The sequence below is a fragment of the Sciurus vulgaris genome (genome assembly GCF_902686455.1).
Source record: "Sciurus vulgaris genome assembly, chromosome: 2".
Lineage (NCBI taxonomy): Eukaryota > Metazoa > Chordata > Mammalia > Rodentia > Sciuridae > Sciurus > Sciurus vulgaris.
The window spans coordinates 101,723,680-101,967,472 of record NC_136462.1 but is presented as its reverse complement, the minus strand read 5'-3'; the positions used below and the strand labels follow the sequence as shown (position 1 = coordinate 101,967,472).

General features: G+C 35.1%; 2 protein-coding genes and 1 long non-coding RNA gene across 7 annotated transcripts in view; 2 read left to right on the top strand and 1 right to left on the bottom strand.

Moving 5' to 3' along the window:
* Nucleotides 1–1,712: 1,712 nt before the first annotated feature.
* WDR72 (WD repeat domain 72) lies at nucleotides 1,713–145,479 on the top strand. 4 transcript variants are annotated; one of them, XM_079129915.1, is made up of 18 exons: nucleotides 1,713–2,048; nucleotides 9,782–9,888; nucleotides 16,694–16,772; nucleotides 17,907–18,081; nucleotides 18,712–18,788; nucleotides 19,888–20,007; nucleotides 20,860–21,005; nucleotides 21,385–21,481; nucleotides 26,608–26,749; nucleotides 27,124–27,369; nucleotides 29,538–29,758; nucleotides 32,083–32,278; nucleotides 55,733–55,935; nucleotides 95,827–96,644; nucleotides 99,406–99,497; nucleotides 103,294–103,373; nucleotides 108,464–108,680; nucleotides 112,864–114,309. In XM_079129915.1, the coding sequence occupies exons 1-18, from the start codon at nucleotides 1,896–1,898 to the stop codon at nucleotides 112,953–112,955; spliced, it is 3,261 nt and encodes a 1,086-aa protein (XP_078986041.1). In that variant the 5' UTR covers nucleotides 1,713–1,895; the 3' UTR covers nucleotides 112,956–114,309. The 4 variants fall into 4 exon arrangements, with proteins under 4 accessions (XP_078986041.1, XP_078986043.1, XP_078986044.1 ...); XM_079129917.1 differs by having other exon boundaries at nucleotides 1,762–2,048; nucleotides 112,815–114,309; XM_079129918.1 differs by lacking the exon at nucleotides 112,864–114,309 and adding an exon at nucleotides 145,361–145,479 and having other exon boundaries at nucleotides 1,763–2,048.
* A 577-nt stretch (nucleotides 145,480–146,056) lies between these two features.
* Nucleotides 146,057–233,252, top strand: LOC306655496 (WD repeat-containing protein 72-like). Of its 2 annotated transcripts, none has more exons than XM_079130011.1 (6): nucleotides 146,057–146,174; nucleotides 148,925–149,016; nucleotides 152,805–152,884; nucleotides 157,968–158,163; nucleotides 225,368–225,472; nucleotides 231,067–233,252. In XM_079130011.1, exons 1-6 carry the CDS (start codon nucleotides 146,143–146,145, stop codon nucleotides 231,120–231,122), a joined length of 561 nt encoding a protein of 186 aa, XP_078986137.1. In that variant the 5' UTR covers nucleotides 146,057–146,142; the 3' UTR covers nucleotides 231,123–233,252. The 2 variants fall into 2 exon arrangements, with proteins under 2 accessions (XP_078986137.1, XP_078986136.1); XM_079130010.1 differs by having other exon boundaries at nucleotides 157,947–158,163.
* Nucleotides 233,253–242,208: 8,956 nt separating this feature from the next.
* Nucleotides 242,209–243,793, bottom strand: part of LOC306653534 — a 3,545-nt gene continuing 1,960 nt past the window's right edge. The window contains exon 3 of the long non-coding RNA XR_013761748.1: nucleotides 242,209–242,264. This is a non-coding gene — a long non-coding RNA (uncharacterized lncRNA). The remainder of the gene's footprint in view (nucleotides 242,265–243,793) is intronic.

Genomic DNA, 243,793 nt, shown 5'->3' with positions numbered 1-243,793 from the left:
TGTCTACCATTACACATTCCCACCATGGGTATATGAGTTTCATTTACTCTATGTTCTTCCTAGAATTTGACATGGCTTTTACTTTTGGATTTTAGACATTCTAGTATGTATATAGTATTTCTGACAAACTTTCCAGTAGTATCATTGACCTGGGAAAATTTTTAACCTTGATTTTTCATGTGGGGTTTCTGTCATTATATGTAATGATATATTTTTTTCCACACCCATTTGTGGTTCAGGGTTGGTACATTTTTGTCTGAAGATTCAAACACTAAGCCTTCTTATCTTCTAGAAGTAGTAGTGCAGTTTTTTGGGGTTCCCATTACATTGAGCAAGGTTACCTCTAAAAAGCTTTTTTCTTGACCTTGAGTAGGTTATCCTCAAATTCCTCATCAGAAAATCCACAGACTGACACAGCTCTTTATTTGTACTGATCTTCAGATTCCTGTTTATACTCCTTGAGATTTCCTAGATTTAAGTGCAGTCTTCATCAAGAAGCAATAATTTAAATATGTATACAATATATTACTTCTCTGTTTAAATCAGAAAAGATCCATATTCAGGTAATAGTGTTATTAAAACCAGAATCCTCTGGTTAGCTTAGTAATTTGATTAATGTGTGTGGTTCAGGTATTCAAAATTGCAGTATTCAGAGTATTTTCTACAGAAACCTTGGTTTCGTCCTGCTTGGTATGAAAGTAAGACTATTACAGGTATTTTATAGATAGATATACTTTTATACTACACCAAGATATGAACCATTGAGAATTCCAAACAATGGAAGTACATGTGAAAAATTTTAATGTAACCAATTTTTGGATTACTCACTGTTCCTGTGAAATTTGTATTTATGGTATCAGTGTATACCACAGGTTTATATATTTGTCTCTCTGTACGAATGAGTGTGTATAAATGTATATAAATGAATGTTATAAGTAATAGGAACCATAATTCTAAAAATATTCTTATTGTTATTTAATCTTTTTATGCTTTACTACATAAATCCTGCCAAACAGAATGTTTTTTTCTTGACTTTCTCAAAGCAAATTTGAAAAATATCCTCAGTATCTTCTGTCTTGTATTTTTGACATTTTAATAGGATTAAACAATACTACTAAATTACATCCCCAAATTATTTGTATTTTAGAAAAGAATGACTATTTGGGGAGAATATTTAACTAGTATCTCACAAATGTAATGACACATCACTGAGTAGTATTTTACCTATTACTCAGGTGAGCATTTTTGGATTATTATGTATTCATTGTAACCATTGCAACTATCTCATGATTAGTAGTGACTGCATGAATTTTATTGTTGAAGAAGATACCAAATACAAAAATGGGTCAAATAAAAACCACTATAAAAAACTTGTACAACTGGAATGTGAATGTGATAGAAATCATGACAGTCAGTGACACATGAATATTTCAATACTAGGAAACACTTTTTATGGAAAAGATTTTCTTTGTCACAGAAAATTCAGGTATTTGTTGCCTAGATAAGGCGACATTTCTTGAGAGAGGAAGCTACAAAGCCATCTTAATATTGTACTACATAGACAGTTTTGTTCTTGAGAGGCCTCGCTGGACTTTGTAGAAGCTTGGGATCAAAGAAAAGTAAGAACTGGGTGTATATTGGGAAGACTATCCCTGTCTTTCTGTTCATCAGTATCAATAATCAAGAATGGAAAGAGAAGACATTCTTCTTCCATGGAATAGTGGTAGCAGATAATTCCACTGTCAGATGGCTACTTTCTCCTCTAATTGATGGTGAAGCAAACATATCTGGAATTTGTGTCATCATAAATCCACTTTGAACTTGATCGATTCCCCCAAGTTTATGACAGATGACCATGTACACCTTTTCCCTTCTCTATATATCCAGGACCCAACATGAGGACTTCCCTGCAAGCGGTTGCACTCTGGGGAAAGAATGCTCCTCCCCACAGCATCACTGCCATCATGATCACAGATGACCAGCAGATGATTGTGACTGGAAGTCAGGAGGGGCAGCTCTGTCTCTGGAATCTCTCACAGGAACTAAAGGTTAGCGAAAGCTATTGGTATTGCAATAGACAGCATTTACTCAGTAAGCACAGCTTGCTTCTTCTACCTATGGCGACAGTGGGTTGTTTGCAAGATTGTTAAAAAGACGCTTATGAAAGTAATAAATTGGTTTTACTTATGAATTTAGAGAAAATAAAGTGCTATATGGTAGATTAAGATCATATATGAAAATTTTGAATATTGCTAATCTTAACTACCCACTAAATGTTATCACCCTTTAAGCTATGCTGAGTTTTATTATTTTATATCCTGAATTATATGTTTAAGTAACTGAACTGTAGACATGTAAGTGTAATTCTAAAAATTATGGCCCATTAATCTAAACAAAGAGCGTCCCTAAGAGCTGCTATTAACTAAATGAGTAATATCTTAATTATCTGGGTATTTCCACTGTGCTTGGCCTTATTGCCATTCTTTTGGTCTCTGCTTTCACGTGACTGTTACAGATCACATCAAAATGCTCTAAATTCAATTTACTATCATTGTCCTCCTGTTTCAGAACCTGATCTCACCTAGGATTTGGCCCATCGATTAGCAATTAATTGTCTCTGTCCCAAGTCATAAACATTTAACATATTGGAATAGATATTTGCTTAACTCTAGCAGTCTCTAGACCCAATTTGAACATTTAAACTAATGATGTACTTAAAGTATACTGCCCTCATTAAGAAGCCTTTTAAAGATCAAAGACTATTTTTAGCCTTTAAAGTCTGTCACTTTAAAACCTAAATTAACAATTAATTGTAATTCTATTTTATAGTGTAATTAATTAACATCTCCTATCACTGAACAGTTCTACTACAGGACTGCCAAGACCCACATAGCAGAGCAACTCAGCTCAATGTTTATGAACATCCCTGAAAGAAGGAATGAGTATTATTGCAATAGTTGTGCTTTGAAAATGATGGGCCATATATATTTTGAAATATATATTTTCTGTTCTGGGTTTAAATGCAGACTCCTAAATGGCTTTAAATATCTTGTTAATCATTTTAATGTTGCAGATTATTATTTTCTGGCTGAAGCAGTTAGTTGCCTAGTAATGTGTAGTTCACTCTAAGTTTAAGATACTTGGAAAGCTGACATCTTGATTTTTTTTTTTTTTTTTTAATATGTTCCTGCTATTTATCCAGAGTACATTCATTGAGTATGTAAGCTATAAAGTAGGCAATATGCTAGTTACTCATGAATTTAAACACAAATGAGACCTGTGCTAGTTGCCTAGGAGCTTTCAGTTGTAGTAGAGGAAGGATTTAGGCTAAAGTAGTGCAGATATGTTGCAGTACAAGATACTCCAAGCAGGGAGTTGTCTACACTGTATGTGCAGTTGGGAAGTTACACCATGTTTCTCTTTGTAGCAACTATGGCAACTATTTTGCTATCCAAAGGAAATTTGGTAATATCCACAGGCATTTTTAATTGCCAAAATTGAAAGAAGAAATTGCTGTAAACATCTTAAGAGTTTCCGTGACTGCCCCTACAACAAAGAGTTTTCCCATGTAAAATGCAAATGACACTCAGGGTTAGAGGTGTGATTTGGGAATGGGCATCAGATCAGCCAGGGACTGGGAGGAGCTAGATCATGCCCTGTTAAGAAAATAACCTGTACCTGCAGGAAAATGAAGAGCTTTCTGTTGCTATAGCCTAGATGTGAACAAAGATAAGAAAGATACCTCATGTGAATTGAATCATACAGTATCTTTTCATGACAGGCTTATTTTACTTTGTCAAGTTTCATCTGTGTTATCGCATGTGATAGTGTTGCCTTCCTTTGTAAGATTGAATAATATTCTATTGTGAATATACAACATGCCACATTTCATTTATCCATTCATGCATCAATACATATTTGGGTTGCACTTGCTATTGTGAATGATGCTGCTATATAGATAGGTGTATCTCCATGCCTGGTTTCATTTGTCCTAGGTGTATACCTAGAAGTGGAATTTTAATTTTTTGAGAAATCAGTATGGGGGCTATACCATTTTACATCCCCACCAGCAGTGCTGAAGTGTTTCAATTTTTCTGCAGCCTCACCAATAATTTTTTTTAAAATAGCTATCCTAATAGTTATAAAGTAGTATCTTTGGCTTTCTGAGAGTGAGGCCGAGTTTGAATTAAGTTTTAAAGGGTGCACAGGAGTTGAAGGAGGGAAGAGATTGTAAACAGTGGGAGTGGCAAGTGTGTGTAAAAGATATGATTTTGCCATCAGGGAACTGATAAAAGTGGTTGAGTAGACCTGGAGCATGGAGGATAAATAGAGGAGATAGATGGGACAGACACCACATGGCATCTGCAAGAACCAACCTTGTGTGCAGATTAAAAACAGTGGTGATGATTCGGGCTTGGAAGATGTTTACTGTGAGGCGGTAACAAACCCCTGTTTAATTGTGTTTGTATTGTAGAATATCACTGTCTGGTAATGCCGAGGGCATAGTCATGGGAAAGGGAGATGAGATTGAGGACAGGGGACTTTTTGTAGGAGGCTTCTCTAGTAATTTAGTCAGGAAATATTTTGAGCATGAACCAAATCATTGACCAGTGGGGATGAAGTGAAGATGGAAACTGGGAATATGTTAAGAAGAAAGAATTGAAATAACAAATTAATTAGTTGTGGGATAATTGAGAGGGTACAGTCAAGAATATTTTCCAGATTTGAGTTTTGTGAGATGGTGGATTGATAAAATGATATTATCGTTTATTTAAAAAGAGTTAAAGGGATTAGGAAGTTGTAACAGGGAGAGAAAGAAGGTGATGTGAGTTCAGTACATCTTGTAGTATCTAGGTATTCAGTAGGGGACTAAGTATGCTCCTCAGTTTTTCCTTGACCAGGGCTGGCAGGGTGGCAGGGGGCCAGGGAGCTGGAGAACAAGTGTCTTCAGGTCCTGGGCTTCTCATTGTTTGCTTGGTTATGCCTGCTGCATGTTCTGGGTCTGCTCCCAGAGCCCGCTAGTGTGTAGGGTGCACCAGTGAAGATATCCATGACTTGTGCTAGGAACTTCCTCACTTGGGTTTTCTGATATTGGCTGCTGATACTCATCACACCTTTATGCACAGAGCAAAGTGAGGTGAAAATCTCAGATTCCATTGGTATTCCTATGATCTAATTTTCCTCCTAATACTCAGAATGAAACAAACAAAATGAGGAGCAGCAATGTGTGTAAAGATAAAATGCAGATCTCAGTTGAGTTCTAGTCCTGATATTTACCAACTCTGTGATATTGGGCAAATGACTTATATTTTTTGAGGCTTGAATTTCTCATCTTTAAAATGTGGATTAAACACTGTCTGTGGTTGCATCAGTGCCCAGAACATAATAGGTATTCATCAAGTTGTGCTATCTTCCATTTGTGCTATTAGAAGCACCTAAGGGTGAGAGTGGGAGGGACCAAATGCTGCACAGAGGTACAGCCAATGAACAGAAGTAAAGGTGCCCTGGATGTCATCATAACAAGAGCTAGGCATAGGTGTAGCATTTTTTTTTTTTATTCTTCACAGCAGCAAAATTAAGCTACAGAAAATTGTCACAGCTTATTCAGATATTTGTGGGGATTTAATAGCAGAAGAAGTTTTCATGTAAAAGGCAATGATGGCTTCTAATATTTCTTTCTGAGGTTTTGTCCACAGTAGCATTTCTTCTAGGAAGTAAATGTCCTTGATATACCCCATACTTAACCTTTTAATACACTGGGAAGAGACTAAGTTCATGGAGGTATGCACCACTGAGTGTGACAGTTGAACAATATAGTATGCTATTTTCTGAAATGGAACCTTCTGGACTTACCAGGAAAAAAATTAGAGTTAGACTGTAGCTTGTAAGTGATTTAATTCTACCATAAGACCCTCTTTATAGTACAAAAAGCTTAGCCTAGCAATAGGCCTTGTAAAGAAATATTTCTGTTATGGTAGATATGAAAGAAAGAAAGAAAGAATTATGTCACAAAATAATTTATCCTTGCTGATATGCCTGGGTTATCATCTGCATATATATTTGCAAAGCTCAGATAAAACACAATGGTATTTTTATAGTAATTCATTTGGAGTATAGATTTTTTTTGTTACCCAAAATACATTTTCTAGTCACTCAAATTAAATTTTGGGTCCATTATTGTCATTTTCCATTTATAGAGACTTTACAAATTTTCTATTTTGTAGTTTAATTTTTATGATATTTTAAAAAATTTAGTTGTTGATGGACCTTTATTTTATTCATTTATTTATATGTGGTGCTAAGAATGAAACTCAGGGCCTCACACATACTAGGCAAGTGCTCTACCACTGAGCCAAAACCCCAGCCCATTTTTACAAAATAATGAAGAATATACTTTTTCACACATGATATAATGGTAGAATTAATCCTCAATTTTGTATTCTTAAAATTCTCATGCAGGATAAAAATATTCATATTTTAAATAATCATTTAATTAAAATGTTTTAGTGAAGAAAAGATAATTTTACTATTTCTGAAACAGGAAACCAAATGAAGTATTGATTTATTTTTTTAACACAGGTTCTTTTTTCGCTTTTTTTTTTTTTTTTTTTGCAGTGCTGGGGATCAAATCCAGGGCCTTGTGCTTGCAAGGCAAGCCCTCTACCAACTGAGCTATCTCCCCAGCCCCTAAAATAGGTTCTTAGCAAAATTTAAGTAGAAGGTATGGAGAGTTCTCTATATATTTCTGCCCTACACACTAGTCTCCCTCCATCAACCTGCCATACTTGAGTGGTATACTGGTTACAATTAACGAAACTCTACATAATTATTACCAAACTCCACAGTTTGCATTAGGATTGGTTCATACCTTGTGTTATATAGTCTGTGTTTTGACAAATGTATAATGATATATACATATACAATTACAGTATCATGAAGAATACATGGCCCTAAAAATCCTCTGCTCCATGTATTCATGCCCCATTCCCCTGAACCCCTGATAAACACTGATGTATTTTTAATCTCCATAATTTTGCCTTTTCTAGAATATCATATAGTTAGAATCATACAGTGTATAAAATTTTCAGATTGACTTGTTTCACTTAAGTAATATGTATTTAGGTTTTCTCCCTTTTTATGACTTGATAGCTCATTTCTTTTTAGCATTAAATAATATTTCATTGTATTGATGCACAGTACCATGGTTTATTTATCCATTCACCTACTGAAGGATATCATGGTAATTTCCACATTTTGGCAGTTATGAGTAAAGCTGCTATAAACAGTGTGCAGGTTTTTGTGTAGATACTACTTTTTAACTCATTGGGGGTAAATACTTGTGAATGTCATTTCTGAGTTTTATGAAGAGTATGTTTAGTTTCCTAAAAAACTGCTAAACCCACTTCCCAATGTGGCTGCATCATTTTCCATTCTTACCAGTAATGAATATGAATTCTTACTCTTCTACATCCATGCTAGTACTTATTGTTGTCATTGTTCTGGATTTTGGCCATTCTGTTAGGTTTGTCCTTGTGTTTCATTTTTGTTTTAATTTGTATTACTTTTATGACATGATATGGAGCACTTTTTTATATATTCATCTGCCATCTGATTATAATCTTTGTTGTCTGCTTCCAACTATTTTTAATCAGGTTTTTCACTTCACTATTATTGAATTTTAAGAATTCTTTGGAGTGGGGATGTGGCTCAATGATAGACAGTTTGTTTAGCATACATGAGGCCCTGCATTTAATCCCTGGCACCACAGAGAAAAAAAAAAATCTTTGTATATTTTGAATAAATAATTTCTAACAAGATATATCTTTTGTAAACGTTTCTCCCACTCTCTAGCTTATCGTGTTTTCTTGATCTTTACTTTTGTTTCTTGATCTTTACTTTTGATATAAATAAGAAACATGTTTACTTTAAAACTTTTAGGGAATTTAGATAACTTAGAAGTGAAATATGAAGCTTAGCATGTTCCAGCCTCATGTTTGGTCTATGACTATTGACATTTCAGCTCTTTTTCTCTTTGCTATTTGAATGTATAATTGTCAAATAAAGATTATTTATGTCTAAAGTATTTGATATGGTACAATATATGTACATATATATTATAAATTGTTTATCACAAGATATGTCACTGTCTACACATATATCACCTACTATAGTTACCATTTTTTTTTTGCTTGTGGTAAGAATGCTTAAAATATACTCTTTTGGTAAATTTCAAGTGTGCAATAATATTCAGCATTATTTTTATTATTACTTTGTGTGGTGCTTGGAATCTAACCCAGGGCCCAATGCATGTTAAGCAGGCACTCTACTACTGAGCTATATCTCTAGTCCAAAATATGGTATTATCAACTATACTTACCATGCCATACATAGACCTGTAAAACTTATTCATCTTATAACTCAACATTTCCATCCTTTGACCAGTATCTCCCCATTCCTTCCTTACCCCCAACATCTGGAAACCACTGTTCTGTTCTGTTTCTATGAGTTGGACTATTTTGAATTCATCATATAATTGAGATCACACAGTATTTGTCTTTGTTTGTCTGGCTTATTTCACTTAGCATAATGTTCTTCAGGTTTATCTGTGTGGTCCCAAGTGGCAAGATTTTCTATTTTATTACTGAATAATATTTCTTCTTTGTGTGTGTGTATGTACATGTATATATGCACATTTTCTTTATTCATTTATCTATTGATGAACACTTAAGTTATTTCCATATCTTAGTTATTATGAATAATGCCACAGTGAAAATGGGTGTGCAGGTATCTCTTCAAGGTACTGATTTACAATTCCTTTGGATACATACACAAAAATAAGATTGGTGGGCCATAGGATAGCTCTATTTTTAATGTTTTGAGAAATTTCCATTTTTTTCCCCAAATGCTGTACTAATTTATATTCCTATTGCCAATAAAGTAATATAATGGTTATAAAAAATGTAATATTTTCAGTTATTTCATAAATTTATTGAAGTTCTGAAATCTACACATTTATATGCTACTGTCATTCAGGAGACATTTTACATATCATAAGCATCAACACTGATTTATTTGTATTCAAAACCTAGATTTTGTAAAACAGGTCTAGCTATCATTTAGATTTCATGATGAATATCAAACCAAAACAAACAAAAAATTATGTACAGCACAATTGCTTTACCTACTTTTTATTCTATGAATTTTGAGACAGCATAAATCGGTTTTCCTGAAATGTATGTACAGAAAAAGTATGATATAAAAGGGTCTCCTAATTCAAATATGTAATATAATGTTATTTTAGTTAGCTTTTTTGCTGTGACATAAAGACCTGTAAAGAACAATTTTAGGGGAGGAAAAGTTTACCTGGGGCTAACTGTTTAGAGGTTTCAGTCCATAGTCCAACTCTGTTGCTCTGGGCCTGAAGGGAGAAAGAACATCAAGGCAGAAGGGCATGGTGGAGGAAAGCAGCTCAGGAGAGGACCACCAGGAAGCAGAGGGTTGCCCTCACCATAGACAAAATATATACCTAAAGGCATGCCTCCAATGACCTATATTCTTTAGTCACACCCTACCTACTTACAGTTACCACCCAGTTAATCCCTACCAGCAGATTAATGGATTAATTAGGTAAATGCACTAATAACCCAATCACTTCCCTTCCAATTTTCTTGCACTGCCTCACGTGAGCTTCTGGGGGACACCTAATTGAAAAATAAAGACATCTGTTGTATTTTAGAAAACAGTTTTTAGTTATGTGAAAACTTCTTCTTATCATTTTCAGATTTCAGCTAAAGAACTCCTGTTTGGCCATTCTGCCTCAGTAACATGTTTAGCAAGAGCAAGGGACTTCTCTAAACAGCCATATGTTGTCAGTGCTGCTGAAAATGGGTAAGATGTGTGGAACTTTGTTCCCTCCTTTATTCCACTCCATTTTTGAAGATTGCAATGGGGTATGACTTGAGGTCTAAAAGACATTTCCATAATCAACATGTTCCTTTTATATATAGGAAAAGATAGATCTTAAATGATTGAGTACATTTTGTTTTGGTGTCAAGGAATGTAATCAGTATTGTGACTCTCAATGCAATATTCTTTTGCTGGGTGGGGACCAAGGTAAACATTTTAAAATATATCAGACCTTCTGGCCCCTTACTATGTGAAGAATAATGACAAATGCCTGGAAGAATAGAATTGGAAATGGAAAAGTTCAGCTGCTTTTCTGTTTTCATGTAGTTACTTACTTTGAGGTTTTAAGTAAACTTATCTAAGCCTTTACAGTTTTACAAAACAATTCAGTAGTTACATTCTTTATATTATTCTCTTGTCTGATGCTATTATGATGCTAACAGAAGAGAGGACTCAATTGAGAATGGAATGGTGGGAAAGAAAAGGAAAAGGAACATAGACCATGATTTGCCTGAAGTTTCATGGACCCAAAGCTGCTCCAGTGAAATAGGACTTAGCTGGAAGAAGTCTTCCAATAGAAGAGCTAGACTGCTGATGAATGATTTGCCAAAGTATAGTAGGAATGTGGAATCCATTCTGTATTTGTGAATGAGGGGTTGAGTTGCTGGCTAAAACAAGAGAATGTTCTCTTTTGTTTTTTACCCAAAGGGATATTACATACCTTTGAACTCTGCAAACCAAAAAAATAATAAAGAATCAGGTGTCCTACTTGTTTAAACACAATAGTTTGACAAAATGGCTAACAGAACAGATATCAGAGTTTATAGTTTAGCAATAGGGGATCATAGTTAGACAAATGTATACTTAGATATACATAGTATAAATACTAAGAGAACTCATGACTAAGAGACCCTCCATGATAAGGGAATTTTGAAGGATATTCTTCTGTAGGAAAAATAATGATTTCAGAAGGAAGATCTGAGATGAAAAATTAATACTGATAAAAACCAGCAAATATTTAGAAAATTTAAATGAACACAGAGTATAAGACATACTGTTTATATACATTCTTTCCACCCCCATACATACACATAATCTTAGCTGACAACAGCACACTAGTATCAATTCCACATTTCATATATTCTGCTGTTCTCTGTGTGATTAAAGATGTTGATTAACTTTTCATCCCCAGCCCTTTTTTATATTTTATTTAGAGACAGGATCTGGCTGATTGCATAGGGCCTTGCTAAATTGCTGAGGCTAGTTTTGAATGTGTTATCTTCTGGCTTCAGCCTCTGGAGCTGCTGGGATTATAGGCATGGAACACGATGCCCAGTTGATGTTGATTAACTTTAGATTTTAAGCTACATGCACATATTGCATGTCCACACAAACAAAATAAATAAAAATAAAAGAAACGGGGTATACTTCCAGTGTAAAACAGAATAAAAAGTTGTTTAATCCAAAGAAGACATCAGAAATGAAAGAAAACAAGACCAATAGAAAGTGCAAAATAAGATGGTTGAAATAAATGAAGATAAAATAGTAATTCCAATTATATGATAACACTGAGACCCCCCCCCCCTTAAATTATAATGGTTGTTAGGCAATTACAAAAATGTATAAGAACATGAAAAAGTTAAAAGAAAATGTATGGGAAAAATTTTTATCACATGTGTACTAACCAAAATAAGGTTGATATAGCTGTATTAATATTTTATGTTAATAAATATATATTTAATAAAACTTTAAGGAAAAAGTCTTGGCACTGATATAGAGGGTTATTACTTATTAATAAAACTTCGAGTCACCAGAAGAGATGAGACCAGAAAGTGAGGCAAGTGCCAGGCCTAGGAGGCCTCTAAAAGTAGGATCCTTAAACCCATGTGTGTGTCAGAATAACTTACAGAGTCTGTTTGCTAATTTCTGGGCCTTATTCCTAGAGACATGGAAACAGTAGGTATGGGCCGGGGTCTAAACTTGTATTTTTAACACATCCTAGAATATTCTGATACTACTAGCTCAGAGACCATATTTGGAATAGCACATACCTCACATTTGGCCAGTGAGAGAAAGTGTGGAATCAAGAATAACATGGGAAATTTGCTAGTGATGATATCATTCATTGAGATAAAGAACTGAAGAAAGAAGCTGCTATGTTTCATTTTGAATATAAGATGTGTGAATTCCTGCAAGTCCTCCAGGAGGAAATATCTAGTAGCTAGTTACCTGTGGAAATCTAGATGTCTTGGCTTCCAATAGCATGGTGGTAGATGACTGACCCAAGTATGAGAATATAAGAGAATCTCAGACAAAAACCTAAGGATGGGGCTGGGGTTGTGTCTCAGTGGTAGAGCACTCGCCTAGAACACATGAAGCACTGGGTTCGATCCTGGGCACCACATAGAAAAAAATAAAATAAAGGTATTGTGTCCATCTACAACTGAAAAAAATAAAAAATAAAACAACAACAACAACAACAAAAACCTAAGGAGGACCACTACCCAAGAAGCAGAGTAAGAAGAGGAACCTGACCATACTAGAGAAAGCCTTTAAGTATAAAGGAAGGCAAGGGAAAAGGGTTTGAAGAATGTAACAGAGTTCTAATTTGAGATGGCAAACCAAGTAGTTTATCTCCTCTCCCTCTACTGAAATTTGAGCAAAGCAATAATAGCATTATAAGCACACAAATAGGAGAAAAATAAATGCAGCAAAAAAAAAAATAGTGTTTCTATAAAACATGGAAAATGTATAGAAGAATAGCAACTAATACATGTATCCTAAGTGAATTTTTATTGAGATACTGAGGCCAGGTTGTAGAGTTGAATAAGAAAAAAAAAATCACTTCTTATGGCCTTGTAGTGAGAATTTAATGGTTTTCTAATTTTGTATACTATAGATATTTCCTCTGTACTTCTTATTGAAATAAAAAAATAGTTGGTAAACTTGCTTTCTTATAATTATATGTGATTTTTTTCTATGTACAATCATCGGAAACTATTTGAAAATGAAAAAGAACATGCATTTTAATAATTAGATTTCATCTTTTAAAAAGCTGAAGTGTTGTTGTTACTTTTTATACACCAGAGATTTACTTTATTCTACCAGAATTGATATGCAAAGAGTCAGTTTTTGCTTGTAATATTTCAGTATTTCTTTGAAGTTTAAATAGAAGATAAGATGATAAGCAAACAAATGGGAAAAGCATCGTATTTAAAATATTAATATGCTGGGTACAGTGGTGCACACCTGTATTCCCAGTGACTCAGGAGGCAGAGTCAGGAGAATTGCAAGTTAAAAGCCAGCCTCATCTCAATACCAGAACTTCAACTATACTACAAAGCAATAGTAACAAAAACAGCATGGTATTGGCACCAAAATAGACAGGTAGATCAATGGTACAGGATAGAGGACACGGACACAAACCCAAATAAATACAATTTTCTCATACTAGACAAAGGGGCCAAAAATATGCAATGGAGAAAAGATAGCCTCTTCAACAAATGGTGCTGGGAAAACTGGAAATCCATATGCAACAAAATGAAATTAAACCCCTGTCTCTCAGCCTGCACAAAACTCAACTCACAATGGATCAAGGACCTTGGAATCAGACCAGAGACGCTACATCTTATATAAGAAAAAGTAGGTACAAATCTTCACCTTGTTGGCTTAGGATCAGACTTCCTTAACAGGACTCCCATAGCACAATAAATAAAAACTAGGAACAACAACTGGGATAGATTCAAACTAAGAAGCTTTCTCTCAGCAAAGGAAACTGTCAGCAATGGGAAGAGAGAGCCTACAGAGTGGTTGAATATCTTTGCCACTCATACTTCAAATAGAGCACTAATTTCCAGAATATATAAAGAACTCAAAAAACTCTACACAAAGAATACAAATAACCCCATCAACAAATGGGCTAAGGATATGAACAGATGCTTCACAGAAGAGATCTACAAGCAATCAACAAACATGAAAAAATGTTCACCATCTTTAGTAATAAGAGAAATGCAAATCAAAACTACACTGAGATTCCATCTCACCCCAATTAGAATGGTGATTATCAAGAATACAAGCAACAATAGGTGGTGGAGAGGATGTGGGGAAAAAGGTACACTCATATGTTGCTGGTGGGGCTGCAAATTAGTGCAGCCACTCTGGAAAGCAGTGTGGAGATTCCTTAGAAAACTTGGAATGGACCCACCATTTGACCCAGCTATCCCACTCCTTGGCCTATACCCAAAGGACTTAAAATCAGCACACTACAGAGATACAGCCACATCAATGTTCATAGCTGCTCAATTCACAATAGCCAGACTATGGAACCAACTTAGATGCCCTTCAATTGATGAATGGATAAAGAAACTGTGATATATACACACACACACACACACACACACACACACACACCATGGAATATTACTAAGCCATAAAGAATGATAAAATTATGGCATTTGCAGGCAAATGGATGAAATTGGAGAATGTCATGCTAAGTGAGATAATCCAATCTCAAAAATCCAAAAGATGAATGATCTCACTGATAAGCGGATGATGACACATAATGGGGGGTGGAAGGGGGGCAAGAATGTAGGAAGGAGGGACTGTATAGAGGGAAAAGAGAGGTGGGAGGGGTGGGGGGGAAGGAAAAAATAACGGAATGAATCAAACATCATTACTCTATGTAAATGTATGAATATGCAAATGGTATGCTGTTACTCCATGTACAAGCAGAAACAATATATATCCCATTTGTTTACAATAAAAAATAAATAAATTAATTAATTAATTAAAAAGCCAGCCTCAGCAACTTAGTGAGCTCCTGTCTCAAAAAATATAAAGGACTTGGGATGTGGGTAAGTGGTTAAGCACCCCTGGGTTCAATCCCCAAATAAAATAAAATAAAAGTTAATATTACTGGAGAAGCTTTTAATAAAGTCCAAGTTTCAACACTGAATAATGTGATTTAATTACCCTGACTTCATGTCTGAGTTGGTTTCTGCCATCAGCAGTTTTAAAGTTTTCTGATAATTCTATGGTATAGTCAGAGTTTAGAGATACCTGTTTAGACCTTGGTTTATCTAGAAACAGGTCAATTGACAAAGGGGTTTTTAAACCCCACATACAAGGACCCCAACACAGATCCATGGGATTAGAATCCTAGAGGTTAATTTTTTGAAAGATTCGTAGGTGATTGAAGATGTACAGTAAGAGTTGAAAAACCATGATGATAAACTCAAATCCCTGGTAGAACTAATGATTTCTTTTTATTGTTGGATGCTTAAGGTTCCGTTTCTTTACCTTTGAGATATATTTATTTAACTTTACGGTGGATTATTAGTTGCTTTGCCTTAGAGTTATATTATTTTAATGTCTACCTTTCTTGCAATCTTATTTTTTAGAACATGTTTCTCTCCTGTTTTAATAGTTAACATGCTTTTCAAGTTGCCTCAAATCCTTGGATAGAAACAGATTGGGGAAAGCCTTGAATATTTTGTTTCTATAGCTAGAATATGGTTTCTCAACCTCAATATTAATATTTTGGACTGAACAAACAAGTCTTTGTTGTGGGAGATGATCCTGTGCATTGTAGGATGTGTAGCAGCATCCCTCATCTCTCCCCACTAGGTGCCAGTAGTGTGTTCCTAGTTGTGACAACTGAAACTATCTCCAAACATTACTAAATGTCCTTGGGAGGTGAAGGAAGGGGCGAGGGAATCCAATTCACTCCATTTTAAAAGCCACTGATTTAGAAGACTGATTTTTAGTGTTTGGTGATGGAACCCCCCCCCCCTCCCCGCAAAAGCCTCCAATTACCACTTACATATAGTATTTAATGTTATTAGTCTCTATTTTCCTTATAAATAGCATTTGACTTAATGCCTGTAAAACTTTTTTTTTTGAAACAAGTTTAAAATACTGTTTAAAATTGAACAGTATTATCAAACAACTTTGAAATAGCTGTTCTTGTTTTTGTAGACAGAAGTCATAGATTTAAACTGCCCTACCTGGTTGTATTTTGTTACTGCATCTTAAAGACTGTATCTATATGTTTTTGTAACATTTATGTAAACAAGTAAAAGTTTTCAAAGCATTGAGAGTTTTCTAAATATTAAGTGACAAGGATGATTTCAGGATTTCAAATAAAAGACACTGTATTAGGGCTGGGGCTGTAGCTCAATGGCAGAGCACTTGCCTAGCATGTGTGAGACACTGGGTTTGATCCTCAGCACCACATAAAAATAAACAAACAAAATAAAGGAATTCTGTCTATCTACAACTACAAAAATTTTTTTAAAAGAAAAAAAGGGAACTGCATCAATGAGAGACCAAATGTAGCCTCTTGGTGGCGCTGTTTGATTTTACAAAAATGATACCGTGGCTCCAGAAGATGCAGCACTTGATGTAGTGTACTTTTCAGAATATGTAGTTTAAGTTCAGTGAAATAAACCATTTCTAAAGGATGCGGTTACCATAGAAAGGTTGTTGTATTGTCACTCATAGACTGTGATAGCTGTATCCCCACAATTTGTTGTAGGCCAGGTTGGTCCTAAAGTAAGGTTTGCAGGCAGTGGCACGGTGTAATTACCCAAATAAAAAGATACAGATACAGTATGTCAACCCCACTAATGACCACAACATTTTCTTGCCCAGTAATCTGTAACAAAAAGCCACATAAACGATCAGGTTGTGCTTAAGCACGATGCTGAAGAAAAACTTGGTGGCTCAAAAATTATTCTGGCCAATTGAGTGGAAATGACAGGGAATAATACAAAGTTATCTTTTCTAGGGAGATGTGTGTGTGGAATGTCACCAATGGACAGTGTGTGGAGAAAACCACACTTCCTTACAGGCACACTGCCATCTGTGTAAGTACATTCAGAACATTTCGGAATTGCAACTCATTTAGACCATTTGCTATGATACATATTTAAAGGCCTATCTTTGGGGAATATTCTTTAATTATTTGTCATGAGAGTAAAACATCAGTAATCATCTGCTATTTTGGCATTCTTCCTTCTCAAAAGTTGGCTGTTCAATAGAATTTTTTTCCCTGATTCTTTTATTTCTGTATCTTACTTTTGAAAGACAATTTTCATATTTTTCCTTAGTGACACTCACAAAATCCACATGGACACACGTGAAGAAGTCAGTTTAAATGATGCACTATTTTATAAAGCAGGGAAAGGTCTTCATTTTTCATTGTTCTTAATTTCTGAACCTTTATTTGTAGCCATGACCTTTATAACCACTTCCTAATTTATTTTATCTATCTATTTATTGCTTGTTTGTTTTTTGGATTGCTGGGGATAGAACTGAGCCTCACACATGCTAGGGAATTGTTCTACCACTGAGCTATATTCCTAGCTTCACTTTCCAATTTTTAAAACAGATTTTGGCTTTTAGTGGATGGATTCCAAGCGTAGGTAAGGTAGTCACATGATTCCATTTGTGTGGACAGGCTTCACATGTCACACGTTGCTTTTGGTGCTGATACCTGGCATTGCCATCGCCATGAACTCTTTTCTTTTGGGGCCAAAACTCTGCACAGTGAGAGAGTTCATTAAAGGTACATTGTACTACTTGATCTTTAATAATAATCATTTCCAAAACCCTTTTGGCACCAGAATTTCTCAAATGCTGTTCAAATACTTTTATTTCTTATCAATATGTAGCATTGCTAGGTTAAAGAACATAAGTTTTTATTGTTGCTGTTTAGCAAATACACTCCAGAAATAATATACTTGTGAGTTTTCCATTATTTAGAACACTATTTCTTCTTTCCAAAGGATCCCCCTTTCTCCAGAAAAATGGCAAAACACAACTGAAACTGAAGTGTGAAATCAACACCATAGGATTATAAAATAAATCAGCAAAAAAGAATTTTTTGTTGTTATTCAGTTTAATATTTTAATTGAATGACTATTAAAATTAAAATTTAGAGTAGTCTTCAATTAAATGTTATGATAATGAAATTTTTACTTTGAATTTCATTTGTACAGTATTACCACTGCTCATTCCGTATGACTGGAGAAGGCTGGCTTCTGTGCTGTGGAGAGTATCAAGATGTCCTTATAATTGATGCCAAAACTTTGGCTGTTGTTCACACTTTCACATCATCTGAGTCTCCTGATTGGGTCAACTGCATGTGTATTGTTCATTCCATGAGAATTCAAGGTAATGGTTGGGTATTGTACACTGCTAAGAGATTACATATAACTCATCTACTTTTGAATTATTTGTTAATTTATTGGGCAAGAGTCCAGAGTGCTTTTTACATTTGCCTGTTAGTGGAGATATTTCTGTAAGTCAGATTAAAAAAAAAAAAAAAAAAAAAATGAGAACACCCACTCCAGTGGGTCATTAAAAAATCAGGAAGATGTTAAGGTAAGTGTAGAGAGGAGAATCTAGTTTTCCGTCACCCTGTTTTGCATGATATGTTAAGAGTATTGAGCAGTATTTTGCCTTGCTGTATTTTCTGGATGTCATACTAAGGATGACAGAAGAAGGTAGAAACTGGCTCCTTAGCTTATTTTTATAATAAGAATTTTGAACATTCTCAACTTATAATTGATAATATGGTTCTTCCATTAGTGATTCGCTCCTTATACACAGGAATCACTTTGAAATTTTAAAGCAAATTTGGAACATGGTATGAAATGTCTACTTTTTACTTAAGAAAAATCCCAAGTTGAATATTTTCTACCTACACAGTCCTGCATAATCCTTAAATGACTATGAAATGGTTTTTACAGTAATCAGGTATGGCACTGGCCAGCTTATATGTGATCTTTGTTCATTTTACAGAAGATTCTCTCTTGGTGGTATCAGTAACTGGTGAGCTCAAAGTATGGGATCTCTCCTCATCTATCAATAACATTCAGGTTGGCTTGAAATACACTGTCTTCTCTCCAATTTTAAGTATATCTAATGACACTTTTAAATTATAAGGGTTTTGCATGTTCACAGTTAAAAGTTCAAATGATGTAGACATATATACATTTTATCCCCATCTACTTCCCCCATTCATCTTCCCAGGAACGGGCATGCGTACAGTTGAATTGTACCCTTCCGACTTTTCTCCTTGCAAATGTTTTTATGTGCACATAACACATGTACACACACAGAGATGTTTTTAATTTTAAAAAAATTGTAGGAGAATATCTCTTTGTCCCTTATAAGCAGAAAATCCCCTTTTTCTGGGTATATAAGTAGTGCCATGAACAACTGTGGATCCTGTCCCCAAGGAGTGTAGCATATCACCTCTTCCTAGCATAAGGCTACAAATTGAAGTAACGAACAAAGGAAGGGACATTGTGTTTATTTTGTGACAATATTGTTTAGGCCCTCCCAAGGGGTGCTAGGATCTCTTTAGGAATTTTGAGGTTGAGGAAGCCTAGGAATTGTGTTGGCTCGCTGAACTCAAGAAATATATACCTCACCCAGGAACCCACCATTATCAGAGCCTTGTTGAGAGTCTTGTCTCCCATCCAAATACTAAACCTGCTCAACCTTGCTTAACTTCCAATGAGATCAGGTGCATTCAGGGTGATATGACTATGGACAGTTGAGGGCCTTGTAGTCTGTGTTCACTGTTGGTCACTTTTGTGTTGTTTTCAAAGCACTTTGTTTATTTTTAAAATTTTGGTAATTAAGATACTACAGGTTTTTAGAAACTGTTTACAATTTTTGTTCGATCTCTCTGCCATGTCTGAACATCAGTAACTTTATTTTTTCCACATCCATAATGGTTCCCCAGAGTGTTTGTTGAGTGATTATATAAAATAAGTCTTTGAATTCAAATGGATTTCCTGCTCACAGATTCTTTTGAAAGGAAACTTTTTAGTTCAAAACACTCAAAAGGAAACTAGGGTACTTTTGCTTTTATAATGGTCTCCTTCAGGCATATGGGATTAGGTCTTCTCATGGTCAAATATAAATTTCTAACAATTAAAACTAAAATGTTTTTCTTTCATTTTGAAGGAAAAGCAAGTTGTCTATGAAAAAGAATCCAAGTTTCTTGACTCCTTGAACTGCCAGACAATACGATTTTGTACATATACTGAGAGACTTCTGTTGGTGGTGTTTTCTAAATGTTGGAAGGTAGTAAAAATAACATAATAAATACCAGTGATGTACAAATGGAGTTTTTGTTCATGACAATAATTATAAGAATATGATTTATATATAATACAAATATTTATAATGGTATTGCAAAAGTGTAGAATGACTTGTCTTTCATGACTGATCAGTTTTCAATTCCTTTTTTAGACACTTTGCTTCCCAAGATATTATATGTCATAGTATATTCTAATTTTATTAATAGCAAACCATAATAATAATGACTATTTATTTCTAAATTATTTTTAAAAGTTGGTGCTCTCCAGAAGTAAAAAAAAAAAAAAAAAAAAAACTAAAATATTTTACCTGCAGAGATTAATCTTAGTTTTAGATTTTTTTTTCTTTCTCTGTTAACGACATTGACTTCTAGGAAACATACGTTCTTTTCTTGTGACTGTATTAACTGAAGTCTGCAAGAAGAAAGCTAAGATTTTCTTTGCATCATTTTCTAGCATTCTTCTTTTCTTTAATGTTACACATAACTGGCTCAATGAACAAAGCTATATTGTCTTACTTGTATGTGATAATACATTCTTGAACAAAGATTTAAAGTAAATTGTACAACAAAGGATTTCTGCTATATAAATTTGCAAATGTTAAACTTAGACTAGTCATGAAAAGAATCAGATTATTTATAAATTTAGGATTTGGGGTTTGTGTGTTTAATGAGCACATTCTGGAATGAGACAACCAAATAAACTTTATTCTTCAAAACCTACCTTCAGATAAATGTGGGGAAAAAAAAGTACTAGTAAAATGTAATCTTGAACCATGCGTATCATGTGGTCTGTTACTAATATTTAATATGTTGTTGCATTATGATTGTCATTCTAGGTTTATGATTATTGTGATTTTTCCCTTTTGTGGACTGAAGTTAGTAGAAATGGGCAGTTCTTTGCTGGTGGAGAGGTGCTTGCTGCTCATAGAATCCTCATCTGGACAGAAGATGGTCACAGTTATATCTATCAGCTGCTGAACAGGTGGGCTCAGATGGGGGCAGCATACAAAACATTCAGGTAGAAAATGAACTTTGGGAGGTTTATTATGGAAAAATCCCTGCATGCTGCCCATGATCAAAAACCAGAACAAAACAACTTTGGCACTAGAAGATTTACTCTGGGCTTGGTAGGCTTCAGCCTTTGTACAAAACAGCAGGGGATGAAGGAATGAGATTAACCATGTATAACTTGTACAGCTGGTGCTGGGTTTTCAAAAAGTCACTTGTAATTATTAACCCAACATTTTCTAACTAGAGTTTAGAAACTTGAATGGTACCATCCGGCTTTTGAGAATGGGGGTTGGGGGGGGGAATAAAGAACTGCAAATTTCTAAAGTTTGCTTCTCATTTTTGTGATGTAGTGGGCTTTCAAAAAGCATATACCCTGCTGATGGAAGAGTGCTTAAAGAGACCATTTATCCTCATTTACTGTGCTCTACTTCTGTGGAGGAAAACAAGGTAATGTAAGAAAAGAGTGGCTACCTCCAAGCTGTTTCCCTCCGTTTCTTAGATGAGTGAGTGTTGCTTTGTTTGTAACAGATTCATTCTTGAAAAAATTAACTTGAATCATCACATGAAGTTGTTAATGAGAAAATCAAGTTTAATTGTTAATGACTACTGAAGAGAAAACTTGGTGCTTAAAAATCTAGATGTCTAAAAATTATAAAAATAAAAAATTATTTTTGTGTCTCATAAAGCAATACCTAGTTATCGTAGGCAAATTACAAATGTTGAAAAACATAAAGGAGAGATTAAAATTCTAATTTTACTATCATAAATATGTACTGTGAATTTTTAAATTTTGTTTTATGTATTTCCTTCTCATATATGGAAATGTTTCAGATATTTAGAAAAGTTGTGAGAATAGTACAATGATCACATATATCCTTTATCTATATTCAGCAATTAGTAACATCTTGTTACATTTATTCTCCCCACACACACATACATGCACATTTTTTCCTTTGGCCATCTTGAAAGATGATTTGACAGAACATTGTTAACATTTTGATGTATCTACTTTAATTTTGAAACATTATGAGGTGGTTTTATCCTGATTTTTAAAAAACTTAACGATGTATCAAGATCATTTTCACGTGTACTTAACTACTCTTATGAGTAAATTTTCTTGTTAAAACAAATATAATTATGATTTTTGGTCGAGAGTTGAGAATATAATTGTGAGCTTGATTCTTTGCTGAATTATAACTTGACACTCTAGGAAATCTGAAAATCTAAGCACTTGTTTTATTTCAGTGGTGGGTGTTCCTTCAAGTAATTTTTAAACCTCTAGACTTGGTCATCAGTTAATTATCCCAAAAGGTATTTCATGGAGGGAGGAAGAGTTTTGAATTATTGATGTGTCAACCAAGAAAGCATGCCTTTTTTACAGAATGATGGTTTTCTTAATTAGGCATCAGAGCTGTTGGAAATCCTATAGTTCAATGATTGTCCCTTTAATATATCTGTGAAAAGTTTTGTTTCCAGAACTCGATTAAGAAGCTGTGCAGCCAAAATTTAGAACTCCAAGTGCCACTGGAGCATAAACAAACTTTAGAATTATGGCATATATTAAGGGCTGATTTTAAAATTATTTTTTGACACCAACAGAACCATTTCCTTTTTGTTTTGTTCTTGTTGTTTTGCTGTTTATCACAGAAGCAGCACTGTGGATTACTCAGGAAGGCATTTTCATTTATTTTAAAGGGCATGCTCTTTCCTCCAGTTTAGTTTTATAAAGTACAGTTTTCTCTAGAAGCCAATTGTAAGTCATACCCTTCAGAAACTTCTAGACTACTGCAAATATCAATGCTAAACATAACACTTTAAAAAACAACTTAAGAAAATTAACAGGAAACTACATTGCCATGTTTTTCAAAATGTAAAGATATAAATGTATGAGTCTTCTACCAATAATTCTTATTTAGAGAATCATAATTGCATCTGTGTCTTTAAAGTTGGACGTGCTTAGAAGTCAGTGAAATATAAGTAATGTAACCTAAAACAAAGGACATTGATCACCCATCCTTAGACCCTTGCTTGTCCTTTATCCAGTGAAAACATTAAAGCGAAACTTATTCTCTTTGTTCAGACACTACCAGTGTTCTCTAAATATAACACACCTTAGTCTCCCCTGCGGTTAGGAGGCAATGAAGGCATTGTGGTAGAATTAGAAGGATGAGTTTGAGAGATACAGTGAGCCTAGAAAAAAGGTTGCTCTGTAAACATATAGTTTTGATTATAATTGTTTTTTGGAGTGATACCGTAGAATTAAATCTGGAGGTTTGGCAGTCACGTGTTTTGAGAGTTGCCATTTGTAATACCTGTGAACAACTGCTTCTCGGCCTTTTGGCTAAGAGCAAGTGTAATACCTGTGAAAATATCTGCTGATGAAATTGTAGAGCAAGATTGGGGATACATCCTTATGTTCTGTAGCTTTCTGAGGATACTCCGGACTCTCACTTCACAGTTGGTGATTGCTCAAACCCTTGGGCAAGGTTCCTGACCATTAAGGAACTCTTACTCTCATGTCTCAGTTCAAGAGCAAGGTTGCAGGGCCAAGGTGGGGGTAGCTGGGATAGAAACACCCTGAGGATTGCAGATAAGGAATTTGGGTACATGAACTAAGAGTGATGATGACAGATAAGCATTTTTAAAAATTTGTTCTTTTTAGTTATACATGGCAGTAGAATGTATTTTGGCATATAATATATATATGCATGGAGTATAAATTATTCTAATTAGGATTCTATTATTGAGGTTATACTTGATGTGGAGTTACCCTGGTTGTGTATTCAAATACAAGGCTAGGAAAGTTATATCTGATTAATTCTACTGTTCTTCCTATTTCCCTCCCCACTCCCTTCCCTTCGTTTCCCTTTGTCTAATCCAATGGACTTCTAGATAGACAAACTTTTATTACATCTTTATTATTATCAAGCATACACAATGCCTCATTTATTTCAACTGCCACCAAGATCCCATTTTGAAACTATAGGTCAGAGAAGTTAATTCCTAGGTTTTGAACCCAAGTGGTTTAGCTTTAGGGTCTGATAATATGTCTTTGGAATAGGTTTGTCACTTTTACTGAGAAAAGGATAACAAGAATGGTTAATATCTATTGAGTATGTACTGAGTGCCAGACATCAATCTAAGCACCTTATCTTTTTTCATTCATTATTCCTCACATAATCCCATACAGTAAATGCTTTTATTAGCCCTCTTACACAGTTGGGAAGACTGAGACAAGAGGTTGGGTAAATTGCTTAAATTAAGTTTTACTCTTTTAATGGAACTACTGTGGTAAAACCAATATTAGAATCCATGCAACTGGCCCCAGAAAATATATTCTTAGTGAATATATTTTATTGCCTCTTGGAGGATGGCTACTGGGTACTGAAATGAAAAATCAGAACTCATGGTAAGGGGCTACAAAGGGGATTTATGTGAATAGCAGAACTAGAGAGGGAACTATTGGGAAGAAGGAAGACCAAGGGGTCAAGGAGTGGATGTGCTCAGCTGAGGAATGGCAGTATGGAATGTGAGGGTGGAGGGAATGGCAACCCCCAGAGAACTTTGCCTGCAGGAGCAGAGAGAACACAGTGTGAGGTGGATGTGCTGCCACCATGAGTAAGGCCCCCCACTCCACTCTCTGGAGCTTCATTTACATATCAAAACATCAAAGAAGGTGGAGTAATCAATTCTAAATTTCCTATAAGGCTCCCAGAGAGTTTGAGTCGTCAGTTTAGCCCAATTTTATCAACATCATTTCTAACATTTACAAAAATCATGACTGTGGGATTAATAAGACTTCAAAATGCCCTCTGAATCCTGCCTGTCTGTCTGACTTAATTGGAACTGTTTTCTAAAGTGCTGTCATTTCTAGACTACAGAGAATTACTATCTTGGTTGTATGGCCTTGAATTTGTGTCTTATTTTTTGTGTCTTAGTTCCGTCACAGTGATATCAACAATAGTTCATAGCTTTTTTGTAAGGTCTAAATATAATAGTATTTTGGTTTTTAATATTCTCCGAAGATACATTAATTATAGAATTTTCTACTTTTATACTGACATCTCAACCTAAAAGCCTATATTTTCTGTCCAGGAACCATCACTTTCAGAGACTTTTAAAATTCTGATGTCAGCAATTGCCTTTCTTTTCAGGACACTTTTTATTTGTACATTAAAAGAGGATCTCGTTTTTTGTTTTTCTAATCACTTAATCATTGTGATCTCTGTGTGTAATCTCCATATACAAGCCTGTCCTAAGAAGAGCTGTACTGTGCCAAAGCACTAAGGAGATTCTAGACATGTTCACTAGGGAAAGCACATCTTTAAGAGCCTTTTGCTGGATATTTATGTACTCTGCTTCAGCAAAACTTTGATTACATATATATAATTTATAACAATATAGAACAAATATAATGTGTATAATGCATATTATGCCTATACATAATGCATAATACATAATATATATTGTATATTATGGAATCATTTTTGGGACAACTTTGGGAGATTTGAAATTATGTATGTTAAATCTGAAAAATGGTCATCAGAAAAGGAAATGCATATTAATAACACCAAAGTGCCATATAAATATTAATTGATGCTGTTTTAACTGACATTCAAAACCAAAGGGACCCTAAAGAGATCAGGCCTCCTTAGTGGACAGTATGGGCTCTTGAGTTAGAATTACTAGACTCCTTCACCATAGGTGAATCACCCTTTCACTCCCTCATCTGTAAAGTGAGGACAATAATAGTACCAAATTTATGGGATTATGGTGGGGTTATATAATTAAAATGTGTAAATCCCTTATCAGTTATGTGTGCATCTAACAGTATGTGTAATACGCTGTTATGGTTTGGATGCGAGGTGTCCCTCAAAAGCTCATGTGTGAAACCATGCAAGAAGGTTCAGAAAGGAAATAATTGCATTACAAGAGCGTTAACCCAATCCGTTAATTAATCACCTGATGGGTTAATTGAGTGGTAACTGGAGGCAGGTGTGGCTGGGGCATGTGGGGCATGGCTGGAGGAAATAGAGAATTGGGGCACATATTTGTATCTGCTAAGTGGAGATCTCTGTGTCTCTCTGCTTTCTGATCATCATGTGAGTTGCTGCCCTCTGTCACATTCATCCGCCATGTTGTTCTGTCTCACTTAGAGACCTGAGGAATAAAGCTGGCTGTCTATGGGTTGATACCTATGAAATCATGAGCCTTCAAGTAAACCTTTCCTCCTCTACAGGTGTTCTGGTTGGGTCCTTTTAGTCACAGCAGTGAAAAAGCTGACTAAAACATAAGCATAGCGAATATAGTCAAAAAGGTTACTCTTACCAACTCTCTGAAGTCTAGCTGATGACTTCGCTTTCTATTTTATGAAGTTCTTTTTTATCCTGAATCACAGAATATTTCATTTAATCCACTTGAAATTTTTTAAACAGTAGGAAATAAGCTGAAAAAAATTTAGTTCAACTGGGGAGACTTGTTCCTCCACTTATTAACACTGGTTATCTCTCTACTGTTAGAATGTTTCCAAATAGTTTATTTTATTTATTTATTTATTTTTTGTTTTGGCACAGAGCCTTCCCTTTGTGATGGGCTACATGAATGAAAGGAAAGAGCCTTTTTATAAGGTTCTTTTCTCTGGAGAAGTCTCAGGAAGGATTACTTTGTGGCACATCCCTGATGTTCCCATATCCAAGTTTGATGGTTCACCTAGGGGTAAGACAGTTTCCTTTTCTAATCACATGTCTTTTGAGAACTAATTCGTAATTAACTCAGTGGTTAGTTGTTTTTTTTTTTTTTCTTTTTCTTTGAGCTGAATAATATGAAGCTACCTATTAAAAAATTCTCATGAACCACTATGTATTAAATGCCAACATAAAAGCAAGTATAAACATAAAGCTTATAGATTTTTACTATTCAACTCACATAATTCAAATTAACACCAATTGAACATAACAAAGTATGAATGTTGGCAATATGAATATGTATTAAGCTGTTATTCATAGTTTTTGAAAAAATAATGTCAATAATATTTTTCCTATTATGAATTGATAAACCAGGTTTTCTGCTTTTGTTTATTTTCCTTTTAGAAATACCAATAACCACCACCTGGACCATTCAAGATAATTTTGATAAGCATCAAACTGTGTCACAAAGTATTATTGACCATTTCTCTGGGCTTGAAGATGAGGCAGGAACTGCCGTAGTCACTTCATCAGAGTACGTTCCAAGTCTTGATAAACTGATATGTGGTTGTGAAGATGGGACAATTTTCATTACACAAGCTTTGAATGCTGCCAAAGCAGGACTTCTAGAAGGGGGTTCTTTATTAAAAGGTGACTGAATTTTATTTAACCCTATTAATTTTCTTTAAGTTTCACTTTCAACAAACTACACTAAAAAAGATTCAGAGGCCTTTGCTGATACATTTGTACATCTTTTAATATTAAAATAAAACATACACGCAGGTTTTTAAAAATAAACTCAAGCAGAAAGTTATACAGTGAGAAACAAGTTTCTCTTCTTTCACCAACTATAAGTAATAGTTTCTTTTTGCCTTTATTGAATTTTTATGTATTTATAAGCATATACCTGCATAGCAGTATACATTTTTTTAAATTACATTACACAAATAGAAGCTTATTCTAAATTTATTTAAAGATATCCTTAAATAAATCTGAATAAAATATTTTGGTGTTTATTCTTTATAAACTCATTTTAAATGATTAATAATAAATTTTAATTGGACATTGATGTTTAGATTTTCTAATCTTTAGCTACTATGGATAATACAAAGTTGATTATCCTTGTACATATGTGTGGATATTTCTGCAGTGTTAGTCCCCAGCAGTAAAATTACTGAATCAACAATAGTTTGCATGTTTAATTTTAAAAATATACCTAAAAGTTTTTGTAAATAACATATCAGTATACGTGCATATCCAGTAATCGTCTGTGAAAATGCCTTTCCCCTAAGCTTCTGTCAACTTTGCTATTAAACTTTTTAATCTTTGCCAATCAGGGAAAAAAAAAGGTATCTTTTTGTTTTAATTTGTATCTCTTACTAATGAAATTTATGCATTCTTAAACATCCTTGTGCATTACCACAACAAATGCCTGCTTAATAAATACCATTATGCAGTAAGTTGTCAGATCAGGAAAGGAAATACAAGAGGTGATTTTAGGATGTGGGGTAAAAATTATATACCATTTTCAATGATATAAATCCTATTAGAATGTAAGGTCTTCAAGGGTAGAGACTGAATCTCAATATTTTTTTCAAGTCCTCACATTGCCCACTATTGTTCTTAGTTTACTGTGGTTACTTACTAAATGTTACTGACTTGTGATTCAGTACTTGACTGAAGTAGGGGAATAAATGGCAATGAACCGAGGCGAGGTAATATACTGGTTTATAGCTAAATGGCTGCTGTTAAAAGTTAGTGAAAAATCCAAGACCTTAGCATTTTTTATCTAGGCTGATTTATCCTAATATACAGAAAACAAACAGAAACCTACCTTTGACTTCTAGAAGCTGCATTAATATTTTTTATGATTTGCTAGGGGTATGAAGTTGGGGTGTGCCAGATGGACTACAAGTAACTACACTGAAATAATGAATCTTTGGGATTCAGCTTTAGTTTGAATAAAGAGGTTGTGTCTTATGGTCCTCTCCAGTTTGGGGAGAGTATGGTTAATGAAGAAAGAAGAAGGAGTATGGTTAGTCAGGAAAGAAAAGATGTGTCAATCATCCTGTGTTCCAGTACAGACATGGTTTGAAATAACCCTGTGCCTACCAGGTGCCAAGCAGAGTGCTAGGAAGTTATGGACATTATCTTATTTATTCTACCCAACAGTCTTCCTGAAGCAAGGATGATTATTATTCTAATCTTTCAGGAGCACCATCTATGGGTTAGAGGAAAAGGCAACTTGTCCATGGTGACACATCTAGTAGTTGATCACCCCAGAGATAAAACAGCTTTCTTTATGTTTAAGAATGTAGCAAATCTACATTCTTAAACATTATGCTTTGTTTTTGATGCTTGAAATTAATTCAGTTAATCTATCTGAATCTCAGGGACTTTATCTGTAAAACAAAGAGGTAGGACTAGGTAATCTCTAAGATGTTTCAAAGCAAAATGTTCTGTGAAACTTTTTCTCTTATGTTAGATTTGATCATACTAATTTTAAAGAAAATTAGTTTACTTTGTGGAACAGAATATATGAATCACTCATTCTTTCAGAAAAGTGTTTGCTGTAGAAGAATTGATAACTTGCTAGCATACTAAGGTATGAATAGAGTTGAGCAACCAATGTTAGTGTTTCATCAAAAGCATGATCTGGCTTCTGATAAAGCTGTTGCCTTTTGAGATGTTCTAAGTGTTGTTCACTAATTTTCTTGGATAAATGTGTATTTATATTAAAAATTGATAAAAAGAATTCTCTGAATTATTTCCTGGATAAAAATAAAGTTTTTACTGTTTGGTATTTGATCGTTTTCCAGACTCCTCCTTTCATAAAGTTCTTAAAGGCCACCACCAAAGTGTTACTTCCATACTTTACCCACATGGTCTCTCTTCAAAATTAGACCAAAGTTGGATGGTGTCTGGAGACCAAGGTTCATGTGTGATCTTGTGGAATATCTTTACTGAAGACATTTTGCATAAGTTCTTTTTGGAAGCTGGTCCAGTAACAAGTCTTTTGATGTCACCAGAGAACTTCAGAGTAAGTTAAGATTAAAAAGTAAAACAAAACACATAATTTGAAAGTCAATTGATATTACAGAACATATAAAAAACCAAAGAAAAATAAGCCATATTCCCTCAGGAGAAAAATAAGTTCTGTGCACCTATAATGTAACTGAACAATTTTCCATATTTCTTTCAGATCTTTTTATACAAATTTTATTATATAAATAATTCGGTTCTAAAGCAATGCTTAAGCAATTCTAACTTTATGAAAGCTACTTAATTTTTTCTAAATACTTATTTTTTTCTGTCTTAATTTTGAATATGGAATCATTGTTAATAAAAGTAGCAGATTAATGCAAAAACAGGTCAAACAATGTAGGAATCTATAAATTAGAGCTTAACTTTTGCCTTCAACATTTTCATTTTATAATAATATTGATAGTTGCATTATTTTTATTATGTGGATTTTTATTTACTTATCTATTTCTTTAGTAAATAATGAAATTTAAAAAACTTATGAGCACCTATCTTGTCTTGGGAAAAATGAAATAATTTTGTCATGAAATGTCAACCTAACTTCAGATTTCATAAAGCTAATGTCTTTGTTAAAAAATGAACAACCAAGTTTTGAGTTTCATCTAAAATAGAGACACAGGATCATGCAGGTAACGTGATTTTGTAAATTAGGTTGTATAATATTACCAAAATCAGCTACGATTTAACTTGCAGAAAACATACTATTTTTTTGTAGTAAGACATAGGAAAACAATATTTCAGCAACACAAATGGTTTAATAAAGCAGTGAGACAAGGTTAAGTAAGGTTTTAAGATAATTTTCCACATGATCACTTGGAATTCCTCAATATATCTTTTATTTCTGAGTTTCTTCTTTATTTTTCCTTTTTCATCATTCTTTCCTTTTCACTCCATAGAGCAGTCCAAGTCAGTTTCATTCTGAATCTCTTCTTCTCCTGCCTCAGTCATAGATGATTCAATTCTAAGAATCAAGATCCATTCAAACTAAGCAAAAAAAAAGGGGCCAGGGGGGCATTTATTCAGAGGGTATAGCCAAAATTGTTGAGACATCTGGGACAAAACATTACAGCAAGGGTTAAGGGGAATTTAAACTCTAAATTCCCAAACCAAGTTTTCCTATGCAAAAGTGTATGCTTGTATACTTGTATACTTTCCTGTGGATTGCATCCCTCTCTTGCTTCTTTCTGCGAATTATTTTGTCTTTCAAATGCCTATAAAACAGATTCTGATTGACCTTGTGTAGATCACTAGTATATATCCACTCCTAGCCTTAAGATTTGTATTCATGTTGTGTGTGTGTGTGTGTGTGTGTGTGTGCGTGTGTGTGTGTGTGTGTGTGTGTGTTAGGATCCTAAAACACGTTGGTGTGCCCATTCTAGAAGCTATGGGATGGCCAGGTTCTCCAAGCAGTGCTATGGTTGGGGAGAAATGATGTTTAATCCATTCGACAAGTCTAGGCTCCATTTGTATAGCAACTGCCATTTTGTAATTTTTTTCCCTCAGGATTTCTGTAATCTCCTTAACAAAAGATAATTAGCAAAGAAAACAAGTTCTCTAGTACCCCACAGAGAGGTTGATGATGGGTCCTGGGAGGTCTCAAGAGATCTTCACTGGTGCCCTTGTAAACACAACAGCTGCAATTCTGGGTAGATCAACAGTACCCAGCATGGATGGTCATTGTCCTGCACTGTGGCCAAGGTAACAACATGCTGACTTTTTAAAAAGTGTCTTAAGGATTGTTGTCCTCAGGAGCCTATTTTTGGTCCTTGTGTCTTTGAAACCGTGCATTCAGTTGGAACTATCTAATGCTTACCTCTTTTAGATTGTGTCTACACTGAGTTTCCTGTTTGGATTAGAATCTGTATAGTTCTGGGAACAGCACCAAATCACATTTTGAGGCTTTAAGTGGAAACTCTCAGCTCATGATACCCTTGGGCCTAAGTTTGTGTCTACAAATAGCTTCTTTTTGTGGCAACAAATTAGTTCTGGGGTTTATTTTATTCTGCATTATTTCCGATGTCTGTCTCACTGCCTGAATTTGCTGAGTGATGATCAAGTTCTTCATTTATCTTATAAGTAGATCTGGCCTAGAATTCTCCTTTTTACTTGTTTCTCTTGACCTTCCTGATAGGTTGTAGAGTTTAAACTGCACTCTGCTTTTAAAGTGCCTTACCAAGAGCTGTGTGAAGAGATACTACAGAATGTAGCAATGTCCTTTTTATAAATGAGGGTTTAAGAAAAATGTCCTATATTAGGAGAAAATATCTGATTTAATCAAAAAGAATACATTTGTTTACTTATATGTTTGTTGTTTTACCACAGCTGAGGGATGATCAGATAATTTGCTGTGTGTGCAGTGACCATTCTGTGGCTCTCCTTCACCTGGAAGGCAGGAGGTGCCTCCTGAGTGCTCGGAAGCATCTTTTCCCTGTGAGGATGATAAAATGGCACCCAGTTGAGAACTTTTTAATTGTTGAATGTGCTGACGATTCTGTTTATATCTGGGAAATTGAAACAGGTAAACTGATATTTTACTCTTTCTCATCCTTTATGTATTTTTGATATACAAACATGTGGAAAGTTCCAGAGAGGACATAGTAATGATGTCATTTGCTTTAAGCTTTGGTTGGGCTGCAATTATGACTTCAGCTGAAGGCATATGTGGAGAATAAAACGCAACAGCCTAACTCAGATCCTTACCAGCTGATGATTAGCTGACAGGGCAGTGCACAGGAATGAACCAGATATTTCTGGAAGCTATAAATAAAAACACAAGTTATCTACTTTAATTATTAACAAGAGAGAAATTTAGTGTCCTACTGGTCTCAAAGTATCATTAAATTCTGCCTTCTTCAGCATACTTACCATCTCAGCAACATTTTGAGCTAATTGATGATCAGTAATAATGGAATATAATTAATTATAAAACTCCAAAAAGTTGAGTCAGGGAAACTGAAAACTCAGTGGCTCAGTTGAACTTTTGATATCGTACCATACAGAATGTATAGTTTGAATTTAAAGGTTTTTTTTTTTAAGTTTTCCTGCATAACTGAAGATTGAGAATAATATATTTCAGAAAATGCTGGAACCTATCAAATTAGGTGAGGTAATTAATGAATGTGAGTCAGGGGAGTTCACTTGAGAGTACATTTCACTGAAACTATTGCATGATTTTTATTGATTAATCAGTGGTGGTTTTATGTTGGGTGTTATTAACAGACTGGCTAGTTTATAATATAGTTTAGTGCCATACTTCACCCAAGTAATTGCTGTTTTCTTTACCTTTGACTGTGATGTGTTAATGTGGGTGACTAACTTACTGAAGTTTTGAGGGTGTGGCATAAGCCTTACATTTGAATCTTGTTATGTGTCTTTGAAAGTTTACATGCTTGCTTGCTCATATGAGTTAGATTCTCATTACTAGAGGTATTAGCCACCATTTTATTGATGAGGAGTTGTCAGTGTGCTATGTAAATGTGCAAGATTGCACAGTTAATAAATGGTGAGTCAGTTTGAGGGCCCTGGTGGTTCTTTGCAGAATATGCTCACCATTAGGAGAGTTTCAGAATTCTTAGTAATGGATCAATCTGAGTGGCAGGTGAGTGTAATGGATAAAATAGGCTCTGAAGCCAAGGTTCGCCTCTAGAAGAGTTCTGAGACCTTCGATGGATTCCTTGGCTTCCTTGCAGGACACTTTCTTCATCTGTGGAATGAGTAATAGCACTGCTGTCTTGCTAAAATTAAATAAGCTAGTGCCTACAACTCTTGTACTCAGTATCTGTAGGTGGTAAGCCCTTAGTCATAGTTAACTAATATTAAAGAGTGTGGCAAAATCTTGATCTCGACTTGTGAAATCCAAGTCTGTAAAACACATGTACTTATAAATTGTTCAATTGTGTTTATAATTGTGAACACTTGCTTACAGAACAGATTTTTTAATAGATAATAGAATCCAACAAGAATAGCAAAATATCTTATTGCTGACACATGTTCATGGTCTCATTGCCCCATCAGGATACCTTTGGGCTATGCAACTTTTTGTGTGTGTTAGTTTTGATGAAGTGGGAAAAAAAGTACTCTTGAGGTTAGGCTTATTCCCTTTTTGTATTTAATTTTATTATTTCTTTTTAAATCCTCAAAATAGATAATCGAATGTAGTTGAACAATTGATAGGTAAACATAAAGAAAAATACACAATTCTGTTCTACCATCTAAACACAAGTGCTATTATTTGATTTACTTTGTCAGACTTATATCCATGTCAATAAATAGATATCCATATTGTATTTCAATCATGGTCCTGGTAGGAAAGTGAATTCAACTCAGGTTGGTTAAATGAAGAGACGGTAACAAAAGGAATATTTATAGGTAGGGGTAGGGATTAGGGAACAGACCACAAACAGATGGTGTGGTTCCCCAGCACCCAGACACTGGCAGCATGAAGAAGCTTTTACCACCTGTAGGGCTGAAGCCACAGAGGGGAAGAGTGTGTCACTAAAATCCAGTGAGAGCTGAATCTCAGGGGCTTGCTCACACCTGAAGTCATTCTAGGAAGGCAACTCCAGCCAGATCCTCAAGGCTGACACAGAGAATTGTGGGAAATTTTCTTCTTTCCCCTGCAGTCCCCTCCCTTAGTTTAAGCCCTCTGGAAGTCAGAGGTGAAGGGTGTCCAGTTCTAGGCATCATATTAGCTTCACTGTGGACAGAGCAGGACACAGGGGGGATCAAGTGGGCTGTCAAATGGACAGTGATTAGTATAGTGGCCATAGTAGACACATCATAGTTTAATCCCTGGTACCAAAAAAAATTTTTTTTTTTACTTCAGGAATTTCCTTTAGCTGGCTATTAATATCATTTCCTATTAAAATGTTTGTTTGAGTCTACCATATCAAATAATATGTACACATTTATCATCAAACTAACCTATAGAATATTCGATCCAAATGAGGCCATTTATTTATCTCATGCTAACTACACTGGTAGTTTTAAACGACCTCAACTGGACCTACGATGGAGCTTTTGATTGCTGGGAACTGTATCAGTGTCTTCACATTCATTATGTGTCCTTCACTTTTTCAAAGCATTGTCCCATTGACCATCCCATCTGAGTCCCTCAATGACCTGTGTAGGTGGCTGATGGCCCAATTTCCTTATCATACTCATTCCTTTTGAATAAGTTCATGCTTTTTTTTTTTTTAATCTTGTGTCTGGTATTGGCTTTGTTGTGGGTTGTTTTTAATCTGTATTTCAGTTTTGCCTAAAATTTAACGAACTACTTTTTCTTTCCCAAGCTGACTTCTTCTAGCTAAATTGGTTCTATCATGTTTCCTGTACTTGATCTTTAATTTATCCTTTTCCTGTAAAGGATAAGTGAAAAAATCTTGGATGAAGAACCTTTTCTATTTATATTGTCATGAAGTTAGGAGAGAAAATATCAGCTAAGACCATAACAGGCTTGAAAGAGCCTAGTTGGAAGGTGCCTATTCACACAAACGAATGATGATTAAGTGAACTAACCCAAATGTTCTTGGGCCTCAAATGAGTTCAACTTCACCTTGACCTGTTTTGGTAGTTTTAGGTCATGGTTGCCCAACCATAAGCAGGTCCTTAGCTTTCTTCTCCAAGTCGCCTCTGGGGTTTCTGGAGCTCACAGGTAGTCTCACCTCCTCTGTGTACTTCTGTGTGTTTTCTGTTTCAATCAGTTTTTCCTGGGCCTTTGTCCTGTAGCTTTGCTCAGAGCTGTCCTCTCTGTAGAGTTCAAACTTAATTCCATTTGTGAACAGAGCTTTTTTAGTTGTTGTTGTTCTATTTCTCCAGCACTCTGCCTCCTCTAAATACATGAAGGAGGAATAGATTCACATGAAGCTAGTTCCTCAGCTCTTTCAGCACTAGAACAAATCTAGAACTGGCAGAGAAAAAAACAGGTGTCAGTGAGATAAGAAATTTGGGGAAAAGGGCCTAGACAGAAGGCTTGGGAAGGAGATTGAAGCCAAAAGTTAATTTGCATTTGTGTCCAAAGTCTGCCTTGGTGGAAGTTTGGGGTGTGTGTGGTGTGCAGGGTCAAGACCTATGCCATCCCCTTGGGTGTGGAGGCTAGCAAGTGAGCCCTCTTCAGTTTTTCACAAATACTTTTAATAGCCTATTCTCACTTCATTCAAGAATCTTAGTGGAAGAATGCACATATATATTCTAGAGCCAAACAATCCCAGGTCTATTTTTCTTGAAATAGTAAAAGGTCTTTCTTTCTGTGACAATTGATATGGTCAGATATGTAGAAGGGCAGAGTTTGGGATGACAGGTAGGCATGCTCATTCCATGGAAGAGGCAAACAGCTGAAGTAGGGAAGTATTTGTGTAACATTGAGAACCCTCATCCTAGCTAGAGATGCAGGGCTGCCAGGCTGGGAGTGAAGAGCATCCCGTTTTGCTTATTGATTTCCTGGCTATCCCGTGATGGTTAGAGCTGATTAGGAAAGGGAGAAATTGGAGATGTCATTTTGATTAATATTTGAGCTCCCACAGTGTGTTTGGCACTGATGACTATGGGCAGCTTTTTGCCCTCAGTGCGGTGACACAATGGGGACGATGTAATGCTGATTTGTTTTCCCCCTAAAATATATAGCAGAAGTAATTTTTGGCTCTGAGCTAATTATTCTTTGAATAATTAAGTTTAAAATATCTTGAGGACTTTTATGTTCACAATACAGGATTGACATATCAGGAAATGTGTATAACAAGATTTCTTGTTTGTTATACATATACCTATTAGTAACAAAGGTCTTTTTCTGTTAAGCACACATTCTATGAAATATTCCATGTGTATATTTAGTGGAAAAATGAAACCTTGTTTGTTTGAACTTTTTTTTAAAGTGTTGATATGATGTTTCAGAAAAACATAATCTGTGTATGACTGGGTAGTAAGTATCTTCAGCTTTGTGGGATATATGATACCTGTTGCAACTATTGAACTTTGCAGTTCAAGAGAAGCCACAGACATACTCAAGGTATAGGTAAGGCTGCATTCCAATAAAACTTTATTCATAAAAATAGGCAGCCAGTAGCCATGGTTTATAGACTGCCGAGAAAGATGGTTGTTTCCATAACAGTTCATTCTTTTAAAGTAGGTCATAATTTTTGATCCATTGTACCTCATGGCTCCATGTGGTAGGCAGGACAGTAAGATTATACATATCTTACCAGTGAGGAAATGGAGCAGAGGTGTTGTGAGTCTGAAGGTCCTTGGGCTGGGTGTTGGCTCTTGCCCTGGGGCAGATGTCTTCTCCTTCCACTCTGGTGTGTTCTCCACTGCACCTCATAATAGTAACACCTCCTTCGAATGGAGACCAACTTTTTGAGACTGTCAAGCAGGAAATTAGATAAGAAAAGCTCTGAGAAGAAAGGAAATGACTGCCAGGAAACCTGCTCTAAGCTGTTTTGAAGAAGAGGGTCTTCAGTTATCTCTCAGAGCTTGGCTCTTAATTTACACATAGTTCTAAAAGCTCTGGTCATCTGATTTCTCAGATGACAGATTAGAAACAGCAAATTACATGTGGGGAGGCTGTTAGAGGCAGGCACTCCGATAGCAGAAGTGACAGCTGATGAGAATCAAGGAGAGAGGAAAGCTGTGTATCAGGGCAGATTTTTCTGAGCTTGTAGGAAGAGTCACCAGACACAAACCAAAAAAAGTTCTGAAATTGTTTCCCCTATTCCGAAAACTCTACAGGCCAAGGGCAGTTGCTAGTCCATGTCCTATGACTCATGTTGGAGGGTTGGGCTTTCTTCTTCCCAGGGCTCCTGAAGGAATACTGAAAGGCATTATGTCCATGGGGGATTCCAGACCCAAGGACATCTCAGAATCTGCTTGGTGCCTGAAATTCAAAGAACAAAAGTCTGACCAATGAGTAGGTAGAATGCAGAGCCTCTGTGAGTCATTTTTACTAATTTCTTCCTTTTCCTGCTCAGGAAATGTGGGCTATGTGACCTTGAGCAGAAGACTTTCCCACTATATCATGACTTGAGGATGCAGTCCCTAGTCATGATATGGCTTTTGTGAAGAAAGCACACGCTGGGTTTTAACACAACCACTTTATAAGCACATCATTGGAACAAAGCCTATGCATAGGAAATTAATAAATAAGAAAAAATAACATGTTTCAGAGTTGTTTTTAGCACACATATTAAATTTCATATCTCAATTTCTTTTTCTTATTTGAATCAGTGATAGCTGAAAAATTATTCAACTTACCATGATGCCATATAAATGAAACATTTGTTTTCTATGATTTCAAAGTGTGTAGTCTTAAGAAGAAAATTTTTCAAAAAATTAAGAAGGATGAATTTCGTCAACTAATAGTTTATAGACTGTATTTTAAAACATATTTGGTATTTGAGTCTACTTTAATTGCTTAGGGCGAGGGATAGGTAGAAAACATGTGGGACAGTTTTCTAGAAATGTAATCATATTTTCCCCAATAGAATAGAATTGTGTGGTTGAATTCTTACTTTGCCATAACAAAATGTCACACAACTTCACTATGTGAAGAATCATTTTTCAGTCCACAAATTTTACTTGCTATCCTTCTTTTATAGTATATAGTGGCTAGTATTGCTATACATACAAAATAAAAATTTTAAAATTACCCTAATGACCAGTTATACCATTCTGAGGGATGATGTTTCTTGATTTTCTCATGAAGGTCACTACTTTCTAGATACAGGGGCAAAGTTATGTTGTGTCAACTGCCTCGTCAGCACTAATATAAAGCCTCCATTACACGGGTGTTAAAAGTAGGTTTGGGGTATGCAGCATCCTGCGGTACCAGTTTCTGCAGTATATCATTTTCTTAAAGCCATGTTATTTTGTTGTGGCAGATTACAGATGGAACCCTCTTGGGATGATTGTTTTTAGAAAAGAAAAATAGGATACATTAAAGTACAGGATGAAATTTTTCCTATATCACCTTTTCCAGGCCCTTTTCTTTTATTATAATAATTACCGATGTTATTGCTCAACATATATTTTTAGTTTACTGCCTATTTTTTTAATCTTCATTTCTTTTCATGTGACCCTGGTTATCACAGCCACACTATAATTTGCAGTTTGGGCTCATACAGTATTGAGTGTGCTTGCACACTCATGCATGCATATGTATACAGTTGCAGATATGGACTTTGAAGTTCAATAAATAACTGCACAATTGTCAACATTTAATTTCTTATGTAGAAGGTGGTGTCCAGAGGAGTGATGAACATGAGCACTGGGAGTCAGATTGCCCAGATTTCAATTTAGTTCTACCTTGTCCTATTTATACCATACCAGTCAAGTGTTAACTGCTCAAAGAGGAGTTAAGTCCCTATAGCTGCTGGCACTGATCAACTATTAACTAGCATTTATTATAAATCCTTTAGAAATTGTCATCCTGCCTTGTGCTTAAGGTTTCTTTATCCCTGACTCCTTAACTCCTTAACTCTCTCCTCCTCCACACCTCCCCCCACCCCTCCCTTTCTCCTAGTTGAGCACAGTAGGTCTTTGTTATTCCAGAGAAGTGTCTACCACCATGAAGGACACTGCAGTGATCATATGGAACCTTTCTCATTAAAGAACTTTCAATATCTCAGGGAGCATTTGTACCTTTAAAACAGTTCAAGAAGTGTAGGAGAGTATGTAAGTGGAGGATGCTAAAGTGTCCAAATGTACTGATGGGAATTGTTGTGAAGGAAATTTTTATTACTTTTATTTTTATTACCATAGCGAAATGCACTCTCGCTTTCGTACTTACAATTTGAGGGTTACTCTCTGTCCTCACTAGACTAAAGCACCAAGACAGCAAGAATTTTTCCTGTCTTGGTCATTACTCTATTCCCAAAAACTAATGTAGCACCTAATGTATAGGAAGAACTTAACAAATAGTTGTTAAATTCAACTGAAAGTAAAAATGAAAACAATATTTAGCTTCCATGAGGACAAATAATGCCGCATGACTCATTATTCATTTCTAGTGTATCATTTCTAGTGATGTTATTGCCTAATATTTAAGAACAAAAGATTCTGCCACTATTTGTGCACTCAGACAAGTCACTGACTTGATCAAAGCCTTAGTTTCCTTGTGGTAATGATGATGATGATAACATACAATATTTGCAGAATATATACATTTATGCATACACACACATATATATATACATATATCACATGTTTACTATAATGAAAACTAGTGCAATGAAAGAAAAAATAATAAATTGGATTTCATAAAATTAAAATTTTTGTGCTTCAAAGGGCACAGTTACCAAAACTGTGAAAAGAGAGTTTATCAGAATGGGAAAAATTATTTGCAAATCATACATCTGTTAACAGTTTAATATCTAGAATATATAAAGTACTCTCACAGAACAACAAAAAAACAAACCCCCCAAATTTGAAAAGGACATAGGACTTGAATAGATATTTCTCCAAAGAAAATATGCAAATGGACAACAAGCACAGGAAAAAATTATTATCATCATTAGCCTTCAGGGAAATTCAAATCAAAATCACAGCGAGCTACTAATTCACATTAACTAGGATGTTTAGAATCAAAATGGTAGAAAATAATAAGTGTTGGCAAGGAGGTGGAAAATACAAATACTGGTGTGTTGCCAATGGGACTATAAAATAGTGCCACTGAATGAAACAGTTTGGCCTTTCCTCAGAGTTAAACAGGGAGACCATGTGACCCAGCAATTCCATTTTTATATGCCCAATAGAAATGAAAGCATATTCCTGCATAGAAATTGAACATGAATGTTTACCATAGCACTATTCATAATGCCCAAAAGGTGGAAACTACATAATTGTACATTGACGGAAGACTAGATAAACAAATTTTGGTATATACATGCAGTATAATATTATTCTGCCCTTTAAAAGAATGAAGTACTGATACAAGGTATAACTTGGATGAAATCTTGAAGACATTATGCTGAGTAAAAGAAGTTAGACACACACAAAAAAATCACCTTTCACGTGATTCTTTTTATATGAAGTATCTAGAATGGTGAAATAACCACAGAGACAATCGTTTGGTGGTTTTAGGAGATGAGGGAGGAGTGAACGGGGAGTGATTATTTAATGGGTACAGGGTATTCTTATGAGATGATGCAAAGTTTTGAAACTAGAGAGAGGTGGGGGCCGCACAACACTGTAGATGTACTAAATGCCACTGAATTGTGTAATAAATACACATTATATCGATTTCGTCTCAAATTTAAAAACCACAGAAATTCAGAAAGTATTAAGATATTGCTAAAAAGTAACAGAATCCAAGAATTTGTAGAAAACCATTATCAAAGTTCATGTATTAGACTTTTAATTTTTTTTACATATTAACATATGCAGAACTATGCCTATACTTATTTTTATATTGTAATTTTATGTTTTGATGTTTGCATTTCAATATAATTGATATCCTTTATAAGCCTATATATTTTATTGACATTTTTGCAAAAAAGGGTTCATGGTCTTTCCCAGACCAATGAAGGAATTTGTGACCTAAAAAAGGTTAAGAGCTCCTGTTAGTCTTAAAGATTTTCAAAGTGGGATGCATCAGAATTACTCAATGGTAGCGGTACAGTGGGAGAGTACAAGTCAATACCTGCTTTTTCACTTGGCAGGCTATTTTCATTTGCCTCCATATCCTTTTTTAAAATACCAGAAAAAAAATACAATAATAATAAAGAGTGTGGCCTCATTTTCAGTGAAATTAAATCAAATAATACTATAGCAATGAAGAAAGGTGTTTATCTTATCAAATATATATATTTTGTCCAAAGGTGTTTATCTTATCAAATATATATTTTTACTTCCATATGAAATCTCGATGGACATTTTTATATGCTTACGTGCACAAACGTGTGTGCACATACATACCCACCCCATACCACTATCACACTAGTTGTCTGTTAATTCTATCAGGTGAACATGGACCTTGATAAAAACATATAAACATTCATTTGATCTTATAATTTTACAAACATTTGCTCTTTTCCTAGGGAGGATTTTAAGGATGATCTAATAGGGTAGTCTGTTGTGTTCTCACAATTTTCTTTCCTCAAATTTAGACCTGTGCATCTATTAATGTTTATTAGTTATAAACACTTGAATAGCTGCCTACACAGTATTGCAGGTTTATACATTATGTGAACAGGGTTCTATATTGCTTTTAGATACCTGGAACTTACTTTTAAAATTCTACATTATAACCAGGATTGGTGGTGCATGTCTGTAACCCAGTTACTCAGAAGACTGAGACAGTTTGAGGAAGCCTCAGAAGTTAGTGAGACCCTGTCTCAAAAAAATTTTAAAAGAGCAGGGGCATATTTCAGTGGTAGAGCACCCCTGGGTTCAATCTCCAGGACTACAAAATTGTGTGTGTGTGTGTCCTATGATAGATGATAGATGATTATCTATAAATAATCATCAACTCCATCCTTTCTTGTTCTCCTGGAATCTTAATATACATTAGGCATGTTATTGTGGTATTTGCAGGATGTCTTTGGAACATTTTGTATGCTCAGATACAAATATGAGAATCAATACAATCTCACACTAATGATAAAAATAAATACTGTCTGCTCCTAAGATTACTTTTACCAATTAAGTTGCACCTTTTGCTACCTTTATTATTTCCTTTGGCAGTTTCTATCTTCTTGGACTTTCCTTTTCTAACAAAAAATAGTGGACATAGTCATTTTTAGCAATTTATGTGGTTTGATCACACTTTTGGATCAGTGCTGGTTGAGTGTGCTTGCCACATATTTGAATTTAATGTTTATGGGGGCTTTTCTACAGCATTCAAGAGGAACACTTAAGGGTGGCTGTGCTGTGACTTCTCCTTAGCCAGACCCCTTCTGCAGGCAGTTTACATAGACACTTGGAACGTTAGTGGGTTTCACAGCTGCAGCGTTTAGTGGAAATAAACCCAAAGGAGCCATCTGCCCTCCCCACGCTGCCTTCTTTCAATTCCCTAGCAACTTCCCAGTAGCCAGCTGCCACAGAAACGATTGGAAAAGCAAGACTCAGTGGACTGTAATGATTGTTATTCTCGGGGAAAGTAGGTTCTCTGATTTGGCTGAGAGATAAAGGATATTGGATGCACTTGATTCATCTGAGTGTATCAATAATATCAAACTTCTATCATTAACTAACTTGTTAGGATTTGATGAGGAAAGTATTTTGTTTCTAGGAATGAACCAGGTAAAAACCAAGCCAGAGTTCAAGTCCTTGCTTGAGAGTACTAAGCAAAGAATTGGACTGTGGGAATGTTATCAGAGTTTATCTTGTGTGCTACAAATAATGTTGGTTATTAATCTCAGCATTGTCAATAAATACTAGGCATAGATCGACTCACTCCTTTCTTCAGTCCTTTTCACATTTCCATGAAGCAGATACCTTTCCACTGAGGCCCATGTTCTGATAAGACATAAGACCCACTTCTGTCACTGTGAAGCATCAAAGTAGCAAAAACTCCACTAATGGACACAAGATGCTCTCTTACAGTTCACCATATCAGCATAAAGTAACTTTTTTTTTGAAAATTAAGTAAATGAATTGTACTTTATAGGGATAGTTCAAAATTGATGATTTGTGGGTTGAGGTTCTAAGAGAATTGGCATACAAAGACTTATTTGATAAGACAATTCAATTTTAACCCATACTTTACACTGCAGATTAACCTTGTTTTGGTCACCACATTTTTCTTCCATAAACATCATTTCTTGGCTTGAAAAGTTATATTACATTGCTACATATTCCTCTTTGTATGACTATTGTTCTAAAATATTCTTATTTCTACATCTTACAACCATTATGGTTTCCCCAAGATTAGTCTGTTATAAAAGCTAACCCTCATCAGTGATTTTGTTAAGGAAGTTGAACTTCCTTTAAGCACTGGATTTAAAAGAATATTTGATATGTTATAATATAATTGTAGATGGCATAAAAAACCCAGTCCTGCTGGAAGTTAGAATCAGATGGCAGAGCATGCCTGTATAAACATAAGGAGAATTTGAAGGCGTGATCTAATGTCTTGTGTTGTAGAAAACAGGGTCACACTAACTCATCTCATAGAATCTCTCTGTTTAGCTCTGGTCTCCTAGCTAAAAATTGCTTGGAATCCAGACTTACATTCTTGTCATCATAGCTTTAAAAGTCTAAAAATCTCTGAAAATTAAAGTTTTTATTAGTGTGGTAAAGCAACAAAATCAACCCTTAGCTCACATGAGGTTGTTTATCCCACTAAGTTGTCCCTCTTTCTCATTTTCCTCTTTCTCCTCCTCTTCCCCCAACTACTCTCTGCAGATATATACATTTGGTTTTGTCTGCTCTCCTAGGCTCTACTGTAAGCGTGTTATATAATACGTATATATGCATTGTTTTATCTCTTCAAAATATGAAAAACTCTGAATTCCAGAGCTTCCTGGTCCCACATGTTTTGGACAAGGGATTGTGAACTGCCCTTACTTTTTTCCTTCATTCTACTTAAAAGTGATTGATAGTTTTCTCCAAAATCTCAGCTGTACTCTGTCTTTGTTTTCTTACCTTCCATTCATTTAATGCAATTTGATCTGGCTTCTGCCTACACAATTCCAATAGAACTGATCTTCCTGAGATTTTCTCACTGCCAAGTTCAGTTGTCATTCTCTGGATCATGGGTGAGTGACTTGTCTGAAATCACTTTGTCATCAAAGTCCTTCTTTTCTGTGACACTGACTTCTTCTGATGGTCAGTGGCCCCTCTTTTTCGATTGTCCTACTTCTGCATACTCTCTCATTATTTCCTGAGTTTATTGTTAGCGTGTCTCTTTTTCTCTGTATTTTCCTTGGGCTATCATATCAACACAGATGTTTTTTTAAAAGATTATCACAATCATGGGAAAATACAAGAAAAGATGTTTGTGAAGTATGAACAAAGATGTTGAATTTTTGCAAAGCATAGAATTTACCATTTTAAAGTATATACTTCAGTGGCATTAAGTGTATTCACATTATTGTTCTACTCTCACCATCATCCATTTCTAGAATTTTTTCACCTTTTCAAAATGAAATTCTGTACCCATGAAACTAACTGTCCACTCCTCCTTTCTTCCAACCTTTAAAACTGCTATTCTGCTTTTCATTTCTATTATTTGGACTATTCTAGGCATCTCATATAAGTGGAATCACAGTATTTGTCTGGCTTATTTCACTAAGCATAGTGTCTTCAAGTTTCATCCATATTATAGCATGTGTCAGAATTTTCTTCGTGTCTTAAGTTTGAATAATATTCCATTTTAGGTATATATCACATTTTGTTTATTCATTCATCCTTTGATGGATGCTTGGCTTGGTTCAGCCTTTTCTCTACTATGAATGATGCTGATATGAACATTGGTGTAAAAAATATCTATTTGGGTCCCTGCTTTCAATTATTTTGAGTATATACCCAAAAGGTCACTGAGTCCTTTTGAATACCACCTATGCATCCTAAGAGATGGAGTGTGGCATATTGTAGCATAGGATGAGCAGTCACCCACACTCGGATTTTTACCAGACAAGGGGCCTCAGTAGGGAGGGAGAGCAGGTTGTTCTCTAATGCAAAATTAGTTAGGACAGTGACTGCTGCCAGAAATCCTATGTATGTTCTGAAAAACCCATTCCATGGTATCAGATGTACACAACTACACACAAACTGCAGACAGGTGATAGCAGCAGAAGTGATAAACTACAGAAACAGAGACAGTGGTAAGAAGGGGAAGGGTAGAATACTGTGGACAAATAACAAGAAAATGAAATTTTTTTTTAGAATTAAGAGCTCAACAATGATTCCTAGCTTTATATAAAACTCTATAGCTATTCCATGAAATTCCTACTCAGTAATTCTGAGGATATTACTGTTTCCTGTCTCAATACTATCAGCAATGTCTAGTGTTAAACTTTCATTTGACAAATCAGCTGTACACTACATTTTTTTTGTATGCTTCCAATAAAACATGGAATTATATATTTTTAGAGGTACCAAAAACATTTACAAATAAATTGTTCTAGGGCCATCTTTATCACTTTTTACTTGAACTATTGACAAGTTCCATAAATGATTACCTTGTCAGTCAAGTTCTTTCTTCAACTCTCCTCCTCATGTTGCCAATGGACTTTACCTACTTTAAATCCAGGACTGGTCATGCCAGTTCCAATGGGCTGTGGAAGAATTGTAACTCTACAAATTGGCATCTGGCCTTTCCCAGCTGTTTAAAGGTCAAAATACCTGCCCTTGCCACCCTCCCAGCCATAGGACATACGAACACCCTGTCACAGTTGCTCTTCTGAACCTTAGTTTCTTTGTACTTTGATGGATTGATTTAAGAATTAAATAACACAAAGTATCCAGTTAGTGGTAGATAATGGCAGTTTTGACAATGAGAATAACTGAACAAAAGACAAATAAGGAAACTGTTTTATTGCTTATATATGATTTCTTAGGATATAGAATGTTTTAAAAGGAATTTTTGGTGTGTATATGATTATTCCATCCTTGTTCAGTAAATGCCCAAATGATTTGTGATACTCAGAATGTAAGTTTAAGAGCAGTTAGAGTCTTAAATATCTAACCAGCCTTCATATTTGTTTGTTTTTATATCTTCATGCCTTTATTCATTCGGTTACTTATTTTGTTTGAGGCAAGATTTTCGCCTATGAAATAATGAAAAAGGAATTAAAGATTTGAGGTCTAAATCTATGGTCCAGAGTAAAAGTACTGCCACAAGTCCTGGTTGTGTTGGTTTCCTATTGCTGGGTAACAAACTACCACAAACTTAGTAGCTTGAAACAGCATCATTTAATATCTCACAGTTCTGTAAACTGCAGGTCAAGGTGAGCTCAACTAGGTTCTTTGCTTAGGATCAAGTAAAGACACAATAAAAGTTTTACCAACTGAGCTCTAAGCTAGAGTCTCTGGGGACAAATTAATTTTCAAAGTCATTCTGGCAGAGAATTTAGTTCCATACTGTTGTAGTTCTGAGGTTCTCCCTGGCTGTGACCAGGTTTTGCTCTCAGTTCTTAGAGGTTACCTGTGATCCTTCATTTTAAAAGCCAGCTGCGATACATGCACTCTTCCCTGGTTCAGATCTCCCTGACTTCCCCTTCTTCCAGCATCTAGAGAGAGCTCTACCTTTTTTTTTTAATTAATTTAATTTTTTAAAAATTTGTTCTTATTAGTTATAGATGGCAGTAGAATGCATTTACACACATCATACACAAATGGAGCACAACTTCTCATTCCTCTGGCTGAACATGGTGCAGAGTCACACTGATAGTATAATCATACATGTGTATAGGGTAGTAATGTCCATCTCATTACTTTACTTTCAGAGGGCTCACTAAGGCCTGGTGTGCTTAAATGGTCTCCTTTTTAGGCCAACTGATTGGATACCTTAATTATATCTATAGAGTCCTTTTTCCCATGTAATATGACAGTCACCAGAGTGCTTTCCCCTCATAGTCACAGGAGAGCAAAATCACATAAGGATGAAGGTCATTAGAGGTTATTCTTAGAATTCTGCCTTTTCCCTTGGTGTGTGGGTGGAACTGTCTCTAGAAGACCCCATGGATGAGTGAGTCTGTGAAATGGAAAGGTGAAGAGATGGGAGAAGACTTTTGGATCACTGGGTATTGACATGATATTGAATTTTATAGGGGGCTATAGTGAGGGTGGTGGTGCTTTCAACATAAACCCTGACTTGTCTGCTAGAGCTTGTGGTCACCCATGATTTCCCTACAGTATTCTGTTGGTTTGACCCAAGGGAGCCCAAGTGCTTCTGTCCTCCCATCTCCAGTCACAGAAATGAACAACAATAAAAAAAAAAAAAAAAAAAAAAAAAAGACTCTCCATATGACTTCACTCCTCATTTAGCACCTTATTCTGGGGACCATACCTTAATTTCTCCTTTCCCAATATTCTTCCTCTTTCCAGGAGAAAGTCTAACTCAACTCTGCAATATCTTGACCTAATTAAATGAATTGATGCCAGAAATGAATAAATGATGGGCACAAATCTCTTCATGGATAGTGTGTCCTTGAAGAGGATAAATAATCTGAACTTCAGTGAAGAACAGGAGGGACAGAATGTGCTTTTGAAATATTTTATAGTTAAAAATATGCATATCTTCTATAAAAATGCAAATAATACAGAGTGAAAAACATTTTAGAGTGAAAAAAATTAGAAGCAAGATAATTTTCATGTTCCATATGCGATAGATAGCTAGCTACAAAAGTATTTTCTTTATATCATAACACATCATACTTTTCTGCAAACATCAACTTAAATTGGTTGTAAATTATATTTAGTTGCAGAGTGGGGTTAAAAATTAAAATTTAGTCCTCAGGGATGCTATGTTGTTATCACAAATTAAAAAGAAAAAATATTTTATAAGCAAATACCTCATCAAGAAGACTAGTTTAAAATTTATTTAAAATTAATGCATTATTTCTAATCCTCAACAACCTTAAAACTCTGTATGTTTCAATCCTTTTTCTTTTTCCTGTCATATTCCTCCCCATCCCTTGTCCTGTTTTCCTGGAGGTCAGTGGTCAGAATTAGATGTGAAGGTTGAATGTGGCCTCGCTGATAAGTGCTCATGTTGCTCTGAATGTGCTGGAGGGAGTGTCAGAGCTGGAGTTAAGGTTACAGTGGTCAGGGACTTTTAAAGAAATGTATTCATACCCCAGCCACCTCCCTCCTCTCATTTCCTTGTATGTAATCTAAATGAGACAGACATCATTACCCTATGTACATGTATGATTACACGAATGGTATGAATCTGCATCATGCACAACCGTAGAAACAAAAAGTTGTAACCCATTTGTGTACAATGAAACAAAATGCAGTCTGTAAAAATAAAAAATAAATAAATAAAAAGAAAAAATAAAAAAATAAATGTATTCTATGCTGTTATGATACAGAAGGTTGATGTGAAACCACTCATGACTTTGTTATCTTATTAGGGCCTTTATACAGTATAAAATGAGCCAAATCTTTGACAGTCTGTTTTACATATTTATATGTAAACATATTGAGGAATGATGATAATGGCCTTTATGCCTAGATTAATACTTTCAGAGCCATTTCCTTTCCCCACATTTTGATTTCTTGTCCAGGTTAGCTAAGTTTCATGTCTCTAGGACCCTATGCTTGGTCAAATCCCCATCAGGTACATATTTTCTGGTGTAAAATGCAGTAACTGTGACATGCTTTTGTTAGGAAGGGGGCACTGTGTCCATCTCCATAAACTCTGTGAGGAAGGCAACAAACTTCATGTGTAACTGAAGATAAATGATAAATTTTAACAACAGACTCAGTGGTCAAATTCCTTGATAGTGGAATTCAATTATAACTGTCAGTCAGCTGTTTGGTTGAAATCTGATTTTATGAATTTGATCACCAAATTTGGTAATAAGGCCATGTTTTGAACCTCATCTTGTTTTAGAGAAAGTTACTTTGAAATATAACTGTTATTAATCTCAGCCCAATCTCATGGTACATTCAGTTAGAAAGTGCCTGCCTGATTGGAAAAGATCTGCCTGCAATATATCCTTTCACACATCCTTTTTGTTAATCTTTGTTCATGTAAGTACAATATATATCCATTACCAATCTCATAATTGGAATTATTTTAGAAAATTCTGATATATTCACGGTACCATAATAAGTAGAATAGTTAGTGGAAATTTGTTGGTTTATATTATTTATGTTTTCGGTGGCCTGGGAGAATCTCATGTTCCTGTAGAGGTGCTCTTTCTACAGTGTTCTGAGGGGGGAAAGTCATTTACTATCTCAAATTTATTTATGTATAATTTTTAAGTAATTGAAATTTCTTTTAATGTGACAAAATTTCAATCCATATAGGTGATGATTTTTAGTCTTAATTTATTCTTAATCATTTGGAGATAAATTCATCAGATGACTATGATTTCTTTTTAATCCTTTCCTTTTTGGGATAGTGACTAATCCTTTTTTTGATAACTTAGTGGACCTAGTTGTTTACTGGTAGAAGGAAGTTTGAGGGTGCTAAATAGTAAATCCATCCATTAATTGATAGTAAGCTATGATAATTCTGTTGGTTGTAGAAAGCAAGTATCAGTGGGGGTTGACAAAATATTTATAAGGAAGGTAGCAAATGCTTAAAATATTGGGCAAATTACCATGGAAATGAAATCAAGGGAGGACCTTCTGACTGGAAGGAAATTAAAGTGTGAGTATTGCTGCTCCTTCCCTTTCCTTTACATCTCTAAGGCATATTTTTGTAAGTCTTCTCTTTTCTTCTGCCTGCTCTTCTATCACAATTGAAGGCAGCATCCTTTGTGATACATACTTCTTGCCTAAGATAGCCCAATACTTCAAAATCAGATTTCATAAGCCTGTACTTTACAACATGATTATTGGCCCTATTTAAAAACAAACAGAAAATCTGCAGGTGTCCTATAAATACTGCTATCCTAATGCCTTAGGATATAACTGTATTGTAGCAATATCCTGATTTACAGTAGTTTTGGAATCATCCTCCCTTTTCTTTCTTCTTCTTCTTTTTTTTTTTTCTTTTCTTTCTTCTTGATGTGCGGAAACAGCTAAAGAGTTTGTACTGGTCTCTTGAAACATTTCACTCCCAATTCTCTTCAATATGGCCTTCTTTACTGGAATTTAATCCTTGCCCATCTGCTGATAATGTTTAAGCCTCTGTTTCTGCTCTGATCTCACCTGGAGTTCTATGTGCTGCATATTTAAAAGGCTGTCCCCAAACTTGGTCTGTATCCTCTCTGTATTAGGGTCTATTAGATAAGTAGAAAGTAGAAGGAGCCAAGAAGAGGTGGTTTTATCAGCAAGAGGCATTTATTGTAAGGATTCACGAGTATGTTGCACAGAGCTCAGTGGCACTAGTCCTTAGGAAGAAACTGAAAACAAAATAAAAAGTTGCAAGGTCTGCACCTACCACCCCTACTCTGATTCCCTCTCTCTCTTCATCTTTGCCTCTCTTTTTGCATTTTCTTCTTTTTTCTCCTTTGACTAGTATATTCTACTTCATAATCCACAGGGAAGGAAATGGCTATTGCACAGGTCAATTTCAAATGACATTTTCAGAGACTAACTTGCAGTCTCCAATTCCTAGTTCTTGGGTTTCAGGAGTGACCTGGCAGCATAGCTGAGAGCTGGGCTGGGCTTCTGGCTTAGGTTTCTGAATCCACCTATTCTAGTATTGACCTCTCCTGGACCCTACAGTCCAAGTCATAATGAGCACGGTTGGTGTTAACTCCTGCCACCCTAAGACCTTGGTATGCTCTGATACTTTATAGCTGCCCCCCTTCCACTGCCTATAGGGAGGGGGTAAATTTTAATCTGTTCATTCAGTGAACATTTATTGAGTCCTGCTTTGTTCCAAGCTTATAGAACGCATACTTGTCCAACAGTTTAGCATCTGGTGAGGAAGCCATCTGGAATCTAAGCAAGCATCTGAAATACACCAGTTACAAATGTGGTACACGCTGTGGAGAAACTGAGATAGAAAACCATGCAAGTAGGAGAGGAAGCTACTTGAGAAAGGCCTCTCTGAGGAGGTGGGACTTTAAGCTAATACCTCACTGACTGATGAGATAGAGGTAGGAGGAAATGATTTGTTTGTTTTTTAGGGGAGCAACAAAAAAAAAATCTAATTTATGAGCAAGGGGGTGATAACATAGAAGAAAGTAGGGGTGAAAATATAACTTGTAGGTTAGGAGTTTGAATTCAAACAAATGTAATCCTAGAAGAAAAAAATACCATTAGAGTGCTGATTTCATATAATCCATTAAAGAGTGTCAGGCTTTAATTTATGCCAAACCCCATTCTAATATTACTTAGGAGAATGAAAATGTAAGTCAAATATATAATCCTACCCTGTTTTTGATTATGACCTAGTGTGATAGGAAAGGCTGATTTTACGTGTTAGAGTTTCAGAAAGAGGGGTGGGGCTCAAGCTCCATATCCCTGTGACCTCAGGCCTGGGTATCAGGCAAATTTCAGAGCCAGAGAGCCAAGGTGGTTTGTTAAACAACCCACAGGGATGCTTGGGAACCTTTGCCATGTGACACAGGGTACTGTCATATAGCACAGCACTCAATCTCTGTGTGCCAGACCTCTAAGCTACATTCAAATCTTTATTTAATTTAATCCTCTGAGTAATCCGTGAAGTAGGAATTATTTTTATCCCCATTAAACAGATGAGGAAACCAAGGCATAGAAATGCAAAATAACATGCCAAAGGCCTTACATACTGTAAGAGTGAAACCAGTATTTGAGTACAGAGCAATGGGGAGCCAGAGTCTACTCTGAACCACCCTGCAGAAAGGACACTTTGCTGTCTACCTTGACAAACAGGGAAAACTTTTGTTGGACACAGGGCTGCACACATGGTCCCTAGAAAGCTGTAACTTTAAACATTTTTATTAGGGATGCTATTAGATGCGTTGAAATGACAGTGAAAGCAAGATATACAAGTGAAAATATTATTCATGTGGGTTTAAGATCTTGACAGTCCTTATGTTTTTGTGCACTGACTTGGGGGGCAGGGGGCAGGGATAAGCAATTTGGGATCAGTGAAAATTGATCCCAAATTGCTTATCAGGATGTCAATTGTTCTAAGCTCTCTTTCCTTATGATTGTCTTCTTTTCTTATGTATCACAGGTTAAATATCCCTTATGCAAAATGCTTGGGGTCAGAATGTTTCAGATTTTATACATTTTTTAAATTTGGGAATATTTTTATAGACTTTACCAGTTGAGCATCCCTAATCTAAACTTCCTAAATCCAAAGGGTTTCAAGATCTGAGACTTCTTCTTTTTCATTGGTGCATTATAGCTGTACATAATAGTGGGATTTATTGTTACATACTATAGTACATGAACACAATATGACTATAATTTTTTGAGTGCCACAACCTTCAGGGAATAGTTTAGGACTAAAATAAATTGTGTCAAAACTCATATTTATAAAATAAACAATAGAAAATATAAACTATTGACTAGAAAACATTTTCTACAATGCTCAGATAGATTTTATGGTGTTTTTGCACCTCTACTTGGAGGGAAAGGATAATATTATAACTTTCAATAATATTTCACTCACACATGTCTCTACATCTTTCCTTATCATGTTCAGACCATTCCAATGGCTATGTATAAGTTAAATCCTATTCTAATTATCATCAAGTTAACTTTGGGAAGCAAATGTTTTCTTGAAATTGGAATTAGCAATTTTGTAAAACTTCAGTTTCTGATATTTCTTGAACATCAGGAAGCCATAACTCTGTCTCTTATCCAATGCAAAAGAGATACATTCCTCCTTGTGGTGCTCTGTTGCAAGAGAGAACACCAAACCAAGAAGGAAACACCCTTTCCTCTTCTAGTTCTTCCCATCAACCTCTATTCACAAAGGTTCACATTGCACTATCCACTAAAAGAACAATATCAATGGAGTTCATATCCACTCTCCCAGGGCAGGTAATGAAGGGTGAGTTTGGAACTAATTTGGGGACAATAAAATGATAACTAGCACACATGGGAATCTCTCGCCATTGTCAGAATTTGACTAAGGGCTTTCAAAAGCTATCGTGCTGGGCTTATTGCAAAATCAAATTACTGTTTTGAATATGTAGTTTTTTTTTTAATTTGTCTCTATAACTTTTAAAGAAATTGGCTCTAACACATTATGTCACATTTGTGCTTCAACTAGTTTGGTGAAACAAAATAATATCCATAATATTTCAAATATTTTGTGAACTGTTGTTCAAAATTCTATTCAATATTTTGTTAGAATGGGAGATTTTTTACTTAGGAGTGGAAATAGCATATATATTTTTAATGTTGTAGTAAATTAGTCTTTATATGTTTCTTGTCCCTGCACTACCATTAGATTTTAAAGGAGCTCTGGGTACTCCTGGTCTGAGTCATTCTTATTTACAAAGCATTGTCAACATCTGTCAGTGTGAATAGCATATAGTAGATGCCTGAGCAGATTAGTTATCTGTGTGTGAATGCAAGTTTGTAGGTAAGCTATTGTCATCACTACAAAAAATACAAGAAATAGTTATACCTGTGTAAGACAGTATAGAATAAACCATATGAATACATAAAATGTATAGTAAAAGGCACATGACCCATGTGTTAAAGTGCAATAAATTATTTATTATTTCTCAACAATCTTCAAAAGTTGGGTATGGTGGAGGCCAAGACAGGAGAATTGCTTGAGCTTTAAGAGTTTGAGGCCAGCAGCAGTATAGCAAGACCCTTCAAAACAATACTCAAAATATTTTTAATGTATCATATTTTGTGGAACTGCAGAAAACCTATGAGAAGAAAATATCTGACCCCATGTTCCAAGAGAGACTTCTCAGAAAGATGGCGAATTTTACAAGTGAAACAGTTAAAAGTTTTGGAATGAGATAATTTTTAAGTAAGCTGTAGTAACTACTATTTTTGGTTTGAGGAAGTTTTCTCATTCTTGAAAGAAAGGATTTTCTTGATATTGCCAGCTTCCTTTGTTGAAAATATTAATCTTGATATGAAAGGAAAGCCTAAAAGAATATGTTTTATATTTTAAAGATGTTTATTTATGAACATAGAAAAATTATAATAGGAAATATTGTTATAAGATAATCAAGACTAAAATTCTGTCTTCAGGATTAAGCAGAGTAGCTAATACTTGTTCAGAATCCAACATACCAACTAATAGTAACTTAGTTTCTGCTAAGGAAGAATTTGAAAGAGAGAAGGAAAAATAAAACAGAACTAGAGATTTCTAATCTTCAAATCTATCTACCTATCTGAAGCCATTATGGTCTATAGTAGTTATAACTATTTGCTTATTGTAATTGCTTTAGTTAATATTCTCTTAATACCATCAATGAGAATAATCTTTCTCCTTAAATTACATAGCTTTCTTTCTCAGTAGTAGAAAAGGAGTATATGACATCCATATTTAGGTATTATTTATCAAGTTGATTTTCCTTATCATTTGTATTCAATTGGATGAGAATGTATTATAGTACTAATAAGGAAAATGAACTCAACAGATAAAGGTCATGATTAATTCATTGGTTGAGTTTTTGCTGAGTGCATGGCATCATATTTTGTAAGAACACTAAACTACTCGTGAGTTATTTTCTAACACTTTTGCTCCATTTTATGCTTGTCCTTTTAAATACTGTAGCAAATTAGTTTTCAGATGTTTCCTGTCCCTGCACTACTATTACCATTTAAATGGAGCTGGGACTTGCCAGCACATTTTTAACTCTCAGTTGGACTTGCCAGTACCCATCTGGAGCTGGAAGAATGGCAAGAAGGTGAAGGATTTGTTTTTCCTTCTAAAAACATAAGAAATAAAAGCCAACTGATATAATGCCAACAGTACCAACAATAAAAACTTCAGTAACCAAATTGGTGAGGCATTTGAGCAAGGGTGTGAGTGCACAAAACATCTGTATTCTTACTTATCCTTATCATTCAAATTTTATATTACCAACAGAAAAACTGTCAGCCTGACTTCCAAGCTGACCACTATGGACTCTCTGTTGTTTGTGATTTGGAACACTAGGGGACAGCACCAAAATATTCCTTCGCTCTTTGTTATTGATCACTTGCATACTGTATAATAAGAAGAGATTTTAACGTTAAAGACTATTGAATGTCTTGTTGATTTCAGTGGATGAAAAAGCACATGAAGGAAGGCAAGTTTTTCAAGTCCTTAATTTCAGCTTTGGGAGAGGGTGATTTGAATAATTTAGAAAATTCTCCCAGACTGGTTTGGTTTTGGTTGCAAGAAGATAATAAGGCATGATAACTTAAAGAATTGTGATTCTTCTGTTAAGAGTGTTTTGTGTTCTTTTTATTCTATTAGGGTAAATATCTTGCTTAAATTTTTATTCCTACTCTTTTCCAGGCACTTTGGAAAGACATGAGACAGGAGAAAGAGCAAGAATTATTCTTAATTGCTGTGATGATTTGCAGCATGTAAAGCCTGAGCCTGCACTTTCAGTTGCCTCAGAGACACATAAGCACAAAAGTATAGAACAGAGATCCTCCAGCTCCCACCAGCTTGGGCCAATAACTTGCCCTGGTCTGCAGGTGGAGTCTTCATGTAAGGTAAGTTCAAATCAAATTGCTGCACACCAAGGACATTATCAACCTGAGTAAGAAGTAACATGCATTCATAAATACGTGGTGGCACTTAAGCCACAAAAACAGGAACTAAGAGATGATTGCATCTGCCTAGTGATCTTGGGTGAATTAGAATAGTTTTTGAGTGAATATTATGCTTATTATAGCATTGTTTTTTACAAGATTGATTCTGGCTTATCAAAATTTGAGTAAATATTATCTTAACTCAAATTCTAGATGGTGTTCAAAGAGGAGGAAAAGTTACATTCTGTAGTGTGTGTGCAATTTATTTTTCAGTTGAGCTTATTTGGCCTCTTTTTTTTTTTTTTTTTTTTTAATTTGATCACTTTTAAAAATGTAATTGCAAATAACAAAAAGTTATCAAAAGCTAGATCATTGCATGGACAGTGCTTTTGATATATTCAGCATCTATGGAACCCCCCCTCTTTAGGATTCCAAGCCTCAGTTAATAAACACAATAGAATTTGCATTTACTCTCATAAACCAGAAATTTGTACTACCTTGATTGTTTTTCACTTCTAAACATGGTATCATTTTATTTAAAAGATTCTTTTCCATCTTTTCTTCTTTACTTTATAAAGTTATCCCCTCAGCATGTTGTAACTATGCTATTTATATGCACACATATCTAATGTATTTTCTCATGTAAACATTTTCATAATGTTATCTAATATATGTAAATTTTATCTGTTAATGGCTGCATCATGCTTCATGCAGTGTTCTATTACTGATATAAATTATTTTCTTATGACTTGATGTATGGTTTTTTTTTATGTTTCACTTTTATGAATAGCTCATCTATCAACCTTAGATTTTTTTGATTAAAAATTTTTAAAGGACATATTGAAAGCAGGATTTCTAAGTCAAGATTTAGCTAATTAATTATACCTTAGTATTTTCCATCATTTTAATGGTATTTGAATACCATTAATAACAACTTTAAATAAGACCATTTTTTTTTCTCATGTGTACATATACAATTAGAGGTAAAAGGAAATGTTATCAAGAAAGGCCAAGTGGCTGTCCAAGCCATGTCTCAGAGCATCAGAGGTGCTAACACATAATCTTTACACTTTTAGATTCAGAGACCTGATTTAGTTTATCAATGAGTCAAGAATTCATCAACTGAGTCAGAATTTGAGAACTGAGTCACATAACCAAACACCTAAAAAATGAATATATAAACAAGAAAGACATTCATTTTACAATTGGAAATATAATTAGAATTCTGTCCTTCATTTAACACAGGTTGGCACAGTACTAATTACAATAGAGAGTCGTTTGATGAACATGAAGTCAGAGCCAGACGGTTCACTGAGCTCAGAGTCAAATACAGTCAACTCCTCCAGCCCATCAGGCTACCATATTCCTTAGTCAAGAATGATATACATTGAAAACTCCCCAAAGATTGTATTTCTCTTTTACTATTCCATTTTAGACTGACCTACTTTGTTTATACTTTCTTCCTTCAGGTGCTAAGTTCAGTACTTACAGTTTTTTTTTGTTTTTTTTTTTCTTTTCCTTTTCTTATTTAGTCATTTATTCTAGGTTGCCAGAATCTGTTTTTTTTTTAATTTTTCTAACTTGAAAAGCATTATTTTTAAAAGAAAAATCGTGTAGATATAATGAAACATTCACTTTCACAACTGAATGTAAAGTGGGAAATTGAATCACACACATAAGGTTGGGGTAAATAAAGGACAGTCAGTGAGTGCAGCTGACATCGATCCTATCCTAAAGCTGCAGCACTGCCCTCTACTCAGTAGGCTGTCTCAGTGTAAAGGTTGCTGGCATGGTAGAGGAGAGCTGAAAGTCTCTTGACCTATGCATTTCAGGTGCCCAATGATCTCATTCATCAAGGGCCAGTTTTACTAGTTTAATTCCTGGAAGGTAAACTGATTGCTGTTTCTTTCAGTTTTTGAAGAACCTCAGAGCTACCCTTTACGTAGTGATTATAGTATATATAGATTTCATTTTCTTTATGTAATTTCTTTCTTGACTTCACAAAGCAATAAAATGCCAGAGTCTTGTTCTCCTACTCATAGGCTGATTTCACCTTTATTTTCTAGCTGGTGCCCTTTACCTTAATGACTACAATTTCCAAACTTTATTTTTTATAATTGGAGAGAAACTGAATTTGACAGGACTATCACCTCCTTTGTTCTACATGGTATACTTCTGTTGTTACTGAATTTAATGTTAAGTACATATATTTTTGTTTTCTAAGTTATATCTTCTCCAGTTATTTGTTAGATATCTTCATTACCTATCATTAATTTGTTCTTTTAACATTTCCTCTTAAGACTGTTGAGATTGTTTTTATCTTAATCTTCTTTAATTTACAACTTTGATAAGCAAGAAATTTCAAAGGAGCTTTTAAGTTCTCTCTTCTTGTTATTCATTTAGCAAAATGCTTGCATCACTTTCAGAAGAAAAAACTCAACTTCTAAAAAGAGGTTTTAAATCACACTCATTTTATAGGTAGAAATACAGTAAGCCCATGAAATTCAGAGTGTCTAAGGTTACTTTGTATTTCAGGATATTTTTGTATGTGTGTGTACTAGTGAGATAAGTGAAATACTCTTCAACAATAGAGTGAATTGACTAAACAAAAGAATAGCAGGTTAGACATGTGAGCAAGCTCTTTGTGTTTGGCAACACTTGGACATTTCTAGAATGTCATATTCAGTCCCCCCCCCCCCAACCCCCATATTTAAAAAGTGCACATAGATTTGGGGAGAAATTTAAAAGAAAACAGTAAATACAATACAAAAAAAGCATTTTGAAAATGGGTCCAATTTGAAATGCTAGAAAAGTTGAATTTGTGTAGTTAGACAAAGAAAAATCTTTGGAGTAGGAGCAGTTGGTCAGAATCATAAAGGATTTAATGGAATACGATATCATATTAGTGATGGGGAGCTCATTTCTTAGATTGTGCTAAGGATAAAACAAAATAAAAACCTGTTTAAATTGCAGTGGGAGGAATTTAACTTCAAAGTAGGGAATAAACATTCTTGTTAATGTCCTTTCTACATGGCAGAAATTTTTGTAGCTTCCGTGTATTTCAAGGAGAAAAAGCCTTTTTGTCTGTTGATTGGTTGGTTTTAAATTCCTAAATTCTGCATTTTTTGCCTGAAAAGTGAGTAAAAGGAAAAGCAGGATTATGTTAACTGCTACAGTTTAGGCCCATTGTAGTGTCCTGGGAATGCCTTCTGCTGAGCTGACTTTCTGTAGAGTGGGTCTCAGCAGCTCCCCGGTTGCTTATTTAGAGCTTTGCCTAATGTGGTGGCCATTAAGCACATGTGGCTGCTGAGCACTTGAACTATGGCCAGCACCACATGTTAAAATGGTTATATTTATCGTATGTAGGGTTAAATAAAACAGAGTCTTAAAATCAATTTCACCCGTTTTCCTTTTTTAATGTGTCAAATTACAAACATGATTCGTGATTTGCTTTTTATTTGTATTGAACAATGGTGAACAAGACCAGGTTGAAGTAGTTTTTGTAGAGAACCAGATAGTAAATGTTTTAGGGATTACAGGCCAGATCTTTATTGTGGTACCTACTCAGCTCTGCTATTGGAGTACAATAGCAACAACAGACAATTCTTCAAGTGTGGTTGTATTCCAATAAAACTCCACTTAAAAAGCAGGGAGTAGACCAGAGTTCATGCCCTGGCTCTAGGTCACCAGCTCATCATGGTCTACCTAGTCCTGTCTGTACTGGAGATAATAGGCAAGAGGCAATGCTTCCTGTTTCTTCTAGGTCTACAGTTCTAATAAAGCAATTCATGCTAATCTGATGTATTGGGTGGAATATAATCCAAAACACCCTGTATGGGGTCTATTCTCTGACAGAAACCAGGAACCTATATCTGTTTGGAAAAACCATCTTTTGTGAAAACCAAATGTGCATATTATGGCTCCCAATCCAAATATTTTTTAAAAATGGAATCTAATGGACTATAAAATGTACTTATATATTCACCTTTATCTAAACATAAAAAATGATTATAAATAAAGAATACTTTTGCATTTGTTTATATTCTGGTTGAGCTTCCTAGAAATGTGGTTGTATTTTTTTAAGGTTTATCTGACCTTAGGTTGATATGTTTGGTGCCATTTCCAGAAAAATCTTATTAGAACTTTATACTACTACTTTGTATATGACACAGATGATGCCCTGTTAGAACACCAATCAAAAACTGGATCCGATCCCACTACTATCTACACTTGATCAGAATGAAAAGTTAGTTCTTTCATATTTTGACACACAAAATAACCAAAATGAACTGATAAAGTTCCCAAGTAGTTATATTTGAACATTTCACCTGCAAGTTTACATGTAAATATTAAATGGTAATTCATGATGGCAATGTTACAATTTGCAGCTTAATGTAGTTTTTATTTAATTATATTATCAAATTGTATCATTTCAAAACATAACAGTATCTACTTAAAAGCAATTAATTGCATTATGTAAGCATAAGTCTTCCATGTTGAATGACAGTTTTCACTTTCTTGACCAGTAATTAACTTGGTTTCTGTTCTTTTTGATGTTTAATAAACAGCATATAACCATTTTTCTAATATGGAAACTATCTTGCATTGATTTTATACAATTTGGAAGAAAATAGACTTCTTATTTAAGATGAGAACACTCAATGAAAATACAGTGATTTCTTTCTATAAGCATCAGATTAAAATTAAGTATTCTGATTTAATCCCAGCTTAAAACTTTAGTGCTTAAATAACCCCCTTTGTAGTCAGACAGGGTAGGCAAATACATAATAGGGGAGAAATATATAAGGCAGTTTCCTTTTTGAACATGTATGAAACGATGCAAATTTTTAACAATATGTAGCCATTTCTCTAAGTATTTTATAAATGATTTTAACTGCTATAAGTTAAATAAAAACATATAATATAGAACAAGTTTTAAAATATAACTTCTTTATAAAGAATGTCCCTTCTCTCTGTGGCCCAAGTTGGAAAAAAATTTTTTTTTTAAGTGACCTCAATCATGAGGAAAACTACGAGAAGCTGATCCCAGCTTTGTTTCAAAGCATCTGAGGAGGTCTTAGTTACTGGGACCAGTAGGAAACACACCATGAAGTGACTCCAGCTGTCTGCCTCAAAAACAGAAGCCACTCCGAATTTCCTCACAGGACTTCAAAGTCGGGCTTGTATCTAAACATTCGTTGGCCACGTAAATCAGAGGCACAAAAGGAGAATGCTCCTATTTCATGGTGCACTGCTGGTGTGAGTTCCGCATTGTGCTGCACGTGCCGGCGGGGAGTGCCAGCAACAGAAGGACACTGTTCTGACTCGTGTGACAAATGTAGTTAACACCAGATCCATATTAATGTTGTCAAGTTCCCTTGATGTATTTAAACAGATTTTAATTATTTTCAGCGTCCAAAGGCCTGAAATATATAGCCTAATAGTTCTTCAAAGAAAGCTTACTTAATGTGTGAATGTAAAACCTCTCATAAAAATGAAACTTTTATATTGGCCTTAGTCATTGACATAGGTTATTCATCAAGTCAGCAATTTGTGTGGCAAAGTGCCATTTGAATAGTGTATTGTTAGGATACTTATGGTCCACTTGACAAGGGCTCTTGCTGTAAATAGTGCAATTTGACTCCAGCTGTTAAAGAGTGGCTTTGACAGCAGCCACATAGAATGGAGATGCCTTACTGCACCGCTGAAAAATCAATATTGGGTTCTTGTTCATAGTAACCTGTTCTTTTCCCTTCTGTAGATTTATAAACGACTATCAACGGTTTATAAGTGGAAGTTTAAATATTGTTTTAAATACAATTTACTTGGAGTTTCAAATTAAGACCTGTGATAAATGGTGTGAATGTAGAGTTTTAGGATATGATTTTCAAAACCTGGTTGGTGTTTAGTCACAATTACAGCTAAGTTGAATTTGGATTCTCTACACTCAGTAGAAGAGAATTAGTATAAAACAGAGACTCAGAATCATGTGCCTATTGTACCTTGCAAGCCCAATTATTTCTTCTTTTTGATTTTTCTTATCAGTTTGTCTCCCAGCTTCTCTGTGTGTGTACCTTTCTGTATAGATGGCAGAGTCCTTTGTGACTGTGCCCATGGCAACACCCACAGATGCTGACAGCCAGTAAAGTCTCCAGTGTTGTTTTCCTAAAGCAGTCTTACTGGTTTTGAAGAGTTTTCTAGCAGTTTTCAGCACTACAAGGTTGCTATGATACCTGACTGGTGGTAATAGATATTGAATCTGTTAATTACAATAACTATACACAAGAGCTCTTTTTTTGATTAGGTTTTTCTACTGTTGCTAGATGTTATGTTTAAAGTACAAAAGAGGAAATGAAATTATATTCTCAAGATGAGAAAAAAGATTGTTTCAAGGTAAAGTCTTGAAACCCATGAAAAAATTTGAGTTATAAAAACCTTTTAGCTCACTATTGATTTCCTAGGATTATAGACATAATTTATTTAAATTAGTTCTAGTTTTGACTGAATTTGATTTTGAATTTTTACCGTTGTTTACCTGAGCTGTTGAAAGTCTTCATCAAATGTCTGCTGAGCAGAATTTGAAACAGCTGTCATTTTTAACATGGAAAATGCCTTTTTCATTGAGGCAGTTAAAATAACTGTCTTCCCATTACTGACCAACTCTGCATTTATTGAATTTGTGGCTGAGATAGCAACTGAAAATTCATAAAGCTGATAATATAATTGTGAACAAAGACCTTTAAGGCTGATTCAAGGTCGATGTTATTGTTTTTATAATTGCTGATAGGCAATCCTGATTTCTACCAGAGAAAGGTTTGTTCAGCTCTGGCTTTAGCTGATTTCAAAAATGTTATCTTTTCTGTTAATTCTAAAATAAGATTTTTCAATTGAATGTATGTTTATATCATTTCTTTAGTGCTAAATTTAGCCTAAACCCACCTCAGTTCCCCTCCCCCCAAATATTTCATCATCCCTGTTAGAGGCATGGAGATCTAAGATTACAAATCTCCTTTTGAATTAAATTCTGTTTGTGGTCTTCCGTTTACTTGGCTGTGCAAATCTAGCTTCGAAACATGGAGAAAAGTTCAGCATATCAGACATTTTAATTTTGCGTTTAGCTTAATCTAGGGACAGTGTACAACACGAACACAATTTATTAAAGCATGTCTTTAAATTTACCTTCATATTTTTATTTTTATAAATATGCATTCTGTAATCATGTTGATACCACATTGCCAACTCATAATCATGTAGGGGCTCTTTCTTTCCCCTTCTTTCTTTCTTCTTTCCATTTTTCTTTTTTTTTCAGTTGTAAATTATTTTTCTTTTTAAAAAACATGGAACTTTCAAAATTTGTTATATCTCATAGTACCCAACAGATGGATTATTTAACCTGCTTAAAGGGGCCAAACTTCACTGCAGTGGGTCTGGACGTTCTAGTATGGAATAATGCTGGTTCTGACTACGAGGTGTTGCTACATGTTTCCCCTTTTAAGAAACAGAATGTTCTTGAAAATCAGATCATTATCTTACCTTAGGAATAGCTTGTGTTTTTATCTATTTAAGGAATAACACATTGGATGATATTTTCAGGAATAAGAAGTGAAGTTTGTAGAAATTCAATGTTGAGTTAACTCAGAGTTAGTTGCTTATAACAGGAAAGAAAAGGAGGAGAATAAAATCTTTCTTCTTGAAAGCTGGTAATATCACTTATTGACTGAGCGTACCATCTGGACTCATTTAAAGAAATCCCAACAGGAGCACTACCTCTGTACCAATGACTTATGTTGGAACTGGCCTTGAGAGAGCAGCAAATGCAAAAAAGTTACAGGAAGCCATTCTCTGAAAAGAAAGCATTTATTCTCATGGAATATTTCTCCTGTACTATTAAAAACAAAATGTATTAAGACCCTATCTTTATTTATTAGAACTAAGAGCATGGATATATTTTATTAGAAAATATATCCAGCCAATATTTCTGTGCATTTTTCTGAATTGGATTTTAAATAGTGATATCCCCAAAGTGCTACTAGCTGTCTGCATCCCCAAATGACAATCGCTTATTTATAATTTTCTTTATACTCATTAACTACTCTGAAAACAGATGTTTTCATCTTAAATTAAAATAATCCTGTGTAAACCTTTTGGTCCAATTATGATTATTCCTGCTAGACATAAAAATTATACTAGTAGGCTGCTGTGAGCAGCAGGGTCTTTCTTATGCATGTATTTAATTCCTTTCACAGATAGGACTAAAAAACTATGGCTGTGTTTTGTCTTCACACATTTTTGGCATAGACCAAATGGTTTTTAGAAAGCCATTATGGAAATTTTACAATATACGAAGTCCTGCTCACTATTTTCTTCCTAGCTCCCACTAGAGGTCTCTTGTCATTATATAAAATTTGAGTTTCTTCATCTACTCTCTGGTAGCAAATGTGTTTTCCTTTTTCTTGACTCTCCAGCCAATCTTTGTTTTACAACCACCATGGCGTGACATCGATGGTATGATTATATGGTACAATACAGACAGAATAGCATGGGTCCATCTTTCTAGATGAATATCATGAGGCTTAAATAAGAATATCATTTGATAGTTGATATGACTCCCCAAATCTAGGAGGTTACTTGCATCTAAAATTGAAGCCATGTGATTGTCAGTCTAACATTTTTAATCACCAACACCTACCTTTTATTCAACCCTATCAATTACAGTTTAAATCAAGTTTATAAATAACCAGTTGTCTGTCTTTAAAGTTTTATACACATTTTTTTCTTTATGCCTTTGATGTTCACTTATGCTAATTATCAGCTTAAATAATCTTTTTTAAAAAAAAACTTTTTTAGATGTCAGTAGACCTTTATTTTATTCATTGATTTATATGTGGTGCTCAGAATTGAACCCAGTGCCTCACACATGCTAGGCAAGCGGTCTACCACGGAGCCATGACCCCAGCCCCTAAATAATCTTTAGAACATGATTTTACCTTGATTTTTGGTGTTATCAAGGATGGAATTAATGTAATAGTAGCAGAAAACTGTAAGTTTGGGGTGCATCTTTTGATGATTACATTAATCATAACAACATATGCCCTAAAATATACACCTGATTTAAATGATCCACCCTTCTGTCTTGGTCAAGGTAACAGCTGGGATCAGATACAGAAAATTCAATGAGTCGTACCATGAGCAAGAGCCTGGATGGTGCACTGCACTTCACACAATGGCTTGCTTCACTGTTCTTGTGAACCTATGCAAAAGGCCCCACAGCTTGGTGTTTTTATGTCTTACCTGATATTCTGTGTCTTCTAATTCTAGGACCAAGTTTTTGTATTCTATCATAAGATACTTTATAACAAGAGTAATCATAAAAATCTTTTTGCCCTTCGCTAATGAATGAAATCTAAGAACTTGGGCCCTTACTATATCTATCTGTAAAAAGGGCATAATAAATGGGTACTTAAATCATAGACAAATCATGAAGTATAATAGGGCCAAGCAATTTAATCTACTAGAGTCTCATTATATATGAATGATACATCATGTCTCTTAAAGCTTTTGCAGCCCTCCTGTGGTTACCTGTCTTCTTGATAAATCATTTAATATGATTGCTTTTAATTCCCATTTTCAGAATATGCTGAATTTCATTCAGAGTAAACATGCAACACCACATTATAATTAAAAGTTCTAATTGATTTTAACCATCCACTGGTAACTTTTTGTTTACAAACTCAGGCCATGTTGATGCATGTCAAAACCTAGAATGTTCCCCCCGTGAATATTTCAGAATGGTCTTTAAATTACAAATGCTAATCAATAATATTATGTGACTTTTTTATTATATCTACTAAAGTAGGAATTATATGTGTACTTTTCTAATCCAGGATAACTTCTGAATTTTAAATTTGATTTGGACAGTTATCACCAGGGCAGAGGAAGTATCTTGCAAGGATCACAGATATCCTTCAGCCTTGAGAGTTGAACTTGCATTATAGTTTGTGAAATAGCCTTTTCAACTTCTACCAGCATGACCTGGATGGGAAGAAAAGTCTGGAAAATGGAATTTTAATTATTGTTACTCTGAACTGTATTCATCCTTGGCATAAAAATCAAAATATAAAGCACATATGAAAGATATATTGTAAAATGTTCACTGTAGGTTTAGAACCATAACCCAGATATTTAATGTCCAGATACTTGGCTCCATTTAAGAAACTCATATTTCCACTATAGCTAGTCTTCTGCCAGGTTGTTTTTTCTTGGGTTCTTCACCTTCAAGTCTAAGCTTCAATGTCATTTTGTTATGTAAATAGCAGCCCACTCTCCTTCTCAGCATCTTTTTAATACCGCTTTTTATCTTTCTGACCCTCCACTACATTATAAATTTGGGGAGGGTGGTGACCTATTCCACTAGTGTATCATGACATCTGTCTCACCTAGTACATGTCCGACACATGGCAGACATTCAGAAATATTTGTTGAATAAGTTCATGAACCAACAGCTACTAAAGTCTAGACATGAAAAATAGATGACAAAGTGGAGGATACTTCCTTTTTTGAATTATAAAGGAAAAAAATAAAAAAGCCAGAAAATATCATGTCTATGTTTTCAATTAATTGTTTTAAGTCCAATTGGGTTTTGTGTGACTTGACTTTCCAGAGAGTAGTGACCTAGAAAAAAATAGTCAATAATAGCAAAAAGGTTATTAAAACACAGTAGCTAAACCCATCAGTATTTAGATAACATTCTCAATTAACTCAAAAGTTTGTGGGAAAAATTTTATTAAATAATGGTAATGAAATTTAGGACATTCAGCACTTTGGGGAAGAATGAATCACCATAAGTAAGGTGGGTATGATGGTGAGCTGAAAAAGACTTAGAAAGATTAAAAAGCAATGTAGTTAAGATGACTTCTTTCACCACCAAAGTTTACAGTATTACCCCGTTTACTTGCCCTTAAATCTTCGACTCCATTTTTCCAGTAGCAAAATTATCTAAAATAAGCACTCAAAAATAGCCTGAGGATTGTATTGTATATCATGAGCCCTCCACTTCCCTAGAATAATTACTTTACTCAGCCCTCCCCTCAATATAAAACCCCTGAAGCCAGCAACAATGTAATCAACAGGTTTGTAATAACTTTTAGAAATGTACGTATAATAAATATGAAGAGGCCTTATTTATGTTTTATTTCCCAAATGCAAAGACTCTAGTACAATTCTGCATCCCTCAAGTAGCAAACACAGCTTCCTGCTTTTGTAGGTCATTTGAACATTGCTTAACTCTCCTCCTCATTAGAGGATGGAGAAGAGAGGGCTAATTACACTCCAATATATTCAACATTAAATACTTTTAGATAATCCATTGTAGTGACAGAGGGTGGTACAGGATTAGTAGTCCTAGGAGACTCCTAGCCTTATAAGATTTCCTTTTCTTCATTGTTTCTTAATAACCCATTTAGATCCCAGCGATGAGTCTCTTCCGTAATTTCCAGTAGGTCGGTGCACTTCTGTGTTGCTGGCTCTGCTGACTTCAGTCTCTAGGTCTCTTCCTGCCTAATGTTATGTATAACAGATGTCCTTCTCTCTACCTTGTCAAATCCCACCCGTATGCCCATGCTAGTTAACTTGTAAGTTGCCTAAGGATTACCTAATTATAAGTGTTCACATTATCTTCTCAAATAGGCCATAAGCTCCTTGGAAATAAAGAATACTATGTATGTTATATAACTTTTGTAAGATGCAATGCAAAACAGAATATTCACTCAGCAAATATTCATTGAATGCCTACTATGTGCCAGACACTTTTCGTGATACTAGGAATTTCAGCAAGATCCCAGTGCTCATGGTCCTTAGAATTCTAGTGATAAGGTCTAGATCATAACTTATACACACACACACACACACACCAGAAAGTGATAAAGGCTCTGCAGGGAAACAACCTGATAGAGTGCCTATAAATTTACTGTAGGCTGAGTGATCAGAGAATATCAGAGAAGGGGTAGCATTTATATTGTTCACATGGCAAAAGAAGTCAGCCAATATTCAGTGGGGGAATAGTGTATGCAAAGCAAGCAGCTAAAGAACCGAAGTAGGAATAAGCTTGACATGGGCATGAAGTCAAAAGGGCCAGTGTAATTAAAGAGAAGTGTATAAGGGAGAGAATTAGGAGTTGCTGACTGAAGAGGAAGGTAGGGCTGACTGTGCTGGGTATGACAGTCCAAAGTAAAGAGCTTGAGTTCCAGGTACTGAGAAGAGTCTTTCATGGTTTTACCCAAAATGAGTGATATGCTCTGATTTGTTTTGAAAAGAACACTTAGGTTGCTATGTAGAAAACTTAAATAGAGGAGAGATGGTACAAGGAGGAGGAGGCTATTGCATAGTTGAAGCAAGAGACGAAAATTGTTAGTTGATGTTGAGTTTTTTAATGTCATTGGTAAAAGTCATGCTATGATAAATATGACTAGTAGACCTACATCCCAAAGGAGTCTCCATAGATGGTGATGCTAACTCTGTTCACAAAATGCAGGAAATTGTGTTGGATCATCTCTTGATGGGGAACAGTAGGTCTAAAAGCCCAGAATATAAAGGTGGATGGTGAGTAGAAGGTTGAAGAGGTATCGATATGACTGGAGATAGAATGCATAGTGAGGAGTAATGGAAAATAATGTAGTGAATTCTATAGAAAAATAAATATTTGAATCTGGACTTGTACTTATTCTAATTATTGACTCTAGGTGCAATGTCATACAGCAGATTACTGCAGCCAATTCAGTTTGGTGCACTGAAATTGTGACCCCCTATTAATTAATAACTCACTATTTCCCCCCCACCCAGCCCCTGGTAACCACTCTGTGAAATTAATTATTTTTAGATAGCTTATGTAAGTATTTGTCTTTCTGTGACTGTCATTTCACTTGGCTTAATGTCCTCAGGTTCCTCCATTTTGCACATTTTGCTGAATTTCCTTCTTTTATAAGCCTGAGTGTTATTCCATCACATACATATAACATTTCTATTGATTCATCTGACAATGGACGTTTAGATTATTTCCACATCTTAGTTATTGAGAATAGTGCTACATGAAACACAGGAGAGCTCTGTAATACCACTTTGAAATCCTGATTTCAATCTTTTTGGTAAACATCATATCCCCCAGCACTTGTTGCTTTTTGTTTGTCTTGGTTTGGGTTTTATGAAAGCATCTTGACAGGTGTGAGGTGATATTTCATTGTAGTTTTGATTTAAATTTCCATGATAAATTCTGATCATTTTTTCACAACCCATTGTTCAGTTTTATATTTTCTTTGGAGAAATATCAATTCCTTAGCTCATTTTTAGTTGAATTATTAGTTTTGTTTGTTTTTTGCTATTGAATTGTAGTAGTTCCTGGGCTTGGACTTCCAAGAACAATGTATAATATATTTACAGTGGAAAATCCTCTCAGTGACATAAACCAATACAGTCTTAACATAGAGTCTTGCCAAAATATAACTTACTTAAATCAAAGGGATTTTATATTTTAATTTGCATTCTTTATATTATGGTTTTACTTAGTAAAACGTTTTTCATATGCATTTAAAGTTAATTTGGATAAACTGGGATTGGCAAACTTTTTCTCTAAAGGGCCAAATAGTGGTATTTTTGGCTCCATGGGCCATCTCTGTCATAGTGACTCAACTCTGCCCTTTCATGCAAAACCATCCATAAAGGATACATAAATAAAAGAGAATTTCTGTGTCCCAGTGATATTTTATTTACAACAAGAAGATGTAGATATGATTTGGCTGGCAGGCCATGGTTCCTGATCCTTGCAATAAGCAGTACTATAATTAGATTGTGTTTTAATTGTGTATATTAGGCCTCAAGAGCAGCAGTGTAACGTTTTCACTGGAAGAACTGTGATTGGTTGCTGTTATTAACGACCTTCTTGTTACTGTTCTCTCTTTGCTAAAACTTAACTTTATTTTCACTGAAATTAAGAGCTCTGGTTTGTATATAATACAAGGATATAATTTGCCTTTATAGAGGTTTCTGTCTTATTTCCTTTGCTTCTTAACTTCTTTGAGGTAGTCCACAAACTTGATCTTATCAATCAATTCCTTGGGAGGGAGAGGTTACTAAGGTATGATTTTTTGAAAGAATTCATGTCCTTAGTTAGGCATTTTATAAACTTTAGCTTAAATTATATACTTTTAAAAAAACTGTGCACTCTCTAGATATTGATTTCAATTTAACAAGAATGTGTTGCATTGACTGAAATATCTGGTGACCACACAGAGACATACATCCAAAATAAGCCTTGTGGCTGGAGATTCTTTATGTTAATATACCTAAGAATAATTCAAAAGACAAGCTCTTTGTAAAATTTTGTCTCTTGGTCTATTTAGTGGTAAACCAATTCTGACTTGGTTGTGTTTTCCTCAGACCTATACCTTTCCTGACCTTTTTGGCCAATTATAAGCTGATTAGTATGATGTTTAGAAAGCATTGACATGATGCCACCGACTTAAGTGTCATAGTTGTGAGGCAAAGGTGTTTGGAGTAAGTCCAATCCGTGTATCTACAGCCCATTTCTTTTAATTAGTTTTCATCTCTAGAGGCTAAGTTCAGAGTAATTTAGTAACACATACTTGTTATCTTAATTGACAGTTTTATACTGGAAAAGAGGTTAAAAGAAATTTAAGGAAACAGTAGCTATTTATAGAATGCATATGGGACAAGTATCTTTTCTGCCATGTAAAATTTGGATTTTTAATGAAATTGCTTTTGAATTTGCTATTAAAGTGTTTTTTTTTTCTATTAGCGTCTTTGAATTTTTAATAAGATGTGAATTAGACCATTGTGCAATTATAAATTGTCTATCAAGTGGTTGTGACCACCTGCCAGAAGTGTGAGGAAAGAGTGGTTTCTCAGTCATCTAGTAGTTTTTAGGGGAAACACAAAGCACATGAGCATGAGAGATCACATTTCAGGTAATGGAAAGAGCACTGGACTGTGAGTAGTTGGTTTATGTACTGATTTCATCTTTGGCACTTCAGTAGTTAGGTTGATGAAATGAATAGCTGTGTTACTTTGAATTGGTCACCAAGCCTCTATCGGTTGTCTTCAGTCTGTCAGTCCATCCCTCTATTGATATCATATTGAATAATGCCATATATCCCATTATTTAAAGACAACACAAGTTTATTTCTTCTTCACTGCATGTGCCAATCTAGAGTGAAAAGGGATCTCTGCTCTTTGCTCACCACATAGGCTGATGAAGCAGAAGTCATTGCTGGGAAAAGTAGAGAACTAGAAGGGTTTGTAGACATACTAGTGAGCACATGGATAATGATTTCTAAGATTCTATTTTATCTATAAAATTCTGTGAGGTTTTGTAAGAAAGTATAGTTTCTCTCCAGATTTCTACTTCAAAAAGTTAAGCATTTCCCTAGGTGTCATGATTATGAATGATTTAGTTTTCTTTTGTCTGTGTTATTTTTTAGTATTGTGTAAACATTATTAGTACTATTCATTAAAGGCAAAACCAATATAGCAAAAACTATCTTTTTAGTTTAGGAACTTTTTCAAATGTCCCTCACTTTCTAAATTATAAAATTTGTCAATGTATATAAATTTCTTTACTCTCTACTATAATTCAGAATTTGGTGTCTATTAACATTTCTTATTATGTACTATTATGATTTTCTAATAATTGAACATATATTTTCAATTTTATGGATAAAGGCATTTTTAGGTTGTTTGTATGCAGAAATAATTATGAATCTTCACGTTTTGTTCCTAACATGTGGCCAGATTTATCTATCAGTCTAATGGATTCCTTATCATAGCTTTGCTTCAAGATAGAATATCCTTTCTGTATTATCTCTAATACTGATGATAACCTACAATTTAGATAAATGTTTTGGATTCAGCAGAATGTTAGATAAGTTTACCAGCAAATACGTTTAGTTATTCATGCATATATGTGAATATATATGTATATATGTATATATATTTCAATTATGTGAATTATTTGTCACGATTTCTATTTGATCCATGCCTCAACCTTATTGACACTCCCCCAAGGCCTGAACTCTTTCAAAGTGTTTCCTTGAAGTGAGTTTTAATCACTATCTAGAAAGAGTCATTGTGCTTACTTTTTGGAATTACTTCTAATATCCTGCAATTTTAAATCTGTATGAGGTTCCAGTCCCTCTGCAGAGGCCACATGTGTGGTTGTGGTATTTATTTGAGGGAAGATGGATTTGTTGCCAGATTTTTCTCTAGTCTGTTAGCCAATCCCACTCTCAGATGCCCTGGAACATTGCTTCTGACTCTGGTAACATTTATCTTATTCCTTTCCTTCCTCTTACCCTAACTCCCTTATCCTGATCATTAAAAGTTCTTCAAAAGTATCAAGAACTTTTCATTACCTTTAATTAAATTTTATATATCATTTTTTTTTATTTACCACAATTTATGTTTGTGTTACAGAAATTTAGTTGATTACTGAGGTGTTGTTTTGAAAATACTACAATAGGATACTAGTTGCATGGATTTTATAAGCACAAAATATAGAAATTTTAAAAATTGAATTATTTGGTAATATTATTAGGAATTCGGTTATTATTTCATTTACAACAAATCACACATTTGTTTGTTTCTAAGAATTGGAACTAAAATTGACCCTGAGGTTTTAGGGAAAAAAGTTAGTTCTTTTTTTGTTTTGTCTGCACTGCTGGGGATCTGAACCCAGGGCCTCATGCATGCTCTCTATCATTAAGTTACAACTCCAGCTTGTTGTTTTTTTTTTTTTTTACCATTAAAAAAATAAATTTATAGAATTATAATTGTGATTTATATAACAGTGATCGCATTTTAAGAGTGATGCAGAAACATTTATGTTTTAATAAGCAAACTCATTGCCTTATTCTTGAAGATAGGTTGACCCTTCATCTAGGTTCATAGATGGCTCATATATGTTGTTCCAGTGTAATTATTAATAGCACACTATTTCACTTTAAAAAATAGCCTTATTTGAACAATAAATTTTATGATTATTGTTTTTAAAGGAGATTCAGCATTTATTTTAAGTAAAATGTATATATATATATATATATGTGTGTGTGTGTGTGTTTATATATATACACACACATTCCTCAACAATTTCAAAATACTCAAATAACACATTGTGATATACAAACACAAATAGATAAAAACAAATAAATGCTTAATAATTTTTTCCTTTTATATCCAGATATATAAATATACTAGAATCTCTAACAGGTAAATGACATAATGTAAGAGAAAAATCATATCTACTACAAATTAAAACCTTCATTTTTATTTCAGTCAACATTACAGTCTTAGTATGTGTATGAGAGTTTTCTTAGTGCATCATTATTAAAAAAAAAAAAATGCACAGCACATGGTACCCTGCATTTTAGTTAAAAATGTAACCAAGTGACTCTTAGATCCTCTTTACAAAATGCTATTATTCCTCAGACTTCACATCCAAAACCTGCATTAAAAAAGGTATAGTGTCCATCTACAATTAAAAATATTAAAAAAAAAAAAAAAAGAAAGAAAAGAAACAAGCAGTTTTGCACATTATCCAGAATGAGATTGTGGACTTTAAAACTAGGGATTTTGTAGGGCATACTAATAATATGTTATACTCATAAACCAGTTTGAAGTCTGAAACACAATTTCATTTATCTTTATATTCTAAGTTTATAGTGTTGTAGAAGTGTCCATCTGTTCAGCTGAGATTGCTTCAAATTGTGAGTGGTCAGAAAGACTTAGATGATAAAGGTCAAAGGAGCCTCTTGACCCTGTGATACTAGCCAAAGCAATTGGAGCAACAGGGCTGATATATAGTTAGATACAGTTTGCTAAAGCAGCCTCTACTTTAATTGGTAATGATAGCAAGAATACACAGTAAAGTCATTGCTGAAAGAAAACAAAAAGTATCCAATATAGTAATTTATTACCAGTCAGTGGGTTTCATGCACTAGGTTGTTTTACCCCTGCAGTGGTGAGAGAAAGCAAAAAGGTACTCTAACACTTAGCTGAAAATGGATGCCCTGCTGATACCCAGGATGCGTGGTGGCCCCATGATTGCCCATGCCATTAGCTTGGTAATGTTGTCTCTATTGTAAACTCAGCTCCCTGTGTTCTTCCTGTGCATCAGCTGCAGATTGAAGGCTTTCTCCTTTGTCTTCTATTTGCACTGCCAATCATGCTGCTCTCCACCTGACCAGATGGAGTAAGACAGTTTTACTGCCAACAACTATCTCCAGCAACCTAGGGCTTGCAGAATCTAAAAATGAATGGCTGGCACTTTAAATTGCACCTTATTGTTTGATTTATACATTGATGGGATATTTGCTCATTCCTCTTGGTCCACAGTAGTTTCCAGATTTTTCATATTTTTGTAAGATACATAACTTTCATAACTTGCATATCTTTACCTGCTATGACTTCCTATGAAATTAAGTCATTTATTATGAATGTTAAAGTGTATTGGATGCAGTTTAAGCAAGGCCCTTGTAGATCTTTTTCATTTAATCAATAAAAAAAATCCTTTTAAAAATATTTACTGATTTCTTTCAATGAAGATGAAATTCCCATGGAGAAATATAAATGAATTCTTTTGAACATCCTGATTTTTTTCTATAAAAATATCTTAAGAGAAACTATATGGCAACAAGAAGAGACTTTCCTAATTGCAAGTACAGACATGGCAAAATAAATATCATTTCATGTTCACAGTGGTATAGGAAAGTTGCAGTTTGTGTCTGGGGTTTATGTTTGTGTGTGCTTTAAAATACCCCCACTCTTACAAAACAAGTAAAAATCAATAGCATGTAAATACTCTTAATTTCTTCAAATATTTGAGTTTGCTTCAAAGATACCTTTATTTCCTTTCTGGTGGATACCTGCTTCCCTTAAATCAAGAGAGAAATTTATTCCTAAAATAATCACATAGAAAGCACTTAAGTTAGCATTTATGTTAAATGCAAAACTTAAATTTGATTTTGAGTTTACAACTGAAGGTTCCAATAACATATAAAAAACTTGTTACTGTATTCATTTTTAATGGGTAAAATCGTGTCTCATATATTTAGTTTCCCTAATTAAATTATATTGTTAATCTCCATGGAAATATCTTTTCAATTAAATTTAGACATTTCAGGGTAGATTATGAAAATCAGTGAACCGTTGAAAAGGGTGTTTTTTTTTTTTTCTTTTACACACAAACATGTTTCAGCTTTTAACTTAAACAAACAATATCCAGTATTGTTCTAAGACTAGACCTAGATAAGTAAGGAGCTAGAAAAAACCCAGACCCAATTCAGCCTTCCCTCCAGCAGCTGCTTTAAGATGGCCAGGTTCTCAATTTAATAGAAATGAGGCCTCAGACAATTAATTGCCAGCTATCCTAGAAACTGGAATGTGTTGGACTTTAAAACATCTATAAGCTGGACATGGTGATAGTGGTACACACCTGTAATCCCAGCTTCTCAGGAGGCTGAGGCAGGAGGATGGGAATTTTCAGGCCAACCTGGGTAACATAGTGAACCACTGTCTAAAAATAAAAAGGGCTGGGGGTGTGTTCAGTGGTACTGTGCCTCTGGGTTCAATCTCCAGTACCAAAGAAAACACAAACAAAAACAAATAGAGACTTGATCTTTTCAGGCTAGAATGCAGCTTCATTTTCTCTTTGAGGACAGATGGCAGGAAGTATTTCAGAAAGAAAAAAGCAAAAAAAAAAAAAAACCCTCATAACCTGCTTGTGCCGTGTGAGGGGTTGTTTGACTTGCTGAGTAAAAGTTTTCTATTCAGCATTTAGTTATCATTGTTATATTAATTGACTTATTAATTAATTTGCTACTGGGATGGAGACCAACTACTCATTATGCCACATATCATCAAACTTAATAAACCAAGAAATTGTAAAATCAGCTTTTGTATCAGTTCTATTTTTTATACCAAATAATTTGAAAGTAAAAATTATGGGAAAGTGTTTTAGCATTGGATAAATGTTGCCTTATCAAATGTAATAAGAACTATTTCACTTTTCTTTCTGACTTGTGTTTTCTACTTTAGATTCTGGGAAAGCACAAGGAGGCAAGTAAAGGAGGTACTTGTTCATCAGGAGCAAGTACCTTGTTAGGAATATGACTAGTCTTAGGAAAGGGTGAAGAAGTGGTAAACCGATATGGGGCTCTCCATCAACTAATGGAGGTAGCAGAGTTCCCAGAATAAGTTGAATCCCAATAGTAAACAGCCTTCAGAGACAAGAAGGTTAGGTAGATAAAATAGCATTTAAGTTGTACTTTCCATGAAATTTTTATGTGGTTATGTGTATTAAATCAGTTAATGCCTTGATGTATTTGAGGGGGGAAAATATAAAAGCATTTTCTTTTCCTGGATATCATGTCAGTGATACATACAGTAACTTGACTTTTCAGGTATGGTTTATGTCATAATTCAAGACTTTCCAAAATACAGTGTTGCAGTATTGGTTTTCATATATCACTAATGGATCAAGACTGAATTTTAGGAAGTGAGTGCTTGACAGTACAGAGAAGACCCTGACATTTATGGATAGTAAAGAACCTCTCTCACTCTTCAAACCGCAGTCCTGTGCTAACCTATGTTATTATAATGCTGTCAATGTGCTGCTTTCTAGACCATAAAGTCTAGGTAGGTCTTTGTGTGCATGTATATGAATTTCTTTCTTACATAGAAATGAGATCATGTTACAGAAACTGATCAATAAATTGTTTTAAGTCAAATATTTGGTTGACGTCCTTCTGTATCAAAACCTGCTACATACAGATATATCCTAGGTAGATTTTTAACCAGGCAGCCAATAAATATTCTTTCCCTTTTCCCTTTTGTCAAATTTTTGATGGGAGGAGGTACTGGGGACTGTATGATAATATGCAATCTTTACCACTTTTTACTATTAAAATTGCACTCAGTATTTTTTTTTTTCCTTTTCCTGATACTACTACATAAATCACCATCAAATGATAGGGATTAAAGGGGGTGATTACTCATGTAAATGGACCTAGAAAAACTATTCTAACTTATCCAACAAATATTAAGAAAATGAGTAGATCAAATGATTTTTAAAAAGAAGTAATACTCATATCAATTAATATTATAATAATACATCATCCCTACTATTATTGTTAAACTTCTTTTTTCCAGAAGTTTTAGCAAATGCCAAAACATAAGAAAGGGAAATAAAAAGAATAAAAAATGAAAAGTATGATGTCAATTACCTTTACTCAAATATAGTAATAGTGGACACTCTGCCTAAGAAATTAATAGATCAGAAAACAATACAATCAAAAAGGTTTTAGCAAGGTAGTGGGTTAAAGTGAAAATTGATACAAATAATACCAATTAGAAAATTTGTATGTAATTAAATTTCCATTCTTAATAATGATACCAGAAAACAGGAATAGTTTTAATAAGAATTAACAAGACCCATATAAAATCATATTTCAAATACTATTAAAATGTTTTTTTAATTAATAAAATGATGTAGTTGCAGAAGAACAATATTTTGAAGATTTTCATACTCACAAATCTATGTACTTAAAAACAATGACTTTAAAAATCTGATTGCTGGGTTTCTGGGATCTTGATGAGTTGATTGAAAAATCATCTAGAAAGATAAATTACAAATTGAGCTAAGAAAAATTAGAAAATAGAGGAATGATGGGGAGGAGGCTTTCTTCTCAGATGTTAAAAATTATCCATCTATTTATCTGTCTATCCACCTACATGCATACATATAATAAGGCAGTAGAGTTGGGTACTAGTTCAAGAATAGTTAACTAGCCAGGCATGGTAATACATACCTATATTCTCAGTGGGTCAGGAAGCTGAGACAGGAGGGTCCCGAGTTCAAAACCAGCCTCAGCAACTCAGCCAGGTGCTAACAACTCAGTGAGACCCTGTCTATAAATAAAATACAAAATAGAGCTGGGGGATGTGGTTCTGTGGTTCAGTGCCCCTGAGTTCAATCCCCAGTTCCCTCTACCACCAAAAAAAAAAAAAAAAAAAAGTGTTAACTAAACACATTAGAAAGGCAGTCCAGGAATGAGCATGTACATAAATCGTAACTAGTTTTTTTGGTGGAAAAGATGGCATTTAAAATCATAAATAAAAGTAAATAAGTGGCTTTTGTATTATATATAATTATTATCAGTTGTAATTTGTACAAAATATAAAATTATGTCCTTACCTTTCACAAAAATAAACTTCAGATGGATAAAATTTTCAACTGTGAAAAGATAAATTACTAGAAAAAAGTATTTGATAATATTTTAGTAAATGGATTGTGAAAGACCTAAGTATGGCAAAATTTCAAAAAGACACATTGAAAAAGATTATTTTTACTACTTAAATTTTAAAAAAATGTATTATAAAACCTATAATGCAATTTAAAAGCTTAATGACAGGCCTGAAATATCTTTGTAATAGGTTCAATAGAAGATTAATATCTTTATTTATAAAGGGGCTTTTAAAAACTGATGAGGAAAAGAAATAGTAAAATAGAAAATTGGGTGGAGAGCCACATTTAAATCACAGGAAAAATAGGACTATTTATTAAATATTTCTCACTAAAAACTGCAAATTTTCTATTATTGGATTAATAAATATTGAAAGAAGTGCTGAGTTCTTCAATGGTATGACAAAGCAGTGACCTATGTACACGTGCATTTGCTGAAGTGTTTTGAAATAGCCTTGCTGGAGCATAGTCTGTTTATCTAACACTTTAATGTTACATATCTTTTTACCCTGAAACTCCACTTCAAAGAATTTTTAAAGGAACCTGAGAAGTATTCATTTGTATCAGGCACACACATATTCAGAGAAGGGATAGAAAGCAGTTGTTTTTAATTATAATCGTTGGAGAATTGTCTGAAAGAAAATTTTATCCTTTTTCAAATTAGGCTAAATTCTGTGTCAGTAAGTCATATTTTGAGGAGACATATTCCAGAGTCAGGGCCTTGTCATCCAAGTACCCCAGGACCCAAGAGCGGGGCTTCCTAACTGATGCTCTGAATGGACAAGAACCTTCAGATGATGTGGTAATGTGTTACAGAACAGATTGACTTCCGACTGAAGTGTAATTAGGTGCTTAAATGGAGTAGTGTTAGGACACATTTATTTTTCACTTAGGTGACAGTTTCTTAAGTGAATTCCTCTGGCCACACAGAGGTTAGAGATGGGCTAATTAAAATGTGTAGGACTAATGCCTGATGGCCGAATTTCAAGTTGTTATAAACAAAATCATACTTAATAATAGCAGTAAAATATGTTAGTTTTGTAATTTTTTTTAAAAAAGACCTGGAATGACCTCTTCAACCATTATCTTGAAGGGGAAGACAGTCATGAAATGAGTATGTTTTCCTTCAGTGGTTGCATGATCCAAGTTTACCTGGCAGTGGTGAGCTTCTGTGAAGGACCTCGTGTTTTATGAACTTGTATGGAACGTGACCCATTCCTAACTTCTTAGAGATTGGAGTGGGTGCAGAACAATGATACTTTTGCACATATTGATGACAAAAGATAAAGATTGGAAAAGAAATAAAACTATTGGCCCTGGGAAGGCAAGATTACCACTGGAAGGTGGGATTTATGGAGGGAGGTCTCTAAGGGGAAATGAGTTGTCTTAAGAGTGGAATGTCTACAGATGGATGTTAGGGCATTCTCAGGATGAGAAGAGGCACAGAGGCAGAGAAGTCAGAAAGGCCATGACTAGTAGCCAAGTCAAACTACTAATAGCAGAAGAATCTGGCAACAGTGCAATGCACTTCACAACCATCAGGAAAGGAGGCTGGGCAAGGATTTAAGTGAGGTGAATTGGTCTGTAAGCTGCCTGCTTTAGAGACTATGTCTGTCTGACTGACCACTGAATCTTCCACATATGGAACAGTACCCAGCACATAGGAGACATTTGACTGCCCAAATGATGAATAAAATGTAAAGAAGAGGACATTGTGTAAGAGGCATTGAAGAAAGAGAGGACTAAGAGAAGAGAAGGACAACATGATATGTAGGTAGAAGTGTGGTGGACTGGGGGACTGTTACTGCCATTACAAGAAGCAGGAATGTCAAGGATGGGATGGACTGTCTTAGTGAGAAGTTTGGTGTCAGAGTAACCATGATTTAATAAGCATTTCCTATAGCATATGTAATACCGTTTTGATATTTTAAAGGTAGAAGTTTATTTTCTGACTTCCTAATATATTTCTTTCTAATCTGGGGAAAGGCCAGCATGTGCCAAAACAGAATGTGATGAAGAGCAAGTATAAAATCTTGATTATAAATCTAGTAGGACATTCTATTTGTTAAAGTACCAGTCACTAAATATCATTTTGCCTAACTTTCAGGACCAAGTTTAAAGAGGACTTTAGTACCTTTGTTGTTTGAAGCAACCAAGGATGCTTGGTTTCCAGTTGAGCTCACTAAAGTCCCTTAACCCATGCTGTAAATGGCATGTGTTATTTTAACAGCAGCACTTCAGACTCCATTAAATCATATCTTATAGTGATTTTGTAAAACAATGTATTCCAGGTTCCCACCTAGGGAGAACAAAAATTGAAACCTTCCTCTCTGGCTAGGTCCAGTAGGGATATAGAGGAATAGGAAAAAATGCTTTAGGGCAGCATGAGTTTATCATTTTCATAAGTTAAGGAATTTATCTAGATTTTCTCCATAAGCTAAGTTGTTGAAAAGAATTGAAAAGAATAGATGTACATACACAGTTTGCGTTGCACAACTGTTAGTTCCCTATTTTTTGTCTTTTTTCAGTTAAAATGGCATCACAGCATCACACATCACAGGTAGCTTGGTAGGGAGATAAATTTTAACCTCTGCAAATGAGGTCTATTTAGTGTTCTACTCTACCAAATATCCAGGTCACACTCCTTCTGGCTCAGGGAGGCTGTGGAGGGATGGAAGTGAAACAGAGCATTCTATCTCAAAGGCTGCCACCCTCAGCCATTTCTCAGGTCACTTCAGTGGCCTGGTTGGGGGAGGGGAAAACCAAACTTCTCTGCCTGCAGAAATAGAGCACAGACTCCCACCTGTGGCTTATGCTGCTGTGCAGGAGCAGAAAATCAATCTCCTACACCACTGTGGCAGGGATAGCTGACTGCAAGTACCACCCACCACCTTGCCCCACTGCCTTCAGGAGGGTGGAAACTCAGCTGTTCTTTCAGCCCTCCTGATCCAGCTCAGGTGGAAAAGCAGAGGGTTAGCTGACCTTGCCTCCCTGTCTTTTAATAACACAAGATCTGAGGTCTTGTCTGACACCAAGGTAGAGGGAAGGTCAGTTTTTTTGATGATATTAGTTGGAGTACAGTGGATATTATTAAAAGGATTTTCTGTTCTGCTAGGTTCCCCCTTTTCCCTGTCCTCTGGCTTGGGGGAGGAAGCTCTTCTTGGGGCTTTTTAGGTCTGTGCCTACTGGCAGTGCAAGCTCTGCATTTCTGGTGAAGCTCTGAGAGATATGGGAGTGAAAGAAAATAACCCAAGAACTCATCATAGTGTCATTCTTTCTGTCTGGTCCTCGCCAGGTTGCCTTGCCTCTGCTTTTTAGTCTTCCCATGTCCGTTGTTCATGCCCTGGGTATTTTCATTGTGAGAAGACCACTGAGAGGATTGGGCTACTCTATCTTGACCAGAACCTGAAGTCTCAGCATTCAATTTTAAATATTTGACCATTGTTGTTGACTTTAGAGCATGAATTACTCAGGAGGACAGGTTATCACTTCTAAACTTTAATGTTTTGTTATTGATTTTCAAATTAATTGCAGTGTGGGTATAGAATGAGATTTTAGCAAATAACTGGTTCTTTTAAATCTATTGCGAATTCTTCAGTTCCATTTTACAAAATGTTCAATGTATGCAAAATAGAATTCTTTTTTTGTATCTCGGTACAAATGTTCATATTATGTTTTTGTGTATGCATGTATACATTTGTGAATCAATTTGAAAATGTGTATGTTTTATATTTCACGAGTGTATATGTGCATATACAAAATATAGATATGTTTTAATATTTTCACACATTCTTGTTTTATCAAAGTTGTTAATTCTATTTTGTTTCATAGGTTTAATATTAAATATTTCGTCTCCTTGAGTTAACTGTTTTTGATAGAAATATGTTAAGAATTACAATGATTGTTGTTTTGTCAAAATTTCTGCTTATAATTAGAGATACCTTATTTATTTTGATACTTTTTGTTCGATACATAAATTTTCATGATTTTCTCATGGTAGATTTTCTTCCTTGTGGTGCTATCATGAAGGAAATGCTTTTCTTAATTTCATTTTTCAATTGTTCTTGCTAGCATATAGAAATGTAATACATTTTATGCTTTTGTGCACCACATTTTTCTAAACTTGTTTATTATTTCTAATAGTTGTTTTTGAATATTTTACAGTTATCTATATAAAAGATCATATAATATGTAAATTGACATAGTTAATTCCTTCTTTACAATTTGGTTGTCTCTCATTTGTTTTTCTTTCTTAATTGCCAAGGCTAGAACCTCCAGTACAGCATTAAATAGCAGTGACAAGAAAACACATATTTCTATTTCATCTCATGTCAGTTTTGGTATTTTATGTCTCACAAGTAATTTGTCCATTTCATCTTGGTTTTCTAATTTGTTGGCATACAACTATTTATAGTATTCTTCTATAATGTCTTTTCTAAATGTTTCTGTAAGATTAGTAGTGATGCTTCCTCTTTCATTACTTTGCAATTCCTTCTTTAAAGTATTAATTATTTAGGAGTGTGTAAATTTTCACATATTTGTTTATTTTCCAAAAAATGACAAGCTCAGTGAATGAGACTTTTTTAAGAAGCTGAGAAGCAGGTCAAATATCGACAAACAGCTGGAGATGAGCCTCAAAAACACTCTTCAAACAAGATATGCCTTCTCTTGTAGTATACATGCTAGTTTTCACAGCTACTGCAGCTGCTAAACTACTGTTTTTCAAGATTACTTTGAGGTTAGAGTGGGGCAATGGAAATAAGGCAAAATAAAATGCCATTAATCTTATTGCTCTTATAGAGATCTAGTCATTTCTCTAGGAAAAAGAAATCCTTGCACTATAACAAATAATTTTTTTTTTTTCCTGGAGTTCTAAAAAAATTATTTTGACAGTTTTGGCTATTTTGAAGGAGCATATTTTCATAGATCCTTTTTCTGTGAATCCAGAAGTTCCTCCCCTAATTATTTTTTATATATTTTATATTTGCTTGTTTTTATAATAATTTTATTTTTGCATTTTATTGTTTCTTCTCTTTTTTATGAACCTCATTGCTTCAATTTCTCTTTTATTATTTAAAAATATACATTTTTTTCAGTTCAATTCCATAGCACTGATTTTATCTAGAGTAAATCCATATTTTGAGTTTTATTTTTTGACTATCTCACTAAATATTAGATTCTGTATGTTTTGAAATTTTGGTTTGTAAGCACATTTTCAGAGGAAATATTTTTCTGCTTTCTTCTTTAGTTTTAGTATATTTTGTTTTTATTTCTCTTTCCCTGTGCTCAGCTAATATTCTCTATGAATTTCATTGTTGCTCTCCTGCAATTTCCAGGCTCTTGGTACAGAAAGAGACATGAACTGCATTAATAGTGGGTGTATATTTCTCTAATCAGTGAACTAGCCTGTGGGTTGATTCAGTTATAAGTTATATTAGGATTTTTCAGATTTTCCATCCCTCTAGGCCCTGATACTTAATCTCAGGAAATGAACCCTAAAGCCTAACTACTTTCTTACAGACCTGTAGCTAAGCAGCCCTGTGGCTTTAACTTCATTTGCCACTTAGGTGCTTCTCTTCCATTTTTTGTCCCCATAGATGTTATTTTATTTTTGACCCAAATAAACCCTTTTAATTTTTTTCAATTTAAATTTAATCTGTTATTATTATGAATTTGAAAGAAATAATTTTCTTCATAGTATAAATTTTGCCATCTAGAAATCAATTGTGTTAGTCAGTTTCCTGTCACTGTGACAAGATACCTGAGAGAAACAACATCCAGGAGATAAGGTTTATTTTGGCTTACAGTTTCAGAGGTTTTAGTCTGTGCTTGCTAAGCTCTGTTATTCTTAGTCCTGGGGGAAGATAGAATATCATAACAGAAGTATGTGGTGGAGGGAAGCTGCTCACCACACGGCAGCTGGGAAGCATAAAGAGAAATAGAAAGAGACCCCAATATGCCCCAGTGACCTAACTTCATTCCATTAGGCTCCACTTCATAAAGGTTCCACTACCTTCCAATTGTGTCACACACTAGCAATCAAACCGTTAGCCCACACCTTTGGGAGAATTTCATATCCCAACTCTAATACTCTGCCCATAGCCCCCAAAGGTTCATGTCCATCACATGTTGTAAAATCCATTCAGTCCATTTCCAAGAGTCCCTCAAATCTCAACAGTTCCAACATTACTCCAAAGCCCAAGTCCAAAGGCTCCTCTGAGAATCAAGGGAAACTCTTAGCTGTGAATGCTTGTAAAACAAAAAGGAAAGTTACATACTTCCAAGGTACAATGGCACATAGTAAACCAACCTATTCCAAAATAGAGGAATAGAAAGATAGAAGGGAAGGGGTGGGCCAAAGCCAACTGAAACCCAACAGAGCTAACACTGGATCCTATAGCTCCACATTTAGCATTCAGGGTACGTGTTGGAGTAATGTGAGCTCCAAAGGGCTTATGCAGCCACCCCTGTAGTCTTCTAGCAGCAGCCCACATGGTTCCACTCTGGGGCTGGCTCTACTAATTGCATCTCTTATATTCTGGGGTATCCCTTGCAGTTTTGGCTTTACTCTCATAATTTCACACATTGCCCCCTCAGGAGTTGCTTCTAGGGTCTGATCCTACCACATACTGCCCAGGCTTTCTCTGAAATCTCAGCGGAAGGCAGTATGACCCCAGAACTCTTACATTGTACATGCCTGCAAAAGTAGACCTTGGATGACACCAAGGGCTGCTACAAGTGGAAGCAGTAGCCAGAACCTCTTGGACCATAGTTTCATTGACCTCCGAGTACCTGGACAGTTGAATCCAGGGAACCAAATCCCTGGAAAATATTCTTTATATGATTCCTTGCTGTCAGGATAGGTATTCAGGAGCTCTTCTCAAAGCCAAGTTTTTGAAAGGAGTTTATTCTTTCATACGCTTGAACCTGCAGTGAATGGGGTCTTGCTGATTCCTGAGATGCCCTCAAGACACACTATCTTTTCTCTTGTCCCAGAGCAAAGCACTAGATTTCTTTTTAATGGCCCTAATCTCAGCATCCTCACTTTCATTGACCTCAACTTTGTGCTTTTTTTTTGACCAAACTGCTGGTTTTTTGAGGCTTTCTGGTCTGATTTTTTTACTCCTGATTCTCTCTATAAATTTAGATAAAAGCATCCAGCAATAACCAAGGCACAGCCAGAATGCCTTGAAATTTTCTCCACCAGATTAATTAGTCCATATTTTTTAAACTCAGCCTTGAACAAAGTCTTAGGGCATGGACAAAATGTAGGTAAGGTTTTCTGTTGTTTTGATTTGTTTTTGCTAGAATGTAACATGAATGGCCTCTAGTCCACTTCCCAACAGAGTCCTTCCTTACATTTGAAACATGAGCTGGGCCTTTATATCACATTCCTATCAGCATTCTAGTCTTCTAATACCCCACCAGAATTGCCCCTCAAGCTCTGTTTACAGCATTCTAAGCTTTCTCTAGCCTGCTTCTCCAAACATTTCTGAACTGTCCCACAAACCAATTCCAAAGGTTTCTGAAAAATATTTTCAGGTCACAGCAAGGACCCCACTTCTCAGTACCAATTTTCCCTATTAGTCAGCTTTTGGTTACTGTGACAAAATATCTGAGACAATTGAGTTATAAGGAGGAAAGATTTATTTTGGCTCATGGTTGCAGAGGTTTTAGTTCACAGTAGTTGGGCACTAGCATTGTGGGCCTGTGCCAAGGCAGAACAACACTGCAGAGGAGACACTCAATTCATGGCAGCCAGGAAGCAAAGAGAGAGCTCATTTTTATAACAAAGCCCTTCCCTGGTAAACTACTGAGCTATGAATCCTTGAATGAATTAATCCATTCATAAGGTTAGACCCTTATGATCCAGTCACTTCCCAAAGGTCCTACTTTTGCACACTTCTGCATTGGGGACCAAAGCTTCAACACATAAACTTTCATCACCTCATATCTTAAAAACTTCTAAAATTTCTTAATTTGTCATAATACAGAAGTAGTTATTTGAAATTTTTTATAAAAATGATGTAGACAGTTACTGTAATTTCTTTGTTTACCTAGGTATCATATTCCCTAGTGTTCCTTGGTAGAAGTATTGAAGACAGTTTTTTTATTATATAACAGTTAGGTTATATGTTCATCTACAATATATACTTGCTTCTCAAAAAATGATCTTGAATTAGAAATTTTGTTATCTTGTCTCTGAAACATATGGTTTGGGCTTAATCATCAAATAATTTCTCAGTAATAGTGTCTAATACATGAATGTAAAGTTTTTTTTTTTTTTATCATTTCTGCCATTCCTCAGTATAAAAACTTGCATTGATATAAATCTTTTGATGGCAATACTGTCCCTTGAATATAGATAAATACTTTAGAATTTTCTTTTTTTGTTTTGCATAAATTATACTTATAATGTATCAATGGTGACTTGAGGTTTTCATTTATTTAAAATATAGAAAGATTTTCAAAATTTGTGGAATAACTAGAGTGTGGAATTCTTGTAATATTTCTATGATTGTTTTCTAATCTATTACTGCTGCATCATTCATACCTAATTAGCCAGTAGTTTTTTAGAATGACTCATTCTCAGGGGACATTCCAGACCACCAGACTTTGTATTCTGAGTGACTCAATTTTATAGAATTCTCTAATTTTGCAGTTTCTTAATCTTGAAACTCAATTCTACATAGTTCCCTAATTCTTTACATAGCTTTATTAAAATAAATAACCAAAGTGATAAGCATCCAAACAAGAAGATTGAGAACAAAAAGGATTGAGATTACCAGGAAGTAATATGTCAGATGCCATGAGTAGGATGCAGAAGGTAGAAAGGAGTCTTTCTCAGAGGAATGGAGAGCACAGGTAAATCTGTGAGTCTGTAGAGTGGAGATCTGTCAATAGGATTAAAAGATAATTTTATTTTTAACTTAAAAATGAAATCAGAATTATTAAAATAATATATTTTGTATGTAATAGGCTAGATGGTGATTACAGCTATGCACTTTTTAATTGACTGCAGAGCATATTAACTTTTTTATTTTGTATTTTTTCTAATTAAGCCTTAAAAATGAATAATAAAGAGTTATTTAGAGAAGAATTTGAAGAATAGTCAAGTTTTCCAGAGATCTCGCACTCTTTATCTAACCAGAGTCCTAGACCAGAGGCCAGATGGGCCACTCAATCCAGGAACCAAATAGAAAAGGTAATGTGAAAGACAGGAGAATAATTTATTCAATATAGTGATATCAAGCATCCCCAGCCCTGTCTTGGGGCTACTGCTGTGAGCTTCAGGTTTAAATATGGGAACAAAACCAGGGTGCAGGAAGTATGTGCAGTCCCCAGTCTTGTGGTCTGGTTGATAATTAAATTATCTCAGGATTAGTCAGGTGGAGCCTTATGTTAGATAAGAAAGTAGCTGTGCCCTGGGGGTAGTTTCGGCTCTTATCACCAGATGTTTATCCATTGGACCTGTTGTTCCTGGAATCCAAGGTGACTACAGGAGAGAATGATTCAGAGCAGAGGAGAGACTCAGAGAAAAATGTAGACAGAGATTCCAACTTTTATCCTGCTTTTAGGTGCTCATCAGGTATCTACTGGTATTTATTTGCAGATCCAAGTAAAGATCAGTGCTTTTAGCAAAAGCAAACTTTTAAGTACTTTTCACATTTATATTAAAGTGCTTTTAAACATTGGACACCTCTGGGTTAATATTCTCAAGTTACCTGGACTCCTCTGCTGCATCTTTGTCAGTTGCATTGGGTGTATATGTCTTCAATAATATTTTCATTGCTGCTGTGGGTTTAGTGATACCCTGCATGTGTAGCAGGATTTGCTGCCTACTTTGTTAACTGAATTACATCATCTGATAAGCATTCAGATCCCAACTAATGGAGAGGGATGAGCCTTTATGGTTTAAAAGGAGAGTGTGTGTACTCACTATATAAGCAATTGGTTCACTGGTGAATATATTCATCTAATGATGACTTTTTCTTCTTTACATAGCTGAGTGAATATGGAATCTCATAAAATGAATGCTTAGATCTTAGGACACTTGTATGTCTCAGAAATTACAAAGGAATATATTATTATATTCTTGAAAGAGTTAACAGTGACCGGTGTCCTCTGTAGGATAGTTGGGGAAAAAAAAAAAAAACAAAAAAAACAAACTTGGGAATCCTGACTTTGCTATTTTCCAAATGGGTCACTTTGAACAAATCATTTCACTTCTGCCTCTCACGTCCCCTTAATTTAAGGAGAAGTCATATGAGACAATTTCTAAATTCTTTATTCTCTAACGTAACTAAAAATCAAAAATGTGTTAGCAGCTAATACCTATATGTTTCCGCACTTAGTATTTAAATATTTGTATTAAATATCATTGCAAAAAGTCACAAGAGTGACTTTTTGAGCATCAGTTTTACCCAGCGTATTTTATGATTGTGGTAGGTTGGGCAGGTCATATCTTTTTATAACAAGCTCAGTGGGGGATCCCATATGTTTGAGAGAGAAGTTTTATCACAACATGTTGTTAAGAAGTGCATTTCTACCTTCAAAGGCAGGGAGTAAAACCAGTCTTGTTTAACCACTTTGTCCTCTCTTTCTGAGTTAAGTAGGAAGAGAAGAGGCACAAACAGAACATAGAGGGATGAAGGAAAAAGATAATCAATCAATAAAGTTACATATATTATAATTTGTGTGTGTGTGCGCGCGTGTGTGTTAGATTTGTATCTTCACACCTATTATATTTTTCCTCCAAATTTTTAGGTCTTTTCATTTTTCCTTTTTATGTATGTTTTGGGTTGTTCTGAGTTTGAATTTGTTGTCTTCAGTTTTACTTGTCATTTATTCCCATATTTGTAGGTAGTAGAGGAATGAATTCTGCCCGCTGACCATCTGGAATTCTACTTGCAGACTTTCTGACTCAGTAGCTTTTCCCAAAGTCTGTACTTTAGACAAAGAACACAGCCCTGTGTGCCTCTTCCTACTTCCCCTGCTGTTCATGCATTCACATGTAGATGTATCAGCATTATTTCACACAGAGCCTCTCCAAAGTTCAGAGGTTGGAATGAATTGCCCTTTAGCAAGCTCCCCTCTTGCTGTCCTGATTGTGGACAATATCTCCTCCTTTGCTGAACCTGCAACTTCAAAGAATGGCACTAAAAGTGATGTTATGTTGGGGAAGTGCAGCATCTTCTCTGTGCAAAGCCTGGAATGGTGGGGAATGATCTGTCAGACAATCACGGAGCATGATACAAGTAACATGTGAACAAGTAGCTTAAAATTTATATTTAGTCCTCACATTTCTGCACTGTTCTACAGAATTATTGAATGAAATAAATTTTACATTTCATTACTTGTTTTAAAGTTTTTTATTAGCCAGATTGGTGAATGTTTCTAAAACACTTGTTGGAATGATGTTTTGGATATGCTTTATCATTCTGAAATTGATATGTTTATATTTTATCACATCACTCAGAAATGTTTTAGCATGCTACATTATTTTTACTTATTATTATTATTATTATTTTGCACTACTATTGAACCCAGAGGCACTCTACCACTGATCTACATCCCTAGTCCTTTTTATTTTTTATTTTGAGACAAGGTCTTGCTAATTGCTTAACACTTCACTAAGTTGCTGAGGCTCGCCTCAAACTTGGGCTCCTGCCCCAGAGTAGCTAAGTAGCTGGTATTATAGGCATGTGCCACCAGAACCAGCTTAGCATGTTACTTTTAAAAGAATTTTGGTTTGAGAAATATAATGTATATAGGTAAAAATAGGATTTTTACATACTTGGCTAAGCATTATTGAATATTGTGTCTGCCCAACCCATAACATGTAAAAACAGGGATTACTATTATAGTCATTTATTGTCACTTTTCTATATGACTTATGGCCAAAATATTGGTATTTATGGTTTCAAGGCCTTTTGGTAACAAGATATTGAATAAACACTTTTCAAATTTTCAAAAAGTGATGATAGGCTAGAATTATATTAAAACAACAGTGGTTTACATTTACAATCTAAAGTACTTATTTCCAAATGATTACCAACTTTGTTGTGTGTTGGATAAATTCAGAAATTATTTTAAAAATAGTGTATCCTAAAGAGTAATTATAAACATGAATAACATCATACAAATTGATGGATCTTCCATATTGACAAGCCAAAAATAACTTAAATGTCCAACAATATAGAGCTGACTAAATGTATTATGGTGTATGTATACAACAAAATATGATGTGGTTATTAAAAATAAGATCTTGTAAATATACAATGACATAGGAAGAAATTTACATATGCTGTTGATGGAAAATATCTAGATTTTTAAAAGTATAATCCCATTTTTTATAAAATTACAGATTTCTTAATGTCTGCTTTTGATGATAATCACTTTAAAAATTACTGTAAAACCTATTATTTTACTGTACTGGAAAGAAAACCCTTTTTTAAAACAGTAATCAAAATTGCTAAAGAAAATGTCAATAACAGATAAGGTTATCTAAATAGTTTTTTTCCTATGTGCTGTGGTTCAGACCTTAAGTGACCCACAAAGGCTGTGAGCTAAAGGCTTGGTTGCCAGCCTGCAGTGCTACTGGGAGGAGGTGGAACCTTCAGAAGGTGGGCCTGGTAGAAGGAAGTTAGGTCCTTGGAGTGTGCTCTTGAAGGGATGTTGTGACCAAGGACCCTTCTGTCCACTTTTTCTCTTTGCTTCTATGTGGTAAGAAGCTTTGCTCCATCATGTGCTCCCTGCCACCATGTTTTGCCTTGCCACAAGGCCAAAAATTACAGAGCCAAGCCACCACAGGCTGAAACCTCTGAAACCAGGAGCCAAAATAAATATTTCCTCCTTATAAGTTGTTTTTTTCTCAGGTATTTTGTTAGAACAGAGGAAAGCTGATTATCATAACATGTATCTTTTTTAATAAAGAGAAGCATATCAACAAAAATAATACATACCTGAGTTAAGGAAAATTCTTAAAGATAAAAACAAAATGAGAGCACAGTTGTAAAGAGGTCAGGCAAAGGCTGAAAAGGCATTTGTCAATCCATGGGAATTTCTAGTTTTAATTTTAACCACTACTTAGGTGACTAGAGAGAATACTAGGTCCAAGGCTACGATGGGATGTTGGAGACTGCTGCATAAATCCATGATCCCCTCAGAGCTGCATATTCAGTGAAAAAGTAAATCAAAGCAAGGGCTACGTTCCACAGACAGGCAGAATGGAATATCTGCCTTCGCTGGTCTCAGTCCTGGAATGAAAAACTTTGAAGAGGAAGATTGTGCTTACAAAAGGTCTTATGGGTAGTATCCCTGGATACCTGGCAGGCACAAACCAAAATCTTCTCTTAAAGAATGCGTCTTCACCTCCTTTCTCACAGGATCCTCACTGGTGACATTTCACACAAGCACACACAATCCCAAGGCATGCAAGAAAGCAGGAAAGCATCAGCAGAATGAAAAGCAGGGTAATAAAAAGATTTAGAAGTCAGAATTGCAGATGCAGAAAGTAAAACAAGCATTTTTTTAAATATAGAATTTTAAAATATGAAAAATAATCAACTATACAAATGACTAATTTCTTTTTTAAAAGAACCAAACCAACTTCCGGAATTGAAAAATATAAACACCAAAATTAGAAACTCAGTGAGCAAGGTGAGTAGCTTATTAGAGACTGATGAAAAGAAAACCAGCAAACTAAAAAACAAAAGCTATAGAAAGTGTCCAGCATGAGACCAGAGATGTAAAGAATCACAGGAAATATAGAACCTCTGACAAACATCTAATCAGTGTTCCAGAAGGGGCTGATAAGATGAGGAAACAAAGTATTTTGAAAGATAAGTTTGACCATCTTTCAATACATAAAAGATGAGAATTGTACTCAGATACAGTGTAGGATTTGGGGGAAAATTCACTCCTAAAAGTAATAATTTGTTGCAGAATATTAAAAACAAAAGGATCTTAGGGAAAAAAAATAGCAGAGAGAAAAAAGACAGTGACAGAAGAGCAGCTGACTGACTTGTCAGCTTCATCAAAGGAAGCCAAGAGACTACAAGATAACACCTTCAAAAATACTGAAAAGAGGAGAAATCAAGCTAAAATTGTGTACTCAGCAAAACTATCTTTCAAGAAAAACAGTGGTCCATTGAGAGGCTAACCAAAGTCAAAAGCTGATCTTTCGAGAACAGTATCAAAACTGACAAATTTCTAGTAAGAAAAAAAGAGGCAATGAAAATAAAGAAATAAAGGACTCATAGATAGCAAAGAGTCAAAGAGTTGATAATCTAATAACAAACATTCTTTAGCACAATCATAAAAATTATCAAAAGAAATCAAATATGGTCTAAATAAGTGGGAGATAGATATAACTTGATAAATAGTTACAACTTTATGAATGTTCTCAAATTTATATGCAAGAACAAAAAACCCACAGACCAAGGTAGGAGAACCTGCCCAACTAAATGTTAAATCTTTTTATAACACTGCTATACAATTTCATATTCTGTAGTAACAGATGCTCCAGATAATAGAGATCAGTGAGAAAGGGGCAAATTCACAATGACATTGGAACAGTTGGATATCAAAATAGAAAAACACAAAAACTGTCACCTATGGCAAACCAAACACAAAAATGAAAAATAAAAGTATTAAAGATTTAAAAAGTTGTATGAAACTATAAATTTTGAAAAAATATAGGTAAATAATTTTATTTCCTCTGGTTAGGAAATATTGATTTAAAGGAAAACACAGAAACTATTTTCTTTAAGGGAAGTGCTTCCTAATTTGATAGTATTAAAAGAAGAACTCAATGTTCATCAGAAAACACTTAAAAATAGTAACAAGGCAAGCTACAAATAAGGAAAAATTATTTGGAACACAGAGCTAACAAAAGAATACTTCCTAGATAGATATAAAACTACCTAGAATCAAAATGAAAATAAAAGTTATAAAAGCCAAATAGGTATTTTATCAAATATAAAGACCAAGACCCATATTGCTACCTATTCCACTATTGATGGATATTTAGGTTGCTTCTAATTTGGGATAATTATGAGTAATCATGCTATATAGTTTTGTTCATGTTTCTTGGTATACAACATTTCCATTGTACGTTGATAATTCTGAAAAGACTAAATAGTTGGTTATATGTTACTTTGTACTGATGTACATTACATACTAAAATAATGTAAGAAACTCTCCTAAATTAACAGATAGTGAATGGTATTATCTTAATTTTACTTTCTTTTATTATTACTGGTGGTAAACACTTTTTCATATTTTAATTTGAATTTTTTGCACATTGCATTTGATTATCTTTACCCATTTTTCAATTTGTATGGTACTTATTGATTTATGAAAGTTATTTATTAAAGATTATTTTAATCTTTGTATTATTGGTAGAAAAAGATGATCTTTACAGTTTGTTTACTTTTTTATTGTTTGCAATTTTTAATGGTCTTTAAAATTTTTTATTATAAATTTAAAATATCACTTAAAATTTCAGAAAATCAAAATTTGAATTTCGAAGTTCAACGATAGATAAAGATCATTTTAATTCCCTCTTTCAAAGTGTTGTTAGCATTTTGGTGCATATTCTTTGTGTCTGTGTTGTATATACTTGTGTGTGTATATATATATGTAGATTAGTATGTATGTTTATATACATATATATTTAAAATATCTTTATATATTCAAGCACACATGTTTATAAGGTTTTTTTTTGCATAATAGGTACCTTTTTTAACCAATTAATATACCTTACACTATCATTTAAAAATATTTAAATGGTATCTTATTGTATAAATATGCCAATTTTTAATTCAACAGATATTTACCAAGTGTATAACAGCATCATTTTTTTAGGCACTGGGCACAAACAATGTAGGAAATATATGTTATATAAGCACCGGGAAGAACCAGTGCAAGGGAGAGGACAGAGAGTGACGGGTTGGTGCGGGGGCACAGGATGCTCAAGGAGGACATCAGAAGTGAACAGCCATATGTTGAGTATGGGAAGTCACTGCGATTTGGGGGGCAAAATCAAGTGCAAGTCCGCAGGGTGAGATTTTTTGTTTTGTCTTTGAAATCAGTCTGATGTTGGTTAACATTAAGGTCATTTCTAATTATTCAAAATTTTAAGCAAAATTGGAGAAGCTGTCATGTTAAATAAACTATTTGCTTAATGTCTGCAGGTGTTCTGTTGTGTCTTAGTTTTCAAACTCATTTTTTTCTTGTATGTTTCTGTAACTGCAATAGGAAGATGTGAGTATATATCAAAGGATGTTCATCTAGTGCCTTCTTGTTCCAGAAGCCTAATTAAAATTTACTTGGAGAAAAAAAATAAATTTCACAAAAATAGAATTTCAAAGACTATCAGAATATAAAATGTTCTATTTTTAATTAGTTTTTTATTTTTACAGACTTCATTTTGATTCCTTGTTTACAAATAGGATACATCTTTTCTTTTCTATGGTTGTGCACAATGTAGATTCATACCGTTTGTATAATCATACATGTACATAGGGTAATGATGTCTGTCTCATTCCACCATTTTTCATACTGCCCCCAATTTCCCTCTACATAATCTAAAGTTCCTCCATTCTTCTCTCACCCCCCACCCTCCCACCCCCATTATATATCATAATCCACCTTCAGGGAAAACATTCAGACTTTGATTTTTTGGGATTGGCTTATTTCACTTACCATGATATTCTCCAGTTCCATCCATTTATCTGCAAATGCCATAATATTATTTTTCTTTACGGCTGAATAATATTCCATTGTGTATATATACCACAGTTTCTTTATCCATTCATCTGTTGAAGGGCATCTAGATTGGTTCCACAATCTAGTTATTGTGAATTGAGCTGCTATAAACATTCATGTGGCTTCGTTACTGTAGTATGCTAATTTTAAGTCCTGTGGGTATAAACTGAGGAGTGGTATAACTGGGTCAAACAGTGGGTCCATTCCAAGTTTTCTGAGGAATCTCCACACTGCTTTCCAGAGTGGCTGCACCAATCTGCAACTCCACCAGCAATGTAAAAGTGTGCTTTTTCCCCACATCCACCCCAACATCTATTATTTGTGTTCTTGATAAAAGCCATTCTAACTGGAGTAAGATGAAATCTTAGAGTTGTTTTAATTTGCATTTCTCTAATTACTAGAGATGTTGAACACTTTTTCAAATATTTATTAATCGCCTGTGTATCTTTTTCTGTAAAGTGTCTGTCCAGTACTTTGGCCCATTTATTGATTGGATTCTTTGTATTTTTGGTGTAAATTTTGGACGTTCTTTATAAATTTTGGAGATTAGTGCTCTATCTGAGGTGAGTGTGGAAAAGATTTTCTCCCAACTCTGTAGGCTCTCTAAAATGTTCTATTTAGAAAGGAATTTTTATAGCTAAGACAAAACTATCGACAAGACATTTTTAACTTTTCTTAATGGTGCTTACCTTTTTATGACACCTTGACATCATGTAGCATTTAATACAATAACTTAAAAACCAGAACTTTGATGCACAAATATTTTTCCCCCTTAGGTTGCTGATGCTAATTCTTCCCCAACACCTTTTAATGTCTTGCCTGTGAAAACAAAATGGAGTAATGTTGGCTTTCATATTCTTCTATTTGATCTGGAAAACCTTGTTAAACTTTTGCTGCCGACTCCACTCAATGCTGTTGACCCTTCCAATTCATTCTATGGTAGTGAAATCCTGAGGAGAGCCAAGAGCACAGTAGAAAAGAAGACACTGACAATAAAAAGAAATAAAACTGCTAGTGGTTCTCTCTCAGCAGAGGCACAAGCCAAGCCTTTCAGTGATGGCTTGACCCAAGGAGACAATGCTGTCAAATTCATAGAAGAAAATGATGATATTAAAAGCCAGAAGAAAACGAAGAGCTCCAAGAAGAAGCATACCAAACAATCAAGACACGTTGATGCCAACCTCACAATAGACACAGCTAAATTGTTTCTGTCTTGCCTTTTGCCATGGGGAGTGGATAAAGAATTAGATAATCTCTGCATTAGGCATCTCAATATTTTAAAGCTTCAGGGTCCTGTTTCCTTAGGGCTTGCTTCAAATGAAGACCACTTTTCATTGATGCTGCCAGGTTGGGATTTATGCAATACCGAAATGAAGAAAGAGTACTCAAGAGTAAATTTATTTTCCAGAAAAGTTTTGGACTTGTCGAATAAATACACAGCCACTCTTCCAAACCATGTTGGAACACCAAGAGGACTGGAAAATAATTGTGACACTTTGGAAGAATCAAAAACCATAGGTTATTTATTGAACAGACTCTTTTTAGTTAATAAACTAGTCAATATGCCTTCAGAATTGACCTGTGATTTTGGCAGGTAAGACATGCCTAGAGATTTTGACTATTCTAATCTGGGATGTTTGAAAAATTATTAGTTGCAATATTCAGCTCTCTAGTGTTCCTTTCTTCCTTCTGATCGGGGTAGATATGCAAAAACTTATTTGGTTCAAAACATAATTAAGGTGGGATTCTATATCATGTATAGCCAGAAAAATGAGAAATTATTCTCTATTTTATATGATGTATCAAAGTGCATTCTACTGTCATGTATAACTAATTAAAACAAATTTAAAAATAAAACAATAAAAATAAATACATTTTGAAAAACACAATTAAGGAAATCTTTTCAATCCTTTGGAATTAGAGAATAATTTGGCCATACATGTACAAGTTTTAAAATTAATTTATTCAACAAATATTTAGTGTACTCTAAATATGTGTGAGGAATTTCATAGTACTAAATGTTTAAGGAGTAAGTAGGTATGTATATATATTTATATATATGTGTGTTATAGACATCTTCAAATTAATTGTACATGATATGAATTAAGTATGAGCAAATCATATGTAAATAAATGCTTATGAAGATATATATTATAAGGAATGGAAAAGTTTGAAAATTCCATCTATCAAATCATATTAAATATATGTTTTGGCATGGTAAAATAGAAGAGGTTCTCCAGTAATTTATTATAGAAAGTACAGTTTCCTAATAATGATAGCTATTGTTTCTTAGGTGTTGAACATTTGCTAGTCACTATGTAATCCCCTTACATACATTGTTTCATTTACTGTGCACAGCAAAGTTGGGCATTAGTATTTTTTGTTTTGCTTATTGTAGTGGTGGGGGTATTGAAGCTCATAGAAAGTGTAAAGCCCAAGGTTAATTCAGCTTCTGAGAAGCAGGACAGGCTAAGCGTAGAACAGTCCCAGAGCTTCTTCAGTACTAAGTATAGCTCTGTGTTTTACCAAGTGCTTACTTATTAAATTATGTCCTTTGCACTGGCCTACAGAAGAAATTTAAAATGAACTTATGATTTGGGTAGGGACTCATTCAAATGATAAACATGCTCTACATGAAAAAAAAGAAAACACTTAAATAGAGGAAAGGCTTAAGGAAGAACATTGGTCATGTGAATAAGTAGGTCAGGTGGTCAGGGTAGAGAGTGACAGAGTGGGATGAGTCCATCAGAAGGCTTTTCTAGAAGAGATGCTGTTTGCATTGCCTGTGACATGGTAGATGGTCCTTGACATTTCTGTTCTTTGACTGGAGCTCAGTTCAATGCATATCTGCAAGGCACAGTGTAACAGAGGCCCTGCCCTCAAGTGAACCTATAGTCTGGTGGAAGTGTAAATGAATTCTATCAGATTCACCATTATGCCTTTTTCCATTATAGTGTTTCCATGTTACAAGACCTTTAATTTTCAGTTTGTTGGTCCTAAAATGAGCAAACAAGAAATGGGTAAATTTCTGATTCATATGTGCAGTTTTCCTCTATTTTTTTTTTTTATTTTAAACGCCTAAATCTTTTTTTTTTTTTTTTTTTTTTTTTTATTTCAAATAGTCTTTTTTTTCTTAACTTTTCTGTTACTAAGATCACACAACACCAAACAATGGAGGGAAAAAAAAAGGGGGCAATGGGCCTGGAGTCTGAAAACCTAGGATTGAACTCCGGTTTTCTTGCCTTACTAGCTGTGTAAATTTGGGCTAGTCACTTGCCTTTTGGGGCCTTACTTTCCTCATTTGCAAAGTGAATTGGGTAGGAGCATGATTTCTAAGATTTCTTCAAACTCTTAAAAACTTGGGTTAACAAATTTTGTCTGCTTATTATAATTTCACAGAGCAGATGAGAGAGTTGGTTACAGTCTTCACTGAGTTTGTTCATGATCCATATAGGATGGAGAGGATGTATTTCATGCCCTGTAGGAGAATTTTTGGGCTTTTCAGCATGCCTTTCATTAAATGGCCTTTAAGTTGTTGCCAGTGTTAGTTTATTCTTTAAAATCTTTTCCTAGACCTCAGGGTATAGCTCCCTGGTTAGAGCACTTGCCTAGAATGCTTGAGGCCCTGTGTTCCATCACACCCCCACACATAAAATAATTCTCCACAAGAAAAACATATTATTGAATGGAAGTATCAGAATTCATTATGCACACTTTCTCTAAGTCATTCACCCCAAATTTGATCTGCTGTTGGAACCTGGATATCTTTTTTTTTTTTTTTAATTTAAGAAATTACAAAAATATATATTGAATTTGTTACACCAAATCTTTCCAAAAAATTTTGCCACTTCTCTAGCATTTTATTGTAGTTGTAAGTTGAGAAATTATTACATACTTAACAAGGGATATGTGATTTAAATGAAATTTAAGGAAATACATGACTATGAGAAAATCCCTCACAGTATATGAAGTTTTCCATAATTTAAACTCAGACCTAGGTTAAAGTCTGCTGGCAACTGCAGATAATTTTTTGGCAGATGTCAACATACAGGATTCAAATACTTATTGCAATAGCCAGAAGTCATATCCTTAAGTAGCAAGGTCCCTCTTATAAAAGTGGGTCACAAATAATCCTGGTTAACTAAGATTTGCCACTCAATTGGGATTAATGTTTTAGTCAGAAATAAGAATTACAAAAGCAATTAATATAGAATATATTCCTAAAAATAATCTGTGTTCAGTTCCCAGATTTGCTAAGGTGGTCATTCACCCACATCTTCAATTTATTTTCTCAAATTGTTTTTCATAGTTTTTCAGTAATATTCTGTAAATCTCTCTTTTTTTTTTTCCTACAGATCCTTCAAATCAGAATCTATACATAATAAGGTGAAAAGTCCTGGGAATGATATTTTGCATATTTCAAGTGTCTATGGTTACTTTAAAAATGGTAAGGAAGTTATAGACATGGATATTATCAGATTTATTTTTTCCAATGAAATAATATTTTATAACTGGATGGCATTGTTAAAATAAATAACATTGCATAAAACATAGATTTTTACCAAATGATATTCAAAATGCCTGAAAGTCTGAAACTTTCAGCAAAGGAAATATTTGGATATTAAATTAAGGTCATATGTGATTTATTAGGTTTATTGCATCCATATCTTTACTACTGAATGATTATTATATTAGAGAATTTTATTGTTATTTCAGAAATAGCACGTTCTTCTAACAATCTTAAATTCTTCTCAGTAATAATCTCAGTATTTAGATTTTCTTTTGGTGCCAAATGGCGCTCCTTCATCTCCATAAATGGTAGCTCTGTCACTCCAGTTGTTCAGGCCAAGAACTTTGATATCATTTTTACTTTCCCTTTCTCTCATATTTTACATCCAAAATTTGGTCATCATGTTGGTTCCACCTTCCAAATACATCCCAGAATCCTGCTGCTTCTTACCAACTCCAGGACTACTCAGTCCCCTGGTCTGAACCTTCATCCTTTGTGAGCATCTTGCCTGGATGACTACAGCAGGTTCCTGACCACCTCTCTGATCCTATTCTTGGCTCAGACCCTCCATTCCCAATTAAGCAGCCATTTTGATCTAACTCAGAACCTCCTTTTTCTTTATACAAACTTACAACGACTTCTTTTTCACTCAGAATCAGTCACAGTCCTTCTCAGAGGTCACCAGGTCACGAGGCACTATTTGCTCTGGCCACTGTACCTGTACCATCACATACTCACTCCCTCATTCCACCTACTCTCACCTTTTTTATTCTTAACCAACCATGACAGGCAGGCCCTTTGTGTTGGCTGTACCTTAGCACAAAATGTTCTTTATCCCCATACCCGTGTAGCTCACCCTGCCCTCCACACACCTCGTCCTTTAAGTCTTCTCAGATGCCACTTAATCAACAAAGGTGCCAACTGAGTGCTTCCTTAGCCCTCCCTACCCATTTTCTTCTTGTGCTATTCTTCTTAACCATTTCACTGTCACTTTTTCTATTTGTCATCTGCTGCCTGCTACTAAAATGTAAGTTTGATGAGGGTTACACTTTTAGGATAGTTTTATTCGCTGTTATATCCCCAGTTCCTCAAACAATGACTAGAAGGAATTAAACAAGTACTTTTTGAATTAGTGAATGAATAAAACTGGTGACTGAATAAAATTAAGGGATAAGTAGTGAATAGAACAATGGTTTGAGAAATAAATGAAATAGATGACTGAGGTTCAAGATCCAACTCTGTTGCTTACTACTTACTCTTTTAAAAACCTTATTTACTACATTTTAAAAGTGAGGATAAGGTCTCAGACTTGATGTGAATGTTGTTTCCAAAGTTTTGTAGTTCCTGACGTCTTTAATGGGATGACTTGCACAATGTGCATAGAGGCACAAGACTATCAGAAACACTGCTCAAGCTTTCAAGTAAGAGCTTAGTAATAGCTTTCAATTATGGGGTTCTTAGTGTAGTCCAAGAATTATACTGATGGATTTAGACATATTATCTCATTTAATATATGAAGAACCCTACACAGTAGAAGGAACTCTTTCTTTTATCCTCAGAAGAATTGGGGTTCATAGAAGTTAGATGACTCATTCATAATCAAAATTCCAATCCAAATCAAATTCCTAACCTTGCTTTTTCTTTCCATTCTGTCAGGTCACTTTTGACATTTATGATTACAAATATTGTTCCCTCTATGTGACCCTGGTCTGGGTTGCTGGCCTTCTCCGTAGATAGTTGCTCTTGTTAGAGTTAGTTATTTGATGTTCCCATTTTTTATAACACAGGGAAAGGTATTAGAGTTTAAGTTTTAACATGTGTTCCTGCAAAGACAGGTAATTCCTAATTAGAGCCAAGGCTTTCCCTCTTCTCCTCTGAATGCCCCACCCAAAGCAACTTAGGCAACCAATATTATTACTGAATAATATCTCTGATATTTGAGGAGGCATTTGTACCATTTAAAATTCAGTTAAGACTGAAAACACAGGATTGTTTTCTTTTTAATAATAGAGAGATGAGAGGTTAAAGCAAAGTATTTACTTCATGGTGTAAATTTTATAAAGCCATCCTGAAGAATAAATTAATACTCTGAGGCACCCATTCTAAAGGGTTGACAAGAACCAATACTTACTTCTGTCAGCAGAAACAGTGACTGAGTTATATTAGTAAGCCTGGGATGTTTTCTTTTCATCTTTCCCTCTGAAGTTGCAATTAATTCTTTAACTCACTGACATTGCCAAGAAAAGTTGGCTCTCATTTCTATCTCATATTAAAATTTTAACATCACATTAAAGTGTGCTGTGAAGTACCCCATGTTGCCGGTAAGTAGTTACAGTTGAGACCAATACTTAGCTTTGATGGTTGAGTCACAAGGTCAACAAAATGAGAGAGGGAGAAAGGAACGAGATCAAAAGATTTTCTGTTCCCTTCTGTGCTCTGGAATAAATGGAAAGTACAACTTCAGAATCATAAATCTTTATCATATATGTTTTATGTACTGTTTTCTGGTCATTTCAAATTCATATTATATGCTCCTAAAGAAAAAAATAATTATATTGATAGTCAAAATTTCTGATGTATTTTTTTATATTCTAATTTTTATGTTCTAAGTATTATATCAAATACTTTCTATCACATTATCTTTGACTATTAATATGATAAAATATATATTAAAATATACAAAGTATCAATCATGGTACTATATAGGATGATGATTTAATCAAAAGTATATTGGAACAATGCTAATTTGAATAGTTGATATCAGAAAGTCAAACATGTATAAGTACATTAATTTAAATTAACAATTCAAAAGTAGCAATTTTCCAACTGGGGAAAGCCTTCATCTTTCTTCCCCATCTTATTCCTAGGATCTGTCACCTGCATAATATTCCTTAGCCATCAGAAAGTCTTAATTCATTGATTTTTCATTTGGGTGATTATATGTACATTTTCAATTAATGAAAAGATACTTATTAAGTGCTTTTTTGTGTAGGGAACTTCTGGGCACTCTGTGGATCAATTTAAATAGACCAAGCCCTACTTCACCCTTAAAATTTCACATGGAACATTAAGACAGATAGAAAGGACGTTTAAAAGGGCAAACTTAAAAGAAACAATACATAACAAAATGAGTCAAATTGAAGCATTAGTGCTTTACCTATTGATCAGAGTGGAATTGCTGGCTAAGGACAAATCAAAGGAAGTCTTTTATTTGATTTTACATATGATAGATACTGATTCATACCCGGATTGAATTTCAGGAATTATTTGTATGAGGAAAGAATTGTGAAATTTGATGATCTATCTTAGGTTGGCAAAGAGGTACAAAGATGGATTTAAGTTGTAAAATGAATGTGATTATTGTATTTGTGTATTAATACGTCTAAAAGTACATGTGTACATGTATGTGTATATACTCATTTATATGTATTTTAAATTTATATAAGTGTGTGTGTATATATATATATATATATATATGGATATGGATATATATTTATTTCTTGACTCTGGCTATACGTGAAAATCATCTGAGCTATTTTTACAAAGTATTACTGCCTTCCCCACCCTGACCCCTAGACCTACTAAATCAGAAACTCTACAGGATTGAACCTAGGCATTGGTGTTTGCACAAACAATTTTCCCAGGTGGTTACAATGTGCAACCAGGGATAAGATCATTGTGTTACATCATTTCTAATACTCTGTGGGCATTAATGTGTTCTGTGTATTTCTAGGTAAGAATGAATCTCATACACCTGAGGCTGACCTTCCACTTTTGAAGCTAATCTCATGTTGGCGAGACCAATCTGTGCAGGTATGATATAGTCCCTGTTCTTGAAATTATTGAAAGTTTATTTCTGCTGAGAGTCATTGATACCTCCTTTACCTGACAGTACAAGTAAGTAGTTACTCATGTCTTCTCTGAACTTCTGGACTTGCATTTTAACATGCCTAATGTAGAGCAGAGATGAGGCCAAAAAAAGAAGGAAAAATCAAATATGCAAAGGTGCACCAAGGAAGGGACATGAATAAACTGGGGTGAAGTGTGGGGCTTGTTGGTGTTATAGGTAACTACTTGCCTTATGGAGTTTTCGTTTGAGGCAGAGTAGTCTGTTACTTGATTTCAAAATATGCCATGACATTATGGTGCTTTTCTTGAGAATTTGGTCATGTGAATTTAGAAACCTTTTTTTCCATGTTTAGAGTACCCAATCTCTGAGCTGACAGAGCAATTTTTTTTCAATGTCCAATTTAAGCCCTTCTCCCTCCTTTAATGCTTCTTTGCGTCCTAAAAGCAAGCTTACTGTTAGCTTTGCATATTGTATAATACATAACTGTGCACTGATCAGATGAATTTTTTTTTTTTTTCACATAAGGGAGTTTATTAAGCAAACAGAGTGTCTCCCTGTAGGGTAAGAGAGAAAATGAGAGGAAAATGAGAGAAAGGAAAAGAAAGGGTGCGTGCTAGAGAGAGTGGAAAGCCAGGAGGATAGAGAAAAGTGAGTAGGACAGACAGAAGAATGGGAAAAGATCAGGTGAATTTTTATTGGAACTTCATTCCTCTTCATGAGCTTGACAAACATCAGATTTGCAAGATGAGAGTAGCAGTAACTCCAATTACAAATGGTCATTCTTGGTTATGGAGAAACAAAGAAAGTTAAGTCAAAACAAACTTTGGGGGTTTAATACCACTGTAACACCAATATGCACAGCTTTAATGACAATGAAAAATCACATTTCTACATGGTCTGCCTCCTTCCTAACCTCATCCCCCATGATTTATCTGCCCCCATTCTTATCCTAATATAGTCACATTGATTTTCATTTTTAGAAAACACAAAACTTATTTCCTCAGTATCTTAATGTACTATTGGGCTGGAATTCTTATTTCTCCATTTTCAACCCCAGATCTTTGCTCAAAATCTGCCTCATTCAACAAGTTGTCCCTGACAACTCCAGGTGATGTTGCCACCCGGCCTTGCCTCATCCCACACCTCCAGTAGCCATCATGTTACCCAGCCTTACGTTCTTTATTGTGATTGCTTTTAATGGAAATGATATCATTTGATTTTTTGCTTGCTCATTTTCTGTCTTCTCACTGTTGTATCAACTTTCTAAGAGCAGGGACCTTGTTTATCTTATTCACCCTGTTTCACCAATGGCCAGAGAAGCAGTAGTGACAGTAGCCAGTCAATAAATATTTCATGGATACATGACTAGTTGTGCAAATATTTTGTGTAATGATCAAAATAAACACTAGTACATACTCACTTTATCAGCATATTAGCAGTCACTCCAAAGAGTCTATTTGTTAAAAGTGAGATTTTTTCCCCCATAGCCAAAGAATCTTTCAATTGGGGGAACATTTATCCTGAATCTAAAGATCTTTTATAGTTGTTCATTTAAATTTCACTACACTTTGATATAGTTTGGTGTGTTTGGACTAATGGGCCTTTAAATTTCTGTGTTCTGTGACCTTATGTGAAATTGCGGCTACGAGCAGATATTTGCAAAGCATTTATCAATCACTTACTGCCCAGGAACTCCAAGCCTCACTGTCCTGTCATCTCTGTCAGTAACCTAATGCATGACTTGGGAAGATAGATTTAGCTTGTAGATTTTTTAATTTTTTATCTTTTTCATTTGTAAAGTGGGAAGGGAAATTCTTGGTCCACCAGGAACAACACAGACTCTTGCAAATATTTGTTTAAATGCTTCATCAACCAATGCTATTCTTGATAACACTCTTTATTTCAGCAGTTAGTTGAATCACTTAAGCCTGAATTTATTGTTTATGCACTTTTGGGAGCACTAGGTAGTAATGAAATAACTTTTGTAAAACAGCAAAATATGACCTCAGAAATTAAGTGTTTACCTTTAAGGGAGAAGATAAGAATGAGTTGATTTTTCAGATGAATGAGTCAGTCCAGAGGTTCTCTCTTTTCTCATTCATCAGAGAGTCAACATAAAAATAAATCCTGAAAGAGAAACAGGAAAGTTATGGGGTTGTTATTTGTGTTTTTGGCACTTTAGTAAAGGGCTTTGGATTTTTTTATTCTAACACCAGTGGGTGCAAATACTGGCATGGGCCCTCAGGAAGAAGTGTTGCTTCTCTACTGCAAAGATTTGAAAGGCCAACGAGAGGTGCAGTGTTGTGGAAAAGCTTTTATCATAGACAATCTAGACATCAAGACAGCAAGCAGCATACAGGGATTCTTATGAATATAATGATACTCAATGCCATTTTTTAGTACTTTAGTATTCCAAGGTGTTAGTGGGATATCATCAAAAATTTTTTATCTTTGCTGTGGAATAGTAACATTCATAATAATAAGTATATGGCCCAAATCATGGCTGACTAGCCAATGGATTTGTAAACCTTACTTCAATTCTCTTTACATTTCCTTATAAAGTATAATACTTTGCATCTAACTTTTCAGAGAAATTTATTTCTATGAATTTGGAAGATAACTTTATAATCATAGCACTCAATTTTAGGTCGACATTACAATCACAAAGTTATATAAAATCTGTCTGAAAATGTATATTTTGTTGGAGAAAATCCTGCCCCTATTGATGCTCAACAAAATTTACCTACTATTTTTATGAACTAAAGGGATGCAAGCACTGATAGCTGAAAACGATCAATAAATTATACTTCTCAGACTTTGTATGTTTATCATTACTGAGACTGTAACTTAATCCTATAAGTTATTATAAGATATTATATCTCATAGACTACATTGAAATAGATTATATTTTATATCACAATTGTGAACACTTCTCAGAAAGGTGATAATTTTCCCACTGTTGGCATATGGCCAAACTGCCCAGTCTAAGGGCTGTATCATGTTCTGGACACATTGTGGTCTATGGGTTCCACATACTGTTCTGTTTTGAGACGCTCTCATACTAACCCCCTCTCAGTAAGTAAGGACATGAATTTTCAGAGGAGTTCGACTTGTCAAAGGTTGCATATGTAGTAACTGTCACAGCTGGATCAGAAGCTGAAGGTTTCTTTTTCTGATCCAGTGTTCTTTCTACCATATCATCCACATCTTGGAATTAGTACTATCAAATAACGTGTGAAAAGTTAAAATATTTCATGCATGAAATATTCAGTGATATAAAATTACTCTCATTAATAATTAAGAAAATATGCCCACCCTGTGATATACATAAATCAGCAAAGTTGTATGTATATGTTGTAGTATATGTTATCCTATATGATAAGTAACACATTATTACATGTTTCATCAAATGGTGAATTTTAATATGCATGATTCACCAGAATTGTGATATTATAATTATACACTAGAATCACAAAATATAATAAAGATTACAGTGCTGAATATTGCATCACATGATATTCATGAGTAAGCATTACTTACTTGTATCTTGATAGGCTATGCTACATGTTAGTATACACAGCATACAATAGCAAAATTATTACCACTCATTAGCCTGTTTTCTTTCCCTAATCAAGTATTTGAGTGTGAGCTGGACAAGAACAGAGGATGAATCAGTAATCAGTAACTCCTCTAATACTCTTGGAAAGCTTCCTTATTTATAAGTCAGGTACCCAGTTCCTTCTGCCCCAGTAGTTCAGTGAGCATCTGTAATTAGCACGAGCTCATTGGGAGGCTCTGGACCCTAAGAGTCTCATATGCTACCATAATTCACAACAGAGACTAAATGAATGTCCAGATCATGCATATTCTGTTTTGGCTATTGCATCTCCAGATCACTCCTCTCAGGTGGTGGTGTCCAAATCCCTAACTCCACACATCTCACAGGTAGACTGGGAATAATGGCAGGGGTTGGGGCACCAGTAGCAATTGTGGAACTTGGGCCAGCTTGGCAAAGGGCAGGCTTCTGAGGGAAGACAGAACAGGCACTGAGAAGTGGCTATATGAAAGACTGAACTACAACTGGAGAAGGTTAAGGGGAAGGGGTCCAAAGTCCACCTAGATCAGTGGTGTCCTTCTTTTTGTCTCCTTGATTCAGCTCCTGATTTTCCTAGGGCACTTCCTAGCTCTCTGTTCCCTGCCATATCACTTGCCAAGAAGAAGTCTGGGCAAGCAATCACTACTGTTGCATTGATGGATGAGGATACAGAACCTTGTGTGGCATACTATAAAGAACATAGAATCAAGTATCAGAAAGCCTGTTTTCCAGGTCTCTGTAATCTTGGACTGTCATTCTGAGTTCTTCATTTTAGAATGAAGTATTTAAGCATAAAGCCCTAGGTTTAATCCCTAGTGGGTGGAAGGAAGGAAGGAAGGAAGGAAGGAAGGATGGAAGGAAGGAAGGAAAGAAGGGAGGGAGGGAGGAAGAAGGAGAAGGAAGAAGGAAGGTATTCCACTAGATGTTCTGTGATAAGCATCTCCCTGCCCCCAACTTACCACAGCTCCTTGAGTAGGTAAGCACAACACTGGAAGGAATTCCTTGCAGTATTTTAATCTCTGTAAAACTACATATGCATACATTCAGTTTAGTGAGATATTTTATTAAAGTTCTTTCTTTAAACTTCTCTATTAAACATAGTTTAAATCCAGTGTTTCAGCTAACTGGTGCTTTGGAGCTAGACATAATTTGAAGAACTAACCTTGTCTTTAAATATAATATGATACTTCTCATTAATTTTCTTTACCTTCTAATGAAACTTTTAGATCAAAGAATTTAAAACTTCTTTCAAGTATCCATGTAGAATCTTGCATTTGCAGAACAGTTTTTATTTCCCATATTTTCACTCTTTTAGAATGTTCCATTCTAACAGAATGGAATAGTATTATTTATAGAAATCCAATTCAATCAAAATTCTGGGCTTTTTTTTTTTTTTTTAACAAGACTATCAATTCTTGTAATAATACTATTAAAAATAATTCACTAAAACAAAAACAGTTACAACAAAGACCTTTCCAGGTAACTGAAGCAATACAAGCTGTTCTCTTGGCTGAAGTGCAACAGCACATGAAGAGTTTGAGAAAGACACCAGTTGACAGTCAACCAGTGTTCACAGCAGAGAATGGTAACTGTGAGATGATGCAAATCCCTATGAAGAAGGAGTGGACTGAGGAGCTAGAGTTACAGTGTATTAGAAACACTTCAGCTCTGCAAAGTAAGTAAAAATTTTACTGGATTGCTCTTTCGATGGAATTTTGTACTACATGAGAATATAAGTTTATAATATAAACTGTTGAAATATAAGTTCACTGTATCTCATTTCTACAAGATTCAAACCAAGTGCCCTGTTTCTATTTTATCTGCTATCAATTTCCCTTGATAAGTGTCAGGTTTTTAAAGAACTTCTAGATTCTACACTAATAATACATATTTTCCTATAAGTAAAATGTACATTATTTATAACAGTGTTTTGAAGTTAAGTGATTGAAAATGAAGACAGGATTAACCATAATAGCCTAAAGTGATATTATATTACAAATATATGCAAATAATAATGGGTTCTAAATATTTTTGTTTTGTCCCTTGATAATAGTCATGTGCTAGTTTTTCTTTTCTAGGAAGAAGAAATTTGTATAGAAAATAAAACTAGTTTTACAGTTGGACCATTTGATTTTATAATGAACCTTGTCATTATAGCTTTATAACAAAAGTAATAATATTTATGGCTTATGGCTAGCAGGTAAATCTGAATTTATACAGTAAAGTATTAACTGTTTTTTTATACTACTTGCCTTGACTTTTTAAAAAAGTAAATAAAACACATAAAAAATTAACTATAAACGTTATTAGTAAGCTTTTGATGAATAATTTATAATGTGAATAATTGAGTGTTTGGGACAAGAAAACACATTATAAACACATATTCAAGATGGTTAAAATTGTCAGATATTTCTTCTAGTTCTCAAGAGATTTTATATTTATTTATTTGAGACTCAGGAATGTTGTCATATTTGAAAGGTTAAATCTTAGAACCAACCAGTATCATTCTTGGAAATACAATGATTTATACTTGTTATTTTATGAAATTACTGATGTAAGAGTGTTATGTGGTGAGAGATAAAAAGGGATATTCAGAATAGGCCAAAGAATAAAAAACACACTAATATTTCTAAGTGTCAGGAAGGCCCTGATGATAGCAAATTCAGTAAATAATTTGACAAAGCTAGATGGCTATTTCAACTCGTTGGTTTATTATTTGTTTTCCAGAAATAAACTTTAGTTATTTGGTAATATATCTGTGAAGAGTTCATTTTTCGTATCACATGACTGCATTTATATTACACCTTTCAAGCAAGAAGTAGAAAAATTCCTTTTTACTTAATTTTCATTGACTACATTTGAGCTCTTGATTCATATGGAAAGCCACCCTTGGTGCCATTGATAGGTTTCTTCCAAGTTCCCAAAGCCAGTGTCATTGATCGTGTGTTAACTCTGAGGTGGCTTTTATGAGCCTTATCTTTAATCTTGAAGGTTTACCTTATTCATGGCCCATAGCTAATTTTTTTTTCTGGGCAAGAAATTCTTGGTAGATTATCAAAATGAAACTTGAGATATATTTTGCTGTCACATAACTTACCCACATTTGTATTTTCACCAGATTGGACCCAGTTTTATCCCCAGTTCATTCTCTAGCATAAGAACTGTTCTTGACACTGTGGAATCTCATCTTACTATGACCAAAGACATTTGAGTTTCACGTTTGGTATTAACTGTCCTGATCAATAATGAAAAAATATTTTCTTAGCCTATGATTAAAAAAAATTGGGGTTAACTTCTGATAAGAATTGGAACACAAAGTATTAAAGTTAATTTAAATGTTGGTGGTTGAGTTTTAGAATATTTTATTAAACAAATAGCACAGTCACAAAATGTGGAACATGTATTTTCTCAAGAAATACTACTTGCAGGAAAATATTAACTATAGTTGCAATTAAATGTGAAACACATCACAGGCATTAAAAAGGGAACTATCCAAACACTATTCTATTAAATTATTATTGCCCTTTTCCCCTTTGGGAAAAGATGCATTTTTAAAACGATTCAAAAGAACTTAGTAAAATGATAGGAAAAGGCCTTAGAATTTCATTATAGTGATATGAACTGGATTACATGATATTTGGAAGACAAATCAAAAAAGCTGCTTTATTTCAAATGTTCAGAGACAAAGTTAAGAAGATTGTGGAGGGGCTGTTCACTGGTGTGATGATCCTCAAATCTCATGAGCAAATTTTCTTAGCCCAAGTCTCATTGTAACATATATTATTGTACAAGAATTCTTACGATAAATGGTATATTTTAATTTTATCAGGATCTTGCTCTTTTGTCTTCTCTGAGTTCTATCCACCTGCTACATTTTTCCTGATTTATTTTTCTTGTTTTTTTTTGGCAATACAACTCTTTTGTGAATCGGTTGGAAAGTAAAAGATGATGGTTTTGTTTTCCATGGATAATCATAAACATTTGTGATGCTAGAATGGAGAATATTTGGTTTATTAGCTTTATGGTAATACAGTGATAATAAATCATAGGAAAAATAATAAAAACAATTATTGAGATTGAGTTTTGTTTTGTTTTTTGTTTTTTTTTTTTTTTTTTTTTTTTTTTTTTTTTGGTACTAGGGATTGAGCCCAGTGGTACTTAACCACTGAACCCAAATTCCCAGCCCTTTCTATATTTATTTTGAGACAAGGTCTCACTAAGTAGCTCAGGGCCTCGCTAAGTTGTTGAGGCTGACTTTGAACTCACAATCCTCCTGCCTCAGCCTCCCCAGCCATTGAGATAACAGGTGTGTGTCACCGCACCTGGCAGTTATTGAGTTCTTAATGCATACACACACACACACACACACACACACACACACACACACACAACCCACACATTTGCCTACATATATTTCTCATATATATTAGATACATTTTTTAAATTAACCCATAACCATACCAGCTACTTTGAATGCCACCAATCAGATATGCCTTGTACTATAAAGTATACTTCCTATTTTTTATTATCCCACTTTTAAAATGAATAAACTGGTACTTAAGAGAGACTATATGTGTTTCCTACAATCACAAAATTAATAAAAACAGAGATGCAGTCCCAGATATTCTCTTAAACATTGTACTCTGATCTAGTAAGCTATATTCTCTCTACTGGCAGCATGACAGAAATTTGCTCTAAATCAACTTGATCTAAAAATTGAATAATTTATTGAATGGTTTTCTTAGATTTTTATTCCTCTCTCATAAATCATACTTTCTATTACCAAAGAAAATTCAGAGTGTTCAATCATTGCCATCTCAGCCCTCACAATAGAGAAAATCACCAGGTTTCTGGAACTATTTGTACAAGATGCATCTAGGAACATTGGAAATCAAATGAAGTGAGAGTTGAAGGATAATGTGTGTTTGAATTCTGTAATTTTGTGTCTTGTTTCTTTTTTTCAGTGTTTTGTTACATTTCACAGCATGTATTTTATTTGAAGTCTTAATATTTGAGTATCAATGTTTTATGTGAGAGTGGTGGATTTTATCTGTTTACATTTTTACAGTGATTACATTGCTATCTTCCTTGAATCTCTTTTTTAAAAATCACATAATTAATACTCACATTTAAACTAAAATTCATTGCTTTTAAAACAGCAATGGTTTTCATTTTTAAGTTGCATCTGAAAGTAATCCCCCCTTTTTTTGTTTGAATGTTATTTGGATCAGCTTAAATAAGTAGCCTAAATTGTTCCATTAAATAAATTGATTCAAATAGGAAAGGAGTCTTTGTAGATAAAACTGTCACCTTGGAATTATTGGCTGAATTTAAATTTCATGTTAAACTGTGGTTGTGAAGAGGATGCGTTATATATAGATATGGCAAATAATCTTCACTACATGCATCATGTTGAAAGAGTTATCTAGAAAATTAAACAACAGAAGTGTGCTTTTTGTTTAAATAAAACCACGTGTTTGTTGTAAATCGAGGAAATAAATATCTATACAAAAGAAAAGTTTCTATGGTTCTGCTGGGGCAAGCTTCCTCTGCCAGGCAACCTTCTCAGAAGAAAATCTGTCTGATTATAGAAACTCATTGAAATGTACTTGTCTCCCTCACACTTTAGTCCACCCACTGTGAGGTCTCCAGGCCTAAGAAAAACAGTCTTATGGCCACAGAAGTCATTCGGGAAAGGTCTGAGTGATATTAAGTGAGCAAGGAAGAGAAGAAAATGGGGGATTCAGCATAGAAGGCCTTTGTGTCACTATGAAGCCTTGGTCTCTCTCTCTCTCTCTCTCTCTCTCAGAAGAAATGATTTGAACAGACAAGTGGCACTATGTTACCTTGTGGTACAGGAACCAAGTACAGGGATAGGTGGATGGACTCTGGTATCCTTGACTTGGTTCCTGTGTGGGGTGGTGCAGCATCACTTGCAGGTACGATGTAACCCACCAGGTATGCTAAAGGAAGAGCAGAAGATGCACTTCATAAAACCTGTCCCTGATGTGTTCATTTTCAGGTATACCTGTCTAGATGATCTACAGGCTTTATATTGTATTTTTACCTAAACTAATCCCCAGAAAATTGACAAGAGGCTAAAATTCCCTTGCCAAGAAACTATGGATTGAAGATAATACTAACAATGCAAGCTAAAGCAAACGATATAAATGGCATTGCCAAGTTATCTTAAGCTCTAACAGGAGGAATATATATGTGTGAATGTCAACTTCGTCCTTTTGAAATTTCTATTTTTGTGAATATTTTAGAATGGACATAAAATCAGTACATTAGCAACATGTATATCAATTATAAACAAATATACATACTAATGCATGTTTCACTGTTCCTCTTTGTTGTTTTATTTTAAAAGGTATCTGAAGCCTTTGGGTAGACTGAGCCAGGAAGCTGAGATTAAGCTGAGATGATTGACCTTCGGTTATGCAGGGTGATGACTTGAGATTTTATATCCTACCCTTTTTCCAATATATTAAGCCAATCTTTATGCATTTCTCCTCTGTGTCACTTCACTGTTTCCACTGATTCAAGAGATGGAGATACCACAGGGAACAAACCGGAGCTCGGCAGTGGGGTATAGGCCAGCACCGAATTCATCACAGGTGTGTGAGGCATGAAGAATAACCAAGCCAGATCAGGATTAGTGGGTATTATGGTCATAGTTGTCATGCTTGTCGTTCTGGAAGGCTGAGGGTTAGGAAAGGAAGTTGTGTCTGATGCCCTAGTGGAGTCTGTGAAAGCACATTAAAGAAACACCTAATCCAGTCTTTGGAAAGATCAGATACCTAAACAGAGACCTAAGTGGACAATGGGTGAACAGGATATAGCCACGCAAAGAGCCGAGACAGAGGGAGGTAGCTGTTTACAAAGCCACCCATGCCCATTTCTTTTTATTCCCAAGAATCGTATGGATGAAAATGCATGAATGAGAATCCCAAACACTAGAGAGGACCTCTATGTCTTTAATTTCTTCCCTTTAAAACATCTGTGTTCTCTTTGACTCCCACCTTCCGATCCTAACTCTCAGCCTTCAGACTAATAATGAAAGTAAGATAAGGAAACAAAGAAGTGAAGTAACGTGTGTAGGCTCTTACTGCTAGCAAGTGACAGCCAGGACTCAAACCTGGGCTTCCTCATCACTATTTGACACTCCTCCCAATTACACATGATTCTCCTTCACTATTAATTGTTCAGTAAATATTTGCCTACTGCCTCCAAGTGACAGAGAGGTACAGATTACCCAAGTTGGGGATTATAAGGCAGCAAAACTGAAGATGTGTAGAAAGACAGCAGAAAAAAATTTTTCAAAAAACCTATCAACAAATATTGAAGACTTTAATATCTATAAAACTCTAAGTGCAGTATTTTAAGTCATGTCACTAAAGATGTACTTAATATTTAAGACTTATTTGGAATATAAATTTAAATTTATAAAAGTTTTAGTGGTTAAAAATAGAGTTTTTATTTACTCCTGAAAACTAGAAAAGCTGGTAAATCCTAAAAATTTAAAATATTTGCATATACATATTATTTGAAAGGGGTAAGCATTGGGGGTGTTGGAGGAAGAGAGGAAGAGAAGAAATTGAAAACCATTCTTACAGTTTGATTTGAATTATCCAATAGGTAATCTTATTCAAATATCAAAGTATTCATGTGTTAGGTGAAGATTAATTTATATATATGATAAGCAAGTTAATTATTTAGCATGGAACATACATTTCCTGCTTCTCAAAACACACAATAGTCATTTGGGTCTAATGTATGTCTGGTTTTATTTTCAGCTCCTTACAAAACTGATGGAGAGATTTCATAATTTCTCTTTTGTCCATAAAAATTCTTCTGAGCTTCTTCACTGTTTCTGCCCTCTCTGTGTCATCTTAAAGATTGCATCGCCTTAGAAAGACAGATAGAGTTTACTATTCTCTTTCCAAAAGTAGGTTCATTTTTCACAGAGATTGAGATTGATGGTTTTCATCTTGGCATATGAAGAACTAGAGTATTTCATTGTCTTATTTTCCTCATAAGCAGTCAGAATGCCAACCTGGCTCAACTGCACAGAGGTGGTAGCATCAAAGAATTGAGTTAAATATTTCCTTGGTAACAGTTGTGGAAGCACCACTTTATTGATTATTGTCTGCATACCATTTAAACATATTGACAAAGAAAAAGTGATCTAGATTCTGTCGCTGAAATCGATGTGTTTTCACTATTGTTCTCCCAAGCTGAGACTGGCCTCCCTACACTGACCCTTCAAGGACAGGGACAGGTCTATTTATCTTTTTTCCTCCCATCACCTGAGATGGTCTTCCACCTAGTAGCTGGTAATAAGTGTTTATTGAGTGGGTGGATGAATGGATGGACAGTGGGACAGTTTCTACTGAAGATTCAGCCAACTCCTAATTAGTAAGAGGAGGAGAGAAGGAAAAGCAGATGATTGCTATCCTGTATCATCCAGACCTGATCTTGAATACAAACTGAAATTTGTATTTTCCAGTGTTTTACATCATCCTGGATCAGGCCATGTGCACACAGCAGGCTCAAAAATAATTAAAAATAGAAACACGATGAATCTAGTCTGCAAGCTCTAGAAGCTTCTTTTCCCTAATGGTTAAGTAACTGGCTCTTCACCACTCATTTTCTCCCTGATCTACCTTCAGTTTCATGTTAGAGAGCCCCAAACCTTGCCTGAGACTCTCCTCATTCCTCATTCAGCTACTGTTTCTCCAGGAACCTCTGCCTCAAACATGGTTTCCTCAGCATTTGGACTCATCCTGGAACCTGGCTCCCCAGAAACTTCTGACTCATTCATGACCTCTTACAACCAGTAACCCTTATGTAGGTGACACAGAGCCTTATTCACAAGCTGGTGACCTGGGTCACCTCCTCCCTTAGAACCCAGCCCTGCTTCTGAGCCTGGGACTTGGCATGACATTAGTTCCTCCATCAAATGCAATTCCATCAGCCAATATGAATATGTATTCCTAGTCCTGAAAGCAATTTTAGTATAACTGAGGACTACATTTTTTAAGAAAAAATGCAGGACCTCATGAGCTTTGTATTCTCAACTGATGGCACAGTGTCTAGCACATGGCAATGGCTAGAGAAATGGTGACTGAAGGGAACACTCTCCAGTTGTCCCTGTGCCCTTGCAACATCCTGTTCAGTCATAATGTTGATTGTCTTGCTGGCTGGAGCCTTATCTTTCCATTTGAACTCTTCAATATGTCTGGGCAATTTTCAACTTTGGAACAATTTGAATAACTTTAAAACATCTCTTAAGCATTTACTGCTTTTAAATTTCAATGTTAGGAATTGAGATTTTCAATTATATCACTTTCTAAGTCTTTGTACACTCTTCTAAAATAGTGTGTATTACCTGGCACTCTTGTTTGTTTATTTGCCTTGCTTTTCTACTACTCTGAACTCCTTGAGGGCAAAAGCTGGAACTTAATTAATCTTATGCTCCTAGCAGCAAATACACCACGTGGTTCATGATGAATGTTCATTAAATTTTTGTTCCCTGAATGAGCAAAAGACTAATAATTGACAGCATAAAACAAGCATCATGTTCAAGGCAGAATGGAAGAAGTGCTAAATAACATGTTAATAGTCTGTAGCTAGGAAGAGAATGTACATGGTCATTATAGGGTTGGTTGTTTTCTTCTAAAGTGTTAATTCAGGAGCATTTCTTCAAATTTATCTATTTACTTCAAAAACCAATTTATCTATCTAGAGACCCACCAGGAAAAATTAATGCTGACTGCTTTTGAAGGCAAAAAACAAGGCAGGGAATTCATTTTCAACCCCCTGAGAATAAGCTGCAAGAAATGAAGACAACTAGTTCAAAGAAAAATTGTTACTTTTTCTTTTTCCTGCCTCTGCTGAGCATAAGCCCTTTATTTATATCTGTGCAGGAACACCTGTCCTCCAGACAGGGAGCCTGCCAATCTGGGGGCAATGTTAAACTGCTCTTTGGTTGCTGAATATACATAGAACATGGTCTATGTGAACACTTCCAGTCTCTGAGATTTCTTCCCATCACAATGAGGTGATTTTGAAATTTCAGAAAAATTATAATAGTTCTCAATCCTAACCAGCATTTTTTGGACTTCCCCCGTTATTATCCTAAAATGAAATTTGTAAGTAATATAACCAATCCGTATATATCACTCATATGCCATTTAAAGGAAAAATAATCAGTAATTTATAATAAAATAATATGTTTAAAGGACTGGGCATGACTATATTAAAATATAACAAAATGCTAACACACAGACCCCTCCCATTGCTGAGACAACAGCTGTGGATACAGACTCCTATAGTGTGTGGTGGATTTTCCTGGCAAGTTCTAGATAACAGAGACAGAATATGGTCATTTCTTGATATACAGAGTAGTAACCTTCCTAGAAATTTAGTTTATTAAAAGACTTGAAATATTCCTATGTGTTTACAGATAAGACAAAGTTAGGCTCTGGGTTTGGAAAATTATAAAAATGTTTGCCCTTCCATGAATTTCCAGTGTAATTTTTGGAAATGATGTGATATAGCAGGATAATAGTTGTGAAGGTCTTTTCTGAGCATTGCAGGACATCAAGCAACTCTAGGACCTGTCCACAAAGTGCCAATTAGTGTCTTCGCAATCATTGGGAAACCCAGATGTCCCTCACCTCAATTGTTCCCAAAGGCTCCAGTAGGGGGCAGTACCAACCCTGCCAACAGCCACTGCTTAGGTTAAAGGATGTAGACATTCTGTGGCCTTTGTTTCTGCCCTTCTCTCCCCCCACCCCTCTCTCCTCTCGTAATTTAAATCTTTTTACTACAATCTTATTCTGCTTCCATCATACCCTTAATCTTTCATTTTAAATTTATTTTTTATTTTATTAATTCTTTTTAGTTATATATGACATGAAGAACTAGAATCCATTTTGATATAATTATCAAAAAAAAAAAAAAAGCTTAGAATGTATCTTATTCTAATTAGGACCCCAGTCTTGTGTATGTACAAGATGGTGGGATACACTGGTGTATTCATATATCTACATAGGAAAATTATGTAGAGTCATTACATTGTCCTTCTCTTTAAAACCAAAAGGAAATGAAACAAAAATAGTAATTCCCAACTAATTCTAGAATTTCCTTTTTCAGCTTCCCAATGTTTCCTCCTTCCTTGTGCCCTCCCCTTCAGTCACAGTACTTCCCATATTGTATAGTAAGTGACCTGAATTAATTCTGTCTCCTCTATTAGAAAAAGAGCTTCTTGTCCTGTTCATTCACTTTCATTTTTATGTTCTCAAATTCTAGTTTTGAGGTTAGCATAGAGAAAAGTTGTTGGCTGATTAAATAAGGCTGGATGTTACTGAGCTACTAAGCCCTATCCAAAAAGGTAATCAAATAAAACCCCCAAATTTACATCTTAATTAAATTATTTTATAGACTAGACAGTATACTTTTGAAGTTGAAATTAGGCAAAGTATTTTCCAATCTGCAAATTCAAAGAGAAAATTGGAAGAGAATAATGGGTAGAAAGAAATCATAGATTCATGGAATTTATTTATCTTTGGGATTGGATTTTCGATTGGGAATATAATTCCAAAATGTTGATTTAGAGCATCCTAATTTTTGATACATAGTATCCTTAAAATTCATAATCCTTAGGTATTTAAAGTATATTAAATATGCTATTGTTTTTGAGAACTTCATTAATATTCCTTGATATATACAAGGTATATCTCTTGATATCTCTGTACCATGGTAAGGGATAACCTTCTTGGTGATCCGGGTGGTAAGTCTGTCCATCCAAACATCCATATGAGACATATGAAGACACAATGATGTGAGACACTAAAGTTCATATGAATAAGGAGGCATAGAGTTACTGATTGCCATGGGTTGATTTTTAGAGACTTCACGCAAGAATAGACATTTACATAGACTCTAGAGAAGAGTGGTGTGACAGACTTAGAGAGACGCATTGCTTAGATTTCTTCTTATGGAAAGGATGACTTGATTTGCTGTGAGGAGGATGGCTCCACCTGTGAGCACCTTGAGATCTGTCCCAGCATTGCAGCAGAGGTCATACTCCTTGGGATAATGGCTGAGCAGGGTAAAATATAAGAGCCTAGTCGTTTTCAGCCCATGCAGACTTCTTCTGATGGGAAATCTTTTCTCTAGAGTTTCCATTAAGTTGGTAGAAACGTTGTCAGATCTGGATGGTGAATAGAGTTTTTCCTGCCCAATCTTGCTTTAGCACTTTTCATTCATAGATGTTGCTTCCCAGTAAGCCTTTGCATTTATAACTCCATCTAATATCTACTTCTGGAAGGACCCAGTTGATGTTAGTTGGAAAGAGCGTGGTGAGAGGCTATTGCAGGCAAAGGGAATAACATAAAACAGGCACAGAGGCATACAAGTGCAGCCTGCTTAGGAAATGGGGATGAGTTTGGTGTGGATGGTGTAGAGGAGATGAGGACGTTCCAAGCAAGATGCAGAATGTGAGACTGGTATGGAGCTTTTTTCTGAAAGATGAAGAAAATCATGAAAAAAAAAAATTTTAAGAGAAGTAGGACATTTCCAATGCAAAGAAACGAGATAACAGAGAAACCCTGTGTTCAAGTTTTGTTAAGTATCCTTCTGTATGACAATTTATTTGTAAAGCAGTACTTCTTTTTTATTTCCTTTTCTTTCCCTTTTTTAGTTAGATGTCATATTAGTGCTTCATGTCCCACACAAAGAAGGAAATTTTGTTTATGTTACATACAGGAAGGAAATTTTGCTTCCTTGCTTTTAGACCAAACATTATCTAGTGCCTTTTAGGATTGTCAGAATTCAGATCTCAGTAGTTACACCTTCTACATTTCTATGGTGCTGACTTGAGGTTCTTTTCCTCTATTAGGTCCTTATTCCAATCTCCCATCTTTTTTAAATTGGCTTTTAATTTTTTTCCAGCTTCCATACATTACTAATTTGGTCTGATTTCTCATCTCTGTTGTATTCGTTTGTGTTGCTTACCATTTATTGACAAGTTTAGACCATCCATGTTGTTTATCTGTTTGTTTATTTTATATTTTTTGGCTTATGGAGACATTGTTGACCTCTTTTTTTTTTTTTTTAACAAATGTCCTTAACTGAAACATTATAACCAGGATAACTGTTTGCTCTTAGACATTTCAAGGAATACACTATATTATTTCAGTTTACCACTTTTTAAGAATATCTTGATTTAACTAATAGAATTCAGCAAAACAAGGTAACAATGAAATATGCTTTTCCATGTGTTTATATTAACATCCAGTGAATAACCTCAAAGGTTAAACTTCATGATCTGTCTCTTCAAGCCATGTACTTAATTCCAGTCATTACATCACCTGCTTCTCTTATGCCATTGATTTATGTTTCTTTCAAACTGCTGAGATTGGGCAGTATTATTTATTTTTTATTTGACACACCCTGCACTGTGACACAGTGTTTCAGAAGGTAATGGCAAAATACCTGCAATGCAGTGCAGAATTGCCTACTCACCTGGGTGAATCAATAACATCCCACTGCTGTACCTCTGGGACTCTCATAATACGGGAAGAGAATGGAAAGTTATAATCAGTCTGCCTTTCTGTGGCAAATATGTCAGGAATCTCCAAATAGCAGTGGTGTTCAAACCCCATAAAGTCTGTTTAATGTTGACAGATGCAAAGGAATGGTTAGGGTTTTCTTGGGACCTATATTTCAATCTTTCCAAAGTAGCTAAATCCTATTCAAAATATTCAAGAGAAAATACAAGTTCAGGACCCCCAAATATCTTTTTATGCATTATTTTTAGATACTAAAAAACATTAGGTGGGTTATTTTCAAATGATTCATGTGCCTTTTCTGGTACTTATATAATACTTTACTTTTCGAAAGGTTTTAGCATGTCATTTTATTTCTCTTTTCAGATATCCATTGAAGAGATTATTTGTCCATTTCATTGAGAAGAAAATTAGGGCACATCAGATGTAGGTAGCATTACCATGATGATGTGTAACCATGGCATTGACTAGATCTCATGCTCCTATTTGCCAGTCCCAGATTCGTTTCTGGAAAGTACTCTGTTTCATGGGGCATGATGTGTAGGATGGAGAAAGCTCATTTATTTATGAAAAATGATGTATTTCATTTTTGCTAAGCTTGAGTATTTCCTGAAGAGAATATTAACATTTTTATATTTCAAGTGGCTTATTTTAAGGGAAAATATATTACACATTTTAAAAATGAGTTAAACTATTTCTACTGTTAATGGCAATCCACTATTATGATATTCATACTATAAAGCCAACTATTAGTCAAAAATATAGTTTGATGAATGTAGTATATTTATAAATTGAAGATGGCCATTTCATTTCTTCCACAGTAAATTTGCTTTAAATATTAGTTTATTATATATGTTGGCTTGTATTACAAATATTTCCAGTAAGCAAACACAAATCATTTTTATATTTAGCATTTAAAATGTATCTTAACTTGACCATTAAATCATATATTAAATATTCAATTAAAGTGGGTTTTGATCCATTTTTTTAAAATTAGTGGTCAGGTATTCGGGGGAAACAAGCTCACCAGATATTTCTAAAACACAATTCACTTCATTTCTTGTTCTGTATATTTTGTCAGAGAATGCCTTAATGTAACAGAAATCAGATTTGGTGTGTATTTTTACACCAAATCAAATTGTGCAGGCGCCACCCTCCGCTTCTCCAAAACATTATAAAGGATAAGATTCCACCATGATATAGCTTAAGAAAGCAGTGCAGACCTGGAAGAAGTCCATGTGTAGAAAACATGGCTGCAGGAGGAGGTTTTACTGGAAAACCATGTGTCCCATAACACCATTACAAGAGCTAGACTTCAAAAGTAACTTTACTTAGCTGAGTTCTGACTCCTGGAATCTGTATGTAAAACATGCATGGTTTTTCTAGTTTCTCTTCAGGCATAAATCAGGAGTATAAAAGGTACCCAAAAATGTAAGAATGAAACTGTGATACAGTAGTGACTAATGGTAAAAAGCACTTAAATGCGCCAGTTATAACAGCTGTATGAAGAGGGTGAAGGCATCATAAGTCATTTTATTTATTACAATTGGCAGGTTTCCCGTCCTAGTTGTATTGAATATAATTTGACTTTCCCTATCTTCTTCTTGATCAGTCCTTGCTTTTTAAATTCACCAGCTGTAATCACAAATTTGATAAAATTTTCTCTCTTTATTTTAATATGTAGCAGCTACCAAAACTTGTTAAGCCCTTTTCCTAAATCCAGAAAAAAAAAAAAGTCCAGTAAACCTTTCATAATATTCTTAAAAATTTTAAGCACTACTTTAGATCACAAGTTCTAAATTTTCCATTTCTCATTCCTGAAGTAAGAGCTGTGTGCTCTCCCCATACACACAGTTGCTTAATCCTAGGAGGATGCTACATAATTGTTGCACTATGAAGTGAATTAGGTGTTTCACCTTCATATGCTATCTTCTACACAGCTATAACTAAGAATTTGTAAAATATTAGAAATATAATGCCAAGATTCTTCAATAATTTCATTTTATATAGAAAGCACAGATGTTTTAAAGATCTGTACCAATGACTAACTTTCTGGTTATTTGAAAATGATCTAAATTGATATTTTAAAACTTCATAAGTATCTGAATCTTTTGTAAAAATTAAGCAACTAACAAAATCGTCAAAACTGTATTTTATTTGTTAAATTTATAATATACATTTCTAATAATTTATATTTTATAAGATTAAATACTGAGATGAAGGATATTTCAATGAGGTATGAGATTTGAAATTATAATGGATGACAGTCATTTGAACTTTTGGTCTCAACATCTAATTCATTTTCATTTGTTGCTTTGGGTAGAATGTAGTAAAAGAATTCTGATTCATCCTGGGTAAGCAGAATATTCCAATAGCACTTTACTATAGAATTCTGCATGAGTGGAACTGCTTTGTACTATCATTAAATACACACACACACACAATCATACACCTTCTTTCATCAGTGATGTATTCTATAATTTTTTTAAAAAGCAGATTAATCTGCACACAAACTGATTTGGCAGCACAAATCAATGTGTTTTGGTTTCTACATTTATTAACAGCTAGTTGTAAATTTGCATTTTAAACCACAGTTTATAAACAATAATGTATATTATTTGAAGTTAAAATTTGAATCAGATAATTATGTAATTCTCTCTCTTGGAAATGCTGAGATATATGGATTTCAGGTAGGATTTTGTTGGGCAGGGTCATTTCTTCTGTACATACCTGACCTCCCCATACAACACTGTGACAGTGCAACAAATACTCACCTAATTACCTCAGATTCTTTCAATGGTCACTTTTAGTTGTACGTTAATAACAATTTGGATAATGTGGGCTCTTGGCTTTTGCTTGTTTCAAGCCCAGGTCATAAATCACAGGCCGTGTCACTGCAGACCAGCCCTTAGGCTTCCCAGGGCTCCCTAACACACCCTGCCTCAGTGCATTGCCCAGCTCATGCCAGGCAAGCTGCTGACTTGCACAGAAGGGAATTCCAGGAAGTCCTTGGAGCGGGCCTTTTTCCAATAATGCTCCCTGGCATGTACTCATTTCAGGGCTCTTTTGCAAATGGCTATTACACTGAGATCATGATGAGATTTCCTAGAAGTACCCGCAATTCTTTCACTAAAATTTCCTACTTCAAAACTTTTTGCAAAAAAAAGATTTTCTTTTGCGTTCTTAATGTCATATAACCATGTCAGTGCATTTTAGTGTCCTTTTAAGGTATAAAAGTGCTTAAATCTCTCGGAAACATATTTTTGAAGTAAAATTACTATTTTCAATTGTGTATCATTTTGTTTTAGATTTTAGACTTAATTACAGTGGATTTTATGTCTGCTACTTCAAATGGTAGATGAACACAAGAGTATTGAATTATTAATTATCTATTAATTCCTGTCATTCATCAGCAGTCACTGAGAATTTATGATGGGCCAATGATGCAATGAGTACTTGAGACATATGAGTAGCTGCCTTGGGTGATTTCAGATGAGATTGGCCTTTCAGAGTCACCTGTAGCACAGCCACTTGCCAGGCCTAAAGCACATGATAATTGCCATTCTAATTGGGAGTGAGATGAAATCTTAGAGTAGTTTTGATTTGCATTTCTCTAATTACAAGAGATGTTGAATTTTTTCCTATTTGTTGATTAATTATATCTCTTCTGTGAAGTGTTGCTCAGTTTCTTAACCCATTTATTGATTGGGTTATTTTTATTTTTGGTGTTAAGTTTTCAAATATTCACAAGGATGTGGGACAAAAGGTACTCTCATACATTGCTGGTGGGATTGCAACCACTCTGGAAAGAAGTGGGGAGTGTCCTTAGAAAACTTGGAATGGAACCACCATTTTACCCAGCTATCCCACTCCTCGGCCTATACCCAAAGGGCTTAAAATCAGCATATTCAGTGACGCAGCCACATCAGTGTTTATAGCAACTCAATTCACAATAGCTAAATTGTGGAACCAACCTAGATGCCCTTCAATAGATGAATGGATAAAGAAACTGTGGTATATATATACAATGGAATATTAATCAACCTTAAAGAAGAATTAAATTATGGCATTTGCTGGTAAATGGATGGAACTGGAAAATATCAGGCTAAGTGAGATAAGTCAATTTCAAAAAACCAAAGACCAAATGTTTTCTCTGATAAGTGAATGCTGATACATAAAAGGGGTGGCGTAAGGGAAGAATGGAGGAACTTTGGATTATGTAGAGAGGAATGAGGGGAGGGGAGGAGACAAGGGGTGGGAAAGATGGTGGAATGAGACAGACATTATTACCCTATATACATGTATGATTGCACAAACGGTGTGATTCTACATCAGGTACAACCAGAGAAATGAGAAGTTGTATTCCATTTGTGTACAATGAATTGAAATGCATTCTGCTGTCATGTATTACTAAATAGAACCAACAAAAAATTGAACTAAAAAAATAAAGCACATGATAAAGTTTCAGGGATGGATATGATCATAATGTCATGTAAGATGAAGTTGGGTATAGAGACATAACAGAGTTCTCAGTTCAACTTATACTAAAGGCAGAGTCCAGCTATTCACTCCTGTCCCTTGATCTCTGTTAACAGGCATTTGATATTTACTTGATTTTGTACATCTTTTGGGAGGGGGAAGTGGAATGTTTGAAATTAGTATAGTACTTGGTATATGAGTGGTATTCACATAATGGGACTCACAGAACCTTTGATCAGATTATTTGGAACCCTTTGTTTTTTTTCTGCCCAGGAACTCAGGCTCCAGAGACCTGGTGACTTGCTTAAGATTACCCACTGGTTAGAGTGAGGCTGTTCAAACATGATCCTTCTCAACTTTTGTTGATTTTTGTAAATGGCTTGATGGTCTCATTTAGCATTTCTTCTGTTTCCTCTGACTCTCTTAATTACCAGACCAGTGAATGTTTTCTCCATTAAGTGGCAGATGAACTACACCCAAAAAGATATGGAAAGCAATTGGCATTCCTATAAGTCCCACTTGAAGGACTTAGAGCCTCCAGGTTTTTGATAACACTTAAAAGGTTGCTGATTTTTCTTTTCCCCTCCTTTGCAGGCTTCCATCTAAGGCTATTAACTAAGTCAATGTATTATTTGAGTAACCTATACTAGAGGCAAATTGCCTTTAAGAGATAAAGAGATCCTGTAAAAAAAAAAAAAAAAATTCTGTTCATATTAAGTCTCCTACTTAAAACTCTTCAGTGGTGCAGTGTCTTCTTAGCTCATCTAAATGTGCAGGCTCACCAGGTGACTATGCCCCACAACTGGCACCTGTCTACTCAGGTACAGAGGTAGAAACCACAGCTTGCCTGCAGGGCAGCAGTGGGCCTTTGTCTTCAGGAATCCTTAAAACACCACAGCAACTCAGCATGGCTGTGAAAGTTTCCCTGCCCCTGATTCCCCTTGCACAATTCCATAGGCTGGGCTTGCCTAGGTCTGCTCTTAAGGAATCCCAACACTATGAAATTGGATTTTTATGGTTCATTTATAGTCCTTCCTAGTCCAGATGCAATTTATCAATGAGGGGTAATTTTTCTATCAACAATATTGTCTTGAGACTTGGTTGTCATTCTACCTTATCAAGTTACTAAGAGAATTCAGTTAGCCGTAACCAGAGATCAAGTTCTTAGGAGGAAGGGGAAAAGGTTTCTTTAAAAAAAAAAAAAAAAAAAAAGTTAAGTTTCTTTAATCACATGTGACTTCCCTTTTCTCTTAGGATTGAGTGTAGATTAATTAAATGAATTGTAAGGATCCTTTACTACTGGCCTTTGGATGCCTCTATAGTCTCATCTTGCCCCCTCCTCCTCACTTCAACTCTAAACCCAGCCTAACCAAATTCTTTTTTGATTCCTCCAGAAAACCAGTTGTCTCTCTATGGCTCTCAGCCTTCAGGCATGCTCATTTATTTATTAGAAGACTCTAATTCCTTCCTTGAGTCAAGCATTGAGCAAGGCCCTGAGTATGAAAATGGTGAAAAAGACAACCTAGTGGAGTCCATAGTCCCCAGCCTGAAATCGTTTCCCATCTTCCACTGTGTCTTAGGCATCCTCTGAAAAACACTTTCTAGTCCCCCATGTTGGTTAGGTGGCCTATACTGTATCACAACACTGATTGACCTGTGTTGTCATTGCATAATGCCTTGTCAACCCCCCAAGAAATTTTGAGCTCCTGAAAGTTGGGGAAGTATATCTATCCTGCCCACCATCGTATCTCCAATGTGTAGGTTGGATCCAGGTACCCAGCAGATACTTGATAAACAGAAGAGAGCACATTCTAGGATTGCAACATACATTTTAAACTTCAAATATGTACTGTTAAATTTTCAAGTCCTGTGATCCAGAATGAAGAAGGTATTTTCAGAGCAGATGTCTACCAAAATTTGTGATACAGATGGAATTATCTTTATTTAAAAAATAGTTATGAATAAAAAAAGCAAACCATATAGATAGTGGAGTATAAAACCTTCATAACTGGGTGATTCCCAATTATCCAAAACTTAAAGCCAATATTAACCTTAGTGAAAAAGTAATGGAGATAGGTCAGTAAGAGCTTCAGAAACTCCCAAGCATGGAATTCTTATTCTCACATAATGTAGTGTTTAAGTTTGGCCTGGTAACAAAGGAAAAGAAATTGTTTCCCATTAAGGCATCATATGTAGATGCATCTATGAGGATTACCACCCTTTCCTGGAACTATTTTCCTGGGATTTATCACATGAGTTCCTGTATAAAACAGTGCTAAGTCACACCCTCGAATGCACTTCCAACCAAACGATACAAAATGTGTTCTTCAACATGGCACTTTTCATATTAGCATTCTGTAAGATCAAAGGACATGGCGATGAGTCATAGCTCAGAAGCCATGTCTCTGATTGACTGAGATAATGTGGTCCAAGACATTACTTTTTGATGGTGCAGAGATAGAATTTGGAATAGTGTTAGGTAAATGGATAGTTAACATGCCCATTTAAGCTTTTTCTCTCAAATATCAAATATCTTAAATGAGCTTTGGAGAGGTGCTGGACCACATTCAATTTGCAATCAAGTTCTCTTAATAAGATTTTACAGTGTAAGAATTCTTCCTTGCTGATGAAAATGAAAGCCATAAATTTATGAGTCAGGTACTGACCAAACTTCTTGCATAAGAAAGGAGAGCACAACTGTGAACAGCCTGGGTCTTCCAGGTAACATCCTCATCTTTTCAAAGAAACAATGGATCTTTTCAAGCTCAAATGTGCAGCAGTGATTCCAGAGACTGCCATGCCCTGATAGACTATGGCAAATATTTAACCTGGCCTGCTACAGCGATATTCTGTTGAATTTATCTAGTATTTTACAGAAAACAACAAAACAAATCTTACTGTCACCTTTTAAAAACCCAGAAGATTTCACAAAACATTCTGGGTCTCTGACTCTTCATGAAAAAAATAGGAGGAGAGGCCACACTGAGTTGCCATTTTCCTGTGACAACAGGGGTCTGGAACTGAGTAGCAGTTGCTTAGAATGTCCTTCTGGGAGTGAATATGTGCTTTCTAGGTAATCTCAGGACCCACCAAGCCTGCTTTACTTATTTTCCCTAGATTCCTCCAGAAATCTGAGATTTTTTACTTGCTCAACATTGCAGAGAGGTAGCTTTAGCCTGTAAAAATCCCACATGTGTGTGTTTATAAAAGGGGAAAGAAATGGAGCTATCTAGGTAACTAAATGTCTGAATATCTAAATAAGTGAGGGTACCATACAAGTCACCGTGTTGGAGTTAGACACAAGAAGCGTGTGACAGTGTGTTCTTAGCTTATTACCATGGGAGAGGCTGTGCTGAACCCACTTGCTTATGGAATGCTTTGGGGGACCTGAAGGTATTATAACATATTTCCCTTTTTACAACATCCTTAATTTTAAATGTTCATTTTACTGATCTCCCAAGTAGCCTACGAAAAATGCAAACAGCTGGAAAACTCTTTCCAAGTATGATTATATTGAAAGATGTGGAGAAGCATACACTTGTTAGTTTGCCCCACACACACTTTCAGGTATGACCCCTTTATACATAGTCCAGCTGGGTATTTGACACCTGATGAACTAACTATAATTCAGTGTCTTAAGGACTATTGTAGAGTCTAATTACAGAAGTCTCATGGGTAAGGGGGTGAAGCAGGCTTCAAGTTGGGGTAGGGTCAATTTGTAAACAGTTTATATACATGCTGTAGGTAATAGAAAGTTTTCAGATATATAATTTATAAATTTCTCAACATGGTAGATGAGTTAATATCGAAGGAGCTAACATAGGGAATCCAGTTCTCTCAGTGAGTTCAAAAATTTCTTTCAACACTCCTAAGTGATTGACTAGCTGTTCTAACCTCTGAGATAGTGTAATGAGCTAAGTGATTGCACAGACTTAACTTTAGTGATCAAATATCTCTGTGTTATGGGCACTAAAAGGAACTGTTAAAACACACAGGTTAACTCTAATCCAATTATGGGAAACAATACTAAAGTTCAAATTATTTTTTCATTCTCTAATTTTGGAAGCAATCCTAGAATGCTTTACACACATATCTAATTTTATAACATTTTTGAATTAGAAACTATTATCTTCATGTTATAGTTAAGGAAACTGAGTTAAGATTCCTTACTACAATACATGACCTATTTTCATAAAAACAAAATATATAGTTTAAGGTTGTAACTTTTAAATATTAATGTGTTAAGACCTTTTAAGATCCTAGGCTGATTTTTTTAAAACTGGTAATAAAGTCATGTTAGGGATATGCAAGGTTCCTACATTTCAAAGCAGGGATGTTTGTGTTAGCAATTAAAACTTTACTTGCAGAACAATTGTGGATTAATTTCAGTGACAGAGCATGTAGCAAATAGTATTGATTATAGACTAATACATAAAGCGTCAGCACCCAGATAGAAAGTTCTCCTTGGCATATTGTAGAAACTGTCCGTGAATCACTTTTCATGAATATCAAAGGTTCAGTCCACATTTACACATGAAAGTACATGCTTACTTGGCTGTTTTCAAGTACAATTAGTAGGGATACTTCTGCTGAGATTGGAACACATGATATGTTATTGCTCGTTCAAAAACAAATCTACTACTAAGTTCCCTACTTTGCTTTTCAAAATACGTTATATGCATATAGAATTAATATACACATATACATTGTGTTTAATTTCGGGTAATCTGTTCAATACATTCTAGTATAGCATCTGTTGTAATATTTCCTCATATGATATGTGAGTTGTTTAATTCTATCTAGCACCACCATCAAAAATACCTATCTTCCTCCCTCATCCTCAAATACATTCCATATCTAAGTACAGGGAAAATACATAGAATATATCCTATGGAAATTCTTCAGTTAATATGCTTTATAGAAAAAGGAAAAAAATCTGAATTTTATGTCATTTGTTATATAATACTTTTGTATTTGCTTTGAAATTGTATGATGAAAGAAACATTGTTTTAAGGAAATATGTGAATACTACAGAATATAATCTTTTAAAAGGAGATAGTAGAAGTAAATACATTGGAAACAGTCAAATTAGAAAATCTGAAAGAAACCTACCCAAAGCTAGAGCATGTTTTTCTCCATTTTGAGATAGAAATCTGGGTGCCTTCTGTAGTTGAAAAACATAAGTACAACAAAAGGGAAGATTTTATTGATTTTGCTCACTGTATTTCCTCAGTACCTAGGACAATACCTGTCAATATTAGACTGTAAATATATACTTGTTGAATGAATTGAAAACCTAAGTTAAAAGACAGTTGCCTGTCACCCAAAGAATGAGTGTCATTATCTATGCATAAACTTGGCAGTATATAGAAATCATCAATTTTCATCTCAGTTGAAATTATTCACATTAGTAGCACTGCTTATAGCCCAAATTTAAATCAAATTTAGACTTTTAATTTTCATCTAAAATCTATTCAGAAGTATTATTTTGTGATACAAAACTGAAATATATTATACTGCTTAACATATAGAAGAATCCCAAGAGATATGAATAAAGACAGAAGAAATGGGCAGATTTTTTTAGAGATTATCAAATTTCCAAGCTGTGAATGTCCCTGTACCCTATTCATGTATTATAAAGGACTAAGACATTTCCTGCTAACTTCCTCAAGGATCTGTTTAATATCCTGGATATGTCCGTTAAAGAAGCAAAAGCAAAGATAAAGTCAGAACATTAATTAGGAACTACTGTATAGAGGGTAAAGAGGGGTGGGAGGGGTGGGGGGAAGGGAAAAAATAACAGAATGAATCAAACAACATTACTCTATGTAAATTTATGATTACACAAATGGTATGCCTTTACGCCATGTACAAACAGAGAAACAACATGTATCCTATTTGTTTACAATAAAAAAAAAAGAAAAAAGAAAAAAAAAAAGAACATTAATAAATATAAAATTCAAATAAACCAGTTGATTTTAAAATTGATAAAGAAGTCAAAATCACAAGCAAACATCATGAAGAACTGGGCACAGTAGCACACACCTGTAATTCCAGCAACATGGGAGACTGAAGAGGAGGATCACAAGTTTGTGGTCAGCCTCAGCAACTTAGCAAGACCTTGTGCAACTTAGTGAGACCCTGTCTCAAAATAAATCTTAAAAAAAAAAAAAAAAGCTGGGAATGTGATTCAATGGTTAAGCACCCCTGTGTTCAACCCTAGTAACCTCCCCACCCCCGAAAAAAATCATGGAGAAGCAATTCATCAAATGGAATTCATGAAATGGCAGTGATTAAAGTGAATCAGAAAAATCCTAACTTTTGAACACACACAAGATTAGACTTCAACATTATTAGGATATTGGGAAAGAAAGTGATGCGTGTCATATGAATAACTGTATGTTATTGTGAGTTGATGCAAAACATGGACAAATGAATATGTGATTTTCTTCTGCCCAGTGATTGTTTCCATGATATCTTTGAATGAAGAATACATACAGAGTTACAGAAACATTTAAAGGATATTATTTAGATGAAACGAGGTACTTAGAACAGAGGAACAAAGTTAAATCCATAGGTATTTAAGTATAAGAGATATCAGATAAACAGTTTTTTTAATACAACATTTGCTCTTAAAGTTGGTTGACACTATTTAGAATCCATGACCAAGGGATGGAGTCTCCTAATTGAAATTTTTCCACTTACCTCCTCCCAGTTGTAAGTATATGGCATCATTACAGGAACACAATAATGCTTTTCTTTAGTTGCATTTCCAAAAACATAAAAATTTGTATCTTGTAGAAAATTTGTGTTGTGCTGAGAAAATGTGTTTCTTTGGATAGGAGAACCTTATTGCTCTGGACAATGACTTTCCTTAAGGGTTAGGAGCAATCCCAGAACAGTCACTGGAGCACAGCATGGGTGTCAACAAAGACATAGGCCTTTTTACTGGAGAATAAGTCAGTCATTAGTTGCAGGTCAGCCTTATGGAAGTGTGTGCCTTCCCACATATCCCTAGTCAAGCCTGCCCTTGTCTCTCGAGGGCAGCTCCAGAGAATGGTCAAAAGTTTCTGGCAGCAAGGCCCCCATTCTTTCCCACAAAGCCAAAATTTTTAAATTTTGATGAAGTCGAGTATATTGGTTTTTCTTTTATGAATTAGTCTTTTGGAGTCAAGCCCAGTAACTTTGCCTAGCCCTAGATCCTGAAATGTTTTCTCTTATTTTTATATCAGTAAACTTTTCAAAGATACTATAACCTTTCCATGTGAGAGAAAAATATTATAAGAAGGAGAAAAAAGAGAGATTGTGTATCTGCCATCATATGCAAAAATAAGTCAAAAAATGGAGTAATTATTAAATATAAAACCAAAACTATAAAACTTCTAGAAGATAACAGGAGAAAAGTTTCAAGACACTGGTCTGGATGATTATTTGTTACAATATATGACTCCAAAAGCACAGGTAGCAAAAGTAAAATAGACAAATGGAATGGCATCAAACTAAAAAGCTTATACACAGCCAAAGAAACAACCAACAAAGTGAAGAAGCACCCTACAGAATCAAAAACAATTCTGCAAACCACACATTTGATAAGAATTAATATCCAAAATGTATAATGAACTCAAACAACTCAATAGCTAGAAACCAAATAACTTGCTTTAAAAAAAAAAATGGGACAAGGGACCTGAATAGCCTTTTCTCAAAGAAGACATATTAATGGCCAACAGGTATATGAAAAAAAAATGTACACCACCACTAATCAATAGAAAAAGGCATATTGAAACCACAGTGAGATATCACTTCATACCTATTAGAATGACTCCTATAAAAAAGACAAAGATATTAAGTGCTAGCAAGGACATGGAAAAAATGGAACCTTATACACTGTTAGCGGAAAGATAAATTTGTACAGTTATTATGGAAAAGAGTTTGGAGGTTCTTCAAAAAATTAAAAATAGAGCTACCATATTATGATCCAGCAGGCCTACTACTATATTTGTATACAAAGGAAAGGAAATCAATATGTCAAAGAGGTATATACATTGCTATGTACATTGCAGCATTTTTCATAATAGCCAACTTAAGTGTCCACCAGTGGATATATGGGTAAAGAAAAGGTGGTGTATGCACATAGTGGAATACTATTCAGCCTATAAGAAAAAGCAGATCCTTTCATGTGCCACAACATGATTGAATCTGGGGAACATTACACTAAGTGAAATAAGGTAGGCACAGAAAGGCAAATACTGCATGGTCTCTCCTATATATGGAATCTAAAAAAGTCAAACTCAGAGAAGTGGAGAGTAGAATGGTAGTTCTCAGGGCTGAATTTGGGAGATTGAAGAGAGGTGGTCAATAGATATAGAATTTCGATTACATAGAAGAATAAATTCCAGAGATTTATCAACAATATGGTGATTGTCCCTAATAATAATGTATTGATCCTTGAAAATTGCTACAAGAGCATATTTTAATGTCCTGACACACACACACATAAGGTCACAATTGTGTTAGTCAGTTTCCTGTCACTGTGACAAGATACCTGAGAGAAACAACATCCAGGAGATAAGGTTTATTTTGGCTTACAGTTTCAGAGGTTTTAGTCTGTGCTTGCTAAGCTCTGTTATTCTTAGTCCTGGGGGAAGATAGAATATCATAACAGAAGTATGTGGTGGAGGGAAGCTGCTCACCACACGGCAGCTGGGAAGCATAAAGAGAAATAGAAAGAGACCCCAATATGCCCCAGTGACCTAACTTCATTCCATTAGGCTCCACATAAAGGTTCCACTACCTTCCAATTGTGTCACACACTAGCAATCAAACCGTTAGCCCACACCTTTGGGAGAATTTCATATCCCAACTCTAATACTCTGCCCATAGCCCCCAAAGGTTCATGTCCATCACATGTTGTAAAATCCATTCAGTCCATTTCCAAGAGTCCCTCAAATCTCAACAGTTCCAACATTACTCCAAAGCCCAAGTCCAAAGGCTCCTCTGAGAATCAAGGGAAACTCTTAGCTGTGATGCTTGTAAAACAAAAAGGAAAGTTACATACTTCCAAGGTACAATGGCACATAGTAAACCAACCTATTCCAAAATAGAGGAATAGAAAGATAGAAGGGAAGGGGTGGGCCAAAGCCAACTGAAACCCAACAGAGCTAACACTGGATCCTATAGCTCCACATTTAGCATTCAGGGTACGTGTTGGAGTATGTGAGCTCCAAAGGGCTTATGCAGCCACCCCTGTAGTCTTCTAGCAGCAGCCCACATGGTTCCACTCTGGGGCTGGCTCTACTAATTGCATCTCTTATATTCTGGGGTATCCCTTGCAGTTTTGGCTTTACTCTCATAATTTCACACATTGCCCCCTCAGGAGTTGCTTCTAGGGTCTGATCCTACCACATACTGCCCAGGCTTTCTCTGAAATCTCAGCGGAAGGCAGTATGACCCCAGAACTCTTACATTGTACATGCCTGCAAAAGTAGACCTTGGATGACACCAAGGGCTGCTACAAGTGGAAGCAGTAGCCAGAACCTCTTGGACCATAGTTTCATTGACCTCCGAGTACCTGGACAGTTGAATCCAGGGAACCAAATCCCTGGAAAATATTCTTTATATGATTCCTTGCTGTCAAGATAGGTATTCAGGAGCTCTTCTCAAAGCCAAGTTTTTGAAAGGAGTTTATTCTTTCATACGCTTGAACCTGCAGTGAATGGGGTCTTGCTGATTCCTGAGATGCCCTCAAGACACACTATCTTTTCTCTTGTCCCAGAGCAAAGCACTAGATTTCTTTTTAATGGCCCTAATCTCAGCATCCTCACTTTCATTGACCTCAACTTTGTGCTTTTTTTTTGACCAAACTGCTGGTTTTTTGAGGCTTTCTGGTCTGATTTTTTTACTCCTGATTCTCTCTATAAATTTAGATAAAAGCATCCAGCAATAACCAAGGCACAGCCAGAATGCCTTGAAATTTTCTCCACCAGATTAATTAGTCCATATTTTTTAAACTCAGCCTTGAACAAAGTCTTAGGGCATGGACAAAATGTAGGTAAGGTTTTCTGTTGTTTGATTTGTTTTTGCTAGAATGTAACATGAATGGCCTCTAGTCCACTTCCCAACAGAGTCCTTACTTACATTTGAAACATGAGCTGGGCCTTTATATCACATTCCTATCAGCATTCTAGTCTTCTAATACCCCACCAGAATTGCCCCTCAAGCTCTGTTTACAGCATTCTAAGCTTTCTCTAGCCTGCTTCTCCAAACATTTCTGAACTGTCCCACAAACCAATTCCAAAGGTTTCTGAAAAATATTTTCAGGTCACAGCAAGGACCCCACTTCTCAGTACCAATTTTCCCTATTAGTCAGCTTTTGGTTACTGTGACAAAATATCTGAGACAATTGAGTTATAAGGAGGAAAGATTTTTTTGGCTCATGGTTGCAGAGGTTTTAGTTCACAGTAGTTCGGCACTAGCATTGTGGGCCTGTGCCAAGGCAGAACAACACTGCAGAGGAGACACTCAATTCATGGCAGCCAGGAAGCAAAGAGAGAGCTCATTTTTATAACAAAGCCCTTCCCTGGTAAACTACTGAGCTATGAATCCTTGAATGAATTAATCCATTCATAAGGTTAGACCCTTATGATCCAGTCACTTCCCAAAGGTCCTACTTTTGCACACTTCTGCATTGGGGACCAAAGCTTCAACACATAAACTTTCATCACCTCATATCTTAAAAACTTCTAAAATTTCTTAATTTGTCATAATACAGAAGTAGTTATTTGAAATTTTTTATAAAAATGATGTAGACAGTTACTGTAATTTCTTTGTTTACCTAGGTATCATATTCCCTAGTGTTCCTTGGTAGAAGTATTGAAGACAGTTTTTTTATTATATAACAGTTAGATTATATGTTCATCTACAATATATACTTGCTTCTCAAAAATGATCTTGAATTAGAAATTTTGTTATCTTGTCTCTGAAACATATGGTTTGGGCTTAATCATCAAATAATTTCTCAGTAATAGTGTCTAATACATGAATGTAAAGTTTTTTTTTTTTTTATCATTTCTGCCATTCCTCAGTATAAAAACTTGCATTGATAAATCTTTTGATGGCAATACTGTCCCTTGAATATAGATAAATACTTTAGAATTTTCTTTTTTTGTTTTGCATAAATTATACTTATAATGTATCAATGGTGACTTGAGGTTTTCATTTATTTAAAATATAGAAAGATTTTCAAAATTTGTGGAATAACTAGAGTGTGGAATTCTTGTAATATTTCTATGATTGTTTTCTAATCTATTACTGCTGCATCATTCATACCTAATTAGCCAGTAGTTTTTTAGAATGACTCATTCTCAGGGGACATTCCAGACCACCAGACTTTGTATTCTGAGTGACTCAATTTTATAGAATTCTCTAATTTTGCAGTTTCTTAATCTTGAAACTCAATTCTACATAGTTCCCTAATTCTTTACATAGCTTTATTAAAATAAATAACCAAAGTGATAAGCATCCAAACAAGAAGATTGAGAACAAAAAGGATTGAGATTACCAGGAAGTAATATGTCAGATGCCATGAGTAGGATGCAGAAGGTAGAAAGGAGTCTTTCTCAGAGGAATGGAGAGCACAGGTAAATCTGTGAGTCTGTAGAGTGGAGATCTGTCAATAGGATTAAAAGATAATTTTATTTTTAACTTAAAAATGAAATCAGAATTATTAAAATAATATATTTTGTATGTAATAGGCTAGATGGTGATTACAGCTATGCACTTTTTAATTGACTGCAGAGCATATTAACTTTTTTATTTTGTATTTTTTCTAATTAAGCCTTAAAAATGAATAATAAAGATTATTTAGAGAAGAATTTGAAGAATAGTCAAGTTTTCCAGAGATCTCGCACTCTTTATCTAACCAGAGTCCTAGACCAGAGGCCAGATGGGCCACTCAATCCAGGAACCAAATAGGAAAGGTAATGTGAAAGACAGGAGAATAATTTATTCAATATAGTGATATCAAGCATCCCCAGCCCTGTCTTGGGGCTACTGCTGTGAGCTTCAGGTTTAAATATGGGAACAAAACCAGGGTGCAGGAAGTATGTGCAGTCCCCAGTCTTGTGGTCTGGTTGATAATTAAATTATCTCAGGATTAGTCAGGTGGAGCCTTATGTTAGATAAGAAAGTAGCTGTGCCCTGGGGGTAGTTTCGGCTCTTATCACCAGATGTTTATCCATTGGACCTGTTGTTCCTGGAATCCAAGGTGACTACAGGAGAGAATGATTCAGAGCAGAGGAGAGACTCAGAGAAAAATGTAGACAGAGATTCCAACTTTTATCCTGCTTTTAGGTGCTCATCAGGTATCTACTGGTATTTATTTGCAGATCCAAGTAAAGATCAGTGCTTTTAGCAAAAGCAAACTTTTAAGTACTTTTCACATTTATATTAAAGTGCTTTTAAACATTGGACACCTCTGGGTTAATATTCTCAAGTTACCTGGACTCCTCTGCTGCATCTTTGTCAGTTGCATTGGGTGTATATGTCTTCAATAATATTTTCATTGCTGCTGTGGGTTTAGTGATACCCTGCATGTGTAGCAGGATTTGCTGCCTACTTTGTTAACTGAATTACATCATCTGATAAGCATTCAGATCCCAACTAATGGAGAGGGATGAGCCTTTATGGTTTAAAAGGAGAGTGTGTGTACTCACTATATAAGCAATTGGTTCACTGGTGAATATATTCATCTAATGATGACTTTTTCTTCTTTACATAGCTGAGTGAATATGGAATCTCATAAAATGAGTGCTTAGATCTTAGGACACTTGTATGTCTCAGAAATTACAAAGGAATATATTATTATTCTTGAAAGAGTTAACAGTGACCGGTGTCCTCTGTAGGATAGTTGGGGAAAAAAAAAAAAACAAAAAAAACAAACTTGGGAATCCTGACTTTGCTATTTTCCAAATGGGTCACTTTGAACAAATCATTTCACTTCTGCCTCTCACGTCCCCTTAATTTAAGGAGAAGTCATATGAGACAATTTCTAAATTCTTTATTCTCTAACGTAACTAAAAATCAAAAATGTGTTAGCAGCTAATACCTATATGTTTCCGCACTTAGTATTTAAATATTTGTATTAAATATCATTGCAAAAAGTCACAAGAGTGACTTTTTGAGCATCAGTTTTACCCAGCGTATTTTATGATTGTGGTAGGTTGGGCAGGTCATCTTTTTATAACAAGCTCAGTGGGGATCCCATATGTTTGAGAGAGAAGTTTTATCACAACATGTTGTTAAGAAGTGCATTTCTACCTTCAAAGGCAGGGAGTAAAACCAGTCTTGTTTAACCACTTTGTCCTCTCTTTCTGAGTTAAGTAGGAAGAGAAGAGGCACAAACAGAACATAGAGGGATGAAGGAAAAGATAATCAATCAATAAAGTTACATATATTATAATTTGTGTGTGTGTGCGCGCGTGTGTGTTAGATTTGTATCTTCACACCTATTATATTTTTCCTCCAAATTTTTAGGTCTTTTCATTTTTCCTTTTTATGTATGTTTTGGGTTGTTCTGAGTTTGAATTTGTTGTCTTCAGTTTTACTTGTCATTTATTCCCATATTTGTAGGTAGTAGAGGAATGAATTCTGCCCGCTGACCATCTGGAATTCTACTTGCAGACTTTCTGACTCAGTAGCTCTTCCCAAAGTCTGTACTTTAGACAAAGAACACAGCCCTGTGTGCCTCTTCCTACTTCCCCTGCTGTTCATGCATTCACATGTAGATGTATCAGCATTATTTCACACAGAGCCTCTCCAAAGTTCAGAGGTTGGAATGAATTGCCCTTTAGCAAGCTCCCCTCTTGCTGTCCTGATTGTGGACAATATCTCCTCCTTTGCTGAACCTGCAACTTCAAAGAATGGTACTAAAAGTGATGTTATGTTGGGGAAGTGCAGCATCTTCTCTGTGCAAAGCCTGGAATGGTGGGGAATGATCTGTCAGACAATCACGGAGCATGATACAAGTAACATGTGAACAAGTAGCTTAAAATTTATATTTAGTCCTCACATTTCTGCACTGTTCTACAGAATTATTGAATGAAATAAATTTTACATTTCATTACTTGTTTTAAAGTTTTTTATTAGCCAGATTGGTGAATGTTTCTAAAACACTTGTTGGAATGATGTTTTGGATATGCTTTATCATTCTGAAATTGATATGTTTATATTTTATCACATCACTCAGAAATGTTTTAGCATGCTACATTATTTTTACTTATTATTATTATTATTATTTTGCACTACTATTGAACCCAGAGGCACTCTACCACTGATCTACATCCCTAGTCCTTTTTATTTTTTATTTTGAGACAAGGTCTTGCTAATTGCTTAACACTTCACTAAGTTGCTGAGGCTCGCCTCAAACTTGGGCTCCTACCCCAGAGTAGCTAAGTAGCTGGTATTATAGGCATGTGCCACCAGACCCAGCTTAGCATGTTACTTTTAAAAGAATTTTGGTTTGAGAAATATAATGTATATAGGTAAAAATAGGATTTTTACATACTTGGCTAAGCATTATTGAATATTGTGTCTGCCCAACCCATAACATGTAAAAACAGGGATTACTATTATAGTCATTTATTGTCACTTTTCTATATGACTTATGGCCAAAATATTGGTATTTATGGTTTCAAGGCCTTTTGGTAACAAGATATTGAATAAACACTTTTCAAATTTTCAAAAAGTGATGATAGGCTAGAATTATATTAAAACAACAGTGGTTTACATTTACAATCTAAAGTACTTATTTCCAAATGATTACCAACTTTGTTGTGTGTTGGATAAATTCAGAAATTATTTTAAAAATAGTGTTCCTAAAGAGTAATTATAAACATGAATAACATCATACAAATTGATGGATCTTCCATATTGACAAGCCAAAAATAACTTAAATGTCCAACAATATAGAGCTGACTAAATGTATTATGGTGTATGTATACAACAAATATGATGTGGTTATTAAAAATAAGATCTTGTAAATATACAATGACATAGGAAGAAATTTACATATGCTGTTGATGGAAAATATCTAGATTTTTAAAAGTATAATCCCATTTTTTATAAAATTACAGATTTCTTAATGTCTGCTTTTGATGATAATCACTTTAAAAATTACTGTAAAACCTATTACTGTACTGGAAAGAAAACCCTTTTTTAAAACAGTAATCAAAATTGCTAAAGAAAATGTCAATAACAGATAAGGTTATCTAAATAGTTTTTTTCCTATGTGCTGTGGTTCAGACCTTAAGTGACCCACAAAGGCTGTGAGCTAAAGGCTTGGTTGCCAGCCTGCAGTGCTACTGGGAGGAGGTGGAACCTTCAGAAGGTGGGCCTGGTAGAAGGAAGTTAGGTCCTTGGAGTGTGCTCTTGAAGGGATGTTGTGACCAAGGACCCTTCTGTCCACTTTTTCTCTTTGCTTCTATGTGGTAAGAAGCTTTGCTCCATCATGTGCTCCCTGCCACCATGTTTTGCCTTGCCACAAGGCCAAAAATTACAGAGCCAAGCCACCACAGGCTGAAACCTCTGAAACCAGGAGCCAAAATAATATTTCCTCCTTATAAGTTGTTTTTTTCTCAGGTATTTTGTTAGAACAGAGGAAAGCTGATTATCATAACATGTATATTTTTTAATAAAGAGAAGCATATCAACAAAAATAATACATACCTGAGTTAAGGAAAATTCTTAAAGATAAAAACAAAATGAGAGCACAGTTGTAAAGAGGTCAGGCAAAGGCTGAAAAGGCATTTGTCAATCCATGGGAATTTCTAGTTTTAATTTTAACCACTACTTAGGTGACTAGAGAGAATACTAGGTCCAAGGCTACGATGGGATGTTGGAGACTGCTGCATAAATCCATGATCCCCTCAGAGCTGCATATTCAGTGAAAAAGTAAATCAAAGCAAGGGCTACATTCCACAGACAGGCAGAATGGAATATCTGCCTTCGCTGGTCTCAGTCCTGGAATGAAAAACTTTGAAGAGGAAGATTGTGCTTACAAAAGGTCTTATGGGTAGTATCCCTGGATACCTGGCAGGCACAAACCAAAATCTTCTCTTAAAGAATGCGTCTTCACCTCCTTTCTCACAGGATCCTCACTGGTGACATTTCACACAAGCACACACAATCCCAAGGCATGCAAGAAAGCAGGAAAGCATCAGCAGAATGAAAAGCAGGGTAATAAAAAGATTTAGAAGTCAGAATTGCAGATGCAGAAAGTAAAACAAGCATTTTTTTAAATATAGAATTTTAAAATATGAAAAATAATCAACTATACAAATGACTAATTTCTTTTTTAAAAGAACCAAACCAACTTCCGGAATTGAAAAATATAAACACCAAAATTAGAAACTCAGTGAGCAAGGTGAGTAGCTTATTAGAGACTGATGAAAAGAAAACCAGCAAACTAAAAAACAAAAGCTATAGAAAGTGTCCAGCATGAGACCAGAGATGTAAAGAATCACAGGAAATATAGAACCTCTGACAAACATCTAATCAGTGTTCCAGAAGGGGCTAAGATGAGGAAACAAAGTATTTTGAAAGATAAGTTTGACCATCTTTCAATACATAAAAGATGAGAATTGTACTCAGATACAGTGTAGGATTTGGGGGAAAATTCACTCCTAAAAGTAATAATTTGTTGCAGAATATTAAAAACAAAAGGATCTTAGGGAAAAAAATAGCAGAGAGAAAAAAGACAGTGACAGAAGAGCAGCTGACTGACTTGTCAGCTTCATCAAAGGAAGCCAAGAGACTACAAGATAACACCTTCAAAAATACTGAAAAGAGGAGAAATCAAGCTAAAATTGTGTACTCAGCAAAACTATCTTTCAAGAAAAACAGTGGTCCATTGAGAGGCTAACCAAAGTCAAAAGCTGATCTTTCGAGAACAGTATCAAAACTGACAAATTTCTAGTAAGAAAAAAAGAGGCAATGAAAATAAAGAAATAAAGGACTCATAGATAGCAAAGAGTCAAAGAGTTGATAATCTAATAACAAACATTCTTTAGCACAATCATAAAAATTATCAAAAGAAATCAAATATGGTCTAAATAAGTGGGAGATAGATATAACTTGATAAATAGTTACAACTTTATGAATGTTCTCAAATTTATATGCAAGAACAAAAAACCCACAGACCAAGGTAGGAGAACCTGCCCAACTAAATGTTAAATCTTTTTATAACACTGCTATACAATTTCATATTCTGTAGTAACAGATGCTCCAGGTAATAGAGATCAGTGAGAAAGGGGCAAATTCACAATGACATTGGAACAGTTGGATATCAAAATAGAAAAACACAAAAACTGTCACCTATGGCAAACCAAACACAAAAATGAAAAATAAAAGTATTAAAGATTTAAAAAGTTGTATGAAACTATAAATTTTGAAAAAATATAGGTAAATAATTTTATTTCCTCTGGTTAGGAAATATTGATTTAAAGGAAAACACAGAAACTATTTTCTTTAAGGGAAGTGCTTCCTAATTTGATAGTATTAAAAGAAGAACTCAATGTTCATCAGAAAACACTTAAAAATAGTAACAAGGCAAGCTACAAATAAGGAAAAATTATTTGGAACACAGAGCTAACAAAAGAATACTTCCTAGATAGATATAAAACTACCTAGAATCAAAATGAAAATAAAAGTTATAAAAGCCAAATAGGTATTTTATCAAATATAAAGACCAAGACCCATATTGCTACCTATTCCACTATTGATGGATATTTAGGTTGCTTCTAATTTGGGATAATTATGAGTAATCATGCTATATAGTTTTGTTCATGTTTCTTGGTATACAACATTTCCATTGTACGTTGATAATTCTGAAAAGACTAAATAGTTGGTTATATGTTACTTTGTACTGATGTACATTACATACTAAAATAATGTAAGAAACTCTCCTAAATTAACAGATAGTGAATGGTATTATCTTAATTTTACTTTCTTTTATTATTACTGGTGGTAAACACTTTTTCATATTTTAACTTGAATTTTTTGCACATTGCATTTGATTATCTTTACCCATTTTTCAATTTGTATGGTACTTATTGATTTATGAAAGTTATTTATTAAAGATTATTTTAATCTTTGTATTATTGGTAGAAAAAGATGATCTTTACAGTTTGTTTACTTTTTTATTGTTTGCAATTTTTAATGGTCTTTAAAATTTTTATTATAAATTTAAAATATCACTTAAAATTTCAGAAAATCAAAATTTGAATTTCGAAGTTCAACGATAGATAAAGATCATTTTAATTCCCTCTTTCAAAGTGTTGTTAGCATTTTGGTGCATATTCTTTGTGTCTGTGTTGATATACTTGTGTGTGTATATATATATGTAGATTAGTATGTATGTTTATATACATATATATTTAAAATATCTTTATATATTCAAGCACACATGTTTATAAGGTTTTTTTTTGCATAATAGGTACCTTTTTTAACCAATTAATATACCTTACACTATCATTTAAAAATATTTAAATGGTATCTTATTGTATAAATATGCCAATTTTTAATTCAACAGATATTTACCAAGTGTATAACAGCATCATTTTTTTAGGCACTGGGCACAAACAATGTAGGAAATATATGTTATATAAGCACCGGGAAGAACCAGTGCAAGGGAGAGGACAGAGAGTGACGGGTTGGTGCGGGGGCACAGGATGCTCAAGGAGGACATCAGAAGTGAACAGCCATATGTTGAGTATGGGAAGTCACTGCGATTTGGGGGGCAAAATCAAGTGCAAGTCCGCAGGGTGAGATTTTTTGTTTTGTCTTTGAAATCAGTCTGATGTTGGTTAACATTAAGGTCATTTCTAATTATTCAAAATTTTAAGCAAAATTGGAGAAGCTGTCATGTTAAATAAACTATTTGCTTAATGTCTGCAGGTGTTCTGTTGTGTCTTAGTTTTCAAACTCATTTTTTTCTTGTATGTTTCTGTAACTGCAATAGGAAGATGTGAGTATATATCAAAGGATGTTCATCTAGTGCCTTCTTGTTCCAGAAGCCTAATTAAAATTTACTTGGAGAAAAAAAATAAATTTCACAAAAATAGAATTTCAAAGACTATCAGAATATAAAATGTTCTATTTTTAATTAGTTTTTTATTTTTACAGACTTCATTTTGATTCCTTGTTTACAAATAGGATACATCTTTTCTTTTCTATGGTTGTGCACAATGTAGATTCATACCGTTTGTATAATCATACATGTACATAGGGTAATGATGTCTGTCTCATTCCACCATTTTTTCATACTGCCCCCAATTTCCCTCTACATAATCTAAAGTTCCTCCATTCTTCTCTCACCCCCACCCTCCCACCCCCATTATATATCATAATCCACCTTCAGGGAAAACATTCAGACTTTGATTTTTTGGGATTGGCTTATTTCACTTACCATGATATTCTCCAGTTCCATCCATTTATCTGCAAATGCCAATATTATTTTTCTTTACGGCTGAATAATATTCCATTGTGTATATATACCACAGTTTCTTTATCCATTCATCTGTTGAAGGGCATCTAGATTGGTTCCACAATCTAGTTATTGTGAATTGAGCTGCTATAAACATTCATGTGGCTTCGTTACTGTAGTATGCTAATTTTAAGTCCTGTGGGTATAAACTGAGGAGTGGTATAACTGGGTCAAACAGTGGGTCCATTCCAAGTTTTCTGAGGAATCTCCACACTGCTTTCCAGAGTGGCTGCACCAATCTGCAACTCCACCAGCAATGTAAAAGTGTGCTTTTTCCCCACATCCACCCCAACATCTATTATTTGTGTTCTTGATAAAAGCCATTCTAACTGGAGTAAGATGAAATCTTAGAGTTGTTTTAATTTGCATTTCTCTAATTACTAGAGATGTTGAACACTTTTTCAAATATTTATTAATCGCCTGTGTATCTTTTTCTGTAAAGTGTCTGTCCAGTACTTTGGCCCATTTATTGATTGGATTCTTTGTATTTTTGGTGTAAATTTTGGACGTTCTTTATAAATTTTGGAGATTAGTGCTCTATCTGAGGTGACTGTGGAAAAGATTTTCTCCCAACTCTGTAGGCTCTCTAAAATGTTCTATTTAGAAAGGAATTTTTATAGCTAAGACAAAACTATCGACAAGACATTTTTAACTTTTCTTAATGGTGCTTACCTTTTTATGACACCTTGACATCATGTAGCATTTAATACAATAACTTAAAAACCAGAACTTTGATGCACAAATATTTTTCCCCCTTAGGTTGCTGATGCTAATTCTTCCCCAACCTTTTAATGTCTTGCCTGTGAAAACAAATGGAGTAATGTTGGCTTTCATATTCTTCTATTTGATCTGGAAAACCTTGTTAAACTTTTGCTGCCGACTCCACTCAATGCTGTTGACCCTTCCAATTCATTCTATGGTAGTGAAATCCTGAGGAGAGCCAAGAGCACAGTAGAAAAGAAGACACTGACAATAAAAAGAAATAAAACTGCTAGTGGTTCTCTCTCAGCAGAGGCACAAGCCAAGCCTTTCAGTGATGGCTTGACCCAAGGAGACAATGCTGTCAAATTCATAGAAGAAAATGATGATATTAAAAGCCAGAAGAAAATGAAGAGCTCCAAGAAGAAGCATACCAAACAATCAAGACACGTTGATGCCAACCTCACAATAGACACAGCTAAATTGTTTCTGTCTTGCCTTTTGCCATGGGGAGTGGATAAAGAATTAGATAATCTCTGCATTAGGCATCTCAATATTTTAAAGCTTCAGGGTCCTGTTTCCTTAGGGCTTGCTTCAAATGAAGACCACTTTTCATTGATGCTGCCAGGTTGGGATTTATGCAATACCGAAATGAAGAAAGAGTACTCAAGAGTAAATTTATTTTCCAGAAAAGTTTTGGACTTGTCGAATAAATACACAGCCACTCTTCCAAACCATGTTGGAACACCAAGAGGACTGGAAAATAATTGTGACACTTTGGAAGAATCAAAACCATAGGTTATTTATTGAACAGACTCTTTTTAGTTAATAAACTAGTCAATATGCCTTCAGAATTGACCTGTGATTTTGGCAGGTAAGACATGCCTAGAGATTTTGACTATTCTAATCTGGGATGTTTGAAAAATTATTAGTTGCAATATTCAGCTCTCTAGTGTTCCTTTCTTCCTTCTGATCGGGGTAGATATGCAAAAACTTATTTGGTTCAAAACATAATTAAGGTGGGATTCTATATCATGTATAGCCAGAAAATGAGAAATTATTCTCTATTTTATATGATGTATCAAAGTGCATTCTACTGTCATGTATAACTAATTAAAACAAATTTAAAAATAAAACAATAAAAATAAATACATTTTGAAAAACACAATTAAGGAAATCTTTTCAATCCTTTGGAATTAGAGAATAATTTGGCCATACATGTACAAGTTTTAAAATTAATTTATTCAACAAATATTTAGTGTACTCTAAATATGTGTGAGGAATTTCATAGTACTAAATGTTTAAGGAGTAAGTAGGTATGTATAATATTTATATATATGTGTGTTATAGACATCTTCAAATTAATTGTACATGATATGAATTAAGTATGAGCAAATCATATGTAAATAAATGCTTATGAAGATATAATTATAAGGAATGGAAAAGTTTGAAAATTCCATCTATCAAATCATATTAAATATATGTTTTGGCATGGTAAAATAGAAGAGATTCTCCAGTAATTTATTATAGAAAGTACAGTTTCCTAATAATGATAGCTATTGTTTCTTAGGTGTTGAACATTTGCTACTCACTATGTAATCCCCTTACATACATTGTTTCATTTACTGTGCACAGCAAAGTTGGGCATTAGTATTTTTTGTTTTGCTTATTGTAGTGGGGGGTATTGAAGCTCATAGAAAGTGTAAAGCCCAAGGTTAATTCAGCTTCTGAGAAGCAGGACAGGCTAAGCATAGAACAGTCCCAGAGCTTCTTCAGTACTAAGTATAGCTCTGTGTTTTACCAAGTGCTTACTTATTAAATTATGTCCTTTGCACTGGCCTACAGAAGAAATTTAAAATGAACTTATGATTTGGGTAGGGACTCATTCAAATGATAAACATGCTCTACATGAAAAAAAAGAAAACACTTAAATAGAGGAAAGGCTTAAGGAAGAACATTGGTCATGTGAATAAGTAGGTCAGGTGGTCAGGGTAGAGAGTGACAGAGTGGGATGAGTCCATCAGAAGGCTTTTCTAGAAGAGATGCTGTTTGCATTGCCTGTGACATGGTAGATGGTCCTTGACATTTCTGTTCTTTGACTGGAGCTCAGTTCAATGCATATCTGCAAGCGCAGTGTAACAGAGGCCCTGCCCTCAAGTGAACCTATAGTCTGGTGGAAGTGTAAATGAATTCTATCAGATTCACCATTATGCCTTTTTCCATTATAGTGTTTCCATGTTACAAGACCTTTAATTTTCAGTTTGTTGGTCCTAAAATGAGCAAACAAGAAATGGGTAAATTTCTGATTCATATGTGCAGTTTTCCTCTATTTTTTTTTTTTATTTTAAACGCCTAAATCTTTTTTTTTTTTTTTTTTTTTTTTTATTTCAAATAGTCTTTTTTTTCTTAACTTTTCTGTTACTAAGATCACACACACCAAACAATGGAGGGAAAAAAAAGGGGGCAATGGGCCTGGAGTCTGAAAACCTAGGATTGAACTCCGGTTTTCTTGCCTTACTAGCTGTGTAAATTTGGGCTAGTCACTTGCCTTTTGGGGCCTTACTTTCCTCATTTGCAAAGTGAATTGGGTAGGAGCATGATTTCTAAGATTTCTTCAAACTCTTAAAAACGTGGGTTAACAAATTTTGTCTGCTTATTATAATTTCACAGAGCAGATGAGAGAGTTGGTTACAGTCTTCACTGAGTTTGTTCATGATCCATATAGGATGGAGAGGATGTATTTCATGCCCTGTAGGAGAATTTTTGGGCTTTTCAGCATGCCTTTCATTAAATGGCCTTTAAGTTGTTGCCAGTTAGTTTATTCTTTAAAATCTTTCCTAGACCTCAGGGTATAGCTCCCTGGTTAGAGCACTTGCCTAGAATGCTTGAGGCCCTGTGTTCCATCACACCCCCACACATAAAATAATTCTCCACAAGAAAAACATATTATTGAATGGAAGTATCAGAATTCATTATGCACACTTTCTCTAAGTCATTCACCCCAAATTTGATCTGCTGTTGGAACCTGGATACCTTTTTTTTTTTTTTTTAATTTAAGAAATTACAAAAATATATATTGAATTTGTTACACCAAATCTTTCCAAAAAATTTTGCCACTTCTCTAGCATTTTATTGTAGTTGTAAGTTGAGAAATTATTACATACTTAACAAGGGATATGTGATTTAAATGAAATTTAAGGAAATACATGACTATGAGAAAATCCCTCACAGTATATGAAGTTTTCCATAATTTAAACTCAGACCTAGGTTAAAGTCTGCTGGCAACTGCAGATAATTTTTTGGCAGATGTCAACATACAGGATTCAAATACTTATTGCAATAGCCAGAAGTCATATCCTTAAGTAGCAAGGTCCCTCTTATAAAAGTGGGTCACAAATAATCCTGGTTAACTAAGATTTGCCACTCAATTGGGATTAATGTTTTAGTCAGAAATAAGAATTACAAAAGCAATTAATATAGAATATATTCCTAAAAATAATCTGTGTTCAGTTCCCAGATTTGCTAAGGTGGTCATTCACCCACATCTTCAATTTATTTTCTCAAATTGTTTTTCATAGTTTTTCAGTAATATTCTGTAAATCTCTCTTTTTTTTTTTCCTACAGATCCTTCAAATCAGAATCTATACATAATAAGGTGAAAAGTCCTGGGAATGATATTTTGCATATTTCAAGTGTCTATGGTTACTTTAAAAATGGTAAGGAAGTTATAGACATGGATATTATCAGATTTATTTTTTCCAATGAAATAATATTTTTATAACTGGATGGCATTGTTAAAATAAATAACATTGCATAAAACATAGATTTTTACCAAATGATATTCAAAATGCCTGAAAGTCTGAAACTTTCAGCAAAGGAAATATTTGGATATTAAATTAAGGTCATATGTGATTTATTAGGTTTATTGCATCCATATCTTTACTACTGAATGATTATTATATTAGAGAATTTTATTGTTATTTCAGAAATAGCACGTTCTTCTAACAATCTTAAATTCTTCTCAGTAATAATCTCAGTATTTAGATTTTCTTTTGGTGCCAAATGGCGCTCCTTCATCTCCATAAATGGTAGCTCTGTCACTCCAGTTGTTCAGGCCAAGAACTTTGATATCATTTTTACTTTCCCTTTCTCTCATATTTTACATCCAAAATTTGGTCATCATGTTGGTTCCACCTTCCAAATACATCCCAGAATCCTGCTGCTTCTTACCAACTCCAGGACTACTCAGTCCCCTGGTCTGAACCTTCATCCTTTGTGAGCATCTTGCCTGGATGACTACAGCAGGTTCCTGACCACCTCTCTGATCCTATTCTTGGCTCAGACCCTCCATTCCCAATTAAGCAGCCATTTTGATCTAACTCAGAACCTCCTTTTTCTTTATACAAACTTACAACGACTTCTTTTTCACTCAGAATCAGTCACAGTCCTTCTCAGAGGTCACCAGGTCACGAGGCACTATTTGCTCTGGCCACTGTACCTGTACCATCACATACTCACTCCCTCATTCCACCTACTCTCACCTTTTTTATTCTTAACCAACCATGACAGGCAGGCCCTTTGTGTTGGCTGTACCTTAGCACAAAATGTTCTTTATCCCCATACCCGTGTAGCTCACCCTGCCCTCCACACACCTCGTCCTTTAAGTCTTCTCAGATGCCACTTAATCAACAAAGGTGCCAACTGAGTGCTTCCTTAGCCCTCCCTACCCATTTTCTTCTTGTGCTATTCTTCTTAACCATTTCACTGTCACTTTTTCTATTTGTCATCTGCTGCCTGCTACTAAAATGTAAGTTTGATGAGGGTTACACTTTTAGGATAGTTTTATTCGCTGTTATATCCCCAGTTCCTCAAACAATGACTAGAAGGAATTAAACAAGTACTTTTTGAATTAGTGAATGAATAAAACTGGTGACTGAATAAAATTAAGGGATAAGTAGTGAATAGAACAATGGTTTGAGAAATAAATGAAATAGATGACTGAGGTTCAAGATCCAACTCTGTTGCTTACTACTTACTCTTTTAAAAACCTTATTTACTACATTTTAAAAGTGAGGATAAGGTCTCAGACTTGATGTGAATGTTGTTTCCAAAGTTTTGTAGTTCCTGGCGTCTTTAATGGGATGACTTGCACAATGTGCACAGAGGCACAAGACTATCAGAAACACTGCTCAAGCTTTCAAGTAAGAGCTTAGTAATAGCTTTCAATTATGGGGTTCTTAGTGTAGTCCAAGAATTATACTGATGGATTTAGACATATTATCTCATTTAATATATGAAGAACCCTACACAGTAGAAGGAACTCTTTCTTTTATCCTCAGAAGAATTGGGGTTCATAGAAGTTAGATGACTCATCATAATCAAAATTCCAATCCAAATAATTCCTAACCTTGCTTTTTCTTTCCATTCTGTCAGGTCACTTTTGACATTTATGATTACAAATATTGTTCCCTCTATGTGACCCTGGTCTGGGTTGCTGGCCTTCTCCGTAGATAGTTGCTCTTGTTAGAGTTAGTTATTTGATGTTCCCATTTTTTATAACACAGGGAAAGGTATTAGAGTTTAAGTTTTAACATGTGTTCCTGCAAAGACAGGTAATTCCTAATTAGAGCCAAGGCTTTCCCTCTTCTCCTCTGAATGCCCCACCCAAAGCAACTTAGGCAACCAATATTATTACTGAATAATATCTCTGATATTTGAGGAGGCATTTGTACCATTTAAAATTCAGTTAAGACTGAAAACACAGGATTGTTTTCTTTTTAATAATAGAGAGATGAGAGGTTAAAGCAAAGTATTTACTTCATGGTGTAAATTTTATAAAGCCATCCTGAAGAATAAATTAATACTCTGAGGCACCCATTCTAAAGGGTTGACAAGAACCAATACTTACTTCTGTCAGCAGAAACAGTGACTGAGTTATATTAGTAAGCCTGGGATGTTTTCTTTTCATCTTTCCCTCTGAAGTTGCAATTAATTCTTTAACTCACTGACATTGCCAAGAAAAGTTGGCTCTCATTTCTATCTCATATTAAAATTTTAACATCACATTAAAGTGTGCTGTGAAGTACCCCATGTTGCCGGTAAGTAGTTACAGTTGAGACCAATACTTAGCTTTGATGGTTGAGTCACAAGGTCAACAAAATGAGAGAGGGAGAAAGGAACGAGATCAAAAGATTTTCTGTTCCCTTCTGTGCTCTGGAATAAATGGAAAGTACAACTTCAGAATCATAAATCTTTATCATATATGTTTTATGTACTGTTTTCTGGTCATTTCAAATTCATTATATGCTCCTAAAGAAAAAAATAATTATATTGATAGTCAAAATTTCTGATGTATTTTTTTATATTCTAATTTTTATGTTCTAAGTATTATATCAAATACTTTCTATCACATTATCTTTGACTATTAATATGATAAAATATATATTAAAATATACAAAGTATCAATCATGGTACTATATAGGATGATGATTTAATCAAAAGTATATTGGAACAATGCTAATTTGAATAGTTGATATCAGAAAGTCAAACATGTATAAGTACATTAATTTAAATTAACAATTCAAAAGTAGCAATTTTCCAACTGGGGAAAGCCTTCATCTTTCTTCCCCATCTTATTCCTAGGATCTGTCACCTGCATAATATTCCTTAGCCATCAGAAAGTCTTAATTCATTGATTTTTCATTTGGGTGATTATATGTACATTTTCAATTAATGAAAAGATACTTATTAAGTGCTTTTTGTGTAGGGAACTTCTGGGCACTCTGTGGATCAATTTAAATAGACCAAGCCCTACTTCACCCTTAAAATTTCACATGGAACATTAAGACAGATAGAAAGGACGTTTAAAAGGGCAAACTTAAAAGAAACAATACATAACAAAATGAGTCAAATTGAAGCATTAGTGCTTTACCTATTGATCAGAGTGGAATTGCTGGCTAAGGACAAATCAAAGGAAGTCTTTTATTTGATTTTACATATGATAGATACTGATTCATACCCGGATTGAATTTCAGGAATTATTTGTATGAGGAAAGAATTGTGAAATTTGATGATCTATCTTAGGTTGGCAAAGAGGTACAAAGATGGATTTAAGTTGTAAAATGAATGTGATTATTGTATTTGTGTATTAATACGTCTAAAAGTACATGTGTACATGTATGTGTATATACTCATTTATATGTATTTTAAATTTATATAAGTGTGTGTGTATATATATATATATATATATGGATATGGATATATATTATTTCTTGACTCTGGCTATACGTGAAAATCATCTGAGCTATTTTTACAAAGTATTACTGCCTTCCCCACCCTGACCCCTAGACCTACTAAATCAGAAACTCTACAGGATTGAACCTAGGCATTGGTGTTTGCACAAACAATTTTCCCAGGTGGTTACAATGTGCAACCAGGGATAAGATCATTGTGTTACATCATTTCTAATACTCTGTGGGCATTAATGTGTTCTGTGTATTTCTAGGTAAGAATGAATCTCATACACCTGAGGCTGACCTTCCACTTTTGAAGCTAATCTCATGTTGGCGAGACCAATCTGTGCAGGTATGATATAGTCCCTGTTCTTGAAATTATTGAAAGTTTATTTCTGCTGAGAGTCATTGATACCTCCTTTACCTGACAGTACAAGTAAGTAGTTACTCATGTCTTCTCTGAACTTCTGGACTTGCATTTTAACATGCCTAATGTAGAGCAGAGATGAGGCCAAAAAAAGAAGGAAAAATCAAATATGCAAAGGTGCACCAAGGAAGGGACATGAATAAACTGGGGTGAAGTGTGGGGCTTGTTGGTGTTATAGGTAACTACTTGCCTTATGGAGTTTTCGTTTGAGGCAGAGTAGTCTGTTACTTGATTTCAAAATATGCCATGACATTATGGTGCTTTTCTTGAGAATTTGGTCATGTGAATTTAGAAACCTTTTTTCCATGTTTAGAGTACCCAATCTCTGAGCTGACAGAGCAATTTTTTTCAATGTCCAATTTAAGCCCTTCTCCCTCCTTTAATGCTTCTTTGCGTCCTAAAAGCAAGCTTACTGTTAGCTTTGCATATTGTATAATACATAACTGTGCACTGATCAGATGAATTTTTTTTTTTTTCACATAAGGGAGTTTATTAAGCAAACAGAGTGTCTCCCTGTAGGGTAAGAGAGAAAATGAGAGGAAAATGAGAGAAAGGAAAAGAAAGGGTGCGTGCTAGAGAGAGTGGAAAGCCAGGAGGATAGAGAAAAGTGAGTAGGACAGACAGAAGAATGGGAAAAGATCAGGTGAATTTTTATTGGAACTTCATTCCTCTTCATGAGCTTGACAAACATCAGATTTGCAAGATGAGAGTAGCAGTAACTCCAATTACAAATGGTCATTCTTGGTTATGGAGAAACAAAGAAAGTTAAGTCAAAACAAACTTTGGGGGTTTAATACCACTGTAACACCAATATGCACAGCTTTAATGACAATGAAAAATCACATTTCTACATGGTCTGCCTCCTTCCTAACCTCATCCCCCATGATTTATCTGCCCCCATTCTTATCCTAATATAGTCACATTGATTTTCATTTTTAGAAAACACAAAACTTATTTCCTCAGTATCTTAATGTACTATTGGGCTGGAATTCTTATTTCTCCATTTTCAACCCCAGATCTTTGCTCAAAATCTGCCTCATTCAACAAGTTGTCCCTGACAACTCCAGGTGATGTTGCCACCCGGCCTTGCCTCATCCCACACCTCCAGTAGCCATCATGTTACCCAGCCTTACGTTCTTTATTGTGATTGCTTTTAATGGAAATGATATCATTTGATTTTTTGCTTGCTCATTTTCTGTCTTCTCACTGTTGTATCAACTTTCTAAGAGCAGGGACCTGTTTATCTTATTCACCCTGTTTCACCAATGGCCAGAGAAGCAGTAGTGACAGTAGCCAGTCAATAAATATTTCATGGATACATGACTAGTTGTGCAAATATTTTGTGTAATGATCAAAATAAACACTAGTACATACTCACTTTATCAGCATATTAGCAGTCACTCCAAAGAGTCTATTTGTTAAAAGTGAGATTTTTTTCCCCCATAGCCAAAGAATCTTTCAATTGGGGGAACATTTATCCTGAATCTAAAGATCTTTTATAGTTGTTCATTTAAATTTCACTACACTTTGATATAGTTTGGTGTGTTTGGACTAATGGGCCTTTAAATTTCTGTGTTCTGTGACCTTATGTGAAATTGCGGCTACGAGAGATATTTGCAAAGCATTTATCAATCACTTACTGCCCAGGAACTCCAAGCCTCACTGTCCTGTCATCTCTGTCAGTAACCTAATGCATGACTTGGGAAGATAGATTTAGCTTGTAGATTTTTTAATTTTTTATCTTTTTCATTTGTAAAGTGGGAAGGAAATTCTTGGTCCACCAGGAACAACACAGACTCTTGCAAATATTTGTTTAAATGCTTCATCAACCAATGCTATTCTTGATAACACTCTTTATTTCAGCAGTTAGTTGAATCACTTAAGCCTGAATTTATTGTTTATGCACTTTTGGGAGCACTAGGTAGTAATGAAATAACTTTTGTAAAACAGCAAAATATGACCTCAGAAATTAAGTGTTTACCTTTAAGGGAGAAGATAAGAATGAGTTGATTTTTCAGATGAATGAGTCAGTCCAGAGGTTCTCTCTTTTCTCATTCATCAGAGAGTCAACATAAAAATAAATCCTGAAAGAGAAACAGGAAAGTTATGGGGTTGTTATTTGTGTTTTTGGCACTTTAGTAAAGGGCTTTGGATTTTTTTATTCTAACACCAGTGGGTGCAAATACTGGCATGGGCCCTCAGGAAGAAGTGTTGCTTCTCTACTGCAAAGATTTGAAAGGCCAACGAGAGGTGCAGTGTTGTGGAAAAGCTTTTATCATAGACAATCTAGACATCAAGACAGCAAGCAGCATACAGGGATTCTTATGAATATAATGATACTCAATGCCATTTTTTAGTACTTTAGTATTCCAAGGTGTTAGTGGGATATCATCAAAAATTTTTTATCTTTGCTGTGGAATAGTAACATTCATAATAATAAGTATATGGCCCAAATCATGGCTGACTAGCCAATGGATTTGTAAACCTTACTTCAATTCTCTTTACATTTCCTTATAAAAGTATAATACTTTGCATCTAACTTTTCAGAGAAATTTATTTCTATGAATTTGGAAGATAACTTTATAATCATAGCACTCAATTTTAGGTCGACATTACAATCACAAAGTTATATAAAATCTGTCTGAAAATGTATATTTTGTTGGAGAAAATCCTGCCCCTATTGATGCTCAACAAAATTTACCTACTATTTTTATGAACTAAAGGGATGCAAGCACTGATAGCTGAAAACGATCAATAAATTATACTTCTCAGACTTTGTATGTTTATCATTACTGAGACTGTAACTTAATCCTATAAGATTATGATATTATATCTCATAGACTACATTGAAATAGATTATATTTTATATCACAATTGTGAACACTTCTCAGAAAGGTGATAATTTTCCCACTGTTGGCATATGGCCAAACTGCCCAGTCTAAGGGCTGTATCATGTTCTGGACACATTGTGGTCTATGGGTTCCACATACTGTTCTGTTTTGAGACGCTCTCATACTAACCCCCTCTCAGTAAGTAAGGACATGAATTTTCAGAGGAGTTCGACTTGTCAAAGGTTGCATATGTAGTAACTGTCACAGCTGGATCAGAAGCTGAAGGTTTCTTTTTCTGATCCAGTGTTCTTTCTACCATATCATCCACATCTTGGAATTAGTACTATCAAATAACGTGTGAAAAGTTAAAATTTCATGCATGAAATATTCAGTGATATAAAATTACTCTCATTAATAATTAAGAAAATATGCCCACCCTGTGATATACATAATCAGCAAAGTTGTATGTATATGTTGTAGTATGTTATCCTATATGATAAGTAACACATTATTACATGTTTCATCAAATGGTGAATTTTAATATGCATGATTCACCAGAATTGTGATATTATAATTATACACTAGAATCACAAAATAATAAAGATTACAGTGCTGAATATTGCATCACATGATTTCATGAGTAAGCATTACTTACTTGTATCTTGATAGGCTATGCTACATGTTAGTATACACAGCATACAATAGCAAAATTATTACCACTCATTAGCCTGTTTTCTTCCCTAATCAAGTATTTGAGTGTGAGCTGGACAAGAACAGAGGATGAATCAGTAATCAGTAACTCCTCTAATACTCTTGGAAAGCTTCCTTATTTATAAGTCAGGTACCCAGTTCCTTCTGCCCCAGTAGTTCAGTGAGCATCTGTAATTAGCACGAGCTCATTGGGAGGCTCTGGACCCTAAGAGTCTCATATGCTACCATAATTCACAACAGAGACTAAATGAATGTCCAGATCATGCATATTCTGTTTTTGGCTATTGCATCTCCAGATCACTCCTCTCAGGTGGTGGTGTCCAAATCCCTAACTCCACACATCTCACAGGTAGACTGGGAATAATGGCAGGGGTTGGGGCACCAGTAGCAATTGTGGAACTTGGGCCAGCTTGGCAAAGGGCAGGCTTCTGAGGGAAGACAGAACAGGCACTGAGAAGTGGCTATATGAAAGACTGAACTACAACTGGAGAAGGTTAAGGGGAAGGGGTCCAAAGTCCACCTAGATCAGTGGTGTCCTTCTTTTTGTCTCCTTGATTCAGCTCCTGATTTTCCTAGGGCACTTCCTAGCTCTGTTCCCTGCCATATCACTTGCCAAGAAGAAGTCTGGGCAAGCAATCACTACTGTTGCATTGATGGATGAGGATACAGAACCTTGTGTGGCATACTATAAAGAACATAGAATCAAGTATCAGAAAGCCTGTTTTCCAGGTCTCTGTAATCTTGGACTGTCATTCTGAGTTCTTCATTTTAGAATGAAGTATTTAAGCATAAAGCCCTAGGTTTAATCCCTAGTGGGTGGAAGGAAGGAAGGAAGGAAGGAAGGAAGGAGGAAGGAAGGAAGGAAAGAAGGGAGGGAGGGAGGAAGAAGGAGAAGGAAGAAGGAAGGTATTCCACTAGATGTTCTGTGATAAGCATCTCCCTGCCCCCAACTTACCACAGCTCCTTGAGTAGGTAAGCACAACACTGGAAGGAATTCCTTGCAGTATTTTAATCTCTGTAAAACTACATATGCATACATTCAGTTTAGTGAGATATTTATTAAAGTCTTTCTTTAAACTTCTCTATTAAACATAGTTTAAATCCAGTGTTTCAGCTAACTGGTGCTTTGGAGCTAGACATAATTTGAAGAACTAACCTTGTCTTTAAATATAATATGATACTTCTCATTAATTTTCTTTACCTTCTAATGAAACTTTTAGATCAAAGAATTTAAAACTTCTTTCAAGTATCCATGTAGAATCTTGCATTTGCAGAACAGTTTTATTTCCCATATTTTCACTCTTTTAGAATGTTCCATTCTAACAGAATGGAATAGTATTATATAGAAATCCAATTCAATCAAAATTCTGGGCTTTTTTTTTTTTTTTAACAAGACTATCAATTCTTGTAATACTATTAAAAATAATTCACTAAAACAAAAACAGTTACAACAAAGACCTTTCCAGGTAACTGAAGCAATACAAGCTGTTCTCTTGGCTGAAGTGCAACAGCACATGAAGAGTTTGAGAAAGACACCAGTTGACAGTCAACCAGTGTTCACAGCAGAGAATGGTAACTGTGAGATGATGCAAATCCCTATGAAGAAGGAGTGGACTGAGGAGCTAGAGTTACAGTGTATTAGAAACACTTCAGCTCTGCAAAGTAAGTAAAAATTTTACTGGATTGCTCTTTCGATGGAATTTTGTACTACATGAGAATATAAGTTTATAATATAAACTGTTGAAATATAAGTTCACTGTATCTCATTTCTACAAGATTCAAACCAAGTGCCCTGTTTCTATTTTATCTGCTATCAATTTCCCTTGATAAGTGTCAGGTTTTTAAAGAACTTCTAGATTCTACACTAATAATACATATTTTCCTATAAGTAAAATGTACATTATTTATAACAGTGTTTTGAAGTTAAGTGATTGAAAATGAAGACAGGATTAACCATAATAGCCTAAAGTGATATTATATTACAAATATATGCAAATAATAATGGGTTCTAAATATTTTTGTTTTGTCCCTTGATAATAGTCATGTGCTAGTTTTTCTTTTCTAGGAAGAAGAAATTTTGTATAGAAAATAAAACTAGTTTTACAGTTGGACCATTTGATTTTTATAATGAACCTTGTCATTATAGCTTTATAACAAAAGTAATAATATTTATGGCTTATGGCTAGCAGGTAAATCTGAATTTATACAGTAAAGTATTAACTGTTTTTTTATACTACTTGCCTTGACTTTTTAAAAAAGTAAATAAAACACATAAAAAATTAACTATAAACGTTATTAGTAAGCTTTTGATGAATAATTTATAATGTGAATAATTGAGTGTTTGGGACAAGAAAACACATTATAAACACATATTCAAGATGGTTAAAATTGTCAGATATTTCTTCTAGTTCTCAAGAGATTTTATATTTATTTATTTGAGACTCAGGAATGTTGTCATATTTGAAAGGTTAAATCTTAGAACCAACCAGTATCATTCTTGGAAATACAATGATTTATACTTGTTATTTTATGAAATTACTGATGTAAGAGTGTTATGTGGTGAGAGATAAAAAGGGATATTCAGAATAGGCCAAAGAATAAAAAACACACTAATATTTCTAAGTCAGGAAGGCCCTGATGATAGCAAATTCAGTAAATAATTTGACAAAGCTAGATGGCTATTTCAACTCGTTGGTTTATTATTTGTTTTCCAGAAATAAACTTTAGTTATTTGGTAATATATCTGTGAAGAGTTCATTTTTCGTATCACATGACTGCATTTATATTACACCTTTCAAGCAAGAAGTAGAAAAATTCCTTTTTACTTAATTTTCATTGACTACATTTGAGCTCTTGATTCATATGGAAAGCCACCCTTGGTGCCATTGATAGGTTTCTTCCAAGTTCCCAAAGCCAGTGTCATTGATCGTGTGTTAACTCTGAGGTGGCTTTTATGAGCCTTATCTTTAATCTTGAAGGTTTACCTTATTCATGGCCCATAGCTAATTTTTTTTTCTGGGCAAGAAATTCTTGGTAGATTATCAAAATGAAACTTGAGATATATTTTGCTGTCACAACTTACCCACATTTGTATTTTCACCAGATTGGACCCAGTTTTATCCCCAGTTCATTCTCTAGCATAAGAACTGTTCTTGACACTGTGGAATCTCATCTTACTATGACCAAAGACATTGAGTTTCACGTTTGGTATTAACTGTCCTGATCAATAATGAAAAAATATTTTCTTAGCCTATGATTAAAAAAAATTGGGGTTAACTTCTGATAAGAATTGGAACACAAAGTATTAAAGTTAATTTAAATGTTGGTGGTTGAGTTTTAGAATATTTTATTAAACAAATAGCACAGTCACAAAATGTGGAACATGTATTTTCTCAAGAAATACTACTTGCAGGAAAATATTAACTATAGTTGCAATTAAATGTGAAACACATCACAGGCATTAAAAAGGGAACTATCCAAACACTATTCTATTAAATTATTATTGCCCTTTTCCCCTTTGGGAAAAGATGCATTTTTAAAACGATTCAAAAGAACTTAGTAAAATGATAGGAAAAGGCCTTAGAATTTCATTATAGTGATATGAACTGGATTACATGATATTTGGAAGACAAATCAAAAAAGCTGCTTTATTTCAAATGTTCAGAGACAAAGAGAAGATTGTGGAGGGGCTGTTCACTGGTGTGATGATCCTCAAATCTCATGAGCAAATTTCTTAGCCCAAGTCTCATTGTAACATATTATTGTACAAGAATTCTTACGATAAATGGTATTTTAATTTTATCAGGATCTTGCTCTTTTGTCTTCTCTGAGTTCTATCCACCTGCTACATTTTTCCTGATTTATTTTTTCTTGTTTTTTTTTGGCAATACAACTCTTTTGTGAATCGGTTGGAAAGTAAAAGATGATGGTTTTGTTTTCCATGGATAATCATAAACATTTGTGATGCTAGAATGGAGAATATTTGGTTTATTAGCTTTATGGTAATACAGTGATAATAAATCATAGGAAAAATAATAAAAACAATTATTGAGATTGAGTTTTGTTTTGTTTTTTGTTTTTTTTTTTTTTTTTTTTTTTTTTTTTTGGTACTAGGGATTGAGCCCAGTGGTACTTAACCACTGAACCCAAATTCCCAGCCCTTTCTATATTTTATTTTGAGACAAGGTCTCACTAAGTAGCTCAGGGCCTCGCTAAGTTGTTGAGGCTGACTTTGAACTCACAATCCTCCTGCCTCAGCCTCCCCAGCCATTGAGATAACAGGTGTGTGTCACCGCACCTGGCAGTTATTGAGTTCTTAATGCATACACACACACACACACACACACACACACACACACACACACACAACCCACACATTTGCCTACATATATTTCTCATATATATTAGATACATTTTTTAAATTAACCCATAACCATACCAGCTACTTTGAATGCCACCATCAGATATGCCTTGTACTATAAAGTATACTTCCTATTTTTTATTATCCCACTTTTAAAATGAATAAACTGGTACTTAAGAGAGACTATATGTGTTTCCTACAATCACAAAATTAATAAAAACAGAGATGCAGTCCCAGATATTCTCTTAAACATTGTACTCTGATCTAGTAAGCTATATTCTCTCTACTGGCAGCATGACAGAAATTTGCTCTAAATCAACTTGATCTAAAAATTGAATAATTATTGAATGGTTTTCTTAGATTTTTATTCCTCTCTCATAAATCATACTTTCTATTACCAAAGAAAATTCAGAGTGTTCAATCATTGCCATCTCAGCCCTCACATAGAGAAAATCACCAGGTTTCTGGAACTATTTGTACAAGATGCATCTAGGAACATTGGAAATCAAATGAAGTGAGAGTTGAAGGATAATGTGTGTTTGAATTCTGTAATTTTGTGTCTTGTTTCTTTTTTTCAGTGTTTTGTTACATTTCACAGCATGTATTTTATTTGAAGTCTTAATATTTGAGTATCAATGTTTTATGTGAGAGTGGTGGATTTTATCTGTTTACATTTTTACAGTGATTACATTGCTATCTTCCTTGAATCTCTTTTTTAAAAATCACATAATTAATACTCACATTTAAACTAAAATTCATTGCTTTTAAAACAGCAATGGTTTTCATTTTTAAGTTGCATCTGAAAGTAATCCCCCCTTTTTTTGTTTGAATGTTATTTGGATCAGCTTAAATAAGTAGCCTAAATTGTTCCATTAAATAAATTGATTCAAATAGGAAAGGAGTCTTTGTAGATAAAACTGTCACCTTGGAATTATTGGCTGAATTTAAATTTCATGTTGAACTGTGGTTGTGAAGAGGATGCGTTATATATAGATATGCAAATAATCTTCACTACATGCATCATGTTGAAAGAGTTATCTAGAAAATTAAACAACAGAAGTGTGCTTTTTGTTTAAATAAAACCACGTGTTTGTTGTAAATCGAGGAAATAAATATCTATCAAAAGAAAAGTTTCTATGGTTCTGCTGGGGCAAGCTTCCTCTGCCAGGCAACCTTCTCAGAAGAAAATCTGTCTGATTATAGAAACTCATTGAAATGTACTTGTCTCCCTCACACTTTAGTCCACCCACTGTGAGGTCTCCAGGCCTAAGAAAAACAGTCTTATGGCCACAGAAGTCATTCGGGAAAGGTCTGAGTGATATTAAGTGAGCAAGGAAGAGAAGAAAATGGGGGATTCAGCATAGAAGGCCTTTGTGTCACTATGAAGCCTTGGTCTCTCTCTCTCTCTCTCTCTCTCAGAAGAAATGATTTGAACAGACAAGTGGCACTATGTTACCTTGTGGTACAGGAACCAAGTACAGGGATAGGTGGATGGACTCTGGTATCCTTGACTTGGTTCCTGTGTGGGGTGGTGCAGCATCACTTGCAGGTACGATGTAACCCACCAGGTATGCTAAAGGAAGAGCAGAAGATGCACTTCATAAAACCTGTCCCTGATGTGTTCATTTTCAGGTATACCTGTCTAGATGATCTACAGGCTTTATATTGTTTTTACCTAAACTAATCCCCAGAAAATTGACAAGAGGCTAAAATTCCCTTGCCAAGAAACTATGGATTGAAGATAATACTAACAATGCAAGCTAAAGCAAACGATATAAATGCATTGCCAAGTTATCTTAAGCTCTAACAGGAGGAATATATATGTGTGAATGTCAACTTCGTCCTTTTGAAATTTCTATTTTTGTGAATATTTTAGAATGGACATAAAATCAGTACATTAGCAACATGTATATCAATTATAAACAAATATACATACTAATGCATGTTTCACTGTTCCTCTTTGTTGTTTTATTTTAAAAGGTATCTGAAGCCTTTGGGTAGACTGAGCCAGGAAGCTGAGATTAAGCTGAGATGATTGACCTTCGGTTATGCAGGGTGATGACTTGAGATTTTATATCCTACCCTTTTTCCAATATATTAAGCCAATCTTTATGCATTTCTCCTCTGTGTCACTTCACTGTTTCCACTGATTCAAGAGATGGAGATACCACAGGGAACAAACCGGAGCTCGGCAGTGGGGTATAGGCCAGCACCGAATTCATCACAGGTGTGTGAGGCATGAAGAATAACCAAGCCAGATCAGGATTAGTGGGTATTATGGTCATAGTTGTCATGCTTGTCGTTCTGGAAGGCTGAGGGTTAGGAAAGGAAGTTGTGTCTGATGCCCTAGTGGAGTCTGTGAAAGCACATTAAAGAAACACCTAATCCAGTCTTTGGAAAGATCAGATACCTAAACAGAGACCTAAGTGGACAATGGGTGAACAGGATAGCCACGCAAAGAGCCGAGACAGAGGGAGGTAGCTGTTTACAAAGCCACCCATCCCCATTTCTTTTTATTCCCAAGAATCGTATGGATGAAAATGCCATGAATGAGAATCCCAAACACTAGAGAGGACCTCTATGTCTTTAATTTCTTCCCTTTAAAACATCTGTGTTCTCTTTGACTCCCACCTTCCGATCCTAACTTCTCAGCCTTCAGACAATACTGAAAGTAAGATAAGGAAACAAGAAGTGAAGTAACGTTGTAGGCTCTTACTGCTAGCAAGTGACAGCCAGGACTCAAACCTGGGCTTCCTCTCACTATTTGCACTCCTCCCAATTACACATGATTCTCCTTCACTATTAATTGTTCAGTAAATATTTGCCTACTGCCTCCAAGTGACAGAGAGGTACAGATTACCCAAGTTGGGGATTATAAGGCAGCAAAACTGAGATGTGTAGAAAGACAGCAGAAAAAAATTTTCAAAAAACCTATCAACAAATATTGAAGACTTTAATATCTATAAAACTCTAAGTGCAGTATTTTAAGTCATGTCACTAAAGATAGTACTTAATATTTAAGACTTATTTGGAATATAAATTTAATTTATAAAAGTTTTAGTGTGGTTATTTTTTTAAAAATAGATTTTTATTTACTCCTGAACACTAGAACAGCTGGTAAATCTCTAAAATTTAAAATATTTGCATAATTACATATTATTTGAAAGGGGTTAAGCATGGGGGTGTTGGAGGAAGAGAGGAAGAGAAGAAATTGAAAACCATTCTTTACAGTTTGATTTGAATTATCCAATAGGTAATCTTATTCAAATTATCAAAGTATTCATGTGTTAGGTGAAGATTAATTTATATATATGCATAAGGCAAGTTAATTACTTTAGCATGGAACCATACATTTCCCTGCTTCTCAACCACCACAATAGTCCATTTGGGTCTAATGTATGTCTGGTTTTATTTTTCCGCTCCTTACAAAACGATGGAGAGATTCATAATTTCTCTTTTGTCCATAAAAATTCTTCTGAGCTTCTTCACTGTTTCTGCCCTCTCTGTGTCATCTAAAGATTGCATCGCCTTAGAAGACAGATAGAGTTTACTATTCTCTTCCAAAAGTAGTTCATTTTTCACAGAGATTGAGATTGATGGTTTTCATTTGGCATATGAAGAACTAGAGTATTTCATTGTCTTATTTTTCCTCATAAGCAGTCAGAATGCCAACCTGGCTCAACTGCACAGAGGTGGTAGCATCAAAGAATTGAGTTAAATATTTCCTTGGTAACAGTTGTGGAAGCACCACTTTATTGATTATTGTCTGCATACCATTTAAACATATTGACAAAGAAAAAGTGATCTAGATTCTTGTCGCTGAAATCGATGTGTTTTCACTATTGTTCTCCCAAGCTGAGACTGGCCTCCCTACACTGACCCTTCAAGGACAGGGACAGGTCTATTATCTTTTTTCCTCCATCACCTGAGATGGTCTTCCACCTAGTAGCTGGTACTAAGTGTTTATTGAGTGGGTGGATGAATGGATGGACAGTGGGACAGTTTTCTACTGAAGATTCAGCCAACTTCCTAATTAGTAAGAGGAGGAGAGAAGGAAAAGCAGATGATTGCTATCCTGTATCATCCAGACCTGATCTTGAATACAAACTGAAATTTGTATTTTCCAGTGTTTTACATCATCCTGGATCAGGCCATGTGCACACAGCAGGCTCAAAAATAATTAAAAATAGAAACACGATGAATCTAGTCTGCAAGCTCTAGAAGCTTCTTTTCCCTAATGGTTAAGTAACTGGCTCTTCACCACTCATTTTCTCCCTGATCTACCTTCAGTTCATGTTAGAGAGCCCCCAAACCTTGCCTGAGACTCTCCTCATTCCTCATTCAGCTACTGTTTCTCCAGGAACCTCTGCCTCAAACATGGTTTCCTCAGCATTTGGACTCATCCTGGAACCTGGCTCCCCAGAAACTTCTGACTCATTCATGACCTCTTACAACCAGTAACCCTTATGTAGGTGACACAGAGCCTTATTCACAAGCTGGTGACCTGGGTCACCTCCTCCCTTAGAACCCAGCCCTGCTTCTGAGCCTGGGACTTGGCATGACATTAGTTCCTCCATCAAATGCAATTCCATCAGCCAATATGAATATGTATTCCTAGTCCTGAAAGCAATTTTAGTATAACTGAGGACTACATTTTTTAAGAAAAAATGCAGGACCTTCATGAGCTTTGTATTCTCAACTGATGGCACAGTGTCTAGCACATGGCAATGGCTAGAGAAATGGTGACTGAAGGGAACACTCTCCAGTTGTCCCTGTGCCCTTGCAACATCCTGTTCAGTCATAATGTTGATTGTCTTGCTGGCTGGAGCCTTATCTTTCCATTTGAACTCTTCAATATGTCTGGGCAATTTTCAACTTTGGAACAATTTGAATAACTTTAAAACATCTCTTAAGCATTTACTGCTTTTAAATTTCAATGTTAGGAATTGAGATTTTCAATTATATCACTTTCTAAAGTCTTTGTACACTCTTCTAAAATAGTGTGTATTACCTGGCACTCTTGTTTGTTTATTTGCCTTGCTTTTCTACTACTCTGAACTCCTTGAGGGCAAAAGCTGGAACTTAATTAATCTTATGCTCCTAGCAGCAAATACACCACGTGGTTCATGATGAATGTTCATTAAATTTTTGTTCCCTGAATGAGCAAAAGACTAATAATTGACAGCATAAAACAAGCATCATGTTCAAGGCAGAATGGAAGAAGTGCTAAATAACATGTTAATAGTCTGTAGCTAGGAAGAGAATGTACATGGTCATTATAGGGTTGGTTGTTTTCTTCTAAAGTGTTAATTCAGGAGCATTTCTTCAAATTTATCTATTTACTTCAAAAACCAATTTATCTATCTAGAGACCCACCAGGAAAAATTAATGCTGACTGCTTTTGAAGGCAAAAAACAAGGCAGGGAATTCATTTTCAACCCCCTGAGAATAAGCTGCAAGAAATGAAGACAACTAGTTCAAAGAAAAATTGTTACTTTTTCTTTTTCCTGCCTCTGCTGAGCATAAGCCCTTTATTTATATCTGTGCAGGAACACCTGTCCTCCAGACAGGGAGCCTGCCAATCTGGGGGCAATGTTAAACTGCTCTTTGGTTGCTGAATATACATAGAACATGGTCTATGTGAACACTTCCAGTCTCTGAGATTTCTTCCCATCACAATGAGGTGATTTTGAAATTTCAGAAAAATTATAATAGTTCTCAATCCTAACCAGCATTTTTTGACTTCCCCCGTTATTATCCTAAAATGAAATTTGTAAGTAATATAACCAATCCGTATATATCACTCATATGCCATTTAAAGGAAAAATAATCAGTAATTTATAATAAAATAATATGTTTAAAGGACTGGGCATGACTATATTAAAATATAACAAAATGCTAACACACAGACCCCTCCCATTGCTGAGACAACAGCTGTGGATACAGACTCCTATAGTGTGTGGTGGATTTTCCTGGCAAGTTCTAGATAACAGAGACAGAATATGGTCATTTCTTGATATACAGAGTAGTAACCTTCCTAGAAATTTAGTTTATTAAAAGACTTGAAATATTCCTATGTGTTTACAGATAAGACAAAGTTAGGCTCTGGGTTTGGAAAATTATAAAAATGTTTGCCCTTCCATGAATTTCCAGTGTAATTTTTGGAAATGATGTGATATAGCAGGATAATAGTTGTGAAGGTCTTTTCTGAGCATTGCAGGACATCAAGCAACTCTAGGACCTGTCCACAAAGTGCCAATTAGTGTCTTCGCAATCATTGGGAAACCCAGATGTCCCTCACCTCAATTGTTCCCAAAGGCTCCAGTAGGGGGCAGTACCAACCCTGCCAACAGCCACTGCTTAGGTTAAAGGATGTAGACATTCTGTGGCCTTTGTTTCTGCCCTTCTCTCCCCCCACCCCTCTCTCCTCTCGTAATTTAAATCTTTTTACTACATCTTATTCTGCTTCCATCATACCCTTAATCTTTCATTTTAAATTTTATTTTTTATTTTATTAATTCTTTTTAGTTATATATGACATGAAGAACTAGAATCCATTTTGATATAATTATCAAAAAAAAAAAAAAGCTTAGAATGTATCTTATTCTAATTAGGACCCCAGTCTTGTGTATGTACAAGATGGTGGGATACACTGGTGTATTCATATATCTACATAGGAAAATTATGTAGAGTCATTACATTGTCCTTCTCTTTTAAAACCAAAAGGAAATGAAACAAAAATAGTAATTCCCAACTAATTCTAGAATTTCCTTTTTCAGCTTCCCAATGTTTCCTCCTTCCTTGTGCCCTCCCCTTCAGTCACAGTACTTCCATATTGTATAGTAAGTGACCTGAATTAATTCTGTCTCCTCTATTAGAAAAAGAGCTTCTTGTCCTGTTCATTCACTTTCATTTTTATGTTCTCAAATTCTAGTTTTGAGGTTAGCATAGAGAAAAGTTGTTGGCTGATTAAATAAGGCTGGATGTTACTGAGCTACTAAGCCCTATCCAAAAAGGTAATCAAATAAAACCCCCAAATTTACATCTTAATTAAATTATTTTATAGACTAGACAGTATACTTTTGAAGTTGAAATTAGGCAAAGTATTTTCCAATCTGCAAATTCAAAGAGAAAATTGGAAGAGAATAATGGGTAGAAAGAAATCATAGATTCATGGAATTTATTTATCTTTGGGATTGGATTTTCGATTGGGAATATAATTCCAAAATGTTGATTTAGAGCATCCTAATTTTTGATACATAGTATCCTTAAAATTCATAATCCTTAGGTATTTAAAGTATATTAAAATATGCTATTGTTTTTGAGAACTTCATTAATATTCCTTGATATATACAAGGTATATCTCTTGATATCTCTGTACCATGGTAAGGGATAACCTTCTTGGTGATCCGGGTGGTAAGTCTGTCCATCCAACATCCATATGAGACATATGAAGACACAATGATGTGAGACACTAAAGTTCATATGAATAAGGAGGCATAGAGTTACTGATTGCCATGGGTTGATTTTTAGAGACTTCACGCAAGAATAGACATTTACATAGACTCTAGAGAAGAGTGGTGTGACAGACTTAGAGAGACGCATTGCTTAGATTTCTTCTTATGGAAAGGATGACTTGATTTGCTGTGAGGAGGATGGCTCCACCTGTGAGCACCTTGAGATCTGTCCCAGCATTGCAGCAGAGGTCATACTCCTTGGGATAATGGCTGAGCAGGGTAAAATATAAGAGCCTAGTCGTTTTCAGCCCATGCAGACTTCTTCTGATGGGAAATCTTTTCTCTAGAGTTTCCATTAAGTTGGTAGAAACGTTGTCAGATCTGGATGGTGAATAGAGTTTTTCCTGCCCAATCTTGCTTTAGCACTTTTTCATTCATAGATGTTGCTTCCCAGTAAGCCTTTGCATTTATAACTCCATCTAATATCTACTTCTGGAAGGACCCAGTTGATGTTAGTTGGAAAGAGCGTGGTGAGAGGCTATTGCAGGCAAAGGGAATAACATAAAACAGGCACAGAGGCATACAAGTGCAGCCTGCTTAGGAAATGGGGATGAGTTTGGTGTGGATGGTGTAGAGGAGATGAGGACGTTCCAAGCAAGATGCAGAATGTGAGACTGGTATGGAGCTTTTTTCTGAAAGATGAAGAAAATCATGAAAAAAAAAATTTTAAGAGAAGTAGGACATTTCCAATGCAAAGAAACGAGATAACAGAGAAACCCTGTGTTCAAGTTTTGTTAAGTATCCTTCTGTATGACAATTTATTTGTAAAGCAGTACTTCTTTTTTATTTCCTTTTCTTTCCCTTTTTTAGTTAGATGTCATATTAGTGCTTCATGTCCCACACAAAGAAGGAAATTTTGTTTATGTTACATACAGGAAGGAAATTTTGCTTCCTTGCTTTTAGACCAAACATTATCTAGTGCCTTTTAGGATTGTCAGAATTCAGATCTCAGTAGTTACACCTTCTACATTTCTATGGTGCTGACTTGAGGTTCTTTTCCTCTATTAGGTCCTTATTCCAATCTCCCATCTTTTTTAAATTGGCTTTTAATTTTTTTCCAGCTTTCATACATTACTAATTTGGTCTGATTTCTCATCTCTGTTGTATTCGTTTGTGTTGCTTACCATTTATTGACAAGTTTAGACCATCCATGTTGTTTATCTGTTTGTTTATTTTATTATTTTTTGGCTTATGGAGACATTGTTGACCTCTTTTTTTTTTTTTTTAACAAATGTCCTTAACTGAAACATTATAACCAGGATAACTGTTTGCTCTTAGACATTTTCAAGGAATACACTATATTATTTCAGTTTACCACTTTTTAAGAATATCTTGATTTAACTAATAGAATTCAGCAAAACAAGGTAACAATGAAATATGCTTTTCCATGTGTTTATATTAACATCCAGTGAATAACCTCAAAGGTTAAACTTCATGATCTGTCTCTTCAAGCCATGTACTTAATTCCAGTCATTACATCACCTGCTTCTCTTATGCCATTGATTTATGTTTCTTTCAAACTGCTGAGATTGGGCAGTATTATTTATTTTTTATTTGACACACCCTGCACTGTGACACAGTGTTTCAGAAGGTAATGGCAAAATACCTGCAATGCAGTGCAGAATTGCCTACTCACCTGGGTGAATCAATAACATCCCACTGCTGTACCTCTGGGACTCTCATAATACGGGAAGAGAATGGAAAGTTATAATCAGTCTGCCTTTCTGTGGCAAATATGTCAGGGAATCTCCAAATAGCAGTGGTGTTCAAACCCCATAAAGTCTGTTTAATGTTGACAGATGCAAAGGAATGGTTAGGGTTTTCTTGGGACCTATATTTCAATCTTTCCAAAGTAGCTAAATCCTATTCAAAATATTCAAGAGAAAATACAAGTTCAGGACCCCCAAATATCTTTTTATGCATTATTTTTAGATACTAAAAAACATTAGGTGGGTTATTTTCAAATGATTCATGTGCCTTTTCTGGTACTTATATAATACTTTACTTTTCGAAAGGTTTTAGCATGTCATTTTATTTCTCTTTTCAGATATCCATTGAAGAGATTATTTGTCCATTTCATTGAGAAGAAAATTAGGGCACATCAGATGTAGGTAGCATTACCATGATGATGTGTAACCATGGCATTGACTAGATCTCATGCTCCTATTTGCCAGTCCCAGATTCGTTTCTGGAAAGTACTCTGTTTCATGGGGCATGATGTGTAGGATGGAGAAAGCTCATTTATTTATGAAAAATGATGTATTTCATTTTTGCTAAGCTTGAGTATTTCCTGAAGAGAATATTAACATTTTTATATTTCAAGTGGCTTATTTTAAGGGAAAATATATTACACATTTTAAAAATGAGTTAAACTATTTCTACTGTTAATGGCAATCCACTATTATGATATTCATACTATAAAAGCCAACTATTAGTCAAAAATATAGTTTGATGAATGTAGTATATTTATAAATTGAAGATGGCCATTTCATTTCTTCCACAGTAAATTTGCTTTAAATATTAGTTTATTATATATGTTGGCTTGTATTACAAATATTTCCAGTAAGCAAACACAAATCATTTTTATATTTAGCATTTAAAATGTATCTTAACTTGACCATTAAATCATATATTAAATATTCAATTAAAGTGGGTTTTGATCCATTTTTTAAAATTAGTGGTCAGGTATTCGGGGAAACAAGCTCACCAGATATTTCTAAAACACAATTCACTTCATTTCTTGTTCTGTATATTTTGTCAGAGAATGCCTTAATGTAACAGAAATCAGATTTGGTGTGTATTTTTACACCAAATCAAATTGTGCAGGCGCCACCCTCCGCTTCTCCAAAACATTATAAAGGATAAGATTCCACCATGATATAGCTTAAGAAAGCAGTGCAGACCTGGAAGAAGTCCATGTGTAGAAAACATGGCTGCAGGAGGAGGTTTTACTGGAAAACCATGTGTCCCATAACACCATTACAAGAGCTAGACTTCAAAAGTAACTTTACTTAGCTGAGTTCTGACTCCTGGAATCTGTATGTAAAACATGCATGGTTTTTCTAGTTTCTCTTCAGGCATAAATCAGGAGTATAAAAGGTACCCAAAAAATGTAAGAATGAAACTGTGATACAGTAGTGACTAATGGTAAAAAGCACTTAAATGCGCCAGTTATAACAGCTGTATGAAGAGGGTGAAGGCATCATAAGTCATTTTATTTATTACAATTGGCAGGTTTCCCGTCCTAGTTGTATTGAATATAATTTGACTTTCCCTATCTTCTTCTTGATCAGTCCTTGCTTTTTAAATTCACCAGCTGTAATCACAAATTTGATAAAATTTTCTCTCTTTTATTTTAATATGTAGCAGCTACCAAAACTTGTTAAGCCCTTTTCCTAAATCCAGAAAAAAAAAAAGTCCAGTAAACCTTCATAATATTCTTAAAAATTTTAAGCACTACTTTAGATCACAAGTTCTAAATTTTCCATTTCTCATTCCTGAAGTAAGAGCTGTGTGCTCTCCCCATACACACAGTTGCTTAATCCTAGGAGGATGCTACATAATTGTTGCACTATGAAGTGAATTAGGTGTTTTCACCTTCATATGCTATCTTCTACACAGCTATAACTAAGAATTTGTAAAAATATTAGAAATATAATGCCAAGATTCTTCAATAATTTTCATTTTATATAGAAAGCACAGATGTTTTAAAGATCTGTACCAATGACTAACTTTCTGGTTATTTGAAAATGATCTAAATTGATATTTTAAAACTTTCATAAGTATCTGAATCTTTTGTAAAAATTAAGCAACTAACAAAATCGTCAAAACTGTATTTTATTTGTTAAATTTATAATATACATTTCTAATAATTTATATTTTATAAGATTAAATACTGAGATGAAGGATATTTCAATGAGGTATGAGATTTGAAATTATAATGGATGACAGTCATTTGAACTTTTGGTCTCAACATCTAATTCATTTTCATTTGTTGCTTTGGGTAGAATGTAGTAAAAAGAATTCTGATTCATCCTGGTAAGCAGAATATTCCAATAGCACTTTACTATAGAATTCTGCATGAGTGGAACTGCTTTGTACTATCATTAAATACACACACACACACAATCATACACCTTCTTTCATCAGTGATGTATTCTATAATTTTTTTTAAAAAGCAGATTAATCTGCACACAAACTGATTTGGCAGCACAAATCAATGTGTTTATGGTTTCTACATTTTATTAACAGCTAGTTGTAAATTTGCATTTTAAACCACAGTTTATAAACAATAATGTATATTATTTGAAGTTAAAATTTGAATCAGATAATTATGTAATTCTCTCTTGGAAATGCTGAGATTATATGGATTTCAGGTAGGATTTTGTTGGGCAGGGTCATTTCTTCTGTACATACCTGACCTCCCCATACAACACTGTGACAGTGCAACAAATACTCACCTAATTACCTCAGATTCTTTCAATGGTCACTTTTAGTTGTACGTTAATAACAATTTGGATAATGTGGGCTCTTGGCTTTTGCTTGTTTCAAGCCCAGGTCATAAATCACAGGCCGTGTCACTGCAGACCAGCCCTTAGGCTTCCCAGGGCTCCCTAACACACCCTGCCTCAGTGCATTGCCCAGCTCATGCCAGGCAAGCTGCTGACTTGCACAGAAGGGAATTCCAGGAAGTCCTTGGAGCGGGCCTTTTTCCAATAATGCTCCCTGGCATGTACTCATTTCAGGGCTCTTTTGCAAATGGCTATTACACTGAGATCATGATGAGATTTCCTAGAAGTACACGCAATTCTTTTCACTAAAATTTCCTACTTCAAAACTTTTTGCAAAAAAAAGATTTTCTTTTGCGTTCTTAATGTCATATAACCATGTCAGTGCATTTTAGTGTCCTTTTAAGGTATAAAAGTGCTTAAATCTCTCGGAAACATATTTTTGAAGTAAAATTACTATTTTCATTGTGTATCATTTTGTTTTAGATTTTAGACTTAATTACAGTGGATTTTATGTCTTACTTCAAATGGTAGATGAACACAAGAGTATTGAATTATTAATTATCTATTAATTCTGTCATTCATCAGCAGTCACTGAGAATTTATGATGGGCCAATGATGCAATAAGTACTTGAGACATATGAGTAGCTGCCTTGGGTGATTTCAGATGAGATTGGCCTTTCAGAGTCACCTGTAGCACAGCCACTTGCCAGGCCTAAAGCACATGATAATTGCCATTCTAATTGGAGTGAGATGAAATCTTAGAGTAGTTTTGATTTGCATTTCTCTAATTACAAGAGATGTTGAATATTTTTTCCTATTTGTTGATTAATTATATCTCTTCTGTGAAGTGTCTGCTCAGTTTCTTAACCCATTTATTGATTGGGTTATTTTTATTTTTGGTGTTAAGTTTTCAAATATTCACAAGGATGTGGGACAAAAGGTACTCTCATACATTGCTGGTGGGATTGCAACCACTCTGGAAAGAAGTGGGGAGTGTCCTTAGAAAACTTGGAATGGAACCACCATTTTACCCAGCTATCCCACTCCTCGGCCTATACCCAAAGGGCTTAAAATCAGCATATTCAGTGACGCAGCCACATCAGTGTTTATAGCAACTCAATTCACAATAGCTAAATTGTGGAACCAACCTAGATGCCCTTCAATAGATGAATGGATAAAGAAACTGTGGTATATATATACAATGGAATATTAATCAACCTTAAAGAAGAATTAAATTATGGCATTTGCTGGTAAATGGATGGAACTGGAAAATATCAGGCTAAGTGAGATAAGTCAATTTCAAAAAACCAAAGACCAAATGTTTTCTCTGATAAGTGAATGCTGATACATAAAAGGGGTGGCGTAAGGGAAGAATGGAGGAACTTTGGATTATGTAGAGAGGAATGAGGGGAGGGGAGGAGACAAGGGGTGGGAAAGATGGTGGAATGAGACAGACATTATTACCCTATATACATGTATGATTGCACAAACGGTGTGATTCTACATCATGTACAACCAGAGAAATGAGAAGTTGTATTCCATTTGTGTACAATGAATTGAAATGCATTCTGCTGTCATGTATTACTAAATAGAACCAACAAAAAATTGAACTAAAAAAATAAAGCACATGATAAAGTTTCAGGGATGGATATGATCATAATGTCATGTAAGATGAAGTTGGGTATAGAGACATAACAGAGTTCTCAGTTCCAACTTATACTAAAGGCAGAGTCCAGCTATTCACTCCTGTCCCTTGATCTCTGTTAACAGGCATTTGATATTTACTTGATTTTGTACATCTTTTGGGAGGGAAGTGGAATGTTTGAAATTAGTATAGTACTTGGTATATGAGTGGTATTCACATAATGGGACTCACAGAACCTTTGATCAGATTATTTGGAACCCTTTGTTTTTTTTTCTGCCCAGGAACTCAGGCTCCAGAGACCTGGTGACTTGCTTAAGATTACCCACTGGTTAGAGTGAGGCTGTTCAAACATGATCCTTCTCAACTTTTGTTGATTTTTGTAAATGGCTTGATGGTCTCATTTAGCATTTCTTCTGTTTCCTCTGACTCTCTTAATTACCAGACCAGGTGAATGTTTTCTCCATTAAGTGGCAGATGAACTACACCCAAAAAGATATGGAAAGCAATTGGCATTCCTATAAGTCCCACTTGAAGGACTTAGAGCCTCCAGGTTTTTGATAACACTTAAAAGGTTGCTGATTTTTCTTTTCCCCTCCTTTGCAGGCTTCCATCTAAGGCTATTAACTAAGTCAATGTATTATTTGAGTAACCTATACTAGAGGCAAATTGCCTTTAAGAGATAAAGAGATCCTGTAAAAAAAAAAAAAAAATTCTGTTCATATTAAGTCTCCTACTTAAAACTCTTCAGTGGTGCAGTGTCTTCTTAGCTCATCTAAATGTGCAGGCTCACCAGGTGACTATGCCCCACAACTGGCACCTGTCTACTCAGGTACAGAGGTAGAAACCACAGCTTGCCTGCAGGGCAGCAGTGGGCCTTTGTCTTCAGGAATCCTTAAAACACCACAGCAACTCAGCATGGCTGTGAAAGTTTCCCTGCCCCTGATTCCCCTTGCAACAATTCCATAGGCTGGGCTTGCCTAGGTCTGCTCTTAAGGAATCCCAACACTATGAAATTGGATTTTTATGGTTCATTTATAGTCCTTCCTAGTCCAGATGCAATTTATCAATGAGGGGTAATTTTTCTATCAACAATATTGTCTTGAGACTTGGTTGTCATTCTACCTTATCAAGTTACTAAGAGAATTCAGTTAGCCGTAACCAGAGATCAAGTTCTTAGGAGGAAGGGGAAAAGGTTTCTTTAAAAAAAAAAAAAAAAAAAAAAAAGTTAAGTTTCTTTAATCACATGTGACTTCCCTTTTCTCTTAGGATTGAGTGTAGATTAATTAAATGAATTGTAAGGATCCTTTACTACTGGCCTTTGGATGCCTCTATAGTCTCATCTTGCCCCCTCCTCCTCACTTCAACTCTAAACCCAGCCTAACCAAATTCTTTTTTGATTCCTCCAGAAAACCAGTTGTCTCTCTATGGCTCTCAGCCTTCAGGCATGCTCATTTATTTATTAGGAAGACTCTAATTCCTTCCTTGAGTCAAGCATTGAGCAAGGCCCTGAGTATGAAAATGGTGAAAAAGACAACCTAGTGGAGTCCATAGTCCCCAGCCTGAAATCGTTTCCCATCTTCCACTGTGTCTTAGGCATCCTCTGAAAAACACTTTCTAGTCCCCCATGTTGGTTAGGTGGCCTATACTGTATCACAACACTGATTGACCTGTGTTGTCATTGCATAATGCCTTGTCAACCCCCCAAGAAATTTTGAGCTCCTGAAAGTTGGGGAAGTATATCTATCCTGCCCACCATCGTATCTCCAATGTGTAGGTTGGATCCAGGTACCCAGCAGATACTTGATAAACAGAAGAGAGCACATTCTAGGATTGCAACATACATTTTAAACTTCAAATATGTACTGTTAAATTTTCAAGTCCTGTGATCCAGAATGAAGAAGGTATTTTCAGAGCAGATGTCTACCAAAATTTGTGATACAGATGGAATTATCTTTATTTTAAAAAATAGTTATGAATAAAAAAAGCAAACCATATATAGATAGTGGAGTATAAAACCTTCATAACTGGGTGATTCCCAATTATCCAAAACTTAAAGCCAATATTAACCTTAGTGAAAAAGTAATGGAGATAGGTCAGTAAGAGCTTCAGAAACTCCCAAGCATGGAATTCTTATTCTCACATAATGTAGTGTTTAAGTTTGGCCTGGTAACAAAGGAAAAGAAATTGTTTCCCATTAAGGCATCATATGTAGATGCATCTATGAGGATTACCACCCTTTCCTGGAACTATTTTCCTGGGATTTATCACATGAGTTCCTGTATAAAACAGTGCTAAGTCACACCCTCGAATGCACTTCCAACCAAACGATACAAAATGTGTTCTTCAACATGGCACTTTTCATATTAGCATTCTGTAAGATCAAAGGACATGGCGATGAGTCATAGCTCAGAAGCCATGTCTCTGATTGACTGAGATAATGTGGTCCAAGACATTACTTTTTGATGGTGCAGAGATAGAATTTGGAATAGTGTTAGGTAAATGGATAGTTAACATGCCCATTTAAGCTTTTTCTCTCAAATATCAAATATCTTAAATGAGCTTTGGAGAGGTGCTGGACCACATTCAATTTGCAATCAAGTTCTCTTAATAAGATTTTACAGTGTAAGAATTCTTCCTTGCTGATGAAAATGAAAGCCATAAATTTATGAGTCAGGTACTGACCAAACTTCTTGCATAAGAAAGGAGAGCACAACTGTGAACAGCCTGGGTCTTCCAGGTAACATCCTCATCTTTTCAAAGAAACAATGGATCTTTTCAAGCTCAAATGTGCAGCAGTGATTCCAGAGACTGCCATGCCCTGATAGACTATGGCAAATATTTAACCTGGCCTGCTACAGCGATATTCTGTTGAATTTATCTAGTATTTTACAGAAAACAACAAAACAAATCTTACTGTCACCTTTTAAAAACCCAGAAGATTTCACAAAACATTCTGGGTCTCTGACTCTTCATGAAAAAAATAGGAGGAGAGGCCACACTGAGTTGCCATTTTCCTGTGACAACAGGGGTCTGGAACTGAGTAGCAGTTGCTTAGAATGTCCTTCTGGGAGTGAATATGTGCTTTCTAGGTAATCTCAGGACCCACCAAGCCTGCTTTACTTATTTTCCCTAGATTCCTCCAGAAATCTGAGATTTTTTACTTGCTCAACATTGCAGAGAGGTAGCTTTAGCCTGTAAAAATCCCACATGTGTGTGTTTATAAAAGGGGAAAGAAATGGAGCTATCTAGGTAACTAAATGTCTGAATATCTAAATAAGTGAGGGTACCATACAAGTCACCGTGTTGGAGTTAGACACAAGAAGCGTGTGACAGTGTGTTCTTAGCTTATTACCATGGGAGAGGCTGTGCTGAACCCACTTGCTTATGGAATGCTTTGGGGGACCTGAAGGTATTATAACATATTTCCCTTTTTACAACATCCTTAATTTTAAATGTTCATTTTACTGATCTCCCAAGTAGCCTACGAAAAATGCAAACAGCTGGAAAACTCTTTCCAAGTATGATTATATTGAAAGATGTGGAGAAGCATACACTTGTTAGTTTGCCCCACACACACTTTCAGGTATGACCCCTTTATACATAGTCCAGCTGGGTATTTGACACCTGATGAACTAACTATAATTCAGTGTCTTAAGGACTATTGTAGAGTCTAATTACAGAAGTCTCATGGGTAAGGGGGTGAAGCAGGCTTCAAGTTGGGGTAGGGTCAATTTGTAAACAGTTTATATACATGCTGTAGGTAATAGAAAGTTTTCAGATATATAATTTATAAATTTCTCAACATGGTAGATGAGTTAATATCGAAGGAGCTAACATAGGGAATCCAGTTCTCTCAGTGAGTTCAAAAATTTCTTTCAACACTCCTAAGTGATTGACTAGCTGTTCTAACCTCTGAGATAGTGTAATGAGCTAAGTGATTGCACAGACTTAACTTTAGTGATCAAATATCTCTGTGTTATGGGCACTAAAAGGAACTGTTAAAACACACAGGTTAACTCTAATCCAATTATGGGAAACAATACTAAAGTTCAAATTATTTTTTCATTCTCTAATTTTGGAAGCAATCCTAGAATGCTTTACACACATTATCTAATTTTATAACATTTTTGAATTAGAAACTATTATCTTCATGTTATAGTTAAGGAAACTGAGTTAAGATTCCTTACTACAATACATGACCTATTTTCATAAAAACAAAATATATAGTTTAAGGTTGTAACTTTTAAATATTAATGTGTTAAGACCTTTTAAGATCCTAGGCTGATTTTTTTAAAACTGGTAATAAAGTCATGTTAGGGATATGCAAGGTTCCTACATTTCAAAGCAGGGATGTTTGTGTTAGCAATTAAAACTTTACTTGCAGAACAATTGTGGATTAATTTCAGTGACAGAGCATGTAGCAAATAGTATTGATTATAGACTAATACATAAAGCGTCAGCACCCAGATAGAAAGTTCTCCTTGGCATATTGTAGAAACTGTCCGTGAATCACTTTTCATGAATATCAAAGGTTCAGTCCACATTTACACATGAAAGTACATGCTTACTTGGCTGTTTTCAAGTACAATTAGTAGGGATACTTCTGCTGAGATTGGAACACATGATATGTTATTGCTCGTTCAAAAACAAATCTACTACTAAGTTCCCTACTTTGCTTTTCAAAATACGTTATATGCATATAGAATTAATATACACATATACATTGTGTTTAATTTCGGGTAATCTGTTCAATACATTCTAGTATAGCATCTGTTGTAATATTTCCTCATATGATATGTGAGTTGTTTAATTCTATCTAGCACCACCATCAAAAATACCTATCTTCCTCCCTCATCCTCAAATACACCTTCCATATCTAAGTACAGGGAAAATACATAGAATATATCCTATGGAAATTCTTCAGTTAATATGCTTTATAGAAAAAGGAAAAAAATCTGAATTTTATGTCATTTGTTATATAATACTTTTGTATTTGCTTTGAAATTGTATGATGAAAGAAACATTGTTTTAAGGAAAATATGTGAATACTACAGAATATAATCTTTTAAAAGGAGATAGTAGAAGTAAATACATTGGAAACAGTCAAATTAGAAAATCTGAAAGAAACCTACCCAAAGCTAGAGCATGTTTTTCTCCATTTTGAGATAGAAATCTGGGTGCCTTCTGTAGTTGAAAAACATAAGTACAACAAAAGGGAAGATTTTATTGATTTTGCTCACTGTATTTCCTCAGTACCTAGGACAATACCTGTCAATATTAGACTGTAAATATATACTTGTTGAATGAATTGAAAACCTAAGTTAAAAGACAGTTGCCTGTCACCCAAAGAATGAGTGTCATTATCTATGCATAAACTTGGCAGTATATAGAAATCATCAATTTTCATCTCAGTTGAAATTATTCACATTAGTAGCACTGCTTATAGCCCAAATTTAAATCAAATTTAGACTTTTAATTTTCATCTAAAATCTATTCAGAAGTATTATTTTGTGATACAAAACTGAAATATATTATACTGCTTAACATATAGAAGAATCCCAAGAGATATGAATAAAGACAGAAGAAATGGGCAGATTTTTTTAGAGATTATCAAATTTCCAAGCTGTGAATGTCCCTGTACCCTATTCATGTATTATAAAGGACTAAGACATTTCCTGCTAACTTCCTCAAGGATCTGTTTAATATCCTGGATATGTCCGTTAAAGAAGCAAAAGCAAAGATAAAGTCAGAACATTAATAAGGAACTACTGTATAGAGGGTAAAGAGGGGTGGGAGGGGTGGGGGGAAGGGAAAAAATAACAGAATGAATCAAACAACATTACTCTATGTAAATTTATGATTACACAAATGGTATGCCTTTACGCCATGTACAAACAGAGAAACAACATGTATCCTATTTGTTTACAATAAAAAAAAAAAGAAAAAAGAAAAAAAAAAAGAACATTAATAAATATAAAATTCAAATAAACCAGTTGATTTTAAAATTGATAAAGAAGTCAAAATCACAAGCAAACATCATGAAGAACTGGGCACAGTAGCACACACCTGTAATTCCAGCAACATGGGAGACTGAAGAGGAGGATCACAAGTTTGTGGTCAGCCTCAGCAACTTAGCAAGACCTTGTGCAACTTAGTGAGACCCTGTCTCAAAATAAATCTTAAAAAAAAAAAAAAAAGCTGGGAATGTGATTCAATGGTTAAGCACCCCTGTGTTCAACCCTAGTAACCTCCCCACCCCCGAAAAAAATCATGGAGAAGCAATTCATCAAATGGAATTCATGAAATGGCAGTGATTAAAGTGAATCAGAAAAATCCTAACTTTTGAACACACACAAGATTAGACTTCAACATTATTAGGATATTGGGAAAGAAAGTGATGCGTGTCATATGAATAACTGTATGTTATTGTGAGTTGATGCAAAACATGGACAAATGAATATGTGATTTTCTTCTGCCCAGTGATTGTTTCCATGATATCTTTGAATGAAGAATACATACAGAGTTACAGAAACATTTAAAGGATATTATTTAGATGAAACGAGGTACTTAGAACAGAGGAACAAAGTTAAATCCATAGGTATTTAAGTATAAGAGATATCAGATAAACAGTTTTTTTAATACAACATTTGCTCTTAAAGTTGGTTGACACTATTTAGAATCCATGACCAAGGGATGGAGTCTCCTAATTGAAATTTTTCCACTTACCTCCTCCCAGTTGTAAGTATATGGCATCATTACAGGAACACAATAATGCTTTTCTTTAGTTGCATTTCCAATAAACATAAAAATTTGTATCTTGTAGAAAATTTGTGTTGTGCTGAGAAAATGTGTTTCTTTGGATAGGAGAACCTTATTGCTCTGGACAATGACTTTCCTTAAGGGTTAGGAGCAATCCCAGAACAGTCACTGGAGCACAGCATGGGTGTCAACAAAGACATAGGCCTTTTTACTGGAGAATAAGTCAGTCATTAGTTGCAGGTCAGCCTTATGGAAGTGTGTGCCTTCCCACATATCCCTAGTCAAGCCTGCCCTTGTCTCTCGAGGGCAGCTCCAGAGAATGGTCAAAAGTTTCTGGCAGCAAGGCCCCCATTCTTTCCCACAAAGCCAAAATTTTTAAATTTTGATGAAGTCGAGTATATTGGTTTTTCTTTTATGAATTAGTCTTTTGGAGTCAAGCCCAGTAACTTTGCCTAGCCCTAGATCCTGAAATGTTTTCTCTTATTTTTATATCAGTAAACTTTTCAAAGATACTATAACCTTTCCATGTGAGAGAAAAAATATTATAAGAAGGAGAAAAAAGAGAGATTGTGTATCTGCCATCATATGCAAAAATAAGTCAAAAAATGGAGTAATTATTTAAATATAAAACCAAAACTATAAAACTTCTAGAAGATAACAGGAGAAAAGTTTCAAGACACTGGTCTGGATGATTATTTGTTACAATATATGACTCCAAAAGCACAGGTAGCAAAAGTAAAAATAGACAAATGGAATGGCATCAAACTAAAAAGCTTATACACAGCCAAAGAAACAACCAACAAAGTGAAGAAGCACCCTACAGAATCAAAAACAATTCTGCAAACCACACATTTGATAAGAATTAATATCCAAAATGTATAATGAACTCAAACAACTCAATAGCTAGAAACCAAATAACTTGCTTTAAAAAAAAAATGGGACAAGGGACCTGAATAGCCTTTTCTCAAAGGAAGACATATTAATGGCCAACAGGTATATGAAAAAAAAATGTACACCACCACTAATCAATAGAAAAAGGCATATTGAAACCACAGTGAGATATCACTTCATACCTATTAGAATGACTCCTATAAAAAAGACAAAAAGATATTAAGTGCTAGCAAGGACATGGAAAAAATGGAACCTTATACACTGTTAGCGGAAAGATAAATTTGTACAGTTATTATGGAAAAGAGTTTGGAGGTTCTTCAAAAAATTAAAAATAGAGCTACCATATTATGATCCAGCAGGCCTACTACTATATTTGTATACAAAGGAAAGGAAATCAATATGTCAAAGAGGTATATACATTGCTATGTACATTGCAGCATTTTTCATAATAGCCAACTTAAGTGTCCACCAGTGGATATATGGGTAAAGAAAAGGTGGTGTATGCACATAGTGGAATACTATTCAGCCTATAAGAAAAAGCAGATCCTTTCATGTGCCACAACATGATTGAATCTGGGGAACATTACACTAAGTGAAATAAGGTAGGCACAGAAAGGCAAATACTGCATGGTCTCTCCTATATATGGAATCTAAAAAAGTCAAACTCAGAGAAGTGGAGAGTAGAATGGTAGTTCTCAGGGCTGAATTTGGGAGATTGAAGAGATGGTGGTCAATAGATATAGAATTTCGATTACATAGAAGAAATAAATTCCAGAGATTTATCATACAATATGGTGATTGTCCCTAATAATAATGTATTGTATCCTTGAAAATTGCTACAAGAGCATATTTTAATGTCCTGACACACACACACAAATAAGGTCATTTATAAATTAACCCAGTGTAACCATTCCATATGCATAGTATTTTAAGGCATGATATTGTCATATTATCTATATAATTTTATTTGTCAAATTTAAAGTAAATTTAATTTTTTCAAAAGTATGTGCTGAGAAAATAATGTGTTCCTACAAAAGCATATAGTCTTTTGTAGTCTATGACCTCTCTTCTATATGGTTAAGTTTTAATACACCTTTTCACACTGTTCAGTGAAGATCACAAAAGCCATTTACTTTAACTAGTCATCATTTCCACGATTCACTGTTTATTCGAAGAACCAAATAAGCAGAAATGAAAAAATGTGGCATATGAAACAATGCAAATTAATTATACTTACACAATGATGTCTTAGGGGAGCATAAAAAATGAGATCATTGCTCTTATGAGAGCAACTCTGAGTGGTCTGAGAAGGGGGTTTAAATAAAGACATAGCAGTTATACTTCTTAGAGATATCCAGGTCATGGCTCCTGGTACCCGTGTTCAACATTTAGTTTTGTGAATGCAAATAAATGCTTTGTAGGCTGATGCAACAATAATAGATGGAATTCCTATTTATGTATATAATTCTCTCGATTTGAATAAGTGATTCTGAATGTGGCTTATTCTATGATGGGATCAATCTTTGTTCTATATTTAATACTGTGTTTTAACTAGTAGACACATGGTTCAAAAATGTTACCCCTTCAGGTTAGCTGTCTGACTGATGCCTCTTTTGCCCACATCCTTTCAGAGGGAGACTATGTCCGTGGTATAGATGCATGAGCTATTTATCATATAACCCTGTAACCCTAGTCATCTCTTATTTTACTCATAATGGGTGGAGACCTGGGACAAAATAAAATTTTTTGCCCCAGGTGTTGGAAGCTGAGATTGTAGAGACCCAACAAAGTTTCTATTTGATGTAGAGTAGAATAACCATGTGAAGACAGGTGTGTGCTGGCTACATGTAATTCAAAGCACAAGGCCAGTGTGTAGAGAAAGTAAGTGAGGCCATGTGTGGAAAGGAACAAGTCAGAAGGGGAAAAAAAAAATCTTCAACTTGCATGATGTTTTCAATAAATTCCACACTATGCTTAAATGCCTAGAATTCTTCCATTTCATCTTAAGGCAAATTGGCAAATTATGGCAAATTATAATTCTTTTTTATAATTTAAATCTATCACTAGTAAAATTTTGCTATACTCCATACTAAACTCCAAAAGACAACAGAAACTTGTATATACCCATACTACATTCACATTATATATGCTTGTAATCTGTTTACATTGAGGGAGTTAAGGGATCAACTCCTGGGAAATTATAACCCAACACAAAAAGCTTTATGATAGTTGAATGAAGCAGTCTACACCCTTGCTAGAGATAATTGGTAATGCTGCTAGCACAGGAAGTGATGAGACTCAAAATCATGACTGGAAGAATGTGGGAAATGGAATGCTTTGCCTTAAAAAATAAAATCTTAATAGGAGAAACAAGATTTTACCATTCTAGTAAAAATGAGGAAGACTGCCGGGGTTATTCCAGAAGCCCATTGCTAGACATATAGGAAAATTTGTACATATAGGATATTTGTACAGTATTTAAGGAAAAATATTCACACTCAAATCTGCTGAATTATGTGACAGGCTGCCTCATCAGGCCTGAGCTCCCTGTCATTATCGCTGAAACAGTGCCTGTGTTGAAGTCAAAACCACTGTTTTGGGTATCCGATGGTTAGAAAAATTCTATTTTCCACTTCATAGAAATTGATTTCACTATTCCAAACCTCTTAAATGTCTGAAAGACAAAGACTCAAGAAGGGCTGCTTTTTAAAGCTGTTACTTCTCCACATGCATGCACATGTGTGTAGTGCATACATATGCAATTTACATGTTCAATAGCCACGAGTTCTTTTGCATTTGATGTACATTATTTAAAAATCACCACCTGTTTTTACAAATCAGATCTTCATTGGCCAATATTTAGAAATCAAGTAGAATTTACCTAAGGGGTTGGGGAAAGCCTACAATCAAGTCTTAATTTGGAACATTGTAAAAAATCAGTAGTTTTTCTTGGTTAAGGTAACTGCATTTGTGCTCAGGATAATGAGCAAGAGACATTGAAGATAGAACTTGATAGAATGGGGGATATATTGAATTTAACACATTTCTACTAAAGCTTAGAAATATTTAGTTGTTTTTATCTATACAATATAAAATTTGGTTAAATTATTTGTTATAAATTTCACTATTAATTTGAATTAAAAATTAATAGTATATAGACTTCCAATTGTTCCTTTCAAAATATTTTAATAATGTTGCAATTTTATTTCTATGATTTTTCAAGATTCTGTTCCTGTAAACAGTTCAAACAAATAAAAAAAAAGTGTTTATGTTCTGTTCTTTGGTCCAATAATATTTTCCAGTTTTGGTGTATTTAGAAGTAGAATTTAGTTTGCTAACATTGCAAAATAACATTTATAAGACTTATTTTAATTTAATTTATAAGACATTTTATAAGTCTGAATAAGAAAATCAGTCCCATCTCTACAGGTTACAGCACATGGGATATGCTATAGAAAGTTCGGTCATATTTAGAGAACTTAGTCCTTCTGGAAAACAGGTCTTTGTGTTGTTCCCAAGGAGGGAGTTGGGGAGAGTGGGTCATTTGGAGCTCCTCCATACTGAATCCATCAATTGATTGACAGCACCTACATATTCTTTCCCCCAAATATATTGTATGAACTGCATATTACACAGTCTAGGCAGTCTCAAAAAATCTATACTCATTTCTGGATTCTAAATGTGAAGGTCCCCCTTAAACCTAGAGGACTCCTAGAAGGATTTACAGAGAAAATATAACGAGACTGGTTTTCCAACACGTGTTGGAAACACAGCTCACATAAACCTTTGGGCAGCTTTTGTAGATTTATATGAAGTGGTGCAGGAGAATTCTCCTTGCTGTTGAGTGTGACTCTCCTGCTTCTGAGTTATGTCAGGTACATAGGAATCACTCCCAGACACTCTCCTGGGACTATAGCCATTGCCTTTAAATCCTCAATTTGACACTTTTCTGCATGGTTATTAGAGCTTTAAAGAAATGTATCAGGACTCTCAGCCAGCTTAGGAAAAGCGATTTTGCCTTGGACTGTCACCTCCGCAGGACAGTGTTGGTGGGGATGTTTTAGTAACCTATTCTTTTTTTGTGTTTGGGGAGCATTTCATGAATGTTGTTTTCACAATGTATGAGAGCTCTTAGAAGTTAGAGAGTGTTAACTTGTTTGTAAAGTAGTCCAAAAATATGTTTTTCTTAATTTGGTTTCAGGATGCCATTGTCTTCTGGTTTTCCTTCCTTTCTTTTCTCTTGACTCATTCTTAATCTCTTTCATGTTCACCTCATCCTTGTCCCACTCCTTAGATGTTTGCTCTATAAGGTGAGCTGGTCTGTGCTAGTAACTTCTCCAGCCCAGTGACTGTATACTGATGACATCCCATGTGTATCTATCTATCTCTAGACTAGACCACCCTCCTGCTGCTGTCCTACCTCCCGCCGGTACCTCAAACTGAAAATTAAACTCAACCCCATCTTCTCCCTTTGCTGTTCAATTATAAATATTCTTGGTGTTATGGTTTGTATTAGAGGTGTTCCCCAAAAGCTCATATGTGAGACAATGCAAGAAAATTTAGAGGTGAAATTATTGGGTTATGAAAGTTTTAACCTAATCAGTGCATTAATCCCCTGATAGGGATTAACTGAGTTGTAAATATAGACAGGTAGGGTGTGGCTGGAGGTAGTGGGACATTGGGGATGTGCCTTTGGGGTTTACATTTTGCTCCTGGCACTTTGTTTCTCTGCTTCTTGGTGGCCATGTCATGACCTGCTTTCCTCCACCACATCTTTCGCCATGATGTGCTGCCTCATCTTGGGCTCAGAGCAATGAAGTCAGCCATCTATGGACTGAGACCTCTGAAACTTTTCTTCCTCTAAAATTGTTCTTGTCATGTCTTTTAGTTACAGCAGTGAAAAACCTGACTGAAACACTTGGGTTCCCAGTCTCAGAAGATAATGCTGATCTATTTTTTTTCAACTAGTTACCAAATTCTTTTAAGTGTACCTCTGATGAATCTCAAGTACATGAACTTCCCTCCATCCCAAACAGGATTTTATAGTGGTTAAAAGCACATACTCTCAGCTATTTTTCCCTAGACTTGAATCTTCTATTTTCCCTTTGCTGTATTTTAGATTTTGAGTCCCCCTCAAAGGTTCATGTGGTGAAGTCTTGCTTCTCAGGGTGGTGTTATTGAGAGTTGATGGAAACTTCAAGAGGCAGGTTTATTGAAGAGGCATACCTATGAAGGTACAGTGGGACTCCAGACCCTCTCTCTTCTACTCTTCTGCTTTGCTTCACCACATACTCCCTGCAATGATGTGCTTCCTCTCCACAGGCCAAAAAGCAGTGGGGGTCAAGCAACCATGGGCTGAATCCTTTAAAACTGTGAGACAAATAAACCTTTTCTCCTTTTAAGTGAATAATCTCAAGTATTTGCTATATAGTAACAAAAAACTAATACAACCATGTGCTACTTGCATTAACTTGGGCAAGTAATTAACTTCTCAGCCTCAGTTTTTGTTTTATATTTTTGTCTGAAATTAGTAATAACAATAGCTAGAGTAGAGCTGTTTTAAAAACTAAATGAGATAACACAATATAAGTGTTGTTCGGGAGAGTGTGGCATGTAATATAGGCTCACGAAAAATCCTTGTCCCACTACATACTCCCTACCAGGTGATCTCTCCTGGACTACTACTGCAGTTTTCTAACAGCCCTTCTTGTTCCCTTTGATACCCATTCCAGTTCACCAATTCTCCGTACTGCAGAGGGGCATAGCTTTCTAAAATGGAAGCCTAATCAGAGCATTCCTTTTCTTCAGATCCTTGATTTACTATCATTGTTCTCAAGATAAAGGCCTTTTGGAGAATGAGGAAACATCATGCTCATACCTTACAAAGGAGATTGTGAATTAGTACAGCCTCAGTGGAGAGCATTGTGGTAAATATAAGAACATGTTAGATGCCGATGCCCCTTGATTCAAAACTTATGTTCTTGGAATTTAACATATGTGTACCTATTTGGAATGACTTAAGCACAAGTTTATTCTTCATGGCATTATTTATAAAAGAAAAAAAGATTGTAAATACTCAATTGTCCATCAGCAGATGACTAGTAAAATAAACGATGGAATATGTATATACAGAGCATTTTACATTCTTTACAAAAATTAGGTGTGGCTCTATATCCAAAAATATATCATCAAAAAACCGAGGTGCAGAATCATGCATACTTTAGTTTATCTTATTACTGTATTTGTTGGAAAGCAGAGTTTTATAGATATTAGCAAATTCTTATATATGTATTTAATATCTCTGGAAAAACACAAGTTGTCCTCCTTCCAAGAGACAAAATTGGTGGATGGGGAGAGGACAGAAGGAAAATTTGTCATCGTATATCCTTTTCACACATTTTTTTCCATGCACATGTACGTGTTCAAAAGATAAACAATTGAAAAGAAAAACAAATGTCCTTCCCAATTGGCTCCTATCAACTTCTGAGAATGTATCTCTTGTCTTTGCCTCTCAAGCTTTCTAAACTGGGACACCTGAAATTCCCAAGAACTCACTCTGTATATAGTTCCCTTGCTAGGAATACTTTCCCCAATCTTCCCTTCCTGTGCCCACATTACGATTGTGAAGTTTTTATTTCTCTAGCACCTTTTCCCAAAGCCTTTTCAGTGACTTTAGGATTGAACCAAATGTTTTTCCCATGTACTGCATAGCACCCAGCCTTTCTTCTTGCACTCAGAAGTCTCCTGTAGTCAGACTACCTGCCTTGGAATTACCAGTAGTACTCATTGGAGGAGGATACATCTGAGCCCCACACCAAATATGTGGACCAGAAATTGAGCTATGATCTCAGAATTCTCACTGGGTAATTTTTCTGCACTCCAGATCTTCTATTACACTTGCCCATCTTCTGTCTGTCTCCCTCCATAGTCAGCAGGACTTGTGTCTTCACTATTTTATGTCCTCAGGGTTATGCTTAGAAAATAGGGCTCTATTAAATATAGAAGGAATGAATGTCATCTTTCTAGGTAAAACTCTGAATGAACCTCTGAGTATTATTCTTATAATACTAAATGTAGACACTGATGCTAAGAACAGCTAAGTGACTCTCTAAGGCCTAAACTCTGCAAGGTTTAGACACAGAACCCTGAATCAAAGGCAGGCCTTGTAGTTCTTATGCCAATATTCTTTTAAGGATGTGTAGTTGACTTAGAGATAGTTTCTTTGAATTTTAAATTCAAGTTATTTTAATATTAAGAAAGGAAATAATGTATAGCATGTACACCAGATAATTTTCATGTTATCTTTAGACACAATTCTGAAACATAACACAACTCAGAATATCAGATTGGCAGATTTATTTTTTTTTAATGTAAAGATTTAAATTGTGAGAAACAGTTGGCAGTTTTGTTTATATTCCTTAGAGTATGTAACTACTTCCCATATACACTCGGCTCCAGAAAATTAATTATCATATTAGGCAATTTTAGCCACACCAAGATGATAACCATTAGACACCTTGTTTATTAAATTCTGTTGTAGATAAAGGTGTCAGAAATAAATGAATGACTGTTACAACAGCTGGGCTTTCTTGGTTACAAGAAAAATACCTTGACATATTTTTTGACTCTGTGATTGGTCTACATTTCAAGGGTATAAATTAATCTTCAGAAGATCCTAAAGAGTATCTTCCCTGGACACTTCACTTATACATCAAGTTGGCCATGTTAGCAATCTAATCACAAACCTGTAATTCAGTGGACAACAATTTCTTATTGTGAACAGCATAGCGGCTTTTACTATCATTTAGGTCAGCCCAAGATTGCTGATGCACCGTATGTTTCAGGCCAGGGATGATGGATGGTGAGCTCGGATGCCCATCCCTAAGTGATTGGAAAGATTGAAGACACACAGTTCACTTAAGCTTGCTTACTATTACATCAAGTAATCAGTGTGATAGGCAAGCCCATGCTCTTTATGTCACCCAACCAACTTTCTGCAGGAACAGTATTTCACGTTAAAAAAAAAAAAAAATCTGAAGAATTGTGTTCCAGCTGACATTCCTATTACTAGATTAATCATTTAGCAAACAGCTTCACCTTAAACCTCAGGGTAGTGGTGGGGAGTTTAATGAACATTTTTAAAATGCCTTTTTAAAAACAGGCAGATCTTTATTTTAGCAGTTCAAATGAATTATGTGTCACTGAAGTTATAAGTGAGATAGATGCAAATTTATTTCTTTGAAACTTTATTTAGGCAAGGAAAAGAAATTGTCAAAATAAGTTCATATTTTATACCTAATTTCCAACTTAATAAAGTAGTCTATTTGTTGACTTTAAAGATCATGAATTTCCAAAGATGTGGTTTTGCTGAAACTGATTCATATAAATACTGTTCTCTGAATCACATGTGACCAATTTCCAACACAAACAATTAAGGCCATCTTCCTAGCTGTGATTTCATTACATGGGAGATTTCTTTCCAAAAGTGATGATAAAAAAACAAGTGCATATCTTAATTGTCAATTTTGCACTAAGAGCATAAATCACTGAAATAAATTCAACAAAATTCCCTTGCTTTTATTGTTTCAGACACTGTAATTTATAACTTCAAACAAAACATTTCATGGAATAATTAAATATATCTTGATATGATTTAAGTAACTTAGGGAACAGAGAGCATAGAAGACCTTAAAATTGTTCATCATTGCTCATTTATTTCCTAAACAATGTCATATTGTAAGTTTCCTTGGCTTTTAGAATAATTGTGCTGCCTGCCATCAGATACCAAGTCTAATTTTAGCTTTGTAAAGAACAGAAATCTCAAGTCCATTTATCTCTTGGGAAGGGTTTGCATCAGGGTATAGAAAATCACTTTTCTTTCTTGAAGTTGTGTTACCTGTTCTAATTAACATGGTTTAAAAATCATCATCCTTTATTCCTGCTTTTATTTGTATATAACTTATTCAATTTACATAAACAGTTTGAGAATGCTTATAAAGAAGACAGGTAACATAATAATGTCCATTACAATTAATGTAGTCCACTGATTTGTAAAGCTGCTTCTGGTAACCAGGACTGGCAGCATGGGCATCACCTAGGAATTTCTTAGAAATATAGATTCTTGGGCCTGCACTCAAGACCTGCTGAATCAGTAACCTGTGGTTCAACAACTCTCCAGTTTATTCCAATTCATACTAAATATGAGTCCCACTTATCATTCTGAAGTCCAAATGAAAGCTAAAAACTAAGTAGAGAAAGTGTATGTGTGTCTCAGGCTGATGGCAGTTAAGAGAAAATTAATCCATAGGTTGAGAAAAATTGGATACACAAAGTAAACCTGAACACCAGAAGAATAAAGATTTCAGGTCATCTGTGGTCAAATACAGCAGATTCTTGGATGTTGTACTACATTGATATCTCACCTGGCTCAGTTTATTCAACCCTTCCTAGTCTCAGTTTGCTTAGACGTGAAGTGGGAAGAATAACAGTTTTGAATGTTAAATGATATGATATATAAAAAGGAGTCTACTGAGGCTGGCCTAGAATTTGGTGATCCTCTTAATCCCCAGTACCAAAAAAAAAAAAAAAAAAAAAAAACCTACTGCAGTGACCAGCATAATATTGGTGCACATTAATTTAACTCACCATTGTTGCTTTTAATATAAAATAATAATATCATAAATACCTAAAAAGATTCCTGTTGACTATTTGAGCTTCCGAGCAGTTACTGTAAAAAGGTAAAAGACAGCAGGTTATATAATTGTTTGGAACAAAAGACCCCATCCCTGAATGTACATTTGAATAACCTAAGAAGCTTTTTAAAAAGAGTACTTCAGCCCTACTGTCCGAATTCTTATTTAATTGGTCCAGGAATTCTTATCTAAATGGTCCATCTAGGGCACTGGCATCTATATTTTTAGTATATCCTCAGGCGATCCTAAATGTGATTCAGAAGTATCTCTTTAAAGTAGGGCTTTTCAAATTTGCATGTGCATAGGAGTCAATCTAGAGAAGTTGCTGGAATGGGAGTTGTTACTCTTGTGAATGAGGATCCAGATAGTCTATGAATTTCTCTGACAATTAGGTACCTTGAATAGTGAGATATGAAAACATATGGAAGTTCTTAGGGAAAAACAAAACACTTTCCCCTCTTAAGCTGTAAGAGGAATTAAATCAGAATGCAGCAAATCATGGACTTACTTCATGGAGGGGAATACCCTCACCCTTGACAGATTTAAGCAAAGTGAAACTACATTCCACTTTGATTATATTTTTTGTAATTGCTTTGTTTTCTGTTTTCATATCGCAGCTATGGATTTGAATTTTAGACAGATAGAATGAAAGACTCCAATGCTTTATTTTCTTTCTCAGGACATTTTAAAAGAGTATAATTCCTTCTTTTTTTCTTTTTTGGAGAGAGAAGAGATCATATGTCTTGATGGCAGATTTAAGTTTTAGAAATACCTATACCTTCATCAGACTTAATTTCATATGAAGTCCTTTTTGTTGAATTTGTCACACTGGTTTCCTTATGTATTAAAGGTAAAATTCCAAGTGTTTCAAACAATGCCATTTATGGCACTCACAAGTTGTACAACTCTTAACGCAACAAGAAAGGAATAAAACTTGAAGGTTTACAATGTTCTAATCTCAAACAAAGCACTATAATAATAACATCCCATGAGAAAATGAACTCTGGGAATAGAAATATGAGGAAGTTGTATGGAAAACGTTTTTAAATGATTCTAGAGCATGTCTCTTCTTTTTTCTCATTTATTTCCTTTTTTGGTTTGTTTTTTGGGGATACAAGTAAGAATTAGGAAGAGTGGTTATTTTGAAATTAATAAATCGAGTTGATAGATGCAAGATTTGACCTGGAAGCAGGTTAAAACATTGTATTAGTTCCTGTTAAACTCCTTAGTAAAACAAATTTTAGTCACTAAAATCTGTTAAAAGCAACCAAAAATCTTATACAATACTCCCGGGAGTATTCATGCTCTAAACTCATTCCCTATTTTAGAGTACAAAATAAAAATAAGAACAAATACATCATCTTGGTTCTTGTGGGGGAAAATCCACCTTGCATCTTAGGGTCAGAGAGCTACCATCCTGGCTCTGACTCTTTGGAATTGCATCATGCATATCAAGAAAGAAGCTGGGCAGCCTTAGCAAGGCAGGACAGCACTTTCCTTTACATGGATGCAGTTAAAAGAGTTGCTGGTAAGCAGGAGTAAAGAATCTGGACTTTTAACCAGTGCCATCTTCTCTCCTTTATATTGAACCTGTTTTTGTTTTTAAAATGTAACAGTGGAAGACCCTTGTGTTAAATTGGATGGCTGGCTGGTCAAGTCAACCATGTGCATCAGAAAGGGGCAGAATATGGAGAAGGGGCAACCTCAGTCTGGGTCATAATAAAGTAGCTGTTCATCTGTGGTCAGAGAGCACCGTGAAAGACCTCGAATTCCTTCACTTTATTTTGCAGAAAGCCATCGGACAGCTTTGCATCATCTAGCTCTATCAATCAAGGACCTCAACTGCTGTTCAGTGCTGAAAGCTTTCCTGTTTGGCTCTGTTTTTTCACAGACAGCTCAATAACTTGTCTGTGGAGCTGTGATAAATGTGCCATGGGCTTCTAAACTGTCTCTTTAACACTGGACTGCATTTCAACTTGTAATGCTTGTGACTAATTGCGTGTATCAAAGGCTTTTTATTTATTTGTAATGATTATCCAATAGACTTATCATTTATATTTCTCACTTCTTTTCATAAAGTGGTTTTATTTTAAAGTTGCACACAACAGACTGTCTGCTAACTTCTAATGTAGTAGCTTTCTCAATGCATGAACTGTCGAGTTAAGAGAACATAATTGGCAGACTGTAGTATATAACCAGAGCAAGTCCAAACTCCTAATGATTTTCCCTTTTCTTTTTGTGATCACCACACATCAGCCATAGTTTTAAACATCAGCTTTATGGCTGCCTACTGTGGCTGTCGGAAGGGAAATTTCCTAGTGGTTTTGTCCTCTTGTGTAAGAACAGCAGTCAGGATCACAAAACCTTCTTATTTAGGCACAATTGCTAGTTTCAGCTAAGGAGGCCCAGAATAGAGCTATTATAGTCAATGAATAACTTCTCACTTTGAAAGAAGGTGGTTCTTTCAGATCAGGTTGAAGGTCAATGACAGGGCAAGGAAAGGAAGCTCACATTGCAGCTGTCTGCAAATGAGCTTTTCCTACAGTTACTGTAAGGAAAAATAAAAGTGCACTGGGGAGGCTGGTTTTCACCTAATCTTTTAAAATGTACTTTTTCAAAAGGAAATTTATATGTTTTCTTTTAAACTTTCCTTGTATTTTTTTGGGAAAAAGAGATCCATGTATTTATCATCATTAGACATTGTTCATAAGGGGAACGAAGACTCCTCTGGCCCATGGCTAAAAGGAAAAGGGAGTAATAGTATGGCACTAGCAATTTTCATGTCTTTTAATCCTTGAAGAAAAAGTGTTTACACTCATGCTAAAATACACATTAGCAAGTTTTAAGTAGGTAACCATTTAAGGTTGTCCTTGTCCTTTGGTTACATTTCTGTGGACTGACTTCTTGAGTTTGGTTTATACATTGATAAACTGAAAATATGAATGCTTGTCTGCATGCCTGAGATTCTAACACTTCAAAAATGTGAATTTCAATAAAAAGCACATTTTACATATTAAAATGGAATAACTTAAGAAGTAGAATGTTCCATTTTTTGAATGGTCAAAAGAAGTTTCATTATGAGACATATTCTGAAACTGTTTCTGAATCACTATAAAAAAAACCTGTTAAACAATGAAATAAAAAGACAGGTGCCATTTACTGCTGTGAATCAGAATTTACCAGCTTCAGTCATTGACTCAGTTGGAAGGAAAGTTGCACATAAAATTAGAAATGATCTATATGAGTTTTCAGAATACATTATAGGGTCCTTTCTTATACAGCAACTTATTGAGTGGACTTTAACTTTTTTTAAATTATAAATTAGGAAATCAACATTGCATTAAACATACTTTAATGGGATGTGGAATAGCTGAATCATCATTTTGAGAAATAATCAAATAATCTTTGCTTTTCCTTTACTCCACCCTAAGCCATTTCCCTAATGACCAAAGATAGAAGGTAGTATCTATGGAACACTATCTGATGAAGTTTAAATTGTTTAATGAAATTTTGTACATAGTATTTAAAGTCAATTTTTCATAATTTGCTTTTGTTTTCATGTATTAGGGGTACATTATTATATACTTCTTGATTTTTCTCATTTGAGGTCTGCTGCATTTTTGAGGTCTATTTGTATAAGACCTCCAAAACTGCTAAGTGATAGGAAGAAACAATGTAGAATTAAATGTTATAGTAATATTTAAAATGTGAACAATTAAGAATATACTAAAATAAGACAGTTACCATTAAGGTTGAATATAATGTTAACATTAGAATGTATAAATCCCTATTGTGGAATGATTGATGGATTTAAGCAAGTTTTTATGGTAGAAGTGGAACTGTCATTCAGGTTCAGTGGGAAAACAAAAGAATAAGCCCTTTCTCTGAGCTCTGTTCTACTTCTCCATGTTCCCACCTTTGCTACAATTCAATATCAACTGGGAAGAATTCCTTTATTTTCACTCTTATAGAATCCATATACAGCCAGGAAGTTACTGGAAGCATTTTCTTCCTTGGAGTTGCCTCTTTTGTCCAAGTTTATTGTGGCAAAGTTATTAAGCTGCTTTCTCCAATGCTTTCTATTCACACCATTAGATCTTGGCTCATTTGTTTCCATGACCTGCAATGTAGGATAGAAGGTCTGAAGAAAGAATAGCATTTGCTGTTTCACTCTTTTCCAGTTCAGGTTGGAGACCTGCCTGATAGCAGAGGAAGTTCAGAAGACTGGTCTCTCCTGAGTGAGGGTCCTTATCAACTGGCTCCAACAGCAGGGTGTCAAGAAGTCTCCCACTGTGTCTGAGCTCAGCAAGGAAGACTGTCATGACATATTAGTGATCCCTGCCATAGGAAAGGAATGGCGGATCCTGAAAGAAGGGTGAAGGGATTGGCACTTGACAATTTGATAGGTGCTAAAATAGAAAATATGTTTGGTATGTCAATAGAAGTATATGTTTGTGTAGGTGGAAGGCAGTGTTTTCATCGAATAGGAACTAACATTTGAATCCCAGCTCCATTCTGTGTCATCTTGGTTAGCTTTTTGAACTTTAGTTTCATTATCTAAAAGTTAACAATAATGATATAAGAAATTATATAGGTAAAACACTTTTGAATTATAATATTAATATATAGACACTGGGTGCTATTAAATTATCTCAGGATTAATAAGAGCTTTTGGAGATTATCTGGTAGCACCCTTTTCATTTAAGGGTGAAGAAATATGCCTCAGGATGGTTGATGATCACTTTTCCATCAGGTTCATAGGACTCATCTCTCTTGACCTCATCCTAGACCTCATTCCACAAGATCACCAAAGGTGCCATGGGAGCTGTTTCTTCTCAGTTCCTTTCTTTTGACAGATATTCTTCAATCAAGGCATTGTTTCTTGCTGGATCCAAATATAAGATTAGGAATTCCCTGAACATATTTTTCCAATTGGTCATTGTCATCTTGGATGTGACCGGTGAGATGAAACTCCTAACAATCTTAAAGTCTGAGGGAGACCTAAGCTTACACAATATAAGTTGACACATGCAGTCCTCTATTTTAGCCATCCTTTCTTAAAATCATACTAAAGGCAACAGTCAACTTGTTTCTCTGATACAATCCAAAAGCTCAGGAAGATTTAATAAATTCTGAACATAGTATGACTCCTTACTCTTAGAAAATAAGAAAGACATTCCTAACCTTAGAAAATTAAGTGTAATAGTGCTGTAATTGTTCATTTTTCTCTGTTGCTGTGACACTGCCTCTTGGCATCCAAGCTTTCTGAATAGTCTGATACACTAAGAGCTAATAAAGTAAATTACCTTTTAAAGTGCAGTTTCTTATTCTGGCCAAATCGACATTGGCAATCTCCATTGTTTAATTGCTGAAGTCAAATTTCTATTATCAATAAATTTTTTCTTCATTTTTCTCTTTTTTAAATCTATTCAGAGTTCAACTCCTTACATTTTTACTGTAATAGCCTGAATTTCTCATTCAGAAGTGTGTGTGTGTGTAATGTATGTATAAGCATGTATTGTGTGTATGATGTGTATTGTATGACATTAGTGTGTAACCTTTCTACATGTACTCAGAATGCTTTATACCAATAATATACATTTTCATAAAGATCAGTTTTATTGAGCAGGTTATAAAGTACCTGTAATAGCAGTTGGTGTTATTCATATTAGATGATTTAATGAGCTTACTGTTGTGGGTTGAATACATTCAAGACATTGCATTTTAAATCATCAAAAAGGATTCCTCATGGTTTCCCAATGCAATTATATTTATTCTTTGAACTTTTATCAGTCTAGGCAGTTTACTAGGCTGGGTTCACCAGATAATTGCCCACTCGGTGCCAAGTCAGCCTTTCTCACATGGGTGATTTGGGTGATATGGGTGACAGTTGATAAGTCAGTTCCATCCATCCATGTACAGGAACACTGCTGAATGTCACCCTGCTGATTTCCAGGCCTTAGCATAGGCTGTCTTCTAGAAACACTTCTGTGAATTCTGTGAAGTAACAGATCAGGAAAAAGAAGTAACTTCACTGCAACATAATGAAAACTAAAATGAGAGCAGGATGATGAATCCGTAGTTCTAAAAGCAGTATACCAACTTACGCTTTTTCCTTATGCTGAAAAGTTCAAATGGTTTTCATTATAACCCATATCCTGATGCTCAATTACTTGATCTCATTATTGAACTGCTGTTATAATATTTTATCCTAGCAATGGATATTATATGTGCCTCACTTAAATGTCCACCTCTTGGATATGCCTCAGTTAAATCTTTACATTGGCAAAGGGGGCATGAGTATTTGTTTTCTCCATAAAGAAATGATGAAACACATTCACACCCAAACATTTATCTTCAAAAAAAAAAAATAGTGTTTAAAATGTTGAGTTTATATTTTGATTATGAGATAGCATGGTATAATGGAAAATACCAGACTAATAATGTAGAAACACAGATACACCCCTTAGTTCACTTTGCTATTTGTTAATGTACCTTATTCATTTTGTCTTTGTTTCTTTTGTAAAATAAAAATAATAGCCATTTCTTCTGAAGGAGTGCTAGAAGATGTTTTAAGTAATGAGTTAAAGCTCCTGGTCCTCTTTGCCAAATAATGTTACAAAGAAGTGCTGGAGGGCTGGGGAGATAGCTCAGCTGGTAGAGTGCTTGCCTTGCAAGCACAAGGCCCTGAGTTTGTTCCCCGGTACTACAAAAAAAAAAAAAAAAAAAAAAAAAAGCACTGGAAAACACTTTTTTAAAATTGCAGACTGCAGACCCAGTAAAATAACCAAATAAGTAGGCTAGATGTAAAATGAATAAATCAAACTTTATTTTAATTGCATATGGGTAATGTGGTGGAAGAATAGGAGAATTGAAAGAACTATAAAATATTGGATGGTTACTGTGTGTAATGGACACTACAGAGAATATGACAAATAATAAATAATCTTGTATTGCATGAAGAAGAGATAAATGGGAAATAGACAAAGGAGTCAAAGTGGAAAAACTAATATACATTCAAAAAAAGAGAGAGATGCAAGTTTTAGGGAAGGAGTACACTGGGTTATGACATTTTGAGATATCATGGCTAAAGATTTTCAACTACACATTGTCTTTCACTAGTGGTAGGAATAAATCAGGATATTATCTCTAATCTGTCTCATTGCCTAGGAGAAACCAAATCAAAGGCCAGAAACTTCTCCCTGCTGTCCTAGATACTTAGTGTGGAATCTTTCCCTCTGGTCTTCAAAATCTCCTAAATGAAATTTCACCTATACAGTCATTCTGCCTTTTGGGCCACTTTTGTTTTGCACTTCTGCCAGATGAAAAAAATTTAATCCCTGTCTTATTAAACTGGTTTTGTTTTGTTGTTTTGTTTTTGAGTAAGTGGATTGGACCATTTTCCCTCCTGCCTCCACCCAGCAAAAGCTGGTTCGTTTGATGTACAGGCTCAGATGAGCATTATAGAATGATGAACTCCAGCAAAAGAGATTTTATTCTGTTACTGGCAGTTGTATACTACTGCATGACCGGGGATGTAAAAGTATTTGATAAATGCAGAGAGAGACCTGTGTATTCCTTCTTTTGAGTACCTGTGTAGATGAAATAAGGGGAAAACCATTCTTGTTCAGGAAAAGAAGGGAAATCTCCATATTGGACTTTGGAACAAGATGAGTCTGTGGTAGCAGGTTTTTGCTTAAAGAACTTACTGGCTTTCTGCCTCTGTCTCTCTCTGTCTCTCGCCTCTTTGCCCCACACCCACCCCCTTCCCACCTTTCTCATCTGTGTCTTCCTCTCTCTCTCTGTGTGCATCTTCCTCTCCCACTGTTCCTTCCCTTTGTGTCTGCCTGTGTACTGCGGTCTACAGGGTCTGCCCTGGCTCACTCCTTTGTGCAGAGCATACAACTTCCTGGAGTCCACAGTTTCCTTACTCTTCTGGAACTCACAGTCCCTTTTTATCCTTAATGGCTTCACTATGTAAAAAGGAGAGAAAAAATTCAGAAACTGGTAATGAATAGTGTCTAGTACTAACTCTATAATTCATTTCCTCTTTATCTCAGATGATTCCACCAATCCTTTCACATCATTTTTCTCAACTCTAAAATGCAGATACTAGTGTATGCCCCATATCCAGAGGTATAATGGAACCACTAGCACCAGCCCAGGAGAGCAGCTTGCATGCATCTCTTCCCAGCTCTGTGTTCAGTGACGTCACTTTGGTAGCCTGAGACTGGTGACAGTGGGAGTATTCCCACCATGAAAATCCATAAGTAGTATAAATCAGGGATTATCTTTGCTTATGTGCTTTTTTTTCTTATTTAGAATAGACTGTTAAACATTATCAGAACAGACCTGAATATATTCCACATGAGGTTGTAGTGAGTTGAAATGAAAAGAAATGTTGAAGTGTTTTTTTTTTTTTTGGTCTGTAATTTTTTCTTTTTTCTTTTTTTTTAATTTTTAATTTTAATTAAAAATCATAAATTTACATAGGGCAATGTTGTTTGATTCTTTTTTTAATTTTTTCCCCTTCCCCCCTCCCCCCCACCCCTCTTTTCCCTCTATACATTCCTTTCTTCCTCATTCTTACCACCCTCCTTATCCCTAACCCTAAACCTAACCCTAACCCTAACACTAACCCCTCCTACCCCCCACCCCTGTATGTCCTCATCCGCTTATCAGCGAGATCATTCGTCCTTTAGTTTTTTGAGATTGGCTTATCTCACTTAGCATGATACCCTCCAATTTCATCCATGTGTTGAAGTGTTTTAATGGAACAAAGAATTGTTTCACAATGACCGTAAGGTATCATCTTATTTTCTGCAAGCCTATAAGCTCATTTCTTCCTCCTCCTATAGCACAGTTCAGCTGGTGTATAGCAATAGTGCCCATAGTATTAATTAGAGTGTGCCCCTGCCATAAATCTAGGTCAAGAGCTTTTACTTTGGAAAATTCGTGACTATAAAAAAGTTCAACATGCACATGGCAAAACATTTTAACGTAACACAATAATGTTTATCAGGACACCACACATGACACATACATTCAATTGAATCTAGCTGAAGAAGCTTGAGGTCAGTTGAACAGCAGTTTACTTTGGTTGCCATTTTTCCTTTCTATTTTTTGCAGATATGGAAAATTGTGTGAATATGTGGTGAGGGTTTCTGCAAATTCTCCCTTATTAAAGTTTTTTTTTTTGTTTTTGTTTTGTTTTAGTTTTGCAACTTATGGTAAATAACAAACAAAAAATGGTTCAAAAACTCCCTACTCATCTGTGTTTTTCAAGACAGGATGTTGTTTTACCAAATGTTCTTTCTGCAAAATTCAATAGTTGATGAGAATTTAATATGAAAGTAAAGAAAATTGTCATATTGAGTTGAAAGCTGAAAGGAGACTTATTAAGATAAATATAATTAGCTAAACTGGAATTTGCCCAGGATCCTGATCTTCTTTATTTAAAAGCACATGAAATAAACACAAATTAAATGCACTATACATGTTAGAAATATAGAAATTTAAAATATTAAAATTATAAGGATGGGCAATTTAGTTTAAAGCCTTATGTTGTTTTCATTTTGTTGAAAATCTTGTAAGTTCTACACTAGATTACTGTGTTAACCAAATAAGCTTAAATATTTTAATTATTATATCATAAATATTACTGTACTTATCCATGCCCATCTAAATCCCTTGTATAAGAACTGTTTGCTGTAAAAGGAGAACAAGCATCACATCTACAGAGTCCTATATTCAGAAAATTCTTAGAAAATCACCTTGCTGATAATACAGGTGAAATTCATACAGCAAAAAGGAACTCTTTTCTTCAGTGATAAAATAATCACAGAAATCAGAATGAGAAGAAACACCTTTCACAATGTTTAGGTGTCCACTTACTTTAAACCACAAAATAGAAATGTGAAGAATCAGGAAAAAACATGGCCAAATAGAAACATGTGGAACTGAGAATAGGTGCTTTTATATTTATAGAAATAGGTATTTATTTATTTACAGAAATAGCTCTCCACATGACACAACAGCTCTCAAAACCTGTCTCTCCCGGCTGTAGCACACTAGGATGCTGCAGCGCCTAAACCTGGCCGCTCATTAGCTGGGCTGTCTGTGTGTGCGTCTGCCATCAGCATCTGGTGAAAGAGGAAACACTCACCCTGCCAGATTTGGGTCATGAGGTCAACAGGTCTCATTTATTATTCAAAATTGCTGTCTGACCTTTTATCTGCCAGGTCAAAGGACGTTGTATTCTAGTTGGTTGAATTTTTTAATGATGAAGCCACTATCTTGCCAGGTAATAAAATTACTTCTCCCCTCTCCCAGACATTATGATTTTCTTCTCCCCTATCTAAAAATGTAGCATTCTGGATCATTGACTGTGCAAAAGTCCTCTAAAGAAATTGCCGTTAGTTTTAATTTTTCCTTTTTTTTTTTTTTCATAAGATTTGTAGAGATTTAAATGACATTGACTGTTGAGAGCGGTAGAAATCATTTTCCTGGCTGTGGTTTGAACTGTCCAACCCAACATATTTGGAATTCCCTCTTCCTACAGTGCTTCTAAATGACACAGAAAATAATCCTCTCTGTGCTGACTTCCCCGGAGTGTGAAGGTCCTAGGTTTCCAAAGCAAAAGAGGGTGAAATCAAATGACATTAGGTTTTTACTTGTCAATATTTGCTTCAGGAAGAGAAGGAAGTGACAGACAGATGTGTGAAATGTCTTCCAACTCATAGGATATTTGGGAACATTCTTCTAATCTACAATATACAGAGTTTTCATCATCAAGGAAAAGAATTTTCTAAGCACCTCACTATTTTCTATGTCTCATCTCATAAAATGCAATGAAAGACAGCAGTTTAAAACCCATTCAATAGAACACATTTGAAAATATTCAGACATCTAGCCCTCTGCTATAAAAGTAGCTATAAACATTTAACAAGCAATATTGCAGAAAATTGAGACTACTTCATAGCAGATCGTGTAGCTGTACAAATAGACAATGTTCCCAAAGAATGATTTTATCCTTTGTAAAACAAAAAGTCAAAGGTCACATTGGCCCTGCCCTTGAAGCAGACATATGAGATGGGACCATGTGCTTTGTGACACTGCATATGATGAATAACTTTGACAAGCTGGTAAACAAACAATGGAGAATATATGGCATTTGGGAACCCAGCGAGGCATTAATATGCTGTACAGCCAAAAGCTACAACTCTAAACTTGGATATATAGCTCTGTCACCAATATGAAATTAATCTGATATTGACTCTATGTTTTTGTGTATTTATACATAATAGTACACACACACACACAGATGTAGAACAATTCAGTTGGAGGTAGTCTAAAAATGTCAGGTGACGTGGTATAAGACATTCCAAACAACCACACTTTTGTCTGCTCAGTAGCAGATGGCCAAATGGTCACTTCAAATCCTTCCTTCCCCACTCTGATCTTGTAGGACTACTATTCTAAATGGAGGTCAACTGTCAGGACCAGAAGCTTCCTACTCAACAGATTGCGCACGCGCGCGCGTGTGTGTGTCTGTGTGTGTGTGTGTGTGTGTGTGTGTGTGTGTGTGTGTGTGTGTGTGTTTATTCCAAGTCTTCTTCAATCTGTCTGAATTGTTACCCTGCATCTATTTTAACCACCCCCTTCATTGATACCTTTCAGTTAGTTGAAAAATATCCTCTTCAAGAAAGATCCCACTTCTGTTTTCCTGCTTTCTTTGTCTAGAATGTCTTATGTTTAAATCTTAAAGTAATTGTTTTGTATCGTGACTTTACAGTTCATCAGTGGGACCTTAATTTTTGTACATGATTTGCACATGACATTAAAATTGCATTTGCACAGGGAAACAAATCTATAATGTCTCCACTTTATGGACACAGAAGAAGCCTGAGGAAGGGGTATCTGACTTTGTCCCTTTACCCTTCTTGTTTTGTACATGGTTAAGAGTCTCTGCACAGAGAAGGAGCTGGGAGGAGAAAGGTGGAGATTGGGTTTAATCAATTTTCCCTTCCAAACCACATTTGGTAGTATTTGAATGATCTCTAAGTTTAGCGTAAATCTAAACATTCTCTGCATAAATTATTTTGATGTCTTATGATGGAATTTAAGATACAATACTATACCCTTAAAAAGTTCAGTTAGAGTTGTGATCTGATCCCTCAACCTCTCCAGCTTCATTTTTGCCAGGGACTTCTCCATCTTTTGTGTTCTACTCTCACTGACCTCCTAATCCCATTCCAAGCCAAGCTCTTTCTTGCCTCAACAGTTCCACAAACTGTTGCAAGTGGCACCCCTTCATCCTGAGATCTTTCCCATCTCGTGCTCTTCACCTGATTCCTACCCATCTCTCAGTTCTTCTTTAAAGGTAGCTTCCTTAGATCTTCACTGATCTCCAAACCTTATTAGATTCACTCCATTATTTATTCTCAAGGCATCCTTTGTTTTTCTTTCTAATCACTTGTTTTCATGTTCATGTTTATGCACCTACTGTATGTCTCCTAGTCAGATTCTGAGCTTTTTCAATATGAAGATCCTGTGTGTTTGGGTTGCTGGTCCTGTATTCTAGAGTAGATGTTCAACAAATGTCACTCAAAGTAGTGGTGCCATCACTTCTCTTTCATCCAAAGCACTTCTACACTAGAGTCCTGATTCTGTGAGAAGGCAGTAGGCATACAGAACCTCTCTGCACATTTACTGTGAAAGAAGCTAAAGTATACAATTCTTTATCTCCTGAATTAGAGTAGTGGTTGAATGCAGGTTTGAAGGGAACGGTGGATGGAAGGAGAGATTCTTACATTATAATCCTAGGTTCAGAGGCTTTCACAAGCTCTCAGTATCACAGTATTCACTCTGTGTGGAAACTGAGGCTCAGCTGGTAGTTGGATGCCCCAATCAGAAATGGTCACGATCAGGGGTCTGTAAACCAGAGGCCATAAGCTAAGTCTAGCCTGTTGCCTATTTTTGTAAATCAAGCTTTATTGGAACACACACACACATTCATTTATTCATGTGCTATCATAGTGGCTTTTGTGATCACTTCAGCATTGAATTATTATGATAGAGACCATATACCCCACAAGACTGGTGAAGATTCACAAGAGAGAGAAGCAATTGGAGGACATAGATTATGTTTCATTCTGCCTGTTTTCTCAACACTTACCACAATACTTGCCACTAAGAACTGTTTAAAAGGCAATCGTTAGATTCAATGAAACGTAGATTTTTCTTGTTTAATTGAACTTCTAATTTGTGGAACTTGTATTACTAAGGAAGTTACCAGCAGTTCACCCAGGAAAGTATCTGCATGAATGAAAGGGAAAGAAAATAGCCACAAATGGGCAAGATAACTCTCAGGAACCTGGGGACCTGGATCTGGGGCCTAGGGTTTAGGTATTTCAGTTTGGGTATATATTATGGAATTGGGCACAAGAACAAGACAAAAGTCTGGGCAATTAGTAACCTTCAAACTATTATAAAACCACAGCAAGTGTGACTTTTGGTGTAAAACTTCACCTTTATATTGGTGTAATTAACCACTAGTACACTCCTACTAACAATGACCTCCCTTTGTCAATCTGGGTCCTTCATCCTTTTGAAAAAATTCTTCAAATCAGGTTGTTTTTCAAATTGGCCCTCTTTTGACAGCAATGTCATTTATTCTGTGTGTGAGTAGGGCATGTTACTTTAAACTACCCTGAGTTAAAATGTTCTCATCAATATAGGGATAAACATGTACTTACTTGGCATGATTGTTTTAATAATAATGGACATAATGTGTTTCAGGCGTATATCTGTCAACAACCAGAACTTCTGAACTTTGACTAACCAGTTTTTAATAAAAGTCTATGTGCTGCATTTTGGTTCTCCTAAGAAGCAAAATGGTCTACTATTCCTTACCTGCATGTTCCAGAAGCACTTTGTACTCACCCGCTTGCATTATAATGACTTACTCCATGTCTCTTGCCTTTTAGACGAAGAGATCTTTGAAGGCACCAACCCTGTCTGTCTTTAACTGTAGCTTCCTCCCTGCACACCTTGGATAGTATTTGATGTAGATGGGAACCCCAATAATGTGTGTGACTGTACAAATAACATATTAAAAGAAATTTAAAAATCTCTAAGAATGAATAAAGTAACGTTGGCCATATTTAACCACTTCAGACAAGCCTTACCTAGATATTTGTGTTCTTTTATAATCAGGGCACAGCTGATTGTTCTGTTTCTTCCTTAAATGCCCTCATATTCTTTTTAGAGCTTCTTGCCTATCATTCTCAGCTCTCTCTGGGTTGGTATTAAGAAGATGAACCAACCAACCAAACAACCAAACAAACATAAGCCGTATTTGTATCATTGTTGTGCTAATCTCTTTGTTTTCTCCTGTAAGTACTGATGACTCATCAGCCCCTTCTAGCAAACGACTGTTCCATTTTTAAGCGACCAGGCTAATTTTTTTAATTCATATAATCACTTATAAGCTACTCAACAATACATAATGCTTTACAACCAAGCTATATTCCCCCCCGCAAAAAAAAAATCAGGGTTCATGACATAGCCAGAAAATCATTACCATTCACTCCAGATAGCTCCCTCAGCTTTTACTTTTTAACCTCATCCCAATTCCCATTGCCTTTATAAATTAGTAAATGGAGCTTATCAAAGATTAATGCCTTGCTTTCTCCTTTTGGTGACTAACTCTCTCTCCTCAAAATCACTCTTTGAAGTCAGCCGAAATTCTTGTGCATGGTCTGGATACACAACAGGAATCACAAGCCCACTGTGTGATGGAAACCAACCACAGTGCACCTTAGTACTCACATCCTCCCATCAGGTCAGCTCTGCTTATTCTCTAGGAAAAGGGTGGCACTACCTATTTCTCCTCAATTTAGGGAATCTTACCCATGACATTTACCTTAGCACAGGTGCACTTAGAAGGAAGATCAGCAATGTTGTTTAGTAGGAAGATTTAAGCATGTCGTTATTAGAGTATAGCTGTAAATTTCTGTAAGAGTAAGCAGTGTTGATGATCATCATATCATCAATTTTATGCTTGTTATTTTTCACTGAATAAGGTGATCTCACATTTAGTGTAGATTCACACAGCAGATGATTTCACATGGTCAATTACAAAGAAGTCATGCAGCTTATCATATCAACCTTTGGAAATCAGTGACATTTCTCTTTTTTGCTGTCCATCATCCATTGCTGCATGAGAGCACCTCAGTTTTCTGCATTCCTGCAGAGACAATAAATTAATCTGTCCACCCACTTCAGATGCCATAAGCATGCCTGAAGCACCTACCACCAGATCAATTCTTCTATCATTACCACAGTATTTCCAGGGGGTGGGCAGTATGGTTAGCTCAACCAATCAATTAATCCCTTCTAAGGCTCAGAACTTAAAACTGAGTGAAGCAAGTACAGAACAAGTAGGTGAAATCCATTTATTCCAGATGTGGTGACCAAAAGAGCCTAATGCAGTTCTTGCTACAGAGAAATTTTGGAGATATCCTGTTCCTATGAGCAGGCTTCATGTAAAACAGTCAATGTTTAGCTCTCAGAACCACTGAAACCTGATGAATACAGAGATTATTGATCACCATTGTATAACCAGCACCTCGTAGAGAGCCTGCCACACAGTAGCACTGGTTGCTTATGGAATGAGTGAGATTATAGTATTAACTCTTAAGTTATTTTGCAATGTTAGAACATGAAATACTCATGTAACTCGTTTCTTTCTGGTACTTGGGATTGAACCCAGGGGCACTCAGCCCCTGAGTCACATCCCCTGCCCTTTTTTCTTTTTCTTTTATTTTTTTATTATTTTGAGACAGGGTCTCACTAAGTTACTTAGGACCTCACTAATTTCCTGAGGGTGGCTTTGAACTTTCAATCCTCCTGCCTCAGCCTCCTGAGTTACTGGGATCACAGGCATGCGCCATGTAACTCATTTCTAACAAATTACTTCTCGATTTCTTGATGAAAATACTCAACTTTTTAATATATTTTTGAAAACCACACACACACACATTAATTTCTATCTATTTTCCCATGCAATAATAATAATTCTTGGGAAACCAAATGTATTGAATACTGAATCATGAGTTCATATCTAAGGTCCTGCTTCTTTACTAAAATAGAATTTCCATGACCACATCTTTGAACTTGTTTTTGATTTGTTTGTTTTGTTTGATTTCAATATGTCATACTAATAGATTCTGAGAGTTAATGTAATCACTTGCTCAAAGTTGTGCCTTGCAAGATCAATGCATATCTTGCCATTGGCTCAATAAACTTAAGTATTTTATAAGATTGCTTTAGAGTTTTCCTCATATAGATTTAGGGAAATTATTATTAAAAAAAAAAAAAAGATATTATAGGCCAGGTGTGGTGGTGCACACCTGTAATTCCAGCAGCTTGGAAGGCAGAAGCAGGAGGATTGCAAGTTGAAAACTAGCTTCAGCAACTTAGCAAGGTCCTAAGCAACTTAACAAGACCCTACCTCTAACTAAAAACATAAAAAGGGCTGGTGATGTGGCTCAGTGGTTAAGCATCACTGGGTTCAATCCCTGGGGGGGGTGTGTGTGTGTAAATTATAAATGGGGACTCTTTGTTTTTAGATCTTCTAACTGGTTTTTGTTTGCACTTTTGAAGATCATTGATTTGTATACTATGCTATTTTAAGTTATCATTTTGCTTATAGTGATTTTTCCATTGATCCTTTGGGTTTCCTAGATATATAATTATATCTTCCAATTAAACAATAGCTTACTTCTTCTTGTTACTATGTCTCTATTGCTTTTGTTTGGCTTAATTGAATTGGTGAATCCTTTCTTTTTAAAAATTTTTTTATTTGTTCTTTTTAGTTATACATGACATAGAATGTATTTTGACATATCAATTCATACATGTATTATAACTTCCCATTTTTGTGGTTGTACATGATGTGGAGTTACACTGCTCATGTATTCATGTATGAAAACAGGAAAGTTATGTCTGATTCATTCTACTATCTTTCCCATTCCCATCTCCCCTCCCTTCTCCCCACTCTTCCATGTCCAATCCTGTTACCATCCCCCCAGCTGATTGTTTTTGGGAATTGGCTTATTTCACTTAGCATGATAGTCTCCAGTTTCAGCTATTTACTGGCAAATGCCATAATTTCATTCTTCCTTATGGCTAAGTAATATTCCATTGGGTATATTTACCACATTGTCTTTATCCATTTATCTATTGAAATGCACCTACGTTGGTTTTAGCTATTGCGAATTGACCTGCTAAAACACTGATATGGTTACATCACTGTAGTATGCTGATTTTAAGTCCTTTGGGTATAGGCCAAGAAGTGGGATAACTGGGTCAAATGGTGGGTCTATTCCAAATTTTCTGAAGAATCTCCATACTGCTTTTCAGAGTGGTTGCATGAATTGGTGAATACTTTCAACACAGTGTTAAACAGTAGTTAGAAATAGTTGATATTCTGTTGTTTTCCTTGTTTTGATGGGAAAATCAGTGGTATTACTAAATTAAGTAGGATGTTGGTTTTAGAGCTCACATGTGTATTTCACCAAATAAATATCCAGCAATCATATTTTCTTAAGTATTTTTATGTAAATGGGTGCCGAATTTTGTTAAATAATTTTTCCCCATTTTTTTACTATGGCAACCTTTAGAAAACTGCAAATTTTTCCAGAAAACTACTTATTTATTCTAAACTTTCAAAATAATCTGTAGAGTACTGTAATCTCTTAGCAATTCCTTCCTATTAATAGTTACTTCCACCCCTTTTCATTTTTTAACTTTATTTGTGAATTTTCCTTTTACTTCTTGATTAGATTTGCTAGTAGTTGGTTGGTTCTGTTGATTATTTTGTTAAAAGGACTTTGAATATGTTTGTCTTTCTCAAATTCTCTGCTTTTACTGTTTTCTAACATTGTCTTTATTAATTCTTTCCTCTTGGTTTTTGTTTATAGTTTTCCATATTTTTGAGTTCACTATTTAATTCATTTTTACTTTTATTAATTAGCTTTTGAATGCTTTAAGATTTCCCTTCTCCACTGAATTCATTGTATTAATTATTCCTGTATGTTTTCATTACTGCAATTCTGAAAATTTTCTGCAATTTTATATTGAATTTCCCTTTTAAGGCAAGAGTTGTTTATCGATCTACTTTGAAATTTCCAGATAGAAATATCTTTTTTTGTTTATTTCATAGTCTTATTAATTTATAGTATTATTTCATTGTCATCAAGAAAATGCTGTCTATGCAAGCTGTATTTCTGGGAATATTAGAGGGGGATACTTTGGAGTTTAAAATATGGCCAGTTTTGGTGAATATTCTATGTGTTAAAACCTAAAACCAAATGAGTGCTATTATTGGCATTCAAAATTTTCTAGATCTACCTTCTTGATTTGGTTGTGTAGGTTTTCTACATATTTGTCAATATTTTGTTTTCCTCACCTCTCTTTGATTAAGAGAGTTATCTATGCTAAAGTTATCTATTATTAATCCTTGTTTCTCTTTGCATTTTCAATGACCTCTGCTTTGTCATTGAAATACCTTCTTTGTGAATCGTAGCTGTTAGTATTATTATATTCTTCTCGGTATCTTTATTTAATGCTTTTTGGTATACATTCCACCATGTTGAATAACATTGTGACCACTCTATTTATTTATGTCCTGTCTATTCTTTTAAGTTTAATATTTCCTCTTTGTGGTTGGTGTGTTTATTTTATCCAACATAGTGTTAGGTTTAATTTTGATAGCAATCTTGCCATATATTCTTCTAATAGGAGAATTAAAGTCCATTAACATTTGTTAATAGTGTTGATAAGTTTGTACACACTCGTATGAAATCATGTACATTTTTTGCTATATGATCTGTTTTATTTGATTTTTCTCAACATATCTCTTTTTCTCTTACATTTTGTGGGGGGCACAAAGGGGCAGTTAGGAAGTTTATGTTTTTGTTCTAATGCTTTTCTTTATATGATTCTTATAAATTATGCCATATGTTGTAAAGATCAAGAGCAAGAGTACTACTTAATACACTTGCTAAGACCTTGCCAAACACCCAGTCTCCGATCCAGTTTTTTTAGCTGTTTTTACAGAGGAATCAGAACCATGCAGTGACTTGATTGATTTTGTGATCTGCAGCGTGTATAGAGGCAAGGGGAGCAACTAAAGAAGTATCTAGGTCAAACAAGATGTTTTTAACAATATTGGAATTGGATATAAAAGTAGTTTTAAGTAACCCATTTTTTTAAAACAAAGCAGCATTTCATAATAAATAAAAACTAACAAAGTTTTTTTTTAATTTAGGATTAGTTAGGATGGGTATAAATATGCTTTTCATCTCACCCAAGTTTTACCCTGGTATTCAAGGAAAAGAGAATTGTTATGTCAATAACATGTAAGCCACTCTTCCCTGTACACTTCACCAAATGACCACCCTCCAGTAATGATTCTGCCTTTGATGGAGCTGAGCTGGTTTAGACTTTCAATTTCGATATTAGCATTTCTTAAAATTGAATGTGTGGTTGGAAACCAGTAAAAAATGCCAGAGATAAAGGACCATGCATAAGTGATGTTGCAAGATTTGTTTTGCTTTTTTCTTTCAAATATAAAAGGTAATAGCTGTTGATTTAAGAGGCTATAATCTAATCATATCCATGACCTGAAACTCTGTTATGCACACACAATAACAAACTTCCAAACCCAAACCAATGTCTTTATATGGGTTTATATCCTAAAGGATATCAACAGGTCATCATTTCTATTCAACTTAATTTCCATTTAGTTTATCATCAAGAAGAAGCTATTTAGAATAGCTCATCAATGAGATCTCATATGTTATCTGGCAAACATTATCAGAAACCATTTTTATTTCCTTCCATACATAGCTCTCAAGATAGGAAAAAGTAGAAGAGTAGATGACTTTGGGCGGGATTTTATTTGGTTATAGATGAAAGGGATACAAATCATATGCCTCTTTAAATTATTAAAGTCAGAAAGGCTGCTAACACTAGATTTCTACAATCTTAAATTAAGGTCAAGTTAATATAACTACTTAAAATATTGCTTAGATTACTAGGTCAGAGAAATTTTAAGTGCTACTCTATTGCTAGTAAAATTGTAAAACAAATGCCTTGATCCAAAGACTGGACATCTTATGACATCTGCACACATTTCTAGACAAAGAAGATTTTTAAAAAATGAAATAATATTGGATTTATTTAGGCCTTCTGTATTCCAGCCATTAATCTAAGCAGGTTCTGCGTTTTAACTCATTTGATTATAACAATTCTCTTCATCTGGTAGGCACCATCTTGTTACTATTTTGTAGATGAGGAAACTTAGACACATATAGGTTAATAACTTGATCAAGGTCACCTGGATTGAAGATGAGCCAGGATGTTATTTGAATTGGATATTTTAATATCATAATGAAATATTTCCATGACAAAAAGCTACTTGTCTCTTTTGTGAATGATGTCCTTTTCAGCAAGAGTCCTAAAACTGAATGGTGATCTTAAACAATGTTGAAGAAAACACTTATTATAAACTGGCCAATTAAATAAAGGAAAGCAATATATGTAATTCTTTAAACATCTCATTATACTATATCATTCAATTAAACTGTCATTCTTAGAAGTACAATCCCTGTATTACCAAGTACAATCCTTGCCAAATATCCAGACACAATCATGGGCTTTAAGGATTACAAGTCACATAATAAAGGATAATGACCTAAAATTAAGCACACCAACATAGAAAGCCAGCACTGCCATGCTCAGTATAAGTCAGCAATCTATTAGATTTAATGTGAGATTAAGGAGCTGTGTAACCTGCAATTATGCCGTTTTTCATTAAGAAAAAAACCTAATGATGGTGGTCAGCAAAATTCTTCCTCCTATTTACCTCCATTTAATTGGATTGTGGACTGCCTGGACATCTTCGAGTTGGAGCTTATAAGAAGATGATCCCAGCTGGTTTTCAAAGCTTGAGGCAGCAGGCCAGACAACACGATCATGTCAAGGCTCATGCAAAAGCCTTAATCCTACCTTTTTCCATTAACCAGCAACTGCAGCCCAGTGTTTAACCTTGTGAGTACTAAATGTGCCATGTCACTGCTTTGGTAGATTTGTCACTGCATTTCCATTGTTTAACGCTGTTAGGTTCAGTGCGATTAAAAGATCTCAATTCCCTCTGCTTTGGTTACCTAGTAGCCAGTGGTTCGCCATATTTCTAAAATGTCCAGTGAAGAAGAACAAACTATCTGTTCACACACTCATCCCCCGTTTAATCACTTAATAAATTTGAAGCCCTGTTGTGCCTTTCCCTGAGCTCTATGGCAAATACAGAGCTTCCTTTTTTCTGATGGTGACGATTAACCCCACAGTCACTAAGTCCCAACTACCTCTTCTGACCTCATTATTGAAAGTGAATAAAATAAGTTAGAATTCTCTTTAACTTTCTTTTTCCAACTACCTTTGACCTAGTCCAGCTACCCAGCATCTTAAGAACTATCAGCTGTAATTCACCAAGATCAGCTATATCATCCTATTTAAAGAGTAAAGGTTAAATGTTCAAATTAGCTTTCTCTATAACTCTACTTACTACTTGGATGGTGGCACACACCCCTTCTTTTCTCTCTTTCTCTCTTTCTCTCTCTCTCTCTCTCTCTCTCTCTCTCTCTCTCTCTCTCTCTCTCTCTCTCTCTTTCTCCTCTTTCTTCTTTCTTTCTTTCTTTTTTTTTTTCCTTTTTGGGTGGTAAGTGGTAAAGGAAAAAGGAGGTGGCTCTTTTGGCCCCAGTAATAGTGAGCAGCAAGCAGAAAAGCAGACACAGTTAATGCTCAGCTGCTCCAACCAGTCAAGCAAGCTACCAAGTCCCAGCTGTGCCTCTTGATGTTTTCTGATTGCACCTACTCCTCAATCTGTGAACTGTTTTCTGGACTCAGATTTATCAAGCACTGCTGCTTTAAAAACGCATGCAGGCAGGCATCCTAGGATATGCCATTATAAGCTGCTGCCAGGGGATCTTCTAGGAGATAAATGGAATCTGTGTGAAGTAAATTAGTGTGAACCAGTCAATCTGAGTGTCAGCCTTGAGCCACTTCCATGGATAACTAGCTGGCTGACTGGAGGCCAGGGTCTTTTGCCATATGTGAGTTGGAATCTCTGATACTGTTTCACAGGATAAGGGGATTTGGGTGCTGTTTAGTCTTGGAAAAAGGCCAATTTGATCTGTTTTAGATTTATCAATGAAATGGACTTCTAAGACATTTTTGTTTACCTCCCTCCTCTGGCTGTACTGAATGGCTCTAAGTTGGGCAGCTTCCTTACTGTGGGAAATAAGACAGAAATACCCAGGAAATAACTGCTTCCTCCTGGTGGAGCTGACATTGTGTGGGATCCAACTGTGCGGTGTTTGGTTTGACCCTCCAGTCTAAGATCTTTAGGGTTTAAAAGCAAAATAACCATAATTTGGCAAAAAGAGTTTAATCTAAATCTCTTCTCCCTGTTTGTTTTTGAGGAATAAATCTATTTAATCTTTAATTCATGAAGAGAAGGAGGTTCTATGCAAAGGTTGATGATCACGGTTCCCTGTAGATACCCAGCATGGGAAATAGAATTTGGGCCATTAGAGGAGAGAAAAAGTCCCTCAATAGCAATAGAATGAGAAAAACCTTTTGAAATAACTATTCCTTGTAAAGAATTCCGAGACAAAAAGCACATCAGCCACCAAGCCATCAGGATTATTATTTAATACAATTAAATGGTAAGTATAAATGGTTCTATTATGTAAAAATTATGTTTCCATAATTCAGTATTCCTTTAGAGATCAGAGTCTGTTCTTACATTAAGATCACAAGAATTCATTTTATATAGTTAAATTATGACAAATCATCTTCATTTCTTTTTTCTTTTATTACATTAATAAAATTTTTATCACCTCTCTATAGAATGAAATATCAATGAGATTGTTGAACATAGAATAAAAATGTTAAAATAGAAAGAGAATAAATTTAGACCTCCTATTTGGGGAGAATTTTTAGGAGCCTTCTCTCTCCTGGTCCTGGGGAGGTTTTGCCTTTCATAAGAAGAAAAAATAAACTATCTTAGAATAGGAACTTATGCAAAACAATAACTGCTTAAATATTAAATGTTTGTTTTCTATTTCTGGTTGCCTTGCCTAGACTCTTGTGCCTGTGCCATTGCTTCTGAGTACATTACATAAAGGTACCACCATTACAGGGTCCATGGGGACACATTTTATACGTAAGACACATTTCAGTATATGAGTGAGTCTGTGGATGTTAGATAGCATGAATCATAGCGAAGATCAAACCAAACGCTTTAAAAATTGAGTGACCCTTTCCTTGAACTAATGAAACAAAAATGGGTTGTCCTATGAGAACAAAATTTGTTTTATGCCTCTACATTGAGTTTGAAAAGTGAAATCTCTGGGGTAAATTTAGTTTTGTGATTTATGAGGACAAGGAAAAGAGAGTAGAAATCAGTGAATTTTCCCTTATGTTGTAGGGTATAGATATAATCTTTTGCAATGTATAGCACTTATTTTAGTTCTTTGAAGGGACAGAAGTTAATGTTGTATAAATGATGCTTTGGCCTAGAAATCTTGCTTAATATTGTCCACCCAGTGTGTATGCAAACACCACAGAAATGCATAGAAAGTAGACTTCCTTAGCCATCATTGCCTGTAAGTAAGCTGTCCCATGAGCTATAGATTTATTAAGTTTATGTATTTATGTACATATTGGGTCAGGCCCTTGAGTTTACAGCTCAGTTTGATTGTAGCACCAGACGTCCCATAACAGAGAGGCAAAGTTGTCCTCGTGACATCAACTTCACAATTCTCAGATGTGAAATATCTTTCTTCCCTATTAATGGCATCCTACTGGATGCCAAAGAATGGAATTAAAAGTGTGATAAAGGTCAGATAAAGTACTATTAAGACAAAAGAAGAGAGAGAAATGTGAATTGGTGGGTGGAAGATTTATAGAAAAGGTAGAATTTGAGCTTTAATAGTGATATTTTAGTAAGCAAAGAATTGCCAATTAGGGTGAGGAAGGATACTAGGAACTTGGGATTTACAGTAAGACACTGATGCAGAAAATAAATGGCATACCCAGGGATACTTCAGCTCTTGTCCTGCTGAAATACATGATACAGGAGTCTGAGATGGGAATATTTGAGAGAGAGTAGCCTCCAGTAGAAATTGCTGATTGAATAGAGATCAGTCTGGGGTTTTATACATAGGAACAAGAAGATTGGGCCTTAGTTTTAGAGATATGACATGTCTCAGTTTGAAGAATGTCTGAAAGAAGAAATACGTTTTCAGCCTAGAAAAATAGAAGAGTGACTGATAATGGAAAGTAGGGAGAGTATAGTCATGGTGGTTGGAGGAATTGGAGGTGAGTAAATGACATTAGAGCCATCTATTACTTTTCAGCAATTTACAAGCATTATTAATATTCTTCAGATTTACTTTCAAACTGGAGTCTTGGTCCTGAGATTTTCTTATATTGATAAACTCTCCTCCCCCTTATTCCTCGTAGATCTTTGGTTGCCCTCTTCATTTCTTCCAGTATGGACAATAAGAACTAGAGACATATGCAGTGTTCCAAGTGCAGAGACCTCATGCTTCCCTTGGTTTGTCTTTGGTACTTTATTGTATTGCCCATCCTCTTCCTAAAGCACCATTCTCCTGAGCAGTTTGCCTATTTTTATGTGATACGTAGCAAATGATAGCTCAGTGCCATGTTCATGTTATATATACTTTGTACAATGTTTCCCTTAAATGCTTCCCAGAACTTCACTCTACCAAGATGTGTGTGCAACATTTATCTTCATTGATTCTGCCTTATGCTTGTTTTCAATAGCATATCTAATCAGTCCAGTATTTCACAACTCACATGTCCTAGTGATTTTACCATGTATTTTTCCAATTTGTAAAAATATAGTAAGAGTAGAAGTTTACACTAATCTAGGGAACTGTCTTATCTAGAAATATATGTATGTTTCTTAACTTTTGTTTACTATTCCTTAGGTCTTCCATTATGATAATGTCTCTTTTGTATTGAATTTAGTTTCCTGTAATTTTCCTTAGATGATACTTACTAGTTTCTCTTAATATACATGCATATTTTCTCCTAAATGTTTTGCTTTCTTTGGGTGTGTTTCTCTTAGTTTTTATTTGTAGGTCTCACTGAATTATCTTGTATCAAAATGAAATTCTCTACTATTTATCAAGAGCATTTCTATGTTTTAGGCAACTGTCTCTCAGAGATGGTAGTCCAAACATACTGAGCATTATGCGGGACATAGCTTCAGGATTTCTTTTATTTATTACCCATAAAAAAAATCAATATTTTAAATGCTAGCTACATTTGACATGTTAAACCCTATAAAACAGTGGATGATGGGCAACCACCTCTGCTTCCTATGTCTAGTACAAAAGCTTATCTGGGTGTGGACTGTGAGAGAGTGATGCTCACTCCTGTTACATTGTAGTATGTCTTCCATTCAGTTTCAGTAAGTTCTCAAGTATACTAACATAACATTTCAATGTCATCCCAATAAAAATAAATCACCTTCGGAGTAAGCCTAATGGTACAAAATATGGTAACTTAGGCCTTTTTTCCTTGCATCCTTCCTAATGTTGACAAAGGACTAGAAAATGAAGGCATAGTCTAGATAATTTGATTTCCTTATTTTCCATTTCCTATCTGGGAGATGAAAGAGCTCTGACACTTGACTAACCATCTGAGACAAACGTTTTCCCCTGAGATAGAGACAGCTATCAGCTGGGAATTTGAGACTGCCTGCCAACCATTCTCCCACACTGATGGTCTTGTCTTAGGTTTGCCCTGTGGAAAGGTTGCTGCTCTTACAGATTCCAGTGCTGGTGCAGGTTGACAGTTTCTTCTCCCACAGACTCAGGAGGAGAATGTTTCTGATACTTTCCCATATGGACAACTATAGACTTTGTTGCCATTTAAATTGCCCTACATTGTGAATCCTTATCTTAACATTCATATATAGATCATGTTTATCTCTGGTTTCAAATGCTAGCTTGATGTTCTTTTGATTGAAGGATCTTTTGTTTTCCTGACCTTCTTATACATTTTCAAATACAAGCTAGGAAGTTTACTATAAATTCCTCTTACAGTTCTCCCTTTACTGAATGGTTTTCAATTTGTCCATATGTGGGAATCTATTTGTTTGCTTCTTTGGTTAACTGTTCCTGCTTTCAATGTACTATTTTCTTGAAGTTCTGAACAATAAGTAAAATTAATGAATTTCTGTATTTACTATAGAATTTGGTCCTTGTAAGAGAAAAGTCATGGCTTCTGCAGACCCTAAATTGTATGGAGTGCAAGTTAATTTCTACATTCTTAGGACTCATCATCATCTGTGTTTCTCTTTAGTGATGAAAGATGTCCTTTGAGATAAGATGTTCCTGAACCCCTTTTCTTAAGTAATTTCCGTAGTATAGAAAGCTGATTTGACCAGATTATTTCTTGTGTATTGTTTTTCAAATTAGGGATAAATCTACAAAATAATAAGTAATGTTTCATACAGTTATTTACATACTGTATTTACTCAATAATGTTTAGATAACAAAGTCCTGTGAATTGTTTTGATTTGACATTTAAAAAAAAATTACCTGCTTATCTACTTACCCCCTTTCTTTTTGAAACACTGTTTGCCAAGGAAATGATACTCTGAAGGAGAACATAGAGAAATTGAGACAAACTTCTCACTGGTAACTCTTAGAATACCTCATGTTGAATGAAGAAATAGCAGAAAGGAAATAGCTTCGTTATTCCCTGATATTTCCTTTCCCTCTTCCCAACTTACACATTTTTTTCTCCGTCCTATGTCCCTATAGTCTGTTTCAGTTGAAGAGTTGAGATAAATTGATGAGAGTGCTTTTTCATGTTGGCTTTGACTAAGACAAAATGTCTTTATGGGCCGCATCCTTACGTAGAGGAAAAAATAGAAAGATTTGGAACTACAATGATTCTTCTCTCAAGAGGTTTGAATCGAGGAAAGTAAATTCCATAACACCAAACCCCTTCATAACCCTGTCCCATTCATTTGCCAAATAACAATTGAGACTCTCTGTATGGCCAAATAACTGAAGCAAAGAAGCTAGTCTTCTTATAGGAAAATATCCAACTTATTTAATTCAGGAAAACAAAAGAAACCAACAAAAAACCTTCACCAGTCCTCTTTATTTCCAAGGCTAGTATAGTGGGCACTTCTTTGTCCTCTTCAGAAACATCCTGACTGAGTGGTTGACTGACCTGGGATTCTTAACTGGCAGAATATTTGCATCTCAGAACTGGTGGGCATCAAAGAAGCTGTCCAGTCTGGTTCCCTAGTTGAATAAACAAGCTGAGGCCAGGAAAATGAAATGACATGCCCAAGGTCACATTAGAAATGGAGGTGAGATTAAAACAAGACATTGGGAATGCTTAAACAATTTCATTAGTTTGTATCCTTATTTCTTAAAATTAATACATGTATTTGGGTGCTAAAAAATGAGGATTTTTATTTTCTGTTAAAAAAAAATAAGGCAGATAGGGTCTCTTATGCAAACTGCCCACTGACATTAGCAATAGATTTAGGGGTATGTTTGAGTAAGTTTGAACTATATGCCCTAGACCTGACCTTGAGGTTTTCCCCCTAAAACCGCAAGAAAAATTAATCATTGCTTTTTTCATTCTTACAAATCCATGTTTCACTGAGTCATTTCATAAGTTCTCCTAAGTACTTGCCTTGTACCTTGCAGAAGTCTAGAGGTATATCACTTGTTTGCTCTTATCAGCCTTACCAAAGCAGCTCATTGCTCAAATATCCTGGATAACAGAGAAATTTTTGTATTTGAGAGGAATGAAGCAGTGTTTTAAAAGATTCAATAAACAACTGATACCGCTTTCTCATTCACATTTACCTTCCCTCAAATTAGTTGAGTGATTCAGCCATACTTGTCACCTGGAGAAGTTACCCATAAACAAATTTCCCTCCTTAGACTAATTAGCCAATAATGTGATCCTCTGTGTGCATATGTATTTAAATAAAATAATAAACACTGTACATCTAGGTAAGGATACCAACATAGTACTTATTCTTTACTACATTTTGTAAAAAATCATTTCTTTGCCAATTGAAACATATGCCATCCTTAAAACATTCATACTAGAAAATACCACCCAGAAAATAATACTCCAGATCAGATTGCAATTGTAGGGAGATGGTAAAACCCATAAATGTACTATTAACCCCTTAATTGAAGTTGCCCATGAAATTGTTATTACTTAGTTGTAAAGAAGCATTAGAAACCTAATTTAATTTGTGCTATCTCTATATGATTTCTTTTTTCAGTTTCCAATCCACCCTGAAGACAGAATAAGTCTGAAGTCTGATACAGATATACCTATTGCTATTCAAATATAATCAAGAGGTCCTATGACTTGATTATCTCAGTAGATACTCTTTAAAGTAGGGGTAATATGTACATAGCTCTTTAGCTAGATATGCTTTCCTGATAAGACATCTGTCCAAAGAGAAGCCACTTTGTAAACTGAATTTGGAGGTCTGTTCAAGTGACATCCTCTTTGTTTACAAATCTGGTGTTATCACTTTTTAAAGTCATTTCATGAATTTTATGCTGTCCTTTAATTTGAAATGTATTATAGGCTTTGTGTGTGTGTGTGTGTGTGCATGCACACACGTGTGTATGCATGTGTGTGTGATCTGCCAATATTGTATTAGTATTTTCTTCTACATGAATTTAATATCTTTTTTTTTTTCTTTCAAGCCTCTAGTTATACACTTCTGTTTATTTCTTAGTGACTACTTCAGATTGGGAAGAGACCGTATTCAAGCAGGAAAGTTATCAGCTATTGACACCATATTTAGCTAGTAGATTTGCATTTAGGTCCTTTATTCTGTGAGACCTGATCTCTGTAACCTGTATATTATTTTATGCTCTTGATTAATAAGTGATTAAGATTTTTCTCTGGACTTTATATGGTACTATTGTGGATTATTCCATTCAATTGACCAACATTTCAAGTTGTCATTTCTTTTTATTAATGATTTTACTATAAATATCCCAATTACTTCCAAAAAGCCTATACATATGATGAATGAGATCTCTTTTTAAAAATCATTCATAAGTCTTTGTATTGAAAATATTATTTAGAGCTTCAGATTTTATTTACACCATAAATGATATGAATTTTTAACAAGGACCCTATTTGGACAGTATTGGCCTAGCTGAGAAGATCATCTGCTTTGGGTTGAAGGGAATATGGAAATTTTTCCCTACTGCTTTTCTCTTGTTGAGTGTGGCAGATATTGCTTGGAGTTATTTGTTGATTAAACCTAGCCACCTTTTATAGCAAATGCCGTCTCTCTGCAAATGATGAGAAAAGGAGGGATGTTTTTATAGGATAACTGAAACCAGAATGGAGAACAGGAAGGTGGAGGAGCATTACACTGACCTGCCACCATCTTGTTTCTTAAACACAAAGTCTTCCTCATACAAGTTGTGAGGATTTTTCTTAAGGCATTCCTGAATGTAGTTTAAACATTACTGATTTCCTATTGTCTGTGGCAGAACCATTCATTTCTTTAGGATCTAGAATAATTTGACTGTTGGTTAGAGGTGCTATAGTCAAATGCATCCATACAAAGCACATCTCTCTAGCTACCAAAGATATTGCTGAGATATTTAGAACATTGGCCTTTCGGTTGTCAATACTTTGAGGTGTGTGATGAGTAAATGGAATGGCCTTACATCTTTCAGTGGTAAAACTGTCAAGAAGAATTTGTCTTTTTGCCCCCCCTACCCTCCAAAGGTGGACTATTTCAGAATCCATTACAGAGGAAATAAACCCTTGATTTTTAGCTAAAGATGAGCTTAAGCAACCATTTGCCCTTTATCGATGTCAAAAGTATTTCTTTGGTAAGCTCTGAAATGCACCTTCAAAAACTACTGAAAATATCCAAGAACTTTAGTGATGAGCTACAAATGGACTTTGGTATTGATAAATACAAGTCAATATGTATAGTGAAAGGACAACTCACTGTGATAAATGGGCCCACCATCAGTAAAGATCAAATTATTGACTATCTAGGGCAAGGGAAAAAAATCTGTCTATAGCTAACGTCTACAGGTGAGAAGAATTAGCCAACAACAGCAATTCAGTAAAAGTTCAAAGAGACAAGTAAGGAGAATTCATTAAAAATACATACCATGCAGGCAACAACATTAACAAATACATTTGTGGCCCTAGGATGCTGTATTTCTTCCATCACGCCTGTATTCACTTGGTGTGAATGAGCTCCCCATTGGGCTTCCCACATTCTCAAAGGGCATTTAATGCAAATTTCTCCTCTGAACTACCATAGTGCTAAGAAATTCTCTAGTGCACTCATAAAAAGCGCACTGCTCTTAGGATATATTCTCTTTTGCTCCTTAACTAATTAAGTTCATTGTCCTACGACTAGATCACAAGTCGTTTGAGGGTACATACATTAAAAGTGCCTTCATTTCTTTACCCCATGTAGTCTAGCAAAGAGCTCTACCCATAAAAAGCACTAGATCAATATTTGTTGATTTCGCCATTTTTGAAATGATTCATTAGAGAAACTTTGGTCACACATCATGTCAGAGTTTAATGATAAAACATCAGCAGGAAACACCCAAAAGAACAATTGCAAGGATTAGTCTATCAAACAAACAAACAAAGAGTAGAATGGCAGTAATTAACCTCTCCAAAGCCTGTTGTTCCCAATTGACAGAGTGCAGTCATTTCTTCTACCGGAAGTTTAATTGGACTCTATAAACTTACCCAATAAAAATGACAAATCTAATACAGCTTCAAATTTGGAAACTCTTATGTGTGACTAACCAAAATATCTGAAGAATAATCCTTTTCACTCCGCTACCCTCACACAAACCACACCCTCCAAAATCAGAGGTGAAGGCAAAAATACCTGCATGATTCCTACTGGTATGAATTTAATTAAGATGGTGCAGCTAAAAGTACATCTAACTCTAGCTTTCTTGAGAGAGTCGGAACTTCATTTCATGCTGAGTCTACTTTATTGCCACTAAATAATGATTGCAGGCATGTGCTTTATTGTTCTAATACCATATCCTCTTCCTTCTTGAGATCTCTAATTTAGAATGTATCTCTAAATATCTGCTACTTCAAAAATATCTGTTGGAGAAATAATTAAATGAATGAATGTAGTAAAGTGTTAAATTAGGAAAGAACAATATATTGGATGACAGTATAATGCATTTGCCCAAATAGAGGTGATATTTCATTGACTTTTAGTAAAAGATTTAGCTACATGATTGATTCCCTGTTATAAATAGCAATGTAAATACTTCAGGAAATTAACAAGCAAAATATATAGAGATAGAAATCATTAAGATAGGCCTGAAAATTTTGACCAATATAGTAGTTTTCTGCAGTTTTGTTGCATTTAACTATCCCGCTTAAACATCTCACAAAAATCTAAGGATTTAAAAATAATGCATAGTTGATTTAAAATGGGAGAATTAAATTAAAGGCAGTTATAGCAGTGACTATGTAGACCATACATGCCTCTTCTTCCACATTACAGACTAACTAACCCACGTCACCACTTGCAAATATGCACCCATGATCTCAAATGGGTCTAAGCAAACAACTGAACAGATCTAGCAGAAAGATAATTGAAAGCACATGTTCTCTTGGATCAGAAGAACATCTAGCCTGGTACTGCTGCTTCACTCATTTTTTCATTCATTCATTTCATAATTCCTTTGAGAATATTTTCTATGGCCCAGGTACTGTTTTATACAGGGCACACAGAAATGAATGAAGTAAATATGGTATTTGCTTTTGTAATTTTTTTTCAGAAAAAAATGTATGACATAAAAAAATCAGGTTAATTGATTTAAAATAAGAATTTCAGAATTTTCTCATATTTTGTTACCAGAAAAAAGTCAAGAGAAGCAGGAAATTTAAACTGCTTTTATTTCAACAGAGCAGAGAGGTACCATTTATGTACTGAGAGAGTTGATGAAATGATCTGGAGGGAATATTTGACCAGAATTATGTTACTAGCCTCCTTTAAAGTATGTCTGTGTGGTCCTCAGGTTTTCATCTCCACTGTTTCACAAGCGCCATTAAAATGCATGGAGGACAGCAGCAGGTATGAGCACCGCTAATGCTGCGTGGATTAGCAGGGCACCATTGTATCACTCATCCAAACTGTGAAGCAATGGTCTCCAGCCTCAGTGCTGCTTTCTCATCTTCTAATGGAGGTTTAGCAATAGTAACCTTGTACTAGCAAACTTATTCCCCGATTCTTGTGGTGTGTGTGTGTGTGTTGTTTATTTTGTTTATTGCATTTAGGACTTATAAATATGGCAGGTGTTATCAAGATCTGAAGACACTGTAGTAGTGATTACTGCAGCAGCTTACGATAGAAAAAATTCCATTGTACTCAATCCTGTGTGCGTTTGTGTGTGTGTTTTTAATAGCATTTGACTTTGGACAGGTTTAAGTGGGACCTAGCACGTGTGATTGGAGGCTGCTTTATCTTGTTTGTGTCTTTGTTTTCCACTGAATTTCTTCATACAGACAAGGCACACTTTTCGCTGACAAATGATTACTAGAACAAAATTATATGGGAATATATTACTTATGGAGATAATTTAGATCAACTGTTATGGGAAAATGCAGAAACCTGAGCTAGTTTCTTGAATAGAGTTAGTGGGCATAATGTATTTATAGAAAGTTTGGACTCCTGCCCTAACTTCTGTTTCTGGTTATAATTCCTACCCAGTAAACAATATTTCATCACAGATTGTTAAAGGCCTTCCATTCAAAACACCAACTCTCTGTATCATTTTCAATGTATTCGCTAAGATTTACTTTTTAAAAGACTTTGTGTGTGTGTGGGGGGGTGCCATTATTTTTATTTAATGAAAGAGAACCAAAATGCATATGAAGTGTTCATTAGCTATGATTTGTGCCACCAAAGGAAGCCTTGCCACAAGTACAGAGCTGATCTTTCTAATTGAGTAGTCTGATGTTCTCTGTGTCCTGTTGCTGTTAATTGACTATATTGTTTTAGATTTATGCATTAAAAACACGATTTCTACTTCGAAGGCATCACTTTGTTACTTTCTAGCTTTTAAGCTGATGCCATGAGCTTATTTTTCTTCTAAGATAAAGTCGCATCTATAGATTTTTCAACTAATTACATGTCTGCCAATAAATACTTAGAGGATACATTTTATTTCAATTTATTATTTGTGTTTACATAGTGTATCCCTGGAAATATCTGCACAACTGAAAAGAAATGTTTTAATGGTGTTTGCTACTACTTTTTCATTGCTCTTTCTCTTCCTTTTCTCTCTCTTTTTTAATAGCTCCAGTCAGTCCGGTCAAGCATGACAGCAACTCAAACTCGGCAAACTTCCAAGATGCTGAGGACATGCCTGACAGATGTGTCTTGGAAGAGTCTGAGAGTCCAGGTGAAAGCCATTTAAAAATAGTCAAGTATAAAATGATAAATTTGACACAGCTTTGGGGTCCTTGGAAGGGTAGGGGGGAGGACATTGTAATGCTGTTTTCTCTTAGCAGCTGCACTGTCAAATTAATGGTCACCTCCAGAGGTCACAGTGTGGAGCTGTTATCTTTTCCTCTTTCATCAAGAATTCAGTTGGAGGAAGTACAAAGGCTTTATGACTGAGAAGGGAAGCTGACACTATTAGTTCATTATCATCAATTTTAGGCTATGGTGGTTAATATACAGAGAGATGGGAAACAAGAGAAATGTTGACATTTTTAATATTTCAAATAATGAGATCTAACAAGAGTCAAGCAGACATGGAGAGATGAAGAGAAAAGAGGAACAAATTGTCATCCTTTCAAGTATATTTACCTTTCTAAATACAAACAGGACTCTGAATGGGAAGAGGATTTTAGCATGACATTGTCAAACAAAAGAAAAGAAGATGGCAACCCTTCTTCTTGCAATGAGATTTACTCTACATCAAAGTTACTTGTGCTTAATATTTTTTCTTTGTGGAAAGAACAGACAGATATACCAGAAGGCTACAGTCAGAAACACTTGAGCATGGATTTGTTTGGTTTTTGGTTTGTTTTGAAGTATACCTAGTTTTAATTGCTAGTTAAGTCAAAGAAAAAAAAAAAAACATCTTGCAAAGTTGAATGACATTTTTGGATCACTACAAAGCCATCAGATGCTAGAAGGTACCTTATTACCATGAGTGAAAGAGTTAGATATCTTCCCCACAGAATATTTCTTTCCTGTTTTATCTGGCTACTGTGTACCCTCTACCCTCTTACATCTTTGTGTGCTGATCCATGTATCATATTTTTGATTCATCCTCTCTGTGGCCTGTCAGCTTAGTTAAGAGATTTCCAAATCTTGTAGCCTTCACTGACAGGGGGCAGCTGCAAACAGTCCCCTGATCCTTCCCTGAGGAGAGCTACTGAGATTTAATTTTCAGTGAAAGGTGCAGCCTGCAATCTATGTCAGGTCCCCTAAGTCATCTCAGAACCCCAATGGGCCCAGTGGCTCTGGCATTGTGTATCAGCCCCCTCCGCTACACCAAGATCCTCAGAAGATGAACTACTCTGGTGCTGTGTGCCCATCTCAACACCCTTCCTTCGCTTCAGTATTACATGGCAGAGAGAAATGGCATCTTTAGCAATGATGGAAAATTTTAATGAGCAAATTAACCCCAGTTTCTCTCCTAATAGCCAAAAGAGAAATGTAGATCATTGTAAAAGGGTAAAGGTAATGGTAGGTGTTAAATTTCTATAATAAAAGTTTTTGAAAAATTACTTTTAGTTTGAACTAAAATTGCCTAATTCTGACTCAATTTTTAAAAGTGTGTTAATAAACCATTTCTTATTAGCCTTTTTGCCAGGCAGTTAAATTCCTGAATCAGGTGTTCACCTTGACTCATTGTTTCATTGTTTTTGACATGAGCAGATCAGCTTTATACCATTCCTTTGCCCCTTAATATGAGTGGAATTGTCCTGAGATTCGAATGTAACGTACTCTGACTGATGCAAACAAAAGGACATATCGGAAAAGAAAGATTAATTAGAAAATATAGGTGCTGATAAAGAATCTTAACTTAAAGAGTGAGTACTGTTCTATACATGGGACATCATTAAACTGGTAATAAAGAATGAATTACTCTGGCTTTTTCCTCTGTCCATTCCTGCATTTTAAGACATCTTGCCTTATAGGCCTAGAAACCTCTGGAGGGTTCACTACTGGTCTCACTGCCTTCCACTGAGAATTTGTGGCTTGGTTGTCATGGAGACATCGTATTTCTCCAAGAATTGCTCATATTGATCCGTGGCCAGGCGTAAATGGCCAAGCGAGTGTGAGGAATAAAGGGGGCTGGGCAGTCCTATAAAATGACCAGGGCTTGGGGGTTGGAAATAAGCTCATAGCAAACACTTAGGTAAAAAGAAAGAAGCAGTTTTATTTTGTTTCAGGATTTCTTTCTGCACTTTGGGCCATTGTCTTCTTTCACTATGAACTGAAAGAAACTTGTTAGTCACTTGTCATGTCAGATCTTTGGTGCTTGTCCTGACACAGCTGTCAGCCTTCTAGCTCTGTGCAGTTCAGGGACACACAACAAAGAGGCAATGACATGAATTATTTATTGCTCCTTGTGTGGATAAAATTCTGTGATAAGAAATTAAGACACTTCTGACAGAGGTGCTTGTTTAGTAAGAAAGATTTTGATGAGAGAATGCATTTCCTTGAAGTAGGAGCATTCAGTAGGCAAAATTCTTAGAACAGAACATGAAGGAAAATAAGTTTTGTGTTTCTCATGTGAATTTGGCGACATAGAAGGACTTCTTTGAACTATGAAAATATGACTGTCCACATATGTCTACTTTTTAGTGTCTAAAAATGAACTTCAGAGTATCAAATTCTGAAGTAATTAAAAATGCAGGTGCTACTAATGGTTAGCATTACTATGGTGATTTAGCTATCTCTTTACCATGTGTGAGTAGCATTTCTTTGGAAATATTAACCACCTTAGTTAAAAGAAAAACCGAGTTTTGGGCTTTAGGGTGTGTTGTTGCTGTTCGTTGTTTGTGGTGCTGGAAATTCAACCCAGAGTCTTGCACATGGTGGGTAAGAATTCTGTCACTGAGCACATTTTGAGACAGGTTCTCCCTAGGCTGGCCTTGAACTAGGGATCTTCCTGCCTCAGCCTCCTGAGTAGCTAGGATTATAGGTGTGCACCACTGCACCTGGCAAATTTGGGGGTTTTTAAGTGGTATGATCTGGAAAACTAGTATAGGTGCTTCAGTAGCTAAACTTGTAATTGCATCAGCTTATTCATTATTCACTGTATGGTAAGGAGTGTGTTTTAATCAAATGCATCATTGTTCCCATTTTCACCTGGAATATTATAACTCATTCAAAATTCCTTTTAACATTTTATGTGCAAGCAAAATCCCCCAGTTTCAAAGTTGAATGTAGTCAGTCTTCTAACTTGAATGGATATATTGACATTACATAGTTTTATCTATGCAATGCTAATGGACTACTATACTTATTTCTTCATTTTAAATGAAGAGACCAGTTGTTTGAACATAATTTAGAAAACGAAAACTGAAAATCATTTTCCCATATAAGCACAAAGCAAGAATATTACCTTATATATTATTCTTTCCAGTCTTTTCTTTGCAAATTCTCTAAATATCATTTTGTGTTAGCTTTTCTAGCTCAGTGTTGTTAGTATCAACCCATTTTCATATTCAGAAAGTCAGGACATTGAAGCACAGAGAAGTATATTTTTGAAAAATAGATGAAGTTGATATTTTAAATGTTGATAGTTGTTAAATGTCATTAATAAAATAAAATTTTATTAATAAAATAAAATTTGTAGAATCATATTAAATAGTAAGATTGACTTTGTGAATCATCTTTGAATACAAGGAGTTTCGAATTCAGGTATATAGATTGTTTCTTTTTTCATTGACATCACTCCTCCAGCACTGAATTGACTAGGGTGATCCATTTGTAAATAGGTTGCAGTCTGCATGTAGGTCATGATTTAGCCCTCTGGAGTGGTTGTTCACCTTGTCTCCAGGGTGCTCTACCTTATTCATCATGCCATTGTGATCTCTTTATTGGTTCAAGCTGTATACCCAGGTGAGTGCCTAGAATCCATTAAGGTTGGCAAAGCACCTTTAGACCAGACCATTCCTGTTACTTTGACCCTGCTAGTGAACCTGGAGGTCTTGTCGGACTGGGGAAAGTATTCCTCAGTAGTGTCTTTTCTTTGGAATAATTCATTAGCAAAGAGTTTTGACTCACAGGTGAATCCCAGATTGAAGTTACTATCTTAGACTCTGAAGCCTACTTGCTCCTTCACTGGCATTTATATGTTCCTGGAACCTGTGGGAATAACTTTGCTGTCTAGTAATAGAAGCACTGAGACAACATCATGAACTTGCAGCTCCCTTTTTTTGTGATGTTAGGGCCATTAGGCTTTCTTTGGCTCTTTAAGGCCTGGTTGCTTCTGAATCTAAAAGATGTTTCCACAAAAATAGATCAGTTGAGTCTTTTGCTTGTTTGCTTCTTGTTAACTGTTTCTTTCTCCAGAATATTTTTTTTAAACGGTGATTCCTTGCCATTCATCTGTACATTCATCATGATAAAAACTTTAGAGCAGTGTTCACAATTTTTAAGCAAGTGGTAATGAGAGAACTTGAGCTTTTATCACTTATTAGCTTGGAAAATTGAGTTTTATTTCCTAGTGTAAACTTCAAAGTAGCTTCAGCTGAAAAGAGTAATGACAAGAGTGAGCTTGGAAGTCCAAACCACACATTCACATGAGTTTTCACATCATTCTGAAGCAGTTTATAATCAGCATGCATTCTTCCATTAACAGAACATTTCAGTGGTTTTTATGCAGCATGTTACCTGTGTGGATCTATATACATCATTGTCAATCAATATAACATTTGCATGAATCTGATGAACAAAACTAGATTTTGCATAGTGTTTCTAGAGGATAATATGTTGTGAAAAACCAAGGTGGATTTTTTTTTTCTTTTACTATTGTGGCTCATGAATCACCAGTAAAAACCAGGTAACAGAAAGTAGGACAGATTCAGGACTGGAGTGTTGGAGATGGCTGATGATGATGCATGAAGCAGAAAAATGCGGACCGTGTGAGCAGCACATCAATCATAGCCACGAAGAACACACTTCCTAGGGCTAGTGCTAAGAAAATGTTATACGAGGAACAATTTCAGTAGTCATGCATATGCTCCTTCTACTGGTTGTGTTTAACAGTATCAATATTTTGATTAATTTGCCCTTAGGGAAAATTTAAGCATTGATGTACTAATTTTTTAAAAGAATATAAAATTGTAGGCTAATTCATACACAAGTACACACAGACACTCATATGCACACACACACACACTGAGGATACAGTACTAGTAAAACTGAACCAATTAGCTTTTAATTTTTTTTTTCTAGTAGCAGTGAGAGTTACTATTTCAGCATCACCTCATTAACATAAAATCATTAATTGAGGCACAATGCTTCAATTGATTTAATACTCAAATTAATTGAAGTAATGTGTTTTTTAGCCATAAAATATAATCATTCAAGTGGTATAAAAAATAAATGTTTTCTGAGTCTATAATTCAAACCATATTTCAAGGAATGTTTCTAAGATTTGAAAACTGTAGTCATGGGTTTCTCTAAGAGCCATTAAGCTGCTTGGATTTATGAAAGTTTAGTAATTTCAAGCTGAATTCATCTTGTGGGAAACTTTCATTTTCTTTGGCAATTAAGAAAAACTACTAATGAAGTGTGTGATTAAGATGTATTTGTCCAGTTTATAAGACAAGAGTATTGGTTATTGTATCAAATTATTTTATTTCAGGACAGAAAAGAAATTAGAAATTATAAGCAATAACATCCTTTCTTTCTTTCCCCATCCCTTCCTCCTTCCTCCCTGTTTCTCTGCCTCTCCTCTTCCTTCCCCTTCTTGCTTCTTTCTGTTATTTCACCACATAACCCAGATATCCATTTTATTTACAGGTGATCCAAAGCACCATTCATGGATAGCAAAGGTGTGCTCCTGCAAGGTGTGCTAACTGGAATCTCACTGTAGAAATGGATTTGGACAAATTAAGAGACCCCCACACAAGCCCTGTGTTTATTGTCACATAAAAGAAATGTTGCTCTTGGTCTATAGTGAATTTGCTAAAACTTTAACCAGAGTGTACTGAAAGCATACTGATTGAAAATACCTGAATTCTCCTTCTAGAAAATCACTGTTTAAATCATTCTGTATTCCTCATTTTCTGTAATATCTCCAACAAGGAATGCCAGCCCACACACATACAAATTGAACATTTCTTTAGATTTTCTTCTATTTTTTTCAGTCCCTGAATTATATAAGAAACATTAAAACTAATGTAACACACAGTACTTCTCAATTTAATTTTGCTTTAATGTGTCTAATATAAAACTGCAACAAATTTGACTTGTTAGATTAGGGCATTTTGTTTTAGTACATGGTTTAATTCACAGATTGTTGCAGTAAATCACATCCCTAAGCATGACATGTTTTCAGCAAATAAACAGTTCCACACAGTCATCAATTAGTCCAAATAAGTGATACATAGTATGGCAGTACCCTGTACAGTCTGGTTAATGTGGACTTCTAATGACACTGAGGTTTTAGCAAAAGGTTGATCTTTTGGGCCATATAGATGTGAACTAGGAAAGGGGAATCTACTTATAACACATCACAATTGATTCTTATTGAGTATAAACTCTTACGGTTCTTTTCCCAGAAAGAAGCTTGACTAGCAGGAATTCTAAAACTAAAATATGCAAAGCAATATAAATAGAAATTGACAGAAAGTGCTCATCTATCAAGGTCTTTAGTGATCTGATGTATTTGCTATGATTTATATTGCACAATTTCTTAACTTATAGAAAATCATCAAAGACTATGAATGTGCATGTTATGAATACAAATACTGCTTAATCCATAGGAAAAATATAAATAAAGTATTAACTATATGATACATAGTTCTATCTCAGAGAATATCAAGTCCCTTCAATTTAGTAGACACATTTTTGAGTACCATCTTCAGGTCCTATGCCAAGGGTACAGGAGACAGGGGATGGGGAGATTAGAGGACTCTATGCCTGAAATGGAATGGTCTCTGTCTTTGAAGACATATAATTAATGTTTGACCTGGATGAATATTCCAGACAGACAGAAAATGAGCGTGACCCCTTTAAAGCTCTTTGTTTCCTAAAATGTACTGCCCCTGCTTGAAATTACTTTTGAGTTGTAATTCGAAACTGTAATATGTTGTTAATATGAGCAATTGTGAAAAATTGTCATCCTTTGAAAATTGACTTATATACATTTCCCTACTTTGGAAACAACCAAAATCTACTTCCAACAAACTTCAAAATAAAGGAAAGTAGTAAGAAGGCAATGGAATATATTTTCTTATATGCTGTGTGCTGGCTCTCAAGCTTATTACAAGAACTCTCAAAAACACTTTGATGTCAATATCAAATGAATGTATGCTCTCTCAAAGGGAAATTTTAATTGTTAAAACTTATTTGTATGCTCAAGTTCTGGTATGTTTGTTGAAAATGAGCTTTTTTATTTTTATAGCTACATCTATTATTCCCCTTCTCAAACAAGAATAACAATAGGTTTCAACAGTTGCCATACTTAGTATTTTGGGGGGTCTAATTTAACCAATATTAAATCCCCAATAATTATTTTATGATGTCACCAGCTATAGGAAATAAGAAATGGCATAAACCTGACTTTAATATATAGGAGTTTAACTAATTCTGGAGGCCAATACCATTAACTCTGAAGACTTAATTTCCAAAAATGAGAGATTAGAGAGAGAAAGTTAAATTATGCTACTCTAATATCCATGTGCAAATATACTGATGTAACAAATCCACTGGTCTGTTTTAAAATGATTTATTTTATTTATATTGACGTAGATTCAACATGTTTCAATACTTTTCATTATAGGGAGATTTGAAGTAGCAAGTTGCCACACAGTTCCTTAGATTACCATGCTTACCATCTTACCCACTCAGTACTGGTTAAAAATTCAAGACTGACTTCTCGATTTGGTGGTTGTCCTTTTGAATGCCAATCCTTAGGTAATCACTGTAGTAAATGTATTAGTGAATAAGTTTGTATCCAGATTCTTCTTGTCATTATAATAAATAATTCATAATTCATTAAAATGTTATTTTGTGGTTCTTTTTTTGGTAATCATCTTGGTGATATAGATAAATTGAGAGAGAGAAAGAAAGAGAGACATGACCCAAAGGAATATTATATTTTGAACTTTATGGCCTGGATTATTTTATTTATTGTGGAGTTGTACATTGGCTATGTGGAATGTTGCAGAAGCACAAATCTGGAAAGCATCTAGTGTTAAGAGAGAAGCTTCCTGCTCTGGGCAACACAGGCTTCTCAGAGCCTTATTTCCTCATCTGCATTGAGGAGCTTCTTCACAGGAGTGGTCCAAAGGCACTCTATGTGGTGGTTGGTTCACAGCCAGCAGTCTAAATACTGTAAAACACTTCTCAGGCCTCAAATATTCTCTTAGTATTTTAGAAACAAAGTCAAACCTACTTGGCATATGTCCCTGTTAGTAAAATCATAGAAAAATGCTTTACCAAATGTTAACATTCTATCTTTTGATGAAAGCATTTGAGATGATTTTTATTTCCTCCCTTATGTCTTCCTCTAATGTTCTGTATTTTAAAAATCCTTTTTTAATTGCTCAAATCAACATTTTACAAAAGATACTCTTTCTTGTTGATCTTTAGAGTAGTAACTGAGTTTTTAAAAATGTCTTATGCCATATGTTTAAAAAGAAGATTCAGAAAACATTCATTCAAATTGAATTTAAAGCCTTATCTCCACAGAATGGACCCACATAGTATTTTAAATTTTATGTTTTATATGTTTTGATTGCTCAGGTGTTTGAAAGTAGGGTTAAACCCTTTTATCTGCTCCAAAATGTTGTCATATGTATATGTATACACACACGGACACACACACACAGACACACACACATATAAATTGACCAAAGTTGCATTTAATTTTATGCAAAAGTCACTGCTTTTTAAACATTTGCATAATACTTAGCATTTTTAAATATTTTAAAAATTGTCTATAATTCAACTAGTTAAAACTATCCTAACTGGATGTCTTTCAGATGACATTAAATGGCTTCATATACAGTGGTTTCAGGAGCACTTTGGTCAACAAGGATTATACAGTTGGATTATAGGTGAAAAATATAAGCCAGAAATGAACAGGTCTCCCAGTAGGAACATACCACTACTGGAAACTCCCATCCAACATGCGACCCCCTGGGAAATGGCAGGTGTCATAAATGTCTCATTAGCAGGGCAGGGATGAGGGTGAGGCCTGCCTTAATTCCTTTACTCACTTGACCTATCTACTTGACTTTCCTAGATCTTAAACCTTCATAATTTTGATATCATGGATTTTTTTTTTACAGTAATGAAATTTTCAGATAGTATAATAAATTGTTTTAATCTAGATTATCCAGTTTTGTACTATTCCCTAGTATTGGGCCTTGTTCATTAAGTCTAAGATAAAGTCACCTTTACACTAGAATGCATGCTGCACTTAAATGGACTGTGACAATTGTGTCGTTAAGAGCATGGTTATAATGATACAAATGGTAAAAATTTGTATTTTAATACTATGTGGAAACAAAAGGATAGCCCATTGAAAATGTCTGAAGTGACTTCTAGTGGTGTATGGGGGAATATTGAGCACATAGAGTTCTTCCTTTTGATTTTTTTTTTTTTTCCTAAATGCCTTTTCTTCATTGAACAGAACATTTTCCTATCATCAGTTTTGAGGATCCTTTTCTGTCTTCAACATCCTAATAATTTGAAAGGTAGCAATGATTTTTATTCAAGGATACATGGTTTTTAGCACCAAAGATAATTAGTTCATGTTTAGTACAACATTATGTCTAAATCTGCAAAATGCCAAATGCCAGCAAAATGCCAATATTCATAACTTGATGTAACAACAATAATTAGTTGGCATGTGCTTCCAAAACCCATCATTTATTCACTTAGCAATCATTTTAATTGCAATTATCTGTAAAGTCATCAATTGACTTTTCGATCTTCCCTGTGTATTTTCTAGGGAGAAGGTGTTTCACAACAGCCTCAGTAACAGGGCATCATGGCCTCTGATGATGCCTTCTAAGATAAAAAGATGGTCTATGATGTGTTCTTGACTTATCACAAGTTTCCTTTGGGCTTTCGATTTTCTGTTAATTCTGCAGTGCCAATTACATTTGCTATCGGAAATAACCCATCCTATCTATTATCAAAAGAATTCTCAATCTCCATCTTCAGTATTTGTGTCAATTTACAGTTATAGTCAACTGGGGAAACGTGAGTTTGTTTCATTTTCCCTTTTGTATTTTAGAATCTGCCAAAGGAAAAAATAAAAATCTACAGTACTGTAAGAGTAAGGACTTTTTCCCTAGCCCCAGACGTGGAGATCAAGTTGCACTTGAGATTTTTTTATGATAAGGAAGATTTCCTCAGATTAGCCCCTGTTTCAAATGATGTGTATTTCCACGAATCTAACAAAAACATTTAGTACAATTCTGCAAGGACCTGAGATAGAAAGTGAAGTGAAAATATACACTATCATGTCATTGGAATACTCAAGTAAAGAAACAGTTTTGAGAATTTCGAGAGTATGTTTTTACAGAAAGTGTACTGCAATGGAGGCCCTTCTGGGAAGGGGCCGCGTTTTGTTTGTAGTCTTCCTGCCATGTAGGTGGCAGCAACACTCAAGGCTAGGAATTTTCTTTCTCATTCTTTTAGCTCTAGCCCAAAACATATTCTTACTACACAAAATCCTTGTGGAAGAGAAACGGTTTAAAGTGTAGAGACAAATTTCTCCATGTCCTCACCTATCTCTAAACCACTATTTTAAGGTTGTGCTTAAAATGGTTCCCATAATGGGAAGACATTCATCATTTCCCCTAATACAGAAGTCATATTCTGCTCTTGTTCACATTGGTAGCATTAGGTTTCTGTTTCTTTATTTACTAGGATCTGATTTCTCTACCTTCCCGGGCTAAAGCCTTTCTGCAGAGAAAAAGGAAGAAAACACCTTTTGTCTACTGCTTCCTAAGCTTTTTTGGGAAATAGTACAAGGCTGTCCTTTTTTCCTTTGCAAAGGTCTAAGAATCCAGGCTTTTGCGTCTGGTGAAGAGATGGTTCCTTAATCTTCAAAATGAAGCCACTTTCTCTCCTAACTCTAGGTGCCTGAATTCAACTTAATCAAAGGGCGGCCAAGGCCACCTGGTGAGGCCTGAAGGCACACATGTGGGTGGGGGGGAGGCTGGGATGCTGAGTCATTGTGTGGACCTGGCTCACTGCCTCGAAGAAGCCATTTCCCCCTGTGCCCAGGGTGAGATGAAACCAGAACACTGCCCTTATGTAAGAGTTGCTTTTCCTCAGTATTGGAAATTGGTGAGCCAATAGGCTTTTCTTCAATCCCTGGCATTTTGCTAGAACTAGCACATGATAGCAAATGTAGGCAGCCTTTGTGAAGGCTTCTTCAGAGTGTTCTTGCTACACAGCGTCAGTCAATGTGTCCAAAATACCAAGAAAACATTCACAATTCCAGTCTTGTGGGCAAGATAGCCAGTAGATTCTGAGGCTGTAAACAGGCTGTTGAATGGTTTGAGGAGGGTGAGGAAAGTGTTTTCTCCTGTCTCTCGGTCTAGTTTAAACCCTTCCTCTCTCATTTTATCATTTCACATTCTTGATCTCTTTGTCCACATCCATATAGTTTAATGCAAATATTTTGAAAAATAAAAATAGCAGACACTGAACATGTAGTAGAACCTACTGGCACTGTATCCCAGCTCCTTCACTTTCTTGCTAGCTCTTTGATATTAGAAAAATAGTTTCATATAATATTCAGAACTGCAATTTCCTCAACTGGGCATGAAGACTTATAATTTAAATTCCCCAAGGACTATATGCATATACTATTATGAATGGATATAATATTACAAATAACCAAAATTGCTATTTATATTCAAAATGCCTGAGAATCTTGATTACGAACACCATAATGGCACTCCAAGTCTTGGCAGGCTTCTTAGCTTAAATAGAGTATTTTGACATAAACAAGCTAAATAGTTTATTTTAATAAAAGTTGCTTCTTTAAATATGTTTTGTTCTTGTTGTTGTTTTGTGAACTGAGTTTTACCAGGAGCAAACACTAGATTCACCAGTTTCAGTTGATTTAAAAGCCAAGGTTTTCCTAAGCATGGCGGGTAAGAACAAATAACAAATAGTCAAATAGTCTATAGTCAAATAAACTACAGTCAAATATAGTCTTCTGGGTCCAGAAAGATAATCTTCCAGGAATGTTTTATATCAGAATAGGACTGGTCATAGTTCATCTAAGGGTATAGAAAACAAATAGCTTCTCTTTTGACTTCTGTTAATTGTTCATATAATCAAATGACCCTTAAAAGTATGTTTCTACAGCTTTATGAGTTTGAAAGACCAACCAAAACACATAAGCACTTCTAAAGAGTGAGCCTAAAACTCAGAAAGTCAGTGAGTTCCTGAAAGATTTTATACAAAGTCAAACCATGTACATCAAATTCTGCCTTCCTAATGTATTTGAAATGCCTTTCTATTAAACAAAACACTGAAAATGGATGAACTAGGTAGGATAGCTGGGGGGAGGAGGATTTAAAGTGGAAACCAATAGAATGTATGGAGAGAGGAAAACGTATTTTTGCTTTAATAAATCTTGGTAAAATATTTCATCAGAGCTTCTGCCTCTGTCCTCTTCTGTCTTCCTCTCCTTCAGTGAAAAAAGTATTAATTATTTCTAATAGTAACAAAATGACAGTGGGAGTTTTGATTAATAGGGCAAATTAAGATCACCTTCATCTCCACACTAATGTGAAGCCTCACTGAAATTATGGAACAAAAGATATCAACCCTGAAGAAAAATAGAGAATAGGAAAAGAAGAACAGCAAAATCCTAAAAGCTGGAAAGCAGATGAGTGTCAGAGTGGATGATGCTATGAAGTGAGCTGGTTGGTGTTGCCAGAGCTGCTTAAAGTTCAGAAACGACCATGACCTTTGAAAGTGAGGTACGGCTTCAACTGAAACAGCCAAGTTAACTTTCACAATTCCCACCCCCATCTGCATGCAAGCAATTGTCCCGCCCCTTCCTCAGGTGATACTTGGAATTCCCCTCTGTGGACAGGTTGAATGAGAGGAAGTCTGGGCTTTGGACTCAAGTCTCCCCTGAAGGCAGGATGGATGGGTGAAAATTTGCACTTTGATGTCCATAGCCCAGCTTTCTTCTGATTTGCTCCCAAAATGTTGATAACTGTTCAGATTAACCCTGGAGAAGGGCAGATGATCCTTTTTTGATAAAACAACTAGCCTGAGGCCAAGAAACACCTGAAAAGATGCTACACTTCACTAAGCATTAGGGAAATTCAAATCAAAATCACAATGAGATGCCATTTCACCTAAGTTTAGGAAAGCTACTCTCACACACACACACACACACACACACACACACACACACACAAGTGCTGATGAGGATGTGGAAAAAGAAGACCCTTGTGTACTGTTTGGTGAGAAAGTAAAATAGTACTGTTGCAGGACATTTCTTTAAAAAGAGGAAAAATGGAATTGCCATGTGATCCAGCAATTCTATTTCTGGGTACCTACTTAAAAGAATTGAAAACAGGGTCTAAAGAGATATTTGTATGTCAATGTTCATAGCAGTATTATTCATAATATTCAAAAGGTGGAAGCAGCCCAGTGTCTATGGATGAATGAGTGTATAACAACATGTGATATATACATACAATGGAATATTTTTCACTTTTTAAAAAAGGAATGAAATTGTAGCACATCTCAGTGATGTGAACCTTGAGGACATTATGCTAAGTGAACAAAGCCAGCCACAAAAAGGCAAACACTATATGATTCCATTCATATGAGATACCCAGAGAAGTTAAATTCATAGAGCTACAAAGAAGAGTGTGCTTGTCAGGGGCTGGAGCAAGGAAGAATGAGAGACACTTACTGGGTATTTAGAGTTTCAGTGTTGTAGGATGAAAAGAATATTCAGGAAGTTACAAATACATGGTATACATATTTCAAAACATCCTGTTTATGCCATAAATACGACTTTCATTTGTCAATTAACTAATAAATCATTATTCTGCTTCCATGAAAAAAATACCTGGTAGCATTCATTTACTCAATTCAGCAAATCTATTTTCTATTTCTACTTTGTGTCAAGTTAGGAGAAAATATGTTCAACCATGTATAATATCAGTAATAATTATTACAAAGCAATTATTAATCTAACAAAAAATGAAACTATCTGGAGAACGAGGGAATTATATGATAGGAACAAGAATGGGGTAAAGGAAAGCTTAATCCTTATTCTCTTCATCAATAATGTGTATGTGTATACACACATATGAAAAGCAAACATTAATATAGGAAAAATCAGCCAATTTCAGAATAGACACACTATTTGGAAAAATAGAAATAAAATAGAATAATCAGTTAAAGATATATTAAAATTGAGAATTTAAATTAAAGCAAAAGTGGGTAAAATTCCACTTATGAATTTTGCTCTAGAAAATGTTGGTATATACAGAAAAAGTTATCCAGAATTTTTTAGCGTTTATCCTGTATTGGTCCTAATTTTCCTCCCTCTGGTTTCGCTACTTCTCTGTTGTTTAGGACCATGGCCGAAGAAACTACTCAGGTCTTAGGGTCCTTCTGAACTCCACAGTGATGTCACCTATTTGATACTGTTCTGCAGTTGGCCACAACCCAGGCTGTGGGGTGACCCCACATGCATGGCTTCTACACAAGGCATTTGCCTGCACATCTGGCCATGGTTGTTAATAATCCTCCTTTGCACCATGACTAGTGAGTGTGACATGTCATTAATGAGTATGAAGTGGTGAAACTTTAAACAGCTGAATATGATATTAAGTATCGATTATTCATGAGGTTTTTTTCTGAATATCAGCTAAGAGGATTGGTCAAAAATATTTAAATGCCTGCATTGCTGTCCCAGGGACTAGAAATCTAACTACTTCTGTGCTTCTCAAAAAGTTACACCAAGAGTTCCTAGACTAGTTTGTAAAAATAGCCCCAAAGTAGCACACTGTAAATGTGACATCTCTCTGCCATCCTCTAGTTTATGTTTAAAATTTTATTTAAATGGTACATGCATAAATTTCTTTGTTCATTAAAATAATAAAATTCTAATAACTAACATTTACTGAATATTTTCTGGGTATGCTGTGCCTAATTACTTCACATGTGATTTCTTATTTAATCATCACAACCATATTGTGAAATAGATTCTATCCCCATTTTATAACTAAGGAAACAGAAACACAGAAAGGCTAAGTAATTTGCCAAAGACCAAACAGTGTAGTTTATAAGAATGCAGGTTCTGCTTTTTGGAACCATTCAGAATCTTTTGAAACTTTAGAATCTTTTATAACTACCTATCTTACTTGTGGTTTCCAGAATTTTTTAAAATTTTGTGTTGGAGACTGAACCCAGGTGTGTCTAATCACTGAGCCACATCCCCAGCCCTTTTTAATATTTTATTTCAATACAGGGTTTCACTGGGTTGCTTTAGGACCTTGTCAAGTTGCTGAGGCTGGCTTTGAACTCAAGATCCTCCTGCCTCAGCCTTCCAAGCTGATGGATTACAGGTGTGCTCCACCATGCCTGGTGGTTTCCAGATGTTTTATTAGGGACATGAATAATTTGAAAAGAATGAATCTGTTTCATTTACTCCCATTTATTATGACAGAAACTAGTGGAATAAACAGCAAAAATGTTACTGGTTTTAACAAATATCAATCAGCAAATTATTGATTTGACCAAAAACAAAACAAAACAAAACGAAAAACTCCGGAAGGAAGAAAAAGCAGGTACTGTATTACTTCCAGCGTTATACTGTTAATATCTTTGTGTTGAACACTGGAAGTCCCTAGTGACAGGAAACTCTGAAAATAATGGGCTGGGTCTAGGTCTTTTTTTCCTTCTCCTTCATTGATAACAAACTTTACCAGGTAGGATCCTGCATATCATATGTGATTTACTCCCAAACACAACTCTTTGAGGCTGGTGATATTTTTATCCCTCTTTACAGGTGAAAAGGGAGGATAAGTAGTTTGCTGCAAATCAACAACTAAGATGTATAAGACCAGACATTTTGTAAGCTCAGACAGCTGGACTCAGACTGTGCTTTTTATCACTGTTATATTGTTGAAGAGCTTTCACCTTTTTGCTTCATATCTGAAATGCAATATCCAAATTTGGTGGTCATTTTCAAGCCTCCATTTTTCAGATGCCCTTCATGGTATATGCTTTCCCATCTAGTCTCATGTTATTGAACTTGTTATCCTTGCATTGACTGCTATCCTGTATTATGGGGTTCCCTGAGTAAAAAGTGCCCTGCTTGCTTGGAGCCCTCAATGTTGTGTGCTACCAAAGTGCTTTAAGGGCTTTGGGAGCGCACAAGGGCTTTTGACCAGGTAAGTGGCCTTTTGAGTCAGAAGAGCTAACTAGAATGGACTTCCCAGCCAGAATATCAGGGTCCTTTCATGCATTACATCAAAGTCCTTCTGTGGTGTTTCTTGATCAGAAAAACAATTTAAGGATGATTTTAGCTCTTTCAACAAAATTGTTAGCTCAATTGTCTAAGATAGGGGTTTCTCAACCTTGGCAATATTAACATCTTTGGTGGAAGCTGTCCTGTGAGTTGCAGTATATTTAGCAGTGTGTTAGCTTTCTATCACCATGACAAAATAACTGAGAAAAACAACTTAAAAGAAGGATATATTTATTTGGGCTCATGGTTTTAGAGCTTTCAGTCCATGACCTCTTGGCTCAGTTGTTTCTGTGTCTGTGGTGAGGCAGGACACAGTGGCAGAGGGCCTGGTAGAGCAAAGTTGCTCACTTAGTGGCAGCAAGAGCAAAGAGAAAGAAAACAAAAGGTTCAGGACAAGATGTACCCTTTAAGGACTGGTCCCAGTGCCCCCAGTGACCTACTTCCTCCAAGTAGATCCCAACTCCTAAAGTTTCCATCTTCTCCCTCTAGCGCCACCAGCTGGCGACCAAATCTATAACACACAAGACTTCAGGGGACATTCCAGATACAAATCATACAAACATCATCCCTGGCCTCTACCTCTAGATTCTAATAACAGTGTCCTATTAACTCCTCTAGTTAGGACAACCAAAACTATCCCTCAAGGGAAAATTTGCACTCAGTTAAAAGACTCTGGTCCAAAGTAAAATACTTCCAACATGGATTTCCAAGCCAAAGTTCATGAAGGGCTTTACTGAGCTTTATTTATTTTAGAACGAAGAGTTTTATTTATTTATTTTAGTATAATATCCTCTAACCTGACCTTAACTTGTATCTTATTCAGGCTTTGTTTAAATTTACTGAAAGAGTATGAGAAAGTAACTATATGCATTTTCTCTTTTTAATTTTTTAATGTTTACTACTTTCTCTAATCCTAATAATCTCAGCCTCCAAAACATGTCCCTCTGCACATCTCTATGTCACATAGTCACCTGCAAAACCATCATCTCGTGAACATCCCACAGGAACTTCAATCCTGGGTCCCACATTGACCTCATTCTCTATTTTCTATCACAACAAATCTTTTCTTCTTTCCTCACTCACAGCATGAAATTGGTCTCCAAATATCTTCTATTTGATTGCCTATTTGTAGTTCTCAAGTCTGTCCTCTTGACATCCCCATGGTCATTCCCTCAGTTCAGACTCATTGCCCATCTGAATTGCCGCAAGAGCCTCCTGATGATGGTTCTGCTGCGTCTGTCACATCCTACATACTGCTGCCCAAGTACACTCTCCAAAACACAAATTTATTATTTCATTCCCTGGGACACAGTCCAAATCTCCTTAGCAGGGCTTATACAGCTCTTCACTGAATAGCCCTTGCTTGCTACCAACTCATAAAAACTAGTGAAGATTATTTTTGTTCCTGGAATAAAGGCATGGTATAAATTCGAGGCAGAAATTAAATACATAAAATATAAAGTTCTTATATATGCTATTGTTTTTAAGTAATGAATTGTGCATAGTGTAATGGACTTGACAATGTAAACTCCTGAGGTTTAGGTGCTTTTTAAATTAGGAGAGAAATGAAGTTTCAAATATGCCAAAAAGTCATTCTTATTTTCTTTACAAGTGAACTGAATTTCCATTTTAGATTTCCCTCTTCATTTTTTACAGGTAGAAAAACCTTAACTTCAACTGGTTCAGGTTTCTCCTTTTTTCCCCTGGGTTGCATCTGAGTTCTAGGGCTTAGACAGCTGACCATATAGTCACCTTTCTAGAGTAAAAGGGATTGCTGCTTAATAATTTACATAATTAGTGAAGCAACTGGTATAAATTAAGATTATCCTAAACAAGTACAGACCTAAGTCAACCCATTAGCATACTGTAAAGGTATGGGTGTCTGAGTTATCATCTGTCCATGTTGTATGGATGGATAACATTACATACAGCAGCATCCAGAAGGGGAAATGTTTTGCGCAATTCCTTTCTGCTTTTTGGTTACCCATCCATACATATCTCAGTTATTTCTTTCCTCACTTCTGGCAATAAGCTTCTCTG

What these genes read in the sequence shown, in the direction of transcription:
- WDR72 (XM_079129915.1), top strand. Translation starts at nt 1,896, where the DNA reads ATGAGGACTTCCCTGCAAGCGGTTGCACTCTGGGGAAAGAATGCTCCT. An exon ending in ATCTCTCACAGGAACTAAAG is followed by an intron (nt 2,049 to 9,781) that starts GTTAGCGAAAGC and finishes TATCATTTTCAG; the next exon opens with ATTTCAGCTAAAGAACTCCT. An exon ending in CTATGGTTACTTTAAAAATG is followed by an intron (nt 99,498 to 103,293) that starts GTAAGGAAGTTA and finishes GTGTATTTCTAG; the next exon opens with GTAAGAATGAATCTCATACA.
- LOC306655496 (XM_079130010.1), top strand. Translation starts at nt 146,143, where the DNA reads ATGCCTTCAGAATTGACCTGTGATTTTGGCAG. An exon ending in CTATGGTTACTTTAAAAATG is followed by an intron (nt 149,017 to 152,804) that starts GTAAGGAAGTTA and finishes GTGTATTTCTAG; the next exon opens with GTAAGAATGAATCTCATACA. An exon ending in GGAAGAGTCTGAGAGTCCAG is followed by an intron (nt 225,473 to 231,066) that starts GTGAAAGCCATT and finishes TTTTATTTACAG; the next exon opens with GTGATCCAAAGCACCATTCA.